This window comes from Diabrotica undecimpunctata, chromosome 4 (genome assembly GCF_040954645.1).
Source record: "Diabrotica undecimpunctata isolate CICGRU chromosome 4, icDiaUnde3, whole genome shotgun sequence".
NCBI classification, from domain to species: Eukaryota; Metazoa; Arthropoda; class Insecta; order Coleoptera; family Chrysomelidae; genus Diabrotica; species Diabrotica undecimpunctata.
In genome coordinates this window covers 92,079,142-92,327,357 of record NC_092806.1, presented here as the reverse complement: position 1 = coordinate 92,327,357, position 248,216 = coordinate 92,079,142, and the positions used below count along the sequence as shown (strand labels likewise).

Below are 248,216 nucleotides of genomic sequence, written 5' to 3'. Positions count from 1 at the left end.
GTCACGCACAGAGCGAATAGACATTTTGCAGTTCTGTATAAGATCATCCCATATTTCACGAATGGCTGCTAATAGGTCTGTTTCCTTTCTGTGTGGTCTAGATATTTTATCATCAAAACGTAAACATTCTACAAGAAATTCAAATCTTTCCCGGCCCATAGTTGCTTTATATATCGCACCAGAAATTTTGTCATCAAACATTTGTCTTGTCGCTAAATGATTGTCTTTTTGGGCAGCAGCAAAAATAAGTAGTCCTAGGAGTGCATGCAATTCGTCAATATTCACTTTCGAGTTTGTAAGTTTTTCGACTTTATATTTTTGTGCCCTAACAGAAATTTCGGCATTTGTATATTCTAGAATTTTTTCCAGTGAATTTGGACTCATAAAACAATGAAAAGCATCTAAGGGAGTTTGTGCTTGCTTGGTTTTATTAGTGGGGCCTTGAACAAAATGTACGAAATTACGTTTTGGAGTTTTAGTTGCGGCCTTTGGTTGAGAGGACCATCTGTGTCCATTTTTACCTTTTAGACTCGACGGCAACCGAATTTGCTTCTCTTTAGCTGCAATTTCTGGAGATTTTTCTTCTTTTGGTAGAGTTTGCTGAGCAGGACATTTATTTTCCTTGTCGATTTTAGAGCCATTACTTTCTTTTCTTGGAAACACTGAAGTAAACTGTTTTTCCAACTCATTACCTTTTTAGAACTTCTTTTTCTTTTCTTACTAGTGGATGGCAAGTCATGGTCGGAATCGGGAGTCGTTTTCGCTTGATGGTTCGAACTCTGATTCAGATGGACTGAATGCTTCTAAAACGACATCTTCTCTTTCAGATCCACTTTCCGATTTATCAGAATTGTTATCTGATTCATCTGGCCAAATTTCTTCCAGGCACAATTGCAACTCAGCTTCCAACTCCCGCTGCGTGAGGGGCCTGTGCATTCTGTTTCATATTCATATTTCACACTAAAAAAAAAATAAAAACTGATAATAAAAAAATAACATAATGTAACAGCCACACCGCTCCATGGCTGAATACCACCGAAGTTACCATAACAGTGTCCACCGAGAGTGAACGGTGACAAGAGACATATATATGTTTTGTTGTTGTTGTAAGATGTAGGTTAAATTGTAACACATGGTTTTCCTTTTAATAAAATCGTGTAAATCAATATTCACAGTCATTACCTAACTATTTTAACTAATACCCACATCACAACTGGCGCCCAACGTGGGGCAAAATAGTTTAAAGTGTAGTTCGTACTGTGAAAATCGTAAAGTTTCATTGTGAACAGGAAAAAGTGTTTTTGCTCCCGCCATTGTAAGGTGATTAGTGGACATTTTCACTTAGTTTAGTGCTTCACAACAATAAATCTACTGTGTATGTGACTGCTGTGGAAACTCCGCACAGACCATCCAAAAACATCCTGTGGGAATATCAATCTTCCACTACAGACCATTCAAAACATCCTGTGGGAATATCAATCTTCCACTAGGCCATTCAGAAACATCCTGTGGGAATATCAAGCTTCCATTCAAGGGTATTTACAAGAAATAAGCAACAGAAACTGTAAGCCTTTAATTTTTATTACTATTTTTGTGTTAAACTTGCAATCACGGCAACAAACGATAAACACAGTTATTCGCTTAGGTCGACGACGGTTTTTAGTTCAAGCGAATCAACATCAGCAGAAATGTCTTCGGTAAATTTAACAAGCGAACAGTTTCAAGCCTTATTAAATACAATAGCAAGGCCTATTTCGGACTCAGGTAGTTTAGCAAAATGCGCTTCTCGCTTCGATGGATCAAAGGGGGCTGATGTAAAAGCTTTTATAGATGCGGTCGAGATCTATAAAGAGTGCATCCACGTGTCTGACGCGAACGCATTAAAGGGTATACCCATGCTGCTAGACGGTTTCGCCGCCACGTGGTTTCAAGGTGTTAAAAATACGGTAAACACGTGGGCCAGCGCCATTAATTTATTACGATCGACTTTTGGACCTCAAAAACCAGCCTACAGAGTGTATCGGGAACTGTTTTCGACGGAACAAGATGCTAAAACTCCGTGTGACATTTTTGTATGCAAAGCGCGCGCGATAATAGCTCAGTTACCGGCAGATACATTAACCGAAGCCACTCAATTAGATATGGTATACGGTTTGTTGCATAGGAGAATACGTGAAAAAGTAGCACGTGATAAGATCAATACATTTAGCGAACTCTTAAAAGAATCGAGGCAAACTGAAGAATCGTATGAAAATCCGGAAATAAACATTAAAAACGAAAACGAATCAAAACGGGTACGGTGTAGCTTTTGCAAAAATCCAGGTCATGTGAAGGATGAATGTCGAAAATTGGCCGCAGTCAGAACCACGGAAGCAGATTCTCGAAAATCTTCGGTTGAGCCCAAACCTAATCCTCCTGTAGTAACTTCTCGTACTAGCCCTAAACCAACCTTTCCTACTTCGAATCAGATTTCGTGTTATGGATGTAAGACTCCTGGATTCATTAAGAGTAATTGTCCAAAATGCAAATCATCCAGTAAATCCTCAGCAGTATCTGAATTTATGCTTGCTGAAACAGTTAATGTCGACCAACATTTTGCCACAAACCTATCAACTAAACCCATTGTTCAGGTCACTATTGAAGGTCATGTAGGTCATTGTTATCTTGATTCGGGAGCACAGTGCAGTATTGCTGGCTCTCAGCTAAGAGATATCCTCTTGAAGGATGAGGTACCCTTTTCCACAAAAAGTGTAGACATGACCCTAGCGGATGGTAGGACTACTTCTACCACTGTTTTGGTCTTTGATTTAGTTGTTATATTACAAAACCGCTCTCATAGCATTTCCTTAATTTCTGTGCCCACACACACAAATAGTCGTACCTTACTGGGGGCAGACTTCTTAAGAAAAGCTAACATCATTCTAGACATTCCTAATGACTCATGGTTTTATGGTGATGTCCCTAATATCCCCTACTCATTTGCTCCAGATCCAGCTCAGGTCAGCTCTCCTTGCCAGGTCAATAGCGTTACTCTTGCTCATTTAGAACTACGAGTAGATGAAGGAATTTCTCTATCCTTAGAAGAAAGATCCAATCTTAACAACATTGTTAAGGAAAATTCTGATTTATTCGTATATAATATAGACCCTACTCCATATGCTGAACACTCCATTGTATTGGTTGATGATGTACCAATATCTGTTCCACCTTACCGTATGTCAGAGCCCAAAAGGCAATTACTGCGTCAGGAATTAGATAAACTTTTGGCTCAAGGCATAATCGAAGAGTGTGAGTCACCATATGCTTCACCCGTGGTACTTGTACCTAAGAGAGATGGAGGTATCAGATTAACAGTAGACTATCGACGCTTAAACGCAATAACACGTGCAGATAAGTATCCTCTGCCACGTATTGAAGATATTTTGCATGCAGCAAAGGAAACCCGATTTATGACTACCCTCGACTTAAAAAATGGTTATCATCAAATCTCTGTACGAACAGCTGATCGTGACAAAACAGCCTTCGTGTGTCCATTTGGCACCTTTCGTTACACACGCATGCCCTTTGGTATGTGTAACAGTCCCGCTAGTTTCCAAAGGATGATTGATAAATTTCGTGCTGGTCTTCAAAATCTGAATATCCTAGCTTATTTAGATGATCTGATAATATTATCCCCATCCTTCTCTGATCACATAGACGATTTGAAACAAGTATTCAACCGGATGCGCCTATTTAAATTATGTCTAAATAGAGCAAAATGTTCATTCGCCTGTGAGGAAGTCCTATATCTCGGACACATCCTTTCACCTTTGGGTATCCGGCCAAGTGAAAATAAAGTATCTGCCATATTAAACATGACACCACCCCTAAATGTTACTCAACTGCTAAAATTCCTGCAAACATGCTCATGGTTCCGTAGATTCATCGAAAATTTCTCCCATGTTGCTAAACCTTTGTCGAATTTAACCAAGAAAAATGTGAAATGGACCTGGGGAGCAGAACAACAAGAGGCCTTTGAATGTCTGAAACAATTATTGTGTTCCGCCCCAATCCTACGACAAGCTGACTGCAATTTACCTTATATACTTCGTACAGATGCTAGCAATTATGCTTTGGGGGCATGTCTTCTCCAGGGGGAGAAAGAGAACGAACGACCTGTAGAGTATGCTTCGAGACTTCTGACTCCTGCTGAACAAAACTATAGCACTACAGAACGAGAAGCTCTCGCTGTGGTTTGGGCAGTGAAGAAATTTCGAGGATACTTAGAAGGCGCTACTACAATAGTGCAAAGTGATCACCAGGCCTTAAAATGGCTAATGACCTTAAAGTCCCCTACTGGACGGTTAGCTCGATGGGCTTTAGAGCTCATGCCATATGACCTAAAAATAGAATATATCACAGGAAGAAAAAATGTAATCGCAGATACTCTATCAAGGCCTCCCATGGCAGAAGTTCCCATCATAGCTGAAGTTCATCTAGTAAGAGTAGATTTTCCAACTCTTAGTGTTGCTGATGTTCGAGAAGAGCAGCTTAATGATCCAGATGTTGCCAAGATTATTAGATGTTTAGAAGATCCCTCTTCTGACACAAGCGTAGATTTCAAGAGGTGGGCAGAAAGAGGATATATCATGAACAATGGGATATTATACCGTTATACTCCTGAAGTAGATGAAGAAGAGCCCCAATTGGTAGCGGCTAGTACACGTATTCCTCACATACTGCATGAGTACCATGATTCCGCTACTGCTGGTCATTATGGAGTGGAGAAGACATATCAAAGAATAATAAAACGCTACTATTGGCCTGGAATGAAGAAAATTATCTCTGACCATGTAAGTAAATGTCTTGAGTGCCAACGCTATAAAGTCTCTAACCTCAAACCCGCTGGTCTCCTACAAACCCCTGTTCAGTCCCAGAGGTTTGAAGTGCTATCTATTGATTTATTTGGGCCTTTGCCCCTCTCTCCTCAAGGTTATACATGGATTCTGGTAGTGGAAGACACTGCTAGTCGTTGGGTAGAATTATTCCCGTTAGAATCTGCTACTGCCGCTGCCTGCGCCAAGTGTTTCATAGACAACATAATCTTAAGATACGGAATCCCTCGTCGAGTCGTCAGTGACAACGGTACTCAGTTCGTGAGTGCGGTAATGCAACAAGTGGCGCATTGCTTTGGGTACCAACAGAACCTTATACCTGTATACCACCCGGAAGCTAACCCCGTCGAACGAAAAAATAGAGACATTAAAACTCAGTTAGCTATTCTAACAAATAATGACCATTCGTCTTGGTCTGAAAAGTTACCCGCTATACGGTTCGCGATGAACACTGTGAAGTGCGACTCAACCGGTTTCACTCCCGCGTACCTCACGTTCGGTCGCGAGTTACGAACTCCTGATGATGCAAATCGTGATTTTCGAAGCATCATAGCCAAGGACAACTTCGTGCCACAAATCACGCCCTATCTAATAACTTTGAGTAAAGCTCTTAGTGAAGCCCGCGAGACACATGAACAATCCCAAGATAGACGTAAGAAGTATAAAGACTGCCACCGCCGCTCGGTTTCGTTCGAAGTAGGTGATATTGTGCTAGTCGATTCGCATACACTAAGTGACGCGTCTAAGTCCATAACTTCGAAGTTCGCGCCGCGTCGTGACGGACCCTACAAGATGACCAAAATGCTGTCCCCTACAACCTATGAAGTTTCACACATCGACACTCCGGATGTTCCTGCTGGAAAATATCATGTCTCAGCCTTGACGCCTTTCCATGCCGATCCAGAAGTTCCGTGCCCTGCTCCAGTTCAACCTCTCCGTAGAAGAGGTCGTCCAGTGAAATCCTCAGAAGCCGACCCTCCTGCTCCACTGGTCTCCTGCCCAGAGTCTTTGACCCTTGGGTTAGACGATAGCGAAATGGGCCCCCCTGTTGGAGATGACCTTGCTCAAATTGAAGCTGAACCTGAACCTGACCCTATTGCCAGACGTAGACAACCCCGACCAAAACGTTGTCATTGCTGTCCTGTAGAGCTCTATTCCTGCTTAGACTCTGTTGCCCCACCCGCGAGTCGCCAGGGTGGTGCAAAGGGGGAGGATGTAACAGCCACACCGCTCCATGGCTGAATACCACCGAAGTTACCATAACAGTGTCCACCGAGAGTGAACGGTGACAAGAGACATATATATGTTTTGTTGTTGTTGTAAGATGTAGGTTAAATTGTAACACATGGTTTTCCTTTTAATAAAATCGTGTAAATCAATATTCACAGTCATTACCTAACTATTTTAACTAATACCCACATCACAATAATAAAAAAATAAAAACTGACAATAAAAAAAATAAAAACTGACAATATCGTTGATTTTGGCAATTATAACGTTACCACTTACCTTCGTAATATTTACGAAGCTGTGCTCATTTGCAGGTACTTCACTAATAGTGTAGGCGTCACTGTACTTGTAAAACGTTTCGATATACACTAATGTAAGAATAGATGAGCGGGCGAGAGATACTGGTGTACCCCTTCCACAATATCCTACAACAATGACATTGGCGTCGTAAAAATTACGATGGTTAGTATTCTAGGGTTAATTTATGTTTTGCTTTTATTCCTGAAAAATGGAAGTGAATTCTATTATTGATATAAATAATATAACACAAAAGCGATACTGAATTAATTCAATATTTACAAAATATTGAACTACTTAGAGAACAATTTAAATGTAAAGTTAGACAATGTCGACGTCTGTGTGTAGTGAGACAGAAAAATGGGTATACATTTTTTGAAGAATTGAGAATACCAGTCAGGACTCTTATTTTATGTGGTGGACGTCGGTAGGTCATCTCACACCCCAGGAAGGGAACTCGTATATTTTTATCTTAATCGTATACACCGATTAATATATTTTACCTTAATTATTTTTATTTAGCTGAGGATAGGTTGAGTTCCCTTATCTATAGATATCTATATCCCGATATATATATTATATATATATATATATATATATATATATATATATATATATATATATATATATATATATATATATATCGTATATTTTTATCTTAATAATATACAACGATTAATATATTTTACCTTAATTATTTTTGTTTAGGTTAGGATAGGTCATTTCACACCCCAGGAAGAAAACTTGTTATATTTTATCTTAATAATATACACCGATTAAATCTTAATTAGTTTCGTTTAGTTTAGGACAGATTGAGTTTCTTTCCGGGGCTATGAGATGACCTACCGACATCTGTAGATCACCATCTGTCTGCTAAACGTAACAAGACGCTCAATATATTATTTTTAACATTTCCCACGATTTTCCGTATCGACCTTGCACAGGTAAACTATTAGTCTATTGCATATAGTTGCGATTGTTGTATATTTACCACTGAAGCTAGTATAAAAACGTAAAGTGTTCCTCATTTAAAAGTGAATCGTTAATATATAATATTACTGAATTGTCAATTTTTTTATAATAACACCGCACATTTAAGTTCTTTAGTATTGAGAAGAATTACAGGAATTACGCTCGGAAATCAAAAGATAAGTGATGACATTAGAAGAAAATGTAACGTACAGTGTATAAATAAATGAACACAAAATAGAAAAAAGAATGAAATAACAACATAAGCAGAATGGAGGAGACAAGTGTCATCAAAATAGGAAGAGAGAAGTGGAATAACAGCCTTCCATAGAGGTATTAATACGCCAATGAACAAGCATAATTGCTTATAAAGAGGAATAAGAAGAATTTCAGTTCTTTAAAATTTAAGAAAACTTATTTTTTTCCTTTAAAAATTTTGTTTAATGATTTGAGTAATTTCCAAAATTTGTTAAATATAATACAGAATTTATTGATCATTTTTATATTTCATTATTATCTAGTATTTATGTTTAATTACTGCATTTAGATTATCATTATATTTTAAAATAGTATTTATATAAGTCGATGAGCAGAGTAATATCTAAGTGTTTATGCATATATATTACGTAAAAAGAAGTATTCCCTTCAAAAAATATATCATAAAATTTAAAGTATAGAGAATATTTGTGATACTATACATTTTTATAGATTTGGAAACGTCGCAGTAAACTCTCAATATGGCCGCCCAAAAAGTGTGAAATTTTCAAAGTCATTTTTGAAGTTATACTTCTATACGCACGGTCGGCGTTGGAAATTTGCATGAGAGCGAATCTGTGAAACCATTACATATGTAAGATAATGAGTAAGAGAGAGACAGAAGATATATTTTCTCTATCGAGAATAAAAATGTTCCTTTGTACGTATATTTAATATTATATAATATTGTATATATATATATATATATATATATATATATATATATATATATATATATATATATATATATATATATATAATATAATATGTATTAATATTATAATTTATGTGATATGTTTTGTATTTAAAATTAAACGTTTATAATTATTTTAGGCTTTTGTATTTCAAAATAATCACTGTTTTACCGAGTACTGTCAATTTTGAAATCCGTTAGTGTCATGTCTAATTGGCAAATCCTTTACGTGTTTGGTTCATACGCTGGTGGTTGTGAGTTCGAATCCCAATTATGAATTTCCTTTTTTATTTTTGAAATATTTAAAAACCTCACGTTAATCTTATTAAATATATGTAATATACGCAAAAAACATAAATTTTAAAATAAAATGAAAATTTACAACATAATCCGAGTTGTTGGTTTTTTATTTTTATCTTCGTAAAGTAAGTTTTATGTATATTGGCAGTTTTAAATACTTATGAATATTACATTTTAATTTATATTGTATTATTATATTAAATTATGTTGCAGTGTATTTATTGTATTGTAATTTTTATATTAATAACAAAATAAACAATGAATTTTACTGCAGAGTAGGTGTAAAATTTTTTTTTGCATTCAACTCCCTTTATACATATATAAAAATAAAAATATATATTTTCATTAAAATATTGATACAATCCTTCATTTACTATACTCCTATTACAGATCAAATGTTTATATACAGCAAACGATGCACCATATACCTACCTATATAACTAATTCTTTTTCTCTTTCTGCTCTCTCTTACCTATAGCATTACATATGTAATGATTGTGCAGATTGACTCCTACATAAATTTTTAACGGCGAACGCGTGTATAGAAGTGTAACTTCTACCGGCAGTCCCACTGGACTGCCACACCCGTTTTTTTTATTTAAACAAATGGAAATTCCGCAAATTTTTTTTTTGGAAATAGCTTAAAATAATGTATATTTTCAAGATTTACAAAAAATTTTCACGGAAGCGCGTGGCTAATAAATGCACCGGAACCCCCAAAAAGTTTAGGGCAAGTATATTACTAAGCTGCAGTAAATTTAAAAATATATTAGAATATAACCACTAAGTCAAATCTTAGTGGTTATAACTTAAGGATCTCCCACATCGCCTTTTTTCTTTTCTTGCCATCTTTTCTTTCAATTCAAAATATAATTGCGAATGTCCACTATTTATGATTTAACAACTCAAACAAGAAAAAAAAGACGTTCACGTAAACAAAACAAACATTCAACAAGCGTAGTGCAGCGTGCAGCCAATAAACAAGAGGGCCAACCCAAATTTTCAGCAGTGTCAAAATGATAAAGTAAATATCCCTCGTTTTAACTACAATCAGTAGCGCACCTAGAATTTGTCTCTGGGGGGGGGGGGGTTTGGTTGGTCACCAAAATTTTTTTTATGAGGTTACCTCCATTTTGAGTCCGCCACTGACTACAATCGAAATTAATGAGAATCGCTAGCGATTGCGACTGTCATGGCGTAGTCGCTTTTAAATTTCGACATCGAAATGAATTAGAATCAAGGCCGCTATCTTGTTAGTCATAGTATCATGACGATAAGTACAAAGACTTTGTTAAAAGTGATTCGACTGCAAAGGATATTATTATTGTTCAGTTATAAAAACAGTAGTTGGGGATAATGTTTTGGAGATAATTAAAACCCAAGATACTTCGATGGGAATGATGGAAGCTCTTAAAGCTGTTTACGAAAAGACAGGACTTCAGTCTCGAGTACAAACCCAGAAAAAGTTACGCAACGCAACTTAGTACCGTATCATCAAAGAAGACGCTTAAAGGTGGATTTTCACAGGTCCGATATCCGATGATACGATATAAATTTCAGCAAATTTCATTGGTTGAAAAATGACAGGTGGGATTTTCGTACGAAATTAAAAGTCATCGGAAGAAGTTAAAAATATTTTAACTTTTGCACGAAAATCGGATGAATTTTGACATTGTTGACATTCTAACTTGAACCTTAACCCTTAATCTTATTTTTGTGGAGTGTTTATGTTTACTATTTGAAATATATTTAAAATGGAACAATGATCTAATCATTATATAAATGCAATGAAATAAAGTGTTGCTCTTGGGTCTTCTACACTATGTGAGGCAAAAACGACGAGAACGTAGCTCAATATAATATAAATATATATTATAAACTCGGTTCGCTAATCCCAGTCCGAACTGTCTAGTGAATTTAGTAATTATTTTTTTGGGAAGTTAGTTACTTTTTGACAGACTAAAAGTGGCTGGAAATTACTATACAACCAAGCACCCGTACTCATAGCCAATATTAATAGTAAACAAACTAAATAGTAAATAAAATAGAACTTTGCGAATTACCGACAATCAATATTTATTTATCTGCACCATATAATAAATAGTTATGTTAAATTATAACAACTAAATATATATTTTTTAAATATATACTACCCAAAATTTGATGGGTTTAGTATACACTTCGACTATTTAGAATAATTCTTCTTTTTTTTAAGAAAGAAGTCTGTAATAGCAGGATACTTGAGCTATTAATACTGAGAAGTAGGAATTGTTGTGTTGTAGGTTTCCGACAATGAATCTGTCAAAATATGCCCGAGCTAAGCGAATGGAGTTTATCAATCAAAACAGCTAACATTTATTGACAGTTAATTGAAATTATATATTATTTATCTATGTATTAATCCATCCAATAATCTGACACATCATACATATATATGACATATATTATGTCAAAAAATTTCGGATACGACAATCAAATATTTTCGTACAAAAAATTTCGTATTTCGTGTCATCGGATATCGGATCTGTGAAAATCCAGCTTAAGGCTTAAGCGTCTATATTCTATGGTGGTCACCACGACTTGGAAGCTATAGAAACAAAAAAGAAGAAGAATTCCCGCGTTTTTAAGGTTTGTTTTTAACCTTACAAACACAAACAGTTGTGCAGTTACCTAAGTGTCTAAAGATGTACACAAATATGTTATAATATGATAATATATAAGATGTTATATATATATATATATATCACAAGTATATGCATTTGATACATTTACATATTACCACAGTTTAACCACAAACTAAACTGGTTTTTCCTTTTTATACTATGATATTACTCGCATTAAACGGTGGATGTAAATCTGTGGATTATAGTAACATTTTGGTAACATAGAAAACAGTGTCTAGGAATGTTTATTAACTGTTAACTTTTATAATGGAAATTAATGAACTTTTTGAAAAATTAAAAGATGTCCAAACTTCTCTTGGATGTCAAGAATGTAATGATCAAAACAAACAACTTGTCCGGCTCAAAATCTGTGGCCATTATATTTGCAAAATGTGTTTTAAAAAAAGTGAGCCAGCCTGTCCAATATGTAAAACAGTTTTTAATAATAACAATATAGAATGGGATAATATGTACAGTGCAACCAAAGATATTCTTGTAAATCTTAATGATTGTTTAATTAACCTATTAAACAAGGAGTCTCCTAATGAACAAAAGAAAACTAGTTTGATATCAAACAAACCAAATATACTTACATACAAAAATAAAACATACCACATTAATTTTATTGATAAACAAAAAATAAATAGCAAGGGAGAAAGTTCTCTTCATGTCTCTTGCAGAAGAAAAAAAATTGATGAAGTTTGTAATTTATTACAAAAAAAAGTAGATGTTAATGCTCAAGATTTTGCTGGTTGGGTTCCTCTAGTAAGTATTATAATGAAAAAATCCATGTTTCCTAAATTCTGCTGAGAGCTTTTATTTTTGGTGTGTAAATAAAATGTATTAATACATGTTAAATATATTAAAATTTAATATAAATTTAAATATAAATAAAGTGTATATCGCTGCCCCTGTGGAACAATGAAGCAACTACAAAAGTGTAACTTTTCAGGAGAGCCAAAAATATAAAAATGATTTTACTTAATACCTCATGCAATGAAGCATAATGAAGTTACTAGATTAGTAGTGCAGTTATACTTAGCCACTGTGATATACTGTAACTCTACTACACATTCGCAATGAATTCTTAATTTTTTATTCCCTAAATTTGATCCCAAATTGCAATTACCTAAAATAACTGATTCAACAATGACTTAATTGGGGATCAAATTTAGGGATGAAAAGTTAAGAATTTAGTTTTAGAAAGAAAAATTTAGAATTTAGTTTTAAAGATAAAATACTCCACATACTCATTTTGTAAGATTTTTGGTTACCTAGCTAGTTTTGAAAGGTGGCATCGAAAGAAGAACAAAAAGTCATTGAAAAAGTTTATTAAACAAATTGAAAATTGTAGTAAAAGAAACATTTTTAATAAAAAGGAACTTAAAAATAAAATTCAAATTACAAAAAAAGTATCAACGAAAATTTGAATCGAATGGATAAAGAGGCTTTACAAAATCCAGGAATATGTTTTGAAAGCAACTGGCATTTTTAAAAGATTTGCATTGGTCACAAAGATCTTTTTTCTGGATAAAAAAACCTATATTAAATTCGCTGTTGAAAATACGAGAATAACAATCATAGGTTGCTGACTCTTCTTCTTTTGCTTCTTTTCGTTCCTTTATATAGTTCCTGTGAAGTTCCGCAATAGTTAAACCACCGGCTATGTATTGCCTCGAAGAATAACTATGAATATAGTGACTTTCAATTCGTGGAATTGAATTTATATGGCTACGAACAGGATACAAAATTTTGTCACTTATTTTCTTGTGACTCTCATGCTTCCCACGTTTATCTTCTGGTATAATAGTAGTTTTTTTAATTGAAACTGCTTTAATTATAGAGCGAATAGCTCTTTCAGTTATTCCAAAAGTATTAATCAGAAACGTTTTACATACCCGCTCTTGTTTTCCCTTGCCTGTAATGAAAAATGCACAATTTGTATTTCTGGGAGTGGTTTTTGATGTAGAAATACGTCGGTAGCTCAACTCAAGTGGCTGAATTATTCTTCTTATGGTGCCTATCCGTTATAGATGTTGGACACTAACATGGCTATTCTGACTTTGTTGACTGCTGCCCTGAAAAGTCCGGTAGTAGTGGTTAAGTTAAACCATTTTCGCAGGTTATGCAGCCAGGATATTCTTCTTCGCCCTGGACCTCTTTTCTTATGCACTTTACCTTGAAGTATGGTCCGAAGCAGGTCATATCGTTGTTCATTGCGCATTATATGACCCAGGTATTCTGAATACAAGAAACCAACAAATCTCGCTGTCTTTGCAAGGACCCTAATGACCTAATGAATGATTTAAAATGTGTCTCTCTCTCTTCAGATACCCTATTTGGACATGTGAGGCAACATTACGTCAATGTTGCCTCACAATAAGGAGAAATCCAGATGAAAAATGACACAGAATACAGTTACGTCAATGTTTCCGCGTATTTGTGAAAAAACCTTAGGGCAACAATAACATAAAATACAATTGCGTCAATGTAGCACCGTGGGTACAAGCACACACTTGACCTATCGAAGCACAACTATACATTCTGTCATTGTGTCTCCGAGATCGGCTGATTTTTCAAATATGCCGCATCTGCTTCCTGGTGGCTAAAAGCTGAACAAGACGTCTGACAGTGATCTGATGAATGGGGTAACCAAGTTTGGACCCAATCACGACATAAACTCATTTTCGATAATTTTGCAGTTACGTCAATGTTCCACCAGGACAGCGATATTTAAATACGAAATAATCTGAAAGTGAATCCAAATTACAACCATAAATGTCACTGTTTAGTTCTTTATTTTGAATTATATTATATTATGAAATTTTAAATGAACTTTTATTTATAAGACATCAAATTCATTAAGTTTACATGTAAAAGTGACAAAAGCTTTGAAAGCTCAAATGATGAGAGTTCAAATTTAAAAAAATATACAGGGTTCATTGTTTCTTTTATTTCTTGCTGGGAATAAACCACAATTTTAGTTTATATATTTATTTTGACATTTAGATTTCCACTAAGGAAATTGTTCTCAAAATACACATAAACAAATTTTGTTTTTGTTACTTAAAATTCTTCTAATAATTTAATTTTATCTGATTCTGACTTTGATTTATTTTGAAAATTTCGACATAACATTTTCTGCAAGATCACTATGTTCTTAACATAGTTAATCAAACTCACCTTTTTTCATACATTTAAAATTAGGAGAATACATTGATAATAGATTGCCAGTTAAAAAGTGGTCACAAATATTTTTAATTCAATTAATAGTGTTGTAAATTTATTAAAAGGTTCAATATTTATAACACTTACGGATTTAATTTATTTCTTTATTTATATTAACTTATCTGACAATAATTTATTATATCCGTACGTACAAATTCGCGAGCGCGGGTCTTGAGTATTAACTAACTCTCCATATAAAAATGTTGTATTTATATACGAAATCCTGATATACTGGAATAGTCGAGAACATCAAGTTGGAGAATTCACCATAATTTGAATCTAGACTTCCACCGAAATTTCTACAATAAAACAGAATAATTAGTCATAAAAGTTAGGCCAGTATATTTATCGTAACATTGCCCCCCTCTTAAAAGATGGTTCCTCCTGGAACCTTGTCGGGACTGGAACCGGAACTGTATGCTGGTATCGGCAACTGGACCCTCTTTTACAACTTCCAGTTGTATAAAAATGACAAGGGACGGTTTTCTCTCCGCACCAGTAACTATGCGGATTGCAACAGACTAACACCTGGACTTCGGTGTCTTTAAAGATCTCCTCCACCATATTTCGGATAACCCTCCAATCTAATTGGCGGCACTCCAACTTTGGCATGGCTAACTTTTGCACGTCGGACTCTAGTACGTGCCCTCTCAATTGAAGTAAGGCTTCCCATACATCTCGGTAGGTAGGTTGGTCACGGGCAGTGTCTTTTGTTACCAGGTAGAAAAGGTAACGTGATGCATCTTGGAGTTTCAAGGTTTTACCGGGAGCTGGCACTTGGCATTGAAGTTCTGCAACTCGACCAAACTTCCTTCGAAAGACGGATGCCAACCCTGGTGCGTCTTTGATACTGGCCGGGATGGTAAGGGCCAGCGAGTAGTCATCGGGGAGCGCGAGTAGATCTTGCTTTTCTTCAGTGGTAACACCATGTCTCGCTTTACCGGTACCTCCATAGGCACCCATGAATTCCTCAAACGTGAGGTCAGACACATCTTGGACTTGGTTTACTTCCACTTCTTCATCTACGTCGTGGTCACCTTCGAAAGATGCCAACCGGTTATGGTGTACTATCATCGGCTTTCCCCTCGGAATCTTGCTTATTCGGTAGATGACATCGTTGATCTTCTCCATGATGAGGTATGGACCTTCCCAAAACTGCTGCAATTTGGGAGAACAACCTTTTCGCTTCTTGGGATTATACAGCCATACTTTGTCGTTCTTCTTAAAGCAACCCTTTTCGGCTTGTGTATCGTACCGTTTCTTCATTCGGTCGCTAGCGATCTGAAGGTGGGAACGGACCAACTCATGTACATCGTCCATTCTTCTTCGTAATTCGATCACATAATCTTCACCTGCTACATCTTCTCCAGGTCGACACCCAAATTCTAGATCACAAGGTAGTCGCATTTCGCGTCCGAATAGGACTCTGGCTGGTGTCTGGCCCGTTGATTCGTTAACAGCAGATCTGTAGGCCATTGTGAAGAACGGAAGGTATTGGTCCCAGTCTCGCTGATGATCGGACACCATCTTTGTCAAATACTTGCCAACTGTCCTATTCATTCGTTCTACCATACCATCCGATTGCGGATGATACGCGGTAGTTCTTGTTTTCTTCATGCCTAGTCTATCACATATTCCTTGGAATAGATCACTTTCGAAGTTCCTGCCTTGGTCACTATGGATCTCCAAAGGCACTCCAAATCGGCTGATATATTCTTGGATCAACTTATCTGCAACGGTGGCGGCCTTCTGGTCTGGAAGTGCGTAAATCTCGACCCACTTAGTGAAGTAATCCATTACTACCAACATGTACTTGCCCCCATTTTCACTTTCTGGAAATGGCCCTGCAATGTCCAAAGCTATTCTTTCAAACGGGCTTCCAACATTATATTGTCTCATAGGAGCTCTCCTTTTCCGGTGAGGCCCGTTACTCGTAGCACAAATAGTACATTTCTTACACCAGTCTTTTACGTCGTCGGAACTGTTCATCCAATAAAACCGTTCCCGAATTCGCTGAAGGGTTTTCCTTACACCAAAATGCCCTCCCGATGGACTGTCGTGTAACTGACGAAGTACTTCGGCTATTCTGCTCTTTGGAATCACCAACTGTCTTCTTTTCTCTGAACCGTCATCATTTTCCAGGACTCGTTTGAGCAAGCCATCTTCGATGATAAATGAGTCCCACTGGGCCCAATACGTCTTAACTACTGAGCATAGGTTTGATATTTCCTGCCAAGGTGGTCGACGGTTTTCCTCTTTCCATTTTCGGATTTTCTGTATAACTGGATCTCTCTCTTGTTCTTCCCTGATCTTAGTAGGCGTCCAGTCGTCGTTGACAATCGTCGTTCTTAGCACTGCTGCTTCCTTGGATTCCGTTTTGTTGCAGTGGGAACACTCTGCTGAGCATGGCCTTCTGGAAAGAGAATCAGCGTTTCTGTGGCTAACTCCGGCCCGGTGCTCAATCTTAAAATCGTATTCTTGGAGTCGTTCGATCCACCTGGCTATCTGACCCTCTGGATTCTTAAACTGCATCAACCACTTAAGGGCGGCATGGTCGGTTCGGATTAGAAACTTTCTTCCATAGAGGTATTGATAGAAGTGCTCTACTGATTTCACTACTGCCAGAAGTTCTCTTCTCGTGACGCAATAATTCCGCTCAGGTTTTGAGAGAACTTTACTAAAATATCCGAGGACTCGTTCCTGTCCTCCTTGAATCTGAGACAGCACTCCTCCAATTCCCACATTACTTGCATCTGTATCTAAGATGAACTCTCCTTCTGGCAGTGGATACCCTAAAATTGGTGCTGTTATTAAATGCTTTTTCAAGGTCTCAAAGGCATTTTGGCAGTCTATATCCCAGCGGTATTCTCTTGCTTCCTCTGTAAGTCGCGTTAATGGCTTAGCGATATCTGCAAACTTCTTAATAAACCTCCGGTAGTAAGTACATAGTCCAAGAAAACTTCTCACTTGATGTTTGTCAGTTGGTTTTGGCCATTCCTTAATGGAATCGATTTTTCCCTTATCCACGGCCACTCCTTCTTTACTGACTATATGACCCAGATAATTGACTTTACCTTGAAATAGCTGGCACTTCTTGGGGTTTAGCATCAATTGGGCAGCTTTAAGTCGATTAAAAACGTTTTCTAAATTCCTCAAATGATCTTCGAATGTCTCCCCCAAGACGATTATGTCATCTAAATAAACCAGGCATGTTTTCCAAGATAACCCTCTCAACACATTTTCCATAAGCCTCTCAAATGTCGCAGGAGCATTACAAAGTCCAAATGGCATAACGTTGAATTGCCACAATCCAGATCCTGTGGTGAAGGCTGTCTTTTCTTTATCGACTGGGTCCATTTCTACCTGCCAGTATCCAGACTTTAAATCTAAAGTAGAAAACAATTTACTTCCAGCCAATGTGTCCAATGTGTCATCGATCCGAGGCAGAGGATAACTATCTTTCTTGGTAACGTTGTTCAGCAAACGGTAATCCACACAGAACCTCGTCGTTCCGTCTTTCTTCTTAACCAGGACCACCGGAGAGACCCATGGACTCGTAGAAGGTTCTATCACCCCATCTTTCTTCATTTCCTGAACAATCGTTTCAGCTTCCGCTCTCTTCGCCTGTGGTAATCGTCGAGCTGTTTGACGAATTGGCTTAGCATTACCAGTATCAATTTTATGCTTAACAACGGTAGTTCTTCCCGTCTTTCCTCCTTTCGGTACGAAAATATCACGATACTGCCGAAGAAATTCCCTTAATTTCCTTTTCTCCATCTGATTTAGAGACTGTCCTGCAACTGCAACCATTTGGTCGAATTTGTCGTTGGAATTATCAGATGTTGTCGCCTGACGGATTATGGATGTCACAGGTACACAAGTTCCTACCTTTGTCTCTTTCTTGATGGTCACTGGGTAGTCGTTGACATTGATAAGTCTCACAGGAATTTCTTTAGCCGAAGTCACCAATTCCTTTCCAATTATGATTCCACGGCCAACCTCATCGTCGTGGTTCCAAGGCTCCATCATAACAGGTCTCCCTTCGTCCACAATTCCCTGTAGCCGCGCTACTATGATCGTTTCGCTTCTCGCAGGCACGACTGTATCTTCTTTAATGGCTGCTTGCACAGTGTTGTCATTATGTGGATGGAGAAATACCTCCTCGTTGCCAACTTTGATTACCTTATTCTTAAAATCCAATTGGAATCCATGCATATTCATTACGTCCATTCCTAATATAACATCCTCTTCGATGTCAGCAACTATAACAGTATGGACAAACTTTTCTGCTCCAATTCCCAATTGTACCTGGATTTCTCCATGAATGTTGGCATTTTCACCTGTAGCGGTCCGAAGTCGCAACCTCGTTGGTAACAGTTTCTTTCGGCTGTTTATAACTGTTGGACGTATAATGGTTCTGGTCGCTCCGGTATCCACCAACAACGTATGTCTTTTACCATTTATTTCTCCATCTACATATACACTATCTTCACGACATTTCAAAGAAGCTATTAGTATAAGAGGGTCTTTGGAAAAGTTCCGGGTCGAAGCTGCTCCCCTAAAGCCAACTCGTTCTGGTTTTCCTGATGGTGAGTTTCTTGATTTTATGGTCTTCGTTTTCTTGCATGTAATAATTTTCATCATATTAACGAGCTGGTCAAGTTTATCTTCATCTCCTTCCTCTTTTACAGTCCTAACTTTACTGTATCCTCCAGAGGCCTGCGTAGCTGACTCGTATTCGAGGGCGGCGGATAAGACATCAACCAGCGTCTTGTGACGAGCTAATCGCAGTGTTCTCTGCATTTCATGATCACGAAGACCATCAATAAACGTTTGAACGGCCAATTTTTCCATCATGTCTTCGGGAGCTGTTGGATAAGCATATCGTACTAATCTGGCAATATCTACCTCATATTCTTGAAGAGCCTCATCTTTCTTCTGTCTACGATTTTTAAGCTGTGACTGATATACATGCTCCAAATGTTCGTGGCCATATCGCATATTTAACCTCTTCTTCAGTTGTTCGAAATCATCGGTCTCCTCTACGGCTATGGTCTGAAGCACATCTAAGGCATCTCCTCGAAGAGCGATAGTCAGGTTTACAGCCTTTTCTTTTTCAGACCATCCATTTGCTCTTGCGGCTGATTCGAACTGTTTCATGTAGTTGTTCCATGATGATTTTCCGTCGAAAGTTGGGACTTTAACATGAATAGAACCTCCACTTCCTTCAAATTTCGGCCGTGTCTCTAACTTAAATTTCGTCTCGTCTTCTTTTATCTCCACTGTAATCGGATTGTTACCTCTCTCTGCTGTCCCTGTTTCTTCCATCTTCCTTTCCATCTCTTTAATCTTTTCTTCGAAGGCTAACATATCGGCAGCAACTTGGTTTTTTAACGAAGATATTCTATCGTCCAGGGCAGACATCTCAGAAGTGACTTTGCTTTCTAAAGAAGCGATGTCGCCGGAAACTTTCGAAATATCGCCAGAAACTTTGTTCTCTAATTTCGAAATCGACGAGATGACAGCATCATGTTTGTCTTCAAATATATAAGTCTCTGGATCTAGTCCTTCTTCTAGCAAAGCGTTCTTTAGTCGTTGGACTAACTCAGCCTTTTTTCCGGTAGAAGCTAATTCTCTGTCTTCTAGATGTCTTCTTAAAGTAGTCACTGTCAGCTCATAAATCGTCGTCATTTTCACAATTTATTTTATATTCACTTGTATTATTATTATAAGTCTAATTTATGTTCGATCTCACTCTGACACCATTTGTTGTAAATTTATTAAAAGGTTCAATATTTATAACACTTACGGATTTAATTTATTTCTTTATTTATATTAACTTATCTGACAATAATTTATTATATCCGTACGTACAAATTCGCGAGCGCGGGTCTTGAGTATTAACTAACTCTCCATATAAAAATGTTGTATTTATATACGAAATCCTGATATACTGGAATAGTCGAGAACATCAAGTTGGAGAATTCACCATAATTTGAATCTAGACTTCCACCGAAATTTCTACAATAAAACAGAATAATTAGTCATAAAAGTTAGGCCAGTATATTTATCGTAACAATAGTAATTATTTTTTGAACAAAAATTTTATTTTGTTCACTTATTCTTTAAACAAAATATGCTGCTCATAATGTATATGCATGTTTTAAAAAAACAATTTTCTTATATTCTCTCAAATTTTAGTTCATTCTCTCTGAAGTAATTATTTTGCGCCCCTCGTAGTAAAGAGGCGCTTCAAATGTTCGCCTTAGAATAGAATAAACGTCTATATTTCTCTGTCTTACGCTTAGGCAGGAGCAACCCGAGCAGCACGGCTAGTCAGCTCTTTCGAAAGGCAATGAAATCGCGCGCCTTTGGCTTCATTCGTGCTTCGGGTATTAAATACAATATGCAGTTTGATTGAAATGCCTTTTTCAAGTCGCCAAAATCAAGAAAGATTAAAAATTACTGTAATGTCCTTTGCCAAATTTACAAATTTTATCCACAGATAAGAAGGATAATTGACCATTTTCGAGATTGTTTAAAACAATATGGTATGAAAACTATAAATTATTATGCGGTAGATATTTTAGACATTCACTTTTTTGTTGGTTTTGTCTACTGCTTTCAAATTTTCAGCAAAATGTTTCGGTGAGTCAGAGATATTTAGATTTGAAAAATTTATCAGCTAATGTCAAAAAATATGAATCTTCGAAAGAATATTTAAACAATTGCGTTGGTGTAAAAAGGTTAGAAAAAATAAGCAAACTATTGACAGCATTACAACGATTCTTTTAGCAAAACTAGAACTTACATTTGCGGTAGGGATGAGAGCCATAATTTTTCAAATATGGCTAATTTAAAGAAATTTTTAATGTTGCAGTTACACGCGATCAGGAAATCCAGGATAAAAAGTAGTATAAATTAAAATAGAATACAATAAAATAAAATATTTATAATAAAATCTAATTTTAAATTTGATCAATATTAACATACCTGCAGTATTCTAATTCAATTGTTTGGTCTGTCTTTTATTTTATGTTTTTATTTTAGTTAATTATCAACACATAGTTTTTTATGTAGATTAATATATCTTTCAAAGAAAATTTATGACACACCATTAATATGTGACAGTAAATAAATTTTTTTTATGACTTTATGAAAGAGAACAACAGTTACAAAGAGAACAACAGTTCAACAATGAAGCATCTGTCGAAATAGTTCATACACATTTTCTACAAGTGAATCAACAACAAAAGATTGCATGTCATACTTTGCTAGAGACTGTGAACACCAGATCTGGTGTAATTTACTTCCTTGATGCTGGGGATGGACAGAAAAACATTACTAATTTTTTCGTTAGGATCAAGGATCAGATCATAGTAGCCCTAGTGTTGGCTTTATTTGGAATATCTGTAACTTTATTGGAACGCAGACGAATTGCTAATTTTGTCTTGAAATTACCATTAAACATACAAATAAATAAAACACCAGACTACAACATCGCCAAAAATAGATCAATGGCGAAGAATTTACAGGTATGCAAATTAATCGTTTGGGATGAATGAACATTGGCCCACAAGAGATTATTACAGGGACTGGACAAAACTCTGAAAGATATTCGTGACCATCAAATACATTTTTGGTGGAGCCATGATTCTATTTTCAGACTGTTCCTTAATAAATAATTATTTCCCAATTAACTGCTGCAGATGAACTAAACAAATTCAATTTGTTGCGCATCTAAAGACGTTCCAATTGACAGATGTCATGCGAGTGTTTTTGCAATAAGATGAAAGTGCAATTGTATTTTCGAAGCAGCTGTTAGATATTGGAAATGGTAAAGTCGCTATTGACACCTATCGACCAGATTTATTTCATTACCCAGAGATTTCGAAAGAGGAGCTTATTAAACTTGATACATTATTTAATTTCAAGGCGGTACGAAGTTCGGCGAATCAGCTAGTAATAGATAAATTACGAAGAATTGTAGAAGTAATTTCAAAAATCTCGAAACAACATACGGAGGATCATCTTTTTCGTAGTACATAGATATAATCAGGATCTATTAAAAAACAATTTAAGTGGGTCATAGTGAGTTGGGTAGTTTAGAACTTGAAAAAGTTAGCTCTATATGCTCCTGCTGAAAAAGTTATGCAATATTCAAGAAATATTTTAGAACTGAAAATCGAGGTTAAGAGCGTAGGCGCAAAATTTCGGGCCAATGCTTTTTAAATGCATTCAGTTTTTTCAAATCCTAAAAAAACTAATAAGTATTTTTGAAAAATTTAAACGCAGAATGAAAGAATACATTATTACTGAGAGCCGAAAGTCCCTGAAAACTTCTATAATGTTTATTTTAATAAGTTACAGGGGTGAAAAAAAAGAGAAAATTTAGTGTGATTTTTAATTTCAAATATCTCATTCAAAAAAAAAATTTTGTTTATTCTAAGGGACTTTCGGCCCTCGGTAATAATAGCAATCTTTCATTTTGCGTTTAAATTTTTCAAAAATATTTGTTAGTTTTCTCAGGATTCGAAAAAAATGATTGCATTTAAAAAGCATTGGCCCGAAATTTTGCGCCTACGCTCTTAAGGATTCATATTTTCTAACATTTATCCTGAATATCTCAGAAAGTATAATATTTACATTACAAGGGACTGGAAGTAAAAAAATAAAAAAAGCACTTGTAACTATGTAACGCGGCTAGATGCAAAAGAGCATCTAGCCGCTGCACCAGTGATCATGTTAACCTGTTTGCATACCTCTTAAGGGAGTTACCACTTTTAAGTCGGTACAAATATTTTACTGGTCATTATATTACAACTCGATGAATTTCTTTAGTGATGCATGTCTCCTTATTTGTTCCGTACAGAATTTTTTGAATTGGTATTAGGAAAATCTACTGCCAAAATGTTCGATCGATTCAAGCTGTTTTCGAAAAGAATCGATTGTCGTTGCGATAGTTACAAGCTTCTTATATTATTGAAACGAAATTGTGTGATTTCAATGTGATCGCATGGGGCAGTGATTATTAATGGTGGATACATTGATACACTTACTTCATTGGTTTTTAGGTTTCTAATATTGATGGGTCAGATTGTCTGGTGAAAATTATATAGCTGGAATAGAAACTTAATTTAAATGCGGCACAGGTAGTTGAGTATATCTTGTTGCAATGTATTTCCAAGAACCACTTTTTCTTCTATTCATACCGCAAGTATAATTTCTACACACATAACATTCACTTGGATTATATCCTCTTAGATCTATATGCATCTAGAATTCCAAATGGTATTGCCTATCAGGTATCCCTTTATCTATGCAGAATTAAAACGCATATTGTACAAGCATCAGACGCCGTAAAAGGTACACCACTAAAAACATTTGGTAAGAAATATCAGCTGTCTCAGCACTTATTTTGCGGCGACTGACCTTAACCACAAATTGTCTACACGTAAAAAAAGTATCCAATTTTAGACAGTCCATCTATCTTTTCATCCATCTCATTTGAGACAATCCTTTCCACTGTCCGTGAAAATACATTCACATCACGCTGTTTTTTAAATAGACACTTTTTTAATTAACACACTGTAGTAGATACCATTGTTTGTATTATTATATTTAAAAACAAATTACATAATAAAATATTTAGTTAAAAGTTTTTTGAAGAAAATATGTCCTAACTAAAAAATAATTCAAAACTTTAAATTCAAGCATTGGATCTAACACGTAGATTTATATAATACTCATGATGCACTGAGGGTATCCACTGTATACATGATAGCACATGTTCAAGTTTTTCAGCCTCAATGGCAAGCTGAGCTTCATATTTCCTTTCTAGTTTGTTGGGAAACTGTTCTTTAAATCGAACCGGTCTGCCTCTTTTTTTTAATTGAGTCACTAGTAAAATGGCCACTATATGAGTCCGATAATTCTATCCAGATCTGAAAATCTCATTCTAACAGCGTTTCGGATACTCGTCTGATGATTGTCGGCTGGTTTTGATTGTTGGAAATAATTCTTCATATCAGAAATTTTTAAAAAGTCTTCCTGTTTAATATGATATACTATGAATGGTGTTTATTTATGTGAAGCAAGTAAAATTGCTTCCCATTCCGTTGGAGAATAGACATATTGTCAGTGAGCTCTAATGTGTTTTTCCACTAGGGCAAAATCTCGATCTGAAGGAAGCATTGTATGCCAACTTGAAGAAACACATGAATAATTTCTTTAAAATGGCCTTCTGCTACTAGACGAATCCAAACTGAGGCAAGTCACCAATTCTTATTTTGTTCACAAGTTTGGAACCTTTTATATCATGGGATGAAAAATGTTTAATTATGCAGCTTCCAATCTAGTCAGGTTCTCTGCCAGCTGTTGCCTCATCCCACATGTAGGAATACTACTGGGAGGGATACAAACTATGGATGCTGAATTTGTAACAAAACAACTGTATAGCGTCTTTATCAGTTTTTGAAGCGGCATTTTTAAGAGCGACGTTTATGCTGTCACAAACACCGCAGGTATCTGTTTATGGGTTTTTAAACTTAATATTAAATTCTTCGGTAAATATACGTCTAAATTTGTCCGAAAATACACAGTTGCTGACTTGTCGTATGTATTCTTGCTTATAAACATCATAACACTTCTCTACAGTATATTCCAACGTCATGAAATATGTGTTAGGATCTTGACGAGAGTAGTGGCTCTTGTACTTAGGTAGTGATTCAATGAAACACCTGACAAAACCGATTTGTTGATCAGTATATGTGTATTTTTTTTTATGATTTTTGTGTGAATACCTACCATTCATCTTTGAAGTTGATAAACCAGTTTTCATACATTTTACAACATTCTCAATTCTTCCTCTATTGTTTTGTAACCCATGTATGCTTAAGAATGCCTTCTTACAAATTTGTAATCTACGTCATAGAGAAGCTTATGTAATACATCACGATTCGCCTTGAAGATGTATTTTTAGTAGTACTACGAGCTTTAAATTTTAGCTCTATGCAACCAAATATGTATGTATTTTGGATATTAAAGTTGCCCAGTTTCCAAAAGTTCTCAAAAATGTTTTTCGCCTCATCTTCGGATAAATGTGTAAAACATTTATTTTTACAACAGCAGTCTGGTTCTATTCTTTTTGCACCATTCCCTTATCTCGATAGCTGAGATATTTTTGCCACTCTTTCTTTTTATTCTTTTCCATGGTTTGTTTTTTATTTACACGTTTACGTTTTCGTCCTTTATTTTCACTGTTTGTAACTTCAGTTATTTGTCGTGTAAAATTTTCCTCATTTATATCCTGCGATTTCTGCAAGAAAAAATAAATCCATGTGTACATAGAACTACCACGCAAATAACCAAATATCTACATGCGTGTAAAAATGGTATCTGAATTCACTTACCATTGTTTACATGCAATGTAGTTTATTCGCTAATATGTCAAATTTCTTACCTTTATTGGTCCATTGTCATCGTTAGGCATATATTCCGGATCTTTATCGGAATCATAAAACTCGCTGTCACTATTTGTTAGCAAAATTTCGCTTAAAACATTTTTATTTTTGGCAGCAAAAAATTGATCCACCTGATCGTAACCATGTTTTACACATACCATTATTTACGCAAATTCGATGTTACTTAGCTGCCATTTGCAACTTATTTACAGCGCCCTATTTTAAATTATTAACGAAATATCAACAGATTTAGAACTGCAGATACCATTGTTTTCATGCAAAAAGTTAATTTCGACAATTTTTTTAGATACCAGTATTTACACCCGAGCCCGTCGTACAGTGAACGGCTAAATTATGGAATATTATGAATATTTCGAGAACCGTCGAGTTTTGAGGGAAATACCGAAACAGGTCGATTTTTGTTATAAAATACCCATATTATAACGTACATGGCATCGAGTTAGAATCTATGGAGAAGCTATGATCATATTAACGTGTGTATTAAAAACGGCGTCAGTAGGTGTGGCTAACGACCATAGACAAGAGATAATAATATAAATAATATTTTAAAGGGTAAAATGAATTATACGGTATGAAATAAAAGAAATAATTTCGTTTTACAACTTATACAGGGTGGTCCTTAAGTAATTGTACAAAAAGAAACTGTAGATTCTACACTTCAAAATATTACGATTTAAGCCAAATTGCTTTAATAAAATGTTGATATTAAGAAAGATACAGGGTGTTAAAGTGCAAATTTAGAATTTTATTTTTCGCTATAACTTTCATGTTTGTAAACATTTATGTACAAAAATTTACAACTGGGTACTTTTAAATATGAGAATTTATAATTTGATGCAGACTTTGATGTAACTGCTAGAGGGCGCCATATATGTGGTATAAATTTGCACCTAACTTTTTTGCTCTTTAAGTTATCTGTATTTGGGACAAAAAATATTAAAGATACATTATTTTAACAAAAAAATATACCAGTTAATAACTTCAAAACTAACAGTTTTCGAGATAATCGCATTTTAAAAATCGGCTGCATAATTCTGATTTAAGGCAATTACTCCAGACAACGAAGAAAAAATAGACAAAAACATTAATACTTCTGAATTTTGGTATAAAATACCTTTAACTAAAGTTAATAGTTAACGAAATATTAAATAACATAAATATATCACCAGGATAATTTAATAGGATTTGACAAAATAATAGAATAATAGGATTTTACATCAAACATTTTACGTTTTATGTTAAATTAAAGTCATAATTAAAACATTTTATTTAAAAACCAAATTAAGAAATAGCTTAACTAAATAACATAACTTTTTGTCAAAGTAAGTGTTCGATATGTCCACCATTTTCTTTAATTCATTTGTCAATATATTTCATAAAAGATCGTCCCATATTAAATAGCATCATTAGTTCTAAAGAAACTGCTGCAGTATTTATTTCTTCCCATAGTTGGTTGCGAATGTTTATGGGATTCTTATAGACACGTTGTTTTAATGCTCCTCATACACCAAAATCAAGCGGATTAAACTTTGGGCTACGCGGTGGCTATAATGTATAATGGATGAATATATTCTTTTGGATACATATCCAAATTTTATGGTATATGATGGAACTACATCTTATTTGTCGCAGAGGTTAAATAACGTATTAAACTGTGATGTATCTCGTCCATTGGTTACTTATATACACACGGAATAACCTATCGATGACATTACTTATTTATATGATTACGTTACAGCTTACGAGTAACTATAATTACATCTCGAACAAATGGACTATTGTGATTTACTAACGAACTAATATTATGCTGAACTAAATTGCTTGTGTGTTTACTATATTGTAGCAAAAGTATTATAAAACAAGAAACATATGTGTTATTCAATACTTGTGCTCTAGTTTCTATTTGTCCTAATAAAAATGGGTAAACAATTTACATAATGAATAATAAGTATTCTTTTCGAATTTTTTATGAATTAAATAATTATATCAATATCTCACCACCCTGCCAAGGAATATAACTACCACGACCAATCCAACGTTCAGAAAAGTTATATTTAAGTATGTTCTAACTGCCTTTTCTCTAGAATGTGGTGGTGTACCATCTTGCATATACCACATATTTTGGGTTTTCAGCATTTTACAGTAGAGAAAAAGTAATACAACGCCATTATAGAAACTTAAGGGAGCGATAGAAAAGGGAAATTGTAAACATGATGACGGCCATCATCTGAATACGCGGTACCTAAAGAAGAAGATGAAGAATCTTTTCACCAATAAGACATTTAGCACCCATAACAAATAATTTTGTAATGTTACATTATCATCTTTGAGTTATTTTAATAAGAATAAACTATGAATTATGTTTACCTACAGGTATTCAGTTATTTACCGCACAAATATCAAAACTAAGAATTATTATGCAGCTGACCTATAAAATGCGATTATCTCGAAAACGGTTGAATTTTCAGGTTACTAACAAGTATACCTTTTCTTTGTAAAAATAATGTATCTTTAATATTTTTTAATACAAATAGAGCTAACTTAAAGAGCAAAAAAATTAAGCGCAAATTTATGCTACACATGTTTCATATGTTGCGCTCTCTATTAGATACATTAAAGTATGTATAAAATTATAATTTATCCTACTTAAAAGCATCCAACTGTAAATTTTTGTCCAAAAATATTTACAAACGTAAAAGTTATAGTGAAAAATAAAATTTTAAATTTCCAGTTTAACACCCTGTATCTTTCTTAATATCAACATTTTATTAAAACAAGTTGGCTTGGATCGTAATATTCTAAAGTGTAGAATCTACGGTTTTTGTTTGTACAATTACATAAGGACCACCCTGTATATTTGATAACTACAAATTAACTGACACTTAAAAATTTAGTTCAATTATCAAAGTTAAAAGAAAAATTATTATTAAAAAAACAAAATTGAATATCTGCCAAATATCACAATGGAAATTCTGTGTAGAAATAAAAATTATGTTGCAGCAGTTAATAAGAAATTTTAAGATATTTAGGATGAAGATATTTGCGTTTCTCAAGAATAGCACGATCTACCTTACTTATAAGATTTTTTATGAATACTATTAATTTATTCTCTGAAGTACGGGCCATTACTTTGTTTACATATTTGTATACTAACCTGTGGAACGTTATTCCTGAAGATTTTTTATTAACATTGCTTCTGCTACTGCAACTACGTTGAGAACAAGAAACCATTATTATGCACTATCACAATATAATATTACAGTTTTTATAAAAGTATTATAAAACTAAAAATATTCGAAAAACAACAAACGTAAACAATCACACAAGATCTGTCAAAACGATCGTAACAATATGGCCGAAGTGAGGTCGTTTTTAGTCACGTGATGCCCTCTCCATAGATTCTAACTCGATGGTACATCGAGTAGGGATGATGTCACCGGTGTAGGTGTATTGACGTAATCGTTAATTTTTTTTAAATAGAAATCGGTATAATGCGACACCTCATTTAAACGAGAATTTAATTCTCTATTTAACGACATTACATTTTTAACTAAAATATTTTTGTTTAAGAGTACAAAAACAATTAGTTTTTTTAATTTAAATTCAAGTAAATTACAACTAATGATTTAATTAATAATGTACTTTAAAGTAACCAAATTATGCATAATAATAATTTTTTTAAATTAAATGTTCGAAATGCCATCCATCGGTTTCTTGACAATATGCGAATCTACGGACACATTCATCAAGTACATTGCGGATGACTTCGGGAGTAATTAGACTCATTTCATGCCTAATTCTATCTTTCATGTCCTGTAAGTTTTGGGGTCTATTGACATAAACTTTTGATTTTATGTAACCCTACAGGAAAAAGTCTATAGGTGTTAGATTTGGCGACCTTGCTGGACACTCTATTAAACCTCGTCTTCCGATCCACCTCCTGGGAAAGCAATGATTTAAAAATTTACGTACTTCACGTGCGTAATGCGAAGGGGCTCCATCTTGTTGAAACCAGATATTTTCACTAGGTAAATTTGGATTATTGGCATTTGGATACATGTTAGCAAGGACAGGTATAAGTTGATTTCCCAAAAAAGTTAAATAACGTTCTCCTGTTAGATTTTCTTCAAAGAAAAAAGGGCCAATGATTATGTCATTAATGATCCCTGCCCATACATTTACTTTCTGAGGGTATTGCGTGTGTGACTCAGTCATCCAATGTGGGTTTTCTTGACTCCAATATCTGCAATTTTGACGATTCACGGTACCATGTATAAAAAATGTGGCTTCATCGGAAAAAAAGATTTGATTGATGAAATGTGGATTGCGGATACATAAATCTTGCATAATTTCAGAAAATTGAAGCCGACGATCGGGATCGTCGTCGTTTAATTCCTGATGTAGTTGAATTTTGTAGGGATGGTATTTTTCTTTTTTTTTTTTAATACGTAATACCGATCGTTGGGAAACTCCAGCATATTCACTCATTTGTGTTGAATTACTGTGAGGATTGTCATGTACATTTAATAAAATATTAAGTTTCACATTGTCTTCAATTTTAGGATGCCCAGCGTTTGGAATATGTTTAACGTGCCCAGTTTCTCCAAATTTTCGGACTATTTTACTTACTGTTGATTGGCTGATGGGTCTGTCTGGAAATTTTGCGTTGAATAAATTGCATACCTCGTTCTGTGTTCTTTTTTTATCTCCGCATCCGTTAAGAATTAATATTTCTATGCGTTGTGTTTCATTTAGGTGAGCCATAATTTAGTATTCAAAAGTAAAAATTACAATTTACAACTGATGTCAATTCACAAAATCAAAACATTTACGTCAATAAATATTACAGTAACTATGTCACTATCACTTGCTTGAATTAACATTTGACAAAAAGTTTCAGTGTTTATGAGATAACTTTTTGTGTCCATTATTATTTTTACTTATTTTTGCTTTTTTAAGTATTTACTTCAGAAAGTCATGGCAGGTACGGATGGATGGCATTTCGAACATTTAATTTAAAATAATTGTATTGCATAATTTGGTTACTTTAAAGTACATTATGAATTAAATCATTAGTTGTAATTTAGTTGAATTTAAATAAATTGTTTTTGTACCCTTAAAAAATATTTTAGTTAAAAATATAATGTCGATATATAGAGAATTAAATTCTCCTTCAAATGCGGTGTCGCATTATATCAATTTCTATTTAAAAAAATTAACGGTTATGTCACTATACGCATACCGGTGACGTCATCCCTACTCAATGTACGTTATAAGATAAGTACAATCCGACAAGCGAGAGCTGGCGAGTCAGCTGCGCGAAAATAGAAAAGAACTTATTCTAAGAGAGATAGGAGAGGTACTTAATCGCGGGTGTCACAAATGCGTAGTTGCCGTATCAAAAATTTAGTTGGGATCTGAAAATTACGTTAGTAGATATGTTCCGTGGTTGTGTGGATGCATGTGTGATAAACTTATTAACCACGAAAACAAAATAAAAATAATAATATTGAATAAAACGTAGAAAAAACTGTTAATATTTATTTTCGTAAAACGTAATTAATTCTCAAAGGGAAGGTATTTTTGTATGTATCGCGGACAGATAAAAATTATGTCTTAATGATTACCAAACTAAACACAACACAGAACACGCGTTCTTTGTTTGTTTTTCTAAGCCAGACGATAAACTCAAGTATTATCGGCCTTTTATCTTGTGATATCATTGCTTACAATATGATATTTCGTTTCCCATTTATGAAAAATGCAATGTATCAAAATATTAAAGTGTCCAGCATATCTGTAGTACATAAACATATTGGAGAAACACATTTCAATTTTTATGTCATTTCTATTTCACATGTGTTTCACATTATTTACTGGTAATCTAATGCAATGTAATTTTTTATTTATTTATTGATTGTAACTTAACTTAAATTAAATTATTTAAAGCTGAATTTATTTTGAAAATGAGTATTATAATTACCAGTTAAATGAGCTACACGTTCTTGTATCTTTTTTAAATCAACTAAGACTTTATCTGCATTAGATTCTTCGGTTGTAAACTTAAAAACGTTGAAAATTATTTCTCGTGCTTGAGATCCATTTCATCCAAGGATTCCATTTTTTTTTGGCTGGTGATTTTAACTTAGATATGCTGCTTGAGGGTGCGAGATGGCCAGACACATTAAAATTGTTTTTGAGCTCCTTTGATATTAAACCTTCTATCAAAGACTATACACGCATACAAAGTAACAAAAAATCCTGTATAGATAATATTTTTACAAATCTTGACATATTTGATTCTCTTGTATTCAATCCTCATACATCTGATCATACTGCTCAAAAGGTAAAATTTGAATTACATTAATTTGAGTCGAATATAATAAAAAAACGAATATTTAGCAAGAAAAATAAACGTTTTTTTAAATTCATGTTAGGTAATATAGACTGGTTATCTGTTTTTGAGACATTAGATGTACATAATCAGTGGGATGCTTTTATGAGTATAGTTCAGAAAATTTTTATACTATGTTTTCCACTCTAAGAGATAAATACAGCAAATAAAAAAATCATAAAAGTACTTTAAAAATGATGATATAAAGCATTGTAAATCTAGGCTTGATGTTTTTTTTACACTGTCTACCAATAATGTTGATTACAAAGATATTTACAGGACAGAAAAACGCAAACACAATTCTTTACTCACTCAATCTCGAAAAAATTGTTATAAAGAACGAATTGAAAATAGCGAAAATAAAACTAAAATGGCTTGGTAATTGGTAAAAGAGATTAAGGGTAATTCCAAAAATCAAGGTAATTTCTGTTTGGAGGGTGACCCTCAGGTGCTTTCTAACGAAATAAATCAATTTATGGCAAATGCAGCGCCAGAAGCTGTAAAGAAAATAAAGCATGTAAAAAATTTTCAAATTAATATCGAACAAACTAATCATTACATGTTTTTAACTCCCGTTTCAGAGAAATAAATAAGTCACATAATAAATAACTTAAAAAACAAGCATAGCTCTGGTTATGATGAAATATCAACCAACTTAATTAAATATGTTTCATCAGAGATTTCTCTTCCTCTTTCTTTTATAGTTAATGCTTCTTTCAGACAAGGTAAATTTCCTCAAAGTTTAAAACTGGCAATTGTGAAGCCACTAATTAAAAATTGTGATGTTACTAAGATGGAGAACTATAGACCAATAAGCCTTCTTCCATCATTCTTAAAAATATTCGAAAAAGCAATATATTTCAGACTACAAAACTTTTTTACTACAAACAACTTATTTAGTAGTTCACAGGTTTTCTCGCAGGGAGATCTGTTGAGACAGCTACCTATATCAAAAATTTTTAAGGAGGCAAAGATGAAAACACTAGGTGCTTTTTTGGACCTATCTAAGACTTTCGATAGCCTAGATCATGTTCTTTTATTACAAAAATTACATCTTTATGGAATACAGGGATCGGCATTAAAATGGATAAAATCATTTCTCACAGATAGGTCGCAAAAGGTATGCCTGGAGAAAAGAGGATGTAAGGTTTACTCTGATCCTATCAATTTAAAATTAGGCATAAAACAGGGGAGTGACCTGGGGCCTTTTCTCTTTTTGATCTACATAAACGACCTTCCAAATGCGATGGTTAGTAGTTCCTCAAACCTTGTAAATTTCGCTGATGACTTAAATGTGCTTTTCTGGGAAAAAACTTTAGAAACACTCCTCACAGTGGCAGAGCAAATTCTAAGCAAGACTGAACAGTGGTTCAGTGGAAATCGGTTGTTGCTTAATACTGATAAGACAGTTTTTGTCCACTTTAGAACCAGCCAGTCACGAGAACAGTTTCCAGATACAATTAATTTTCTCCGAATTTAATCCAATCGATTCGATTCCAATCAATTCGATTCCAATCAATTCAATTCCAATCGATTCGATCCCAATCAATTCGATTCGATTCGTTTCCAATCGATTCAATTTGATTCGATTTTATTCGATTCTATTTCAATCGATTCGATACGACTCCATTCGATTCGATCCAATTGTTTCAATTTGACTCGATTCAATTGTTTCGATTTGACTCGATTCCATTCGATTCGATATCAATGATTCAATTCGATTCCAATCGATTCTATTTGATTTAATTCGAGTCAATCGATTTCATTCGATTCGATTCCATTTTATTAGATTCCCATCGATTTGATTGAATTCCATTCAATCAATTCGATGCGATTCCAATCGATTCCTATCGATTCGAATCCATTCGATTCAATCCAATTCCAATTGTTTCGATTCGAGTCATTAGATTTGTCCAATTCGTTTCTATTTGATTCGATTCTAATTGAATCGATTGGAATTTAATAATGGATCGATCGGGAAATTTAGTATTTGAAAATAGTTATCCCACTGCATTGTATAGATGTCAAAGATACATGTCAAAGATATTAAATTATTTAAAAAGCAAACACCACATTATAAAGATTTTGACATCATTTACCTTTTTATTACATTAAAAATCTAATTTATATCCCTTTAAATATTAGAATTTGTCTCAATGAAAGTGTAAATATTTCGAAAATTGTTAACTTTAGACCTATAAAACTGCATACAAATTCTTCATATTTTCAAAAATGCTTTAATATACAGGGTTGTACATTTAGAAGACACAATTTGGTTCATTCCGCTGTTCCGACTAACCCTGTATAATCGAAAATAATTTTAAATTATAGACGTCTTTGATATAGTTAGTTTCGTTATAAACATTTTTTATATACTCTAATAAAAGAAAACCAGAGATTTGGCGCACCCTGTATATTATGGTACTTTAAATTTTATTTTTTATCATTTATCAATGTTTTATTAAAACTTATTTAAAATATTTTTCAGCATGAAGCTATAGAAAGCGGAAGTTTAGAAATTGTAGATATGTTACTGAAACATGGTGCTTTGACTAACATACCTGGTCAAGATTATACAACACCTCTTCATAAAGCTGTTTTTTGTCGAAATAAATCAATTATACGTTTATTGCTTCAATATGGAGCTGATAAAAATGCAGTGGACTACTTTGGGAAAAAGCCTTTTGAGTGCATAAGTGATCCAAATGAATTTAAATCACTATTTCTAGAGCAGGTGAAGCTAATACATCAAAAGCCTCAACTGTTTTGTTTAAAGCAAATGGTAGCCTTCTGTTACTACACAGACACCAAATATAAAAACAAATTAAAGCAAAACAAAATAAAAATTGAAGAAAAATATGATTGCAAAAAAGTAACTCATTTTATAATAAAAAAAGGACATAAAATATCCGTTAAAATCTTAACTGCTATGTTGGATGGTTGTACAATAATTCCTCAAGAATATATAGACGATTATTTGGACAATAATTACTATATACCGATAACTGATTACACATTTGTAGATCTACCTTTACTTAACATTGGAATACAAAAGTCTATAATGAACAACATGCTAAGGCTGCCAAAACTTTTTGATGGCATAAGTTTTTACATTACTGGACATTTGGACTTAGTGAATGTGCATGGATTTAACGTTCAAAAGGATAATTTGGTAACGATAATAAAAGCAGGTAGTGGACAAATATTACAAAGAGCTCCTACGCCTTCTACTTGTGAAAAGAAAGTCAACTTTCCATTCCACGCTGCTAAAACCAACGCAAAATGTTGTAATTATATAGTGTATGAAGAATCTAATCCACCTGTGTTAATGTATCATATGCCAGAGTTAAAGCACAAATCCTCCAAATGGCTTATCAATTGTGTTGTTAATTTTGCTATTCTTGATTAGGTTATTTTATTGTAAGTTATTGTAATCTAGTAGTGTAAGTAATTTGTTGTATTGAAAATAAAGACGTATAATTTCTTTTTACTGTTTTTATTAATGTTGAAATATAAAAATATGAAAATTAGACTAAAGACTAAGAAGACTATTTTATATATACCTATTTTTCAGAATATAATATTTAAATAATAGGGTAATAGTAGAATCTGCTATTATTATCTATCTTACCTTGATTTACTTCGCCGTGTATTATAATTTCAAAATTGTAGGCACTACTTCTGATCGCTGTCAGAAACGATCCTGATGTTCTACAGTACAGTTTCGAATTTGTAAACATTAAATTCCTAAAAATGTTGAATGACCATTCTGAAGTTATTCTTGGCGTGCAAATTTTTTTTTGTACGAGTGAGATATTGAAGGATTGAAGAATTTTTACAAATTATATGTACTACTATTCTCTCTCTTTCTCGCTAAGAAATTTCTAAATAAATACGCGGGATCGGCCATAATGCAACTAAATCATTTAGGCAAAATATGCATACAGTATGCTCAAATTAAATAAAATAATTAAATTTATCAAAATCAAATTTTCGTGAAGATGTAAGAGGTAAAATTAGTGCATCAATTAAAAATTTTGTGATAAATCCTAGAATGTCGATATACCACAAGATCTGGTATTTTTCAGATTTTAGCAATTCATATAATTCGCCCTATGTAAATGGGTATAAAACCATTTTTGTTGTTGAGTTATCGTTAATAATATTATAAAGTACATGTAGGACCTTACAAAGTGAAATTTGAAAAAATATGATCGATACATGAAATTGAGGTATTTGCCACTCTAGTTGGCCAAAGGACATTATCAGTTAACTGATACAGTGCAAAAAAAGTTTATTGCAGTTAGAATTAGTTTTATAATATATATTGGCTATATATGTTAGGTTTGACAATCTTCCCCAAAACCGCCTTTAAGGAGATTCAAATAAACAATTATCAGAACGAGATCTATATCAGTTTAACAATACATAGGGTAAAGTGTGCAAATCGCGGTCACCTAAGAAGAAAATTTAATATAAAAAAAAGTAAAACTGTGAATCAAATTTAAGGCGTCAACTGGTCATTTGGGGTTTTAACTTATAGCAAGACACATTCAATTTAAAAAATCAAAAATTTTTGTCTTTGACAGAGACAAAAAATAAAAAAGTATCTTTGACCGGTATTGTCACCATATATGGACAATACCGGTCATGAGTGTGGGTAATGCCAGTCAATTTGTTTGTGTTATTAAAATAAAAATCAATATCTATTTAACAATTTTTTATTATAAAACGATTAACGAATGTGCCTTAATGGGTAATAATTCAAGTAAATCAGTAAGAAAGCTGAAAGATATATTATATTACAAAACAAAAAAAAAAATAACAAAAATATGTGTTTTAATGTAAAAATGGTTGACAGTCATCGCAGGTATAACCCTCTGCAGAATCCCATCCACTGCACTCTGAATGGACCCATCTTGAGCAAAAGATACATCTAAACCACATTTCATTGTTTTTGCCAAAAAAGTTTATTGCAGTTAGAATTAGTTTTATAATATATATTAGCTATATATGTTAGGTTTGACAATCTTCCCCAAAACCGCCTCTAAGGAGATTCAAATAAACAATTATCAGAACGAGATCTATATCAGTTTAACAATACATAGGGTAAAGTGTGCAAATCGCGGTCACCTAAGAAGAAAATTTAATATAAAAAAAAGTAAAACTGTGAATCAAATTTAAGGCGTCAACTGGTCATTTGGGGTTTTAACTTATAGCAAGACACATTCAATTTAAAAAAATCAAAAATTTTTGTCTTTGACAGAGACAAAAAATAAAAAAGTATCTTTGACCGGTATTGTCACCATATATGGACAATACCGGTCATGAGTGTGGGTAATGCCAGTCAATTTGTTTGTGTTATTATTAAAATAAAAATCAATATCTATTTAACAATTTTTTATTATAAAACGATTAACGAATGTGCCTTAATGGGTAATAATTCAAGTAAATCAGTAAGAAAGCTGAAAGATATATTATATTACAAAACAAAAAAAAATAACAAAAATATGTGTTTTAATGTAAAAATGGTTGACAGTCATCGCAGGTATAACCCTCTGCAGAATCCCATCCACTGCACTCTGAATGGACCCATCTTGAGCAAAAGATACATCTAAACCACATTTCATTGTTTTTGCCAAACTCGCTGCAAACCAGGCATCTATCTTCGTCTGCATCGTCACTGTCATCACATGGTATATCGATATCCCATTCCGAAGAACTAGAATCAGACACCTTTCTCTTGTAATGAGGTTTCTTAGTTTGTACTTGTTTTCGTCTTATTTGTATTTTGTCCTTTCTGAGATTTTTGGGTATTTAATTTAGTTTTTCCTTTTTCTTGAATTTTCTTTACCTTTTCCTGTTTTTTCTTCTAACTCTTATTTAAAAGGCGTAGATGTCAGGATTTTGGCATGCTGTTTTTTTTTCTGGTTATACTCTTTCTTACAGCGGAATTTGTAATATACGTAAGTTCTTTAAATGATGTGAAACTAGTAGAAGGTCCCGGAATAGGATCCATTGCTGTTGTTTCAACCTGATTTTTATTTATAGGTGGCAAAGTTTGAGATGGGTTTGTATTGTAAATTTCGGCTGGTATGGCTTCATTGTTATCTTGGACTTCAACAAGCGATTGGGTTTGTAATGTTGTAGCAGCTAAGAAATCTTGATCTGTAAATACTTTTGGGTTGAGTGGGAAAATGCCAGCGCATTTAAAGCCAGATTATCCTTTACTTATGGTCGCTATTGTAGAATGTGCTCTATTAAACAGACCGGCAAAATCATATGTCGTGATATTTCGCATAAAATGTGTTTTAATAAACAAATTACATTCATTTCGATATTCAGCTTTAAGAGACCCATAAAAAATAATATCCAAAGGTTGGATCTTGTGAGATGAATGAGGCGGAATTGAGGTGGAATGAAAGCAGAGAAATATTATTTGCAATATTCATAAACTTTTATTGATATGTGGCTGGAATGGTTATCTGTAATTAGAAGAACTGGTGAGGTTTCACTGGGTTTTGAGTATTTGTGGAAGTGTTGCAACCATTCTTAAAATAAACCATCAATCCAACCATTATTTAAACATTTATATAATGCCTCCGGAGGTCAATCTTTTTCTAAAGGAGGTGTCAGTCGCGTCCGCGGAAAAGGGTGGAATGTATCCCCCAGCGGCATTCATGGCACACATAACTGATGTTTCTACCCCTCCCTCCACTGGTTGCAAAGCCCACCCTTTTCTGGCCTTTGATAGCTAAAATTTTTCCAGGATCCTGAGCTGTACTAATTCCCGTCTCATCGTCATTGTATATTTGTGTTGGACCAAATTGATATTTTGTCATTAAACTTTCTAATAGCTTAAAAAACAGGTCCACTTCTTCTTTATTAAAAGCTGTTAATCTGTTTAGACTCGTGCCTTCTGCTTTGCGTATGGATACTGTTGGATTTCTGCGAAGAAAACTTCGTAACCACTCGACACCAGCTAATCCTAAGCAGACGTTAAAATTATGTTTAATACTGTTTCTTTCAGAAAACTCAAATGCTAATTTTTTCAGTTCTTTTGCTGTTACGCCATAAAAAATAGAAGCTAAATATTTTATTTGTCCGGCTATTTCAGCTTCTTGCCCGGCAGAAAATACTGATTTTCTACCTAATGACGCACCTTGAAGATTTTTATTTTTTATTCTTTCTTGCAATCTCGAAAAAGGGATAGCATATGCTTTTGCTGCTTTTCGCATAGTCATTTCACCATTTCGATAAGCTAAAATAGCTTTTTCTAAATCCTGATAAACTGCGTTAGGCTTTCACGGCCATCGTCTAACTTGTTAAACTGTTTGTTCTGGCTGTTAGGCCGTTGTCTTCTGAGATTAGTTCTCGACGTTTCGCCAACACTAGGAGTTGGCATCTTCTGGAGATGTTACTGCTTCCCTTGTAACCTGAAAATGACGCCAACTACGGAGGCAATATTTATATTTCCCACTCGCCTCCCCTCCACTGGTTTCGGCTTGAGGGGTCGTGTCGTCGTCTATTACAAACTATGTCTACTAAATAAATACTATGGCCGTGGCTCCCGCTCTCGTTTTCGATGTCAATAAAGATCTTTCCATCGTACCTGATTACGATGATAACCCTAATGAACTTCACAACTTCATTGAAGTTACTACAATGCTTCTTAATCATTTCATAGTAATCATAATAATAAGAGCTCGAGAAGTCATTTCCGTATATGGGTGTAAGGATTGGCCCACAATAAGGACCACACTAATTCAAAATTTTGCCGATCAACGTAATGAAATTTCACTTACAAGAGTACAACATACGATCAATGAGGCCTACAAAGCTTGCTTTCGCCCTTCAATTCATCCATGAAGAAAACATTATTAGATATTTGCAGAAAACAACCAATTTTTCATTGCCAAATAAGATTTCTACCCACACACAACCCCAAAGACAGCCGCAGTTCACAACACCACTACAATGGCAACAACCCATGCCCAGGCCACAGTTACATCAACCATTTTTCGGAAGTAATCCAGCACCGTCCCGACCAACATTTACCCCAAGATGGCCAATACAATCTGCTCGATTCCAACCACTAAGGCAACAATTCATAGCAAACACACAACCTCCAAGACCTAACCCATGGGCAAGCTGACCACAACAGTACAAACCAACCCCGATGTCTGTAAGTATACGCCGAACGGGACATAACAGAGGTTCAAGCTTCAGAAACTTTAGGCCACAGCCACCACACACGCCAAAGTTCACCGTAGAAGAGTTGTTTAATATTGAACAAGACGTACCGATGCCTACTATGGAGAACTACCACGTAGAAGATTATCAAAATGTCCAATACGAAGAAGAAGACGATGTAAATTTTCCAAAACTCCAGGAGGAAAACGAAGAAACGTAATTGAACTCAATTCCTATTCCGACAAAAAGAACTTCCATATATCGAAATTAAAAATCCTCCCCTTAAACTTCTTCTTGATACAGGGGCAACCAAATCATTTCTTAACCCCAAAATTGCATCCAAATTTTATAAAAATTTTATCAAACATGAACCGTTTGTAGTCAGTTCAATATTTCAAAACCATTCACAGAAATATTGTGCTGAAATTTCAATATTTCCAGAATTTAACTCTAATATTAATTTAAAATTCTACCTTTTTAAATTCCAGAAACATTTGATGGTCTAATCGGCCCGATAACTTAAAACTTCTACAAGCACATGTTAATTTCTCAGCATCTACACTAACTACAGCACACTCCGTTCTCCCTATCTTTTATTATGAAACCAATAAAACACAATTTTATACAATTCAACTGGAACCCAGAACAATCACACAAGTACGACTTCCAGTAAAACAAACAAACGGCACCATACTTATACCAAAACAAGAAGGGGCCATTCTAAGAGAAACTCTCAGTGAAGCCTGCAATCAACTAGCCTGGACCGAAATGATCAACACGAAGCTATTCAAGTAGCACTCACCGATCCTGTTAGAAGCAATCCAATAGATCTTCATGAATATCACCTGTACACTTCCAAGGCATTATCAACCCTAAAACATTGTCAGTGACCCTCGTCATCTCCAATTTGGGTCGTACCAAAAAAACTAGACGCCTCTGGAAAAATTAAATGGAGAATCGTAGTCGATTACAGAAAGATAAATGAGAAGACTATAGACGATAAGTATCCAATCCCAAATATCACGGACATCCTTGATAAACTCGGACGCTGTCAATACTTTTCCACCCTTGATCTAGCCAATGGATTTCACCAAATAGAAATGGCAGAGGGAGATATACAGAAAACAGCATTTAACATGGAAAATGGCCATTATGAATACCTTAGAATACCTTTTGGTTTACCGTCTACATTCCAGAGAATAATGGACAATGTGCTTAAAGGACTCATAGGAGAAATCTGCGTAGTATACATGGATTATATCATCGTATACTCAACCTCACTTCAGGAACACATGGTCAACCTTAAGAAAATCTTTGAAAGAATACGAGAAACTAGGTTCAAGATACAGATAGATAAATGCGAATTTTTAAAAAAAGAAGTTGAATTTTTGGGTCACGTCGTAACTCCCGAAGGAATAAAACCAAATCCAAGCAAAATTAAAGCCATCATAGACTATCCCATACCAAAGACTACCAAGGAGATTAGAGGATTTCTCGGACTACTTGGATATTAAAGAAAGATCATTAAGGATTTCGCAAAAATAACAAACCGCTCACCTCATTTTTGAAGAAAGATGCCAAGATAGAACACACTGAACAATTCCTCAACTGTATCAAAATCTGCAAGAACCTGTTAACCAACGAACCACTTCTACAATATCCGGACTTTAAGAAGCCTTTCAATCTCACCACAGATGCAAGCAACCTTGCTATAGGACACAGGGTCCTGTAGGACAAGACAAACCCATTGCATATGCATCAAGAACACTGAACGAGACCGAGCTTAAATATTCCACCATCGAAAAGGAAATGCTTGCAATCGTATGGGCTACTAAATATTTTCGACCTTATTTATTTGGAAGAAAGTTTAAAATTCTCTCAGATCACCGACCAATTCAATGGCTATTCTCTTTAAAGGATCAGAACTCGAAACTTGTTAGATGGAGACTAAAACTGGAAGAATTCGATTATGAAGTCATATACAAAAAAGGAAAATCCAATATGAACGCTGATGCATTATCCCGTGTCGAAATCCACACTAAAGAAGTAAGTATCATTGACGAACACGTAGAAGAAATAATAAGTCTATTATCCAGAAAAGAAGATGACAACATATCCATGATCAACCATCCAAACTTAGTATGCGATCCAGATGAAGATGATCCTATGGTTAACTTAGAATTAGACTTAGATTAACGAAATTATCAAAGAAAAACAAACATCCGGTCTAACTGCAGAAGAAATGAAAGTAATAGACGAACTTCTACAAGAAGAAAACAAAAAGATTGAAAGTCAGCCAACAAAATCGCTATACCAATAAGACAACAACACAGATGGTACCCAGCTTTCTACAGAGGAAAACCCAACACTCGGAATCCAATCAGCGAAAGACCACTGAACTGTTACAACAACCAAATCATATTCAAATTAGTAAATTACAATCCTGCAAAAACTATAACAGAACAGTGCTTCCTAACAAAGAAAAGAATGCACGTCCAACTAAGTAAAAACGACCTAAAAACGATATTTTTAACTTCTTCAAGAACTACGTCGACACAAAAAAGAAATATTTTATCCTATTCCAAACTGATGATCTCTATGAGTCTGTCTGCAACATACTTCGAGAAACATTCAAGAATTCTGCATTTGATCTTGTAAAATGTAACAATTTACTAGAAGATATAAGAAGTCCAGAAAGACAGAAAACCATCGTACAAGACTATCACCAAGGGAAGACAAATCATAGAGGAATTAATGAAACAGAAATTCAAATCAGAAAACACTATTACTGGCCAACGTTGAAAAAGGATATAGAAGACTATATTAATCTCTGCGATACTTGTCAAACAAACAACTACAACAGAAATCCTGAAAAACCGAAGTTTCTGTTAACTCCAACACCAACGAAACCACTGGAAATTGTTCACATAGACACATTTCAAGCAGCAGGACAAAAATTCCTTACCATGTTCGACAGTCTACAGAACTTCGACAAAACATTGCAGTATCTTCTCAAAACAGCCCAAGAGAAACTCGATTCAGTTTATCCAGCAACCAGAAATAAAAGAGGTCTTATCAACGGATTAGGAAATATTATAAATTCCATCTTAGGAAACTTAGATCAAGAAGACGCAGAAAGATACGATGCTGCATTTCAGTCACTTGAACTCAATCAACAAAATATTGTTAACAAAATAAATAACCAATCAAGCCTTAATAAGAAAATAGTGAACAACTATAACTAAAACTATAACTCTATAACTTTTAGACAGTACTAACCCACAATCAAGAGATAATAGCCGCAGAAACCAACAAAATCCGAACAGACTTAAACCAATTCGTCTTTGATTTCAACCATTACATGCAAGTTCGAAACGTTTTAGACCAGATGAATTTAGCCTTACAAACCATTATACAAATATTAAATGACCTACAGACAGCAATCACATTCGCAAAAATCAAAACTCTTCATAATGGACTTATATAATCAGACGAAATAAGATGGACTATCCAGAAAATGCTAGAACATCATCCAGCTTCTCAGCTACCATACCTCCAAGAAGACCTGATGAGATATTACAAGATTGTAGAAGTAGATGGTTACTACTCCAACCACTCTCTAGTCTTACATTTCCCCATTCTTTATTCCAAAGTATTCATATATTTTCATCTATATTTACTTCCAACCGTAAATAACACAATAATTATTCCACTTGGACCATATTTAGCGTCTAATTCAGAACTTTTCCAATACATGGACCTACCATGCAGAAAAAGTGAACAAAAGAAATTCATCTGTCCAGAGAAGTTCCCACAGGAAAATACAGAAACCGACGACTGCATCAATCAAATCCTAAAATTATTCAATGATGCCGCCAATGTCAAAACGTGCCAATCACAATTAGCACGACAATTATCCAAAAAGTATCGGAAGCTCACTATATTGCTGTTTTCCCACAAGCTACTAAAATCTCCACCAACTGTTCTAATTCCAAAATTGAAGTACTCAGAGGAACATTTCTAATAGAACTACCGCCAAGATGTGAGTTTAGAACCAACAACGAAGTTTACATCAACTCCAAAGCAACATTAAAGGAAGAACCGTTAATCCTGCCAAAAATAAAAATTAAACTTCAAGGGGAAGATCCAACAGTAAAGCCTCTAAAATTACATAGAATCCAATTAGATGAATTACATAAACTCTCAACGGAAGAAGAAAGACTCCAACCCGTGTCTTTAAAAACAATGGATCAAAACCATCTATGGACACCACCAATATATATCCTGGCAACAGCCCTTATCATTATTTTGGTTTACAAATTACGAGAGATATGGAAAAGGAAGACAACTGAACTGAAGAAAAATAAAAAAACAACTGATCCAGAATCCATACCTTCAGTTTTGTTCATCCTGCACAAAACTTCCCAAGGTGATGGAGAAATTACGGTGCAGTAACCCCGGAGGTCAGCAATTAAATGTCAGCATTTAATTTTTATATAAAAGACATACTATTGTAATTAAATTCAGTTATTTTCGATCAATAAAGCAGTGCAGTATAGTTGTAAAAGTTATTAAAGTACCTTCGTGAGTTAAAACCTAGCAGTAGGCTTGCTAGTCTTCAAATATAACTCTTGTCACGAGAAAATGGATGAAATGGGACATTGTTAATTGGTTCTTAAAGAAATATAACGTTTCATACTAATGTATTGAATATACACCGCCTCCCTCCTATTATAAGCTGAACTCTTATCACAACAAAAGTCAGAAACCATTGAAAACGAAGGAATAATTTCCCATTGCTGTCCCTTCTGGATCGTCTCAATTATATGAGACGTTCAAGAAGGTTTGCTTAAAGTCGTTCACATCTAAACATAAATTACTCAACAAAAAAAAAGCCATCTAGTGCTATCTATCAAAGTTTTTATTACTGTACAATACATTTTAGAGTCTACAAGAAATTTCAGGTATAAATATTCAGTTCAAAGTTTGGACTCTAATAAAAAAAATATTCATATCACAATAAGTAAGTGCCAAAATATCATCCGAAACACAAGTACAAACAAAAAGTTCAGTCTATTGTTTATCTTACAAAAAACTATATCGATCGCTTACTTCTTAATATTTTCATGTTATGGAAAAATTAAAATCCATTTTAACAAGTTGACCGCTCACAAAAGTACAGACTATAACACATCACAAAAGAAGAAAAACCAGTTATTTAGGGCATTTGTTGCGCAACGAGAAATACTACATCCCTCAGTTGATAATAAAAGGCAAAATAGAAGGAAAGCGAGGAATTGGAAGAAAAAAATTGTCCTGGTTACGTAATATCAGAAACTGGACAGGACTTGGATTTGAGGAACTCTTAAGAACAGCTGAAGATAGACAAACGTTTGCCACCATAACCGCTAACCTCCATTGATGGAGACGGCACTTGAAGAAGAAATAACACATCAAATATAAAAAAAGACTCCGTTTTCTAATTAATTCTCAATCAATAAAGGTCTAAAACAAGAATGCTGTACATATTTCTAAGTGAATATCAGTATTCAGGAAGAGATACAATAGATGGAGGGGAAATGGGTAAAGCAATCAAAGATGTACCACAGATAAAAAAAACAATAAGATACCTTAATAACACACTCTAAAATCGCTTATTAGCGATAAAAACCATCGAATTTTTAATATAAATTTTAAAATCAAAGAATGTGGCTTACAAAAAAAAAAACACTAACGTAACGTTGAGATGTACACCCTGTTATGGAGGTCATTTTCTTAGCTGTTAAAGATAATTGGGTGCTCTTGCACTATCTGGCTAAGTTTTATTATTGGAGTATATAATGAACCACAACTACAGAAATGCTTCCAAATTCTTTTGGATCTTTGGCCAATCTCAGACTTTCTTGTATCGTTTTAAGTTCATCTTTAAACCAATGAACACTATATATGGAAACTCCAGGAGTTTACCGCCGCATTATCTGTAGTTCTGGTTCTACGTAGATTAGAACAACAAAACGTAGTGAAAATATTGGTTTGACTGAAAACATGAGGAACTGTCGCCTTGGGCACTGTGAAATATCAATTGTTGAAGAACAAACCATCAACCAAACCAAATTGTATTTGAAGAACAGATATTTAGTATAACATTACACTATTATCCACTTATGTACTTGAAGCTAACAAAGTAAAAAAAAACCGTTCAACTTGTAATCACAAAGAAGATGGTCCACAACATTGAAACATGAGAGCACTATAAAACACGAAGTCTTACCCCAAACACACTGAAAATACCGATCATATCAACCAACATGGTGTCTCAGTTAGCTAAAGAGTTACGACCGCTAGAGCATCGAAAAAGTCTATCCTATGTGCAGATGAAACGTTAAGAACTAATTCCAGACTGGAATATAAATCATATAAACCTGGAAAACGATGTTCTTAGTAAAGGTGATATAGTCAGGTGTAAAAAATTAGATCCATTGTATTTCTCCTAATTATTGGTTCTTGGTAAAACTTTTATAACTTATAATTGACTTATATTGAATTATGACTTATAATTTGTCATTTATAATAATAAATTTAGAAAATTTAGAAAAAAAATTTAAAACATTCTTGATAAAGAATATGAATTTCTTTTTTTCTTCAGAAATTTACGACTGATAAGCAGCAAGAAATTCTCTTGTTGTCGTATTAACTTCAACAACCATATCGATATTTTATGTTACAAACAATCATACCAAAGAACCTGAAATGGGTGGCTTTAGTTGGTTATAGACAAGTCAATATTATGCTGCTGAGGTGTTGGGTGTTAGTAGTTGTAAGATGTTCAAGGAGTCTCAGCGGTTTAAAGAAACCAGTAATTGCATTAGGAGGCCAGCATTAGCCCGTAGAAGGGCATATGCACTTTATAATCGATGTTTGGTTCTTTAATGTCTGTAAAATATTCATAACCTAAGTTGCGTTGGCAAATTTCTGAATGAAGTATGAAATGCGGATATAAGCAAGTGGACAGTTGATGAATATTTAGAATAATTCGTTATTCCCGTGTGAATTGCTCAGATTTCATTACTAATCTCAATCCTTAGAAACACCTAGGACATCTATTAGCTGAGCTTAGTGCAGAATTTCAGACAATATAGGACGAAATAGACCAACTTGATCCCGAAATGTGTTCAGGCCGTTACAAGGACGCGAGGAGAAAATGCTAGACATTAATTATGCAATAAGATGAATATCATTTTCTTATATAATTGTTTTTCATTAACGATGTTCTCTAACTTTTTTATATGTTCCAAAAATATCAGATGATTGCAGATTAAACCTTTTGCATACATTATTTATTTACATTAAATGTTCCTTTCTAAATTTATACCCGATTTAAATCTGACATCACTAATTGTTTTTCCTCGCTAAAAATATGCATGGTTCGATATTTTTTTCACATGTGTGTAGGTTAACCAATAAAGAGCGATGTAAGACACTGCACAAATATCATTATGGAAGACCAGAAACAGGACCATGCTGGATAGTCAAAAGTGTTCCGTTGGAGACTACAAAAAATAATTAAAACCCTTGATTGCAATTATATTTATTAAGAACTCTTCTGTGTCCTCAAGCCTATTGATAATGAACAATTACAAAAATTTTAAAATGTTTCCTAATCTTATGGATCAAATAAAGCGGCCAACTGGTTAATATTATAAATATTTATAATACACGAAATATATCATGTCAACGGTTGTTATCAGAAAAGGCTATCTTCTGTAAATATCTTCTAAAATTCTTAGGAAACATGAAATTAATAGCAAATGGCACAGTCTTTTACAGTACATTAAATAAGAAACTACGGGACTAAATAATGTGACCATTAATATTCAGACGACAAGAGTCCATGAATGAAAAACATGATTCTATAACACTTATATATTGTCTTTTAAAGATTGCATAAATCTTTGTCCTATCGTTCATATGAAAATATAATTCTATGTACATTTTTATCTTAATGGTAAAAGTCACACATTGGTAAAAATATTCAGATTTTTAGTAAATCAATTAGATTCAAAAATAAAACCAATCTGTTTTGTTTCACAACAGTTTAAGTATTTAACAAGAACTGTTGCCACCCATCATGGAACATTAATTTGAATCACTTAGGCTAAACCATAGACATATAATGATCGCTGCAATACATTACGATTCCCCCAGTGTGATAGAGAAAACTGACGCAAAGCAGTCCCTGCATCTTTTTCTAATGGGACGGGTTTATCGACCACATGATCTTCCCATTGGTCATTTAAGTCACGTGGTCAAAAAATCCGGCCCATTAGAAAAAGATGCAGGGACTGCTTTGCATCAGTTTTCTTTGTCGCACTGGGGGAGCGACGCTGTATTGCAATGTTCAGTCTATTTGTATTATATGTCTATGTGCTAAACACTTCAAATCACATAACATCAGAGAGTATGAAATACTTGGTATCTTGCGAATTCATAAGAGTAGTTCAATTAGAAATATATACAGTGTGTCCAATTATGTTGGCATCATATGGGATACTTTTTTCATTTACGAATATATATATATATATATATATATATATATATATATATTATTTACTTTCTCAAAACAATCTAAAAATGAAAGTTTACATTTGGATAAAACCAATATAAACAAAAAAATAACATAAAAATTAAACAAATTACAATTTCAAGTCGGACAATTTTCAATTAAAGGTGGCTAATCTACAAATTGAACTAAACGGTAGCGGCAACCATGTAAAATGTCAGCAGTAAATTCTTACCGGGGTCATTTTTACTGTGTATGCTTCTCCCATGTAAATAAGTGAAAAAGTAAGATAATTTCCATAAAATTTGGCCCCGTAATAATATAAACCTATGTACCTGCAATATGCCATTTTATTGATTCTTCACAAATAATATTATCATCAATGTCTTCTACATCAGAAACTTTCTAATCTAATCTAGGGGGCAAATAAACCACATTAAGTGAGTCAGCATTTTCACAATCTGAGTCTTCTTCTAACAAAGCTATTAACTCTTTAGTAGTTAGTGCCATCTTCATTTCATATTGTCAAAGTGTGTATACAAATTTTAAAGTTTCTCCACATTTTAAAGTTTAATTCCTACAGATATTAAGGTGATTGTGCTGAGGATTACAGATATTTATTTGGAAAGTACCTATACTTTGCTATTTACTATTTTGAGATACCAATATCAGATTTCGATTGAAGCGGTCGTATTTTGCTACACTCCGACAAATTAAAATTTAATTGATTTTAAATGTATTTTTAAAAACCCAAAGAAATAATTTATTGTGATTGTGTTTGTAGAAATTCAAGTAAGTGATAACGATAAATTTGGTGTTTATTATCAATCAAATAATTACAATTCATATCTAAAACTAGCACAAAGTTAATTATGCCCAATACATAGTTTTGCGCTAATTGTTCAAAGCTAAGTTTTACCTCCGATAGAAAGCTCCAGTGTGATGGCTGTAAGAAACCAATACACATTGCTTGTACGGATCTGTCGGTCGATGATCGAGTTACGAGGCAAAAAGTACGTGGGATATGTATACTTTGCAATCCATGTACTTCAAACATTGGAAATATTACTGAAATCAAGAGTTTACTAGTCGAGTTTAAAGCACTACATTGTTTACTACATTTTATAGATCGGTAAACCAGATCAAAATAAACGTTATCCCCGCATGATAAAAGTGATAATGAGTTCTGAACACCACACTCGAAAAATTCTTCGGAACAAAAATAAACTTTTGGAAAACAAATCTACTGAAACCTATTCTGATATTGATGACAAGACACCTATGCAGCAACTTCGTTTAAAGGAACTTCGTACTGAGCTTGAAACTCGTAAAAATAATGGATAAAATGACCTTACGATTAAATATGTGAATGGCTGTCCAAAGATAATGAAATTTCGTTCATAATTCTTCTGCAACAAAATTTACGGATTGGCTTCTTATGTATACAAATCTAAACTCACTTATGTCCAAATTTAATGAATTTATAAGTACTGTCCAACTTTTAAAACCTCACATTATTCTTCTAACAGAAATGTGGCTTAATTCTTCTATTCCCGACGCTCTTGTAAACATTGATAATTTCACTATATTTCGTAGAGATAGAGGTACTCGTCGTGGGGGAGGAGTATGCATCTATTTAGCAAATGAAATTACCAATACTTTTTCCATCAGTAATAAAACAATAGACGTACCCGGTATAGAAATTATCCACTTACTTATTACTAATAACTCTTTCATATTTAATATAGTTTGCATATACCGACCTCCGGATACGGTACTTACTCAGGACAATATGCTTATTAACAAACTTGAAGAATTATCATCCCTTGAAAATCTTATTGTTGTTGGAGATTTCAATTTTCCAGACCATTATTTCCAAAACTGATACTATCAATTCCCAAAATTTGTTAAAAACTTTGTCATGAACTCAAATTTATTACAACTGATAACTGAACCTACAAGGTTTAGAGCGAACAATAATCCTTCAATTTTAGACTTATTTTTCACAAATGACGATCAACTAATTTCTACACTTGAAGTGTCCTCTCCTGTGGGTCTTTCTGACCACTCACTTATTACTGCTCACATTCAATTTAGTTTAACACCGCCTTGCAAAAATAATTTCGTAACGTATGCCACTACTGATTTCTTTAATGTAAATTCAGTTTTATCCCAGTTAAACTAGCAATCTATTTTTCTTAATCACTCTGATCCATCGTCAATGTGGTTTCTTCATACTGCTATTACAACAATTTCTGATCATACAACCGAACGGCAGCTATACGACTAAAACCTTGGATTAACCTCTCAGCTACCCATTTAATTCGACATAAGCGAAAGCTTTGGCGAAGATATAAACTTACTGGATCCCTTGATGATTTGCTCGCCCACCGTAATTTTTCTAACCGAGTCAAACAATCTTTGCTAAAGTTAAGAACAGAATTTGAAAAATCTATCATTGCTAGTGGTAATAGTAAAAAAGTTTATCGGTACATTCGTACATCTTTATCTTCTAAAGTCTCCATACCGTTACTTCAAAAAGCTGACGGGTCTTTATGTTCTTCGAATAACGTATCTTCGGAATGTTTATCGTTATGCTTTTCTCAGGTTTTTACAAATGAACCTAACGATACCATTCCTCAAATAATGTACCCACGTTTGTCTAAAACTCTTGACAATATATCTTTTACATTAAACATCATTTAAGGAAACTACGAAATAATTCATCACCTGGATTAGACGGACTCACCTCTTTTTTCCTCAAGCAATGTGCAGAATCTGTAGCCATCCGTATATCTCTTATAATGAATGCTTCTTTTAATCAAGGTTCTCTCCCCTCGTCCTGGAAATTGGCTTCGGTTACTCCTATATTCAAGAAAGGAAATTAACTTGATTGCAATAATTATCGTCCAATCAGCCTGGTTCCCATTGTCGGCAAGGTCATGGAATCGATTATTTCGGAAGCTATGTCTGAAAATGTTCTTCTTCAAGAAAATATCATCCCCCACCAACAGCATGGCTTTATCAAAGGTCGTTCAACGATCACAAACTTACTTCATTGTGTAAATGATTGGTCATTATCTTTAAACAATCGCAATCCTGTCGATGTAGTCTACTTAGACTTCTCCAAAGCTTTTGACCGTGTTCCAAAACGTCGATTACTAGCTAAATTGGATCACTATGGTATCCGCGGAAAGTTGAACATTTGAATTGAAGATTTTCTATCCAACAGATACTTCAGGGTTCGTGTTGGGGAAGACCACTCACTAGATAAGCCAGTCAAGAGTGGAGTCCCACAAGGATCAGTACTTGGACCGCTACTATTTTGTGTCTACACTAGTGATCTTCCGCTCATCGTATCCAGTAAGGTTTCCATTTACGCTGATGACACGAAATTATATGTGAATCCAACTATTAACCAACATGTTCTTCAACAAGATCTTGCCGCAATATTCAAATGGTCCTCAGAATGGTTACTTCCGCTTAACATTGAAAAATGCGTTGTTTTACATATCGGCAAAAATAACCCATCACTACAGTACTTTATTAATGGACATCCCTTAAACTCGGTAACCTCCCACAATGATCTCGGGAGTGATAATTAATAGTGACTTAAATTGGTCTGATCACATAGTGTCGGTGTGTAAACGTGCAAACTCGAAACTGTTTTTGGTCCGTATATGTTTTACACGTATATCTCTAACTTCTGTTAGTAAACTTTACTCAATATACGTTAGACCTATTCTTGAGTTTGCCGGACCAGTGTGGAATCCAGATCTCATTCGCGATAAGATCCTATTTGAAAATGTTCAGCGTAAAGCCACAATACTGTCATACGGCCGTGTAAGACCTAACTATGAAGATAGATTATCCATGGCTCATCTTACGACATTCGAGCAGCGACGTCTTCGAGGTGATCTAATGAAATACGAAAGGACGTACTTCAGTATTTTAAAACATAATTTTGGGAACCTAAGCACCATATTCACTTTGAATCAAGACGAAAGATTAAGAGGCCATCGATACAAATTAAAGAGGGAACAAACTACTGCAAGGTCCAGGGTGAACTTCTTGTCAAATAGAATCTTTAATATCTGGAACAATTTGGATCAAGACACCATATCGGCAACTAGTGTTAACATCTCTAAAAATAAACTTGATAGCGGTTTATTTTATTTATTTTTTTTTGCGCGGACAGCATTATTTATTTATTGTCTCACAATTCAACTTTTGTATGATATACTTAATTGTTTATGTTTACTTAACTTTATAATTGGTATTAGTTTTATAAGGATGTTTTTTATTTTTGATTTTTGGGCATAATAGGAGCTCGCTCCTCTGCCCTTATTTGTAATATAATAATAATAATAATGGGATCGCACTGTGCTCACAGACCAAACTGTAGCACATAATAGATCTCGTGCTCAGATCTCGTGCTAGTTAATAAACTAACAAGACAAACAACGCTAATCGATGTGGCGATACCTAACAACAATAATCTACGTATTAAGTACAACGAAAAAATCGCCAAGTACAGAGATCTGGAAATAAAAATAAGGAGACAATGGAGAATGGAAAGTACCCAGACGATACCTATTATTCTTTCTACCACTGAAGTCATTTCGAAGAACCTCCTAGAAAACATAAAAAAGCTGGGTCTAAATGAACATCTATATAAGATCATGCAAAAAGCTGTGCTACTTTCGACGTCCAGATGCGTGCGAAAATTTTTGGGAGATACACCGACGTACCAAGTCACCTAGGACTCGATAACATGGAAAGAGTCCCACCAAAGCTCAATCCTTTTGATACCGTAGGTATCTGGGATGAGTGAATTTTCCCCTTAGAGGGAGTGTGAGCCGTATGGCTAAATCTGGGATAATAATATTTCGAGAATTTACTCAAATAAACAAATGCACTACTTTACACACGCATTCACATGATACTAGTTAAGCTTACTTCATTTTAATTTATATGAACTTCATAATATATTTTTATATTTATATAAACAAATAAACACAAGGAAACTTTCAAATTAAGTTATAAAGAAAACAAATATAACGTTTACAGCACACAACAATTCTATAAATAGAGAATGATGTGTAATGACGAGATAGTACGTTCAAATTTCAGATCGTTTAGCCTAATGAAACAATAAGTATTTTCCAAAGTTTTCTGTTTTTTGAAATTCTGTATTAGGTACTCTCTAATAAGAATAAAATTTTACTTTAATTTGTTAGACAACTATAAGACACCTGTCAAAAGACACATGATAATTTAATAATTATATCGGTCTTAGATTTAATTTTTACGTAATTACTTATGTGTTTAAATAAATAATTAATTTTTTTACGCCTCTGCAAAATTGGTAAGTGGAATATGATTTCGTTGAAAAGTTATCGTTAAGAGCTTCGTTAAGTGCGATGTTGCCAAGTAATCACCTTCAATTAAAAAGTGTTTTTTTAGTATAATTATAATTTTGACGAAATAATTATTTGATGATTTGACATCACTGAAATGTCGTTTGACTGATAAAATAATTCGGTAGGTTGAGAAAGAAATTAATGAAAAGAACAATCTATAGCAAAATGATAAAAAGACAAAAATCTCTAGGTAAAATTATTAGAATATTGAATTAAGAATCAAATACGGACAGATAATAAAATAAACTATTATTTATTTTTTTTATATTTACCTTTGTTACTTTTTAAATTTTATGATTAATAAGACAAAATATTATTTTAAATAATGTTTAGATTATCAATTCTCTGCCAAGGCACAAGATTTGAAGTTTTTCTTGATATCACTTTTATGAGAAGTTAATCTAAGAGATAAGTTACGTGAGGTCTGACCGACGTAACATTTACCACACGTGCTACACGGTATGGAGTAAATAATATTAGAGCTTTCCATACTTTGCAATGGAGTCCCTTTTTGGTGTTTTAATATTTTTAGTGGATATATATATATATATATATATATATATATATATATATATATATATATATATAATATATATATATGTATATACTAGTAATGGGAAATTATTTCAGCATTAATGATTTAAAAATTATAAGTATGTTCAAACTAACAAGTGTTTACATCTATTATTGTGCCGTATCGTATGTGTCGACACAAGTTGCTAATAGTTTTGAAATATATATCACATAAATTTTATGTAATAAGTGTCACATCTAGACCTAAATATACCTTTAAATACATTCAATATCAGCAGTATGTTTTCTATAGCCAGTACTCAAAAAGCGATTGTCTGCATAGTTTTAAGTTCACCAACTTTATGTTTTCTCACAATAATTGAAATATGACATTAATGTATCGAAAAGTGAAATTTCTGTGTCAGAAAAAGTTTTCTGCACAGCTTTGTATAATATTCTAAACAATATACTGTGCAACAAAAGAAAGTTACTAATTTCTTAGGAGTTTAAAAAATTGCGACAGGAGCGCAAACGAACAGAGAACCTAAAAGTATGAGATTAAGCCGTTTATCCATATACAACAGAATACATAATATGGAGAAGGAATGTAATGGATTCACCCACTGAAGCTTTCGAGTTTTGTAAGGATCTTATTCAGAAGCGATTTTTACAAGTTTTTGCATCCATTCTCCCAATCTATTTCTTGCAAAGATGAGTTGCATTTGTTTAAGAAATAGTGCATGTTTCTGACTCATATGTCAGTACTAGTAGCATCAGTGGCTTATACATTGTTCGTTTGATTTTTTGGCTTTATTTTCTACTCTTTAAGCGTATTTCCTCCATTGTGAAAGTTATCATTAGTCTGAGGGAACATTAGTATGGGAATTTGTTTACGATCTCAAAATTGTAGTTGTAGAGTTTTGACTAGTGTTTCTATCTTTAGCTGTGTTATTCAGAATCGATTTAATTACTTTGAATTTTCCTTCGTAAAAATGTTAGGATCAGACGCGCGCGTGAGTTAATTTACTCTAAACTTAGGATGTATATTAGGGATTGAAAAAAAAAAACGAGGGAGATCCTTACCTCTTTTTAAAGCCTCTTCAAGAAATGGAATCCAGGATTGGATTGCACTGAGAAAGAGGAATTGCAAAGACTAAATGATAAGGTGGTAGGAGTTTTTCTTTTTGGGTTAACCCCGAGAGGTTATTTCGACGGCTTCTTTTTCTGGGGAGGTTAGATAACTCCGAGAGGTTATTTGGAGGGCTTTTTCTGGGGAGGTTAGGTAATTAATTCAAGGCATAAATTAAATTCAGAATATATAATAAAGTAAACGGACCTTTTTAGAATTATTGGTCTTTCTTTAGAAACACGAGGCAAATTAATCTGACGTTGAGCATAGTTGAATACTGCTGAATCTCTGCCCACGGCTAGGGGTACCGCATCTTCTCCTTTAATTGCCTTCTCCCAATCGGAGGTTCGATATAATCATCACTATCTTTACTCTATCTACCGCTGATCTGAAGAGTCCCATTGACCTGCATCTAAACCAGTCCCTTAACTTTTTCAACCATGACACTCCTTCCTTCTCTTATCTCTCCTTGTACTATCAATCTTAGCATTTTATATGGTTGTCCCCTTATTACGTGTACCGTGTTCGTTTTCTTATGTGTCCATGCTAGTCTAAGCATCTGTTACGTAAAAATATGAGTCATATTAAAAACCTGTAAACTTGTTTATTCACTAATATGTTCTAGATTCTACGACCCTTTGACCAGCTGGCAGAAACTCCAAGTAATAAAAAAACTGGTTCCATTCGAACGTTCCGGAAATAGGCCTGTGCATTCGAGGCAAAACCAGGTCAATTGAGGTCAACATCCATGGGGTTCCAGAAACAGCTGTTTTCGTATAAATATGACGGAACTTTCATTGTGAAAACAGTTAATTTTGAAGACTCGCGCCCGCGATTTAATTGTAACGTTCGTCAAATAAATTGTTGTACAGTAGTTTAATAAATTGATATAAATTATCGTGTGTTTTAATAAATTAAAATAAGAACAATAAATTAGAATTAATGAAAGACATAACAGTTAAATAAAGACATAACAGTGGTGTGCAGAAGTGAAATCGAAAATAAATTAGACATAATAATATTACAAGTGAATATTTTTAAATTGTGAAAATGACGACGATTTATGAGCACACAGTGACGAATTTAAGAAGACATCTCGAGGATAGAGAATTAGCTTCTACCGGAAAAAAGGCTGAGTTAGTCCAACGACTAAAGAACGCTTTGGAGGAAGATGGGTTTAATCCAGAAACGTATATATTTGAAGATAAACATGCTACTGTTATCTCGTCGATTTCGAAACTAGAGAACAAAGTTTCCGGCGACATCGCATCATTGGAGAACAAAGTTTCTGGCGATATTTCGAAAGTTTCTGGTGACATCGCATCGTTAGAGAACAAAGTTTCTGGCGATATTTCGAAAGTTTCCGGCGACATCGCTTCATTAGAAAACAAAGTTTCTAACGAGATTTCTTCTTTGGAAAGTAAAGTTTCTGCTAACATCTCTAAAGTCACTTCTGAGATGTCTGCTCTTGACGATAGAGTGTCTTCGTTAAAAAACCAAGTTGCTGCCGATATGTTGGCCTTCGAAGAAAAGATATGGAAAGAGATGGAAAAGAAGCTGGAGGAAACAGGGACAGCAGAGAGAGAAAACAATCCAATTACAGCAGAGACAAAAGAAGACGAGACGAAATGTAAGTTGGAGACACGGCCGAAATTTGAAGGAAGTGGAGGTTCTCTTCATGTTAAAGTCGTAACTTTCGACGGAAAATCATCATGGAACACATGAAACAGTTCGAATCAGCCGCAAGAGTGAATGGTCTGAAAAAGAAAAGGCTGTAAACCTGACTATTGCTTTTCGAGGAGATGCCTTAGATGTGCTTCAGACCATAGCCGTAGAGGAGACCGATGATTTCGAACAACCGAAGAAGAGGTTAAATATGCGATATGGCCACGAACATTTGGAGCATGTATATCAGTTGCAGCTTAAAAATCGTAGACAGAAGAAAGAGGAGGCTCTTCAAGAATATGAGGTAGATATTGCCAGATTAGTACGATATGCTTATCCAACAACTCCCGAAGACATGATGGAAAAATTGGCCGTTCAAACGTTTATTGATGGTCTTCGTGATCATGAAATGCAGAGAACAATGCGATTAGCTCGTCACAAGACGCTGGTTGATGTCTTATCCGCCGCCCTCGAATACGAGTCAGCTACGCAGGCCTCTGGTGGGTACAGTAAAGTTAGGACTGTAAAAGAGGAAGGAGATGAAGATAAATTTGACCAGCTCGTTAATATGATGAAAAGCATGACATACAAGAAGACGAAGACCATCAGATGCTGGAATTGTGGCGAAATAGAACACGTACGAAGCTCCTGTAAGCACCCTAGGTACGACGCAAATCAAGAAACTCACCATCAGGAAAACTAGAACGGGTCGGCCTTAGGGGGGCAGCTTCGACCCAGAACTTTTCCAAAGACCCTCTCATACTAATAGCTTCTTTGAAATGTCGTGAAGATAGTGTATATGTAGATGGAGAAATAAATGGTAAAAAGCATACGTTGTTGGTGGATACCGGAGCGGCCAGAACCATTATACGCCCGACAGTTATAAACAGCCGTAAGAGACTGTTACCAACGAGTGCCAGCTATTTCAAGGTAAAGTCAATTATCTGGGTCATATCGTCAGTAAAGAAGGAGTGCCCGTGGATAAGTGAAAAATCGATTCCATTAAGGAATGGCCAAAACCAACTGACAAACATCAAGTGAGAAGTTTTCTGGGACTATGTACTTACTACCGGAGGTTTATTAAGAAGTTTGCAGATATCGCTAAACCATTTACGCGACTTACAGAGGAAACAAGAGAATACCGCTGGGATACAGACTGCCAAAATGCCTTTGAGACCTTAAAAAAGCATTTAATCACAGCACCAATTTTAGGGTACCCACTGCCAGAAGGAGAGTTCATCTTAGATACAGATGCAAGTAATGTGGGAATTGGAGGAGTGCTGTCTCAGATTCAAGGAGGACAGGAAAGAGTCCTTGGATATTTTAGTAAAGTTCTCTCAAAACCTGAGCGGAATTATTGCGTCACGAGAAGAGAACTTCTGGCAGTAGTGAAATCAGTAGAGCACTTTTATCAATACCTCTATGGAAGGATGTTTTTAATCCGAACCGACCATGTCGCCCTTAAGTGGTTGATGCAGTTTAAGAATCCAGAGGGTCAGATAGCCAGGTGGATCGAACGACTCGCTCGGATCGAGCACCGGGCCGGAGTTAGCCACCGAAACGCTGATTCTCTTTCCAGAAGGCCATGCCCAGCAGAGTGTTCCCACTGCAACAAAACGGAATCCAAGGAAGCAGCAGTGCTAAGAACGACGATGGTCAACGACGACTGGACGCCTATCAAGATAAGGGAAGAACAAGAGAGAGATCCAGTTGTACAGAAAATTCTAAAATGGAAAGAGGAAAACCGTCGACCACCTTGGCAAGAAATATCAAACCTATGCTCAGTAGTTAAGACGTATTGGGCCCAGTGGGACTCATTTATCATGGAAGATGACTTGCTCAAACGAGTCCTGGAAAATGATGACGGTTCAGAGAAGAGAAGACAGTTGGTGATCCCAAAGAGCAGAATAGCCGAAGTACTATGTCAGTTACACGACAGTCCATCAGGAGGGCATTTTGGTGTAAAGAAAACCCTTCAGCGAATTCGGGAACGGTTTTATTGGATGAACAGTTCCGACGACGTAAAAGACTGGTGTAAGAAATGTACTATTTGTGCTACGAGTAACGGGCCTTACCGAAAAAGGAGAGCTCCTATGAGACAATATAATGTTGGAAGCCCGTTTGAAAGAATAGCTTTGGACATCGCTGGGCCATTTCCAGAAAGTGAAAATGGTGGCAAGTACATGTTGGTAGTAATGGATTACTGTACTAAGTGGGTCGAGATTTACGCACTTCCAGACCAGAAGGCCGCCACCGTTGCAGACAAGTTGATCCAAGAATATATCAGCCGATTTGGAGTGCCTTTGGAGATCCATAGTGACCAAGGCAGGAACTTCGAAAGCGATCTATTCCAAGGAATATGTGATAGACTAGGCATGAAGAAAACAAGAACTACAGCATATCATCCGCAATCTGATGGTATGGTAGAACGGATGAATAGGACAGTTGGCAAGTATTTGACAAAGATGGTGTCCGATCATCAGCGAGACTGGGACCAATATCTTCCGTTCTTCACAATGGCCTACAGATCTGCTGTTAACGAATCGACAGGCCAGACACCAGCCAGAGTCCTATTCGGACGCGAAATGCGACTACCTTGTGATCTAGAGTTTGGGTGTCGACCTGGAGAAGATGTAGCAGGTGAAGATTATGTGATCGAATTACGAAGAAGAATGGACGATGTACATGAGTTGGTCCGTTCCCACCTTCAGATCGCTAGCGACCGAAAGAAGAAACGGTACGATACACAAGCCGAAAAGGGTTGCTTTAAGAAGAACGAGAAAGTCTGGCTCTATAATCTCAAGAAGCGAAAAGGTTGTTCTCCCAAATTGCAGCAGTTTTGGGAAGGTCCATACCTCATTATGGAGAAGATCAACGATGTCATCTACCGAATAAGCAAGATTCCGAGGGGAAAGCCGATGATAGTACACCATAACCGGCTGGCGTCTTTCGAAGGTGACCACGACGTAGATGAAGAAGTGGAAGTAAACCAAGTCCAAGATGTGTCTGCCTCACGTTTGAGGAATTCATGGGTGCCTATGGAGGTACCGGTAAAGCAAGACATGATGTTACCACTGAAGAAAAGCAAGATCTACTCGCGCTCCCCGATGACTACTCACTGGCCCTTACCATCCCGGCCAGTATCAAAGACGCACCAGGGTTGTCATCCGTCTTTCGAAGGAAGTTTGGTCGAGTTGTAGAACTTCAATGCCAAGTGCCAGCTCCCGGTAAAACCTTGAAACTTCAAAATGCATCACGTTACCTTTTCTACCTGGTAACAAAAGACACTGCCCGTGACCAACCTACCTACCGAGATGTATGGGAAGCCTTACTTCAATTGAGAGCACGTACTAGAGTCCGACGTGCAAAAGTTAGCCATGCCGAAGTTGGAGTGCCACCAATTAGATCTAAGGGTTATCCGAAATATGGTGGAGGAGATCTTTAAAGACACCGAAGTCCAGGTGTTAGTCTGTTGCAATCCGCATAGTTACTGGTGCGGAGAGAAAACCGTCCCTTGTCATTTTTATACAACTGGAAGTTGTAAAAGAGAGTCCAGTTGCCGATACCAGCATACCGTTCCAGTTCCAGTCCCGACAAGGTTCCAGGAGGAACCATCTTTTAAGAGGGGGGCAATGTTACGTAAAAATATGAGTCATATTAAAAACCTGTAAACTTGTTTATTTACTAATATGTTCTAGATTCTACGACCCTTCGACCAGCTGGCAGAAACTCCAAGTAATAAAAAAACTGGTTCCATTCGAACGTTCCGGAAATAGGCCTGTGAGTTCGAGGCAAAACCAGGTCAATTGAGGTCAACATCCATGGGGTTCCAGAAACAGCTGTTTTCGTATAAATATGACGGAACTTTCATTGTGAAAACAGTTAATTTTGAAGACTAGCGCCCGCGATTTAATTGTAACGTTCGTCAAATAAATTGTTGTACATTAGTTTAATAAATTGATATAAATTATAGTGTGTTTTTATAAATTATAGTGTGTTTTAATAAATTAAAATAAGAACAATAAATTAGAATTAATTAAAGACATAACACATCGTTCTATAACATCGCATTTCAAATGACTGTAGCTTATTTATGTGTTCTTGCTTCAATGTCCAGCTTTCAAGTCAAGAGATGCCGTATACCTTCGGCATATTAAAGTGTTCTTAGGGCAGTGAGTGGATGACGAGTAAAGCCGATGTTGTAGAAAATTGGGGCCAGGATGAAACTCTGTGCTACGCGGGTTTCTGTATTGTTCGTATTGTTCTACTGTTAAGGTAGGAATACATTAACTTTATGCAGGGTAGCGGAAGTTCGATTTAATACAGATTTTTAATCCGGCCCGTGCAACAGACCTGATCAAATGCGATTCAAACAGCATTAGAAATATGTGTGGAATTCCGACAAGGAGCCTTCTTGTTAATATATCCAAGAAATACCAAGTTATACAATAGCGGAGCTATCTTTAATAAATTAACCGCACAAATGTTGTAAATTGTAAACAAATTCATATATCTAGGTTCCTTATTGATCAGTGACAACTACAAAACGGAGGAAATGGAAAAATCCTAATAAATTAGGATATTACTGATGAACAAATATTAAATTGGTTTAATCAACTGATACCGAGAAATAGTATTTTTTAACATCTAAATTGACAGTTTTTATTTGATATTTCTTAAATTTTAATTTCACCTATATTTGACTTATTTTTTTATTTAACTCGATTATATTTACATCTTTTCTAATCTGAAAAAATCGCTCAAAGGTACGGAAGTTCGATTTAATACAGATTTTTAATCCGGCCCGTGCAACAGACCTGATCAAATGCGATTCAAACATCATTAGAAATACGTGTGGAATTCCGACAAGGAGCCTTCTTGTTAATATATCCAAGAAATACCAAGTTATACAATAGCAAAACTTTTTTTAATAAATTGACCGCACAAATGTTGTAAATTGTAAACAAATTCATATATCTAGGTTCCTTATTGATCAGTGACAACTACAACACGGAGGAAATAAAAAAATCCTAATAAATTAGGATATTACTGATGAACAAATATTAATTTGGATTAACAAAACACTTTTAATCAACTGATACCGAGAAGTAGTATTTTTTAACATCTAAATTGACACTTTTTATTTGATATTTCTTAAATTTTAACTTCACCTATATTTGACTTAATTTTTTTTATTTAACTCGATTATATTCACATCTTTTCTAATCTGAAAAAATCGCTAAAAGGTACGAGATTTTCGTCTAATTCACCATCGTAATCGTTGCCAAAAATAGTTAGACCATCTACTTATCAATCTGCATAATAGTTAGGTCCCCAGAAATCAAAATCAACGATAAAATCAACACTAATCTTAAAATCCTTAATAGAAAAAAATCACTTTAGGCTTTGAAACATTTTAGAAACAGATGGTATATCACGAGTAGATAAATACATTTCCCTCGTTTAAATTTATTAACATCAAAAAACTTAGCAAATACAAATGTCCAGGATAATTTACGTGCATTTAAAAAAACAGAATATTTTTACCAGAACTAGCGCATTAATTGATACAATAAATAGCAAAATGATATGTTTGACATAATATATACAAAAGTGACAAACTTATATTTACATACAAAATAATTTGTTCATAACGAGATTTAAGTATTATTTTTTTATTTCATTGTATAAAATATTACAAAGGGAATTTATACAAAATATCGGTTTATCATCGTATGTACAACTACTTATTTACAACTGGTTGCTGCCGATTGCACATTTTTAATTTAACACATTTTAGGGACTATTTCAATAAAGCGATTTATTTGACTCATTGCAGTCACATCATTAAACACGTAACTTTTAAAGTTACAGTATAGGCGATAGATTCAACTGACATTCAAATATAAACATTTGTTACTTTACTGTAACGTCAGACCACCATTTTTAAGGTAGTTTACGGTAACGACTCCAAAAAACATACCTCAGGACATTTATTACTGTTAGAATAAAACACCATGTGGAGGTCCGTATGGTTTTTTTACTGGAAAATGGACTGTAATTTTTTACTGGACTCGGTGTTATTAAATTTAATGTACCATCCGGCAAATTTCACTTTGGCTCTTAAGATTGAATGAGCGTTTGTCACGCGTGCCGGCTTGCCGAGGAGCCACCATTCGTAAACGTAATGTCGCAGAGTAAAAATCATGTATTCTAATAATAGTACAATTCGTGGCAGAATTTTAATTATTGAATTCAACATGCTAGTAAAACATAGGATTTTAAGTGCCGAGAAAGTCGTGAAATCATCTGTAATGCATTCAAATTTATGATGTAAAATAGTGAATCCGCTGATAGTGATTCCTAGAAATCGATTGTAAACAAATAGTTTACCACATAAAATGAAAAATCTAATGCTTTTGTTACAAAAACAGTTATAAACTATTGTTTTATGGTTAATATTCTAATGCGAAAGCAATAATAGAAATCTCACAAAAACTTTCAAATATACCTGATATTGTTTCAGTTCTTATTGCATTTTTATTTAGTGAATAAGTATTGTTTGTTATATTATTGATATTCTACTACGAAATATTCATCAAACACTGTACTTTCTAAATATAATTAAATTTTTTTATATAAATATTTATATAAAAATTTGTTAAGTGAATTTGACTTTGTATCACAAGACTTAAATAGAAATGTATAACAGAAGTCTTCAATTAAAATCTGTAACCGAATGATTTTATATTAAATAATTAAAGCTTCTACGCAGATTGTACATGCATTTCTGACGTGAGCTGTGCTCATTCATCACACGGTCGCCGTCTATGTTTGCGACTCAGAAACAAAGTGAAATTTGCAAAGTTGTATAATTAATGTGTGCACATGAATCAGATACCGGTCCAGCGATCAATTTTCTCCCAGGTGCATAAAAAAGTAAGGTCATCCATGTGTTTTTACTTGAAATTGAGTTGAATTTATACGTTTGGTCGAAAATAGACCTGTCATCTGGGACAAAACCGAGAGAAACTCTAAGCCAAACTCTAATTTATGGACGACCCGTTGTTCGTTGAAAAGAACGGACGTCTACCAATAAGACAAAAAAGGAGAACTGGTGCATATGGCGTATTATTATATCAGTTTACACAATTTTCGTTAAATGGAGTGTTCACTTCAGGCAAGCATCAATTTGATTTTTTTCTTAAAACTATTAATAAATATTTGAGATCAATTCATGCATTATTTGTATAGCGTACTATAAAATAACTAAAAGTGACACTCCTTACAAGTCGATAAGCACAAAAAAGTAAAATACCAAAGATCTCAAAGGTTTCTATAGTTAATATTATTTTTTATAAAATATTCTTCCGGGTTTGGTCTGTGTCTTGTTTGGACGACCGAGTGTTGGTCCATCTCAATGTATCGATACAGTTATGTGTATCTCCTTCGAGAGCAAGGCAAGATGATGGTAAAGGTAACTGATTTCACCTTTGGTATCAAGTTAAGTGTGAATCCATTGACGTGGATTTCTGTTACCACGCGTCTTTTATGTTAGTGAGTTATAGTGGCAGAGACTAGAGAGTTGAGTTACAGACAGGAGATAAGAAGTAGCCTCCCTCTATATTTATATTCTCGGCATACTTTTGGATTTCTACCGTTTCTATGAATTTTTCTATCTAGAACAGAAATAAGGATATTTAGAAAGAATAAGGGGATTTTCAAACAATGTGGCATATCCGATTTCCTAAAGGTGTTGCGCCGCTACAGGATGGGAGAAAAGATCAGATCTAACGCATCTTTTATTAAAGCAGTGGTGGATCTTTGAGACCAGGCCGGTACAAATTTCGAAATTTTCCTAGATTGTCGTAACGTGGCCATGAAGCCTTCTTTTCTTCAACCCGATTCTGCTGGATCCCGAAGGACCTTGCTTTGCTTTCATTCCATATTGTTTGTAAATCCCATATTCTTTCCGAAAATTCCTACTTCTGTTCTAGAAAAAGGCGTGAAGCGGAAGAAATCTGAACGCATCCTGAGAATATAAACAGATAGAAAGGCTACTTCTTATTCCATATCTGGAACCCAACTTCCAACCCCCAATGCAAATGTCAACGACTCGACCAACGAACTATATAAGACAGCTACTACAGTACCGTGAATACCTCCCCCAGTAGTTGGTTTTCGCCTCTGTGTAACGTTTAGATTTTCAACTACCATGACTAACAGCCTACCCTGCTAATGAACAAACTACATTTGACATCGAGATGTATCCATACACGGATCGTCCAAACAAACATTAATAGTTGATAATTCTGACTCGAGCAGTGCAATACTTTTTACTATTATTATTAAAAGTGAAGTGTTTTTTCCGAATGCTCTACTGCCTTCTTACTCTTTCTTCAGTTATTTTGTTATTAAAATACATATTTTTTAAATTCATATTTTGCCACGATGTTTATTTATAATATCCTTGAAAAATATTCTTACTAATCGCTTTTATCTGATATTTTTTTCTAGATCCGGATTGAATAGCTAACTGAAGTGGTAGGTATATCTCTTCAACTGACCACCATTAAACGCTTTATCCTTAGTCTGGTCGAATATCATCGCTAAACCAAGGGAATTATTTAGTAGAGACAACGACGTACAACGGAGGTAGTCCAGTCTAAAAACTATACCAACAAAAAAAAATGTAAAAAAGTTTGCAACTCCTACCCCCGGGCTTCCCCCTAAAACTCGTAGGGAGGAAAACGGAAAACATTGATTTACCAAGAATCTGTAGGCCTTAGAAAAAAATGTTTCAAACACGATGTGTTCGACACATGTGTAACGATGTGCATCGCCACCGCCTCGCCAACGCTCCGTACAAACGCACTACCACCGCTGAGTTCCACTTCCAGCCACGCGTGCTAGAGAAGATCAAAGGTACCTGGTGGGAACTTCACTAGGCCCTTGGGTGTTGACCAAAGACCCATCAGAGTATTGATGTGGGAACAACTCCACTGGCACTAGGGTATTGACCACCGAAGGCCAACCGCTTCTGCTAGAGTGTTGATCTAGTAGCAGCTCCTTCTCCACCAGCAGCTCCACCAATCCTCCTAACGAGGAGGAGCTCCTAGGAATAATTTAAATTTTATTGGGCATATTATCTAGGATATAATTTTTATTTTATTTTTTGTTATTTATTTATTTTGAATACATTTTTATTTAAATTAAACCTGTGTTTTACTAAGTCTTCTGTCTAAAAGAGCTACTCGTCACAAATGCAGCTGAGATCATTATGAACAAAAATGTCAATTTCCATTTTTTATGTAAAATGAACCTTTCTCTCAGAAACAACACTTCAAGCGACAGTAGATTTTAAAATTCAGTTACGAGTGTCGTATCGACAAAAATTAAAATTCGTTTTAAAAGTAAAGAGTGTAGCTTCTGCATGCAATTTTTGCATTTTGCCGCATAAGAAGTCAGTTTCTAGAAAGCTGTTAAATAAATAAACGTTGTGCAATTTTTGCAATTTTTTATGATACTCATGAGATAAAAAATTTTATCACTTCCATTAATTGGTCGCTATGGAATATACATTGTTAGAGCTTAATTTCCAAAACATAACATAAAATTTTGATTTTGAGTTTTGACAACAAATATGAGGCACTTGAAATATGTGAAATATGCCTAAAAAACGATGAATTTAAACACTCGCATTACAAACTATTTACAAACGTTTATCAAAACTACATAACTTCAGCTACAAAATTCCTTCTAATGCCGTCTTCGTGAAAGCATTTACCGTGACGTGAGATCGTTTATAATGCGAGACTTTAAATTCAGCGTTTTTTAGGCATATTTCAAATGCCTCATATTTGTTGCCAAAACTTAAAATCGAAATTTCATGTTACAGGTCTTGAAGATTAGGTTCTAACAATGGAAATTCCATAGTGACCAGTTAACAATGGAAATTCCATAGTGATCAGTTAACAATGGAAATTCTATAGTAATCGGTCAGTGGAGGTGAACAATTTTATTGATCTCATGATGATCGTTAAAAATGGCAAACATCGCGCAACGTTTATTTATTTAACAGCTTTATACAAACTGACTACATTTGCGGCAAAATGCGTACTAAAAAAATTGAGTACGAAAGCTTCACTCTTCACCTTTAAAACGCATTTTGACTTTTGTCTATAGGACACTCTGATTTATCTGAAAAACATTGAAATCATGCGCGTAACTGACATTCAAAATCGCTGGTCGCTTCAAGCGTTGTTTCTGAGACAGAAAAACGGCTAATAAACATTTTTGTTCAAAATGATCTCAATTACATTTTTGAAACATTTTTTTCTACGGCTTACAGATTCTTGGTAAATCGACCCATAATTGGGGTTTTATGGGGAAGCCCGGGAGTAGAGGTCGCAAACTTTTTTGCATCTTTTTGGGATTCCAAAATTGACATTCTCGGCAAAATTCAGCTTGTTCGTATCATTTTTAGAACTATATGTGGCACTTTCGTCTCTGTCGACTCGAGTAGGTAATGAAATGTTATGTAAACGGTATGAGAGAATATTCTACTATAAGTGTTATACATAAGTCAGTATATGCTGTTTTTCTTATTTTAAGAAGAAAAGAAATTTATTTGTAAGATTAATTTTTAAAAAGATGGAAGTTATCGCTTTTAGTATAAAATAGTCCGAAAAGAATAACGTAACACGAGGGGTTATCTAGATTTTTTTTAAAAAGTTTTACAGGTAAAAGAACACAAGACATTTTTTTTCAACTTAGATATCATTATTATTATTACAATAATCGATTCAATTTTTTTAAATAAAGTTGAAATGAAATATTTCGAAGGGGATTTTAAGTGTTATTACACTTTAGAAAGATTCATAAGCATTACCCACCTCGTGTAAGGTTAAGAGTTTAGTAATACATTAATCGTACCCTAGCTTCAAAAGCTAATGTGTTTAATAATCAGCTCAAATAATTGAGTCGAGAATTCTGTATGTACATTATTTTTTCAACGCTCTACTATTTGTGCTTCATAGAGAAATTCCTGTCGTAAATTCCACTTCATTAAAAAATATATACTTTTTTATACAGTAAAATATTTCTTTCGGAAGGCACGTAGTTTTTTCTTCATCCAGAATTTTTGGAAAGGTTGAGTGGTACATCTGTAACATAAAAAAGAAATAAGTATCTAAATTTACAAAGAATATATAGACAGAGATAATTTTGCAGTTTATTCATATAGCCCTTTTTCAGTGCTCCATTTCTTTCTAGTACGTGTAGTAGATAGCGACAAAATTGTATCTTCGTGATTATTTCTCAAAGAAAATCAAAATATTGCATCATTCATTCAAATATATTCATATATTCAGAAAGCATATTTATGTACAGATATTTTATTGGTTAGCATTTAACTTTACTCAGTATATAAACCAATCGAAAAGTTCGAATTAGGAACTATCGTTCCGCGAGCGAATGACATATTAATGCTTTCTAATCACGAAATGTCAACGCGTCCCTAAAGTGATCCAAAAAATGCGTGATAAATTATAACCTGGAAAAATTTATTTGTACTTATCTGTTTTTTTAACAATTAAAATATTTCGCATTTAAAGTGTGGTAACTATATTCTGAATCAATTAATTTGTTATATCTGTATTTTTAAAATATGCCAAGATATGAAAAAGAAGCTGGACAAACTTTACAACCTGTTTCATAAAGCGAGTTTAAAACTCTTCTAGATTTAAGCACTATTTTATCTATATAATGTTTTAGCGCACTTCCGACGCTTTAAAAGATAAATATGAACACAATGAGGGTTATGATGTATCATTTATGTGAAATAATTACATGCTGTAAACTCAGATTTTAACATATTTATGCAAAAATTTTCAAATCGGTATGATGTAAGAACTACGTATAACGGGTTGCTTACCTTGATATGTAATTTATCATCGAGTTAGAATCTATGGAGAGGACATCACGTGACTAAAAACGACCTCACTTCGGCCATATTGTTAAGATTGTTTTGACACTTTTGACAGATCGTACATGTTTGTTTACGTTTGTTGTTTTTCGAATATTTTTAGTTTTATAATACTTTTATAGAAACTGTAATAATATATTGTGATAGTGCATAATAATGGATTCTTGTTCTCAACGTAGTTGCAGTAGCAGAAGCAATGTTAATAAAAAAATCTTCAGGAATAACGTTCTACAGGTTAGTATACCAATATGTAAACAAAGTAATGGCCCGTACTTCAGAGAATAAATTAATAGTATTTGGCGGTATTAATTTATCTTTATGTATAATATATCGTGTTTTTAGCGTTTACCGCGGGATAAATAAATCATAGTTTATTAAAAATGTATTGCACTTGTCATACTTTTATAGCAGTTTTAATATTATTGAGTCCGGCCATGATCACACCGCCATATTGGTATCATCGTTAGCCACGCCTACCTACGCCGTTTTTAATACACACGTTAATATGCTCATAGCTTCTCCATAGATTCTAACTCGATGTAATTTATCTTCTGTAAACGTAATTTTTAAGCCGTCTAAAATTACGTACCGTTTTCGCTCTTAGTTAGGTTATTTTATTGTATATTATTTGTGGAAACAATTTACATTTTTTTTATAATTATAATAAAATAAACTAATGGCTTCAATTAAAAAGAAAACAACCAGGAAACAATTGGAAGTGATGTTAGACTTGATAAAAATAAATAGTTCTTACTGGCAAAATAGCCAAGGAAGGCTAAGAAAGCAGCCCAATTGTGACAGGAATTTGCTATCACGGTAAATACAGTAGATGGTGGCCCTAACAAAACAGAGGAACAATGGTGACATGTAAGAAAATTGACTGAAATCTGACTGTTGCACCTACCTCTTGCCTGATGAAATGCTCTATCCATGTAAGGCATGCTACCCTAATGAATTTTATGTCAGGCTCCACAAAGGTTCTATACAACTCAAAGTTGTAATGACTGTGCTAAAAACCTTGTTCTTTGTAGTGGTATATTTCAGGTGTATTTGTAGGTTTACTTTGTAGTATATTTTAGATTTGTTTTAATTTTTGAAATTGTATTCTTTACTTGTATGTTTTAATTTTCGAAGGGTTTTGACAAATTTTGGACTACTTTATAATATATTTTAAACTTGTAAATATACTTTGTAAATATAATTATAGTTGTTACCAGTACATTTTTGATAACTTCCATTTCCTACAAAATTAAGTAGGGAGAGAACCTTTAATTCTATTGCAATTTAGTTAGCCCTTTGCCTTTCAGGAATTACAGGTCGCAAAGTATCTACAACATACCTAGCAATGTTTTGACACCCTAAAATACTTTATGAAGAGCTAGAACTGATTATATATTTTAAATGGGTTACTGGTGTTCCGTAACTGACGTCGCTCTACATTTACATAATTTATTTCTGCCACAACATTCAATTAATTGAGTAATAACAAATTTACAAATTCCATTTTTTCAAAAACAAACACGACGCCAAAAGTTCTGTTAATTTGAATTATCTGACAGATCTTCAGGATATGACAGAACCATAAATTTTTGCGTAATTTTCTGCTGTGGCTTGGTCATTTTACGCATAGCAACGCAGGGCATGATACATCATAGCGTTTTTACACATTATGTTTTGAGAATTGTAATCTGATGTACGTTTTCTGAATTTTACACTTGTATGTAATTATTTATGTAAGTGATACATCATAGACCCCAATATCAGAACTCAGGTGTATGTAAAATATTCTTTTACGTAATAACGGTATAAACCAGTTGTATTGAAGCCAATTGGCTTATTGTACATTGTATATGTTAGAGTGTTGAGTTACGTGTGTTGAGTAATTGGCTCGTTACTAAGTAAAGTTGTTATAGAGAATCGTTTATTATATCCGAACAACTGCAGTACCTCGGTAAAGTACCGATCCGACACAGACGAGATTGTTTTTAATAAAAATTCTCATCTCTGCCGGATTTGAACTCAAGACTCCTGAGTTTTTACGCTCAGTAAATTGATTTTCTTAACACCGTGCCACCAAGGCAGTTACATAAAATATTTAGAGAATAATGTTTAGATTACTAAAAACTAGTTCTTTATGTTGTTTCTATAACATGCGATACCTATTATTTCTGTATATGTAATATTATGTATATAGTCTTCTGAGGTCTCATGTCGAAAGTCGAAAGTTCGGTGTAGGAAAAATCGACGCAGTTTAACCCGGAAGTTTGATGAGTTTGATATTAATTTTATACTGTTAATCGTAGCCTTAGGTTTAATTTAGATTTATCCAAGATGCTTTGACCAAATTACAGGTCAAAAGTCAGTGTCAGCTTGAAAAGAATGTAACCGAGGGAGTAAGTCTCCAGAGGACAACAGTTAAACAGGAAGAAGATACTGATCAGACTTCCCTGGAAAACCTGAAAAAGTCAAAAGAAAGATAATGACTTAAGTCATACGAGAATGGCTCAAAAATGGAGTACGACCTACTTGTCAGGAAATAACCGAACACAGTGGAACTATCAAGGCGTACTGGGCTCAATGAAAATATCTGTATCTATTATATCGGAAGTGGGAAAGTCCCGATGTAGTACGTACAGTTCAAAAAGTGGTAATGACAATATCACACATTAAAAGTGTGCTGCAAGAACTTCATAGGAGGACATTTTGAAGTCAAAAGAACACTGGCCAGAGTTCGAGAAACATTTACTGGATCAATTGTCTTCGAGAAGTAGAAGATTGGTGTAAACCATGCGATTTTGGCAACGGTAGCAAATGTATCTTTCCGGAGAGCCTTTTGAACGACTTGTAGTAGATATTCTCGGTCCACTTTCGATGACAGAGAGAGAAAGCAAGTACTTAATAGTCGCAATGGATTATTTTTCAAAATGGCTTGAAATTTCACCCATACCTAACCAAGAAGCTACTACAGTCGCAGAAGCATTCATAACACAAGTCGTATCAAGATACGAGTCATTCTGATCAAGGACGAAATTTTGAATCAGAATTACGGCAAGAATTAATAAAAATTTTGGGTATTAAGAAAACATGCACTACGCCTATCTATCCGTAATCAGACTGAATGGTCGAAAGACATTACAGCACTGTTTGTCAATACTGTAACAAACAAGTTAATTTTGCTATCGAAACGATGATGTGTGTTCGAGAATCTTCATGATGTATCGACCGGTTGATAGATCGAGACGTTCACACAAGCGAGAATAGAGGTGGACTATTCCAGATTGTTCTAGAAAATAACAGCTTGTATATTGTTTATTAAACGTTGCAGTGGTGTACGGTGTAAGGTAATTTATTTATTTAAAAATAAATTCAACAGTGACTTTTGAACTTTTGAAAAGTATTGATCGTCTGGAATATCTGAGTAGTTCGGTAGTGATAATTGTAAGAAAGAACATTTAAAAAGCACGTGTGTGCCTGGCCAAAGATGCGGATTGCGGAACTAGAGTACATTCGTTTACCAAATTCCCATCAGTAAACATGAGCACGTGTTTATATTCGCCGTCTCATTCGTCAAGAGGCTATTAAATATAATTTATTACCTTAAGCCAGACAGATTCTCATGATACAGATCCCAACTTGCCAGCATTTTAAATTCAAATTGTATCGTGTTGATTTTTAAGTTAATATATTGTGTTATAGTTATTGTTAAGTTATTTACTGGTCGTGTTATTTTTTAGAGTTTAGTTTAATTGTGATATAATGATTAAATTTCAAGAAATTCTTACACTAACAGTTTCAAAAGTAAATATGTTTAAAAATCATATGATACAGAGGTCGTACATCAGTACGACCCTGTTTGGCTTACACGTGGTTCTATTGACGATTGGGAATTTGTAAAATGAATACGGTTTATCAGTAAAACAGTTAGGTGGACAACTTGAAGAACGCGATGAAGACTGCTGCGGGTCCAGAAGATCCTTCAAAACCGACTGAAGGATCTTCTCAACAAGAATGAAGATACATTCCATTTTCAATCAGCAGAAGAAACAGTTTAACGAAAATAAAGGAGATATTAAACTTTTTTTTTCAAATGATTGAGGAAACTTTTAGAAAGAATAATGATAAATTCGAAAATGTTTCTAGAAGATTCGACGAGAAATTTGAAAATGTTTCTCAAATGATGTAGGAAACTTCTCAAATAATTCCGAGACCATGATAACGATAACCAATACAAAAGTGCTACCACCAGTTATTGAAGTAGTTTCAGATCCTGCAGTGAAAGAAGAATCACCTAGAGACGAAACGACACATCATATGAGGTTTAAATTGCCACCATTTGATGGTAAGTCTCCTTGGTCCATATACCTTAGGCAATTTGAAGCTATTGCGACAGCCAATCATTGGACAGAACAAGAAAAGGCTGTTTTCTGACTGCTGCTTTACGAAGTGATTCTGTAGATATCCTAAAATCGATCCCTAAGGGCCAAGAAAAATGACACCTTGTTCATTCGACTAGACAACCGTTACGGAGTAACGTTCTCGAGATCGATGGTAAAAAGTTGCCGTTTCATGAAGACAAAGAAGATGTTATCAGCTTTCTAACTACTAGTGAGGTAACAATGCCCAGTCATAGTAAGAAAATTCTGATAACCAGACTTGATGGTCAGTGCCGAGAGGGAACTTTAAGGATGGTCGAAGATGTGGACAATGCCGAGTACCTAACGCCAAAAGCCTTGGTGAGAGTTTGAGATGTCGTTCCTGTAACAGTTATAAATTTAAAGGAAACTGCTTTTAAGTTGAGTAGAAGAACTTTAATCAGTGTGTTCCCGTGATTTGTTCTATGAATACTAATGAGAAATTATCGAAATCTAAGTATCCAAAAGAGCTTGTTGAGATGGTGATTAAAACCTAGGCTTATAGAGTTTCAATACTTTTGCCATTGATAAGAAGGATAAGGGCAAAACAAGCATAGTAACGCATAAAATTAATACCGGAGACGCTCAGCCAATCAGACAACCTAGACGACTTCCATTTGCGAAAAGAGATAAAGCCGAAGACATCATATGACAAATATATGAACAAACAAGGGGTAATTGAACCATCAAACAGTTTATGCATATCACCAGTAGTTCTCGTAAAGAAGATGGTTTAACGCGTTCTTGTATTGACTACCGCCAGCTCAATGCGGTAACTAAGAAAGATAGTTATCCTATCCTTTTCCTAGAATAGACGATACATTGGATACCCTTTTCGGTTCTCGTTGGTTCTACACACTGGATCTAAAAAGTGGATATTGTAACGGTATATTTTGCTTACCATAGGGTGGGTTTATAAGGGGTAGAAGATTTAGGATAGAAATTACTGGGGGCGAAGATAGGGCAAGCAAAATAAACGATACTGGGCGAGTGGCACTCAGGGTTTGTTTGGAGAGCTGGGGTCGTGGATAAGTAAATGGCAAGGGGTCGGATTGGGGCAACTACCAAAAAATAAAACAAAGGGTCATGCATCTCTTTAGACAAACAAAACAAAAAGAAACAGGAAACACCTCTAGTAATTTAAAAAGGACGCCACTTTGTAATTATCGAAATAATTATTAAAAATGAAAAACATATTTTTCAAATGGAACTCAAAAAAGGGTTAGTTAAAAAAATAAACAAAATGTTAAGAAAAAAAATATAACATTTATTGTGTCTTACCATAAACAGTTATAAAAATAAGACAATACAAAAATACTATATAAATAGTTACGAAGTACAAAAATACAAAAAGAACTTACATGTGGCCTATCTGCTTACAATGGGGAATTGCTACAAAAACTTTCAAAATTGTTACTGCATGGAGGTTAACCTTTTTTACCAACAAAACAAATGAACATCAAAAATAATAAAACGAGCTGTCATAAGTTAACATTAAATTTAAGAAAAAAACTGAACAAATAAATTGACAGCTAAAGTCAAACCCTAAAATTTTACACTTTCTTAATTGTTACAAATCCTTTTTTATAGTATGAAATTATGAAAGCAATTATTACTTTAAGAAAAAAATGTTTGTCTTTACTTTAAAAGTTGACACAAAACAAAATAAACCTGGATTTCACAAAAACACTTTGAATTTTCTGGAATTATTACGGGAACAAAAAGCTACATCTCACACTGCGATAGGACTGACTATTCGTGGTTGAAGTCGGCACTGAACACAAAACATGACTCTGCCTCTTAAAAACAGGAACAGGTAGAATTAGACTGCATACACATTAATTTGTTACTAACAACTGCTACTAAAATTATTTTGCATAACGTAAGACGAAGATTTCCATGAAAAGGGACAAAAAAAGAAAACTTTACAAATTCAACGTGAATTTGGACATAACGCTGAAGTCTATCACTCTTGACCGCAGCACCAGCGAGAGTCATGAAATTATCTTTAAAATTAATTCACATTACTTGGTATAAACAAAACGCTGGGTATAAACAAAACACAAACGGGAATTAAGACGCAAATTACTAATTGAAAAACGCAGTATCGGGCGGTTTGAACAAAGAAATATCGAGGAACATACGCAGCTGCGAAATAAATAAACAACTCTAAGATGGATTATATTAACTCGAGCCGAAACGAAAAAGATACGAACTAAGAAACATGGAAAAAATTCTTCGTTATTATAATGCATATGAGGGGATTTCAATATAATACATATATGAGGGGATTTCAAAATACAAATCAAAGTACAAATCAAAAGTACAAATCAAGATTCAATTCAAAATACAAATTTCCTTCAAGGAAAGTGCAAATGCTACAATACCCCTACGTAAGAGCGAAAACTGGACAAACAGGAAAAGTTTTCGTTTAGGGCAAACAATATTCAGGTTGGAACAACAGTAACATTTTATAACTATTGCAACAATACATCATGACTTCAGGGAATCGAACAAAACAAAAAAAAAACAAACAAACATCATAATCAAAAACTATTCATCATAACTGTTTATGGTACTAACATAACATACAAAATTAAAACTGGTGCTCGACTTGATGAATCGGCACCAGGTACAGTTGGTTGGCTCTTAAGCACAACGACACAATGGCAGATTTCTATGAAAATGGCTCTAGCCTAACCAAAAAAGTGGAACAGACCGGTGTTGAAGTTTCTGAAAGCGAAAAGAGGGGTGCTTCCAGCTGAACAGGTGGCCGACAACACGGCTTAAACAAGCTTCACTATGGTTATCACTAGGTAGATAACCAAAATAGCATTAACAATAACAAAGTTGACTATGACAGTCAACCAATGAATGAATTTCCAACCACTGATTGAAAATCAAACTGACACAAACAGAAGAAAAACAGGATGGCAGGATGAAGTCAGGAAACTCACAAAAGAACAAAAGAAGAAAATAATTTCAAAACGCTAATACACAATCTTGGACAAGAAGAAAGGGGCGCATGGCATACAAGCCATAATCGATACACAAACAGTTCAGTCTCAAACTAATATTTCCAAAAAAAAACACAAGAAAAATCGTAACAGTCTTCCAAAGAAAACAAAAAGTTACGAAAGTTGTACAAAGTAACAGAAAAATCATAACAGATCTCCAATAGGACAGAAGAATCAATATAATCTTCCAAAGGGACAAAAAAATCATTACAGTCCGTCATCAACAATAAAACTTCCAACTGGGTACACAAATCTCAAACTCAATGGCAAGAAGGGAAAAGAAGAAGAATATATATACACAAGGCAAAAACTAATGCTTATCTTCCTGAGAAGCTCAACAGGTCACCTGGCGGACGAATCCAAAACTCATCGGCCTAGCCGTTCCTCTCGTGACAACTAATAAGGTCAAAGACATAGTTTGGGAAGGGAATAAAGGGACAACATCAAGAAATAAACCTCATCATTTCACGGATAATAATTGGATACAACATTGTCATACAAATCAGAAGGAAACGTTCATCATTCTTCAACAAAACTCGAACAGGGTCACAACATAAGACTGGGAAATTCTTAGTGGGTCATTCAACGGTAGTACTAGAAGAGCTTCAGATGTTTCATGAACGTGGTCTCACAGTCGACATACACAATATTTTCACGATAAGCGGCGGCCAGGTACTTTCACCTCAGCATATCAAAGCGTCACAATGGACAATGCAAGTATTTGTACCTCCGCTTCTGCCAAATCATGAAAACTCATCACATACACTACAACAAGAAGGAATGGTATTGAGACTCAGTCAATAGTCTAACATCAAAACATAGAAAGGCCTTAACCCTTCTAAAAACTCACGGAAAGGGAATGCTGCTACGCAGTCTTACATTAGCAACAGAAATATCCAAGGATACACAAATCCAGGTCACGTGCCTGTACGTCCTACATGATATTTCAAAAACACATTTACTCAAACCACAATCTGATACATTTCACTACCATCAACATACTACTACAACATCTGACCACACAAAGACACGGAAAGACACAAAACTAACTGACAAAAGAACACAACAATAGTTCCGCTATATATTCTCAACAAATCCGCCTTAGCCAGGAATACACGAAGTCGTATCATTATTTCCTCCTACTTATTATAACGCAAAAAAGAACTAGGAAGAAACACGGGACTAACTGATAGAAGAGACATAACAATACTTCCGCTCTATGTCACTAACAAATCGGCCTTAGCCATGGACAAGCTAAGTCGTATCATTACTTCCTCCTACCTGTACACTAAAGACAACATGGAAACACACGGACTAAACATGGACTGTAAAAACAGAAAGATTTTCTTTTTCAGGGATTAAAAAAAATTTTCATCAGATTGCCTGGACTATTGAAATAGGAAAGTCTATTACAACTCTTGAAAATCTATCTGACGAATTATATCCATATATATCAGAACGAGCAACAACGACACAAAGACAAAACATATCGATTTAAAACATTCAAAAATTAAAAAGAAAGTAATCTTTATTTCTTTCACGAAAATACTTGACCTATGGTCAAGTATTTTCGTGAAAGATGGAAACATTTCCAAGAAACATGGAAAAGATTCTTCATTATTATAATGCATATGAGGGGATTTCAATATAATACATATACGAGGGGATTTCAAAATACAAATCAAAGTACAAATCAAGATTCAATTCAAAATACAAATTTCCTTCAAGGAAAGTGCAAATGCTACAATATTGGTAAGTAGACATAAAGCCAGCTAATCGGGAGAAAACCGCATTCTCGATAGGATCAGGGCTTTGGCAGTTCACGGTTATTCCCTTTGGTTTATGTAATGCCCCTGCCACATTTGAAAGATTGATGGAGGCAATTTAAAGAGGTCTAACATGGAAAACATTCCTGGTTTATTTGGATGTAGTAATTGTAGTTGGAAGATCCTTCGATGAACATGCCAACAATCTGACAGAAGTCTTTCTTCTGACAGAATTTGAAGTTAAGTCCGAAGAAATGTCAGATGTCTCGACGAGATGTAAAGTAATTGGTACATAGTGTAGCACGTAATGGTGTACCAGCTGATATAGTAACACTTACGGCAATTGCTTACAGCAAGTAAGGATTGGTTAGTAAAAAGAGATAAACACTAAATTAGAAGTTTCCTGTGTCTATGTTATTATCTGTGTTATTACCGACGTTTGGTTAAAGGATTTTGCCAACATCTCAAAGCCATTAACAAAGTTGACAGAAGAAAGCGAATAATATTGAGTGAAGAGTGTCAAAAAGCTTTTGAACAACTACAAATGGCTCTGATCAGTGCATCGATTTTAAGCTACCCGAGACAGGCAGGAAAATTTGTGTTGGTCACCCATGCTAGCAAGAGTGCAAAGAAGCTGTTCTCTCCCAAATCCAAGATAGGCATGAAAAAGTCATCGCTTACTTTAGTAAAGTCTTGTCGAAATCAGAAAAAACTATTGCGTTACCAGGAGAGAATTGCTAGGCATAGTGAAGGCGTGCGAGCATTTTCATAAATACTAATTCCTTCTTCGTACGGATTACGCCGCTCTAAATTAGCTACTACAATTCCGTAATCCAGAGGGCCAGATGGCAAGATAATTAGAACGATTACAAGAATATGATTACAAGATCGAACACAGCGCTAGAAGAGTTCGATTTTGCTGATGTTCTTTAGAGACGACCGTGCAGTGCAAATTGTAATCACTGTCTTAAATTAGAGGAGCGACTTTCCCGATCGTTAGTGCATGTAGTCCAGAAGTAAAGTTCTACTGGAGCCAATGTAATTGCCTAGTGCTAAAAGATGATCTTCTGTATAGAACCTTGATGATGGTACAGAATCTAAGCTTCTGTTGATTGTACCTAAAAATAAAGTGTCAGAAGTATTGCGTCAGTTGCATGACGGTGCATCAGGTGGACACTTTATTGTTACAAAGGTTCGAGAATGGTTCTATTGGATAAACTGTAAAGATGATGTAAGAAGATGGTGTCGGAAATGTCTGCAACCAATAACGGTTCAGTTGGTAAAAGGAGGGCACCCATAAAACAGTACAATGTTGGTAGTCCTATGGAAAGAGTAGCGCTATCGACATTGCAGGTCCATTTCCAGAAACGAATGGTGAAAATAAATATATCCTGGTAGCTATGAATTAGGTTACGAAATAAACTGAGGCCTATGCGATACCAAATCAAGAAACTGCTACCGTTGCATAGGAGATCCACTTCGACCAAGTGCAAAACTTCCAGTCAACCCTCTTAAAAAACGTTCGTAAATTGATTAGTGCCAATAAGACCAGAACGACACCCCTACATCCTCAATCAGATGGAATGCTCGAGAGGATGAATCGAACTATGGGTAAATACCTGTCCAAAGTTGTATCCGAACATCAAGGAGATTGGAACCACCACATTCATTTATTCCTAATGGTCTACCGCTCGGCTGTGAATAAAACTACAGGTCAGACTCCAACCTGCCTGATGTTGGGTCGTGAAGTTTGTTTGTCCTGCGACCTAGAGTTTGGATTTAGACCTTCCGAAGAACATGTTGCAAGCGAAGAATATGTCGACCGTTAAGAATTAGCAACATTCATGAATTTGCCCGACAACATATCCAGTTATTTAGAGACAGAATGAAAGAACAATATGATTATCGATCCAAGAATGAAAGCTTTGAAGTAGGTGATCTTGTTTGGCTTTATAATCCACAACGTCGTCGAGGCTTGTCTCCTAAACTGCAAAGATAATGGGAAGGTCTGCATGAAATTAAAAAGAGAATAAATGATGTAATATACCGAATTAATAAGTTGCCAAAAATTAACCAAAAGTTGTTGAAATAAATCGTCTGGCATCTTATGCTGGTTCAAATGAAAGAGAAGAAGCACGAACCCTTCAACATAAGATCAAAGATGACCGTCGACCAAGCTTTAAGGAAATTATGTCAAATAACGCAGAAAGAAAGAGTGCTTGATTCGGCGTCACCACAGAAGTTCAACAGGATCTTTTTAGTGTTCTGGAAAACATCTCTCTAGCTCACCGTGTTTCCTAGGACCTCGAGAAAAAGAAAGGAATCTCGTCCGTATTAAATAAGAAGTTCGGTCGCTTGGACGAGTTGAAAAATCAGCAGCCTAAAGTTGGAAAAGTACTGCGATTAGAAGATGCTCCTCGATCTTTGCTGTATGTGGTGACCAGGAAGTCTTGTACAGACAGGACAAGCTACGAGGAGATATGACGTGCTCTAACGAATTTAAAGAACATTTTGGACAATTATGACATCAAACATTTGGCTATACCAAAGATAGAGCATGCAGTAGAAAATATGTATTGGAAGATAGTGAGAAGCATGCTTGAAGTGAAGTGAGTTGAGTGAAGTGAGTTGCTGATCGGGACGCTCAGATCTAAGAGGGCAGCAATGTAACGAGAAAGTTAATTTCGACGTATCCTATATAACGGTTGCATCTCTTAGAATGATGACGCATAGACCAGATTCTTCGAGACGAGGATCTGCAGGATTTACCACGCGCCAGCGAGACCTTAATAATGTACTGTTAGACGTTAATACTGTATTTGTATATGTAAGAGCCGCGCTGATATTACTTAGTTTAGTAGATAAGATATTATCGTAGTGTAAGCTCATAAATAAATATATTGAAATAAATTAGAACCGCTCGTTTTATTGTTCAACACGTTACAGTATCATTGAAAGATAGTTATTGAGACCTACATAGTCTGCGTTTACAAAATCATGATAAAATTCAGTATATTCTAATGACTTATCTTGACGTTCACATAAACTAATATTGTAAGTGTAACTTACGTGATGATAACTATTTTTAAAAATCGATTTTGAAGGTTTTGCTACTTGTAAAACACAAACATTTGTAAATATTAAGTCTAAAAACACATTTCTGTCATTTGGAATATTAATCAAATGGAAAAAATTCCAAAAACCATAAAACTCAGCTAAGTACAATGCATGTGAATCTTGAGGACAATTCACCAGGACACCTGATTCATTGTTATCCCATGAAGTTTCAGGAAGATTGAAGTATCCGAATCTATATGTCTTATTGATGATTATACCTTTGAGATATATCTTCGACTGATAAACAGTGTTGTTCGTTTGTTATTATATTCGTTCTGCGAATTTTGGGGGAATATATACCCCTCCGATAATAAAACTTTCTTTACCTAATGAACATAAAAGAAAAAATTGTTCAATAGATTTTTACAAAGGTTTCAGCTACAGTTACCGTGTAACCAACTTTCAGCAAATATAAATACGTCGTAATCAGAACACAAAATAGAACTAATAAGATCTTGAATTTTTGTACGAAGTCCTCCGACGTTCTGACAATACACTTGTAATGGGGATGAAATTAGTTTTTTCCTTCTCTCTTGAATGATTCAATTTTTGGTACACCATTTCTGTATTTTATGGCAATGTATTTTATTTTGTCTGTCTTTCAATTATTTTCAAGCTTTACTGAACATATCCCTTTGTATATTTGTTTGATCACTATTTTTTTTTTATTGTTGAGTTCTGTAGTCTTTTTTTATTCCTTAAAATGCCCTTAACATTATTATTGGAAAAAATAACTCTAAGAGGACGAGACTTAGCACCTGTGTTCTTTTCTACACGAATAACTTTCACTAAATTATCCAATGCTTCATCTTTTTATATTCGCTTCATAATTTGCACGACTTTGGCTCTATCTTGTTTTATTCTATCTTCAATATTCAAAGAAATGAATTCTGGATCTTTGAACAGGGTTAAAATTGTTAGATTTTACAATTCTCTCATTTATTTCTATAAAAATTTCTTCAAATGGCAAACCTGATTATATTTCGTGTAAGGATTTTTCATTGGCACATATAAGATTCTCTACTTTAAATCTTCAACCACAGACTTCAAAATTGGTACTAACAGTAAACATTGCTCACAATCTCCAGAGAAATATTTTGGTTTTCTAGTATCGGCTGCCAACTGAAGACATCTTACTTCTGTAGCTGTTATACTGACACAATTAATATGTAAAGCCTTCTTACATCCATCACACTTGAAAGAAGTCTGATCTTCTGCCGCATCTTTCTTGCATATCATTTGCCCATATTTGAATATTCAACACAATGTCAACCGTTTAATAAAGATAGTAAGTCAAGTCACTAGTAGATGGTAATTACTTATCTATCACTATCACTTTGCAATTTACAAACAAACAAATTGTTTTCGTCAAAAAAGAAAGATGGTCTTCATATACCTTGTACTTGTAATTATGTATATCTTGATATAACTTGATAAATTAATTGTTGATATTTACTTGTAAAACCATGTTTTTTTTTTGGTGGTAATTGCTAATGACATCCTCCTAATCGATTGAAGCACAATATTGTAGCATTTAGTAGAGTCGAAGATATTGCGGTTTAAAAAGAGACAGATTTAGCGTTAAAAAAATTAGCATTCACGTACTTAATCAGATTAAAGTTAAAATATAAAACTACCATAACTTTTTTTTCGACCACCTAAAGGCTTCCTTAAACGCTTAAAATTTTGATTTTGTTATCTATTGTAACGTTTTTAAATAAAACAAGCGGTTCGAATTTATATAAATATATTTTTTTATAAGTTTACAGTTCGGTACTCTCTTATCAACTAAACTAACTCATAACATCGTTACATATATATACCAAAAAGTATTATTCTCGAATCTTCTGGGGTAGTCCCACCTCTAATTCGTTCCATCGCTTGTCGGGTCGAACTTTCTAGTTTCTAGCGGTCGACAGTTTCCGTCGCATCTGGAAGGACAGAGCATTCTCGTCCCTGTCTGCAACCGTTATATGGGCTACGTAGAATGCATGTTCGTAACACTGCCCCCCTCTTAGATCTGAACGTCCCGGTCAGCAACTCTATACGTAGGCCCAGGGTGGCGAAATCTACAGGACTCTCCAGCTCTGCACGAACCCCTCAGAAAGAAATAACAGTCTACTGACTTTGAAGGGCACGATCTCATCGGGTTAATGCAACATACAGTAATTCTTATGCCGGTTTCTCGGAAGATCACTTCAAGCATGCTTCTGACAATCTTCCAATCCAGATTATCTAGTGCATGGCCTATCTTGGGTAAGGCCAAATTCTTGATAATTGCAGACGAATGTCTTCAAATTAGTTAGAGCACGTCATACATCCTCGTAGCTTGCCCTGTCTGTATACGACTTCCTGATCACCATATACAGCAAAGATCGAGAACCATCTTCTAATCTCAGTATTCTTCCAACTTTGGCTGCTGGTTTTTTAACTCGTCCAAACGACCGAACTTTCTATAGAATACAGATGAGATTCCTTTAGTCATCTCAAGATCTTGGGCAACACAGTGGGCTAGAGAGACGTTATGCGGAACACTAAAAAGATCCTGCTGAACTTCTGTCGTCACGCCGAATCTAGCACTCTTTCTGTCTGCGTAATTTGACATAAATTCATTAAAGCTTGGTCGCCGGTCATCTTTGATCTCATGTTGAAGGGTTCGTGCCTCTTCTATTTCATTTGAGCCAGCATATGGTGCAAGACGATTTATGTGAACTACTTTTGGTTTACCTTTCGGTACCTTCTTAATTCGGTATATTACGTCATTTATTCTCTTTTTAATTTCATACGGACGTTCCCATTGTCTTTTCAGTTTGGGAGACAAGCCTCGACGACGTTGTGGATTATAAAGCCAAACAAGATCACCTACTTCATAGCTTTCATTCTTGCATCTAGAATCATATTGATCTTTCATTCTGTCAATGGCTAACTGGATGTGTTGTCGGGCAAGTTCATGAATGATATTCATTCTTAACTTCAGGCGGTCGTCATATTCTTCGCTTGCAACATGTTCTTCGGAAGTTCTGCAGCCAAACTCTAGGTCGCAGGGCAAACGAACTTCACGACCTAACATCAGGCAGGCTGGAGTCTGGCCTGTAGTTTCATTCACGGCCGAGCGGTAGGCCATTAGGAATAAATGAATATGCTGGTCCCAATCTCTTTGATGTTCTGATACAACTTTGGACAGGTGTTTACCCATCGTTCGGTTCATTCTCTCGACCATTCCATCTGATTGAGGATGCAGGGGTGTCGTTCTGGTCTTATTGACACCAATCAATTTACAAACGTTTTGGAAAAGGGTCGACTCGAAGTTTCGCCCTTGGTCGGAGTGGATCTCCAAGGGAACACCAAATCGGCTAAAGAATTCTTTAACAAGTACCTCTGCAACGGTAGCAGCTTCTTGATTTGGTATCGTAAAATAATCCATGGCTACCAGGACATATTTATTTCCATCATTTGTCTCTGGTTGTGAACCTGCAATGTCGATTGCTACTCTTTCCATAGGACTACCAACATTGTACCGTTTCATGGGTGCCCTCTGTTTACCAACTGGACCATTACTGGTTGCACACAGTTCACATTTCCGGTACCATCTTTTTACATCATCTTTACAGTTCACCCAATTTACAGTTCACCCAATAGCACCTGATGCACCGTCATGTAACTGACGAAATACTTCTGACATTTTACTTTTAGGTACAATCAACTGAAGCTTAGATTCTGTACCATCATCGTTCTCAAAGGTTCTATACAAAAGATTATCTTTTAGCACTAAGCAATGCCATTGACTCCAGTAACACTTGACTTCGGGACTACATGCACTAATGTCTTGCCAAGAAGGTCTTTCACTTCGACGTATCCAATCCAATACTCTTTTTATATATGGATCATCTGCTTGAGCGTCTTGTAGCTGTTGAGGTTGCCATTGATCATTAATGACAGTGGTTCGTCTCACGAGGCAAAATCGTTCTTCTAATTTAAGACAGTGACTACAATTTGCACTGCACGGCCGTCTCGAAAGGGCATCAGCATTTGAATGAATTCTGCCAGCCCTGTGTTCGATCTCGTAATCATATTCTTGTAATCGTTCTAACCATCTTGCCATCTGACCCTCTGGATTACGAAATTGTAGGAGCCATTTTAGAGCAGCGTGATCCGTGCGAAGAAGAAACTTTCTGCCATACAAGTATTTATGGAAATGCTGACAAGCCTTCACTACGCCTAGCAATTCTCTCCTGGTAACGCAATAGTTTCTTTCTGGTTTCGACAAGACTTTGCTAAAGTAAGCGATGACTTTCTCCTGTGCATCTTGAATTTGGGAGAGAACAGCTCCTATTGCACTGTTGCTTGCATCGGTATCCAACACAAATGTTTCTGCCTGTCTAGGGTAGCTTAAAATCGGTGCGCTGGTCAGAGCCATTTGTAAGTGTTCGAAAACTCTTTGACACTCTTCGCTCCATGTATATTCTTTGCCTTCTTCTGTCAACTTTGTTAATGGCATGAAGATGTTGGCAAATCCTTTGACAAAACGTCGGTAATATGTACATGGGCCAAGAAAACTTCTAATTTCGTGTTTATCTCTTGGTACTGGCCAATCCTTAATCGCTGCAAGTTTTTCAGGATCAGCTGTTACACCATTACTTGCTACAATATGTCCCAAGTACTTCATTTCTTTGGACTTAATTCGCTGCCCGCAATCGTTGAAAGACTTCTGTCAGATTATTGGCATGTTCATCGAAGGATCTTCCAACTACAATTACATCATCCAAATAAACCAGGCATGTTTTCCATGTTAGACCTCTTAAAACTGGGGCATAACTATGAACTGCCAAAGCCCTGATCCTATCCAGAATGCGGTTTTTTCACGATCGGCTGGCTTCATGTCTACTTGCCAATATCCACTTTTCAGATCGAGTGTGGAGAACCAACGAGAAGTGGAAAGAGTATCCAAAGTATCGTCTATTCTGGGCAAAGGATAACTATCTTTTTTAGTTACCGCATTGAGCTGTCGGTAGTCAATACAAAAACGCGTTGAACCATCTTTCTTCTTTACTAGCACTACTGGTGATGTCCATAAACTGTTTGATGGTTCAATTACCCCTTGTTTGTTCATATCTTTGATGATGTCTTCGGCTTCATCTCTTTTCGCAAATGGAAGTCGTCTAGATTGTTGTCTGATTGGCTGAGCGTCTCCGGTATTAATTTTATGCTTTACTATGCTTTTTTACCATTATCCTTCTTATCAATGGCAAAAACATCTTGAAATTCTATCAGCATAGACTTCACTTTTTTAGTTCGTTTATTATCACGATCTTGGCACGTTTTAATCATCGTCTTAACAAGCTCCTTTGGATACTTAGATTTTAATGATTTCTCGTTAGTATTCATAGAACAAATCAAAGCCACGGGAACAGACTGTCCGATCAAAGTTCTTCTACTTAACTTAATAGCAGTTCCCTTTAAATGCATAACTCTTACAGGACCGACATCTCGAATTCTCACCAAAGCTTTTGCCGTTAGGAACTCGGCATTATTCACATCTTCGACCATCCTTAAACTTCCCTCTCGGCAGTAACCAGCAGGTCTGGTCATCAAAAGTTTCTCACTATTACCGGGTATTGTTACGTCATAAGTAGTTATTAAGCTGATAACATCTTCTTTGTCTTCATGAAACGGCAACTCTTCACCACTGATCTCGAGAACTCCATCTTTGATATGCAATACAGCCCCAACTTTCCTTAGTAAATCCATCTCCAATATGAACTCGTCGGAGATATCTGCAATTAATACTTACTCTATGTTTCACTGTGGTCTGGCCAATGGATACTGACATATTAGCCTCGCCATATGTATTAATTATCTCACCAGTTGCTGTTCTAAGCTTTACTGTTGCAGGCGATAATTTAAGATGGCCTCGTACTACTTCTGGCCGTGCAATAGTTCTCGTTGCACCTGTATCTACCAAAAACAATCTACATTTATTATTGATACGACCCTCGATGTACAAGCTATGAATTCCACTTGAGGACGTAATGTTCACAGTTACTATGATGGCTGTGTTTCTCGAGGTCGGCAATTGCCCCTTGGTGTCGACCCGTTCTAGTTTTCCGACTGTTGTATTATTTTCTTGCAATTACGGCGAATGTGACCTACGTCACCACAATTCCAACATCTGGGCTCGCGTCTCTTTGGCATCGTGTTACGATTACGAACTACTTTTCGTACCATTTCTTCGAGACGTTCAGCGTTTGGTTCGTCGCCTTCTTCCATGGTTCTTACTCGATGGGTCCGTGAAGTTTGACTAGCTGTTTCATGTTCCAAGGCAATAGCGAGCGCTTCATCTAAAACTTTCGGTCTTGATAGTCGTAAAGCTTTCTGTAATTCATTGTCTTTTAACCCATTGACGAAGATATATACAGCAATTTCTTCCAACATGTTGTCTGGTGCCTCTGGATAAGCTAACCGCACTATACGACCAACATCTGCTTCAAACTGTTGCACATTTTCACTTGCTCGTTGAATTCTACTTCTTAGTTGCGCCTTGTAGACTTGTTGTAGATGGGCATCTCCGTAACATTTGTCTAGTCGAGTAAACAAGGTCTGGTAACATTTTTCTTGACCCTTCGGAATCGATCTTAGGATATCCGCAGCATCACCTCGTAAAGCAGCAGTTAAGGAAACAGCTTTTTCTTGTTCTGTCCAATGATTGGCTGTCGCAATAGCTTCAAATTGTCTAAGGTATATGGACCAAGAAGACTTTCCATCAAATGGTGGCACCTTGAATCGCATATGATGTGTCGTTTCGTCTCTAGGTGATTCTTCTTTCACTACCGGATCTAAGGCTACTGTATTAACTGGTGGTAGCACTTTTGTATTGGTTATCATGCTCTCTAACTGTTTGATCTTCTCTTCTACTTTATCGAATGTTTTAGAGACTTCTTCAAATTTCTCATTGTTCTGAATACAAACTTCTTTAATTATTTGAGAAGTCTCGTCGAATCGTTTAGACACATTTTCAAATTTCTCGTCATTTTGTCTAGCTATTTCTTTAATAATTTGAGACGTTACATCGAATCTTTCATCATTCTTTCGAGAAGATTCTTCAATTTTGTTAGAAGTTTTTTCAATCATTTGAGAGACGTTTTCAAATTTCTTATCATTTTTTCTGGAACTCTCTTCGATCTTCATTAAAACTGCTTCTTCTGCTGGTTGAAAATGGAATGTCTCTGGGTCATCTCTATTCTTGTTAAGAACATTCTTTAGTCGTTCTTGGAGGAGCTTCTTGGACTCGCTGCAGTCTTCATCGCGTTCTTCTAGTTGCTCACGCAACTGTTTAACTGAAAGTTGTACTAGCAGCATCTTTGGTCAGGCACACACGTACTTTTTAAATGTTCTTTCGTACAATGATCACTACCGAACTACGCGGATGTTCCCGACGAACAATACTTTTCTCAAAAGTTCAAACGTCTTTTTCAAAAGTCACTGCTGAATTTATTTTGCAATAAACTAATTAACCCCACACCTGACACCAACTGTAACGTTTTTAAATAAAACGAGCGGTTCGAATTTATATAAATATATTTATTTATAAGTTTACAGTTCGGTATTCTCTTATCAACTAAACTAACTCATAACATCGTTACATATATATACCAAAAAGTATTATTCTCGAATCTTCTGGGGTAGTACCACCTCTAATTCGTTTCATCGCTTGTCGGGTCGAACTTTCTAGTTTCTAGCGGTCGACAGTTCCCGTCGCATCTGGAAGGACAGAGCATTCTCGTCCCGGTCTGCAACCGTTATATGGGCTACGTAGAATGCATGTTCGTAACACTATTTTAGTCTTTATTAAGTCGTTGACTTTTAATATTGTAAAATAATCAAACAGATGAGAGAAATCATTAACGACCACATAAGTTGGCTTACTTATGAAGCGAAAAGCTCAATTTTTAGACGGTTAAAAAAAATAGTCAAAGGTCTGAGCCAAGAAATTCAATAAGTAGACATTGGACTATACCTAACTTTTTGTGCAATTTCAGATAATCAAGAAAAATACTATCAGTTTACAAATGATAAAAAAATGTGATTTTTAAAAAACTAGCTATTTTTAACAGCTGTATCTTCGAATCTACTACATGGATTATAATTTTCCAATGCTCGTTTGGTATTTAAAAATATTTAATTTACCTGTTTCTACAATTTTTCCCTAGTTTATATATAAATATAGGCAAACAGGGCTATTTTTAACCATTTCGAGGGGCATATTTCAGGCCCAAAGACACCTCTCTCTCTCCAATGGCGCTACAGCCCAAATCGGGCCTTGGCCTCCTCCAAACTATGACTCCAACCTTGTTGGTCCCGCGCCGATCTTCTCCCGGTTCTCACGTCTAGCAAATTTTGCGCGTCCGCTGCCACTTCATCCTCCCATCTTTTCCGGGGCCTTCCTTTTGGTCTTGCGCCCTGAATTTTACTATCTAGGGCTCTTTTCGGCAAAATTTCTGTCTCCATTCTTACTACATGACCAGCCCAGCGAAGTCTCTGAAATTTAACGAATTCTGAGATCGGTGTCTCCTTGAACAGTTGGTATGGTTAAAGCTGGATCTCCATATTCCGTTTTCGTTAATAGGTCCAAATATCTTTCTTAGGACTTTTCTTTCGAAGACTTCCAGTTTTCTTTTTGTCTCTTCTGTCATCACCCATGTCTCGCATGCATAACATACTGGCTTAAACCACTGGAGTGGTTTAAGGTTGGCAAAGGATCTTGGAGGCAGTATGGGTTGCCGATGCTCATACTGTAATAAAACTCAGAGTAATGTCCACTGTTTCCGACGAAAAAGCCGGGGGTTCTATAAATAGAACTCAGCTTCTGCCAACAAATCCTACTCTCACGTCCCCGAAGGCTTTTGCCGCGTAACCACTGGGTGCATGGCGTACAATGGTTGTACGTTATGTAGCAGACGAGAGGGGGTGAAAGGCGAGTTTCTGGCGCCTAAAAACTGGAACATATCGGCTAAGGGAATAAATCCTGACAGAAAATTCTGGTCCTCCAGGTTGGGGGTTGGGCAATGGGCCGGTATCCCGTTATCGTAAAAAGTATAACACCACGAAACCTTTAAATAAGCCTCGGATAGATCGGTCTTATCGACGACGACTTAAGCAAAGAAATATGGACTACGCACTCGGTACCTGGAATGTCCTGACATTGAATAAACCAGGAGCACAAGCATCATTACTTAACGAGCTTAGAAAATACAAAATAGAACTAGCAGCAATACAAGAAACTAAATGGCTAGGACACGGAATAAAAGACACAAAAATGCATACAATACTGTATAGCGGAAAAGAGAGCGGAAAGAAAGAGTTCGGAGTAGCTTTCATAGTTGACAATAAGATAAAACACGCCATATTAGATTTCAAAGCAGTGAATGAGAGAATATGTAAACTAAGAATAAAAACAAAATCCTTTAATCTCTCAATCATTAACATACATTGCCCAACAGAAGAACATAGCATGGAAATAAAAGAAGATTTCTACGAACTGCTAGAAGAAGTATATGACAGCTTACCAAGAAACGACATCAAGATCGTACTAGGAGATATGAATGCTCAAATAGGCAAAGAAGAACTTTTCTTAGGAACCATTGGTAAACATTCACTCCATCAAAATACCAATGAAAATGGAGAATTACTTATCAACTTTGCCAGTAGAAAAAACATGATCATAAGTTCGACTTTTTTCCCACATCCCGACATACACAAAGCGACATGGATTATGCCTAGAGGAACAACCGCTAACCAAATTGATCATGTCTTGATAGACAAACGGGCCGCAACAAGCATACAAGATGTCAAGAGCCGAAGAGGAGCATGCTGCTGATCTGACCATCTCCTAGTACAGATAAAATACAGATGCAGAATTCAGAGAATTCAGGAGGGAAAGACAGGAACAAAGAACAGAACAGCTAGATATATAACAATTAAAACAACAAGATGTCAAACAGAACTATGAAAGAGAAAAAACACAAACACTGACCGACACAGGCAGTCTAGGCACCGAAGAATATTGGGAAGAAATCAAAACAAAATTTATTGACGCAGCAAGAAAAATCATAGACAAGAAAAAGAAAAATACAAAAAGGGAATGGTTCAATGACGAGTGTAATAAGGCCATCCAGAAAAGAAATGAAGAACACAAGAAATATATGGAAAGAAGAACCAGAGAAAGAAGGGCAAGTTACCAAGATGCAAGACGGAGGGCCGATAAAATATGCCGAACAGAGAAAAGAAAATATGAAAACGGCAATATACAGAAAATGGAAGAAAATCTTCAAAGCAACAATATAAGACAGGCATACAGATATCTACGCAATTTAAGAGAAGGATACAAACCCCGAACAAATCTATGCAGATATCAAGAAGGGCAAATAACCAGTGATCCAAAAGAAATAAAATCAGTCTGGAAAACCTATTTCCAAACTCTTTTAGGGACACAAGAAAATAAAGAGCATATGGGCATGCATCAGAATGAGGGAGACAACGAAAATATAGAACCCCCAACGATGGAAGAGGTAAAACAGGCAATACGAGCACAAAAGAACAATAAGGCTTCAGTTATAGACAACATCCTCCTGAGCTGTATAAATTAGGTGGCGATCACCTAGTAGGACAAATGCATGTGCTCATGAACAAGATTTGGAAAAATGAAAAGATCCCTATTGATTGAAAAACCGGGATTACATGCCCAATCTATAAAAAAGGGGATAAACTGAAATGCGAAAATTATCGCGGCATAACCCTCTTGTGCACGGCGTACAAAATTTCTATTTACATACTAAACAAACGACTCCAACAACTAACTGAAAATATTGTCGGGGAATATCAAACCGGTTTCCGACAAGAAAGATCTACAACTGACCAACTATTCACAGTGAAACAAATTTTAAACAAATCGTGGGAATACGACATTGACGTCCACAACATATTCATAGATTTCAAACAAGCCTACAACTCAATTAATAGGAACAAGTTATATCAAATATTGCAGAGCTTTAATATCCCCCAAAAATACATCCGACTGGTAAAAATAACAATGGATTCGTCAATAGCAACTGTCAGAGTCCAAAATAAGCTCACTGAAAACTTTACGATAGCCCAAGGATTAAAGCAAGGAGACGGGCTGGCACCGACACTATTCAACCTGACCTTGGAATATGTGATAAGACAGCTGAATATCTTCTTCTTCTTTAAGTTCCATCTTCTATCGAAGCTTGGAAATCATCATGGCTATGCGGACTCTGTTGACTGCTGCTCTAAAAAGTTCTACACTACTGCATTCAAACCATTCCCTTAAGTTCTTAAGCCAGGATATTCTTCCTCTTCCCACATTTCGCTTTCCTCGGATTTTGCCCTGCATAATAAGTTGTAATAATGCGTATTTTTGCCCTCTCATCACATGTCCTAAGTACAGCTGAATACAGTACAGCTGCATATAGGAAGAGGTAATCTCCTATCAAATAAATCAATACAGATTGCCGCCTATGCCGATGATATCAGCATCATGTCTTGCAGAACAGAAGAGGCGGCAGAAATATATTCACAATTAAAATCAAAGGCAAAAGAGCGGGACTAGAAATAAATATTCAACAGACAAAAAAGTTAACACAGGCAAGAGCTAGGGGAAACAGACGCACAGTTGAATTAGAGGACTATATTGAAACGGTAGAGAGTTTGACATATTTAGGAGTTGCATTAAACACGGATGGAACAGAAGAACCAGAAATCCAAAGAAGAATAGTAAAGGGAAAGGATACCTAGAGGGCTTAAAAATCTATATAGGCTACTTTTTTAAGGTACAATGATATACAAAAATTTTGTAAAAATCCGCGAACCCCCCACTACAAAAGTGGTCTAATATATATATATATATATATATATATATATATATATATATATATATATTTATATATATATATATGTTTATATATATATATATATATATATATATATATATATATATATATATATGTTTATATATATATATATATATATATATATATATATATATATGTTTATATATATATATATATGTTTATATATATATATATGTTTATATATATATATATATATATGTTTATATATATATATATGTTATATATATATATATATATATATATATATATATATATATATATATATATATATATATATATATATATATATATCGAGAAAAGGAGTACGACCGTCAATCCAAAATAAACTAAGGTACACTGGAAGAGTGGTGGGTTTTTCGGTCAAAGTGGAGAAATAAAAGACAAAGAAGGTGGCTACTTCATCTATTTATTGAAGACGTTTCGCTTTCTGCTCAGAAAGCATCATCAGTTCATCTAAAAAGAACAATATGAAACCAAACATCCATAGAGAAGTTACAACAAAAGTGTGTTACCTTACAAAGACATGTAGCAGTCAGTGATGTTAAAAATATGAAAAAGCTTACAAAGCTGGACATTCAGAGTTAACGTTGTAAATAACAATTAATTGAAACTAGGTAAAGTTTGTAATTTGACAAAATTAGCACAGCAAAAGAACATGTGATAAAAAAAATACATGTATATAAAAAATTTTATAAAAAATTAGTAAAAAACATTAAGGTTTATTTTAAAGTGTAAAGAACTAGAAAGATCATTAGATTGCACTTCCAACGAATTTATTTAAAAAATTAGATTTTAATTTTAACTTTAGGTAACATTATAAGTTATTAAAGATTAATAGTAATAAAGATAAAATCTTTAGCTTACTGAGTCTCGTTAGTAAATGAATTTACAGATTTGACACCCACGCACAACAACGTGAATAGAAGTGGCCTTGATGTCAGAATGACATAAACAGCAAGGCAAGCTACCAACCTCTATGTATTAAGGCGGTATATTCAAAGAATGTGATAAATTTGGTTGACAACTTGTCGTTAAAAAACCAAACAATGAAAGGAAAAGGTGGTTGAGATCACCATTTACCCTACAGTGATTGATCTGTCAACAAAGAACAAAGCAAGAGAAGTCAATCCAATATATCATATATTATAATATTATGACGTCACTAGTTAGCCAGCTAACAGGTGAAGATTAATAAAAATTTCCACAGTCCAAAGGTTCAAACATTAAGGACCGTAATGAAAAGGATTCTATGAATCAGATTCAATTTAAAATTTTATCAAACAAGTTCATCAAAAAAGAACAATTACTTAATTATGTAAAAGTGATGTTGACAAATAATTCATAAAAAGTAAGTTGATAAATCTTAATTAAAGAAGGAATAATTTATTTATATTTTATTTTTATTTAATTTATTATAAGAAAATGTGATAAAGAAAACCCCAATGTGGGACAAAATTTAAGTAAACAACATATCAAGCCTAATTCTGTAAAATTAATGCATGATAAATTTGGCTCAAATTACTAATATCCGTTCTCTTATTTAGAGTATTAGGATGTTTTAATATTGCACACATTTCTAAAAACTGTCTTTTAACGAGATTGCGTTCAGTGCCAAGAATTTTAACTTCATTAAAGTTTACTTCATGCTTAGTGTTGATGGCATGTTGGGCAAGAGCACAAGTATGCTTAGATAAATTGATATCACTGCGGTGTGTCGTAAGACGCCCTCTCAGTAATCTCCCAGTCTGACCGATGTAACATGAGTCACACTCAGCACAAGGTATATGATATATTACATTCACTTGTTCCAGAAGGGACAGAGGTGTTTTAGTTTTAGAGAACAAATTCCTGACAGTCTTAGCATTCTTAATAGCAATTTTAACAGGTACGTTGTTATGTTTGTACAGTTTAACGAGTTTCTCAGTAACTTGAGGAAAATACGGTAAAGAGGAGTAATGGGTAGTTGGATTCCCAAGTACAGTATTAGGCAGAACAGTGTTATTAATTGAATTATTTGATATTATTCTAAGTTGGTCACCATTGGGTATATCATTTAAAGAAGAACCATAGCTTTGAGCGAAAAGGTATTTATTAATAAGGGAGGATGGATAGGAATTCTCAATCAGAATATTTTTAAGTAATTGCAAGGATTCCCTTCGATTAATTGGATGTATCAGTCTATTTAGCCTGCAGCTTAAAGCTTTAATAAGGTTTAATTTGTATTTAAAGGGATGACAAGAGTGGTAGTTGAGAAACCTATTAGAGGCCATTGGTTTCCTATACCAACTTGTAGTAAGGGTGTTATCTCCCATTCTAATGACACGCATGTCTAAGAAGGGAATACTATTTGTGTTAGAGTCCTCAAGTTCAACAGTGAACTGTAAATGAGGATCAAACTCATTGAATAAAGACAAGGTGGCCTGAATCTTGTCTGGAGGTAAGGCTAGTAATAAGTCATCAACATACCGTTTACTAGGATGGGAGAGATTGAGGAACCCATAGGTGTCCCAAAAATTTGAAGGTAATATTTGTCGTTGAAAACCAAAAAATTAGTGTCAAATATTAATTGTAAAAGTTCTGCAAATACATCCCAGGATACAGGACAGTTTGGTTGGATGGAGTTCCAGTGATTTCTTAAGGAGGTAATAACGCTCGAAAGAGGTAAATTAGTGAAAAGAGATACCACATCAAAACTCACTAAAATGTAGCCTTGTGGAAGTTCAAAATTATTAATAAATTCACTAAAATGAAAAGAATCAACAATATTAAAGTTGTTATTATAATTATAAGATTTAGATAAGATGTCAGTTAAAAATTTTGCAATATTAGTATTTGGTGAATTAATGGAGGAAACAATTTACCTCATGCTCAATGTGGGCTTATGTATTTTAGGTAGACAATAAAATCTGGGAGCATATCCATCATAATTATGTAAAAATTTTGCAAGTGGTTGATCTATGATCTTAATATTTTTTAAGTGTGTAATGAATTTATTTATTTTATTTGTAAATTTAGAGCAAGGGTTGGTAGAGAGAGGTTGATAGTATCTATCATCATCTAACAACGATTGACTAAGATTAAGATATTGATCTCTATCCATGAGGACAGTAGCATTCCCTTTGTCACTAGTAAGAACGAGAAGATTAGGGTGAGTTTTTAAAAACGATACCGTCTCCCTGTAAATCTTGTCTAACTCCGATATGGGTTGTCTAGGGCGATTAGAATAGTTCAACAGAATATTATTGGAAGAAGACCTAAGAGATAAAAGGTCAGAATTGTCAGCATGTGACAAAATATTTTCCACATCTGCTAAAATTCTACTAACAGAATAATCTCTGAAAGTTGGCTGTAAGCCAAATTTGGGGCCCAAGGATAACAATTTGAGAATGTCCTGAGGAACCTCAGTACTCGATAGATTTTTAATCCACTTGGGATTAAATGGAATTTTTTTAAACTGGGGAGTGTCTAAGTTATTAAGCTTCTTACGAAGGTGTGCCATGGATTTATGATATACAAAATTAAATTTCTTATGTAAAGATGACTCAAAAGTGTCCAACAAATTCTTGATAATCACCTTCCTGACAATTTAGAATAATATCAAATAATTCAATTAATAACACTGTTCTGCCTAATACTGTACTTGGGAATCCAACTACCCATTACTCCTCTTTACCGTATTTTCCTCAAGTTACTGAGAAACTCGTTAAACTGTACAAACATAACAACGTACCTGTTAAAATTGCTATTAAGAATGCTAAGACTGTCAGGAATTTGTTCTCTAAAACTAAAACACCTCTGTCCCTTCTGGAACAAGTGAATATAATATATCATATACCTTGTGCTGAGTGTGACTCATGTTACATCGGTCAGACTGGGAGATCACTGAGAGGGCGTCTTACGACACACCGCAGTGATATCAATTTATCTAAGCATACTTGTGCTCTTGCCCAACATGCCATCAACACTAAGCATGAAGTAAACTTTAATGAAGTTAAAATTCTTGGCACTGAACGCAATCTCGTTAAAAGACAGTTTTTAGAAATGTGTGCAATATTAAAACATCCTAATACTCTAAATAAGAGAACGGATATTAGTAATTTGAGCCAAATTTATCATGCATTAATTTTACAGAATTAGGCTTGATATGTTGTTTACTTAAATTTTGTCCCACATTGGGGTTTTCTTTATCACATTTTCTTATAATAAATTAAATAAAAATAAAATATAAATAAATTATTCCTTCTTTAATTAAGATTTATCAACTTACTTTTTATGAATTATTTGTCAACATCACTTTTACATAATTAAGTAATTGTTCTTTTTTGATGAACTTGTTTGATAAAATTTTAAATTGAATCTGATTCATAGAATCCTTTTCATTACGGTCCTTAATGTTTGAACCTTTGGACTGTGGAAATTTTTATTAATCTTCACCTGTTAGCTGGCTAACTAGTGACGTCATAATATTATAATATATGATATATTGGATTGACTTCTCTTGCTTTGTTCTTTGTTGACAGATCAATCACTGTAGGGTAAATGGTGATCTCAACCACCTTTTCCTTTCATTGTTTGGTTTTTTAACGACAAGTTGTCAACCAAATTTATCACATTCTTTGAATATACCGCCTTAATACATAGAGGTTGGTAGCTTGCCTTGCTGTTTATGTCATTCTGACATCAAGGCCACTTCTATTCACGTTGTTGTGCGTGGGTGTCAAATCTGTAAATTCATTTACTAACGAGACTCAGTAAGCTAAAGATTTTATCTTTATTACTATTAATCTTTAATAACTTATAATGTTACCTAAAGTTAAAATTAAAATCTAATTTTTTAAATAAATTCGTTGGAAGTGCAATCTAATGATCTTTCTAGTTCTTTACACTTTAAAATAAACCTTAATGTTTTTTACTAATTTTTTATAAAATTTTTTATATACATGTATTTTTTTTATCACATGTTCTTTTGCTGTGCTAATTTTGTCAAATTGCAAACTTTACCTAGTTTCAATTAATTGTTATTTACAACGTTAACTCTGAATGTCCAGCTTTGTAAGCTTTTTCATATTTTTAACATCACTGACTGCTACATGTCTTTGTAAGGTAACACACTTTTGTTGTAACTTCTCTATGGATGTTTGGTTTCATATTGTTCTTTTTAGATGAACTGATGATGCTTTCTGAGCAGAAAGCGAAACGTCTTCAATAAATAGATGAAGTAGCCACCTTCTTTGTCTTTTATTTCTCCACTTTGACCGAAAAACCCACCACTCGTCGAGTGTACCTTAGTTTATATATATATATATATATATATATATATATATATATATATATATATATATATATATATGTATATATGTACGACCGTCAATCCAATATAAATTAAGGATCACTCAGAAGAGTGGTGGGTTTTTTCGGTCAAAAGGTGGAGAAAAAAGACAAAGCTGATGGCTACTTCATCTATTTATTGAAGAAGTTTCGCTTTTTTAATCAGAAAGCATCATTAGTTCATCTAAAAAGAACATGTAGCAGTCAGTGATATTAAAGTTGTAAAGACGCTTAAGTAAATGGACATTATACGATTACGATGTATAAACAATAAATTGAACTAAATAAAGTTAACAATTTGTTCAAACTAAGCACAGCAAAAAGAACATGTGGTTTTTTTTATAAACATGTATAAGTAAAAAAACATTGAAAAGAGAGAATGAAGAACTAAGAAAATCATAGATGCACTTCCAACAATATAGCAATAGTTATGATTTAATTTTAACTTTGGGTAGCATTATTATAGTAATTAATATTGAAATTGAATAATTTAATGTATAATGAAATTATCACTCCTGGCTTCTTGAATGCTGCCGGTAAAATGGTGTTATATTAAAACAAACGCTCCAACAACGTAAAAAGACAGTAAACCTTGAGGTCATTAATTATGACAGAACAACAAGGTGAAATACCAACCCAAATAATAGAGCGGTTTATTTAAATGATAAGATGAGTTTGGGTGACAACCTGCTTGTAAGGAACCAATAAATGAAAAAAAAGGTGGTTAATAACACCAAATTTCCCCCAGTGATCGGTTAAGAAAAAACAAACAAACAAGTGAGGTCAAACCAAAAACTCATATATAAATCAATATATATAAACCAACAGTCCAAGGTTCATACACTTGGATTTTCTAAGACAAAAACTCCATTGGCCCCTCTAGAACAAACTAATGTCGTCTATCATGTACCCTGTGCAGAGTACAACTCCTGCTACATTGGCCAGACCAGCCGCTCTCTTCAAGGTCGACTAACTTCCCACAAAAGCGACATTAGGTTTTCTAAACCATCTTGTGTCCTTGCACAGCATGCCATTTCAACCAAACACAGTATCGACTTCACGAATACCAAAATACTGTGCAAACAAAAAAATTATCATAAGCGATCCATCCTTGAAATGTGTCAAATTCTAAAACATCCATCGTCCCTAAATAAGAGAACCGACATCGACAACTTGAGCCAGATATATCACTCTCTCATCATACAAAACAAATAAAAAAAACCCTTACAAGACAGTAACTTCATTCCCATTCTTCTTTCCATTTTTTTTGTTTGGTTTTTTTAAAGAAAAAGGAATAAATTAATCCTTTATTAAAAAAGGTCTGTCCCTGTTCCGCCCGCTAATTCCCTCAAGAATCGTGCCTGCTTGCTACATTCCAGAGAAACACATGTACGACAATAAGCCACATGTGAAAATTATGACATCCTAGAGCTGATAGAAAAAATCGAAAAGATTAGTGTGGTTTGACCCTCGAAAGAGCTTAAACCAACATGCAAATGAAGCCATCGGTTAAAATCAAATGAACTAGTGTTCTGTATAGTTTTTCTTGTATTTTTTTGTTTCGTTTCTCTCGTTTAGTTGTTAATCTTTAATGTTAAGTTATCGTAGAGTTTTTATAACATCTAAAAACCCTACAAATTGTTTTTGTAAGTATGAACCCTGTTGGTTGTTTACTTATATTCTAAAATCTTTTTTATTTGTAGTGAACTGATGATGCTTTTAAAAATAAAAGCAAAACGTATTTTGTTTATTTTTATATGCTACCAGTGCACTATCATGTTTAATTGTTTTCTATTAAAATAATAAATAACTATCGAAATGTATAATTTTTTATTTATAATTATAAAATTTGTGGAAATATTGCCAAAGTTAAAAATACGCAAAGAAAAATAAAAAAAATAATAAGAAACTTCCACTTTTTACATTAGAATGAATAACTGAAACTATTTGCAGCACCTAGTTTTTCGTAAAACAATTTTTGGAAAATTTTAAGGTAAATAGTGGACTACCGGTTTTTTAATAGGTAGACACTTGGGATTTGGTCCTTAAAGACTCTCAATGACCGAAAGTTTAAAACCGCAAAGCGAAATCTTCTATTGATATCTACTGTTATATAGGAAGTATGCATTCAGCAAGATGAGCTGAAAAATATGCACTTGTTTAACTTTTTGTACCACCTCATGTTTGCATGAATAGTAGCTCAGCATTTGTTCACTTAAGTCTATACCACATTTATATTTATTATATTGAGCAATTCACTTTCTCAGATATCTTAAATTCTGTTTGTGTTTTCTCTTTCCAAAACTCAATCCTCGATTTTTCTGAAAGACTTTGTGCATATATTTCGTCAGAATCAATCAGAGTCACTTCCACCATTTATTTAATCTACATCGTCCTCGTCAGATGCTTCTAACAATGATTATAATTCAGCAGTGATCAATCTACGTTTATGTTCTATATAGAAAAGAGGTAAACTTCTTTTACCTCTTTTTTAAAATGGACTCACACAAGCAACACATTCATGAGTTGACATATAGCTTTTTTAGATGTCTAAGACATAAATTATTTACATCCATTTTTTTACAAATCCTATAACTCACAATCACTTTTACAGTGACAGTTTTACAGTTTAACAATAAAAACGTACTACTAGAAATTATCAGCTTACGACTTCCAATACTATAAGGACACTTAAGGCATAATACGTTTTGAACTCAAAAATAGTTCCTGTATAAGTAAAATTGTTTTTTAATGTGCTTCATGTGCATGCTAGACATATTGCAGTTTTGCCATCACATTCTTCACAGTATGTTTTAATCTTGTACACTTTCTTCTTGTTTTATTATCTACATCGCTTTGCCTGAGATGGTATTTTTGGGGTGTAACTGGTCGTGAGGGTTCTTTATTTAGAAATGCCTTCGCGAACTCCAGTCTGAACTCAAGGATAGGTTGTCGCTTTTTTCGCATTTTCTATTATTTAGCAACTAAGCATTGGCTACTGCGGTATTAAATAATAATTTCACTGCCACTTTCCGATACCACTTCAGAATTTTCCGTAAGAAGCCATTTGATCATTAAGATCAACACTCCTTTTCACAAGTTATAATCGAGAATAGCTTGTTGTTTTAGCACTTGTGTATAATTTTTCTTTTCACCTGATTAAACCGAGATACAACTATTATGTTTAAATGTTGTAAGGATTAAAACTGGTCTTTTGTTGACCCATTTTATCACTTGTGAAATCAATAATGGGTGAAGTTTCATTATAAGTAACCGGTTGCCACTTTTTTAATCGAGATTTTGGTTTTACATTTTTTGTAGTAGAACATCTGCACATAAATTCGTTTCTTGAACCATGATTTCAATTCATCGACCAATATTCTAAAAAAAATTGTGTTTTTACGTCGTCCGGAATATTATAAACTGGTTCTCTTTCACAAAGCATTGAAAATATGGTTTACATTCTATATTTAAAAAAATCTTTTACTGCAACTCTTGTTGACCTAAACTAAATTAATACACAAAACAAATAATCTATTTTTTTATAGAAATGCAGATTCCTGTCGGATTTTTACCAGTGCGACATGATCTTCTTTAGACAATGTACTATGTAATGTTCAAATTTTGCATTGCGTGCATCATATAGTGCTGATCTTAATTGTCTGATTAGTCGATTATATTTGTGTTTGTCATTAAGATTTCGGCTTCTTTGCCATCTACCTCTGGCTCTTCATTTTTCGACTATTAATTGTATAATATAATTAGAAGTATTATTTCTGTTTTCTTGATTTGGAATTGTTGATCGTGTAGCTCGATATGAAATAGTAGAAGATGAAAACGGCAGCCTATTGATCCATAAAAAAGGAAACGCGATAAAGATATATGAAACAACTGTTTTATGTTATAAGAGATGAAATAGCCGGTAATTACCAAAACAGGTGAACAGGGCACCATAAAGAGGAAGTAGAATTAGCTATAAAACAGCTTGAATGGGAAAATAAGTAAGCTTAGACCAAATACCAGCAGGAATTATTCAACTAATTATTGAGGAAAAAAATTAAATGGATAACAATATTCACTCTATTTACAGAAAAGGCGGCGACCCGCAAAAATTTAAAAAAACTTCTTTAATAGCCTCCGGTCAACAGTTTCCTAATCATGTTTAAAAAACGTACCTACCTACCACACGGGAGATCGAAAATCAGGGTCTGCAAAGCTATTATCAGACCAATAGTATGGTATGGATGCGAGACATGGGTGATGACAGAAGACACAAAACGAAAGCTGAAAGTCTTTGAAAGAAAAGTCCCAAGAAAGATATTTGGACCTATTAACGAAAACGGAGTATGGAGATCCAGGTGCAACCATGAAACATTTAATGATGAACGAAATTACGAATAATCATCCAGTACAATCTCAAGTACCTTTAGTAGTCTCAAATAGCACATCATCTTCTGTATCCTGTTCACCTCTTTTTAATCCCAATCAATCAAGACAATTATACGAGCCAGTGGCAAGCTCAATTCAATATACCTTCACCCCAAACACGAACACCTACTCCACAGTTAGTTTTTAGCCCAGAAAATTAAAACTCCGACATTTATCAGTTATAATTTAATTTAAAAAATAAATTGGTATTTTATTATTTATTTTATTAAATAAATAGGTAATTATGTATTACCTATTTATTTTAGTTGAAAGTTAGGATACTTACTTTAGAGCCTTTCTTCAAAAGATATTTATTTTGGAAAGTTTGTGTCCTACTTTCTAACGGAAAATAACTCAACGAGTTCATAACATAACACGAGTTCATAACATAAATAATTGAAGAACTTTTGTCATTTTCGATTAGGCCGTGAAACAAATGATAAAACTCCCCATAAGTTTCTCATTTTAAATTAATGTTATGAATCCAATATCTTGGTTTTTGTTTTTGTATTTCATTGCACGCTAAGGCAATCATAACATCTTCAGACTCTGATGAACTAGAACTCATTTTTAAAATAATTTAAGTCTGTATCAAACGGTTGCTGACACAAAACTGCCGATGAGAGCGAGTCAGTGCACGGTAAACTTCGCCAATTTAATAGTACCGTTCCGAGCCGACCGGTTTGACCCGAACCATACCTCGTGTATTTTCTATCCTGTTATAATACGTATTTCTTATTAGTGAAAAATACTAATATAAAAAAATTACCAGTGACAGTTTCTTCTCGACGATCACCATCTCTCCTAGATTCTACACTAACCCAAGAACAAGTGGGGGTTTCATGCCTTGCGGGCACATTGACAGGAGAAGTGTGATGATACATGGAAGGCACTACATATCCTCTACCATAAACGCCTGTACCATAATAGGGTGGTACTGGAGAAAATGGATACATGTATCCGTGCAGATATGACTGAGATGAGTAAAGAGGATATCCACATTTTTCGACTTGCTGAAAATAAATAAAATATAAAAATTATTTCTATTACTCTATCTAGTGATTAATATTTGTTTGCCCACATATTCAAGTTAAAATTGGAAAATATGTACTAAAATAAATGGATAAAATAAAAAATGTGGATAATCGCATCGAAGTAAAAAGTATATAAGATATAATTTCAAATGCCGCGATTAGTCTAAAGAAAAGACTATTACTAAAATGAGATATTTTAACCAAAAAATGTTTCAAATACTTTGTGCAATATTAATTTAGAATTTCTCTCCGCCTAATAAACTTTTTATTTTCATTTTTTTATTTTTAATATTTCATTTTATATAAATAGAAATTAAATTCCATTTCCCTGCATATTTTAAACGACTTTGACAAACAAATCATAGCCAATTGGACGAACATTGCATTAATTAATTAATTAATTATTTGAGAAACCCCGGTTATTTTTACCTGAATCTTTTATCAGCTGTTCATATTCTTCCATGGTGTATATATGGTCTTCTTTTCTAATTTTTCTTTACCGCAAAATCCCTATCACAGGGTAGGAAGGAATGACCCGAGCTAAATTAAAGCGAAAAAAAGCTTAACACAGTGTGGTTTTTCAGTGTCTCTGCGCTCCACAAACGTAAGAGAAAACATGATGATATTTCACCAACATCATGTTCTCTATAAAATACTTTATGAGAAATGAGCAAACTTCATTCGGCCCTTTCGTACGGTTACCCTCATGATACAGGAAAAACGTTTCCTTGCTAGTATAGTGTTGGATACGACTTAATATTTTCACGAATAGCATGTGTAATAATACCAGAAATTACATTGCCTGGGGTACTTTTTCCAGTTTGTCGATTGGTGATTTTCCTGCACTTAAAACGAGTACATGCCACCTCAATCGGTCAATTGTTACTCCGTTAAGAAAAGAGAAGGGTAATTTACAAACGGTAATTTTTCTATTAGGGTTGATATGGAGTATGTATAGCTACTACTTGATATAACTGTACTGTTCATCAATAGGACCCTTAAGCTAGCGGGCACACCTGAGCCGAATCAAATTTAAGCTAAGTCATATTTTTTCACCCATTTTTTACCAATTTATTTCCACTCTAATAATTTTTACCCCTAAACCACCCGTAAGGGGGGCGATTCTGCTGACTTAAGTTTCAAGCTAGCAGAATTCAAAAAAATGTTACCTACGGCATATTTTTTTACCCATTTTCCCTTATGTATTACCACCCTAATAATTTTTCATCCCTAAACTAGGGGAGCGATTCCAAAAAAAAAAAAATATTTATCATATACCACAGTGTTTTGATAGGTTTTACGAATGTATTACCACCCTGGTAATTTTTCAGCCCTCAAATACCCCTTCTGAAAACAATTATAATTCTGTTAGGTTAAAATGTAAGGCAAAAAAATCTTTTTTTACAATTTCACTGTACTCTTTTTATAACTGAAATAAAAAAGTGTTATAGTAAGTTTTTACTAAACTTTGACCACCCTTATAATTTTCCACCCCTAAACCATTCTTATTTAGAAACGTTCTCGCTAGCTTAATATTCGAGCCAGAGGAATAAAAAATATTTTTTAACTACCACAGTATTCTACTAGATTGTTACGAATATATTCATTACCACCCTAGTAATTTTTCACCCCGCAACTATCCCTTGTGGAAATACATAGGCATCTTAGTTTACATATTAGACATCGTTGTGTCAATATATTATACGCAAACAATGCATCTCTTTTCTGAATTCAAATTGACTGTCTCCGATGTCTTCTTCCAGTTTGGTATATAGTAGGTATGTGATATATGATTTTCATAAAAAGTTTTTAACATATGGCTTATTAAAATTATTATGCGATATTCATTGCAGTATTTGGCTTTTGGTCTCAATCTACAACAGAATTTAAAATCAGTGACAGGGAGTCTATAGTCCAAATTAATATTTTAACTATTGGTTCAGTTCGCTTAGCATTTCTTCTTTTGTTCTTAACTCTTTAGTCGCAATAGTTAGTTTCACTTGGCAGTCTAGTGAAGACCGAGAAATTTAGCACCTAATTTAAAATCCATACTTAAGGAATATAATAACGATTTGCAATTAAAAATTAGTCAAATAGATGGAAAAGTTGCTGAAATTACAACGAAATTCAATGATCTAGAAATTAAGTCATCTACTATTAATCGTGCCAAAAAGATTTTTGTCAGAGGAGTACCAGAATCTACAGCCGATATTCAAACTAAAAGAGATCAAGACAAACAATTTTTGGAAGAAATTTTACAGACTGTAGAATATAACGCAACCCCTATTACTTTCTTAGAGTAGGCCAAGTTGGTAATAGATATCCTAGAATAATCAAAATGGTAATGAATAATGCGTATGAAGCTAAACAAATTCTACGAAATAAAAGGAAACTCTTAGAAAAACCAAAAACAAAAAATTTATCCATTGTTGATGATAAGACATCTAGGCAAGTTAGTTTTTTAAAAGAATTGCTATCTGAGTTAGAGACTAAATTCTAAATTTAATGATCTTTCCTCTCTTTACAGATTTGATCGCAGCAATCGCAGAGGGGGAGGGGTGTGCATATACCTGTCTTTAGAAATTACTGAAACTTTTTCTGTTGCTTTCTGGATGTTGTTGTCCCTAACATTGAACTTTTATATTTAAAAATGTTTCTAAATTCATTTGTAATTCACCTGGCGTGACCATATCATCCAGGTGACCGTATCATCCACTAGAAGATGACATAATCTTGATTGAAAAAATGGAACTTTTTTCAAACCTTGAAAATCTTAGGTGATCTTTGGTGACTTCAATTTTGCCGATATCTCTTGGCTTTTGCCTGTTATAAGCAACTAGTAATTTTGCCGATCGCATTAGACGGGATAATAAGCACATAATAGACCAGATCTCGTGCTAGTTAATAAACTAACAACACAAACAACGCTAATCGATGTGGCGATACCTAACAACAATAATCTACGTGTCAAGTACAACGAAAAGATCGCCAAGTACAGAGATCTGGAAATACAAATAAGGAGACAATGGAGAATGGAAAGTACCCAGACGATACCTATGATTCTTTCTACCACTGGAGTCATTCCGAAGAATCTCCTATAAAACATAAAAAAAGCTGGGTCTAAATGAACACCTATATAAGATCATACAGAAAGCTGTGCTACTTTCGACGTCCAGATGCGTGTGAAAATTTTTGAGAGATACACCGACGTACCAAGTCACCTAGGACTCGATAACATGGAAAGAGTCCCACCAGATCTCAATCCTTTTGATACCGTAGGTATCTGGGATCAGTGAATTTTCACCTTAGAGGGAGTGTGAGCCGTATGGCTAAATCTGGATTATAATAATAATAAATAATAGTAAATATTATATTTACAATAATTGACTATAAAAATTTAATTCTTACAACAGATAATAAACATTGACGGTAACACTGGAGTTAAACATGCGAAAATTTACATGTCATCATTAACAAAAATGGCTTCAGCAAAGAACAGGCTCATCTTCCTGTATGAATGCAGGAGAAACAATACAATTCCCAGATTTTTACAACAGGGTACAGAAAGGATCCTCTCAATACCTGAAAACACAGACAAAAACACAAGAAAAATATCATACCTAATAAATCTTGTAACAAAGAGGATTCTAAACATCACCATTAATGAAACCAACACAAAAATTAGAAACCTACAGAGAAGCATAGATAAATCAACAGAGTATCTTAATAGCAAACTCTCTAACAACATGATGTCTGATTTCCTGCGATTACAGGACAAAAGATATAAAAGAATCTTTAACTATATAAAAAGAAGCAACATCTCAAAACTTAACCAACTTAAAGACTCTTTGGCTTCACTCACAACTACAAATGACAATGCATGGTTGGTAAATCAATCTAATGTGTCTTTGCCTCAAGACATAAATTTTTTTCTATCACTAGGTCCAAAATGTTCACTACCAATCTCAGTGAAAGATATTGACATGTACACATACTTAGCAGACATTGAGTACTGTATTAACAATCTTCCTACAGACTCACAAAACTTACAACGTTCAAAAATCACGAACATCACGAACAACCACATCAAAACTAACCGTTATTACATCAGTCCATCCATGGCCATTGAAACAAAAACGAGAAAATTTCTGAAAGACAACCCTGATATTATAGTAACGAGAGCAGACAAGGGTAACACTACAGTCATAATGGACAGAAACAAGTACATCACCAAATCATTTGAGCTTCTCAATGACCCACATTCCTATAAGAAAATCCCTGACTCCATCAGTAGAAAGGAACACTAACTTACTAATAAAACAACGACATGACGAAGGATATATTACCACCAAAACAAAAAAGGAATTAACTAACTATACTGGTACCACCCCAACATACTATGGACTTCCACAAATTCACAAAGAAGGGTACCCACTACGTCCTATAATTATATATATATATATATATATATATATATATATATATATATATATATATATATATATATATATATATATATATACCTTGTCTTCTTTGTTTTTCTCTTCTTCTCTCATTAGCTATGTCGTGTGTTAGGATTCGAACAGTTGTTTATTTTATGCTCAGCCAGAGGCCTTCTTTAAGTCAATAAACTAAAATTTGCCTTATAGTAAATATATTTTTATCCATAATGCCCTATGATATCCCATATGTCGCTATACGTTCATTAATAATGAAGATACTGTGTAGTGCCCTTTTGGTAGTCATCTTGTTTCTTTTTTTTTTCTATCTGATATATTCGGTATATCCTCCCCTTTCATTTAACAGACACACTCCAATCGGACCAATAACAACAGAGATATGATGTTGGCAATGGTGTCATGTGTGTTTTTCTGTCTCAACATATTCGCTACCCCTCTCCTTTCAAATGATGTATCATACGTCACGATCCGACGAAGGACAAAGACACTAAAAAATATTTGAATCATCAATAGATGATTTTATCACAAAATAGTGTCAGTCGTTTTTTCCATACAGTTTTTTGTAAACAAACAGGTTTGGTTAGGTTAGTAATATAAATAACAAACTGCATGCGAAGACATAATTAGGATAAAAAATAAAAAAGAAAGTCTAGTTATTCTAGATCTTCTCCATTCTGCTTTCTGTACTTTCTTCTTCCTTCCAGAACCCATGCTAACCTCACTTAAGAAGGATTTATTCATCTCTAAAATATTCTAACAAAGCACTGTAACGTATTATGATTAGAAACTAGTAATGATCACGCTGCCGGGAATAACAAAACAGACATGTGCTGCGCTACATCATGTGATTGCATATATATATATATATATATATATATATATATATATATATATATATATATATATATATATACATATATATTGGGCGAATTTGGCGCCGTTTCTCTCATCCTAATTTCCAGCGTTTTGTCGCGAAGCAATCTTCAGTTTTTATTTAAATCTCTAGCAGTTGCATTGCATCTTCGACATCTTCTCTCCAGGATCGTCTAAGTCTATCTCGTCATCTTCTAGTGGGTGGTGTCGATTTTTTGTTCATATATTTTCAGGCATTCTTTGCATGTGTCCTTACTAGTTTAGTTTTTGGGCTTCAATTGCGTCTATTATGTCTAGAACAATTTCGATTTCTCTCACCTCTTTCCATTCCTCGCCCTATTATTAAGTCTAGTAAGCCGGAAACATCATGTCCAATAGTTCATTTCCATGACCTTAATTTTTGATTTGTTTCTTTGATTTATTTTCTAGAATTCGACGCCGTTCAACCCAAAACTTTCTATTATTGTTTAAAAAATTATTTTATTTTCTTTTGTTATTTTATTAATACACAATAGTCCATGTAGCTGTCTAATGGCTGATATTGCTTGGTCAATCCTGGAATGTATTTCTTCGTTACTCCCTGATTTTGATATTATTTGGACTCCCAAATACTTGAAGATATGAGTTGATTTTATAGTTCCCATTTCAATTTGTAGGCTTTCTGGTTTTTCTACTGCAACTGAACTCTGTTTTTTTTGTATATTAATTGTGACACCCTGCTTGGTGTACTCCTCTTCCAGTTTTCTCAGGATATAGTCTATGTTACTCTGGTCTTCGGCTAGAATGGCTTGGTCGTCAGTGAAGTGTATCGTGTACAACCTCTCGTTTTCGGTGGGGGTGCCATATTGCAGCACTTTATTCTCCACATTGAGAGCGCCTCATTCAGATATATTTTTAAAAGTGTAGGTGCTATGCAGCAGCCTTGCTTTATACCCTTACTAATAGAAATTTCTCTAGTTAATTTGTTATCAGTTTTAATGTTTACCGTCATATTTTTGTAAAGCTGTTGAACTGCTTTTATATTTTTTTTGTTTATTACTTATTTTCTATTACTATCCAGAGCATTAAAAGTGATACACCATCTTATGCCTTTGTCAAATCTATAGAGACTATATGGGTTGAAAGGTTGTGGGCTAATCATGGGCTGTTATCTCTTTCAATTTAATTTTTTATTATTTTTCCATAGTCTTTAAGACACTTCGCCCTCTGTAGTTTGAACAATTTTTTCCTCCATTCTCCATTTTCGTAGATGTTGTTAATATGTGACTTCGAAGGTAGTCATGTCCTTTACAGAATAATGTGAAAATATAAGCTATTAATTCTCATAATACTTGTGGGCTGTTTTAGTAATTCGTTCGATATACCTTGTGGTCAGCTTTTCCACTTTTTTTCGTATTGCATCTTCGACTTCCTGTACTCTTATTTTTCTTCAACTTATTTTACTTCATACGTTGTAATGGTGTTCGTGAATTGAGGTCTTGTTTCAGTCAGAAGTTGTGAGTATTATTCGATCCAAGATCTTTAATCTATGAAATCTATTCTACTCGCTTCTTTTCTGTTTGTACTCAGGTTTTTTACCGTTTTGCAGGCTTTTCTTGATCTTGCTGCTGACCTATTGCGCTATTCGCATTTACTTTCCCATGGGGTATTTTTTGCTTTAGTTACTATATTTTTACTTCTGTTACATTCATAAGAATGTATAGTCACAAAGACTAAACTGGCTTGGTCACCTAGAAAGAATGCCAGATAATCGAGCTGTAAAAGTAGTCCAGAGATGGAAGCCCCAAGGAAACAGAACAAGAGGAAGGCCCCGTAAAAGATGGATAGACGACGTATAGAGGGATCTTAAAACCATGAACATCAGGCAGTGGCGAAGGAAAGTATCCGACAGGGCCGAATGGAAGAACATTGTTAAGCAGGCCAAGACTCACAAAGGATTGTAGCGCCATTAGAAGAAGAAGATATTCATAAGAAAAATATTTAAAATGTAAAAAATATGTACAGAAAAAAGCTCCAGGAAGGAATTGGGAGAGTTCTTTTTTGAGCAATGGGACAGTATAGGCTAAATAAAAAATAAAGTTTTGTTATATATTCCTCAGCGGTCCACGCGTACACATATGTGTACAAATTTATCAAAATTCATATTTTCATTGCACGTTTCTTAATTTGAATTTGGCGCCACATATCGTTCCTTGAAGCACATGTCTATTTTTCTATGTAAGCAATACTTTAAATTGATACCAGTACCTGGAAATTAGTTGAACTGGAAAGTTTGTGTTTTGAGGACGTTTAGAAAATGGATACGAGGTAAATCTTATTAAATTTCTTGTAAAGTTAGTCATCGAAAAAAATAAATCTGGTAATATCGTTTTCTAAGAATTAATTTATAATCTTTAATAGGAATTAAGATATATTGTATAGTTTTATTTAAATTTTACTTTCTGCAAAATTATCAGTCATCAAAAAAATTTGTTCACAGAAGTGTACATTAGGTTTTAATGCCATCTTTACACTTTTACACATTTGTGACCGTTAGGTCTTTAAAAATAATTTTTATTTCTTTTCAGGTAGAAAATCCTTTTTAACCTATGCAGAATTAGAAGAAATTTAAAAAAACAGTGATACTAATTTAACTGACAGTGATAACGATTATGTTGCAAGCTCCAGTCGGGATTCTGGACACTTAACTCTTTAGTTATAAAAAATACACCTAATCAAAGAGGTCGAGGTTCTGGCACAAGAGGCATTCGTAGGTCGTCTAATAGAGGAAACTTACAACAACGATGTGTCAATAACAACTGGAACAAAGATAATGAGTTTATTATAAACTTTCCCTTTTTACACCAAACGAGAACGAATCATTTGATGAAAAAATTTGGACACCGATAAAATATTTTACTCTGTATCTTGATGACAACTTTTTTAAATTAATGGCTGAAATGACAAACATTTATTACTTACAAGAACGTGAGCGAGAACTTCATACTAATGTTGCCGAAATAAAATCTTTTGTTGGGTCATCCTCATTCTGGCTTTACAACCCTGTGTGGGCCCTAGCCTTCTCAATAATTTCTCTCCACTCATCCCTATCCATCGTCTTTCTCCGCCAAGCACGTATTCCCATATTACTCATGTCTTCATCGATGTTATCAAGGAACCTTGTCCTGGGTTTTTCTCTTCTTCTCTGACCAATGGGTCTATCAAGGAGCGTTTTTCTAGCTGGGTCATTTTGTTCCATCCACATTACATGTCCTATCCACCTCAGACGTCCTATCTTAATATGTTTTACGATATTAGGTTCCTGGTATATCTATAAAGTTCAAAGTTGTATCGTCTTCTACACAATCCATTGTCATTCACTGCTCCATAGATTCGCCTTAGTACTTTTCTTTCGAAACATCCTAACATGTTATTATTATTTGTTAGAGTCCAGGTCTCTGAACCATATGTTAGGACTAGGCGTATTATTGTTTTGTAGAGTTTTATTTTTGTATTTCTCGATATAATTGTGGATTTAAGGAGATTGAGCCCAAAATAGCATCTGTTGGCCGTGCAAATTCTGCGGTTTATCTCTGCGGTAGTATTATTGTCAGTGTTAAGAAGCGCTCCCAGGTATACAAATTAAATAATTTCGTCATTTTTAACGTCATTGCTTCGATGACGTCGTTTTCTTTAATGAGTGGTAGAAAGATTTGTGGTTGTGTGCTTATTTTCATATAATTCGTTTTGTTGGTGTTTATTATTAAACCCGTTTTTGTAGCTAATTCTTTTAATACTACATACGCCTCTCGTACAGCGTTTTCCGTTCTCCCAACAATATTGATATCATCAGCATAGGGCAGAATTTGCACTGATTTATTATATAGCGAACCAGTGGTTGTGATTTGTGACATACGTATTACTTTTTCCAGAGCCAGATTGAACAGTATACAGGAAAGAGGGTCTCCTGGCACAGCCCATTATTTGTTTTAAAAGGTTCAGACAGTTTCCCCTGAATTCGTACTCTACATTCAACTTTTTCAAGAGTTAGTTTTGTTAAATTTACCAATTGATTTGGTATTCCTAGCTCTTTCATTGCTTTGAACATTTCTCTCATATTCACAGTCGCAGGCTGCTTTGTAGTCTACAAATATGTGATGAGTATCAATACCATATTCCAGTGTTTTTTCCAAAACTTATTTCAGGGTTGCAATCTGATGAATTGTAGATTTACCACCACTGAAACCAGCCTGGTATTTTCCTACTATCCTCTCTGCATTTGGTGCCATACGATGCCATAGTACTGTGGAAAATAATATTTTATACGCTGCATTTAGAAGCATAATTCCTCTGTGGTTAGAGCATTCAGAGATATCTCCTTTTTTGTGTATGGTGCAAAGTATTCCAATATTCTAATCATTGAGGAGTGTTTCTCAATGATTAGAATATTGGAATACTGAAATAAATATGGACACACATTTCTTTGTCCATATTTCTTTTATAAACTGCTGTAATGCCATAATGGTATCATGGCCACCTTCTTTATACAGTTCAGCTGGGAGATTATCTATTCCGGGTGATTTGTTTCTGGCTAGTTTTTTACTGCATCTTTAACTTCAAGAATCGTTGGTGGTCTCTCTCTTAGGAATAGGTCGCCATTCTGACTTCTGCATTGTCTTGTGGTTGCCTTGAATTCTTTTCTCTTGATGTTAACTTTCTTATAGAATGCTCTGAATTCTTTCTCTCTGTTAAGGTTTTCTATATATTTAAGTATCGTACTTAGGTGGTCTCGTTTTTTTCTTTTGTGTATCCTCTTTTCTTCTCTTCTCTTTATCTGGTAATTCTCTAAAGTTGTTCTAGTTCGTCGAGTAAGCATCTTTCTGTAGGCTTCATTTTTTCTTTTGTTATCATTTGTTACATTGTGAAACCAATGATTTCTACGGACACAAATTTCTATTCCTATTTCCTCTTTCGCTGCTACTTCAATGTTTTCCTTTATTCGGTCCAGTAGGAGTCTATATCTGTCTGGCCTTCTTCATTTACATTTTGATTCCTTAGCCTGTTGATGATGTTTTCCGAGTACCGTTCTGCAATTGTCGCATCTCTAAGCTTTTGCACATTCTATTTTTTGTATCCATTTTATTTTCTTCATTGGTGTTTGAAATTCTAGCCCTCAATGTTGAGATCACTAGGCAATGATCTGAGTCTATGTTTGCGCCTCTATAACTTCGGCAGTTTATTATGTCTGTTCCATGCCTTGAATCTATTAAGATGTGATCAATCTTTTGTTGGGTACACTTTAATTATGAGTGCCCTTGGTTATCCAAGAATTAAACTTTATTGGTCAAGACATTTTAGAGTTGCCATAATTGCAGATAACATACCCCGAGACAGATATTTTCTTCTTAGAATCAATATTCATATTATTAAAAATCATGAAATAACAAATGAAATGAAAACAAGCGATAAATTATGGAAAGTTCGACCACTTCCTCGCGGAAGTGATGTTTGCGTTGACGAGCAGATGATACCCTTTACTGGTCACGCATCCTTTGACAATATGTTCCACGAAAACCAAATCCAATGGGACTAAGAAACTACGTTTTAGCTGGAAAATCAGGAATCACATTAGATTTGGAAAATTTATCAGAGAATGACTACAATTCTCCTCCTGTTGATAAAAAATTTGGCGCTGGTGGTAGAGCTGTTCTGAGACTTTGTCAGACATGTTTACCTGGGACAAATTTATTTTGATTGATATTTAAATTGAATATTTACTTATCAATATTGATAAGTATTGCTCTTATAGATTAATTAAAAGAAAAATGGATATCAGCAACAGGAACTGTGATAATTACTATTTAAATGGGAATAAGCCACAATTAAAGGTTAAATTACGTTTATTGACGTTTCAATTTCCACTTCGGATTTTTTTTTTGTATTTTGAGAACGATTTCCGAAGTGGAAATTGAAACGTCAATAAACGTAATTTAACCTTTAATTGTGGCTTATTTCCATTTAAATAGTAATTACTTTAAAATGCCACAAGAAAATAGCTTCAGAACAATATTAGGAACTGTGATAAAAAGCCGTTATCCAAATGAAGCAGATGGTGATCTAAAGCGAGATGGAAGAGGATCTCTTGATTATGCTGTCCGAAATGATGGCAAGATGGCTATTAATAAGTGGATGGATAATCGACCATTATTAACGGCATCTTCAGTACACAGTGTCAATCCAACTAGGTTAGTGAGACGTTATTCAAAGGTCAGTCAAAGTTACGTTGAAGTTACAAAACCTAATATTATTAAAGAGTACAACGACAACATGGGAGGGGTTGATTTAAACAATAGATTAATATCCAGGCATCGGAGTTACCAGAAAACAAGAAAGTGGCCAGTAAGAGTCATTGAACATGTTTTGGACTTGAGCTTCAGTGAATGCTTGGCTTCAATACAAAATGGACTTGCCTACACAGAACATGTTAGATTTACATGCGTTCAAACTGGCAATAGGTGAGTTTTTGATTTTAGACAACACATCTGTTGCAGAAGACGATTCTTCATTTGAAGAACCATCACCAAAGAAAAGGTGTCTAGGTAGACCTGGAGATGTACCATTGCCAAATAAAGAATCAAAGCTGATTAGCTCTGAACACTTGCCCGTTGCGGAGGACCTCAAAAACGGCGTGAGATGTAGAAATGAAAAACGCACAGGTAGAACTAGGGTTAGATGTTGCAAATGCAATTTTTCAATGCAAAATTTCATTAAAAAAAACCTTTTTTTAAATTTAGACGTTGTAGAATCTTTTTTGCATTACTTTTTCTAGAATAAACACTATTTAGCAAAAAATATTTCTTTTTTACTACCTCTGATACAACGACCAGTAAAATGTACACATGTTAATATAGTGTTGTATGAGCCCAACGGTCACATATGTTTACATATTTTTGAAGTTATACTTCTATACGCGCGCTCCACATTGGAAATTTGTATGGGAGTGAATCTGTGAAACCATTACATATGTAAGATAATGAGTAAGAGAGAGACAGAAGATATATTTTCTCTCTCTTCCTCTCTCGAATATAAAAATGTTCCTTTTGTATATATAATTTAATATTATACATATTATATAAAGATATATATACATATAATATTATACGTACAATAAAATATTTATTAATATTATTATTTATGTGATATGTTTTGTATTATTTATTAAATGTTCATAATTATATTATTCTTTTGTATTTCAAAATAATAATCTCAATAAATCACTGTATGATCCAGAACTGTCAATTTTGAAATACATTTGCGTTATGTCATCGGTAGTGTAGTAGTCAGTATCCCCGCCCGTCACGCGGGAGACCGGGATTCGATTCCCAGTCGGGGAGGACTTTTTTATTAATGTTATTACATTATTGTCATTTTTAAATACTTATGGATATTGCATTTTAATTTGTATTGTATTATTATATATGGAATTATGTTGCACTGTATTGTAGTGTATTTTTTATGTATATTATTGTCATTTTTAAATACTTATGAATATTGCAGTTTAATTTGTATTGTATTATTATATTAATAACAAAATAAACAATGAATTTTACTGCACAGTATGTGTAAAAAAAATTTGCATTCAACTCCTTTCATACATATATGAAAATAAAAATATACATTTTCATCAAAATATTGATTCAATCCTTCATTGTTAGTAAGTTGTTATTAATTCTGTTTCTGTTTCTGCTATGTCTTACCTATAAAATTACATATGTAATGATTGTGCAGATTGACTCCCAAATAAATTTGTAACGGCGAATGCGTGTATAGAAGTGTAACTTCCACCGGCAGTCCCACTGGACTGCCACACCCGTTTTTTTTTATATTTAAGAAAAAAAACATGGTAAAAATTGTTTCGATAACATATTTAGAAGTCATTCAGATCAGAAATTAATAAAAATTATGCGTTTAAATAAAAAGACAAAAAAGTTATGCCTTAAGAGCAAAGGCGCAAAATTTCGGGTCAATCCTTTTTAAATGCATTCATTTTTTTCGAATCCTGAGAAAACTAGTAAGCATTTTTGAAAAATTGAAACGCAGAATGAAAGATTACATTATTGCCGAGGGCCGAAAGTTCCTGAAAACTTCTATAATGTTTATTTTAATAAGTTACAGGGGTGAAAAAGAAGGGAAAATTTAGTTTGATTTTTAATCTCAAATATCTCACTCAAACAAACTTTTTGTTTATTCTAAGGGACTTTCGGCCCCCGGTAATAATGTAATCTTTCATTCTGCGTTTAACTTTTTCAAAGATATTTATTACTATTTTCAGGATTCGAAAAAAATGAACACTATGTCCGTGGTGATATTTTCCAAATCGAATATTCGCTATTTTTGTCATACAACGCACTAAATCGAACTGAATGTGGTGATAAGGCTACTAAATATTTGACGCGGCTTCCGGAATATTTTGAGTTGTTTATTAAATAATATTGATAGTGTATTTGATAAATAATTGATTTAAGGCGTGAAATTAATAAAAAGTTATTTATTGTTTATTATTTATGGAAGATCCAAGTATTTCAAGTCATTAAAGTTAAAAAAGTAGTATTTTATAAGAGTTTGTTTTCATAATCGTAAATGCGAGTTTAACAATAAACTAAAGTACCCATGGTGTAGATATGACAAAATATGAAGGTGGCGCATGACAATATTTTGAGTGAATTATTCAATTTTGACTTCATATTATAATAAACATGATTATAAGAGTTTGTAATTAAAGGTTTTGCTTTTCATGGAGGGGTTTAACGCTTTTTTTCGGCTACACATCTACACATTTTTTGTTTATTTTTTTAGGTTGTAAAGATTAAAACACTGGTTTTAATGTATATTCATTGTTTATTTACAATATTTATCTTGGACTAGATCAATGGTACATTTAAGACTTAAAACTAAACTAAAAAACTAAAAACTAAATTTTATATAGATATTTATGTTAATTGTAATAAATATTCTCTGCAATAAAATCCTATTAATCATAATTAATCATTATTGGATTATTTCAAAAGTCTGTTTCCTGGATTGTTTTATTTATAAAGGTTTTTTATTACTCTAATAAATTACATATAAATGAGTGTTTAGAGGTAAACAGATAAAGAAAAACATCTGTACTTGAATTGTTTGGGTGTCGATGACGTTCACGGAAAACGTGTCAACTTTTCTCATCAACGTTCGATCAAAAGATGATCGAAATTCTGAGAACAACTGGAGTTGACGAACAAGACTTGCGAATTATCTCAGAACTATACTGGCACCAAACGGCAACAATTGAAATAGAGCACACAACATCCGAAGACATACAAATCCGTCGAGGAGTGAGACAGGGTTGCGTCTTATCACCGCTACTCTTTAATTTGTATTCGGAGTCTATATTCACAGAAGCATTAGACGAGGTCCAAGGCGGAATTAAGATTAACGGAATCAGCATAGACAACATCAGATATGCTGATGATACCGTCTTAATAGCAAGCAACGCACAAAAACTACAAAATATATCAAATGCGGTAGTTCACCACAGCGAAATGTTCGGTTTACATCTAAACGTTTCTAAAACTAAAACTTTAGTATTTTCAAAGACACCAATAAACGTACAGGCGTATGCCAAGGGTCAAATAATAGAACAGGTAAATTCCATAAAATATTTGGGAACAAATATCAATAGTCAGTGTAATCCAAAAAAAGAAATCCTATCAAGAATCGAACAGGCAAGGAAAACATTCATGAGCATGAAAACATTTTTTACAAGATCAGACCTTAGTCTACAGCTTAGAATCCGAATGATCAGATGTTACGTTTTTTCTGTCTTACTGTATGGCTGTGAAAGTTGGACAATGGACTCTGAAATAGAAAAAAGAATAGATGCCTTTATGTATATATACAGACGAATGTTGAGGATTCCATGGGTACAAAGAGTTACTAATGTTGAGGTATTTCGTCGCATGTGTAAACAAAAAGAATTACTAAAAATAATCAAAGAGAGGAAAATGCAATACTTGGGTCATGTGTTGAGAGGCGAAAGATATGAATTACTTCAAGTTATACTGGAAGGAAAAGTACAGGGCAAAAGATCAGTAGGAAGACGCCAGAACTCGTGGCTGAAAGACCTGAGGAGATGGTTCGACCGCTCATCCGCAGAGATCTTTCGCGCAGCAGTTTCCAAAACTACAATTGCCATTTGGATCGCCAACCTTCGAAAGGAGACGGCGCAATGAGAAGAAGAATTGTAATTCCGGAGATATTTTCGATTTCCTTAAATTGTAGGGCATTAAGAAAATTAATAACTCCGAAACCAATGAATTTAGCCGAACAATATTTTAATTGTGGGTACAAGCTTAATCATATAAAATACCGACGTATTTAATGAAAATACACAGGGTGTAAATTACTTACATTTATTATTTTATTATTTTCTTTTTTTTGGTTATATTAAATTTTTTAATATGTTTTCCTTAATTAGAACACTTTGTATATTAACGTATGACTATAGTTCTAAACAATGTTCTAAAAATTGTTTACTTTCTGGAGAAATATACGCACAAAAACCCCGATCCCTATTATACAGTAATAATGTAATTTAAAATAAATAAAAAAAGATTTTATACAATGCGCCGGCATTATAAAACTATGTAATCACATAGAAAATAAAATATTATAAGTATTGTAATAGATGCAAAATGTAAAAATAGAAAACAAAATATATAAGCACTAAACCTTACTTTTCGTCAAGTATTTCTTGTATTAATAAAGGAAGATAATTGTTAAAATAAAATTCTCTTAATTTTTTGACCATTTGCTCCCATAATTGTTCATATTTCTAAATAAGCTGGAATATTAATCCTTTCGGGGTCCACACGCAAAAGTAACAAAGTTTTTACTTGCTACAAATAACTGCCCTTGAATTTGATAGTAATATGCATGATTCCTCTTTAAAATATATCTATCATCTTTTACTCCCTATAGTTTAGTATCTTCCTATCTATTGCATAAATCTTTTGCTGAAATTGGACATTTAATTTCGACAATCATATTATTACCCATGAGTCCATCAGGTGTTGGAGCTAAAAAAGGATATTCCTGATGATCATACATTCCTGATGGACAAATATCTAACGCAAGCATTTCACTTAATTCTTGTACTGCAATGGATTCTTTTTCTATTCCATAGGCTGTGAATTTATTTCCTTTAAAAGCATTTAAAATAATGTTTTTGGCAACCTTTCTTTTGTCGGTTGTTACCTTTAATTTACCAATTCGACCAAAATTCGAGGCTGTCAGACGTTTCCTTCTTTCTGAATACCATTCACTTGAATTCCGTTGAGTTATTGTGTTATTAAATAATTTAATACATTAATCATTATTCTTACGAAGTTCCGATAGAAATTTTTCTTTAATTTTCTCTTGTGGCTCATAATCTCCACCTGGAGCATGGTTTTTTGTTATACAAATAGAAATGCAAAAAAAAATAGTCGGTATATTCCGTTTCTAAGTGTCTTTTTAGGGGTAAAGCGCTCACCTATTAGTAATAGGCACAAAATACTAAATAGTGTATTAACATGTAGACTTTCTACTACAATGCTAGCTAGCAGTGATAACCACATACAATCCACGAAAACCAAAAAATAGTTTACTCCTTGAAACGATAATAAAATTTAATGCCAAAATTCTTGGTTTACTGATCGATTTTATAGATGATATTTTCACTATACATTTACAAATTAATTAGAAAAATATAAAAGTAATTTGATCTATGTAAAAAGTACTTACTTCAATTGAACTAACCGTCTATTTCTCCGTTTTACACTAACACATTTCTTATAACAACGTCCCATATTTTAATTTATACAAATAAAGAAGTAAATAGTCTTTATAAATTAATTGAGCAGTAACTATACAGCGCAGCTCTTCACAGATATGCACGTGCTAAGCCGATTCTGGACCGACAGTTTTAAAGCTTTCATACCAGTGAGAATTTTACTACACGTAATTTGCTATGTAAAGAAAGAAAAACTAGGGACAGGAGAGTCAGTGTCGATTCGCTCCACTTAAAATCTGCGCCCACGCTCTTAATATAACCGCTGACCTACCCACGGACGCCTATGATCGGTACTAAAAATTTATAAATAATAAAATGGATTCAACTCTGGAAGATAAATAATCGCACCAGTTTTCGTTTTTCTAAATAGAAGCGTTCTGGGGTATTTAAAATAAACTGATTACAAGGCGCCGTCTTCAAAGAGCTATTAGGAAGCATTTTGGACTAGGTGAATTAGGTTGAATTGTCTTAAAATTATTTGAGGAATCTCCGGTCTTCTTTTGTCAGGAGAATTTCTAGACACCCTGTATATACTTAAAACGCTAGGCACTTAACAGGAGTTTCACATTATTACACAATAATGCCTACTATGCACAGTCGATCGAAGCAAGGAATAGCTGAATTTTCAATACTTTTTTGAAAATTCATTGCTATACCAAAACTGTAAATGTAACAATGCCAAACACTAATGTATTTATGAAGTCAATATGGCGTTATTCGAGAATATGAAGGAAATGATGTTTGTCTTATTTGTCTATCTACTATTTTTTCCTCGGCCCTTATGGGTTAGACATCTCTCAGAATTGAGCTAATTAAATGCCTTCTGTGTGTACTATAGGTTCGATTCGATTGAAGTTTAGACTGATAGTTTGCCAATTCATAGGGACAATGTCGATATTAGTGAATATGCATTAACGTTCCTAGGATGGTGTGGATGCTCATACATAGAACCTCCATCCACAAGAACATAAGTTAGTACAAACGTTGGAACTTAGAAGCTAACACTATAACTGAATCTCCTCCATACTTTATTCTCTTCGCAATATTACAATGGATAAACGGGTTCTTCTCCAGACTCTTTCGCGACTGTCTTACTGCCTTAAACAAAACTTGGACTCATCCCAAAACAAAACGTTACTCCAATCTGTGTTAGTACAGTAAAGTTTTAGTATTCTTTTGTAAAAGCAAGTCGAGCTCTGAATGTTCTACGGATAGCAGTGGACAAAGAGCTGGTCTTCTGAATGATAAATTATCTTCATCAAGTCATCGACGAACTGTACACCTTATTTTTCAACGTTAGTCGGTGTTAATGCATATTACAATTAAATTAAAAATACAATACGTTTTAACAATAATTTTAAAATTAAATCGGTATAGTTATTAAAATCAACACAGTTTGAACAGTTTTAATCAGCTTTAATAGTTGCAATAAATTTTAAAAATATAATGGATCAAATTTGTTATATCTGAGTCTATTTTACTTTTCAATTTTCTAGTTAGATAACTCACTAAAAATACTAACCATGTAAATAAATTGAAACTAAATCCAGCAATTATATCAGATTTATTAGAAAAAAAAAACGAGCAAAGCTAATGAATATTTATTAATACAAGTAATGGTATAATTATAATTATAGTGATGCGAAATCACTTAGAGACAACGGAGAAGACGTTATTATAAGAAACCAAATAGACTACATACTTGTTAACAAAGATGTAGAAATAGTTTTAACAGTGTTAAAACTTACTCAGGCGCTGATATTAAATCTGACCAAAATCCTTTAGTGGGCGTGTATAGAACCAAGTTAAAGAAAACACGCGGATAAAATGTAAAAAAACATGACATAACAAAACTGAAATGTAGTGAATTAAAAGAAATCGCCAGCAAAACAATAAATAGAAAATCGAAAGAAATCGATAATACAACGGAAAGTACAGAAAAGAAGATAGAATCCCTTAATAAAACGATAAACGACGTTAAAGACAATTGTATGAAGAACGAAGAAGGTAAGAATAAGAGATGGATGACGACAGAGATTCTGCAGCTGATGGAAGAAAGAAGGAAATAGAAAGAAATCGAAATTCTATAAAGTAAATACGACTTCAAAGTGCCTAAAAAAGTAAGAGAAATTACAGGCAAATGTAAAAACAGAAGAGTAAGTAAACTTGTTAATGACAACGAAGAGGTAATCGTAAACAAAGAGAGTATTGATAATACCTGAAAAAATTATATACGAAATTTATTTTTTGATGAGAGGGAGAACCAGTCCCCAATACCTACGTAAACAGGACCACCTATACTAGTGGTAGAAGTAAGAGCAGCCATAATATCACTAAACGAACGAGGAGCTCCAGGACCAGAGGGATTACAGTCTGAATTTCTTAAACTTCTTGATGATAAATGTTTTTTTATAAAACTTAAGAGGTCGCTGGCTAAATGATATTAGATAAATAATAATGAAGAAAAAATGCAATATTTTGTTTGTAAATAAATTAGCGGAAAATAGCAAATACAACTGTGAATAAATTACGAAATTAACTGGTCTTATTCATTATTGTTGTCTGTACAAAGAATATAGACTTACCCTTTGAAATATTGATGTCGTATTCTTAGCCAGTGGAATCTCGTTGATACCGCGTCGGGACGCCGAGGCTCGATAGCACTAGAACCGATCAAATCTAGGTCCGTTTCGTTAGCTGCCTTGAAGTGTCTGTGTCTTGAGATCGTCAGGTCAGAAACCACCCTCTGTCCACGCTTCGAGGTTATCGGTAGCAAGAGGGTATACCCATAAATCACTTTATTGTATTGCGATTTTGAGTGGCGACAATTTAAGTTAATTGTCACGGTAATACGAAACTTTACACTTCTGTGTATTGGCGACACAAAATAACAAAAGAAGTCAAATTCTCCGTACTTAAAACATAATAAATGAGATAGCCAGTTTAACAATTCGATTTTATGAAATAACAGGAAGCAATATATTTTAACAAAGTCGTTAAAATACAGCATTGAATTAGATTACATTATAGTACACTAAAAGAAAAATATTAAATGTAAAAATATGAAAAGAAATAGTACATACTTTCCCAAGCAATAAATCTTTAAGAATACTATGTAAAATCTTCAATAATATCTATGACACAGGTAATATTCCAAAAGATTGGCTAGTTTCAGAATTTATTACGTTACCAAAGAAACAGGGAGCGAAAAGTGCGGAGAATATAGGCTAACAAGTCTAATGAGCCATATACTAAAACTTTTTCTTAAAATTATTTATCGCAGAATATACAAGCTATGCGAAGAGAGAATACAAGACAAACAGTTTGGATTCAAGAAAGGCCTAGGAACGAGAGATGCACTGTTTAGTCTACAGGTATTATTCCAAAGATGCAGAGATATGATTTGCGATATCTACACCTGCTTTGTGGACCACCAAAAAGCATTTGACACAGTTCAATACCGAAAAATGATGGATGTTATAACAAAAGCCCAACTAGATGATAAAGACCGGCGCGGCGTATAATACAAAATTTATACTGGAACCAATCAGCCACAATAAGAACAAATCTTATGAATAAATGATGAACCGACGGAAGCGATCCAGATTCTGCGAGGCGTTAGACAAGGATGTATACTTTCACCTATATTGTTCAACCTATATTCAGAGGAAATATTTAGTGAAGCCTTGGAAAATTGCGAACATGGAATCCTTTTAAATGGAGAACGCCTAAACAACATCCGCTATGCAGATGACACCGTTATTTTTGCAGACAATTTAAACAGTTTACAGCAACTAATAAACAAAGCAAATGAAGCAAGTGAAAGATTTGGACTACAAGTAAACATATCAAAACTAAATTTATGGTCAATAAAATTAGAGACGTCCAACTGCTTATCAGAAATACACTCACAAGAAGTAAAATGTAGAATAGAGAAGGCTAGGAGTACACAACCTTAATCTGGAGATAAAAGTAAAGCTCCTACGATGTTATATCTTCTCGATATTATACTACGGAATTGAATCCTGGACACTTACTGAAGCGATGGAGAAAAAACTTGAAGCCTTCGAGATGTGGTTATACAGGAGAATCCTAAGGATATCATGGACGGACAAGATAACCAACGGGATTGTACTACGAAGAATGGGGAAAGAAAGAGAAGTGATGTATACCATTAAAAGGAGAAAGTTAGAACATCTCGGACACATAATGAGAAACGGCACTAAATACAGATTACTGAAAATAATCCTTCAAGGCAAAGTATTCGGAAAGCGAGGAATTGGGAAAAGAAGAATATCATGGTTAAAAAACCTGAGGAAATAGTTCTCCACAACAACTAATCTATTCAAAATCATCAAAAGAAGAAGTGATGCGAAACTTAATTAAACATAGTGTGTTTAAGTGCTAAAGCCTTAACTTTCAATCGAAATAAGCAATCATAATTTAAATATCTTACCGATAATTCCATCGATCGCAATCTATCAACGCTTTCTGAATACCATCGTTCTTCAGTAGAAGGCGGCGGTGAACAATATTGTGGATGGGCTAGTGGATAGTGACTAGGAGATGACGTAGGTGATCTCTTTACGTTTCGATCTTCTGCCAGTAATGACGTAATACTGTAATTTGAATTTCTGAGAGGTTTGGTTTCCTCCACGCCATTTGAAACCACTGGACTACTAATTACTGGAGCAGAAAGCGATGTATGTGCAACACTGGAAATCGATTGATTCGCTTGCGATTTACTGCGACTTCTCTTTTGAGAATTGTCATCGCCGGGAACTTTATCTTTTTCCATCTCACGAAGAAAACGTTTTCTCGGCGAAACAACGGTTTCAGTCCTGGGAGGAGTACTATAAAAAAAGAACTCATTATTTTACCAGTAGGAAAAAATTAGAAACTATATTAAAATTATGATAAAAAAATATATAATAATAATAATCACAATAATTAGTTTTAGGTTAAAATATTTGTTAAATCTGTAATAGTAACGACCTTTTTTTTTGTTTTTTGGCATTCGTTTGAACCCTTTAGCCAAGTAACGAACTTGGTTAAAGGTTCCAAACCAAGATATTAATAACATTAGTAAATTTCTTGTTTGTTTTGTCCTTGTGCCTAGTTCAAACGATACTACTTCTACTATCTTCATACATTCATTTCAAAAATGTTTATTATGTATGTACATCAAATGATATAGTCCAATGCATTAAATAATATATGTTATCAAAATGAATTCCTAGTGTATTCAATGCTATTATGTGTATAAGTAATTATATATCATTCGAGGTCTATTTCTTCTTTAATAATGTAATGTTATTATTAGACTGTCAGTTGTTCTCGTTGATTTTCTAAACCATGCTATATATAAAAACTCTGATATCTGAGATTAAAGCGACGGGTAAAACTTCAATAAATGAAGGATAAATTAGGCACAATGGAATGAAATAACAGAATCGATCAAAAATTAAATATTAATAATACATAATAATAAACCTCCCGACACAGAAAAACATCCAAAATACATAAAACAGCTGAGTCTGAGTGAACATCTTTATAAGACTTTGCAAAAAGCTATACTACTCCCGACGACCAGATGCGTACAAAAATTTTTGGGAGATACTTCAGTATAACGTATGTCACTAAAAGTTTTGGCACAAAATAATTCCATATTAATGTGGAATGGCCCATTCTGCTCTACTACCAGACGCAAATTTCTCGAATGTCTTTCATGAGATCCTGGAGAGAATTCAGATCAATTTCTCTCAGTTTTTCGTAAATTCGCCGTTTTAACTGTTCCGCATCTTGGGGTTTCCAGCCTCCACGATAAAATTTCCTCGACAGTAAAGCCAAAAATTCTCTATCGGAGCAGCCTGCGGCAAGTTTGGAGGATTATCGTTTTTGGGAAGAGAGGTATGTGGTATGTCGAAGTAAGTTTTGGATATTTCTTGAGTAATGGCATGATGCTGGTTATGGCCAAAACATGATATCGTCATTAGCATGATGTTCGTGGACAAACTGAAGCAATTTGGAAAAACAGTTATCAATATAATTCCCACTATTCAAAGCTTCATCCTTCACTCTTCCCACAAAAGGTCGGGATACACCTCTGTTAAAAATCGCGTACCAGATAAGGCTTTTATCTGCAAATTTCGCTTTTTGTTTGTATCAGGTCATTCTACGTTATCCGTATAAAATTCTTCGTTTCCCTTCATTTCAGAATTACTCAAAGTGAAATATTTTTCGTCATTTAAAATAATAATTTTTCATTGGTACCCGCCTCAGTTGACGACAGCATCTTGATATACGAAGGAGTTGCGCTTGAGAGTATTTGGGACACTTACATCCTTTCGATATTTAAGACCATTCTTCCTCACTACCGACGATATCTTACTCTTTTATACGATCTGGACTGAAAAACTTGTAGATAGTTTTTCTTATCCCGGTATCTGGTTTTGTTGCTCCCAGGCAACATCATTTTTATAAGCACCTAAGTCAATTTCTACTATATATAGCTGTTATATGACAATGATAATAGTACGCAAAAAGTCTTGTTAGTTATATAAAACTGGTGGCGACATCTAACAGGCAACAGAGATGTTTGAAAAAAATTATTTGAGTACATAGGATACCAGTAGAGGTCTATGTATAAGTGGGTGTATCATAATTTTTATTGTCAAACGTTTGTTAGAGGTATTCTGAGGTTAGCTTTTTACTTCGTATATAAACAAAGGTTGTTTTAGTGTAATTCTGTGCTATTTTTTGCTGTTTATGGTAAGAATCAAATCATTTTGTTGAATAAAAATCATGAAGCTCCCAGTCAACATTGTCAGTTGAGTAATTGAGTTTTTTTTTTCAGTATAAGATTTCACTATGGAAAATTTAAATAAAATATCAACTACCTCCATTTATGGAAGAAAAATAAAAATGTCGTGTATTATTCCTGTCGACCCTAATCTCTCCGATTTGTCTAACATAAAGAAAAGCAAATATGTCAAGCCTAAATTTAATCATTCAATACAATAAACACATGGGTGGAGTAGATAAAGCAAACTCTTTATTGCTTCTTTACAGAAGTCCAAATCGTAGTAAAAGATAGTATTTTCCAATAGTTAGAATGTTTTCCATGGACATTTTCCAAGAAGTTTTGAATGGAACTAGCTAGGTCAAACACTGGAAAGATTAAAGTAAAGCGAAGCCGTCCATTAAGTACGGAATATACAGATAACCAAATTCGCCATCCTCTTGCTGTAAGACCTAATGATGCTACCAGAACAGATGCGTTACCACCACCCATAATAATTTACAAACAGTAAATAAGTTTATATCTCACGAACAAAAGCTGATATCGAAACCGTTTCTAGGATAGTAAGATGGAACTAAAATTACATGAAAGATAATTCACTCCCATCAACCCCCTAGGCCCCAGCTATCACAACCAAAATGACTAATGGAATACATAATAATTATACAGGGTGAAGCAATAATTGTGAAACTTTGGCTTAAATGGAAAATTTAATGAGGTTTTTGTTGAACTACAAATTTGTTAAAAATGTCAATTAAGTAAATGTTCAAAGTGAGTTCTGTTGTTTTGTAAACAATAATACAGCCTATTTTCAAATTCTGCACGAACTTTGGCAAATGTTGTTCTAGTAATAGGGTAATTCATGCTTGCGTAATTCTTTCTCGCAATTCCCCAAGTGACGCAGGTTGAGTTTTATAAACTGACTTTAGGTAACCCCATAGAAAAAAGTCAGGTGGCGGTAGCCACGAAGTGCAGCAAATCTTCGTCTAGAGCTAGGTTGTCTTGATCGTCCTTTTGGTACTCTAATTCATGCACAATTAAAGGTTCGATGGTGTTTTCCAGCATATCCATATAAATGTTGCCCCTTAAATTGCCTGGTATGAACAAGGGGTAAATTATAGCATCGCATAATATTCCTGCCCAAACATTCAGTTTTTCAGGATATTGAGAGTGACCTTCTCTTCAGGATATTGACAGCTTTGTTTATTTACATTACCAGTCAGCATAAAAGTACATTCATCAGCTAAACAAATATTTTTTAACATTCTCGGTTCAACGCGAATTCTTTCAGTCATGAGTTCACAAAACTCAATTCGTCGGTCTGGATCATCGTGGCTTAGTTCTTGAAGAATTTGTGTTTTATACAAGTGAAACTTATGTAATTTCAACACCTTTCTAAACGACTCATGTGAAAGTCCTGTCATTGAAGATACTTGACGTGTTGATGCAGTAGATTTTATTGCAAAATTTCCAAGGACCTTAATTAGGGATGTTTCATTCAGTAATCTTTTGGCATCCCTTTTTTTATTTTGCACTGATCCCGTTTCTCTAAACTTTTCAACTAAATCGCGGACGTACACGTGAATTAAATTTTTGTCCAGATGACATTCGTAAATAACCCGTAAGAATTTATAAACTTTGTTTTATAATATTTGTTTTTTGCTTGTCATTTATATTTAATAAAATTTTCAATTGGATTGTCAGTCAAAAAGAATATTATATTATGTTTATATTTCTATTGTTTACGTCACAGTTTTCCGCAGCTGCAGCCTTTATCACTCCAACACCCTTCTACATCAAAAATTGTCATTAAAGATATTATTGTAAGACAAGGTAATGTATTTTTATCTACATATATGTATTAGGAATTTATGAACAATATTTGTTTTTTGGTCGTTATTTATATTTAATATTATTTGCAATTGCATTGTCAGTTCAAAAGAATATAATATTTATATTTCTATTGTTGAGGTCACAGTTTTCTGCAGCCTTCACCACACCAACATATTTCAATTTCTGATATGGTATCACCAACACAGATTACGCAAACTTTACCAAAACTGTGTCATCGTTCTCCAAGAAAAGAGAGTCTTCGAAATAGTAACAAACATCTGAGAAATGAGAACTACCGTTTAATGCTTTAAAATTGTATAAATAAAAGATCAACTAGTAACAATGAAGAAAAAAATTTGTTCAAATATTTCACTTAAAGAATATAAGAAAGCTACTTTCAGATTTTGGTCAAATGATATAATGCAACAAAAATATAATGAAAAATATATTTGCGGCTGTTTAATTAATAAAACTCTTAATGTTTAATTAATAAAACAATAAATGTTTAATACTGTTAATTTGTATTACTTCTTGCATGTTCTATTACAGTTTAGATGGTTTCAAAATAACATCTAATTAAAATATTCGAACGATGAAGTAAAACACTTCTCTTGTAAGTGGTATATTTAATTAAATTTAAAAATCCAAATGAATTAAAAGTTCAGAACGTTTTCGGACTAATGTGTCCATTTTCAGTGAACTTTTGTAGTACTTGCGAAAATAACCTTAAAACCAAACATTGTTTGGCTTTACATAGATGAAACCAACTTGAAAATATTAATTTATAGGGCAGTATGCTGATGAACGAAAATCAAATGAATCACAATGTAACACTCTGGATAGCTTATGAGAAGGCATTTGACAGTCCTGGAAATTTGGGCCATCCTTAACGCCGTGAGCAATAATAGAGTTGACCGACATACAAAATTCATTAAGTATATATATGACAAGGAGATTAGACAAGGAGATTATATCCCACCAAGCTATTTATTTTAACTCTAGAAGATATGTTCTCAGTTTTAGAATGGGCAAATAAAGGAGTGATGATAGACAGCGGACATAGACGAAAACCTAAATTCGCTGAGATGATGTTATCTCTATGCTGAGATTATCGTAATCGAGGACGTCCTCCAACAAGGTGGTCTGATGACATCAAGCGCATTTTTCGATCAGTATGTGTTGTCGATATTGACATATGGAACTGAAACATGGGCTTTTAGCAACAATATGGCCTTAAACTGCAAATGACTCACAGAGCTATGGAACAGAGAATGCTCAACATTAAACTCAGCGATCGCAAGCCCAGTGAAGAAATAAGAAGACAAACAAAAGTTACAGATGTAATCCAAAATATTGCCATGTTAAAATGTAACTGGACGGGACACATAGAAAGAATGGAAGACAACCGTTAGACGAAGCGAATTATTGAATAAAAACCAAGAGAAGTAGAGGTAGACCTCAAACCAGATGGACTGATGACATCAAGCGAATGGATGCAAAAAACAACAGAAATGAATGGACACACCTAAGGGAGCCTTACATCCGACGAAGGATGGAATAACTGTTGATGATGATGATGAAATTGGATTGTCAACCGGGAACACAACTTTTTTAACTGTATGGTATACAGCTAACTTCCGGGAATTATCCCTTTTAAGTTTGTAATTAAAATATTAAAAAATTTAGTTTGGCGCGAAATCAAATAAACTTTTCAAAGTACTTTCAGTCAAGTTCTACTAATTAAGGTTGTTCGGTTGTAATAAGTACACGGTATATTAATTCTAACAACTTTAATGATCGATTGTAACCTGATTCAAATGCACCATTATAAAAAGTTTGGTTTTTGCATAGCATCGTTATCGTTTTATATCTTTTTGGAAAATATATATTTTATTTATTTTAACAGAACTGTGTTATTCTTATTTTTCCTTAGAAGATTATTCACTAAACGAAATGTTCATTACAACATTATTATTTTCTTAACATAAAGATTTCTTGTTTCTGTCGATTATATTGACCAAATATAATTTTATTTATATTGTAACATAATATAAATTCTGGAAATTAATAAAGCCGTTCCTGTCTTTTGCGCTGAAGCCAACACGGTTCTGAGTTCTTTTCTAGCGAAATAGCGGCTCTGTACTTTTATACTCCAAACAGCATCGGAGAGTGTCCCTGCTGATTTGTGTCTATACTGTGCCAAGTGCAACTTAATATTATTTTGTGTTTTTTTTAATATTAAAGCCATTCAATTTTGTGCCAAAACTTTTAGGACATACGTTACAATGTCACTTAGGTCTTGATAACACAAAAAGAGTTTCAATCCACCAGACCTCAATCCTTTTGATACCGTAGGTATCTGGGATGAGTAAATTACCCCCATAGAATGTGAGGCGTATTGGTTAAATCTGGATAATAAAAATAACCTGTGTGAGTTTTTGTGAGAAAACCAAGTAGGTATAAAATGCACTGCCATGAAACTGATGATTAATCATTCCTGTGTAGGGTCACTACCTGGGGATTGCCAGGACACATATGAAGCCGGCACTCCACCTAGTTCTATCTTGTGCTTCTTGCATCCAGTTTGTGGTGATGCGCTTGATATCATCCGTCCATCTAGTGGTCGTCCTCTGCTTCGATATGCCTCTTGCCTTGGTCGCCATTCCAGAATCTTTCTGGTCCATCTATCATCCGTTAATCTGGCAACATGTCCGGTCCAAGCTTATTTAGCCATGGCTATTTTTTCAACTGAATCTGTGACTCCTGTTCTTCTTCTTACTTCTAGGTTTGGTACTTTATCTCTGATGGTAATACCTAATATTGATCTTTCCATAGCGCGTTGTGTAACTCTTATTTTATCTATTGTTCTTTTTGTCAGAGTCAGTGTTTCTGCACCACATGTAAGAACCGGTAAAACGCACTGGTTAAAAACCTTTCTTTTTAAACAAACTGGGATAACAGACTTGAAAATGTTATTCAATCTACCAAAGGCAGCCCATGTGAGACCTATTCTTCTTTGTATTTCAGTTGTCTGATTATCTCGGCCTAAGCGAATCTCATGCCCTAGATATTTGTAAGCTATTACTTGATCGATGCTATGGCTCTCAATCAGAATTTTACCGCTGACTACAAGGTTGGTCACAAATTTTGTCTTTGGGGTGTTAATTTTAAGACCAATTGTTTTTGACACTATAGAGCGTGTGCAGCATTTTTGTAGCTTTATCAACTCTATCAGATATTAAAACGATGTCATCGGCAAATCTTAGGTGGTTCAGATCTTCCCCATTTATAATAATTCCCATGTTATCCTCTCGTTTCATTTGCTTGAACATATTTATATTCAAGAACAGCTGTAAACAATTTAGGGGAGATAGTATCACTCTGTCTAATTCCACGTTCTATTCGAAACTTCTTGGTATCTTCATGAAGGCGGACACAAGCTGTTCCAGTTTCGTAAATACTTTTAATCAATGCGATATATCGGTAGTCAATGCGGCAGTCAGCCAATGCTCGAAGCATATTATGATGATCTATAGTATCCAACGCCTTTTCATAATCTACGAATATAAGAAAGATAGGCTTGTTATACTCTGTACACTTTTCTATTATCGTTTTTATAACTTGTAGATGATCATTTGTTCCGTATCTGGAGCGGAACCCAACCTGTTCACAAGGTTGGTAGCTATCCAGTTTGTTCACAAGCCGTTTTGTTATTATCTTCATAAATGATGGGAGAGCAAACTAATAGGTCTGTAGTTCTTTAGGTATGAAATGTCACCTTTTTTGTGCATTATGGTTATTATTGCATTATGCCACTGGGAGGGGGTTACGCCTCTTGTCAAACAAGTATTGAACATCTTTTTCAACACATTTACTAACGTTCCTCCTCCTTTGATTTGTTCAATGACTATCCCATCTTCTCCAGGTGATTTATTGTTTTTCATCTCCGAGAGAGCTGATTTTAATTCCTCTGTTGTGATATCTGGGATGTCTTCTGAGCCTACATTTTGAACTTTTGGTATTTGATTTTGATCAGGATCTGGAAGTTCTTCTCGCTTATACAATTCTGAGTAAAAATCTTGAGCAATTTTTAAAATATCTTCTTTATTTGTTGTAGTTTCTCCTTTTTTATTTACAAGTTTACAAACATTTTTCGATCCTTCAGTCATTTGTCGGCGCAGAACTTTTAAAATTTTTATTTTTATCAATGGCTTGAGTTATGTTGTAATTTCTGACATCTTTTCGAATGGATTTTGTGATATCTTTGTTTAACTGTCTAAGTGTTGATGAAGCCGGCACTGGACTTGACAAAATGCGGCGAGTCGTCGAGTCGATGACAGAGCGCTGGGAGGCGGATCCCAGTCGTGCTACAGCGCAGTCCAATAACAACCACAAGCGAGCCAAACAACAAGAGCTCCCCTCCCTAAAGGTGCTGCGCTGGAACATCAGCCGGCACCATGATACTATAACAAACAAGATATGCTCACTTGCCGTTCTAATTTTAATCGACTTTGCGCATGACGTCATAGCGAGACAAAGCCAGGGGACTTGTGTGTATCTTATTTTAACGTATTTCTTTTTTTTTTTTTTGTAACTTAAATGCGATGAAACCCGCTAAATTTTCCAATCCATCCCATTACAGGTTTTTTATATTCGAATTAATAAATTCTTGTTGACTGTCAATTAAATCTTCAGGGTTAATTTCTGTATCACCACTAGGAAGGTTTAGCGAGGAAAAGATCTCTTCAGTGACCCATACTTTACGCATTTGTTTGTCTCTAGGAAACACAAAAAACGACACTTCGAAAAAGTTTTACTTTTTTATTATAATTGTTTAAACAACCCACCACTGCACATTATGGCAACCAAATAATTAGTCTTCTTTATAAAGTAGCTACAGATAGTCGAGAGGAAGTTGCGTACGATAAATAAATTAGGTGATATTAACACGGTAAACTGAATGTTTTCACCACAAAATTTATATAACAATATAATATACAAAGTCTTTACTACATCAATGAATAAATAAAAATATCATTCACTACGTTTTGAACCACACAGGATACAAACAGATAGAGCATTTATCTTGATTAAAGTTGTCTCGGGCTTACGTCACAGGTGTGCGAGAGAGATGTAAGAGCATGCGCGTTGATTTATCTTGTTAGTTATAGTATCATGAGCCGGCACTACATATATTATTAAAAAATTAAATTACTGCGTAGGAATATTAGACAAATGACAGAAGATATTTGAGGAGAGAAAACTAGAAATGTAACAATACACTTTTTCATCATTCAAAAAAGGTATTCTACACGAAACTCAATTCTACTGTCCAAAATGTCAATAAATGCTGGATGGATCAAAGAAACAAGGCACACCTGCCAAGGCTAAAGTTCTACTATAAAACCTTCATAACTGGAAATATCTAGAACTATGAGTTCAAACAACTATATATTGGAATAACTTAAAATATATAACAAATTCAGGTGTTTGACTGTTAACTTATTATTTTTTAATAAATATGATAATGATATATAAACAATATTTTAAATAATAAATAATCACAAAACGTAATTAATAGGTTTTATACAGTCCATATAACCTATTAATGTATTAATAATCATCAAAGTATGTAAAAATCAGTGACAACTAAATAATGTGACAGTATAAATTAACTGCGTAAGTAACAATAAGGCTGCGAAAACAATGCAACCAGACACTTCAACAAACATCACTATATTCTACAGTTAATTTGTTGCCAAAATGAGTGAATAGCTGTTTTATTTCAATAAATCAGGTATTTCTGCAAATATTTCTACAAATTCAAAAATTCGTGAGTTGATGATTAAAAATTATTTTTTAATAAAATTTTTCTCAATTGGCAATAAAACAATCCGTGAAGTGTCGGATGAACTTAATATTTCGAAAACTACAGTGAGGAATATCATGAAGCATTATGAGGAAACGGGAAATATCTTAAATTAAAAAAAGTTAAAAGCCCGGGTCATCGAAAACTAGTTTCTGGTAGGAATAGCAGAATATTAGTAAAAGTTTGCAAGAAACGTCGAAGAAATACTCTAAAGACAACTTACAGTTGAATGGAATCACAAAACTGTTGACAGCCGAACAAAGCAAGCAAGGCTCGCTGTGGGCACAAGGCTCGCTGTGGGCAAAAACTAAAAGTTCTTGGTCGGCAGAAGATTAGTCTCGAGTAATTTTTAATGACTAATCAAAATTCAAAAAATGTGTTGGTGATTACCGCAAACGAGTTATTCGCATTAAACATGAGGCTTTTGACAAGGATTCTTTGAAACGGACAGTAAAATCTCCAAAAGGAGTAATGCTTTGGGGTTATATGTCAGTTTCAGGGTTAGGATATCTTGAACTTAGTGAGGGTACTGTATATCTTGCGAAATATAAACAAATACTTCAAGCAGCCTACTATCAAGCATTGTGAAATTAAATGTTGATGAGAATTATATTTTTCAGCAGGACGGAGCAGTCTAGCCTGTCATACGACCAGAACCACAAAAAACTGGTTTGGAAACCACAATATAAACGTCCGTTCTTGGTCTTCTAACAGCCCTGAATTAAACGTAATTGAAACAGAATGTAGAAAAATGAAATAGAAATTAGGGAATACTCCAAAGCGGGAAATTTAAAGTCAAAATAGAGCACATATGGAATAAATTTACCCCTGAAGAGTGCACATTCTTAGTCTAGTCAATGGCAACCGTATTCGACCGGCCATAAAGTCTAAAGGTGATGCGACTCCGTTTTAAAAATTAATATTCTTTCTGTCCGAATATTTAGTTGCCAACAAAATAAACAGTTTTTATTATTAATTAGTTCTGTTAGAGTAAGTATATTTTATTTTGTATTGCTGATTGAACCTATAGTATGAGTAGTTAACTAATTATATAGTATTATATTAAAAAAACATTATCACAAAAAATAAAGTGTCAACTATTTGAATTATGCATGTATTTTAGTTTCTCCCAATATAATATAGTGCTCGTAGACGGAGTACACAACTTCTGGATTGAGAAGTTGGGAGTAGTCATGAATGCTTAGCAAATTTTAAGAAAATTTTAATTCTGCATATCAGGTCACCTAGGTCTCGATAACATGGTAAGAGTTCCCAGAGCTCAATCCTTTTAATACAGTAGGTATCTGGGATGAGTGAATTTTTCCTTTAGAGTGAGTGAGAGCCGTATAGCTTAAATTTGAAAGAGTATGATTAAAGAATAATAAATAAATAGTACGTTTAGAGTAGTTTAGATTGCACTGATTATAAAATAAATAATTTTTGCGCATATTAAACAATAATGTATAGGATGACTTCGCACGTTGCTTATTCAGAATAAGACTACTTTCAAAACTTACCTTGTTCTAAAACACTTGTCCGTGAGATATTGTATGATAGAAAGAAGTGAACGCATATTAGTTTCTTTTTTAACTTTCACATAAGTTTTTTCACTTTTATTCTTATTAGTATCATCCAACTGTGTTTCTGCTGTTAATAATAAGGGCTGCCTTCTCTTGTTACTGCGTCTCATTGATCTCTGGTGCTTCGGTCTCCAGAAATAAAATTTAAGCTCCTTTGATATGTTTTTACTGGGACTGGTTTGTTTCCAGGAATGATCCCTTTGCCATGGTGACGATTGAATAGAACTGTTGTCATCTGAAACTTTTAATATTTTCTTGATTATTTATTTATGTAAGCATTATTCTGAATATTATATAATATTCTGTCTTGAATAAACAATGGCGGAAAATTAGGAGTAATCAATATATTTTAAAAAATATTTATATTTTTATAAATACTAGTTACTTTGACATATATGACACAGATAAATTATACAAGTTTTGACGTTATATTGTTGTACAATATTGGAATATCGATTTTGGAAAAGAAGTTTACTTCTATCTCCTATAGTTATTTATTTCAGAAAGGCAGTGAACGTCAATTTTTTACTTTTAATTACTGTTTTAATGGGAATATTAATTTTATACGTATGTTAATTAAAAAACATAAATGATGTATTTTCGATATGTTAATGACTTACTAACAGTGGTATTTTCCTTTTATTAAATATGGGTAACCAGATCCTACTTAATTCTACCAAGGAATTTGCGACAAAATTGGTCTCATTTAGCATAATTAGAACCACTTCTTTGATTTTCTTTTTGCTCTTTTGAAATGTTGAATTTATTTCCTATCTTTTTTAAGTTTTTCTGATAATCATTTTATGTATGGTATTCTATTTTTCTCGTATTATTCCTTGTGTTTGCTGTAAGATCTCGTTCTATGTAGTTCTATTTTATTCGGTCGATTGTTAAAAATTCCTTATTTATAAACAATAAAGCATACTCATTTTTTCTAACAGATGTTAACAAATGTTTTTCCTCTAAGAACGAATTTTTTTTAGAACAAGTAATTTTGACTCTCTCATATAAGGATTTAATGATTCCTTTTTTGATATTGATATTGTGATTTGATTTGTAATTTAGATATCTATTGGTGTGTGTTGGTTTTCTATATACCTGACTCTCATATCCAGTATCGTTTTTAGAGATTAAAACATCTAGGAAAGGTAGTGTATTATTATATTACGTTTCCATGGTAAATGTTATTGTTTCTTATTTGCCGTTTATATCATTCAGGAATGTGTCCAACAACTCTGATCCATGAGGCCATATTAAAAAGACATCATCTACATATATTATCTCCATCATACTGTGGGTTTTTCAATTTTGTTCAGAAATAATATTTGTTTCAAAATCTTCCATAAATATATCGGCTAATAATGGATATAAACTAGAGCCCATTGCTAGTCCAAAATTTTGTTTATAGAATTCATTATTTAGTTGAAAATAGGTATATTAGTACATAATGTCAAAAACTCCATTATAGATGATATATTTAGTCTTGTTCTAGTTTCCAATTTATTCATCTAGTATCTCTCATTCTAGTATCATCATGAACAAGACTCCAAGTTATAATGGAGTTATTAACAATATGTACTAATAATACCTATTTTCAACTAAATAATGAATTCTATAAACAAAATTTGGTCTAGCAATGGGCTCTAGTCTATCTCCATTATTAGCCGGTATATTTATGGAAGATTTTAAAGCAATTATTATTTCTAAATAAAATTTAAAACCCACAGTATGGTGGAGATATGTAAATGATGTATTCTCAATACGGCCTCATGGATCAGAGTTGTTGGACACATTCCTGAATGATATAAACGATAAAGAAGAAACAATAACATTTACCATGGAAAAGGAATATAATAATACACTACCTTTCCTGGATGTTTTAATCTCTAAAAACGATACTGGATATGAGAGTCAGGTGTATAAATAACCAACACACACCAACAGATATCTAAATTACAAATCGAATCACAATATCCCAATCACAATCGCTCAAAAAGGGAATCATTAAATTCTTATACGAGAGAGCCAAAATTACTTGTTCAAAACAAAATTCGTTCTTAGAAGAAAAACATTTGTTAACATCTATTATAAAAAATTATTATCATTTATTGTTTATAAATAAGGAATTTTTAACAATCGACCGAATAGAACAGAACAACTTAGAAGGAGATCCTACGGCAAACACAAGAAATAATACGAGGAAAATAACAATACCATTGTTACGATAACTATCCTGGCCTAAAAATAACTGTAAAATATATGATGACTAACGCTAATATGTTTTAGATTATACGAGACCTTTCGACCATAAACCCCAAGTAATAAAAAACTGGTTCCATTCGAATCTTCCGGAATTAGGCCTGTCCATTCGAGGCGAAACCAGGTCAATTGAGGTCAACATCCATGCAGTTCTAGAGCAGCTGTTTTCGTATAAACCATCATATAATTTTACGCTAATATTTCACGTTCTGCGACGCATTCCACGTTTGACACACTGTCTTGTTTAGTTTTCTGTCATTCTATTTGTTAAATCCTATCTCATTCTTGTCACAGCGTCAAGGAGCAGTAAATGTGTGCACTGAACGGGAGGCATATGTCTAACAGTGAACGTTGGAGATTTTTCGAGTTTATCATATCTTCTTCTTTGAGTGCCTCTCCTATCGGAGATTGGACATCATTAGGGCGATTCTAATTTTATTTACTGCTTTTTGAATAATTCGTTAGTGGTACAGCCAAACCACTCTCTTAAATTTCTCATCCAGGACATTCCTATACGGCCTGGATTTCTGCGTCCTTGGATTTTTCCTTGCATTATATTTTGTAGGAATGTGTACTTTTGTCCTCTCATCAGGTGGCCAAACTATTTAAGTTTTCTCTTTTTTATATTCAGTATAACTTCTGGATCGTTATTTATTCTGCTTATTAGTAGCACCACATCTCAAAGCTTTCAAGATTTTTAACATTCTTCTGTTTAAGAGTCCATGCCTCAACAACCGTAAAGCAAAGTACTGAATACATACTAAGTAGTTAACTAAAAGTGGACGTATGCAAGAGATGTATGACGTAATCGTATGGTATTCGCTAATAATCCTGTCACGTAATATGCCACACACTTCTGTGTGTTAATTCGTTTTATTGCTGCCATTAGATGCCTGTTATTAGATGCAGCCATGTTTAATTTCTCTCCACCATAGTATTATCTCCGTTAAATCCTATCATTTTAGGCTCCATATGTCATGATTAGACCTATAGGACCGGAGATACGCAACTAAGGCTCTTTTGACATAACATATATAGGAGCAAAGATATATACCTAAGGTTAGATTATTAAGATACATAACTAAGGCCCTTTTGCCAGGCTACTATATTTAATTTTTATATTTCATTGTATTCTATTAGTTAAATTCTATCATTTGAGGTACGGAACGTCACGATTGGACTAATAGGACCGCAGATACATAACTGAGGCCCTTTTGACAAGCTGATGTATTTGATTTTTCTATCTTATTGTATTCGATTGGTTAAATCCTATCATTTGACGTACTGTACGTCACGATTGGGCCACTAAAAACGAAGATACGTAACTAAGGCCCTTTTGACGTAATGCTGTATTTGATTTCTATGTCATTGTATTCTATTGGTTAAGTGCTATCATTTGAGGTATCGTACGTCACGATTGGACTAATAGGACCGAAGATACAAAACTAAGGCCATTTTGACATGCTACTCCATTTAATTTTTATACCTCATTGTATTTTATTTGTCAAATCCTTTCATTTGAGGTACTGCACGTCATGATTGGACTAACAGAACTAAAGATACACAACTAAGGCCCTTTTGACATTGTTCTGCATTTGATTTTTCTATCCCATTGTATTATTTATGTTAAATCCTATCATTAGAGGTACTATACGTCACGATTGGACTAATAGGACCGAAGATACGTGACTACGGCCCTTTGGACATGTTGCTGTATTTAATTTTTTTATTTCATTGTTTTCAATTGGTTAAATCCTGTCATTTGAGATACTGTACGTCACGATTGGACTTATAGAAATGAAGATATATAATTAAGGCCTTTTTGACATGCTGCTATATTTGATTTTTCTGTCTTATTGTATTTTATTGGTTAAATCCTGTCATTTGAGGGGCTGTACGTCGCGACTGGACGAATTGGAGCGAACATACAATAGGTAGTTGCAATATATAATAACCCGTTACTTTTAACCAAACATGATGCCAAAATGATTTGTGGCTGAAAAAATATATATATATATATTCTTAAATTTACTATTTCGTTGTGGGTAATATAATATTCAACAGCGATGCCAAATTTCTGATGCTAAAATGATTGATAATGAAAGTGGGATATACATTTTCATGTATATAATGGCAGCGAGTAAACGGTAAAACCCTGAACTAAATATATATAATATTTTCACTGTACCATCATTTTAGACTCAAACATTTTCTGGAATAAACTTATATAACTCAGTAAGGGATAAAAAGAGAAAGCGGATATTTTAAAATACCAACACGGTATCAAAACTCTAATCAATGAGATGGTTAAAATTCTTGTAACAAGTACGGGAAAACAGTTATTAAGGTCTTGTAAAGTAGCGTCGATATACAGATGCTACTTTGCAAGACGATGCTAAATTGATGGTAAAAGCATAATGTATCGATGTGAAAATGATAGTAGGATGTATATATATGTATATATATATATATATATATATATATATATATATATATATATATATATATATATATATATATATATATATATATATATACATTATTGTAGCGAGATTAAATAAAACGAGCGGTTCGAATTTATATAAATATATTTATTTATAAGTTTACAGTTCTACAGTTCGGTACTCTCTTATCAACTAACTCTACTCCTAAAATCGTTACATATATATACCAAAAGTATTATGTTCGAGAATATTCTGGGGTTGTCTCACCTCTAATTCGTCTCATCGAAACCGCATTGAAAGATGGGCGCTATTGAAATGTCAATTCTTACGTTTTCTAGATTCCTTCTAAGAATTATGACGTATCGGAGATGAGCTATTTGGTTACACTGCTCCCCTCTTAGATCTGAGCGTCCCGATCAGCAACTCCAGATGTAGGCTCAGGATGGCGGAATCTACAGAACTCTTCAGCTCTGCATGAACCCCTCAAGAAGAAATAACAGTCTACAGACTTTGAAGGACACGATCTCTTCGGGTTAATACAACAGTAATTTGTACGCCGGTTTCTCGGAAGATCACTTAATCTCAATACCCCTCCAACTTTGGGCTGGTGGTTTTTTAATTCTTCCAAACGACCGAACTTCCTATAGAATACAGATGAGATTACTTTAGTCATCTCAAGATCTTGGGCAACACAGTGGGCTAGAGAGACGTTATGCGGAACACTAAAAAGATCCTGCTGAACTTCTGTCGTCACGCCGAATCTAGCACTATTTCTGTCTGCGTAATTCGACATAAATTCATTAAAGCTTGGTCGCCGGTCATCTTTGATCTCATGTTGAAGGGTTCGTGCTTCTTCTGTTTCAGTTGAGCCAGTATATGGTGCAAGACGATTTATGTGAACTACTTTTGGTTTACCTTTCATCAACTTCTTAATTCGGTATATTACCTCAATTATTCTCTTTTTAATTTCATACGGACCTTTCCATTGTCTTTGCAGTTTGGGAGACAAGCCTCGACGACGTTGTGGATTATAAAGCCAAACAAGATCACCTACTTCATAGCTTTCACTCTTGCATCGAGAATCATATTGATCTTTCATTCTGTCACTGGCTAACTGGATGTGTTGTCGGACAAGTTCATGAATGTTATTCATTCCTAACTTCAGGCGGTCGACATAATCTTCGCTTGCAACATGTTCTTCAGAAGGTCTGCAGCCAAAATCTAGGTCGCAGGGCAAACGAACTTCACGACCTAACATCAGGCAGGTTTTAGTCTGGCCTGTAGTTTCATTCACGGCCGAGCGGTAGGCCATTAGGAATAAATGAATGTGCTGGTCCCAATCTCTTTGATGTTCTGATACTACTTTGGATAGGTGTTTACCCATCGTTCGGTTCATCCTCTCGACCATTCCATCTGATTGAGGATGCAGGGGTGTCGTTCTGGTCTTATTGACACCAATCAATTTACAAACGTTTTGGAAAAGGGTTGACTCGAAGTTTCGCCCTTGGTCGGAGTGGATCTCCAAAGGAACACCAAATCGGCTGAAGAATTCTTTAACAAGTACCTTTGCAACGGTAGCAGCTTCTTGATTTGGTATCGTGTACGCCTCAGTCCATTTCGTAAAATAATCCATAGCTACCAGGATATATTTATTTCCATCATTCGTTCATTTCCGACACCATCTTCTTACATCATCTTTACAGTTCACCCAATTTACAGTTCACCCAATAGCACCTGATGCACCGTCATGTAACTGACGAAATACTTCTGACATTTTACTTTTAGGTACAATCAACTGAAGCTTAGATTCTGTACCATCATCGTTCTCAAAGGTTCTATACAAAAGATTATCTTTTAGCACTAGGCAATGCCATTGACTCCAGTAACACTTGACTTCGGGACTACATGCACTAATGTCTTGCCAAGAAGGTCTTTCACTTCGACGTATCCAATCCAATACTCTTTTTATACATGGATCATCTGCTTGAGCGTCTTGTAGCTGTTGTGGCCGCCATTGATCATTAATGATGGTGGTTTTTCTCACGGGGCAAAGTCTTTCTTCTAATTTAAGACAGTGATTACAATTTTCACTGCACGGCCGTCTCGAAAGCGCATCAGCATTTAAATGAACTCTTCCAGCCCTGTGTTCGATCTAGTAATCATATTCTTGTAATCGTTCTAACCATCTTGCCATCTGGCCCTCTGGATTACGAAATTGTAGGAGCCATTTTAGAGCAGCGTGATCCGTGCGAAGAAGAAACTTTCTGCCATACAAGTATTTATGGAAATGCTCACAAGCCTTCACTACGCCTAGCAATTCTCTCCTGGTAACGCAATAGTTTCTTTCTGGTTTCGACAAGACTTTGCTAAAGTAAGCGATGACTTTCTCCTGTCCATCTTGGATTTGGAAAAGAACAGCTCCTATTGCACTGTTGCTTGCATCGGTGTCCAACACAAATTTTCCTGCCTGTCTAGGGTAGCTTAAAATCGGTGAGCTGATCAGAGCCATTTGTAAGTGTTCGAAAGCTCTTTGACACTCTTCGCTCCTTGTATATTCTTTGCTTTCTTCTGTCAACTTTGTTAATGGCTTAGAGATGTTGGCTTTGACAAAACGTCGGTAATATGTACATAGGCCAAGAAAACTTCTAATTTCGTGTTTATCTCTTGGTACTGGCCAATCCTTAATTGCTGCAAGTTTTTCAGGATCAGCTGTTACACCATTACTTGCTACAATATGTCCCAAGTACTTCACTTCTCGTCGAAACAAGTAAAATTTCTTCGGACTCAACTTCAAATTCGCTTCCTGCAATCGTTGAAAGACTTCTGTCAGATTATTGGCATGTTCATCGAAGGATCTTCCAACTACAATTACATCATCCAAATAAACCAGGCATGTTTTCCATGTTAGACCTCTTAAAACTGCCTCCATTAATCTTTCAAATGTGGCCGGGGCATTACATAAACCAAAGGGCATAACTGTGAACTGCCAAAGCCCTGATCCTATCGAGAATGCGGTTTTTTCACGATCGGCTGGCTCCATGTCTACTTGCCAATATCCAATTTTCAGATCGAGTGTGGAGAACTAACGAGAACCAGAAAGTGTATCCAAAGTATCGTCTATTCTGGGCAAAGGATAACTATCTTTTTTAGTAACCGCATTGAGCTGTCGGTAGTCAATACAAAAACGTGTTGAACCATCTTTCTTCTTTACTAGCACTACTGGTGATGTCTATGGACTGCTTGATGGTTCAATTACCCCTTGTTTGTTCATATTTTTGATGATGTCTTCGGCTTCATCTCTTTTTGTAAATGGAAGTCGTCTAGGTTGTTATCTGATTGGCTGAGCGTCTCCGATATTAATTTTATGCTTTACTATGCTTGTTTTACCATTATCCTTCTTATCAATGGCAAAAACATCTTGAAATTCTATCAGCATAGACTTCACTTTTTTAGTTCGTTCATCATCAAGATCTTGGCACGTTTTAATCATCGTCTCAACAAGCTCCTTTGGATACTTAAATTTCGACGGTTTCTCATTAGTATTCATGGAACAAATCGAAGCCACGGGAACACACTGTCCGATCAAAGTTCTTTTACTTAACTTAATAGCAGTTCCCTTTAAATTCATAACTCTTACAGGAACGTCATCTCGAATTCTCACCAAAGCTTTTGCCGTTAGGAACTCGGCATTATTCACATCTTCGACCATCCTTAAACTTCTCTCTCGGCAGTAACCATCAGGCCTGGTCATCAAAATTTTCTCACTATTACGGGGTATTATTACGTCACAAGTAGTTATTAAGCTGATAACATCTTCTTTGTCTTCATGAAATGGCAACTCTTCACCACTGATCTCGAGAACTCCATCTTTGACATTCAATACAGCCCCAACTTTCCTTAGTAAATCCATCCCCAATATGAACTCGTCGGAGATATCTACAATTAATACTCTATGTTTCACTGTAGTCTGGCCAATGGATATTTACATATTAGCCTCGCCATACGTATTAATTATCTCACCAGTTGCTGTTCTAAGCTTTACTGTTGTAGGCGATAATTTAAGATGGCCTCGTACTACTTCTGGCCGTGCAATAGTTCTCGTTGCACCTATATCTATCAAAAACGATCTACATTTACTATTGATACGACTCTCGATGTACAAGCTATGAATTCCACCTGAGGACGTAATGTTCACAGTTACTATGGGGGCTGTGTTTCTCGAGTTCGGCAGTTGCCCCTTGGTGTCGACCCGTTCTAGTTTTCCGACTGTTGTATCATTTTCTTGCAATTACGGCGAATGTGACCTAAGTCACCACAATTCCAACATCTTTGCTCGCGTCTCTTCGGCATCGTGTTACGAACTACTTTTCGTACCATTTCTTCCAGACGTTCATCGTTTGGTTCGTCGCCTTCTTCGATGGTTCTTACTCGATGGCTCCGTGTGAAGTTTGACTAGCTGTTTCATGTTCCAAGGCAATAGCGAGCGCTTCATCTAGAACTTTCGGTCTTGCTAGTCGTAAAGCTTTCTGTAATTCACTTTCCTTTAACCCATTGACGAAGGTATCTACAGCAATTTCTTCAAAAATGTTGTCTGGTACCTCCGGATAAGCCAACCGCACTATACGAGCAACATCTGCTTCAAACTCTTGCAAATTTTCACTTGCTCTACTTCTTACTTGCGCCTTGTAGACTTGTTGTAGATGGGCATCTCCGTAACGTTTGTCTAGTCGAGTGAACAAGGTCTGGTAACATTTTTCTTGACCCTTAGGAATCGATCTTAGGATATCCGCAGCATCACCTCGTAAAACAGCAGTTAAGGAAACAGCTTTTTCTTGTTCTGTCCAATGATTGGCTGTCGCAATAGCTTCAAATTGTGTAAGATATGGACCAAGAAGACTTTCCATCAAATGGTGGCAATTGCATCGCATATGATGTGTCGTTTCGTCTCTAGGGGGTTCTTCTTTCACTACCGGATCTAAGGCTACTGTATTAACTGGTGGTAGCACTTTTGTATTGGTTATCATGCTCTCTAGCTGTTTGATCTTCTCTTCTACTTTATTATGTTTTAGTTTTTGTCTAGCTATTTCTTTAATAATTTGAGATGTTTCATTGAATCTTTCATCATTCTTTCCAGAAGATTCTTCAATTTAGTTAGAAGTTTCTTCAATCATTTGAGACGTTTCATCGAATCTTTTGGAAACAGTCTCGAATTTATCATCATTTTTTTTAGAAGATTCTTCAATCATTTGCTATGTTTCATCGAATCTTTTAGAAACATTCTCGAATTTTCCATCAATTATTTTAGTTAAAACGGCTTCTTCTGCTTATTGAAACTAGAATGTCTCTGAGTCGTCTCCATTCTTGCTAAGCACAGTCTTCAGTCGTTCTTGGAGTATCTTCTTGGACCCACTGCAGTCTTCATCGCGTTCTTCTAGTTGCTCACGCAACTGTTTCACTGAAAGTTCTACTAGCAGCATCTGTGGTCAGGCACACAAGTACTTTTTAAATGTTCTTTTGTAGAAAGATCACTACCGAACTACGCGGATGTTCCCGACGAATAATACTTTTTTTAAAAGTTCAAAAGTCTTTTTCAAAAGTCACTGATGAATTAATTGTTTTTACTCAATTATCCTCACACCAACTATAGCGAGATTAAATAAAACGAGCGGTTCGAATTTATATAAATATCAAGGAAAAGACAGTTAAGATTTTATTTCACGTATAGGGAGCTTGCGCATCCGTTTATACGTATTTCAGCCCAATAGGCATCATCAGAACGGCTTTCGTAAACGCTCTGAACGTGAAATAAATCTTTTCTGTCTTAGGAAGCAACTCTAACATGGGTTCGTATAGACGCAATGTAGCGACATATAATAATAAAATTAGTCTACGATTTTATATAAATATATTTATTTATAAGTTTACAGTTCGGTACTCTCTTTTCAACTAACTCTACTCCTAACATCGTTACATATATATACCAAAAGTATTATGTTCGAGAATATTCTGGGGTAGTCCCACCTCTAATTCGTCGAGAACGGGAAGTTTAACGAATTTGTCCTCCTAGGCCATATATTTGACTATTTAAATCAACAAAGCGATAGCAGCTTTTGCTAGAAGATTTATTCTTTTACACACACACACATATATATATATATATATATATATATATATATATATATATATATATATATATATATATATATATATATATATATATATATATATATATATATATTATAAAATTAGTTTTTCTTAGGTAAAATTAGGTTCAATAAATTATATTACATGTGGAACTAGATTGTATTTTCCATAGAAAGCAACGTTTCGGCAAGAAACCCTTGCCTTTGTCAAGATTCTAAAATGTACAAGATTAAGAACAAACAGTTATTGTAAAATATGTATATATATATACATATATATATATATATATATATATATATATATATATATATATATATATATATATATATTGTTATGATGTATTGTTTGTGAATGATGAGCAATGAGTGTTTTTTAATAATATAGGGTTTTTATCGCGGTTCTCAAAGAATTAGTTTGTAAGTACTTTTTGAATTATATTTATTATATCTATTATGAAACACACATATATCTAACCTAGCCAATGTAAATTTAAAATAAACTATCTTTAAATTGAAATTCTTATGAAACTAATTAAATTCTATAGACAATGTAAAATTTAAACAAACTATCTTCAAAATTGAAATTGTTATGACACTAACTAAATTATATTAACAAAATTTTGTACCTTTCTGTCACTGAATGCCTAAATGAACTGTTTTCCACTATATAGATTATAATCACCACTCAAATGTCTTCTTCTCAGCTTCGGTTATCCTTGTTTTTGTGAAATTACTTTTTCCAATTATCAACTTCCACCAATTTAAGATATTTTTCTTCACAGCATTTATAAACTACCAAGCAAACCAGCAAACAGCATTTATATTTATTCTTCTTTTCTATATACCAATATCCAATCACCAAAAATATTATTTAATTTTAATATTCAATTAATACTTCTTCTATTATCATCATTTATACATAACATAATTTTTAATCTTCAATAATATTTTCTTTATACTGTTTCTTAATCTTGATTTAACTCACTATATTGAACAATTGTAACTGATTGACTGCCTCTAACTAATTTTCATACTAAAACTGGCCATCATAGTAACTGTAACTCATAACTGATTGACTAACTGAATGGACTAACTGAATGGACTGCACCCCTTGAATCCAAATCACCGGGTATTTATATCTTTTTTCATGTTCCAGAACTATCTGGTAAGAAATCATGTTCGATTTGTTCCATTAAACACATGTCTGAATTTTCTGGAAACAGTATATGTTCGATCCACAGACATAACATTATTCCAGAATGTTCCACCATAAACAAAGGTCAAATTCTGCATTCTGGAGAATTCATTAATTTTCTATTGATAATTTTGTTGACATTTAGGCTTTTCAGATCAGAATATACAATTAAATCAGTAACTATATATAAATTAAACATTTTAAACTAACATTTTATTATAACCCCACTTTATATTCCTAATTATGAATTTCTATCTGTCACTTTAAAGAGTATTTTTGGTTGCCTAGTCACATGGCTCACTTAAATATATCTACAATATTATAATTATTAAAATACAACTTTTTACAATTATTATATGCTAATTTCTTAAAAATGCCCTCACATAAATATATTTTTATAAAATTCTCTAGTATATAACTTATTAAAATAACCAAATACTTTTAATATCTAATATTATCTAGTAGTGTAACTTATAAATTATTTTCCATAAACACCAATCATATCAATATATATATATATATATATATATATATATATATATATATATATATATATATATATATATATATATATATATATATATATATATATATATATATATGAGTACCTCGGAGGTAAAGGACACTATGTCCATTTTTCTCGAAATTTAGATTATTGCACTTTTGAATATAACTTTTCTGGCTCTACACATAGGTAAACCATACTATGTCCAGAGACAATTCTACGGCAAGTTACCGACTTTTTAATAAACACCAAGTCCACTTCCAGTCAGAGGTAAACAACACCATGTGGACTTGGTGTTGTTTACCTCTACTATATGTGTGCACCGTCATTTACCATCCGGACATAGTGTTATGTACCCTTCTACACTTCCCGTCATATAGAAATGGTACACTTTTTTTTCCCAATGTAAACCAGTGTTCAGACCAGAGATATATAAGAGAGCCTCTCTTACATATCTCTGGTTCAGACTGGAGACAATGGTTCGTGAAACAATTCATTGTTGCCGTCACAGATAACGGAATTGCACTAAATCTAAATAAAAAAAATAACGTTCAAAAATGTGTTTAGATAAATATTATTTTTATTATGAACAACAAAAAACGGTATCTAATAAATTTAATAACCAGAGAGAAGGTTGAATTAATGTCCAAAATGTTTCGAATTATAAAACATATATTTAAATTCCAGACTTGTTCACTGTAAAAGTTATTCATTTTATATTAATTTCAAATTAAATTTTTAATTTTTCCAGTGTGTTTTATTTATTCTAGTACGCCACAACTCAATACAGTTTTGTGCTACACTTTACGAGAAACGAATGACAGCTCTCGATTTGAAATTAAACATAATAATTTAAAGTCATGTCTAAATTTTTTATTTTTTAACATTATTTTTGAAATCAAATATTTTCATAAATTATAATAAAACACGATTCAAGTCCTTCTTTTAGCTGGTTTGTTAGCTGGATATTGGTAAAATCTATGAGTCTCTAAGTAATGAAAGCTCAGAATCGGACGACAATGATATGAGACGTATAAGTAAACCAGCGAAAACAAAGGTAAAAGAGAAAGCTTACTCCTACGAATAGCGATTAGTGGGGCAATAAAAAAAATCTTTAGGACGATTTATCCCTAAGCACCGATGCAGGCAATTTCAATAAACATAATGAAGTTATTTTAGAAGAAGAGAAAAGTGTTAAAAGAAATGTACAAAATATAACTAAGTGCAAACAAAAAGGTAAAAAACGTGTAGTAAATGAACAAAATTGGGCCTGTAATGTTCTCAAATGAAAAATAGCTGGTGGGAAAGAGTATCTCAGTAAAAGAGGCAAAGACATGCCTGCAAAAATGTTAAAGCCTTCTTGCATGTGTCTCATGAAATGCTCTGAAAGATGGCCAGAATACGAAAGACAAAAAAATTTCAACTCATACTGGACTGAGACAACGTTTCAGATCTTAAAAGGCAATTTATCTTCTCATGTATCGACATCCAACCTACTCTTCGATCAAGAAAAAAAGATCTAAATTCTACCAAATCTAAAAATAATACACTACACTACCATTTTACAGTGAACAATCAGCTATTGAAGATGTGCAAGGTTATGTTTGTAAACACACTTTGTATATCTAATTTAGTAGTAGTAAATATGTTGAAAAAAATTGAGCCAGGAGGTTTAATAAAAGCTGATCAAAGAGGTAGACACACGCCAACCAATAAAACTCCTACCGAAACCATAAATAGTATACATCAACATATTAAATCATTCGCAAAATACGAGTCATTATTCCAGAGAAAGGAGTAAGAGATTATCTGGGCACAGAACTTACAATAGAAAAGATGTATCAACTGTACATTGATGAATGCAATGAAAGACATGTAGATCCAAAGCTCAGAGCAAAAAAATGGTTGTACGCAGATATTTTTAATAAAGACTTCAAGTTGTCGTTTAAACCGCCCGAAAGAGACATTTGCGATACATGCAATACATTCACTGCTCCATTAAAAAATAATCTTACTGCAGATCAGTGTACAGGTTGATCATGATGCTCACCTAATTGAATCTGAAACTCGGTATAACTTAAAACAATTGGACTTTATAATAGCTAAAGAGTCACCAAAATACAAAGTACTATCTGGTGATTTGCAAAAATGTTTGCCTTCACCACTAAAAACAATTGTATTAGTTTCTACAAAAGGAAGCTTTGGATATTAAATTTTACATTACATGATGCCAGTGATTCTTCTGTACAATGTATAATGTGGAACGAATCGAAAGGGGCCCGAGGTGCAAATGAAATTGCCTCGTCAATTTTGAAATGGGCTGACAATACAATTCAAGTCAAGTAGAGGACATCACTCTTTGGACCAATAACTGCTATGGACAAAATAAAATTATAAGTATTATAATGTGCTATTTTTGGATACTGCAAATAAAGACGATCACTTAAAAGTTTTTACTGAAAGGGCACACACATATGGAAGCAGACACTGTTCATGCTTTAATCGAAAGAAAAAGAAAGAAACTCTCCAATTTGGCCATTTTAACACCATGGGACTGGCAACAACTAGTTAGGCAAACATCAGGTAAATACACAGTGCACAAAATGGAACTTGCAGATTTCAAAAACTTCAAAACGCTATTCGATAAGAAATTGTCATCTAATCCTCCTTTAGTAAGTAGAAAAAAAATGTTAATAAAGACCTTGTTCTACTGTCAACATGTATTTTCCTACAAGTCCAACAAGAACAGATTGGAAAGTTCTTTTATAAGACCGATTTCAATAATCAAAATATGTATGAAGTGGACTTCATGAGGTATCGAAGACAGCAAGTAACGTTTCCAGCCCAATTAAATCAAATCTCAGTAATCCCATTACCAATTACAAAACAAAAGTACAATGACTTAATTGCATTACTGCCTTTTGTTCCGTCAGTTTGTCATGCGTTTTATCAAAATTTAACACATAGCGATGTAGTCACAAACGATTACCCACAAGAAGATGAAGATGATATGGAGCATCTTTAACACTTTTGAAACTTGTCGTCTATAATTTTACTTAATTATTATAACATTATAATATTTACCTCTAATAAAATAATAGTATAGGCTGTTTAATGTGTTTGTATTGTTAATTTTAAAAAATTTTAAAACTGCTCTCCTGAAAAAGTAAGAAAATGGACATAGTGTCCTTTACCTCCGAGGTACGGATATATATATATATTTAAACTTTAGCTATAAGCGATAGCGGATTTCGCTAAAAGATTTTATCTTTTACACATTTCGCATAGAGCAGAGGATACAGAAAACGATATTATCATATCGTTTTCGTTCACGGCCGCCAAAGCAGGTGGCGCCTTTGTAAGCTAACTACTGTTGTAGTGAAGTTTTGGGAGACATTCGTTGGACTTTCCAAGTTTGAATTTGTATCAGCCCAAGTGTCTGATGAGGCTGGGATAGGCCGAAATGATCATAACACTTTATTGATAAAGATTCGAGCACGGGAAGTTTAACGAAATTGTCCTCCTAGGCCATATATTTGGCCATTTAATTTAATAAAGCGAAAGCGGCTTTCGCTAAAAGATTTTATCTTTTACATATATATATATATATATATATATATATATATATATATATATATATATATATATATAACTTATAATATATATATATATATATATATATATATATATATATATATAACTTACCAAAACGTAAAACGGGACACTTACATTAATGAAGTGACAAATAAAAGTTGATATCTGATATATTATTATCATGGTTTACTGTCAAAGGTAAAGTGGAGATATGTTATGACTTTAAGAGCTTTTTATGGTGTTGTGTATATTTATTATTATTTAAATCAGATTGAAATATATTTTATTTAGGTTTTGTGTATCTTTTTGTCATTTATTGCGTTGATATTTCTTTTTATTTCTATTGATTTTATTTCTATGAAAAAATAAAATCTAGTTCCACATGTAATATAATGTATTGAATCTAAACCCAAAAAAAAACTAATTTTATATTAAATATAGTACGGTTCCAGAAACTCAAAACTATACTACATATATATATATATATATATATATACATATATATATATATATATAACTATACTACATATATATATATATATATATATATATATATATATATATATATATATATATATATATATAGCTAGAAGATTTAAACTTTTACACATTTCGCATAGCCCAATCCACACAATCGTCCTTTTTATAAATCGGTACTGTGTGAGCCTTCTGCCAGTAAATTCGTATATCTTTCCATATGGCATTAAATATCCTTAGTAATAACTCTTGTATCTTGTCCCATTTTTTTTTCATCATTTCCATTGTTATTCTTGGACCTTGAATGCGACATCAATGAAAAAACTGGAATCATTCGAGCTGTGGGTGTACAGAAGAATTCTGAAAATATCATGGACAGAACACGTCACAAAGAGGTTCTGGGAAGGATGAACAAAGAAATGGAAATTTTAAATACAATAAAAACAAGAAAATTAGAATATCTCGGACATATTACACGTGGAGAGAAATACACCTTGCTCCAACTTATTATGCAGGGAAAAATCCAAAGAAAGAGAAGCATAGGGAGGCGTAGAATGTCATTTCTGCGCAACCCGAGAGAGTGGTACGGATGTACATCAAATGAACTTTTCAGAGCAGCCGTCTCAAAAGTCCGAATAGCTATGATGATTGCCGACCTCCGCCGCGGAGATGGCACTTGAAGAAGAAGATTGTTATTCTGTCATACCCCGGTGGCTTCCCATTTTTCATTTTTGCTATAGCTTCTTGCAGCTCATTTATGATTATAGGATCTACATTATCATCTTCTATTCTTTGATTGAACAGGTTGTTTTCTTCTTGATATCAGTGAGTTTGTAGCATCTCTTGAAAATAGTTCATTATTTCATTTTCTTCTGTGAAAATTTCGCCAGTTTCATTCTTTGTTTTTTATGTCTTGAATTTTTTCTTTTCTCGTTGATTTCAAAACTCCATAGAACAGTTTCTGATGCTCTTTACTGTCTGTTTCCATCTTTTCTCCAAATTCTGTCCATTTGTCCTTTTTTGCTTTTGTAACAAATTCTTTTACTAATCTTTGATATCTTTTTCAATTTCAATTTTTTTTTCAATTTCAATTTACAAATTGAAATTTTAACACTAAAAAATAATTATGAAGACAAAAATAGGCTCCTAAACTTACTATATATTACTATATATATTTGACTTATATTTTTTTAATTATTGCAAAATTGTTATATTATATGAATGTGACATTAACTTATGGTTATCAGTGATTGATTTGTAAAATATTTGTTACACCTTGCCTGTTTATAATCTGATCATTTTTATAGTTTTATTTCCTTTGTGTTGTTTGTAATACGATTGGAAACTCGCATTCTTTTCATAGGAAGTTAAATAAAGTTTGTTTCATGATTAGGTTCACGAGATTTATAAAGTCTCTATAAAGACTTGACTTTCAATTCTTCACTGCAGTTAATATGTAAATGAGTGCAAACTTAACTTAAAACTTACCACTAAGAGATGTACTGTTATCCTGTCGATAAGCAGGGATTGTGGCGGCAGTACCTTGAGGTGGCCAAAAGGTTTTCCTGGGAACAGATACCCAGGAGACCCTTTCACCTTCCCTTGCTCTTTCCAATTCAAGAATAAATTTTCCATCTAAAAAAAATATTAATTTTTTAATTAATATACTACCACTAAAATAGGGAACAAATCGCAGAAGAGTGATATTGTATGTCAGCTGCACAAAAATGGTGACCATTTAAAATGCAGAAATTATAAAAGAATAACCTTTCTCAATTCAGTATACAAAATATTTGATAATGTACTATAATAGTTATTTAATTGCATGTTTGCAATACTCATAGAGGCGACGCCCTGCTACAAGCACTGCATAAACTTTTACTTCTTGTCTGGCAAAATGAGACCATGTCCTATGAATGGTCTCAAGGCGTGATATGCCCGTATAAAAAAGACGATCAGCTCCAGTGTGACCAGTACAGAGGTATAACCCTGTTAACAACTGCTTACAAAATACTAGCAAATATTCTCTACGAAAGGTTACAAGTTTACACAGTTGGCATGGTTGGAAAATACCAGGCCAGATTTACTCCAGAAAAATCAACAATTGACTAGATTCGTTTAATAAGACCGATCCACGAGAAAACATTAAAATTTAACATTGAAACCCATCACCTATTCGTCGACTTTAAGACCACATACGATAGTGTCAAGAGAACAGTGAGTTTGGTATACCAGAAAAGCTTTAACGAGAATGACAATGTCTAACTTAAAAGCCAGTGTTATAATACTTAAAAGCCAGTGTTATAATTCACAAAGGACTACCAAAGCTCAGACGTCACAATGGGCGGGGATTTTAAAAACTTTTATAAACATTTCTAATTTGTGTGTATTTGTCTAATAAGATTTTGGAAATATTGGTTTTTTAATTGTTTGGAGAATAATTAAGGACTTTTGGTTATGAACATTCATTCTGTGCGATTGGTATTATTTGTTGTTCGTGAACTTGTGAGGTAAGAATATCAAAGTATTAAGATATTTACTACGAATGTTCATATTTTAAGGATATTTTATGGTTTGATTAAAACTTTAATTATTTTTTACTGAATTTCAAAGTATTTTGTTGTTTTTATCGGGGTTGTTTCAAAATTAATCAATAAATCATTGAATTTATTTACGAAGTTAAAAAATATTTTAAAATGTTTTATCTTAATGTTTTATGCTTTCTCAAGTGCTAGTGATTTTATCCCCTAAAAGACTAAATTTCCTCGTTTTCTCGTAGTTTGATTGTCAGTATTGAAAAATTCAGCAATACTGGATAGCTTCAACACATGTTTATTAGCCATTATATGCCCAGATTTAAAAAATAAACTCAAAAACTATTAAAACAGTCAAAAAACATTATTTTTAAACACTCATTATGGCTATTTCATATAAAGGTTTCTACAGAATGCTATATTACAACTTAAACTACGAGAAAACGGATATCTTAATTATTTAAAAGGATAAAATCACTGGCAACGAAAAAAGAATAAAACATTAATTTAAATATTTTTCAACTTCGTACATAAATTCAATGATTTATTGATTTACTTTAAAATAACTCTGATAAAAACCACAAAAAAATACCTTGAAATGCAATAAAAAATAATTAAAGGTTTATCATACAATAACATAACCTTAAAATATGAACATTCATAGTAAATGTCTTAATACTTTAATATTCTTACCTCACAAATTCACGAACCACAAATAATACCAATCGCACAGAATGAATGTTCATAACCAAAAGTTCTTATTTATTCTTCAAACAATTAAACAACCAATATTTCCAACTTCTTATGGGACAAATACACACAATCCACAAAGAAACCTGTAGCTGGCTGTATACCATGTATACACATTCCATGTGGAGTCGTACGTTGCCATGTTATCTATTTCTGTTGTAAGTTAAACATCGTAGTATTTAAAATCACATAATGTAACTCAAATTTAATTTAACAAAATTTAAAGGGTTTTTCCCATGTATTTAGTGGCTCAAAATATGTACATTCAGATAGCATTGATGATGGAATATTAATTCCGAAAAAGTTCTGTGAGGTAGTCCATAGCTTTACGAGGTAGGTTTTTTAGTACCTCATCAGTGATTAAATCATAGCCTGGAGCTTTTTTTGGGTTGGTTGATATTTTCTTTTATTTCAGTTATTACCTCTTTAGGAGATGTTGGTCTTACTACTTCCTCTACTTAAACTGGTTCTTCCCAACTTTGCTGATCTTCTTGGCTTTTATTGGGTTTGAACGTGTTTTGAAGATGTTTAGCAAATTTGTGTGCTTTTTCTTCATTGCTCCTGGCCCAATGGGTGGGGAGTGGATAATTGGTTTTTTAGTTTTTTTTGTAGCTTTCCATAAAGAATCATCAGTTATATTATCACCCGTTAAATTTTGTAAGTATGTATTAATTGTTTCATTCTTTAGTTGTTGGATTTCTCTTTTGAGTTCTTGACTCGTATTGTTTAATCTGGTTTTATCTTGAGGAAACCTAGTAGGTTGCCATATTTTTCTTAGTTTTCTTTTATCGCTTATTAATTTTCTTATTTCCTTTTACCCTAGGTTTCAGCACAGAAGTGTTTTCCCATGCTGCTTGCTGGATAATGTGCACAAACAGTTCAACTTCCTCATCTGGCTGCTTTGGTTTTTGTAGGGGTGCAGCCAGGTTGATTTTCTCTTCAAGAAATAATTTGAAACTTTCCCAATCCGTTAGTTTATTAGTTAATATTGGAATATTATCTTCTTTAATGATCGTATTGTTTAGAGTTAATACTATGGATGAATAATCCGAGTTCATATCCCAACCATCATCAATGTCTGGGTAATTGACAAATATTTTTAATTAGGAAGAAATCTATTAGGTCATCAGGAATTTTATTTCTATCTGTACGCACATATTTTGGTCTGTCAGTTTTGGTACGCAGTATTATGGTCGAATCATATTGATCCGCACCTATGTTTGTTGATAGCCAATAGAAGTTCCTTGTTTTTAGTGGTAGTTAGTCTAGAGCCCAAATGAGTATTCTTTGCATTAACGTCTCCTACTATATATTTCTCTCCTAAGGTATTCAAGAACTCGTTATATTATTCTTTTTTGATGGAATACCTAGGCGGACAATATATTGAACTAACATTGATATCACAGTTTTTAGTTCTTACACCTACCGTAGTCGCTTATGTGCAGTCTAACTCTTCGTGATGAAGTATATTAATTTTAATCACGATTGCACTACCTCCTTTGGCTGCATAATCAGGGTGTATTGTGTGATACACTTTATATCCTTTGAATTGTATGTATGATTGATTTGTAAAATGTGTCTCAGATATGATTCAGATGTCAATTTTCTAGATGTCAAGGATCGCCCGTAACTGTTAGTGATGTAGCAACCCATACAAAAAGGCAAAAATGGATTGAATACTGTGAAAGTTTAAATCGCCATACACCAATTTCACAAATTTGGAAACGGGTAATCTCATATAAAAATTGAAAAGTCCAAAATAGATTACCAATAGACCCAAATTCGGACTGGATAGAAGAGTTTCACATCAAAATTTCGCCGCCATGACTACCAACAAACAGGGATGAATATGATCTCCAAATTTCGTCAATACCAAGGAATACGACCTATCTAAGCGATGGATTTCTGATCTGGGAACTGGAACGATCTATCAAACATACCAACAATAGCTCTCCTGATATAGATAGTATTTCATATTCCATGCTTTATAATTTGCCAACTAATCAGAAAAGATCTCTCTTAAGAATATATAATGCAATATGGACAGGACAAACAACAATCCCTGAAAGTTGGAAGAAGTATATTAACTTCACAATAAAAAAACACGACAAACCGGATTCCGTTCCAACGTCTTATTACAGGCCCATACCATTAGCTTCATGTGTTTTGAAAACCTTCGAGAGGCTTATCAAAAATCGTCTTTAGCAATGGTTAGAGAAAGAACATGGAAATGTTAAAATACACTCGCGATCATAAAATCCGGGTCACCTTGAAAATTTCAAGTTTCTGGAAGATTTTTGCCTCTGGTGCAGTAATAACATTTTTTTAGGCTAACATATTTTTTTATTTGTCATCAATGTTTGTTTTGAAAGAAAAAAAAACGGTTTTTTATTGTTTTTATTGAAAAAGCAGAAAACAAACCAAATTGTTGATAAAACAGGCATACGAAAAAAATGGAAAATACAGAACGTGGTAAAATGTCAGTGAAATTTCAATGACTAATATCGTGTATTGTCTCCACTTGCTCTAATGACCTCTTGCAGACGACGGGACATACTCTCAATTTTTCTCAGGATTACATGTTGTGGTATGTTATTCCACTCTCTCACTAACAGATCCTTAAGCTCCTGTGCGTTGTTAGGAGGACATGTTAGGGGTTGAATACGTTTTTTCAAATCGTCCCAGATATGTTCGATGGGATTCAGGTCAAAACGACGTTTTCTCCAAGCCTTGCCTTGGTATGCATAACATGTTCTTCCAGAATCTCCGTAATGTCCCTTCGTGCAGTTAAGGACCCATTTTTGATGAAGGGTAATCCTGTGCGGAAGTCGGAAGATACACCTCCCCAAGCCATGACCGAGCCTCCACCAAATGGCATTCTTGGAGCAATGCGAGCTTGTGAAAATCATTCACCGGTTCTCCTCCAAACTCTTACACGTCCATCGGATCTAGTTAGGCAGAAACGGGATTCATCTGGGAATAACTCTTTGCTCCAATCATTAATTCCCCAATGCGCGTATTATCGAGCAAAAGCTAGTCATGCAACTCGATGCGCCAGACGAAGTGGCGGTCCTGTAACCATTACCCGAGAAGATAGTCCAAAAGAACGAAATCTTCTCCTGACTGTTGCAACGCTAACATTACGATTTCGTACTTCTTGTAGACGATTTCGATGCATAATCGCAGTTGAGGTCCGGTTTCGTAAAGCCTGAAACACAAGAAAACGGTCATCTCGTACCGTGGTTATTCTTCTTTGTCCAGAGCCAGGTCGTCTGGATAGCAAACCCTTCTCCTGAAAGCGTTGAAGCACTCGTTCAACCGTAGAAAGGCTTACGCCAACAGTTCTTACGACTTGCCGTTGAGTGTGATCGTCTTTCACAATCACAACAATTTGTGCCGTTTCAACAACAGTCAAGGGTATTTTTGGCAAAAAATAAACAATATTAAACACTAATAATGGCACTAATGGTGGCAATAATAAACGTTTGTTCGTTGCGTTTGAACAGAAAGTCGAAGCACAAATGAGACATTTAAAACAAGCGGCAGTTACAGGAACCGTTCATTTTGGGAAGTGTGCACTTTTCCGCGAAATCGTCACTATTGAAATTCTTTGTTGCAAAGGAAACCGCTAAGCCGACAACAGTTCTTAGAAACTTTCAAGGTGACCCGGATTTTATGATCGCGAGTGTACTATTAATTGGAAAAAAATATTCTTATCACAAATTGAGCTTATACAAAAAACAAAAAAAAAATTGTGTACTTATAAAGTCTGTAGACCCAGTAGAAGAATAGTTGTAGTTCATGATAAGTAGATTCTTATTTGACAAATCGAATATTTCAACGTGAAATAACCAAAAAATGAGGCACTTTTCGAAAAAAACTCTTTAAAACTTTTTTAAAGTATTTAATTACAATTTACTTTATTTATGTATTGTTTATACGATCTGTAAGCTTGATAGGTTCAAAGAGCTTATTTTTGAAAAAAAAAGGTTTTAAAGTAAAAAAAAATTTTTAATTTTGAAAAATATGCCTTTTATTCAAAAAAAAAACTTAAAAAATATTAGTGATCTAGAGGAGTAAAAAATATAGGTTTTGCTTTTCTGAACTATTTTGGATTTTTTTTTGTTTTTCTGTAAGACAAAAATTGGTTAAGATATTGCTGTTCAATGTTTGCATACACTCGTGATTAGTGACTCATTCTAGCCCTTTTAAAAATAAGGGTTTAAAAAAACATTAATTTAAATGATCTTATTACCCTTAAAAAAATTACAAAATGGCTTTTTTTAAGTACTTCATAGCTCAAAAGTTAAGCGAGTTATGAGTAAAAAACCAATCACATACTTTAGGAGATATCAGAATGCGTATTGTAAGATACACAACACATTTTGGTTTTAATGCACAGACACATTTTCACTTATTCTTAAAAACTAACAAGGGATGTAAGTTAAAATAAAATAAATTCATATTTTGATTACAAAAATTATTTTATTTATAGTTTCAATTAGTTTCCATAGTATCTATAACTATTCGAATTTCTTCGCAATGAGTGGTTTTTACAAGGGCAGAAATTATGTGGTAAAAATTAAAACAGTAAAGAAATCGAAATTTAATGTCACAATAATTTACAATTATGATTTGTCCATGCAAATTAGTTGAGACAAGATATTCAATCAATTTTTTTTAATTAACTAATCTAGGGAGTAGGATTTATGGATTTGAATCAATTACCTGCTTTAATTTACAATTATACGATTTTTGTCTAATAGGGGTAATTTTCACCCCTAAAAAATAAAAAGCAGCCAACGGCACAAGCCCAAAAGTGAAGTGGAGGGTAAGTAGCGCCTAAATCCAAATTTTCATGCAATTCGGTGGTGACACAGCTTGGTTGTTCATTAAATAGTGAAAGCACAGATAACTTTTATAATGAAGTACCTACTTAATAACAAAATTTGCTTACCCATCAATTTTAACTGTATACTTTTCAATAAGAATATTTATATACAGTACCGCTTTTATATAATCACAAAATGTGCAGGTGCAAAATGAAATTATAAATTACTAACCATATCTTTAATAGTAATTTTGAAACTAGTTCCATTTTGTAAGTGGGCGCCGAAAAAAAGAAACAATAAAATAAAAAACAATAAAAGAAAGAATAAAAATAATAAAAAGAAAAAATAGACATTAACACACATTTTTTTACTCAGACTCAGACATCAACTTTTACCCTACTACGTGAAGAAGGATGAGTTTTCAATTAAAGTTAAATTAAATTATTATATTTACATAAAAAATATATTCTGGCTAATTGGTCTTTACCAAAGCCATTTAATTAAGTAAACAAAAATTTCTTTAAGTGTCTTTCGTATCATGGCTGTAACAGTCTTGACAATATTGTAATTACCACTATTTTTCTTAATTCGTGTATTATATTTATTCTTTCAAAAATAAGTTGAGCTTACCGAAAGTACAAGCTGAATATAGCCGCAAATGTCAAAAATATTTCGGTTTGGCAGTGTTGGCATGTTTTTATAATGCATATGTTGTATGCTTCAAATATAAAGAGATAAAGCTTTTAAAAAGTACATTTTGATTATACTATTTTAGGAATTCTGCAATTTTTAATTTATATGAAGCTATACCGAGTATATATTTGTCTCTTTCGAGATTAATTGCAAACATCTGTTGTTATCTGGCAACTGCTGATTTGACGATTGCCAAATCTATCCCCTAATCTTTCAAAGGGTAATTGCTAAAAAAAATTCTAATAATTAATTGCAATTAATCTCCAAAGAAACAAATATTTACTCATTGTTGTTTTATATAAATCAAAAATTGTAGAATTCATAACATAATATAAACAAAATGTACTTTTCTAAAGCTTTATCTTTTTATATTTGAAGCATACAGCATCTACATTATAAAAACATGCCAACACTGCTATACCGAAATTTTTTGTTCCATGTTTGACATTTGCGGCTATAATCAGCTTGTACTTTCGGTAAACTCAACCAAAAATAATTTAATGTATTTATACTAATTCTGTAAATTGACTGAAGGACTTTGGTCGATGGCCTTTTGGTACTTGGAGTTACGTAAGGGCAATACAGGAAAAGAAAAAATAAAAGAAATGCAATGTATAGTATGGATAGAGTGTTACCGTTTTTTTTATATTGAGCTCTTATTGAGCAAATTGAATGTACTGACAATACAGCAACAGAAACAATAAAAGAAATGCAATCTGTAGTATGAGTAGGCGAATGGTTTTTTTACAGTGAAGCTGTGGCACACCCGGGGGGTGGGGGTTTGGGGGTTAAACTCCACAAGGGATGTAAAGTTAAAAAATATATAAAGAATAATAGGAAAATGTAAATTGTCTTTCACACACAATACAAAAAAATCAAAAACGCTAATTTAATAATTAAATTGCAACTTTAAATATGCAGAATACAATAAGTATTGTATAAATATACAATATTTAATAATATTTTTCATTATATTTAGATATAGATACCTAATATTAGTCTCATGATAAAAGTAGACAGAACGAGTCTGTTGCGAGAAGCATGTACCTACAGGACTGTATCTGCGGCGGCCTTGTGGACTATCACGGGTTGTGTTCCTCTGCATGTGTTAGCACTAGAAAGGAGACATCTTTGAGAGAGGAGAGCATTTGACAACAGCTATAAAGAAAACGGAAAGATCAATGGAAAGATGGCAAGAAGAGTAGAACAACACGGAAGATGTTGCCAATGGACCAAGATGCTGATCCAGAGCCTAATGAACTGGGTAGATTGTCCTTTTTAGGACGTATTTTCATAGGTTCAGAAAGACAGATATAGGTAAATGCCTATACTGCGAATATTCCGTTACTCACACAATGCTGGAGTGTAATAATGTACAGTGGAGAGAAACAGAATGTACAGAGAAATAGGTATGAACTCTGTGACTGTGAGAGAGATGATCGTAAAGATGACGGGAAATAAGGAGGGATGGAATAGTGTTCATAATTACATCCGAACAGTAATACGAAAGAAGAAGAGAAAGACCAACCGGACCAATTACAAAGATAAGATCTAGATAAGAGAAGGGAGTATTCCAAAAATGTCGTCAGCCTTACAGCGGCCATCCCACTTTCGGAGTACGGTACGTGCGACAGTCAACTGCGCACAAGTAGGAGAGGGTGGTTTTAGTTGGTAGGCAGGATAACAGATACCTGTGGAGTAGCATAAAATGGAGGTAGCATAAAAAATTGTGGTGCACCACTGTAGTGAAGAGACAGATTAATAGATTGCAGGCAACAATAATACATTTAGAAGCCATATCTTACATACGAGTCTATATTAAGCGCTTCCTATCTTTAAATAAAAAAAAGTGTGTGCGAGATACCAAAACTTTTTATTCATTTGAAAGGCCTCTTGATGCCATTATGTATGGAATATAACACCGCGGTTTAGTGGCTGGGTGATGCGCATCTTAAATACATATAAATAAAATAAATACCAGATGTATAATACGCTAATTGGTTTTAGTATGACCGGTACAGAACAGATAGATTCCAAGATTCCAGACAAATAAATTTTTATAATTTTAGTGAAAAGAGAAATCAGTTGTCTTTCAAATAGTATTAGAGTTTCCTATACCTAAATTTGATACTTTTGGAGATAACAGTGAGGTCGATTTAAATCCGCTCCGTAATAAACTCCGAAATACTGGAGAATTACGAGTAGATAAATCGCCAAATTAGTACAGCGTGTTAATAAAGTTAAAGTGAAATTATCTAAACGAACAACCTGAAAAGTAAGATTGTTGCATTATTATTTTAACAGAGTTATTCAAAGTATTTTTAAAATTACTATCAATGGGCATTTTAAATAAAAGCAATCAAGTTTTTATCACTGATGAGAAGTCAAGGTCCAATGGGTCGACTAGCCTTTTAGACAAGGTGAAAAGAGCGGGTTCGTTCGGAAAAATATTCCCATGAAACTTTTTCGCATAATCATTTTCATGAAATACTCAAGAATAATTCAAAAATAATGTTTTTTACTTGTGTTTTTGAGCCTTGAAAATCGTATTTTTACGTTTTTCTCAGTTTTAAATTATTTATAACTCGAAAACGGTCAAGTTTACAGAAAAACTACAATAGACTTATTTTGTTCAGAATGATCCAAAAAGTTAAAAAAAAAAAATGTCAGAGTCCAAAAAAATTTATTGTTATAATTTAATTAGAAAAATTTGAACAACTTTTCGCCTGAACGACCTCTTGAACCTTATTTTAGTGTATTTATCTCATGAAAGTGCTTATGTAAAAAAATCTAATGGAAATATTTTTCGGGACAAACCCGAGCTTTTCGCCTTGTCTATTTTCCTTCTTTCCGCAGTGCTAATTACAAAGTGATTAAGGTGACGAATAAAAGACAGTCGGTTTTAGACTGAAATAAAAATAACACATTATTAGTTGTTAATATATTCACTGTATCATTATTATATTATCGTAAGAATTAACCTTGGATTCAAATTCAATGGACGATAGAAACACAAGAGAAGGAATGGAAAATTTTATAACCAGACAATTGCCAATAAAAGTGAAATTAGGGAATGCCGCAAAGATTGGATGAATCTCTGCATTATAGAAACAAAAACAATAATAGAAAAAACAGAGATATTCACAAACAAGAACAAGTTAAAAACCACAAGACCGAATTTACATAAACAATGGCCTAACAGGGAAAGAAAAAGAAATAAAGAAACAAATAAGCAAAGTGACGAAAGAGAAAGGAAAAATTGCAAGAATATGATATAAAAAGTTAACAGTAGATGGTAGGAAATGGATATGGGATGAAGTGAAGGAACAGCTATCCGAAATAAAAAAGGGGAAACTGAACAATTGTCAAAAAACTAATAAATAGTAAGGAACAAAGGAAAAATTGTAACTATATGACTACGATAACGACGATGGTTTTGAAGGCAGAATAAAAAGATAGCAAGAAAGAAAACAAGCAAATGGAAATAGATCGAAAGTGGGAACATGGAACGTAAAAGGGACTTACGAGAAAGGAGCATTAAAAATTTTAGATGAAATACGTGAGAAATATAGAATCGAAATAATGGCCTTACAAGAAACCAAGCAGCTGGAAAGTGAGAGTGAAAGTGAAAGTTGGAAAAGGTAGTCTTTTTAATACCGGCGGGACAAAATAGATACCTACAGATGAGTTTTATGGTATCAGAGAGAATAAGAATAGTAGTAAATGATTTTCAAGCAATATCAGACCGACTGTGCTATTTAAAATTAAGTGGGAAATATAGAAAAATCGTCATAATTAACGATCATCCTCCTACAGAAGAGAAAGACATGGAAATAAAAAATGAGTTCAATGAGCAATTTGGTGAGATCATTGGAAAAGTACCAAAATATGACATAAAAATAATCGTGGGAAATATGAATGCGAAAGTCGGAAGAGAAGACATTTATATGAATATAACAGGTGGTAAAAGTCTGCATAAAGACAGTGATGACAATGGAAAAAAACTAATAGAATTTTCAATGGAACACAACCTTAAATAGCAAATAGACAATTTGATCATAAAGATTAAAAATCATACATAAAATAACCTGGATATCTCCTGATATGAAAACGAGAAACCAAATAGACCATGTTCTTATTGAAAGAAAACACAATAGATCAGTGACGGATTGTAGAAGCTACAGAGGAGCAGATGCCGATAGTGACCATATATTGACAATAGCCACACTTAAGCAAGAAATTCCTAATCTAGAAAAGCAAAACAACAGAAAAAATACCAGGTAAAGCAGCTCCAAAATAAAGAGGTAGTAAAAAGAATAGAGGAAGAAATAAACAAGGGATTGGGAAAAATCACGACTGGGAACCTAGAGGAGGAATGAGAACAAATACAAACAGCCACGATACAAGCCGTAGATCTTAGCATTGGAAAAGCAAAAAAAGAAAAGGGAGAACACTGGTTTTATGAGGACTGCAAACGAATTCTAGCACAAAGGAATAACGCAAAAGTGGATAATATAAGCAGTAATACAGAAAAAAAGTAAAGAGCATTATAAAACCAATAGGAGATAACCAAAACGATTATGCAGACAAAAGAAGAGAAAATTACTGGAAAAACAACTAAAAATAATAGAAGACAACTATGTTCAAAAAGAATTCAGAAATTTTAATCAAAGAGTAAAAAAGTCACGGGCAACACAAAATAAACGTACAATGTTTTGCAGAAATAAAGATGGTATGTTACTAGGAGACCATACAGAAAAATTAAACAGATGGGCAGAGTATTTTGATAAATTATTAAACGATAAAGACCAACAGAAATACAACAGCGAACACAACAAGAAACAGAGCAACAAACACAAGAACCGACAGAGCAAGAGGTAACAAGTAAAGAAATTTAAAAAATAATAAAAGTGTAACAGAAAGCGGAGTGCCAGCAGAAATATTAAAAGTAGAGGATATACTGCAGCAAAAAATAACGACTTGCCAGAGCAATGTAACACAGAACTGTCTGTGTGAACTGAAAACTACAGAGGAATCGCACTATTAGAAGTAGTATATAAAGTATTAGCAAAAATTATATAAAGTAGGTTAAAAACCTACGAAACAGAGCTAATAGGAGAATACCAGGCTGGTTTCAGACAGGGAAGAACAACAACTGATCAAAATTTTTATGAATAAATTATTACAAAACAACAGTTATGAATAAAATCTAGATTTGCATATGTTCTTTATTGATTTTAAACAGGACTCCGACTTCATCTTGTAGCAAAGAATAATCTTAGTGTATTTCTGTTTCCCAATCGTACGTATTAAAACACCGAATTCTTCCAATTTATCTTAACATCACCGAAGTTAATGTAAACCATTTTACAGTTTGTTTATATTTCACAAGAAGCGTATTTTGTCGGTATTCTTTGATCGAAGCCTCTTTTAGAATATTCTGCGTTTCAAATAAATATTCCAGTTTATATGTTTTGTTTATACCAAGATTATGCGAATGAATTTTAAAAGTAAGTGTTCACTCTCGGTAAAGCCGGCCGCTGATTAAGGCGTGTTTAGTTTTATTGGAGTCCGAATTTAGCATCAAATTCGTAATGTTTTGTGTTTTTCGCCTTTTCTCATGGGAAATTGTGTAGTATAGTAGCAGTTTTACTACAGTTAATGAAGATGACCTCATGTTGCCGTTGTGCTGTGCCTGTTTCAGTCTTTAAAGGGGACCAGTTTTCGAGGTTTGTAAACCGGTGCTGGCTTCGGTTTAACCAGATAATATCCCAGTTTAACCGTCAGAAACTTTAGTGCTGTTTTTCGGGGAAATCAGGTAACTTTTTGTGCTTTCATTAAGTACCACATTTTTTTTAAACAAGACATTTTTTTTTAAATAATAATTCCTTTCATTATTTAAAAATATAATTTTTTATTTGCAATAATTTTGTTATTTGCCACAGTTTATAGTACAGTAACATTTGTAAGTTTTTTAGCAATAGAGTTTGTAAATGAATAAGACATAATTATGTAAGTTTTTTCTTGTTTATTTATTTTGGTATGAATCTTGGTAACTAATAATGTGATTTTTTGTGCCATCTGTATTCTTGTAACTATTTGTGGTGAGACACAATAAATGTTTAATTTTTTGTGAACCATTTTGTTTGTTTATCTTGACTAACTCTCTAACCCCTTTTTTAGTTTCATTTGAAAAGATATATTTTTTATGTTTAATAATTATTTCAATAGTTACAACTAGCTGTTGCAATGTTTATAATTTGGCACCTCGAAGCGGCGTCCTTTTTAAATTGCTAGAGTTATTTCCTGTTTCCTTTTGTTTTGTTTGTCTCAAGAGATTCACGTTAGTACCCCTTTGTTTAATTTTTTTAGTTCCCCAATCCAACCCCTTTGCCATTCAACTTATCCACGACCCAGCTCTTCAAACAAAACCTGAGTGCCGTTCGCACAGTTTCGTTTATTTTGCTTGCCCACCCCCAGTAGTTTCTGTCCCCAACTTTCAAACCCCATAATAATCTATGTGGTAGGCAAAATTATACGTTACAAAATGGCGCCCCACGTTGCAGAAGATATAAGCAAAAAACTGAAGGAATACTGTAAACATACAGAGGATGTTGAAACAGAATGAAGAAATATAAAAAAATGTATAAATGAAACAGCTTCTGAACATGTAGGGATAGAGAAAAGAAAAAAAAAGAAGAATGGTATAATCAAGACTGTCATAACATGTTAAAAAAGAAGACAGAAATAAGACAAAAGTGGATCAGAACAAATAGACAAGAATATAAAGTAGAATACAACAAATTAAGGACATAATGTAAGAAACAGATAAGGAAAATTAAACGAACGTGGTTAAAAGATAAGATAAATGAAATAGAAAAAGAAAACACAAACAGAAACACAAAAGCATTTTATAAGAAAATTAGCGAGCAGAACAAAACCTTTAAAGGAAAGATAAAAGGCATGAAGGATAGAAATGGAAAAGTATCAGAAAATGACAATAAGTTTAAAGAAATCTGGACTGATTATTTTAAAGAATTATTAACAGTACAAGAGGACCAAGACTTAAATGAAAACGTGGAAGAAGAGACCACGATGATAGAAACCGAGCTAGAAAAACCAACGAAAGATAAAGTTGAGGACATTATAAACAGTAGTCGCAACGGTAAAGCACCAGGTATAGACGGTATAAACATGGAACTTATAAAATATGGTGGACATGAACTCAGAGAAAAAATATACCAATTAATAAAAGTCATATGGGATGAAGAAAAGATGACAGAAGAATGGTACGCAGGACAAATTATCACAGTCCATAAAAAAGGAGACCAACAAATGTGTAATAATTATAAAGAACTGATATTATTAAACACAGCGTATAAAATCATGTCAACCTTAATACAAAGAAGACTGGCCGAAGCGACTACAAATATCAAGCAAATTATGGAGAAAGCGTATGGATATAAAATAGAAATTGAATTGCTTTTTATAGACTTCCAACAAGCATTTGATTCAATAAACAGAGCGAAATTACAACTATGAGAGAAATGAGAATACACAACAAATTAAGACGATTAATAAAAATGACAATGAGCAAAACTGTAGTAACTGTTCACAAGAAGGAGACACAGAAGAATTTGTTATAAATAAAGGTGTACGTCAAGGGGATTCATTATCTGCAACTCTGTTTAATCTTGCCCTGGAATATATAGTCAGAAAAATCAACAAAGGTACACTTAGAACGAGAGAGGGACAAATAATAGCATAATATGCCGACGATATTGTGTTAATAACAAAGAACAGAAAAACAATGGAAAGTATGTTAAAAGAATTGGTAGCAGAAGTGAAAGTAATGGGCTTAGTAATAAATCAAGAAAAAACAAAAATAATGAGATTTGAAAAAAAATATGAAAACAAAAAGACTAGACTGGGAGAATATATATTTGAAGAAGTAGAAAAGTTTAAGTATTTGGGAATATTATTAACAAACAATGGAGAAAGGGAAACAGAAATTAAAGAAAGGATAATTACAGCAAATAAGACATACCATGCAAATAAAAAACTTCTAAAAAATAAATTACTGAGCAAGAAATCGAAAATGAAGATATATAAAACAATAATTCGACCGACTATGATGTATGCTGCCGAAACCCTTAGTATGACAAAAAAAAACAAGAGAAAGACCTTAGAATACTAGAAAGAAAAATACTAAGAGCAATATTAGGACCAATAAAAATTAATGAAAACTAATATAGACAAAGAACGAATCATGAACTACTAAACGAAATTAAAGAGGATATAGTTTGTAAAATAAAACAGCAAAGGGCAAAATGGCTAGGACATATGGAGATCGGAACCATCTACGACAATATTTTCAATATTGGAATGGACACCAGCTGGTAAAAGAAGACGTGAAAGACCAAGATCTACATGGCTACAAGAAGTAACAAATGATCTCAACAGGGCGGGCGTACGGCAATGGAGAGAAAAAACCAGAGATAGGAAACAGTGGAGAAAAATAACAGGAAAAATTAAATAAAGAAAATGAGGACTGATCTACCTCGTAACATAGATTTAGAGAGCTTAAGCGGCGTAACCTCGTGTGGGGTGTTAGCCACGATATATATAATTTCCGTACAAAAATAAAGGTCAAATATTTTCGTGTTTTGTTATGAAGATTTCATAGCCCAGGTAATGTGATGAAAATTTTTTAATTCTCGAAAATGTTTTCTGATTTTACAGTTCATGTTTTGTCCGTGTTTCCGTGTTGTCTTTTGTTTTATAAGTAGGAGTAAATAATGATGCGACTTCGCTTGTCCATGGCTAAGGCCGATTTGTTAATGGCATAGAGCGGGAGTATTGTTATGTTCTTCTGTCTGTTAGTCCCGTGTATCCCCGTGTTTCTCCCTGGTTCTTTTTTGTTTACAAATAGGAGGAAATAATGATGCGAATTCGCTTGTCCATGGTTAAGGCCGATTTGTTAGTGACAAAGCGAAAGTATTGATATGTTTTTTTCTGTCAGTTAGTTTTGTGTCTTTCTGTGTCTTTGTGTGGTCAGATGTTGTAGTGGAGGTGTGATAATGGTATTGGAACATATTATTTTGTGGTTTGAGTATTCTGTTTTTGAAATATTATGTAGGACATACAGGCACGTACCTGGATTTGTGTATCATTGAACATTTCTGTTGTTAATGTAAAACTGCGTAGCAGCATTCCGTTTCCGTGAGTTTTCCTTGTTGTGGTCTTCTAATAAAGTTTATTAGACCAAATAGGAGGGATAAGCCTTTCTATGTGTTGATGTAAGGCTATTGGCTGAGTCTCAATAGCATTCCTTTGTGTTGTGGTGTTTGTGATGTAGTGTTCATGATTTGGCAGAAGCGGAGGTACAAATACTTGCACTGTCCATTGTGACGCTTTGATATGCTGAGGTGAAAGTACCTGGCCGCCGATTATCGTGAAAATATTTTGTATGTCAACTATGAGACCACGTTCGTGAAACATCTGAAATAGTTCTAGTAGTGTTGTTAAATGATCCACTAAAAATTCCCTAGTCTTATGTTGTGACCATGTTCGAATTTTGTTGAAGAATGGTAAATATTTCTTTGTGATTTTTATGACGATGTTGTATCCAATTATTATCCGTGAAATGATAAGGTTTATTTCTTGATAGTGCCCTTTTATTCCTTTCCCAAATTATGTCTTTGACCTTATTAGTTGTCACGAGAGGAACGGCTAGGGCGATGAGTTTTGGATTCGTCCGACAGGTGACCTGTTGAGCTTCTAAGGAAGATAAGATTTAGTTTTCCCTTCTTGCAATGAAGTTTGAAATTTGTGTACCCCGTTAAAAGTTTGATTAGTGATGACGGACTGTAATATTATCTTGTTCCCTTTATAAGATTGTAGTGATGTTTTTGTTCCTTTGGAAAACTGTCGTTACTTTTTTATTTTCTTTGCAAGATTGTTACTATTTTTGTGTTCTTTTGTAAATATTAGTTTGAGACTGACTTATTTGTGTATCTGATATGCCTTGTCTGCCATGTGCCCATTTTCTTCTTCTTTTCCAAGATTGTGTACTAGCATTTTGTATTTATTTTCTTCTTTTGTCCTTTTGGGAGTTTCCTGACTTGGAAATTTTTCGATTTAATCGATCCCAGAGGATATTTCTATGGAACTATTGGCCATTCTGTTTTTCTTCTGTTTGTGTTAATTTGATTTTCAACCAGTAGTTGGAAATCCAGTGGTTGACTATCGTAGTCACCTTTATTATTGTTTGATGCTATTTTGGTTATCTACCTAGTGGATAACAATAGCGAAGCTTGTTTAAGCTATGCTGTTGGCCATCCGCCTTTGTTGAGCTGGAAGCACCCCTCTTTTCGCTTCCAGAAACTTCAACACTAGTCTGTTTCACATTTTTGGTTAGGCTAGAGCCATGTTAATAGAAATCTGCCATTGGTCGTTGTGCTTAAGAGCCAACGAACTGTACCTGGTGCCGATTGATCAAGTCGAGCATCCAGTTTTATTTTGTATGTTATTATGTTAGTATCATAGACAATTATGACAAGTAGTTTTTTGGTTATGATTTTTGTATGTCCTTTTTTTTGTTTGTTTGATTCCCTGAAGTCATGATGCACTGTGGCAATAGTTAGAAAATGCTACTGTTGTTCCAACCTGAATGTTGTTTGCCCTAAACGAAAACTTTTCCTGTTTCCAGTTTCCAGTCCAGTTTCCGCTCTTACGTGGGGGTATTGTAGCATTTGAAAATTCTTTGGATATGTCTTGAAATCCCCTCGTATTTGTTAAAATATCAAAGAATAATCTTAGTGTATTTCCGTTTCACATTCGCACGTATTAAAACACCGAATTCTTCCAATTCATCTTAACGTAGCCGAAGTTAATGTAAACCATTTTATAGTTTGTTTATATTTCACAAGATGCGTATTTTGTCGGTATTCTTTGATCGAAGCCTCTTTTAGGATATTCTGCGTTTTAAATAAATATTCCATTTTATATGTTTTGTGTATACCAAGATTGTGCGAATGAATTTTAAAAGTAAGTGTTCACTCTCGGTAAAGCCGGCCGCTGATTAAAGTGTGTTTAGTTTTATTAGAGTCCGAATTTAGCAAATTCGTAATGTTTTGTATTTTTCGCCTTTTCTCATGGGAAATTGTGTAGTATAGTAGCAGTTTTACAAGACTTGTGTTCCAGCCGGTGCTGACTTCCACTCTCATCTTTTTGTCTCTGGTCGTCTTTCTAGACCAGTTTAACCCTCAGAAACTTTAGTGCTGTTTTTTGGGGAACTCAGGTAACTTTTTGTGTTTTCATTTTGAAGTAACGACAGACATTTTTTTTAATAATAATTGCTTTCATTATTTAAAAAGATAATTTTTTATTTGCAATAATTTTTTTATTTGCCACAGTTTATAGCACAGTAACATTTGTAAGTTTTTTAGCAATAGAGTTTGTAAATGAATCAGACGTAAGTATGTAAGTTTTTTCTTGTTTATTTATTTTGGTATGAATCTCTATAACTAATAATGTAATTTTTTGTGCCATCTGTATTCTTGTAACTGTTTGTGGTGAGACACAATAAATGTTTAATTTTTTGTAAACCATTTTGTTTGTTTATCTTGACTAACTCTCTAACCTTTTTTTTTTAGTTTCATTTGCAAAGATATATTTTTATGTTTAATAATTATTTCAATAGTTACAACTAGCTGTTGTAATGGTTGGTTATAATTTGACACCTCGAAGCGGCGTCCTTTTTAAATTGCTAGAGGTATTTCCTGTTTCCTTTTGTTTTGTTTGTCCCAATAGATTCACGTTAGTACCCCTTTGTTTTATTTTTTGTAGTTGCCACAATCCAACCCCTTTGCCATTCAACTTATCCACGACCCAGCTCTCCAAACAAACCCTGAGTGCCGTTCGCACAGTTTCGTTTATTTTGCTTGCCCTATCTCCACCCACAGTAGTTTCTGTCCCCAACTTTTAACCCCCATGATAATACCCTATGTGGTAGGCAAAATATTACGTTACAATCTCACAAAACGGACTATCCTATCAGAGAAACTGATAGGATTAGTTAAAATGACACTAACTAATACAGTCAATAAAGTCATGATACAAGGAAGTCTTGCAAATCCGTTTAACATCAACAATGGATTAAAATAGGAAGACCCCTACAATAAATAAGTCAAGAGACTTATTCAACCTAATACCAGAAAAAATAATTAGAGGAGCCAAGCGGCACGATTCGACAAAAGACCACAATATATAGGTTTCGCAGATGACTTTTTTGACATGTCCAAGAATAGAATTTCGTATAATATTTGCCAAATTTGAAGAAGCTAGAAAATATGGCCTGACTATAAATCAAGAAAAAACCCAGTTTATGGAAATAAGAGGGGAAAATGCAGAAGAAAATAAATGGATCACACTAAGAACGAATGAGGCAAAGTATAAATTAGAGAAGTTAATAGAATTTGAGTACCTTGGAGTAACAGTTACAAATAGAGGATGTTACGAATATTTATTATTTGTATACAATGTATTTTGGTTAATTTTTTTAGTTTTATCATGTTATCCAAAATTTCCCGTTGCTACTGTTCTATAGACTATATCAGATATAATATTAAAACCACAGAATACGCCAACCCAACAAGAAGCGAAACGAAGGGCTTTTTCGCAATCCAAATTTCTTTGCGCATGTGTGAATCCGCCATGTTCTAATTAGTTTAGTTGTCAACCTGAAAATCAAAACTGAAAACTGAAGTTTGTTTACGTATTGAGAAGTGTTCGTTGGTGTTTGTTTTGTAATAGTTAAATGTTTTTTGTATTTTTGTATATTTTTGTAATAAACTTATTGTGATGACTGCACGAAAGGGAGGATTTTATTGTGTTGTTCGTGGGTGCCCATCTAAATTTAGTGAGGACATTAGTCTCTTTTCAATACCGAGTGATCGTAGCAGGTAAACAAATTAAATTTGAAATTCAAACGCGTTACAAATGTTATCTGAACGTTTATATTTTAGTTAAATACACTTTTTTAGAGATGAATTATGGCTGAAAGCAGCAAGCAGTGAAGATCTGCTTTTCAAGCATGCTGAATTACATAATAATTATAAAATGTGCGAGAAACATTTTGAACCGGTATACATGTCAAAAGGAAAACCTTATTTGGACAAGCATATCCTACGATCATAAGGCTGAAAGGTAGATACTTTTTATTTATTCACAATTCTAGTACCTCATTTTAAAAGTCATATAAAAAGCAGTATCTACTTATATAAGTTGTTTGTTGTTTTTCATAATATAAACAGGATCTGGAATTGTGAAATTTAATGATCTTATATCAGCCTTATTAAGAACATATATATCTTATGGGTACATACTGAGTAATATTTATGTTGTGGTTTTAGATATAACAGAAATAGATAATGTGCAGCCAGTTGCCATTAAAAATCCAACTGATGATAAACATAGTATACCTGATACTTTGATGGAAGAGTTTCTAGCAACAGGTAATTTTATTTATTGCTTCTACAACTGTATTATGCATTCAAGTAGTCACTAATAAGCATTAATATATCTACTTTGAATGTTTATATGTTATTTGGTCATTAAATATATTTTTATATTTCAGATGTAGGCAGGAAGTGTCTACCAGGCCCCATACTCCACAATGCTTCACCCCATATGCACAATCAGCTGCAACGCAAACTTCCGCAAAGTTATCTGGTGGTACACCACGAAAATGCAAAATGAGGTTAAAAATAAAAAATTTTTGTGCGAATGTAAAAAAAGCAGGTACCTCCTCCAAAAAGAAGGAAGATGATAAAATCTATTTAAATAAATTTTATCAAATGTGTGACAAGTTATTAAACAAGCCCCTAGCACAAATAAGGAAAGCTCAAGAAATTTTATAATTTAAACTTCCAAAAAGTAGAAGGTATTCTGATGAATATAAACAATTTACATTAACACTATATTTTTTGGGCCCAAGAGCCTATGCTTTTATGGAAAGAATATTATATTTGCCCTCAAAACGAAGTCTTCAAAACATTACTGAAAATTTGGTCTGTAAACCTGGTTTGAATAATGACCAAATATTTGATGCCCTAAAGTTAAAAGTGAACACAATGTTAGATCAGAACAAGCACTGTAGTATTTGTATTGTTGAAATGTCCATTAAAAGTAATTTATTTTTTGATACAGGTCGTGATGAGATTGTTGGTCTATATGATATAGGAAATGGGAAAAAGGAATCAATAGTTGCACAAAATGTACTTGTGATAATGGTTCGAGGCTTATATTCAAATTGGAAACAACAAATAGCATATTCCTTTATGAACACTACCTTTCCATTCTCCACTGGTTCTTCATTCTACTTTTCCGAAGCGGTATTTTACGAATACCATCATTTTAACGGGTTATAAATTTTTACTTCTTTACCGCATATGCCATCTGTAAGTTGGATCGCACAAATTAGATCTTCATTTAGAGCTTCAATTTTCAGCTCTTACTGTTAATAGACAATGGAAGTATGATTTTAAGAATAAACTGCTTTGGTTTTAAATATAATTTTTTTTTAGAAAGTGTGTTTTTCATTAAGCCTCTATATAAGTTTGTGGCATAAACGATATCAAAGTTATTATAAACAGGGTAAATACCCTATAAACTATTTGCTCTGATTGATATTTAGCGCACTTTAATAAATTATTAATTTCCATAATTTCATTTTAAAAATTTAAAAGAGTTATTTTAATTTATAAATAACTGCAAAAATGAGGTTTTTTTGCAAATATTTCGATTAATAGTTTCATGTATTTTAATTTGGATACTCTCAAAAATTACATAACTTTTTATGATCTACAACTCTAAAAAAGCTGAAAAAATTTTAAACAGATATTTAAAGTCTCTAAAAGGTACAGCTTGTCAAATTTAAGGTGATACTTGACAAATTTGTCCACTTGCGTAGAAAATTAAGTGAGAACGCATTCGGAGGAAAAGAGATACATAATGCGCTCGGTCTCTTCGCCTCGTTGGTACACTCCATACTACAAGTTTACAGAGAGTGACCTTATTTATTAATGGAACTTCTATGATATCTCTATATTGTATGTTATTTTGACGTTTCAATTTTTCCTTCGGAAATTTTTCTCAAAATACAAAATATTTTGTTTTTGTTACTTGGTAAAAAATTCTTCTAATAATTATATTTTATTTGACTCATTAATATTGACCATTCAGTCATGTGGAAGCGGCAGGTTTTTCGAATACTTCTATAAATGTCTTGTTCTGTAATTTTATAAGAGGAATATTGGCAGAGATGAAAGCTTTACATTTGCGTTACAGTAAACTGTATGCGAATAAAAGAACAGTAGTTAATCTTATACCTGGAACATACCGACGAAACATTTATTACTTAATTTTTATACTAGAGTTGTCGTAATATTTTATATTATAGTCGTATACTTTTATTCTTCGGATCTTCGGCATTTTAGCATTTGAGTAAGTCATAAATATTTTAATATGTTGTTTATTTCTTTACAATAGAATAATACCAGCCCCGTTGGGCTGGTATAATAATACCCAATACACTACGGGCTGGTATATTAGGAATAAGTTTTTCATGAATCCATTTTTATAATTAAGGCTGTTTTATCGGTGCATCAAAACCTAGAGACAGTGTTTTCTCTGTTATTTACTGACAAAATGTCTCGAAATTTGGACACGTTATTCGAAATTATGTTGCCTTTAAACTGATGGTTTTACTTTTTTTATTTTTTTGAAACTTCTGTTGAAAAATTGGAATATACTGTTTAACGTTCTATTATAACCAAACTTTTTACGCCCATCACTCGAAAGAGTTTTTTTTTCTGTAATCGTTGATTTTTGTTTCACCTTTCTGTGTCCAGTAATAATCGAGAAAAGCGTGTTCCAACTTTAAAGAAAATTGCCTAAAAATACTGAAATCTAATAGTGAAACGTGTTACTCATCATTGGGCTTAGTTTCATCGTTATCGCCTTCGTGACGTCAAATCTCATGAACGTACGGTCAGTTAGTTCGTGTTAAAACTAATTTGAATGGAGAATAATGTATTTGTTGTCATTAAACTACACGTCGGCCGGCGGCACTGAGTAAAGATGGTCGCGCGTAAGCAGTGTAGAAAAGTAAGTGATACGCCCATTTCAAATCGCAGTTGGCTTGAACTGCTAAAACAGCCTTAATATAGTTCATTTCGCTATGATAATCTCCAGACTTCGTACCAGATTTAAATGTCAAACATGCGTTTTTTATGAACCCCATTCGGCCGCCGGCGTGAACAATAATCAGCCTTTGCCCTTTGGATGCTGGCTTGTGCAAACCTTCGGTGGTGTTGTCTCCGCAGTATCTGTCATGGGTATGAGAGGAATGAATATAAGTTTCATCCATGTAACATATGGGCCGATTTTCTTCCCTAGTGTTTAATATTTCTGAGAAACTTCCTCCGGAGCACTTGTATATCGGGTTTTTCCATTAGGATTTTCCTGTTATGCTTCGCTTTCTTCCATCGAAATCCCATATCTCTCATCACTTTTCTCAAAGTTTCATGCGACCCTGTATAAATATTGTCTTCATTAATTTTTTTTGTTATATGTCGCAATGTAGGGACTCGTTTTTCCGTGACATAATAATTTATTATTATACGTCGACGTCGAAGTAAACCTTTGTCAAAATCGCCCAAGTTGGATTTTGGGGCAGATCTCATTCTTTTGTTAGGCGTCGAAAATGATGTAGAAGCACCTTCTTCTATATTTTTCATTTCACGAGAGATCCGTTTTATAGTGGCTATACGTACTCCCGTTGCTAAGGAAGCACGCTCTTGAACTTTTTTAAAATCTTTAACATGCGGATTTTGCATCGCTTCTCTCTGCATAAAACTAATTACGTTTGCTATTACCTCCCTCGTTTGTCCAGACAAGACTTCGCCTTCTAATTTTGAATGAAAATCCATGTTTATAATTTAAAATACTTAACAATAATTATTTAAAAAGTCAAATCTATTGTAATACGATATTTCTTCAACACACAGTAACTTTAAACATAAGTAAAATAAAAAAAACTTTGTCGCAGACTATACAAGTACCTTGCACTTCGAAGGGCCAAGAAATAATAAGGACGAATTGTGTTGTGGTCGAATGCGCATCGTGGGTGGAGCCTAATTTCAAATCGGCCAAGTATGACGTTAAATTTGACAAGCAATATATGAGGGGTAGCTGATGACAATTATGTGAATACTTCAGCTAATTTTGCTTTGCTTTTTTATTAAACAATCGTAAAAAGTGAAAAAAGTTTATGCGCATAAAACGTTTCTTATACATGTTAGAGATATATGGTTAAAATAAAAGTTATAGATCATAAAATGTTCTCTAATATTGAGATTTTTGTAAATAAAATACATAAATAATTGACCGAGATAATTTAAAAACCTTTTTTTTAAGTATAATTTATAAATGTTAATAACTTTCTTTTTGCATAACGAAATGTAATACAACTATTTAAAATTATGGCTGTTAATGAGTTTTTAAAGTGTGCTAAATGTCATACAGAACGACCATACAGTTTATGAGTTATTCAATTTGTTTATCCAGGAGACCGATTATTTAAACAACTGTACTTGTCCAAACAGTCACTCTAGGGATATTTTGTAAATAGCAATCGATTTTTTATGGCTTCGTTTTAAACTATTAAAAAAAAAACATCAAGATTATATTAAATTTGTTTTTAAAATCAGTTTAAAGAATAACAAATTTTTAGCATATAAAAATTTCTAATAACTTTGACTTTTTTATGTCATACACTTGTATGTAGGCTCAATATAAAAAACATTTAAAAGAAACCAAAACCTTCCATGGCCCAGAGGAAATCAAATAGCATTTTTTTTCTTGTTTAAGAAATTGAAAACATTTTCATTGTTTATTAACATTAAGAGCTGAAAATTAAACACATTGTAAAAGAATATCTAATTTTATAATTCGATTTATAAATGGCACACACAGTGAAGAAGTAAATTAGTAAATTAGTTTTGAAACATTAAAATAATGGTACTCGTAAAATATCGCAACAGAAAAATGCAAGGGAGATCTGTCCATTGCAATATCTCAGCTTGTTTCTTGTTATTGGTTATAGAAAGTTCTGTTTTTTTTAATTGTGCTTTTACACCAGCTTTTCATTGAGCCTACGTACAGTCCTATGACATGAAAAATATCAAAAGTAGAGTAGTATAAATGTTTAGAAGCTAAAAACCACTTTTGCAAACTTTTTTTTTAATAATAAGTTTAATAAAATGTTGAAGTTTATAAATAAAGCTTTAAATAATCGATTCAAATAACTGTCAAAGGTTAAACACCCTTTTTAAAGTCCCTCACGGATTTTAAAGATTTAAACAGTGTTAAACAGCTAAATTAATTCATCGACGAGTTAACAACACGAAGCGAAGTTCTTTAATCACAATGTGATAAGAAAACGAGTATCAAATTTGGTTTTATATTTCAATAGTCGAATTTAATTTTGGCTATATTTGTGTAATTAAAGAAAACCAGTAAAAATCCCAAGAAATAGGTGAGATCCTTTTTTTCTTTCTTTCCAGGTTGGGAGAGGGTCCATTAGGTACCCACTTTTATATATTGTGTTACGGTCATCATGAACAGTAATTAAATATTTACATTTACACAAAACAACTCAAATTCCAAAAACATATGTCGTTGCCGCAGTCTCTAGACCTCCTTCCCGTTCGTTTTCTAGAAGGGAACAAGTTATTGTCATGCACTCCATTTTGAATACTGTTTTATTTAAATATATTAAAGAAATTGGTGAAACAGTTCATCCAAAAAATATTACTTTTACATCTCGCATTTCGAATAATCGAATCTGCATTTTCCTCACTTCTATCGACATCGTTGATCAATTAATACACCGAACGTCATAATTAATTCCACCGTCAACTTTATCCACAGGCTTCTTTCTGCGACTAAAAGAATCCTTATTATAAATGTATCTCCTTCCATCCCGCATTCACTAATCGAACAGTCCCTAAAAAATACGGAACATCAGATGATCAATAGGCATATATCATGAATTTTCCTAGGGTAACATTTGTAATCCCTGACAAGGAGGACTTCGAAGTGCAATCTTCTCTGTTAATTAACCATGAAAATACATCCTTTAAAATATTTTTATTCTCTGACAGACGATAGTGTTTTCTTTGTAAGCTTATGGGTCGTACCGTGGAGTCTGATCGCAAAGTCTCCAGTTGACCAGATCACACACTTATTGCAGCTAATGCTCCTCCCTCTTCTTCATTTTCAGCTGACTCTAAGGAGTCCTTAATCCTGAATCCTTAACTTCATCAAAAGAACTTCTATCTTCGGAAATTGAGTCCATCTCCGTTAACTACACACCCATCCTGGCTGCCATTATGGATTTATCCATCCCTCGTCGTACTAATTCAAAGCCCATGTTGGCAGTAGGACAAAAAAGAGGACACTTCAATGACAGTCCTCCTGATACTTCTACCATTCTATCTTCATCCGGTATTCTTGCTCTATTAAGTTCTTTTCCTCCTTCGACATTCTCAATGCCACCCAAACCAGCCAAAAAATGTCCAAATCTAATCTTTGATTGGATTACACGATAAAACCTAATTATATTATTATATTTCCGCTATAGAAACGATTTACAAAGATAATCCGACTAATTTTACACTCAATTCCACGCAACTTATTGCCTTTCTTGAGAACTCTTTTGTATGTATCACCCCACTACAAGAAGCTTAAAAATCCTCCAACATAGATGGTATTCAAAAGAACTTATTGCAGCTCTAGATAGGTACAAGGAAAAAATCACTAAAAAACCGTATCACTAGAATCTTAAAAAAGTTAAAAGAACAGCCTACCTCCGATTTACAAGAGTATATATAAGTGCATCCTCTGATAAATCTTCTGATGTCAAATCTAATCACAGCATACCTGATGAATAGAATTTCTCTCTTTCTCTCGCATTTATTCATTTTTTCTGCTCTCTGTATATTTTTACTTCATCTTTTGCCAAATTTAGACACGATATTTAATTAAGTAAAAAAACTTTACGTAGTTCAAATACTAGCCCAAGTCTAGTTTGAAAAAAAATTGTTAACAAAAAATAACCTTAAAATATCCAATCCCTTTTTTAATCAAAAGGTTATACTTGACAATTAAGAGACAACCAAGATTCTGGCAGAAAATTTAAAATAAAAGTTTTGCAACAAATCTGGACCTAACCATGTATATTCTTTTCTTCCTTCACCCTTTCCTTATTCATACTCAGTTTCACAAGATACCAATTATCCGAACTCTCCTATAAACTATTTCGAACTAAAAGCTGCACTCAAATCCTATAAAAACACAAAAGTTAAGGTTTTCTAGAATTATCTTGAAAAATTTCTCGAAAATTCTTTAGGCACCAACGACCCTCTAAATGAAGCCAGTAAATTTACCACCGACATACCGCTGACAATCTTTAATGAAAGATCTTGCCCTAATCTATACTAAGATAAAAGAAAGATCATTACAAAAAAAAATTTGTTAAAATCCTTTATAAAAGGTATATAAATTAAAAACCCAAACGGGCTATGTGATGAAGACAAAAGGTTTTCGGAATCCATATTCCATCATCAGTGTCTAGGTGAACATGTTTTGAGCCTCTAAATATCTGGGTAAAAACCCGTTAAAAGTTATATATTACAATTTAGTTTACATTATTTAGTGTTATAATAATATATTAAGATGTTAAAGTTACCAGTGGATATGACAACATGACAAATGTTAATATATCAAATGTGTTCATTAATGTTAATGAAAAAATTTCAATTGTTGGTACAATCACTGATAACATCATCCATGACATAGCTACTTAGAATGGGTGAAAGACTAGATCCCATAGGACTACCAAAAATTTGTTTTTGGTAGTCCTATGGGATCTTTTTTTTCCTATCTAAAAAATTTCTTTTTTCTTACTCTTATATATAATATATATATATATATATATATATATATATATATATATATATATATATATATATATATATATATATATATATATATATTGGCATAACTGCCAAGTTATTTATATTTTGAATACAGAACTTAAATTGTTTTTTTACTTTATTGTGCAGAAAGTTGCTTTTTTTCCGTTGTGTTAATAATAATATTGTTGTAGGTAATGCTGCATTGGAAAATCTGGAGGTACACGATTTAAAAAAAAATGTCTATGCAGTAAGCATTTTGACCAAAAATATCTAAATGCAAAATATTTACCAAGTACTGCTATACCAAAAAAATATAGTGAGGTAGGAGAGGAAGGCTCGTTAACGACACCACGCGTTTTTCCTACGTATTCTATAGCAAAACAACCATCAACCAGTGCCAATACTGTTTCGCACAGTAATAATTCTGAACTTGACGATTTTGTTGATGAGCTTATAGATATGCCGTTATCACCATTGGTCAAGAAAAAAGATTTTATCTCGAATACGGATTAATCTTCTAAAAACTCGCATAACAGCACTAAAAAAGAGACTGGTTAAGATTAGGACAAAATCTGTACAAACTGCACCAAAGCCACAAACTCAGTTTTCTGCTGCAGTTTTCTTGAAAACTTTGCTAGCATAACGTTTGTTGGACTTGATACCATTGTAGTTAAACATCGATCTAATATTTTTAAACTAGTATTGCTGGTTCATACATATATCCAACTCATACATTGCTTATTTTAGTTCATGAAAACAATGTTACAATCAATTTCTATAACTACTAATGTAAACAATTTTGTTTTGTTTTTTTACCTTGAATTATTATTTTGTTAATATTGTCTATGCGTAGATATTAGAATTTTGATAAGTGTTATATAACTATTAAAATAATGCGAATTTAATTTTTGCAATATATATCACTTTGTAATTTCAAATTATTTCATTAATAAACAGTTCAGATCGGGCGAGTTGATTGAAAAAAACATTCTCATTTATGTAAACAGAAATACAAAAATGGTCTTTATATTATAAAATACATAAATAAATAAAATAAAGGGTACTATTTGTTAAAGTTTTGTTAATTATTATTCATTTTATCCCAACACATAGATTAATTTGTTCCTAAATATGTGTCGCCTCTTGTTGTGGCATATCGATCTGTTTATTTGTTTCAAAACCATTATCAAAAAACCATATCCATAAATTTACTATATTTTCAAACGTCATTTTAAAGATTAAAAGATTGAAAATTTAATTTTCTCAAAACATACGTAAAACCATTGTTTAAAAAGATTTTCTTTTTTAAACAATGATAAAACTTAAGTCTTGACAATCGAGTCTATTTCAATTAAATCTTTAATCCTTTTCTAGCAAATCATATAACCAAATTAAGTATCTGGTAAACTAATAAAAATTAAAAAAAGGCAGCATTTACCTACTTCATTTAAATAGATTACTAACCGATTTAGATTTAGCAAGTCTCAAAGTATAAAAACAATTTGAAATATTCGCTCGAAATAGTCAAGTTATCTTTCACAAGACGCATACAACGATAATAACAATAAGCATTTTATTAAAGTCTTAATATTCTCTTCACAATCTGGCATCCATGTACAGGTTTGCATTAGTTATCAGACAGCTAAAAATATACTCGAGTAGAATCCTGCAGAGAATTAAGTTTCTGTTAATAGTTTTTTAAATTTATGACTAGAGGACGCCACATGACGGCAGATTAAAAGTCAAATATTTGTTCCATAAGGATTGTCTAACTAGTCCTATTTAAACAATGGTTACAGCTCTACGAGTGTCACAATCATTTCCAGTTTTATAAATATTGCATGCCTTAAAATATTGAACAAGGCGCATTTCACACTTTGCGGTAACCAACCAAATATGTTTCATGAATTTATGCACTTGGGTAGATACCAAGTCGATATTCCGTCTTTTAACAATTTTAACACTGTTTACTAATTTTAACTTTATCACAATTTCTTTGTTTTTATAGATGTATTTTTCTAACCTTTGGTTTATAACCTGAACAATTAATGTCTTAATTATGACTATTTTTATTTGAATTAATGGCTTAGTGATAAGAATTCTTCTTTGCCACATTTATGACAATGTATTATAATATATATCATATAATTGTATGGTATCAATGTTTTACCTATGTATACTAATTACCAATTTATATGTTTATTGACAAAAAAATTGTAAATTTTCTTGTTTTTTTCAATAAAAAATACCCAAATACCCTGCCAACAGGTGTTCGGAGGGGAGGAAGTGTCGCCAAGGTAACCAATCACGACAAAGATTGTTACTTTGGCCGGCCAACCACAGCGCATGTTATTAACTGCATCGTCATTGGCCTCTCGGCGGAAGTGTGCTGCAAATGCTCAAACACGATGTGTATAAAAGAGCAGCACATCTTTCGATCGGGATCCAGTCGTCTTACACTACTAGCCCCGTTAGACCTTGTTGGCTCGGTGTGCTACCACGCTACTTTGAGTTTTATTATTTAACCAATATCCTGCTATCGTCGAAGACGTCGAATCCAAGAATAATTATTATCCAATTTAGAAGTTAAATTATCAAGAGTACAAGAACCGGCCTGAGATAGAAAAGACATTGGTCTTAGAACTATTTCAAATTGTGTCGAGCTGACCACAGCGTTATTTGGGCCTGTCACGCTAAAGAGCGTGAAAGTCCCGACGGGGACTTGTAATTGCTTTTCCGATCAGGTCGAGCTGCAATAACACTTCGTCTCCAGAAACCTTATGCAAATAGTAACTATAGGAATTACTGTTAGCGAAAGGTAGCAACACGAAGCGACTGGTAGCAGGAAGAGTCGACATTGCCGGCATTGTTGTGCCTCTCTTGAGGAGAGGGAACGCGGCTACACGAAGTGAGAAGGCCGACATCTCTGTGGAATTTGAGGTATACACTACGCATCAGAATTCTAACACAAATTAAGTCATTGTAAGAAATATTGTCTGTAAGAAAGCTCGAACTGTTAGAGAATTCTGATTGCCGGTGGCCCCTCACCTACCACAAAGGCTCGGCGGAACTTCTCGCCCGTAGAGGCCGGTATCCAAATTTAACTCCTTGAAACGAAGATGGACTCTCGAAACTTCAGATCCTCTTCGAGAGCGGCGGTCGTAGATCGTCCAGAAACCCCTGAAAACCAGGACACTACGGCCGTACGACAACTGCTGTTTTACGAGGTGATGCTGCAGATATCCTAACATCGATTCCTAAGGGTCAAGAAAAATGTTATCAGACCTTGTTCACTCGACTAGACAAACGTTACGGAGATGCCCATCTACAACAAGTCTACAAGGCGCAACTAAGAAGTAGAATTCAACGAGCAAGTGAAAATTTGCAAGAGTTTGAAGCAGATGTTGGTCGTATAGTGCGGTTAGCTTATCCAGAGGCACCACACAACATGTTGGAAGAAATTGCTGTAGATATCTTCGTCAATGGGTTAAAAGACAATGAATTACAGAAAGCTTTACGACTATCAAGACCGAAAGTTCTAGATGAAGCGCTCGCTATTGCCTTGTAACATGAAACAGCTAGTCAAACTTCACGGACCCATCGAGTCAGAACCATTGAAGAAGGCGACGAACCAAGAAGAGACGCGAGCCCAGATGTTGGAATTGTGGTGACGTACGTCACATTCGCCGTAATTGCAAGAAGATGATACAGCAGTCGGAAAACTAGAACGGGTCGACACCAAGAGGCAACTGCCGACCTCGAGAAACATAGCCCCCATAGTAACTGTGAACATTACGTCCTCCGGTGGAATTCATAGCTTGTACATCGAGGGTCGTATCAATAATAAATGTAGATCGTTTTTGGTAGATACAGATGCAACAAGAACTATTGCACGGTCAGAAGTAGTACGAGGCCATCTTAAATTAATCGATCGTTCGGAAGAAAAGGGTTACATCTCAAAAATGTTCATTTCTCAATTTATTTCATTAAACTAACTAAAAAGGTGCCTACTACACTCCGCGTCATAGAAAACGGGCCACCCCAAGTATTTAAAATATTTTCGAAATTATTATTTATTGTTACAAAATTAAGCATTTATTTTTTTGTATATTGAATTAATATTATTTTATTTTTAATGTGTCTTGGGTTATTTAAGTTAAATGGGTTGTTGCGAAAGCAAACCGACCATGTAACTGGATTAAGGATATTCATAGAACCTATAAAACAAAACAATTTTGAAAAAAAGTTGTTTACACTTGATCAATTTTCGAGGAAGCGATTGTTTTGAGAAATGTATGATATTGTAAAGAGTTCTAATGAGTTTTAAACTCATCTCAGTATTACAGTAGCCGACTTAGTGTGAAGTAGTCTTGAATTAATAACGATGGAGAATTTTCAAAAATCGGTTGAAATTGTTACGTTACTGGGAAGTGGATTAAGTCAAAGACAAGTTGCAAGACAATTGAATGTTAGTCGTTCGACTGCACAAAGGACCCAGCAACGATTTATTGTGACAGGATCTCACCAACGACGACCTGGTACAAGTCCAAAAAGGAAAACAACCGCTAGGGAAGATCGCGTCGTCATTCTTGCTGCATTACGGAATCAGACCCAAACCGCTAGAATACTTCAAGGCCATTTACAGCAAGCTCAAGGACCAGCAATCAGCCTTTCTACTATTCGGCGAAGATAAGGGAACAAGGTTTGACAGCTTGCAGTCCAGCAACAGTGCCCTTACTTTCCCCAGCTCACAAACGACGAAGACTCGATTTTGCCTGTGAGCACATCAATTGGACAGCAGACGATTGGAGAAAAGTATTGTTTACGGATGAGTGTAGAATGTCTATTTATGGTAAAGATGGACGCAGTAAGGTGTACAGACGGGATGGAGAACGTTTCGCTGGTTGCACTTGGCACCACGGGTTGCTTTTGGTGGTAGTTCAGTAATGTTTTGGGCAGGGATTTCTTTTGATGTGCATACAGATCTCGTCGTGATCGAGAGAGGTACGTTAACAGCAGTAATGTACATAACGGAAATCTTACAACATCAGGTGATGCCCTATGCTGGATTTATTGGCAACGAATTCCTGCTAATGCAAGATAATGCGAGACCACACACGGCAAGGATAGTAACGGAGTACCTTGACGAGGTTGGTATTCCAAAAATAGACTGGCCTGCTCAAAGCCCCGATTTCAATCCTATTGAGCATATATGGAGCCTGCTAAAAAGTCGCGTTAGGCGTCGCATACCTGCTCCAACAACACCTGTAGAGCTTCAGATGGCACTCATTGATGAATGGGCCACTTTTCCCCAAAGAGATATCCAAAACGTTATAAATTCCATGCCAAATCGAATGAGGAGTGTCATCCAGAATCGAGATGACAATACCCATTATTGAAAATGGATACCAGCTTTTTTTTTAAATAAACAGTTCATTGTTGTTTTAAAAACTGTAAGTTGATTTTTTCAATAAATTTCCTATTTTTCTTAAATTTTTTATTTTCGATTGATGTTTTACGATAATGATGAAATTTTATATTAAACGAGTTATCGATTCAATATACAAAAAAATAAATGCTTAATTTTGTAGCAATAACTAATAATTTCGAAAATATTTTAAATATTTGGGGTGGCCCGTTTTCTATGACGCGGAGTGTATTAGGAACGCATGAAGTTTAGAGAGAATCTTCACTACCAGCCAAAAGATGTCCGCATGTAACACGGGGATTTTTGCATTTTTCGCAGAATATTTTGTACAACATCGTTGTATCACATTTTGTCACCGTTAGTGTTGTGTAGTGTTTCAAATATTTAGGAGAAAGAAGATACATTCGATATTGTTGCAAAAAGTAAGTAGTAAATGCATGTAAATTTTACAACGAAACAGATACATCTCAGAATGTTACAATCTTGGATTAAATTAACTATTTCGCGTTTGTAACAAAGCCGCAACATTTTGTTTTGTAACTGTTTTGAACCAATTTTTTGAGTTAATTTGTTCACATACTATGTTTTATGTCAAAATGTAGCGCTTTTCTTGATTGATTTTTAAATAGTTACTGTAAAATTAGAACATGTTACACTTTTGACTCAACTTTTGTGGTAAGTTTATTCACAGTCTTTGGGTTATGTCAAAATATATCACTTTTCTTAATACTTTTTGTAATTTTTTACGATAATATTTTAGACCTGCAAGTATTTTCGTGCATGAAAAAAATATCAAATATCTAAATTATTAAATAAAGTATTCTTATTAAAACTTTGTTTAATTATAAAAAAATCTTTTGATAGTTTTTTCAACAAAAATAACCAGTTTAGTTAACAAAGGTGTTTTGTATACAGGGTGTTACATTTTTGACCTAATGGTTTTTCATTTTTTGTCTGACAAACTACAATGTGTGTTGCCAAATTAAGGAATTTTAGAGAACTTATTTTATTTTTAGCATCATGTAGTCTTAAATATGGCATTTACAAACCGAACCCAAAGGATACTTGCCGGGTGTCATCCTAATTTACTATTAGATTTCAAAGCGAATATGCCCAATTTGTTAGGTGGTACCGTCGAACAATCTAAAATTGAAAATGTATTGGTTGAAGACGTTCCAGAAATAATGCAATATGGGAACGAAGAAATGGATCTATTAAAGTGCAGTAAAAATTGCTCGGTCAATACTGATGCTAGCAGTCAAATATTATTAGGTAAATTTACATTATTACAGTAGACTCCCTCTATAACGAGAACTGAAATGACAGACTAATTACCTCGTAATAAGCTGATCTCGTTATATCAGACAATCATAATACTGTGCATACATATGAATCTGTAGTTTTCTAAACCATTAACTTCCTATAGTGAAGCCATTCGGAGCAATATAAGATGCTAATAAATATTGTTTGAATGGCGTTTTTGAAAAAAAGTTATTTACTTTTATTGTCAATGAAATATATTAAAACATAAAAGAGTTGTTTACTTTTATTATCAATGATATACGTTAAAACAAAAAAGCTGTACTTTTACTATTTTTTCCAACTACATAATGTATAAATCGTATTTTCAAGGATAACATAAACTATTGCTTCTGCAATTTTAAGAACTCTGTTATTTTTAACTGCTTTAAATGGTCCAGTATCATTCTATCATATATTTTCTAAAGATGTGAAACAGTTGTATTTATTCATTGTAAAGAAGTTCATTGAGGGCTGCAGTTAAGTTTATTGAGGGGCTGTTTGAAAAGGTATTTATTTATAGCCACGACCGGACTAAAAACGTAAAAAACACATTTTTGGATCTTATTTTCTCTCGTTATAACCAAATTTGCCTCGCTATAGACGGTTATAGTTCAATAGAAATTTCACGGGACATCTAATGTATCTCGTTATAAGCGAAATCTCGTAATAACCGTGTTCGTTATAGAGGAAGTATACTGTATATTATATTTCCTTATTGGCTTATTTTACTTTAAAGACATACCAGAAATAATGCACTATGAGATCGAAGGAATTGATACATTGAAAAGCAGTGAAAATTGCATAGTCAATAAAGATGCTATTCTTTCAAAGGAAAAAGAGCAAGAAACTTTACACATTCCAAGGGTGTCTAATTCAAACAAGAACGTTAAAGGTAAATTGAAGTTTTGAGGCGATATTTTGTTTATTAACTTAATTTTCATTTTAGATGTCCAGAATTTGGTTATAGAAAAAACACAAAACTGTTCATTTGCTTCATCTACCAGAAGTTCATCTTCGTCATCGAACTCTTCGTCAAGTTCATCAACAAGTAGTAGTGACTCAGATTCTGAAAATGAACCATTTGGATCTGATGACAGTGTTAAGGATCCACCCTATATTAAATCGTCATCAGATTCTAATGATATTGATTCAAGTAGAGAAGCAGAAAATATTAATCTGTCAAAAAATAGAAAATTACTTGATCCGTCCAAAACAGAAAAAAAAAGGAAAAAAACGATTGAGAAATCCAGGCTTATGGCAAAAAAATATAGCAAAACAGTTGAGAAATAGCGGCCAAAGTTATGTTGGCTTAATTAGTGTAAAAACTGAAAATGGTAATCAGAAAAAAATTAAAGAAAAACGCCCAAAAAGAATGCTTAAACCACCATGTGGTGAAAAGTGTAAACTACAATGTTCACAAAAAATAGATGAACAGCAGCGATTAAATATTTTCAATGACTACTGGGGATTACAAGATTTAGAGAAACAAAGGCATTATATTTCATCAAATATGCAAAGTATAAACCCGAGGTACAAATACAGTAATGCAGCTAATCCAAGAAATCCTAATAATGCATACTCTTTTATCATCGATAATAAAACTGTATGTGTTTGCAAGTATTGTTTTTTAGCTACACTGTCAATCAACAATAGAGTCATTCAAACCGTTTTGAAGAAGCAAAAAGTTTGCGAAAGTGGAAAAATTGTTGAAACTGATAAGCGCGGTACACATAACAACCACTATAAAGTAGACGAAGAAATAAAAAGTGAAATAAGAAGTCACATAAATTCGATACCTCGAATAGATAGTCATTACTGTAGATCGCATACTTCCAAACAATATATTTAGTCCAGTTACTGTGGCATTTTCCCTTTAAATTTTTTATAACTGCACCGATTATTATGAAATTTTTACAGTGGGTAGTAAATTACTCAAAAAACATAAGTTATATGGTGCCGATGTGTGCTTCTACCCCTGGGGTGGTTGGCACCCCATCTAGGGGGTTGAACTTTTTACACTCAAAATAACCCCGGGAATTTATATAGAATAAAATTTTAAACAAAAAATGTCATATAAATTTTTTTCGCTAAATTAATACTTTTTGAGTAATACGCACTTGAAAAAGTAAACTTTTCGCAAAAAAGAACATGTTTTAGAATGATTTTGTACGAATAACTCAAAAACAAAGCGTTTTATTGAAAAATCTATAATGAGCAAAAAAAAAGCTTATAAAAAAACAAAGAGAATGTTTTTTTATTAAGTTTTATAAGTACAATACTAAGCGATTTATAATTGTTTGAAGATGACTTTTTGTTTTTAGGATACTATACTCGATGCATTTAACATCAAATATCGGAAAATGGACATCTTTTTTGATAAAAACTCATACAACACTTTTTAAAGAGCTAGAAAAAAACCTTTAAAATGAGCTATGTTAAAAGCCATTTCGATTAAAACAAAGCGAAATACGAAGGAAAGAATTTGAATTACTCTAGCGTTTAAAAAAAAAAAACGAGCAGTATAAGTAACACTATTTCGATCAGAATTGAAATTAAACGTATATCTTCTACAATTCATTTTATTTTAGTATTATTTATAAGTTTTAAAAGTTTAGCCTGTTTAAAATGCGTATTTTTTGAAAAAAATCATGTTTAAATTAAAAAATCTTTTTTTTAATTATCTAAAAATTTATATTTTTTTAAAATAAATCTAAAACTATAAGAGATACGTGAAAAATGGTTCTATACCAAAATGTAGTTTTTTTGTTAACAAAAATTTTGATTTTTTTATTTTTGTTGTAACTCGAAAAATAATAGAGATATAGCCAATTGAAGTTTGAGATACAGCGGCTGACACACCTGTAATCAGCACTTTGGCCCTTTAATATTTAAAAAGAAAGAATTTTAACATATTTTAATCTACTTAGTCTTGTAGCTTTTGAAATTACCTTCAAAATATTTTTTTAATGGACACTGTAGCTTAAAAATTAACAGAGTTATTCTAAAAAAATTTTGGAGCATGTTATTTATATTTTGGAGCATCAACTTATTTTCTGTATATATAAATGCTTTATTCAAGTATATTCGAAAAACTGGTAACAGACACACTAACACTCACACAAATATGTATATAATACATACATACATACATATATATGTTATGTATATAATATAGGCACCTCTAAACTGAACATTTGTATCAGAGAACTAACGAACACAGAGAACCGACACTCCTTTTAAGTTGCGTGGGCAAACCGCCAATGAGTGCCAATGACAGGAGTACTTCAGATCTCGAAGACATTTTAGAAGCTGGGAGATACTGTACAATTTTGCTGTATGGCCTTGCCAAAGACACCCACATGAACAAAATGAATAAGCTCGAAGATTATTCATCATTACTTGAACAAATGCCATACGAATCCTTTATTAAAGCCACAACTAAAAATAGTGCAGTTAAATTATCATCTCTTGTACCAACTGTAAGTGCCCTGGATGAGCATATCAAAAGAGTTTATCTACAAACTCAGATATGGCTTGGAAACAAAGAGATTGATATAACGGATTGGGGATGGTTCAAGAGTGATGATATTTTACAACCAATAAAAATGACAAGTTCACCTGCACCAGAAGAACTATTGAAACTGATTTTTTGCAATTGCAAAAAGGGTTGCGGCTCAGCGCTACCGCTAACACTAGGTCTATTTTGCAATGCTACGTATGGAACATGCTCTGGCGACAATTGTCAAAACTGTCCTGCAATCGACGAAGAGGTGGAGTTAGAACACGACGAGAATGACGCTTCAGACAATGAATAATTTGATATATTGTAAATAATTTTTATTTTTGTAAATATATTTTGTATACTTTCTAGTGTAAAATATTTTCATGCATAATTTTTTACAATAAAAACAGCATGAGTATACTTAATTTTTTTATTTAGATATTTACCAAAGGGGAATTTGTTTCGTGAGCATAGAGGTGGTTTTTAAGGGTTGAAAATAAGCAACCAATCAAAAAATATTTTATTGATAAGAAAGGAATTTTTGAATATAAATGTACATTAAAAACTTTTGAAGTTGTTTAAAAAGATTTTTTTATATATTTTGACATAGGGGGTAGTTTTTAAGGGTTGAAGTGTTGCAATCAACCAAAATTATTTTATATAAGCAGAGAATTACATTGTAGATGATATAAATGCACTACAAAAGCGTTTGAACCTGTTAAAAACGATTTTTTACAATTATTTTTATTAAAAGGGGTGGTTTTTAAGATTATTTAAGGGTTGAGAATGTACACAATATCCATTAATATATAATTGACAATATTTCAATTACCTAATTTAACACGATTTAAATCCATAAAATGCTTTATTATAAATTTTTTTCATTATTTTCAATAAGGGGTGAGTTCACCCCTTAAAAATGAAAAGCTTACCTATCGCATATATAACTTTTGAAGAGGGAGGTAAGATAAGCCTAATTCCAAATTATTAGCAAAATCGATTCAGTTATAAAAAATTTAGAGGTATTGACCTCTTTTCCTCCACAGTGACTGGAGTAATTGAAGCAAACAAAACTCTTGCAGATCTACATCGTGACTATCTTAAAAGTTGCGAAGAAAAACAACGACCAGCGGCAAACTATCACATGTACAGAAAAATTTTTGAGGAAGAATTTAACATTACCTTTTATATACCCAAAAAAGATCAATGTGACCTTTGTTTGCAATTTAAAAATTCCTCTATTATTGAACAGCTAAATATTTTAGAAAAATATTAGAAACATTTGAAAGAAAAAGATTTAAGTCGCAAAGAAAAAGATAATGACAGAAATACTACAGAAAATACTAAAGTAATTGTTTTTGATCTGCAGGCAGTTTTGCCTTGTCCTGTAGGAGATACTGCAGCTTTCTATTATGTTTCAAAGCTTAATGTACTAAATTTTACTTTGTATGATATTAAAAACCACCAAGGTACTTGCTTTATGTGGCATGAGGGCGAGGCACAAAGGGGAGCGAATGAAATAGGTTCCTGTCTTTTTAAATTTTTAGAAAATATGAGCAATCAAAATGAAGAAGATTTAAATGTAATACTTTATTCCGACAACTGTACAGGCCAAAACAAAAACAAATTCATAATAGCTCTTTATATTTATGCAATATTAAAATTAAATATAAGTTCAATCACCCATAAATTTCTTGTTTCCGGCCATAGCCAAAATGAAGGTGATAGTGTACACGCGACAATAGAAAAGGTAATAAAACTATACAGAAAATCAAGCCCTATTTACGTTCCTGATCAGTATGCTTGCATTATGAGATCAGCAAAAAAAACCGGAAAAACATATAAAGTAAACGAACTTTGTTTTAAGGATTTTATGGATTTAAAAAAAATAACTTCTGACTTGTTTGTGAATATCCCTAAAAATGTAAAAACTTCGTCATTTATGGTAATCAAATTAGAAAAAAACAATCCAAATACATTATTTTATAAAAATTCTTTTGAAGATACAGATTTCTGCCAAGCGGAAATTATTAGTTCGAGAAAAACTGTTAGTATAGAACAAATCAAAATAAAAAATGCATATTCCACGAAACCTGGTATATCAGAGGCAAAAAAAAACAGGTTTGATACCATTAGTCGAAAAGAAAAAATGCGTACCGCCATATTATTTTGATTTTTACAATAATTTGTAATGCTTTAATCTAATTCTTTTAACGATTTTAGGTATGTATTAAATAATTATAAATTAAGTTAACATTGTTACAACTATTGACTAACAATAGTTGTTACAACTAACATTGACTACCGACAGCTCAATGCGGTTACTAAAAAAGATAGTTATCCTTTGCCCAGAATAGAAGATACTTTGGATACACTTTCTGGTTCTCGTTGGTTCTCCACACTCGATCTGAAAAGTGGATATTGGCAAGTAGACATGGAGCCAGCCGATCGTGAAAAAACCGCATTCTGGATAGGATCAAGGCTTTGGCAGTTCACAGTTATGCCCTTTGGTTTATGTAATGCCCCGGCCACATTTGAAAGATTAATGGAGGCAGATTTCTGACTAACATGAAAAGCATGCCTGGTTTATTTGGATGATGTAATTGTAGTTGGAAGATCCTTCGATGAACATGCCAATAATCTGACAGAAGTCTTTCAACGATTGCGGGCAGCGAATTTTAAGTTAAGTCCAAAAAAATGCCACTTGTTTCGACGAGAAGTGAAGTATTTGGGACATATTGTAGCAAGTAATGGTGTAACAGCTGATCCTGAAAAACTTGCAGCAATTAAGGATTGGCCAGTACCAAGAGATAAACATGAAATTAGAAGTTTTCTTGGCCTATGAACATATTACCGACGTTTTGTCAAATGATTTGCCAACATCTCCAAGCCATTAACAATGTTGACAGAAGAAGGCAAAGAATATACATAGCGAAGAGTGTCAAAGAGCTTTCGAACACTTACAAATGGCTCTGATCAGCGCACCGATTTTAAGCTACCCTAGACAGGCAGGAAAATTTGTGTTGGACACCGATGCAAGCAACAGTGCAATAGGAACTGTTCTCTCCCAAATCCAAGATGGGCAGGAGAAAGTCATCGCTTACTTTAGCAAAGTCTTGTCGAAACCAGAAAGAAACTATTGCGTTACCAAGAGAGAACTGCTAGGCGTAGTAAAGGCTTGCGAGCATTTCCATAAATATTTGTATGGCAGAAAGTTTCTTCTTCGCACGGATCACGCTGCTCTAAAATGGCTTCTACAATTCCGTAATCTAGAGGGCCAGATGGCAAGATGATTATAACGATTACAAGAATATGATTACGAGATCGAACACAGGGCTGGCAGAGTTCATTCAAATGCTGATGCCCTTTCGAGACGGCCATGCAGTGCAAAGTGTAATCACTGTCTTAAATTAGAAGAACGACTTTGCCCCGTGAGACGAGCCACCGTTAATGATCAATGGCAACCTCAACAGCTACAAGACGCTCAAGCAGATGATCCATGTATAAAAAGAGTATTGGATTGGATGCGTCGAAGTGAAAGACCTTCTTGGCAAGACATTAGTGCATGTAGTCCCGAAGTCCAGTGTTACTGGAGCCAATGGAATTGCCTAGTGCTAAAGGATGATCTTCTGTATAGAACCTTTGAGAACGATGATGGTACAGAATCTAAGCTTCAGTTGATTGTACCTAAAAGTAAAGTGTCAGAAGTACTGCGTCAATGCAGTATGTAAGACGGTGCATCAGGTGGACACTTTGGTATCACGTAGACTCTGCAAAAGGTTCGAGAACGGTTCTATTGAGTGAACTCTAAAGATGATGTAAGAAGATGGTGCCGGAAATGTGAACTGTGTGCAACCAGTAATGGTCCAGTTGGTAAAAAGAAGGCACCCATGAGACAGTACAATGTTGGTAGTCCTATGGAAAGAGTAGCAATCGACATTGCAGGTCCACTTCCAGAGACAAATGATGGAAATAAATATATCCTGGTAGCCATGGATTATTTTACGAAATGGACTGAGGCCTATGCGATACCAAATCAAAAAGCTGCTACCGTTGCAGAGGTACTTGTTAAAGAATTCTTTAGCCGATTTGGTGTTCCCTTTGAGATCCACTCCGAACAAGGGCGAAACTTCGAGTCAACCCTTTTCCAAAACGTTTGTAAATTGATTGGTGTCAATAAGACCAGAACGACACCCCTGCATCCTCAATCAGATGGAATTGTCGAGATAATGAACCGAACGATGGGTAAACACCTGTCCAAAGTTGTATCAGAACATCAAAGAGATTGGGACCAGCACATTCATTTATTCCTAATGGCCTACCGCTCGGCCGTAAATGAAACTACAGGCCAGACTCCAGCCTGCCTGATGTTAGGTCGTGAAGTTCGTTTGCCCTGCAACCTAGAGTTTGGCTGCAGACCTTCCGAAGAACATGTTGCAAGCGAAGATTATGTCGACCGCCTGAAGTTAAGAATAAATAACATTCATGAGCTTGCCCGACAACGCATCCAGTTAGCCAGTAACAGAATAAAAGATCAATATGATTCTCGATGCAAGAATGAAAGCTATGAAGTAGGTGATCTTGTTTGGCTTTATAATCCACAACGTCGTCGAGGCTTGTCTCCCAAACTGCAAAGACAATGGCAAGATCCGAATGAAATTAAAAAGAGAATAAATGACGTAATATACCGAATTAAAAAGTTGCCAAAAGGTAAACCAAAAGTAGTTCACATAAATCGTCTTGCACCATATACTGGCTCAAATGATACAGAAGAAGCACGAACCCTTCAACATGAGATCAAAGATGACCGGCGACCAAGCTTTAATGAATTTATGTCAAATTACGCAGACAGAAAGAGTGCTAGATTCGGCGTGACGACAGAAGTTCAGCAGGATCTTTTTATTGTTCCGCATAACGTCTCTCTAGCCCACTGTGTTGCCCAAGATCTTGAGATGACTAAAGGAATCTCATCTGTATTCTATAGGAAGTTCGGTCGTTTGGACGAGTTAAAAAACCACCAGCCCAAAGTTGGAAGGGTACTGAGATTAGAAGATGGTCCTCGATCTTTGCTGTATATGGTGACCAGGAAGTCGTATACAGACAGGGCAAGCTACGAGGATATATGGCGTGCTCTAACTAATTTGAAGAAAATCGTGTGCAATTATGACATCAAGAATTTGGCCTTACCCAAGATAGGCCATGCACTAGAAAATCTGGATTGGAAGATTGTCAGAAGCATGCTTGAAGTGATTTTCCGAGAAACCGGCGTACAAATTACTGTGTGTTGTATTAACCCGAAGAGATCTTGTCCTTCAAAGTCTGTAGACTGTTATTTCTTCTTGAGGGGTTCATGCAGAGCTGGAGAGCTCTGTAGATTCCGCCATCCTGGGCCTACATCTGGAGTTGCTGATCGGGACGCTCAGATCTAAGAGGGGAGCAGTGTAACGAAATTAGAGATTCACGACTTGACTTGATTTTCAAACTACTTGACTTGACTTGAAATCAAGACAAGCTCAAGTTAAGTATTATTTTTTGAAATTCAAGTCAAGTCAAGTAGTTACACATCAATTACTTGACAAACTCAAGACGTCCATCAAGACTACTTGATTTTTCATGAAAAAAACTGCCAAAACGCAATAACAATAAAAATATACGGATGTAACCTTTTATTTAAAAAACATCTATAAAAATTAAAAACTTAAAAAATGTAAGTTGCATAATTAAAATGATAAATAAAATAACAAAACGAAATATTCTGAATTCTGGTAATAAAACAACAAAAAATAAAATAAACAATAAAAAAATCACCAAAAATGGAGTGTAACTATCTAAAATAAATCTTTAATGGCTTCATTTGCCATCCACGATTTCAGACACATAAGGCTTCTCACGGAGTTATCGCCTAATCGGTTTCTTTGTTTGGTAAGGGTTAGGGCAGCTCTAGAAAACTGCCTTTCGACTGGAGCTGAAGACGCTTGCGTTGATAAAAAATCTTTGGCCATTGTGGCGAGGTTTGGAAAAATGGATTCATGCCTCTTCCAACATTCTAAAATATTTTTAGTACTGTCAGCTCGTGGGTCAGAAATATATTTGTCGATTTCGTAACGCCAGGCCATATCGTCGTCTGCATTATGGAGAGATTTTCTACTAAACAAACTTAGTAGATCGATTTCAAACTTTTCGACTAAACTAGGGTTTGAAGATGAAGATGGTGCTACTGGAACAGATGGTTCAGCAGAGTGTTCAGACATTGGCAGAGAATCGGCCTTAAAATACTGTGCTCTAAAAATATCTTCAAAATATTTAACTGCTTCTAGCTGCAACTCTTTTCCCCAATTTGTTTTGGAGAATGTTTCCACTTTATGTCGGGGGTCTAAAATTAAGACAACACAGTACATCCAGTTGGTTCTCTTATAATGTTTAATGATTTTGTCCCTTGCCGCTTGATTGCTATTTATGATCTTTTCATCGGTTTTGTCTCGATCAGGTTTATTGTCAAGTTCCATAGCCCACGATTCTAGTCTATCCAACATCATATTGATGCCAATTATTACCATAGGCAGAGTAACATATGATTCACCTTCTAAAATTAAGGAAATGCTTTTAAAAACAGTAAGATACTGGCAAATTCGATCAATTAACGACCATTCTGTGTCGGTTGGCTTCAAAGTTTTTAGATTTTCTACATTATCACAAAGGATATTAAGTGCTTTTCGCATATTTAGACTCCATCTCAACATGTCGAACGTGGAATTCCACCTTGTTATGACATCAAGTTTTGGCATAGTAAATTTTACGTTTAAGGTGGTGCAAAATTTTTCAAAATCCTTACGTAAGTGTTCAGAGTTTTTTAATTTTTTAGCAAGGGAATGGATTTTTCTTACAGAGGAGGGCGAAACTTGGCTGTCAATTCTGTCATCGTCATCATCCTCTGATATATCTGTCAAAGTGTTAGCAGCCTCTTCAAGCTCAGAATCAAGGATTTTCATAAAATCTCTGGCTCCCAAGTTTAAGATGTGTGCAAAACATACAAAGTGGATATTTTTTATATCGATGTCATAAATAAATGTTTTTAGTTCGCTGATGAACGTGAAATTACTATTTGTATTGTCGGTAGTAATACCTTGTATGCATTTTGTAACATCGTAAAATTGTAATACTTCAAAAATAGTTTTGCTATAGCGTTACCAGTATGTTGCCCATATGCTGGCACAAAATCTAACAGGATACAATGAAGTTTCCAATTTTTATCGATAATGTGGGCGGTAATACCACAGTATCCTTTCATATTAAATGAAGACCATCCATCGATTGTAAACGAGATTTTTGAATTGCATGTCCTCAAAAATGTCTTAATTGTTTGCTGCGCTGATTCAAATGTTTTTAATGTCAAAGATTTCATTTGATTACGACCAGGTAGAGTTGCCTTTGGATTTAAGCATTTGTACATTTTTTCACTTATAGCATCTTCAAAAAAGTTGAAAGGTAGATACTTCTGTGCTATATACTCCACTAGTAGTTTTTGAAATTTATCTTGTTGGAAATTTTCTGATCTCCTAATGGTCTGCTAAATAAACAAAACTGGAGTTAGTAAAATCCTGTAATAGTAGTAAATGTAGTAAAGTTACAATAAAGCTCACGTATAATTTGTATAATGTCTCACTTATGGAGGGTAGAGGTAAAGAGAACCATCTCTTATGGATGGGAGAAAAACTGAAAAAAATGTCCGTCAAAAAGTGTCAAATAACAGTTCAAAATGTGACCACAGTGGCGCTAGCTTAGCAATAGTTTAATGTGAACTATGAAGATGTGAACTTAGCAGTTGTAGACGTAGTGAAGTATGCAGAATGAAAATATAACCTACAGAATCATCAGAATGTCAGAGTGACAAATTGAGTTATTTTATAAAATTTAATTGTATTGGCCTTTGCAAAAGTCAAAACGCTCTCTGGTGTCTGAATTCTGAACCTACTTAATAAGTAATCTCTTAAGTAATAAACTGATCGTACTAGTTCAAAACACTATAAATAAGGCAAAACACTTTTAAGATAACACCCAACCAACAGTGCTTGTCGAAGCTCGCCAACAAAACAAAAAGGTACACACACTAAATGACAGAAGTAAGCATTACTCACAATTCTCTATCTTTGTACGTTTCGCAGCGCCCTCAACGGTCGTTGAAATCGCGAATAAAGTTTTGCAACAATTTTTGTGATGAGAAAATATAATTACACGGTCCACGTTTAACAGAATTAGAACCCAACACGGCAGATTCTCACACTCCTTACACAAATGGGGGTAGCAACCATATCCTTTGTGATTGTGGAGAAATTCAACCAAAGTATTTTTGTTTCCCTGTTACCTACTTGAATAAAAACTGATACCATTCCTACAATGGCGCCATCTTAATTTGCCTCTATTCCACTAACACTTTTTAATACAGAGATGGTTCTCCTTACCTCAGCCCTCCATAGTGCCGCTCTTAAATGGCAAGGTAAGTTATATTTTTGAAATGCCCTGTAAAAAAGTACATGGCATATGGCACATGCTACACCACAATTTTTACTAGATTGCTTAAAGCCTATAGACTTTTGATAAAAAAAGTTTCAAATAAAAAAAAAACATTAAAGAAAAAGAAGATGTGGACATATTTTTGGCAAACCGTGTAGATTATTTAATTGTGACACAAACGACTACATAATTATAGTTAAAATCTAATTAATGTTTTACTTTACCTTCTCAAGCCAATCCGAAACTGAACGTGTGCTAGTACTGCTAGTCGAACCTGTAGAGGTATTGGCCTCGAGATTAGTTGAGCTAGATCTACCAAAATGTTCTTTGTAGACTCTAGGGTGTCTAGTTTGCAAATGCCGCCGTAGTGAAGATGTTCCGCAGTTTTTCATTTGCAAAACTGTGTTTTTTGCCGTACATAGGGTACATTTGCCTAGTTTGTCAGTATTTTTATTACTCTTAGGATTTTGCTCGACTATGAAATAGTCCGTAATTTTTTTTGTTTTATTACATATAGATAGACTTTTATTAACTTTAACTCGTTTCACCTTTGATGGCGCCGACCCTGCACTTTCTACTTCTGTTTCGGTGTTATCACTGTCATCAAATTCTAACACTTTTTCATCTACGATATATTCTGAGCCGCTGCTTTGAAAGGGTTCCGATTCCATAACGGACACATTACTTAAATCAGACATAACAATTATTTAACGGCCACTGTTTGTCCTTGATCACTTCTACTGTACTAACAGCACGTTGTCGTCGTCATCGGGGTGCCTGCTTACTAGAACCTCGATAAATCCGAATCTCCTATTTTAACGTTTCGGTCTCCTTCGGTGTGCATTTCACGGATCGCTATCAAGTAATATCAAGTAGTTTGATTTTTACTTGATATCAAGTCAAGTAATTCAGTCCGTAAATCAAGTCAAGTCAAATATCAAATTATCAAAAGCTTGAATTTTCAAGTCAAGTCAAGTATTTAAGAAAAATTCAAGCTACTTGGCTTGATGAATCCCTAAACGAAATAGCCCATTTCAATAGCGCCCGTCTTCGATACGCTTTCGATGAGACGAATTAGAGGTGGGCTATTCCAGAATATTCTCGAACATAATACTTTTGGTATATATATGTAACGATGTTAGGAGTAGAGTTTAGTTGATAAGAGAGTACCGAACTGTAAACTTATAAATAAATATACTTATATAAATTCGAACCGCTCGTTTTATTTAATCACGCTACAATATTTTAAGTCTCACGCACAAAGGGCGCTACTTTTATGGTAGCTCTACTTCAGTGTTTTGTTATGTTTCTTTAGTATTCAGTATGCTTATTTCTTGTAAATCTATATTATAATGTAAGCTTCCTAAATAAACGTTATTATTAGTATTAATTACAATAAATTTCTATTATTATTGTGTTTTCTTACCCTTCCCTCCACAAATGTGATATATCCAGGCGAATTGAATGTAGTACTGTACAACCAGAAGTTTCAGAGACACTAGATGTACAGAAAGAGAAACCGAAGGGGTATACATGTATATTAATTACAATAAATTTCTATTACATATTATTCTGTTTTATTACTACTTTTTACCCTTTCCTACCATAAATTTGATATGTCCTGGCGAATTGAATTTAGTACAGTACAACCAGAAGTTTTAGAGACCCCAGATGCACAGAAAGAAATTGAAGGGGTATACAGTCATTCTAGCCGCAGCTACAGAGTTTCTACGTGCATCGAAAATATCGTGGTGTTGGAGGTAAATAAATATTCACATTCAAAGTAATTCTTCAAAAGGAAACAAAAAAAATTTAGCAACTTAAGACATAACTAATAGAAATTTCAAAAGTATAATTCTGTATTGATAAGTAAAAAATTCTTGAGTCAAAAATATAGATTTTGAGTGATGAAGTTTTTTATTAACCTTAAAAAAAAGATAAAAAGTAATAGAAATCGACTGCTTTTCATCTCTATTTTGAAATTAACTCTCAAATTCAAGCGCTTTTTATCCGTTTTTTAACGTACTAAAATACTTTTAGTGGGTACGTTAATTTGTTTGTTAAAAAGAAACCAATCGATACTTTTTACTTAGGACCTTTTTAATTATCAGTACAGAATTTATATATAAGTTATATTAAATTTTACAGAAAAAATAATAACAAAACGAATATGCCACAGCCACTTTGAAGATAAGTTTGCTTGTACATGGAGTCATAGCTTGTACCAAAATGCAATTCCCGAGAACAAAATGCAATTCCCGAGAAGCAAATGTAACAGAAAGTAAGTAACCCTGATATGTAATTATTAAAAATTATTTTATTTGAAGTGAATCATGCTATAAATTATTATATTAACTTTTTGTTTTAGTTAAAAGTTCTTCAACAAGTAGAGATGTACAATCTACACACATGTTTCAATCATTTGAGATACCAAATTGTAGTAACTATTGGGAAGATAACAAATTAATAATTTTCCAATTGGTTACTATTTCATGAAACTTTTTAGTTGCAGAACACAATTATGCACAGTTACCAAACGAAGAGATTTTAATTGTAAAAACTGGTGAGAGTGCGGATTTAAAAGGTAATCGTAGTTAAACAGTACATTTTAAATTGTTGTTATTTTTCTGACTTTTTGTAAGCTTTGTCCATAAAATTGTACAATTCTCAGTAGTAATAAAGCATATTTCTATTGTATTCTAAATTTATGTATGTACAAAGTTGTTTTATATGTATTAAATAAATAAATAAATTATATTTTGCCTTATTTTTTCGTAAATGGTATCGTGTATATTTTAATTTAAAAATAATTTGCACATTTTAAAATTTTAAATGCATTTTTTTTAAATACCAAATTATATTTAAATATTTTAAGCTTTATATAAATTTTCCCACCAAAATTAAATTTTGAAATTCCCGCGTAATTTCCCGCTTGAATTAGTTCCGATACAAATCTCTTGGAGCGCTAGATTTCATATCTAACTAAAGTATTGTCGTGAAGCATCTAGAGATAGGTGATCTGTGGTACTGACAAAGCTTTCACTTCTTGTTGGGTTGGTGTGTTCTGTGTTAAAACGTCAGAAAGCAAACTGTCACCGATTAGGGAAACATTTAAATAATTTAGCAGATAGTAGAGAAAAGTAACTAACGGGAATTAATTAGTTTTTTTTATATTGTTAATTTTATATATTGTAGGAATTTGAGTTGTTTTTTCGTAAATAAAAACAGTTTACTACAAATCCGTCAATTGCTGGCTATACAATAAAGACAAATTCCCAACAAGCTCAAATTCTATTCGTCACACGCGATTGCTGAATCACACAATCTTACAGGGTCTACAAATATGGGTCCATCAGTTGCTGGACGAACCAAAATTGATCTATGTCCTGTGTGCGGCAAACCATATCGTGAAGAACTGATGGTAGAATGTACATAATGTAAAAAATGGTGCTGTGTTGAATGCGTAAATGTACAGGATGATTCCGAAATAATTGGTGATGACAGCTGGAAGTGCCATCTTTGTGTAGACGCAGCCACTAAGAAGTCTCACCCAAAAGGTTCCAAAACTAAGAAATCTTGTTCAGGAACCTCCTCAAAAAGTTCCTCATCAACAAGCAGCAAAAAAAAAGAACGAGATCTATTACGTCAAGAAAGAGAGTTAAACAAGGAGTCTAGGAGAATTATAGAAGAAGATGAGTGCTCGAATGATAGTCAGGACATCGATGAAGAGGAAATAATTGAAACTAACCCTTTGGTCAGTAAATTCCTTTCTTTAAATATAGATAAGCCCCTTATCGACAATGTTGCCCCTTTAACTCCAACACTTAATAAGCCTCTGGCAACTTATAGCGATAAAAGTTCAGGTATATTATATAAAACAAGAGATCCTGGAGACCTCCCTATTTTTAATGTCAATCCACATGACTGGCCTGTTTTTATTAGTAGTTATGAATGATCGACTGAGCTATGTCAAGTAGATAATCATGAGAATTTATTAAGATTGCAAAAATGTTTAAAGGTTCATCAAGAGTCAGTGTTTCAAGTTTTTTAATTTTACCTCAATGTGTGCCCCAAATTATAGCTACATTAATAAATCTTTTTGGAAGTTTGGAAGACCTGAGCAAATTATTTAAGCTCATATAAATTCTATTCGTAGATTCTTCTTCTTCTTCAAGTGCCCTGTCCGTTGCGAACGTTGCCTATCAACATGGCAATTCTGATCTTGTTTGCGGCACTTCTAATAGATCAACCGATGTGAGCCCGAACCACTTCCGCAGATTTTGGAGCCACGAGTATCTTCTCCTGCCTGGCCCTCGCTTACTGTCTATTTTCCCCTGGACAATCAATTGCAGTAGACGGTACTTATCGTGTCTCAATATGTGGCCTAGATATTCAAGCTTTCTTTGTTTGTGTTCACGATTTCTTTCTCCTTTCCGATTTTTTGGAGTACCTCTATGTTGGTGACATGTTCGGTCCAGGATATACGAAGAATGCGTCGGTACACCCACATTTCGAATGCTTCTAGTTTTCTCGTGAGCGTCTCTGTCAGCGTCCAGGCCTCTATACCATATAGTAAGATCATTCGTAAATTACCACCTCCTAAACCGGAAAAACTTAAAACTCTGGTATAATTTGCTTTAGCAGTTAAAAATTTATGTGTGTTATTGGAAGCATCTAATTTAAAAGACTACCTTAATAACCCTACCCTTATGCATGAACTATTAGAGAAACTACCTTCACAAATTAAAGTTAATTGGGCGATATATCGCAGTGCTTTTCAAAAATTTCAGGGATTAAGTGAACTTGCTGATTGGTTATATAATCTAGCAACAAATGTTTGTGCTACTCTTCCTACATTAGCCCTTAATGACCAAAGTAATAAAAGAACGCAATTTAATAATAATGCGCATGCTAATATACATGAACCAAATACCTCAAGTGAAACACATAATTGTAAACTGTGTAATCAGAGAGATTGTAAAAAGATTTAAGGTTGTCCAGAATTTTAAAGGTATTCATATCTCAAAGATGGGAGGCCGTTAAAGCCTTAAATTTATGTAGGTTTTGCTTAAAGAAACACTATTTCCCTGTAAGTATCCTGTAAAATGCAACAAAGAAGAATCCCAAAGGAAGCATCATCCTCTTCGTCATGAATTTTCAGAATAAGTACCTAATAAAAGTACAAAGCTTAACAAAAAGTAAAGCGGTAAGCAAACAGTAGAATCACACCTCTTATCTGCAGATGAAGAAAGTAATGCACATCAAGGAACACGCTTTCGAATACTTCCCGTTGTTTTAGGAAATGGACGTAGGGAGGTCACTACATTTGCCTTTCTAGATGAAGGGTCTTCCGTTACTTTGTTAGAAGAAAGTATTGCTAAAAAGCTAAATATAATGGGAAACCCAGAACAACTTTGCTTAAAATGGACTGGAAACCAACAAAGCTTGGAAGATGCGTCAGAAAAAGTATTCTTTTCTATTTCTGGTATTATAATGGGGCCAAAGAATTTGACCACCGACCAGCCAGAACGGTAAGAAAATTAGGCCTTCCAAAACAAACTCTCGGTGCAAAGGCAATTAAGGAAAGCTTTCCCTATCTAAAAAACTTAATAACGCTGGTCCTCAGCTCTTGATAGGCTTAGATAACTAGGACTTGGCGTTACCACTTCGAGTGAAGTTAGGTCTAGAACTTCAACCGATAGCTGCAAAGTCCAGGCTAGGTTGGACTGTTTTTACAATGTTTTCAAATAACTATGTGGAATTAAACTACACTTACCACATTTGCGAATGTAGTTCTGAAAGCATTACTAACCAAGAACTCTTCAATATTGTAATGGATTTCTTTTCAGTTGAAAGCCTCGAAGTTCAAAATACTAAACCGTCTGTTTCCAAAGAATTAGAGATAGGGCTATTTGTATACAAGAAAGTACCCTAGTTCAAATTGGTAACCAATATAAAATTGGATTACTCTGGAAATACGACAACTTGAAACTCCCTAATAGTAAACCCATGGCTATTCAAAATTTTCAAAGGCTTGAGTGTATAGAAAGGAAAATTAAGAAAAATCCAGAACTAGGTACCAAAATTAATCAACAAATTCAAGATTTTCTAGAAAAGCAATATATTAGAAAACTGTCAGAACAAGAACTCTTAGAGCATCAAGCAAAAACATGGTATCTTCCCATATTTCCGGCCTTTAATCCTAACAAACCTGACAAATTCAGATTAGTTTGGGATGCAGCAGCAACCGTACAGGGAATATCCTTAAATACTGAAGGAGATGACCAACTTGCTTCTCTATTAGGCGTCCTCCTACTATTTCGTGAAAGAAAGATTGGCTTTTCTGGAGACATCATGGAAATATTTCTTCGTGTAGGTATAATAGAAGAAGATCAACATGCACAACGATTTTTGTGGCGCAATGATAGCTCTGATAATCCTTTGGAAATTTATGTCACGACTGTGATGACCTTCGGGCTACCTGCTTGTTAAAATACTACTGCGAAAAAATTTAGCGTAGAATATTGTTCTGAAGCTATTTTCTTGTGGCATTTTAAAGTAATTACTATTTAAATGGGAATAAGCCACAATTAAATGTTAAATTACGTTTATTGACGTTTCAATTTCCACTTCGGAAATCGTTCTCAAAATACAAACATTAGTAAATTAAACACATTTAAAAAATTGGATATTGAAACGTCAATAAACGTAATTTAACCTTTAATTGTGGCTTATTCCCATTTAAATAGTAATTAGCGTAGAATATCCTAGCGCTGTTGATTCTATAGTAAAGAATCATTACATCGATGATCTCTTAGAATCAACAGACACAGGATGGAGCCATCCAATTAGCAAAAGAAATTGGCTTAATTCACGCCAGCGGAAATTTTTAAATAAGAAACTGGAGACCAAACTCTAAAAAATTAATGAAAATCATGAACACCACCCACAGAAATAACGAGGAAGTCAACCTAGACCTAGGAAACAATAATAGCATGGAGGAGGTTCTAGGAATGTGGTGGGGTTTAAAGGGAGATAATTTTATTTTCAATTTGAAATGTAATAAAGGAAACAAAGATGTTTTAAGTGGATTAAGAAAGCCAACAAAGCGAGAAATTTTACAAACCTTCATGTCTGTATATGTCTTTTTGTTTGTTAGATTTTTGATTTATGTGAAGATTATTTTACAGGAAATATGCAGGAGTAATATTTCTTGGGATCACCCAATAGCCAATGAACAGTTTCAAAAATGGCTTGTTTGGTTAGAAAAGCGTCCAGAAATATAGAGTAACTTAATAAACTTGAAAACTGGAAGGATACCAATACACAAATGCACATATTTGTAGATGCCAGCGAACACGCAAGTGCTTGTATGGCATATCTAAGAATAATGAAAAAATATGTCACAGAGTGTGCTTTGATTGGGCACACATGTTACACCATTAAAATCACAAACTATTCCTCGATTGAAACTTAATGGTGCGGTAATTGATTCAAGGTTTGCTAAAAACCTTTGTCAACATCTTTCCATAACTGTGCACAACGTTGTTTATTGGGCAGATTCTTTAACAGTTTTAAGCTGGTTAAGAAATGAAGACCCAAGAAAATTACCAAAATATGTAGCTTACAGGGTGGCCAAAATTCAACAAAATTCAATGGTTTCACATTGGAGATATGTACCTACTAAAAATAACATAGCCGACGAAGCTACTAAATGGACAAAACGTCCCAATTTTAAAGACACGAGGTGTTGGTTTAAAGGTCCTGATTTTCTGTATCAATAAGAAAACAGTTGGCCTCCAGATACCACCCTTAAAAAGGAAAAAGCTTCTGAAATCTTAACCACTCATAAAGTAAAATTTAATAGTCCACTTTTAATAGATTTTGAAAGATTCAGTCAATTTAATAGAATTTTAAGAACAACTGCATATATATTTCGACTTTTAAGAATTGTTTATGCAAAATTGATGAAATCTGAAGAGCCTAAAGGAATATTCGGAAGAACTTTTAAATATTAGGAATATTTTAATAAAGCAAACTCAATGAGCTCTGTGTTCAAGAGCCATGACCTCACCCTAGAAACCAAAATAAGGCTCCTTAAATGTTACGTGTACTCAGTGCTTCTGTATGGAGTAGAAACGTGGACATTGAAGGGGGAAACTCTATCAAAACTTCAGGCTTTTGAGCTATGGTTACACAGAACGATCCTGAAGATACCATGGACAGACAAAGTCACCAATGAAGAAGTACTGCGGAGGATGAACACAACCGTGGATTTGGTCAACATCGTGAAGGGCCGTAAGCTGCAGTACTTGGGACATATAATGAGAAATCAAGGCAGATACGAGCTACTTCAATGCATTTTGCAAGGTAAAATTGAAAGAAATAGGGCCCCAGGACGAAGAAAAATATCCTGGCTTGCTAATCTGAGAGCATGGTATAGAAAGACCTCAACACAGCTATTTCATATAGCAACCAACAAAGTCATCATAGCCAGAATGATCGCCAACGTTCGGAACGGACAGGCACCCTAAGAAGAAACTCAATATGAATATTTCAAAAATGAAATAAAACGATTAAAAACTGATCATTCTGATAGTTTACAGAAAACAGTTAATAAATCAAGTAGTTTATTTAAATTATCGCCATATCTGGATGAAGATGGTTTACTCCGTATAAGACGAAGATTAGATGAAGCTACAGATGTTATTTCAGAAACAAAAAGGAAAATAATTCTACCGAGAGAAAGTCGTTTAACTCTAGTTGTTGAAGACTATCACAAAAGATATCACCATAGAAATCATGAAATTGTAGTAAATGAGATAAGACAAAAATTTTATATACCAAAACTTAGACAACTAGTTAATAAGATTAGGACCAATTGTCAAAATTGTAAGGTCAAATTTGCTAAGCCAAAACCACCAGAAATGTCACCTCTACCGCCATATAGACTTAATATTTACTGCTCCGTTTACACACATTGGTATGGATTATTTTGGTCCAATAAATATAATTGATGGAAGAGGAACAGAAAAAAGATGGGGAGCTTTATTTACGTGTCTCACGACTAGAGCAGTCCATCTGGAAGTAGCTTACAAACCAGATGTGAACAGTTTTATACTATGCTTGACAAATTTTATTGACAGAAGAGGACGACCAAGGCATATTTATTGTGATCGAGGTACGAATTTCATTGCAGCAGAACGAGTATTGAGAGAAGAGCTGCAAAATGTTGACAGTAAATTAATAGCCAATTCACTGATTAGCCCAGAGCTAAAATTTCACTTTAACGCCCCCTTTCCCCACATATAGGGGGGCCTATATAATTTCGTTATATGATTCATTACCAACCAGGAAATCTACTGACCAATTACTTTATAGTTGTCTCATAGCTGCAGAAAACATAGTAAACTCAAGACCACTTACTTATATTCCAGTAGAATCTGAAAAATCTGAATCTCTAACTCCAAATCGTTTTTTAACTGAATTTTCAAACTGAGATAAACCAATTGGATTGTTAAACGAAGATGTTAAAGTATTTAAATTTAATTATTTATACAGAGAGCAATTTGCAAATAAATGTTGGCGACTGACGAATACATATCTGAACTACTACTTAGGGCAAAATGGCATAAGCAAGTTGTACCAATTAAACAGGGCGATACTGTAATTATATGTGATAAATATTTACCAAGATGCAATTGGCCAAAGGGTAAGGTAATTGAAGTTAAAAAATCACCTGATAAGCAATTGCGACGAGCAATAGTTCAAACAAAAAAAAAATGGAATATATGAACGTCCTGTTATAAAATTAGCAGTAATACCAATAAATGGAGACCAAAAAGTTGATGAAAAATAAGTGGTACAGTCTCTCTTTCGCATAGAGCTGTACCGGGTGGGAGTGTTACGAATATTATTATTTGTATACAATGTATTTTAGTTAATTTTTTTAGTTTTATGTTACCCAAAATTTCCCGTTGCTACTATTCTATAGACCTATGTCAGATATAATATTAGAACGTCAGAAAACAAACTGTTACCAATTAGTAAAAAATTTAAATAATTTAGCAGATAGCAATAGAACAGTAAGTAATGGGAATTGATTAGTTTTTTTTATATTGTTAATTTTATATATTGTAGGAATTTGAATCGGTCAACGGTCTCGAGAGCAGAGGATGACTGGAAAAGTCACAATGGTCTAGAGAGCGGGAGAACCAAGAGCGTCTGATCCAGAATCGGCGGCTAAAGAATAGGTCCTTCAAACGGGGGTTGTGGGGTTAGGAATTAGCAAACTAACACACAGAAAAACATAAGGGTAAGAAAAACGAAAATCGCAAGATGAAAAAGCCAAATACGGAAACGCATACCCGGGTGGAAATCCACACCTCTGATAATCGGATACGGGGGGGGGGGGCAATGTTGCGAAGAGTTCGGAAGACCCAATCTCTTATCAAAGCTCAACCAAAAATCAAAACGAAGAAAAGATAGAACATTCATATGTGCAACATGGAACAAAAAGGCGACGGAAGTGATAAAGGAGTTTAAAGAAAGCAATATCGACATACTAGTAACAACAGAAACCAAAAAGAAAGGAAATGGAACGGAAACAATAGAAGACCATATCCACTGCTGGAGCGGAGTTGTAACATTTTTTTTATAATTAATATATTAAATTATTTCTAATCCCTTTACCCCTGTGGATGATACGCCGATGGTCGTATTCACAAATGGGTTGTTAAATGTTATTGGGAAACTACCGAAATATTATGGAAGAACCGACTTATTATTCTAATATTTCTTTGGTAGTTTGGTAAATTTTTGCAGAAGAGAGACCACTTCTGAGTGGCCACTCGTTGAGAAAAGATTTACTTCTCGTGGGGCGCTTCGCTCATATTATCGTCTGTGTGTTACCTTCTCTGTGGATTTTCTTTCTAAGTGTGTATACACTTGTATATTTGAGTTTTTTGATCTAATATCATATTAGATTAAATATTGGTATAGAGTACCTTTAATTTTAATTAACTTCAGTGCTTGATACAAGTAAAGTATTATAGTAAAGTAAATTAACTTCAGTGAATTAGTGCAGCAGTCATCAGGAATTACTGTAAGTTACCATAATTTTAGTATCTCCACTTATCTGGGCGAATAATATGGTATGGTATCATATTTTTTTCAATCATCTGGGCGAATCTAACTTCATCCATGTCTTCACCTGTAGTTGAGAGTAACTACTAATTTACATCATCATCACACATACATCAGCTACTAAGAAATTTCAATAAATAATAATTACGAACATTTAGTTCTCAATCCTTAAATAACAGTGCGAGATAGATAATCAACTTAACCAAGTGCGGTTTGGTTAAATTTTTATTTCGGTAACCTTTTTGTATTCTTGTAAATTTAGATTTGATTAATTTTTGTTATTTGCTATAATTGTTATACATTTTTAACCCAGTGTCTCGAGATATGTCCATTAAACAGCAAAGAGAGACCTTCTTTAATCAACTTTGGTTGAATTTTTTTCTTACTCACTATCAGGCTCTCTTCGCTGATAATTGAACCTGTGCATTATTATATTGTTGTATTTGTAAAGGTACTTATTATTAGTAGAAGTTCATAAATAAATTAGCTATGTCTTGACCATTTGTTGCAGATTGGACTTGATAAAATAAGGAATTAGGTAGGCTATGACTAGATCACTAGTCATCCCTAGTACATCATTGATGTACTTCCAAAATGATTTTGGATCATTTTTTAGACCGGTATCTATACCTTTAATATAGTTGCTGAAGCAAATTTCAGACAGTTGTTTACACTCAGCTCTTAGGTGGGAGAACAACTTGGGAAAAGTTCAAATTCTATATTTCTTCAATGGCACAAAGTAAGCAATTCCTATAGAAAGAACTTCCTAGAATAATTTTGTAGCAACATCAATATCATTAATCATACATACCTGCCAGTCTATGGAAGCAAGAAAGTTGTTAAAGTGCTATGTAATCACCATTCTGAAAACCATAAAACAACTCATCATAAACCAACTTATCTCTATTTGTTTCTTTCATTTCGAGGTTTAAGCAACATTCATAACCAACATGATGAATGCTAGGATCTATAAGGGGTTGCTTGCTTTTACAATTCACCAAAAACATAGATATCCTATGCTGAGTATTTCAGAACAATATTTTCCACAGCTTGACAGTGTCAGTTGTATACCTTGCGAGGTGATTGTATAGGTATGTAGACACCACTGACCACAAACTTGACTTGCATATTTGTTCAACCCGATCATCATGAATACTAATGGTTTGTGATTTTAGTTTGTTGTTAATAAACACTAGTAAACCACAACCACTCAACTTTGCACTGGTTCTCTGAGATCTATCACATTTATAGATACTAAAATAATCACATTTAATTTCAGAATCAGTTATGTTATCTCTTCAGTTACTCTCCACTAAAATAATTATATTGTATAGTACATCCACTAATAATTTTCCAACATAAACATGCCTCATTCTGGTATTAAAGAGACCGCCTTTCAAATCAAGGTTGTCAGACATATTTCCTAAAATTCCTAAGGTTATATTTAAAAAATATTCTCTATTCTCTATTCGTTACTATTCAATTGCTAGTCAACGAACGACACTCTAAAAAAATGATATGAACATATTCTCAAAAAATATATCTATAAATTAATTAACTAGGTACTAATATTTCCATGGACTCTTCACTAATGAATTAAAGCAACCGTGAACGTTGTATATATTACTTATGCTCTAAGTAATTTTCGAATATCGGCAACATTGTAGTCTGGAGAGAATTTGGACCTTCGATCTATCTTGACGTTGCCATGTTGGTGAATTTAGCGGTAATACTCTTATAGATATAATGATCGACTTTTAAGAAATCAGACAACTTTTAAGAATCCAAGTTCTCAAAAACGGTTACAAGAATTGTATTATTTTTTTCCAAATTTCATTGATTTTATACCTTACCTGGAAACATGAAAAATTGCAGATATATTAATATGTTATATTAAAGTTACATTCAGTAATTTTAAACTCATGCATTATGGCAACAGCGAAGCGCAAAGCGATAAATCGTAATGAACACCTGTTTGTCTGGCTATGTGACACCCTAAAATATTCCTTTTTGCAACCAGATATCACATGCGGAGGCATTATATTTTTCTAGAATGGCATTTTGGAGACCATTTGAAACGAATGATCAAGATGCATCAACTTCTGTGTTATCAATAAATAATGACAATTATTTTAATGACAGCCCGGAACTAAAAAATAAAGATTTGCACGTACAATCCCAAAGAATAGTTTTAAATATGTATGAGTGTTTGAAAAAAGAAAATATTGGGATGGCTGATAATGCAATTGTTTCGAGAATTCATATATTAACAAAAATCGGGTATAAGACGATATATACAATTATTAAATTAGGCACTGTTACAGATCATTCCTTAAAACGAAAGCGACCAAATAAAAAATTGGGTAGGATTGACACTGCTGCAAAAGACGTTATTCAGCGAACAGTTTACAATTTTTACAAAGAAAATAGAGTGCCTACTTTAGAACTGATTCGTGAAAAATTGAGAGATTTCCCTGAATATAATTATACATCTTTGGAAACACTGCGCGAGATTTTGATAAGTTGTGGATTTAAATATAAGAAATTAGATAATCGAATGGTAATAATGGAATCTCGGCGTATTGTTGAACTTCGACGAGAATATTTGAGTAAAATAAAACAGTATCGTAATTCAAACAGAAACAATCTATTCAGACGAAACCTGGTTCGATACGCATGATGTTGTCAAGTACGGCTGGGTTGACAACACAAACAAGTGTGCGTTAAATACACCGTGTTCACGAGGAAAACGTGTTATTATTCTTCATGCCGGAAGCAAAGATGGTTTTGTATCTAATGCATTGCTATTGTCGGCCAAAAATATAACAAAGTCTTCTGCCGATTATCACGAAGATATGACAGCCGATTTATTTGAAAAGTGGTTTGTTGAACAACTCTTGCCCAATATTCCGCCGAATTCAGTGATTGTTATGGATAATGCGTCGTATCATTCCCGCATATTAAATAAAATACCTAATAATAACACGAAAAAGGACGAAATTTTAAAATTTATGCAACTTAAAAACATCACTGTTCCTAAAAAGATTCCAGTAAAGAAAGAATTAATTAGAATGATCAAAAGTCGGAATTTTAAAAACGAATACGTTATTGACACCATTTGCAGCAGGCACGGCCATACTCTTTTGCGATTAGTCCCATACTATTGCATTTTTAATTCAATTGAAATGGTTTGGGGTACCGTAAAAAAACGATTGCGAACATATAATCAGTCACCAACATTAAGCGCAGTGGCCATTGAGAATATTCGAGAAGTAATTAGTGGCATTAATAGCGATGTGTGGAAAAATTGCGAAGCTCATGTTTTAAAAATATCACCTTTTTCTGCTACGGAAAATATTGCCCCGATTTCTCACCAAAATCAATGTTGAGACTTTAGTTTAGATACTCTTGAATCTCAAAAATACTCATTTACATATTTTTCAAGCCTCGAAAATGCATATTAGGTATCGCATTTTTCGGATTTTAAATCGCCTATATCTCCAAAACTATTAACTTTTGAGAAAAATGACATAGATCTTATTTAGAGTCACCCAAAAACCTAAAAAATATTTCTTGGAGCACAAAAGGTGATATTTTGAATTTGTTTAAAAATTGTTTAAACAATTTCTGCCCAAAAATTGAGAAATTTTCCTGAATATAATTATGTAAAAATTAATAAAAATTATATAATTTTTCTTAAAATATGCGTTTGATGAACTGATCCCTTTTCTTAATTTCCACGCCAATGGTCGGCATTGGCATCAAAGAATCTCAATAGCCGACGCTTGGCAAATTGACATTGGAAAAAGTATACTAGTAGCAGTTTGCAAGGACAAAATGGGGCAATTATCAGCGAGAAAGAGGAAATAATGAAAAGGTGGAAGGAGCATTTTCAAGAGCTGTTAAACCCAGAAAAAGAACAAAACAAAGATGAAGAGATAATTCACCACACAGCAGAACAACTAGTTGAGCAACCAACATTGGAAGAAACGATAAACGTTATAAAACATCTAAAAAATAACAAAGCACCTGGCTGGCACAGATGGAATAACTGCAGAACTGATAAAGATTGGTGGACATGCGCTATGGAGGCGTATCCATAAACTAATCGACCGCATATGGACACTAGAAGTCATCCCAGAAGATTGGAAAGTAGGAATCATACTTCCTATGTACAAAGGGGGAGACAAACGACTCTGCAAAAATTATAGGGGCATAACAGTTTTAAATGTCATCTACAAGATATTATCAGGAATTATATACAGCCGCCTGGAATCGTTTTCGGAGGAGATTATTGGTGAATACCAATGTGACTTCAGACCAAAGAGGTCAACTATAGACCAAATACATATGTTAAGAGGTATACATGAAAAATGTGTTGAATATAACATACCTATTTACTACTTGTATATCGATTTCAAACAGGCGTTTGATGGAGTGGATCGACAAAAGATGTTAAAGCAACTATCTATGTTAGGGATACCCAATAAGTTGGTTAAACTTATACGAATGACTCTGGAGGGTTCCAAAGCTATGGTGAGAATAGATGGAGATATGACACAGGCCTTTGATATTGAAAATGGAGTTAGACAAGAGGATGCCTTATCAACAACACTTTTTAATCTAACTTTAGAAGCTGTTGTTAGAAAACTGGATATAAAAGGCTGTATTAATACCAGATATATGTAAATATGCGCATATGCAGATGATGTTGCCATAATAAGCCACAACAAAAGGGTATTAAGCGAAAAAGTTATAGAACTGAAACGAGAAGCTGCTACATTTGGTCTATATATAAATGAAAGCAAAACAAAATATATGGAGTGCACAAAATCGAATCAACATGAGAATCTGAAGGTAGACAACCATACCTACAAATATGCCTCCACTTTTCCCTACCTAGGCTCAATAATAAATGACAACAACATCAATCAAGAAATACAAACACGGATTCTTAGCGGTAATAAGTGCTTTTATGCATACAAAGCCAATGAAAAGTAAGTTACTGAATCGTGAGTCTAAGCTGAGAATCTACAAAACAGTAATTAGACCAGTGGTCACATATGGATGTGAAACGTGGACCCTCTCAACCACTGATGAAAATCAACTGAGAATATTTGAGCGCAAAATACTAAGGAAGATATTTGGACCAACCCAATGCAGCGATGGTTCGTGGAGAATTAAAATGAACCACAAGCTGGATGAACTAATGCAGAGCGTAGATATTGTCAGATTTGTAAAGTCACAAAGACTAAACTGGCTTGGTCACCTAGAAAGAATGCCAGATAATCGAGCTGTCAAAGTAGTCCAGAGATGGAAGCCCCAAGGAAACAGAACAAGAGGAAGGCCCCGTAAAAGATGGATAGACGACGTAGAGAGGGATCTTAAAACCATGAACATCAGGCAGTGGAGAAGGAAAGTATCTGACAGGGCAGAATGAAAGAACATTGTTAAGCAGGCCAAGACACACAAAGGGTTGTAGCGCCATTAGAAGAAGAAGAAGAAGAAGACTAGTAGCAGGAAATACTTTTCAGGATCTTGGAAATCTTTGTACAAATGCCTCAAACATTTTGATAAAAAAAGGTTAATGGGTAAGATACTAGATTTTGTTGTTGTTTAAATTCACAAACTGTAGGAACACCACTGCAGTATCTAATGCATAGATTTTCACTGCCAACAGATTTTCTTTCATTTAATTCCTTTTTTGCTTCCTTGTAAGTGACTTGCTCCATCTTAGTTTGATTCTTAGTGATTCTATAAACAGTATTTCGAAGTTTATTACTATAATTAAGAGCCAATTTCACTGTGCTAGCATTACATATAACTTTGACTGGTCTAGCTTGAATGTAACTGGACACTTTACCAACATCAACATACATGATGTACCAGTGAAAGGTGAAAAGATTCTTATCCAGTACATCCTAATCTTTAATCTTCTTAAGCTTCTTTAATCTTCTAAACACTGTCGCTTGCTAGGGCCATATCTATATGACTTTCCAATGTACCTCTGACAAATATTGGTTAACCTTTGTTCAACACTACAATGTCAGCTGCAGAGATCCATTTGTTCCAAAGTTAGCCTCTCTTGTCATTTCATGGGGATCATCATAAAATAGACTTGGTATTTATGTCTTCAGTTGTTTTTGTTTCAAACAACTTTCAGTTAAAAAACACATCTTACTATTTTTTAAAATAATCTTTTTTGAAAATGATTTCCTAAGTGGAAGTTGAAGGTCAAACAGCAGTAAAAAATGTAATTTTCATTACAATCAATTGTGCCTTAATCCCCTACAAACATGATATTTTTAACTTAGGCATGCCACAAGAAAACAGATTTAGAACCGTTGATCCTAATGTTGACAAGACTTTATCATTTTATGACATAAACCTATATTTTTTTATTTTATTTTATTTATTTATTTCAGCAGCATTCATAATGCAGTCTTTAATGTATTCATTATCACAAAATGGTTTATTTTATTATTCAACAGTAGTAGCAATTGCATGACTTTGTTTTTAAAGACATTTAAGTAAGTACCCAAAAGAAAATATCAAATATTCAGACATTCAAAAACACATGATTTACATCTCCATGTATTATTGCATGAACACAAGGGAGTCTCCTAAGAGAGATTCCTATCTTATGAAGATGCTCTTCATGGAAGAGACCATGGTTGAATGTTAATTGACTTATGAAAGAAATGCATATTTTTAAGTAAATTTGGGAGCTATAGAAAATGTCACACCGAGAGTGCAGTACGGCTAATATAGGAATGCACAATTGCCAGATTTCACGCCTTGTGCTTGGCGATACAAACAGGTCCAAGTGGTAGTCACAGAACCGTACCCAGATCTCTACGCCGGGCTCTGTTATTTATTATAAAATAATATATTGATAAAATAATTGCCTTCAAGTAGCCAAATAAGAGGCATGCATTTGAATAAAAAGACCTTAAGTTTTTAGCGAGAATTTTATTATAAAACTGTATACTTTATTAAACTAACAAATGTATTTTAAATTACATTTCTTGATAGCTATAAATATACCGGGTGGAACCTCCGATAACTCGATTTCCGTGCACCCAGCCCAATATCCAAGAAAAACTTTTTCTTTTGTAAATATGTGAAAAATTATCAGGAACGGGAATATTGAAAAAGCTTTGCACATTTTTTAATCCCGGCGATATTATTAAAAAAACAAGTTGCGCACTTGAATCACTGCGAAATTTTAACACCTACTATGAAATTTTTTTTTGTGGAAATCTGAAGTGCAGTTTTTGTCCTTGTTAAAACATAATGCAGTCTCGCATTTTTTACACACAACATAAGTTTACCTAGTTCCTTGGCATAGCAACCTGGTAGTTTTCAGCGAAACCTTGTGTTATTCCATATGGGATAATGGTTTTCCTTGCCCACACTTGACCAGGTGAGCAGGTATAAGGTTTATAGTGTAAGTTATTTAACATTATATTATATTTATACTTTATTAAACTAACAAATATATTTTAAATTACATTTCTTGATAACTATAAATATACAGGGTGGAACCTCCGGGAACTCGATTTCCGTGCACCCAGCCCAATATCCGAAAAGCCCATACTCTGATTGGACTGGTAATCTGATTGGGCTGGTAAATGCATTTTATTGGTTATACGTGTATAAGTGTAAAATAATCGAGGTTACTCACAGATATTCAATTAATTATACTAAAGTCGTCCTCTACATCCGAGATGTTGGATTCGCTTTCGCTACTCTCCCCTGTGTTCGCGTGTATTATCAATTGGTCTATGTCATCTTGCAGGTTGTCCGCAGTCCACATCTCAGTTTCCGTTTTCTCAACAACATGAGTGACATAATTGCGCCAATTTTGCTCTGTGACGCGTGCGAAACCGTCGTCGATCAACTGGCGTACCTCGTCGTTTTTAAAAGTGGTATTATGGGTACCTACATATCGCTTAACTTAGTTCCACACCATTTCTATAGGATTCAATTCGCAGTGATATGGAGGAAGCCTTAAAATATAAACATTATGTTGTGAAGCATACTCATCAAGATGATACTTATCGTATTGATCTTTAAAAGCACGCGCTGCTTCTAATAGCTCGGATTTTAAATAACACTCCTCGAAAAATAGTCTTTTTCCACTAGCCATTCCTTGATTGCAGCGTTATTCCAGGAATTGTTAGGGAATCTCTCTTTACGGGAGTGGTACGATGCATTGTCCATTACAATGACATTCCTGCGACCATTATTTGGTAAATTTGATATTAATGTCTCCTTAAACCACGACTCAAAATATGCGGCATCCATTTCATCGTGATAGTCCCAATCATTTTTCTTTGCCAGAAAAACACGCTGTGTGCCAGGAAGGAAACCTCCTGAAAAACCTGCATGCAATAAAACATATCGTGGACCTCGTTTAGTAGGTGCTTTTAAGCCAGTACTTAAACCTTTGAGAAAAGCATCACGACTGTTTTGTATCGTAGTATCGCACCATTCGTAATTTATAGATTGGCCAACATTAACCCAAGATTCGTCCAAATATATGATATTGCAATGGTCTTTTCGCAAACGTCGTATAGTTCTCAAATAATTATGGCGCCAATGAATAATATCCTCTCGCTCCACCATGATGCTTCTTCGGCCACATTTCTTATAAACAAATCCAATATCTTTCAGAAGTCTGTATAAAGTAGAAAGAGACAACGGCTGTATATTCTCATTACCTTGTATGAAGTTATGTATATGCTTTAAGAATGGCGGCAAATTTTTCATGAAAAATTCACAATGAACAATTCTCCGTAGAATACTTCTTACACCCTCGTCATATGTGAATATTCTAGAATTTGATTGACACACTCGTTTTTTACGTTTTTTTGGCGATTTCAACGTTCCACTCTGTTCTTTTTCTTTTTTGAAATTGTAAATGCTTCTTTCGCTAACACCAGTCATCAACGAAGTACATCTTACAGCAGCACTTACATTAAGTTGTTCCGTATTTTGTAAAAAACACAACACATTTAACACTACGAGTTTAGCGCAACCGTTAAATAATTCACCAGATTTAAACTTATGGGACTCCATGCTCTCTGTTGAAACTCGGACTAAATTTTGAAGTGTAGTTGCGTTTTCCAAAAGCACTTTCGCCCTAAGGATGGGTAGGGGGTGAAATAGGGAAAGCTTGGAGTTTATCAAATACTAATTATGACAAACAAGTTTGTGGCCATATTTAGGTGATTATGTTAATGATGGTAATTTGTAGCAGAAGTTACAAAAGAAATGAAGACCTATTTATAGAAACAACATAACTGTATTTTTAATATTTTACATACAATAGAAAAAATCTAATTTCTATGAAAGAATTGGAAATTTGAATATTATATATAATATCTATAAATGATATCATTTCCAAGTTTCCAAATTCTGTCCTAGAAATTATGTAGCTTTTTTCTATTTTATGTAAAACATTAAAACTACAGTTATTGTATGTTGTTCTTGTAAAGAGGTGTTCAAATGTTACTCTTATGAATATGATTCAATTGTACATTCTCATGTTGACGTTTTATATGCAAAATTCATAGTTTTCGTTGTCAATAACTCATCAATGCCTTTTTATTCTACTGTATACGTATACATGATATAAAATATTTTCGTACTGCCAGCAGATGCATTTTATCCAAGCCGGTCCTGTGAGACAATGAGCAATCAACAGCTGGAGAAAACTGACAACCCTGCGCGTTTATTCTCCATAAGAAAAGCATTGCCGTATCTTACCCGTACTGCACTCTCAGTGTGACATTTTCTATAGCCCAATTGCCATATTTCCTAAACGAATGCCAAAATTTTACAATTTATGTATTCTGTTTACCACATATCTGTATAAATTATGTTTTGTTTACTACATCTGTACATATTATTGATTTTTTTTAATTATGTTTTTTATATAATCTTTTTATACACAGGAACACTTAATATACTCAGGGATCATTCAGACAGCACAGATCTGACCACAGGTAAGACACAAAAGAATAATAATTAAAGTTAAAATAAGATATGGCTTTCAGTAAACATGGATGAACAGAAAAGTAAAGATTTTTTGATATCTTCTGGATATCTTAATATTTTGACCTACATCTTTCCCCGCTATTCCTAAGAATAGAAAATAAATTAGGTAAAAAGATTTTGTGAAGGTTTTAGTAGTACATTGATTGTTTCTAAGTAAAATTGACTTTATTCTATATCTAAACTACTACAGCCCCTGTGGCTACCATTGATCCAATATACAAGAGAATTTTTTGAAAATTAAAATAACCATACCATCCAGATTCACCTAGTAATTTGCATATTCTACAGCAGAGAATAAAAGTTAAACCAATCATATTAGCAAATACTAATATAAAGTGCATGTTTAGAAGGTGCTCCCAAATGTCATATTTTCATCATAACAAATGCTCATTGTCTGTGTAATCACATTAAAAAAATAATAGTAGGTAGTAGTAAACAGATAATAGTAAAAACGGTGTCCAGTGAATATTTAAATGCAATAATAAAAGTGTCATTTTGATTAGTATTTGGTGTAACCCTTTGGAGAAAACATCTGAGAAAAGTTAATATCTGAGAAAAAATAAATTACTTTTAAAGATCCATTAGGCGTTACTGACCTTTAAAGAATTTAAGACGTCCTCCTTGTCCATAATTAGTTTTGTGGCACTCCTCTTTAATATTTCTGTCAGCATTCCCATTCATTCCAAATTTGTGACCCTCTTCTGACATTTTGGTACATTTTGTCAAGATGGTTGTTGAGGGATGCTGTATTTCCGATATGTGCATTTCATAACGTTTTACAACAAACTAGTAAAAGCCATTTCTGAAAACCTCATTCTCAAAATCCCTTAAAATCACTTTTGGATCCACATTCCACCTGCTGACATTCTTTAATCCGTCGCCGTATTTCACTATCCACTTCACTCCATAATAAATATTTTTCATCACAATATCTCAAACGCAAGGACCACATGTTTTATTCATTATCAAAGTACTCATCAAATAATTTTCAAATAAATAATAAATTTAAAACACTCAATGTAACCCACCCTACACAATTCGTCCTGTGGTCAAAATTTGATGATGTTGACGGTCGCTCTGTCGGACAGTTGGTTTCATAAAAAGTTCATTCACATTTCCAATGAATGATTTTAAAGAAAATTTGCGTTTTTACTGACGATAATTTTTAAATATTGGATTCATAATATATAATTATATCTGCGTCTTAATCATTACTAGTTACCAAATATTATAAATATATATTGTTATAAATTAACTAGAAACTAATAATTTATACAACCCGCCCAATCATAGTGGCTTTCATTATTAATTTTTGGGTTGTTTCTAAGTTCTAGCTAACCATCATTGTACTATCCAGACCGAATGACGTCACTTATTTACGAGTTGAGACATCAAGTAATTTTTATTATTTCTTACTTGATGGATATGGCCATAAAGACGACCATGGTTATATAACATATAGGTTGCTTTGGTTAAGGTTCTCAAAAAGAAGTATATTCTTTAGAAGTTAAAATAAGGATATGAAAAAGTAGTATAATTGTTATATTTGCATCCGAAGTAAATATATAAATAGATTTAGTTTTAATTTGGTCATTTTTGAAAGAAAAAGAAAAAAAATTGATTGTCATAAAAAGAAAGAAATTTTCATGGCCGCGTAATATTAGACAATGGTGTAGTACCACAGTAGAATAATTATTTCGCGCAGCAGCCGATAGAGAACGATTGCAGGAAAATATAAACAAGACAAGTCACACTGTTTGTCCAGTAAAGTAACGACGCCATCTAGGAAAGAAATCTGAACTACCAACATTTGATATTTCAATCATATTTTCTTCTTGAAGCGATACGGTTAATTTATTGCTAATTAGAGAGTTATTAAGTAAAATTTTATCCTTTCGTTATTTTGACACGTAAACGGTATTTTTTGCGGTATAATTTTTAACGGATATGTAATTTTAGAGTTATCAAATGGTCGAATTGGTGCTTCACGTTAATAGTTGGCAGCAGCTGTCAGTCAAATGTCGTATGTGACAGCAAAATAATTAAAGTTTTTTTTGTTTTATATTTTCTTTCACCCAAGAAATATATTTTGTCTGGTTCTGTACATTTTGGGTTTCAAATTTTTTCTACAAAATACGGAAGACATCTTAGAACAAGTAATATTAGTTGAAGTAAATGACGAAGTTATATAGAGCGTTTCACGTTAAGAAAATAACATTAGGCTTATGGAGATCAGTGTTGCCAAAACTCTCAGAAATGCGGTTTACTAGATTGTCGATATATTTTTCGAATTTCCATTTTCAATTAACATTTAACTGTAAACTCAGAATAACAACTGAAGAACCACAAAGCCTTATTATCATTATGTAGTCTCAGAGAACGACATAAAATCGCTGACATACGCACACCGTATTATTTTAAGTTGCAATTAGTAATTAGATATATGCATTCCAAGCGGTCCGTTTATTTGCTTTTAAATATTTAATAGCCGGCAAAGTGCATGATTTAACTAAGCGATAATTTCTACTGATTTCTATGATTCATGGTATATGATATTCTTACCGAAAAACAAATAAACTGTCGTTACTATAATTAAAATAAGATAAAATAAAATGATCTTTTGTAAATACTATTTATTTAATTAAAATCATTTTCCCTACTTTTCATCTCTTGTTTCAAATGGGCACTTTTGGTCAATTACGATAAAAAACGTTAATTTAATTCATGTCTGTGAAAACGAAAATACAAATTATACAACCCTAAATCGTGCTTGCGTTCATCGTGGCATCGCTGCGCTTCTATCGTCCATAAGAAATACATGGCCCTATCTCCGCAATGTTATTTTCTTAACGTGGAACGCTGTAAGAAGATTTAATACTATAGCATTTTCCATATAATACTGCTTGCACGTCATTCGAGATTTACGACGTCAGAACCCCACAGCGTTGCCAAAACATCAGAATAGTTAGTAAGTGAAGAATTTTTAAAATGTCAACTATTTGTCAAACTATTATATTAACAGTAAATACACTCAGTTTTAAGACTACTGCAACACACTAAAGTACATAAGAAAACATTTGAATATAGAATTATATATTCTAAATTTTAAACCTAACTCTTTTAGGGCTGTAATAGTAAAGACGTCCCGCCATTATTTCTTGTTCAAAATTATCTATCTTATAATGAAAGCTTATCAGCTTTCTACAGACTATTTATTTGTTTTGACATAGCACAATCACAATACACAACAATAATTAGCTTTTAAAGCTATTAGTCTAAATTTAATATGTATGTATAAATATAATTTATTAATATATATTATATTATGACCAAATTGTGTAAGAAATTAAAACATAAACAAAATTCTTACTCTAAACAAGCGGCAACACTTTATACACTTTTGCCACACGCTGAACTGTCAATAAAATTTGAAGTATTCCGGTATCAGTTGCGTACAATTATCTAATCTATTTAATTAAAATTATTATTTTGTGCAATATTAGACTTGAAGAGTTATTTCATAAAATTTATAAATGTTTTTGGTTATTTAATCAATATAATTCTAAAATTTTCAATATAATGATTACATTTTTCTGATTATTACACCATGTTGACGCCTGTGAAAGTTAGAGCAGTTCCGTATGGGTTTCGTATTATTAGCTGTATTAGAAACATTTGAACTCTAAGGTTGACTTTCTGGAAATTTTAAATACAAGTGACGTCACTTTGTATAAATCGTGACGTGCAAGTGTTTTACTTTGAAAAATGGAATACAAAATTTACATTCTGTGTTCAATTTTGATAGCTTAGAGCCTGAGCAAGCCAAACAGTATTTTCGATTTGAAAAACAGGACATTTCAAGGCCCGCACAATTAGGGATATAAGATACAATAGAAAGGAACAACTTTAAATAACTAACATAATGCATAATGTAGGACTCGACGAACTGTACATTTTATTGCGTTGTCTAGCACACCCTAATAGACTTAATGATTTAAAAACCATACTTGCCATTTTATCTTTTTTACTATTTTCGTGTTCATAATTGATAAATATAATGAAATATAATAAAATGTTTTATTTGTCCCGCACATGCTTAACCACAGTATATTAAGCAATATAATGTAGCTTAACCAAGAAAACACAAAAGGCTTGTTAACTAATGCACAGAAATAAAATTACAGAACAGGAACTTCAATGTCCCAGTACCAAGTCTTGACGAATTGGTGCGATTCGCTGCTAACGTTATACCTCATTTATACTCAGTCCAGTTGGACAGGGAATTGAGCACGGAAGTGGGCAGCATGAGTGTGTAAATAGGCCACTCGGGTCCGGAAGTCAAAGGACAAGCAGCGCGAGCTCGAGTGTGTGTTCACATTCAGCCACTCTCACTCACTTGCTGCCGCCGGTGTTTCAGTATAAAAGAACGTGTTGTGTTTCGTCGTTTCTAAGGTAACTACTTACTAAGGTTACTACTCCCTTATTACTTAGTGAGTAATATGGGATCCATGTAATACCAATCATAAATTAAAACACAATGCGTGGAATCGCTTCAGTAACAATTTGGATAATACTCCGATAGAAGAATTAAAATTAAAAAAGAAATCCCTTATGGCCACATTTCGACCGCTTAAAAAAAAAGCATCCATTAGGTCCGGAGCAGATGCTGACGATATGTTCCAGCCAATATGGTTTGCATTTGAAATGATGGAAAGATTTTTGGGCACGGCGTATGACGTTCAGGAGACGATAAACACAGAAAAGAGGGTAAGTTCATTCAAATACTAAAACACTTCTTTTTTCTCAATAATCATTTTTATTACATGATTAATTACATAATATTATTATTTAATTATTTCCTGTATTTAAATTATGAAAACCACTGTGTGCTGGGCAATTAATTACAATATGCTTCCCATCTATAGCTCCGACACACCGTGGAAACTTATTTCTAAATTGCTTTTCTATAGTTAACCATTCTGCTGGTGTTTATGGTACCTGAAATAAAAAAAAAGTAATTTATTTTTTCTGAAAGTACACAGTGAAAATGCACCAATACAATCTCAACTAGATGACGAAATGCCTACTGCATCAGAGGCAGTCGCTTTCTCATCACAACAGTCACTTTGCCATCACAGCCAGTGACTTTGCAACCACAGCCAGTCCCACTTTGAACCAAGTGTTAAAAGATAAAAGAAATAAAGAACAAAATGAAGACGAATGATATCTATGCAAAACTAAAAGAATACGAAAATATCCCGAGTCAATGCGAGCAACAATTATGTACCAAATAGATGGTTTACTTTTGCAAAATCCGGTTGATCTACCATCAAATGCCTGTTCACGTGATTCATCGTCATCAGTTTCACCATATTCAGATTACCAATACCAAACTTCAACACCCTCTTCAGTGCATATCTTTCCACAGACTCAACAATCTCAACAACATGATTATGGCATGCAACCATTAATCAGAATCATCACAACAGTCTAGTACCCAGGAAATAAATAGTGAACCTCAAAACCAAATGACTCTAATTGAAACAGCATATTTCAACGCTACCCAAATGTAAATATCATTTAATTATTTACGTTTAGTTTCTTTTTAAGTTTAATTTGTTATTGTATTATTTGACCAATTTGATTAAACATAATTTGAAACTACTTGTGTTACTTTACCTTTATTTGGTTCTTTAGTACAGAGTTGATAGCTTTGCATACTTCAGGAATAATTAACGAAATGGCTGGTGTAGACACCTTGAATAAGTAGTGGAGACTTCGATAACTATCCCCCGTTGCTAAATAGCGTAAGGTAAACGTATTTTTGGTGGTATGGGCATTCTCAGTCTAGTTTGGTTTTTCTGTATCATGGATTCTATTTTATTTAACAAAACTTCAAAATCTGTAGGTGACATTCTGCAAAAGTTAGAAAACTCGCCATCATCTTCAGCCAGGAACTCCTTAAAAAAAATTTCCATACTGATTCTGTAACACAAAAATTATTTCACTCTTCACACTTCTGTAACACAAAAACAGATGTTATCTTTTACATTGTGCATTACAACGCTGTGAGTTTGAAACTACAAGCGCGTAATGTCTTATTCATTGTAGGCAACACTGGAATCACAGCATATTGTCACCGCCCTTGATTAACGTCCATTGACCATTCACGTCATCAGTTTCCTCGTGGCCGTCAGTCGTGGTTGGTTTTGTCGAAACGAGTAATTTGTGACTTAAAAAAAGACAACAGAACATCTGAAAATCCCGGTCCATCGAGCTCCACTTCAGAGTCGGAGCCTATACAGCCTTAGATCCGGACTAAACGGTGGCCAATCCAATCTTCGAATTTGGACCTCATCAAGATAATTACTCACTATGGCAGCGGCATATGATCAAGCATTATCGTGCATTAACGTGAATCTTTCATATCCAAACTAACCAACATATGACAAAACATGATCTTGCAGAATCTAAAACGTAAGAATCACCAGTCATCCGTCCAATCACTTCCACAAATGCGGTACGTACCTCCCAACTAATACCTTCTTAAAAAATTATGCCATCAACTCCAAAACTAATGGTCTGGGCGAGACTCCAGCTGGCGAATCGTTCTCCAACTCTTCTGAAGACGTAGTTTTGATCCTCTGGCTTCCATAATAGATTTCTGGTCTCATCAGTGAAAAGAACGCTTTTCCAGTTGTCAATATTCCACTAAATATGTTTTCTTGCAAATTTCAAACGACGAGCTTTATGATTTTGGAAAAGACGTGGAACTTTGGCGGGGCGTCTGGGCTTTAAGTTTGCTTCTTTTGATCTTCGTCTAATTGTTTGTTAACTCACATTAACTTGTCTAATATTTAATAGCTCATTTCTGAGGTGCATCGATGTCTATGAACGATTTTGTGTAGAATTAAGAACCAAAAAAAAAACGGGTGTGGCAGTCCAGTTATTACATACACTGTGTGTCAGCCAAATGGAATAAATTAGCTAATAAATAAATGACGGACTATTTGAAAAAACGGTCGAACACGTTGATTAGTATTTATAGTTGCGCATTTTTTCCATAGAAACTTTTTATATGGGGTGTATCAGATAACGGTGGCCAATACTAACTTGCTTATTTTAAATAGAACACCCTGTATATTAATTAATTTTTAGATTCCTCAGGTCATTTTAGACGTTTTTTTAATACAATGTCGTATACCTATTTTGACTGTTTCGGAAATATTAAGTAAAATGCAAAAATTCACATTTAGAAAAGAAAATTATCTATTTGACGAAAGTCGCTACAACATATTCAAAAACTTCTAAATAATACAAATCTAAACAATAATGTCAATGTAGGAGATGTTCAAAATGCTCCCCACGAACGTCTTGGCAACACCCTAACCGTGAATAGAAATTTCTTCTAACGTTACTCAACATCTCAGATGTGATCGATCACAGCTAAGTCAGTGGGTTTAGCTTTGTATACAATACTTTTCGCATATCTCCATAAGAAAAAGTCTAATGGCGTCAAATCGAGGGATCGTGGTGGCCATTCCATCGATCCTCGCCTCCCTATCCACCGATTTGGAAATATTTGGTTGAGGTACTGCCGGACATGGATTTGGTAGTGGAGTGGTGCTCCATCTTGTTGAAACCATATCATATTCGCTAGAACTTGTGGGTTTCCTGGATCAGGATACAAGTTGGCCAATTTTGGCACTACATTATTTTGGAGCAATGCTAAATAATTGTGGCCATTCAAATTGCCATCTTTGAAAAAAGGACCTACGATCTGATCTTCAATAATTTCTGCCCACACATTAACCTTCTCAGGGTTTTGAGTATTGCCTTCTCTCATTCAGTGAGGATTTTCCCTGGACCAATAGCGGCAATTTTGCCGATTAGCATGACCGTGAAGAGTAAAGGTGCACTCATCACAAAACAAAACATGTTCTAATTGGATCACATTGCTGTCTAACATTGCCATAATTTGTTTACAAAAATACGTCCTCCTGTCAAAATCATCTTGCATGAGATCCGGAGTGTGTATAATTTTATAGGGATGCATTTTGTTTTCTTGTAATATTCGAATAACCGATGAATAGCTAATATCGAGTACTGGGGCTGCTTTTCGAACATATGTATGTAGGTGTTCCTCAAACTGAACATCTAGATCCATACATAGAGATACGTAGCAGGATTGAGCAAGCCAGAACAGCATTTACTAATATGAGAACCTTGCTGAGCAACAGCAGCCTTAACTTAACGCTTCGACATCGCCATACTGCTATATGGTGTAGAAACCTGGACCATAAAGGCCAATGTGATGAACCGATTGGAGGCCTTTGAAATATGGGTATTTAGAAGACTACTTAAAATTTCGAAGTATTAAATCGAATGGGTAGAGAACGAGAATTGCTGCCAATAATAAAAAGAAGAAAAACTGCTTAGCTGAAGATAGAATAAAAACGGGGCATCGAAAGAAAGAAATACTTATGTTTTAAAAACATAAGGGATTGGACAAACCTAGATGTCCATGCACTCTTTAGAGCACTCAAGACCGAGAGGAGTATGCCAGAATTGTCGCCAACATTAACTAATTGGATAGGGCACCATAAGAAGAAGTTCCTCAAACTCAAGCATAACAGGCAATTTGGTATCCTTACTTATTACATTGGCAGTTTTTTTACCTTCCTAACATGGCCCAGCTCGTGGAATTGCTTCTCTATTTTAATAATTGTCCCTCGAGATATGTGCGGCATATCAGGAAATACTTCGTGAAATAAATAAGCTACTTCCATTTGCGTCCGTGTCTTATCTCCATAGCCAATCATCTGTATAATTGTAATTTTATGCATTTCTTTTAAATGAACCATTTTTCTGGCTTGCGGTTAATGAAATTCACTTCTTTGTGAACTTGTGACTTTCTTAATATTGTTCTGAAGCTATTTTCTTGTGGCATTTTAAATTAATTACTATTTAAATGGGAATAAGCCACAATTAAAGGTTAAAATACGTTTATTGACGTTTCAATTTCCACTTCGGAAATCTTTTAAAGATTGCAGCCCTAAATAAATAAAAAATGTTGACGCCTATGAAAGATCGAGCAGTTCCGTATGGGTTTCGTATTATTAGCTGTGTTAGGAAAATTTGAACTCGTTGACGTTCTGGAAATTTTAAATATAAGTGACGTCACTTTATATACATTGTGACGTGCACGCATTTTTATATGAAAAATACTATACTACGTTAAACGATAAATGTTAAATGATAATTTGACATTGGGGATGAAACATAAAAATAATTCATAGAATACAAATTTTAGAAACTAAAAACTGTGTCTGAATTTCGGTGCTGTGAATCATCTTTATTGTTAAGAACCATATTAGAATATAATATATTATTCGTGATTCGGAACCGTGAACGCTTATGCAGATGGATTTCGCATTTCAAAAATGATATTCACCTATTCACCTGACACAGGCCAGGACTTGACCGTCAAGTACTTACCGCCCATAAAGCTTGCTTTTTTTAATTCTTAGATTAATTAAAAGAGAATAAATAATTGATTTCAGAATTTAGATATAATAATGTTGCATTTATTTTTTATTTATTTGTCTTAATTTAATTATATTTCTTTGGTGAACCTCACCTTCACCTACTTCACTTGGGGGGTCGCCGCTGCTATTTTCTTCTAATTTTGGGATGAAATGGTACCTGAATAAAAAATTAAAGTTAATTTAAATTATAATAAATTAAATTTAAATTTATTAAACTTCTTTTAAAAACTTAAAAAGAATGTTTAGTAACATTAATTAATATTATATCGCATGCTCTTTCGTGAATTATTTGTGATATGGCAACTCTGCCAAATACAAATCTGCCCCTCATTTCTCATTTGTAGCTAACTTCATCAGCACTTTCTCTATACTTTTGCAGACTTTTTGTGCTTAAAATATTAGTTATTCAGATATTTTATATTATTATCTAACGTGTTTCTTTTTTAAATATCTGTTACTTTATTCCTATTGGCAGTTCGTATTTTATTTGGAATTCTTAACAAATTGACTAATAACCTAATGATAATCTAAATAGGTTTGTTCCAATCGTCTAATGACGGTAATTTGGAAACTGATTGTGAGCCATAGACAACTGTTGTGAGCTAAACCTAAAGAAATCTTTGCATTGATTGTTGGTTAAATCGTTAAAATTAAAATGCACGTTAACCTGCTCAATACATTTTCCTTCTAGCAAATTAACAAAAATTACATCTTCAATTTCATTGTCATCGGCACCGACTATTATTGCTGCATCAATTTCCAGATCTATTTTTCAAACAATATAAAAAAACAGTTGTAGTATTCCTATTCCTCAACATTAAAATTAAAGTTACATTTAATGCCAAACGTCGGTTGTCATAATAACGTTAAGTCGTTAAATGTCAAACATGGAACAAAAAATTTCGTTTTAGCAGTGTTGGCATGTTTTTATAATGTAGATGCTGTATGCTTCAAATATAAAAAGATAAAGAAAGTACATTTTGTTTATATTATGTTATGAGTTCTGCAATTTTTGATTTATATAAAACAGGAATGAGTAAATAATAGTAAATATTTGTTTCTTTGGAGATTAATTGCAGTTAATTATTAAAAATTTTTTTGGCAATTGCCCTTTGATAGATTAAATATTTACTCGTTATTGTTTCATATAAATTAAACATCGCAGAATTCATAAAATAGTATAATTAAAATGTACTTTTTAAAGCTTTCTTTAAACTCGTTTTATTTGAAGCATACAACATGCATTATAAAAACATTCCAACACTGCCAAACCGAAATATTTTATTTTATGGTTGACATTTGCGATTATATTCAGCTTGTACTTTCGGTAAATTCAACCAAAATAATTACTAAATTCACTAGACAGTTAGGACTGGGAATAGCCAGAGTATATACCCCCTTAGTAAGGTAAGTCCCATCGAAAGTTTTGGGAGAGAGTGTCTAACGCCAAATGCGGACGGGCATTTGGCAGAAAATGAATCTTCTGAAATATAGGCATCAAATTAAAAAAATATGATCTCAATTTTAGACACCAAAATTCAAAAAGCATGCTTTTCATGGAAAATAAATATAGTCATAAAATAAGAAATAAAAGCTTATTCTATGCCAAAAAATATATTCTCTCTGTCCAAAAATATAATATACACATGCGTTTTTATATATAAATGTATAACATATCAGATAGAGACAGTATATATTATGGCACAGAAAAGTTTTTGTTTAATATTTTATGACTATATCTGTTTTCCATCATATTAACAAACCAAAGTCAACAACAAAATAAAACGGAGATATCCTGACACTTGTTTATTTGTATAATCTTCTTTGGTAAAGTATTGGCAACAAATATCCTCATTCTTCTCATTCCTTAAGCCTTTGTCAAGGTGTGGGCGGGGACACTCTAAATATTATTAGCTTCCTGGCTCCTTTGGCTGCAATCTTGTACCAGATGGACGACTTCATGTAGGGATTTTTCCACCAATCTTCATTTAATCTTCCCATCGTGTTGAAGATCTTCCTTTTGATAAACAAATATAGATGCCTCTATATTCATTAGTACTGGTTTGTTATAAGTTCCATACCTTCTAAAATATTCTTCCTTAAAGAACCGTCTGTAGATAATAAAGTGTAAACTGTAGCATTTCTGTGATCTTGCTCTTCAGGATCATCACAAATTAGCATGTAACTATTGATCAGAAGTAAAAGGTCCATAAAAATTTATATATAATAATGAAATATTATTAAAATTAAGAATTTGTGACTTTTTTTATAAAGTAAGGCAAATTTCAGGAATGCAATTGTAAAGATTTAAGAGTTTTTTTTATAAAATAAGGCAACTTTTAGGAATGCAATTATAAGAGTTAAGAATTTTAATGATTTTAAAATATATATAGTATATACATGAAAGATTCAGTTGGTAAAGATTTAAAGGTATTTTAACCACAGAAGCAAAATGTACAAAATAGTATCGAGTTCGTATTTACTAACAAAAGTTTGGTACAATTGGATGCTGTTCTTACCTGGTGCTTATAAAAATAAACTCCTTATCCTCAGAATGTTTAATAGCCTTTGTCCAACTTTAACTTTCACCCATCACCAAAAAATATTCTTTTGATTTTTCGATTTGGAATACTATATATACCATTTTGGTATTGTACTTTCTTCTCTTTTATGATACAATGTTTTTATAACGCATTTGCAACTTGCAAAGGCGTGTATTACAATGTTGCCACTTTTTTTTCGGTGGATACTAAAAATTCTTTAGAAATAAGTTATTGTAAATTTAAGTGTTGATTTTAGTAAAATTTTCTACAATCTTTGTTTTTTTGGAAAAGATTCTATATTATAATCATTATTTGGGTAAATATGCAAAATTAGTGAAACCATGGCAACAGCACTTACATCAACGTCATACGCCTTTTGCTGTCATACCCCCACCTAACGTGACCAGTAGCGCCATCGCCATTACGAACGGCTGGGCCCATGCAAATCACTCTCCCCACCTGTCCTATTCCACTTACACTACTATTTGTGGTATATACTCTGAGGATAGCGAACCAACTTTACATATCTCTGGTATATAGTGATGATCAGCATGAAATATGCGCAGGATTGCCAACTTAGTATATTTTCTACTATACATCAATATAATATACTAAGGATGGATATTGATATTTTTACATGTAAAGTCGACTTTACACTGCATGATTTGTCATATCATTTGGTCATGAAGTGAAATTTACATGTTTACACTGTGTGATTACTGATTTGTCATATGATTTTGTCATAAGCATTGTCATGCTGCTCGTCATAGCTCGTCACAGGAGAATAGTACGGTACCTATTCCGTATGATAAAACCATGAGTTTAGGTAATAATACTCCAACATATTTAGATATCGCGCCTTATTCTTATGTCAATTAAGTGAAATTCCTTTCCCCAAAGACAACATCCTTTATTTATTTATTTATTTTTTGTTTGTTGATTTGATATTGAGCCTATTGTCCTATCTGCGCTATTGTGTCGTATTTTTCATTTATTATTATTTATTTAGTGTATTTTAAGTTTAGTGTTCTTAGTCATTGTTGTAGTTTAGTTTTTTTATTAAGTATTTTTAATTTAGTATAATCACCGAACAAAGTATAATATAATATAAACACTAAATTTGATATACCCCTTCCACTATCTCGTAAGAGCCACCTGCGAGCCCAATGGCGTCTGCTCTTTTTCTTCTCACCATTAGCTGTACGCAGTTATTGCCGGTGTATTATTATTAAAAGTAGGAAGCCAATGCAAGCAAATATTCATTTTCCATAAACAAGATGTAAACATTAGCACGTGTAGGCCTGCAACAGGGCCGCATTTGGGATTATCTTTTTGTTTAGTCAGAATATATATTATCTTATAAAATATGAAATTTATATTTTAATTTTGCAAAAGTGCTCGACAAAGTACCTGATTGTTTTAGTTGATATCCGATAATAGGAACCATTTATACAGGGGAAAAACCCAAGAATTTTTTTTTTTTTGCCAACAATTTTAAGTACCGAGTGCCTGCAAAAATATGTTTTATTTTTAATTTTTGCTATACTTAGTTGTTTGTACAATTCTAAAAAGTTTCATAATAATAATAAAAGAAAAATACTCATTACTCAATTATGTTGAAATGGAGCTCACTTGAACCTGAATTTTAACATGGGCGGAGTCCACATAATTATTACGGCATAAAGTGGACTCCGCCCATGTTAAAATTCAGGTTCAAGTGAGCTCCGTGGTCAAGTGGCCACCGATATACGGAGCTCACTTGACCATTCCATAATATTGGCTCTGTCGATTCGTCAACATGTATAGTTTGACAATTTTTAAAAATTTTGTGGAGCCCCTAAGTACCCCTGTATCATGAATGTATATCGCTTAGTTCACGTGTATATATTATAGGGGTCGTTCAGATCTTGTTCCGTGTATATTGGAACCATACGTATATCGGTTTAAGTAATCTCTGATAGTTTGGCAACTATGGGATTAAGCCGTTTATTTCCAGCGTATATTCTAAACGGTTCATATAGACTCCTTACTTTTGTTATCATTCATACGCATTACAGTATGTAACAGATATGTGTACTACCAAATACCTGTTTTTGGTAGGTACGTGCTTTTCTAAAAATAGATTTATAGATACAAAAGGATTTCATTACCAAGTTGGATGTGTTTTTTCATATGCGAAAATTTCCTAATGTATTTTGTTAACGTGAGTATGTCTTTATACGTTTTATTTAAGAATCCGGTTAATAAGAACTTCTTTTATTTCATCCATTGTTTCATGATATATACAGCTTTTTTATTATTTTATTTCTTCTATTTTATTATTTTATTTTTTTCTGGATTCTATTTCTTATTATTCTATTTTTTAATTCTGGATAGAAGGTTATCTCAAAATAAATATTTAAGTGCTAAAATAGATATTTTTTTGTTAAAATGGGTAGTAGTGCACAAAAAAGGGAAGAATGATTAATTTTTCTAACATGAATTATACCACTTCACCAATATTACATATTTCTGAATGTTTTATCTCGTATTTAGGAGTAATATGTAATCAATATAAGTGGAGTTAGTGTCAAATTTGCAATAATCTTTATAAGTAATAGCTTACTGACTCCTGACTGTACTTTACATGTTCAGTTCACATAAATAAACCTTGTCCCTTCAAAAAGAGCGATTTGAACGGTAAAGTTAACTAAGAAAGTGTGATAAGTCTTGTACCACCTCACATGCACACAAGTTAACCGGTGTTTGCAGGCAAGAGTCCTCCTGGCAGATTTAAGGAAGATAACTACCATAAGGAAGTTCCGTTCGAGGGATCAGATGGAGAGGAGCAGCTTATTTTTGTTTGTATATCTTGCAGATGTGTTGATATAGCCAGTTTTTCCTTGATTCTAGTCATAAAATGGGCTGGTATTCGTGGAGTAGATGTCACGAATCTGGACTTTGTTTTTTTTGCTCTCTAGCTACTTATCTTCGGATATTAGGTGGATTGATAGCTACGATATTGTAGAGCTTATGTATGGATGTAAGTCTTAATATTCCCTGAATTTGGCTGACTAATTTATAACTAAATATTTTATGTTATTTAAATAACTATTTATAAGCGGCATTTAGATTAACAAATACCACTCCTCATACCTGATATTTTTCGTACTTCTCTTCGCTGTGTTGGGCAAGATTTAGTATTTGTGACATATATGATCTAACCTGTCATATATAGCCACTTTTGTCTTTTAATTTGAGTTTTTCTTCTATTATCGGTTTAAATTAAGGATCATGTACAGAAGTATTCTGTATAGCTGACAAAATAAATAGATATATTGGCCGATAGCTTTTGTGGTCGTTGGAGTTTTTGCCAGGTTTAAGCAAGGCAACAACTTTGTCTTTGCTTTGCTTGTCTAAAGACTTTGGATATTAGCCATTGTTGTATTTTTAGTTCAAATTTTATAGTTTTGTGCTCAGTCAACATCGTTGAAAGGTTCTCTCAGCTGACTGGTTTTGTTTTCTCTCATTATAAGTTTTTATGTAAAGTGGAGTGTCTTTATCTCTAGATATACTCTTAATATTTATACACATAATTAGAATAGTTGGTCCTAAAAAGGACCGATTTGACAAAAAACATATTGAACGGGTGATTTAAGAATTAACGATTACTTAATTATTCATTACCCAGGGTACGCCCGATTGCGGTGGTCTTATTAGTACTTCAATTTTCGTGAACGCTTCTACTTTAAACTTCATAAAAAATGACTAATCTTTCACTTTGCTGTTACTGTTATTTTAAGACGATATTTAAGAGTCAGATTTGTATAGTAATAACTATGGTCAATATATAGTCTCTAAAAGTAAATGAGTTTGTGGTATCGGTTACAACTCATATATATTGATAATGAGGAAATAAACAGGTTAAAATAGGTGTAGAAAATTTTACCTACATATATCGGCACCATTGTTCAGGAGATGGGTTTATCCCAGAGATCAAAGGTTACATACTTTTACAGGCGTATTCTAGGTTCTATTTATATATTTTTTTACTAAAAAAGCGTATTTATAATAAAGGCCTTAAGATATCTGTAGATTCCATGAATATTAGAATCTATGGAAATTAGCAACTTAAAAAATACAGACATAATTCTGAATGACCAACTTGAGATAAACAGTTATCCCCTCCTCAACTTATTCAGTTACAAAATATGACGTGTAAACGCATACCTGTTTAATTGTTAGATAAAATGAATTTCCATCAAGTAACGCTCGAATCTATCACTTACTAAAAGAGTACGAAAAGACCTGCTTATGCTTTAGAGTATGGGTACTTTAGTACAAAGTACCCTTTGCTTTTGCCAATTGCTTTGTCACTTTCTCAGCGATGGGTCTCCCTTTTGCTCATCAATAATGTTCCCGCTCTATATAGTTATTCTAAGATATTCAGATTTCACCATATGCTCCTCATTTGGCTTTATCTCCTATTAATTTACAACTACGACGAAATCTTTATAATATATCTGATGCATTGATATTAAAGTGGAGTAGAATACTTGGTAGATAATATTTATTTGTTTTGAGTATACTTATTTTACGACCTAGTACATAAAAAAATAAATAATTGTGTGCTCAGTGCTTTCTAAGTCTGTAAAACATAAACATGCTTCCATATTAGATTATACATTTATTAAGAATGTCCACTCTCTAAATTGAAGTTTTTATCTTAAAATATGACTGTGTCCCACAATCTTTCACAAAAGTTATTCTTTTCTGAAATTTTCTGAATAAGGTTCAATAGGTTTTTATATTTTGTTTTACGTTTTAATCTTTAAATCGGAGTTCATTTTTTGAAAACTATAAACATGTGACAACAAATTGCTATATGAACGGCGTTATGCATCACTAGACCTAGCCCCAATTTCTTAAATTGTGGATTATGGCGCTTTCTGGTGGAAAAGAGGAACAACACGATAACATCAGATGTAGACCAAACAAAAGAAATTAGGACACGCATTGAAATAGCACGTGCATTATTTTTTAAACTTTAAAAGTTTCTTTGTTTTCGGGATATAAAGTTAGAGCCTAAGAATGCTTCGATATTACGTGTTCCCTACTTTTCTTTATGGCTTGGAAGCGTGAACACTAAAACAAGTCCATCTGAATAAGTTGGCCGCCTTTGAATTTTGGTGTTACAGAAGAATCCTACGAATATCATGGAGTCAAAGAATGTCAAACGTGGAAGTAACTAGAATGATAGGAAATGGGGCGGAAATATTATTAACTATCAAAAGACGAAAATTTGAGTACTTAGGACATGTGATGAGAGGGCAAATATACGCATTATTACAACTTATTATGCAAGGCAAAATCCGAGGAAAGCGAAATGTGGGAAGACGAAGAATATTCTGGCTTAAAAACTTAAGGGAATGGTTTGAATGCAGTAGTGCAGAACTTTATAGAGCGGCAGTCAACAGAGTCCGTATAGCCATGATGATTTCCAACCTTCGATTGAAGATGGAACTTAAAGAAGAAGATAGAAAAAGGCATAAACTATCTACGTAATAAATCCCATTAACCTGTTAGTAACGGATAACCAGATATATTTAAAAAGATTAAGTACCTTTCTTTTTATTTTGGATTTTGAATTTTGCATAACTAGAGCAAGCGACTAATTTTTGTGTATTAGTTTTGGACCAAGCGCCTCTTGCGAGCGTTTTAATGATTGTAAATCGAATATTTGGTATATGTACATAAACGTGGTTAACAATGGTGACGTTGGCAACTTGTTGAGGCGTTTAGGTTAAGAAGTAGTGGCAGTTATTGCTTAAATTTTTCTATAATAGTCACATTACAGAAGAGCTAACACAGAAAGAGAATACTTAACAAAAGACATAGCATTAAGTAAAATGTATGAATTGTATATTGAAGAAGCAGACAATGACCTTGTTAAATTTTCGTTTTACAAAAAAATGTTTTTAACACGATTTAATCTTCAAAGAAAAAAGTTGAAAAAAGATACTTGTAGTAGATGTGATTGTTTCGAATTAGAAATTAAAAATTGCGCAGATAACGAACAATTAAGCGTTAAAAAAAGAAAAAATGTGCACTTAGAAGAAAGAAAGCTAGACATGAAGATAAGCAACGATCAACCAGAAGTGGAAACCTTTTGTTTTGATTTAAAGAAAAACTCTTCCCCTTTTGAGAATTCTAATAAATATTGTATATTATAAGCGTCAATTATGTATTTAAAACCTTGGTATCCATAGCGCCAAGGATAAAAAAGGTCATTGTTATATTTGGATAGAAGGTGAAGCTGGTCGGGGAGCCCAGGACGTAGGCATTTGTCTTAAGAAACACATTGAAGAAAATGTTACTTCTGCAAAACATGTAATTTTGTGGTCAGACTCTTGTGGCAGCCAAAACCGCAGCATTAAAATAGTTTTGATTCTGAAAATGATTTTGGAAACTCATCCTACCACTGAAAAAATTACATTACGCTATTTCTTTCCTAGTCATAGCTTTTACCCAATGGTAGTGATTTTGGAGATTTTGAAAATGTCCTAAAATTTCAACAACGTTTATATACCGTTGATGATTACCTAAACGTGATGAAAAAATTCCGTAAAAAGAACCCACTAGTAGTTCACAGAATGAAAAAGAAAGAATTCGTCAAGCTAAGAAGAAATACAAGCGAATCAACAGAAGAGACCAATTTAATAGATCTTGATAAAATATTAAAGTTAACAACTACAATTTCGTAAATATGGAACACTTTAAATATCTTAGATAAATAATCACTGTTAATAATAATGCCACTAAAGAAATACAGATCATAATTTAAACTTTTTACCTATTTTAATACATAGATGCTAATCATGGACAATGACTAAAACGGATAAGGAAGAACTACGAATATTTGAAAGGAAAATAATAGGAAAATTGTTTTAACCTCATTATCATATCGCTACAAATCCGTATAGAAGAAGAACACATACTTAATAAAGCTCTTATAACAATATTGTTTAGGCAAATGAATTGCTTAAGGTAGATCGTACACATGCATAGACGCCAAGATGTCAAACTTGTAAAACTGTTATGGAAGGAAGTTAGCACAGAAGAATACCACTTGGGCGTCTCAGTATGCAATGAAGAGAAAACATCCAATCATATCTCAAAAAATTAACATCGTGAAGGTTCTTCTCTGAACCCCATAACAAATGGCTAATCTTTTACTTTTCATTGAAAATTTAAATTTTAATAAGTCACGTAAATAACGTTTTAAAAGTGCCTTTCCTGAGATAACTTTTTTTAAGCCTGGTTTGTTTGATTACATGTAATTGATTTGATAGTCCCCAACAGATGAGTATTGACTATAGGTAGGATAGCAGGTAGTTGAACAGGCATGTGTTGATAAATATGATGGGTCGGTAGATAGTCTCATTATTCCTAAATCTGACCTCATGTTACCTTCCCCCTTCATTTGTGGAAGTCCTAAAGGCATTTTTTCTCTTGAGGCATCCTCCCAATTTAACTTGGCAATGTAGTTATTATAGAGCCTTTGGATATAGCCAGCGCAACTTTAGCATTGAGATTTAGCTTCTTACACGACGTTGTTGTCTTTATATATGTGTTTGGCCTTGGCATTAGTTCCGTTCGGTATTGGTTAGTACGCGGACCTTTGTAAGTCGGAAAATACTTCTGATGGCTTTTCTAGCAATCCTGATCTAATTAATACCTGAGTTTTACGTACATTGTTTTGTTAGCGTTCTGGCCACATATCCACACATTAGCACTGGTTTAATCACTGTTTTATATATCCTGATTTAAGAAAGTCGTATTAGACCTCTGAATTTAAAAGTATTATAAGAGTTATATATACATCAGTTAGCTACCTGAATATTCCCTTTTATTTCTTATGTTACAACGTTATCTACGATATCTAAAATGTTGCAATCCTTTAAAATTATATGGGTCTATTGTTACGTTATGCCCTACTCTACGTCACCTCTTTTGTATGTTAAAGAACATTTATATGCTTTATTACTGACTATTAGACCGTTTTTTTATGCTAATATCATTATTTTATAGTATTCTAATAATTTATGGATTAAATCCGGATAGCAAATTGATATTCTTCACTTTCTCGGAAAAATAATATTCTAACACACAAAATCATATTAAATTGCCAAAACCTTCCTTGCATATTCTATTCACTCATGAGGGGCAGCAGCAATATCAGTACCATAATAAGGCGTATAGTACTGGACTGGCTAATCGTTGGAAAATGGGAAGCATGAGTTTTAATGTTTTTGGGACTGCCATCTGTTAGCGGAGAGCAGAGATATTAGTACCAAGTTAATGCATATAGTAATTGTTGCTTGAACTTTATTATTATTAAACAACACTATATTTTCTAGTAAAATCATCATGACTTTACAGTAAGACACATTTTCGAACGTTGGTTATGGAAACATCATGTACATACCACCAGGTTCCCTATGTCGATATCCAGCAAAATCGTTGTAATAAGGAGACGGCAAACAAAAATCCAGAGATAAAAATATGCACCAAGAAAGTCTGTTTTATTCAACAGTCGAATAAACTACAGATTCTTGATTCAAATAGTCAAAAAATCAAAAAACAGCTTAGTAAAATAGAACTAACGCATATTTAAGATGTAATCCATTAAGGGGCCAAGGTACAAAGCACTCCTGGCATATGCTAATGATATGGATCTCATAAGAAACTCTCTCCGGTCCGCAAACATCTTTAACAAAGTGCACGAAAAATGTTTCACTTAAAATCAACGAAATGAAAACCGAATACAAGCGAATCAACAGAAGAGACCAATTTAATAAATTTAGAACAAACATTAAAGTCAACAACTACAATTTCGAAAGTATGGAACACTTTTAATTTGCTGTGGCAAAAATTGATCCTAAATGCGTCTAATAATATTAAGTTTGTAAAGCAGCTGTCCGTTTATGCTCATTCGTTCACCTTTTGTAAAACAGTCTGTGTAAATATAAGGGATTTATATAATCTTTTCATTTCGTAATCTTTTCGTTTTATAATTATAGTTCTCTTGCTTTTATTTTCTATGGTAATATATATACATACCCAATTCAAAAGGGAGAAAACCAGAGAGTTCTAAATTAAACATAAACATTATTCTCTCTTTCTCCTTATATGTTATATAAAGATCATCGTGATCGTATAGTCAGAACGGAACAAGATTCTATTGCCTTTTCTTCTTTTTGTCTTCCCTTTCCTATTGAAAATACAGCCAGGTAAATGACGTTTTTAAAATTTATGTCAATATTTCTGAAGTGCCTTTCCTTGGATAATTTTTTTTAAGCCGAGTTCGTTTGATTACATGTAATTGATTTGATATTCCACAACAGATAAGTATTGATTGTAGGTAGGATAGCAGGTGTTGATAAATATAATGGGTCGGTAGATAGTCTCATTATTCCTAAATCTGACCATATGTTACCTCCTCCTTCATTTGTGGGAGTCTTAAAGGCATTTTTTCTCTTGGGGCATCCTCCCAATTTAACTTGGCAATGCAGTTATTATAGAGTCTTTGGATAAAGCCAGCGCAACTTTAGCACTGAGATTTAGTTTCTTGTACGACGTTGCTATCTTTATATATGTGTTTGATCTTGGAATTAGCTCTGTTCGGTATTGGTTAGTACTCGGACCTCTGTAAGTCAGAAAATACCTCTGATGGCTTTTCTAGCAATCCTGGTCTAATAAAGAGGGTTATATATACATAAACATCAGTTAGCTACCTAAATATTCCCTTTTATTTTTTATGTAACAACATTACCTACGGCATCTAAGACGCTGCAATCTTTCAAAATTATATGGCTTTATTGTTCCGTTATGCCCTACTCTCGATCCTCTCTTTTGTATGTTAAAGAACATTTATTTGCTTTTCTCATTAGTGACTATTAGACCATCAGTCAGACTATCAGTCAGACTATCAGTCAGTCCCACGGATTCTGGGGGGGCAAAATTCTGACATATTTTAGAAAACCATCTAACAGATATATATCTCCAAAAATTGCAACTTTCAATGCAAGAACCCTGCTATCAGAAGAAAAATTCATAGAAATGGAATCTGAACTTGATAAAATCAATTGGGACATTGTTGGAGTCGCTGAGGTCAGAAGGAAAGAAGAAAGCCTAACCACTTTAAAATCCGGTCACATTTTCTATCATGTCGGAGAAAACTATGGGAATGGAGGCATTGGGCTCTATATTAATAAAAAACTAACTGAGAATATCATATCAGTAAAAGCAGTTTCCACAAGAGTTATACTTGCAAAATTACAACTAAACCATAAAGATCATTCAAGATCATCATATCATAAACCCGTTACTCCATAAAGATCATTCAAGTCTATGCACCAACATCGAGTCACGCTGACGAAGAAATAGAACAGTTCTATGATGACTTGTACACAGCTGTTTCAGAAGACCAAGAACATTTTACGGTAATATGTGGCGACTTTAATGACAAAATAGGAATAAGCACTGACCCAGCTGAAAATGCCCTCGGAAATTTTGGCACACCAGGTAGAAACGAAAGGGGCGAAATACTCTTAAATTTCCTATAAGAAAACAATCTATATTTAATGAATAGCTTCTTCTATAAGAAGATCCATAGAAGATGGACTTGGAAGAGCCCCTATGGTAAGACAAAAAATGAGATCGACTTCATCATCACTGACAAAAAACATATAGTCAAAGATGTTACAGTCTTAAATCAATTTTCGGTTGCAAGTGATCATAGAATGGTCCGAGCAACTGTAGAAGTCAATATTAAGCAAGAAAGACTGAAGATGATAAAAAGTAAAAAATTCAAACCTTGGATGCGCCCAACGAATGAACTTGAGTTTGAAAAATATATCACCAGTAACTTACTCAGAAATACAACAAGAGAAGACATAAATAACCTAAACGAAGAAATAGTAGATACATTAACACAAGCTCAGGAAAAATTTGGCCCTAAACATGGAAAAGAACAAAAAAATAGTAATGAAACGAAACAAAAAATGGAAGATCGTAGAATACTGAGAAGTGAAGGAAATGTTGACTCACAAGATATAAACAACATAAATAAAGAAATCTCTAAAGCCATCAGACGGGATATTAGACAATACAACAACGAGAAAATTATAAAAACTATAGAAGACAACAAAAGCATGAAAGCATTGAGGAGAAAAATAGAAAATGACAAAAAAGAAATCTTCCAACTTAAAGACAAAAATGGAAATATTATCGCAGATAGACCAAGCATATTACATATAGTGGAAAGTTTCTATAAAACATTATATAAAAGTCAACTTATTCCAGAGCTCATCGAACAACCAATACAAAAGGTAAATAATGTAGGATCGGAGGATATACCAGATATATCACGAGAGGAAATTCAACATGCCCTCAAAAATATGAAAAATAATAGAGGTCCGGGGGAAGATGGTGTAGTCATTGAAACAATTAAACTAGGAGGTCCACTTTTGATGTCCCGAATCCAAACACTTTTTAATCTATGTCTG

The 248,216-nt window shown here is 33.8% G+C and overlaps 3 protein-coding genes and 1 long non-coding RNA gene across 5 annotated transcripts; 2 read left to right on the top strand and 2 right to left on the bottom strand.

Annotated features, from left to right (window-relative positions):
* The first annotated feature begins 11,251 nt into the window (after positions 1–11,251).
* LOC140439770 (uncharacterized) lies at positions 11,252–35,873 on the top strand. Its single transcript, XM_072529910.1, has 2 exons — positions 11,252–12,047; positions 34,876–35,873. The coding sequence occupies exons 1-2, from the start codon at positions 11,550–11,552 to the stop codon at positions 35,794–35,796; spliced, it is 1,419 nt and encodes a 472-aa protein (XP_072386011.1). The 5' UTR covers positions 11,252–11,549; the 3' UTR covers positions 35,797–35,873.
* Positions 35,874–63,529: 27,656 nt separating this feature from the next.
* Positions 63,530–225,894, bottom strand: H (transcriptional corepressor hairless). 2 transcript variants are annotated; one of them, XM_072529907.1, is made up of 6 exons: positions 225,173–225,894; positions 156,259–156,405; positions 138,091–138,388; positions 126,526–126,922; positions 104,621–104,864; positions 63,530–69,035 (listed from the first exon to the last, which is right to left on the bottom strand). In XM_072529907.1, the coding sequence occupies exons 1-6, from the start codon at positions 225,339–225,341 to the stop codon at positions 69,001–69,003; spliced, it is 1,290 nt and encodes a 429-aa protein (XP_072386008.1). In that variant the 5' UTR covers positions 225,342–225,894; the 3' UTR covers positions 63,530–69,000. The 2 variants fall into 2 exon arrangements, with proteins under 2 accessions (XP_072386008.1, XP_072386007.1); XM_072529906.1 differs by having other exon boundaries at positions 138,091–138,394; positions 225,173–225,889.
* On the top strand, positions 191,094–192,866 carry LOC140438309 (uncharacterized). Its single transcript, XM_072527991.1, has 3 exons — positions 191,094–191,323; positions 192,090–192,245; positions 192,300–192,866. The coding sequence occupies exons 1-3, from the start codon at positions 191,161–191,163 to the stop codon at positions 192,641–192,643; spliced, it is 663 nt and encodes a 220-aa protein (XP_072384092.1). The 5' UTR covers positions 191,094–191,160; the 3' UTR covers positions 192,644–192,866.
* Positions 225,895–229,384: 3,490 nt separating the features above from the next.
* Positions 229,385–236,930, bottom strand: LOC140439766 (uncharacterized). The gene is made up of 3 exons (XR_011950725.1): positions 236,644–236,930; positions 234,217–234,281; positions 229,385–229,574 (listed from the first exon to the last, which is right to left on the bottom strand). It is a non-coding gene; the product is annotated as an uncharacterized lncRNA (long non-coding RNA).
* Between the last annotated feature and the right edge of the window lie 11,286 nt (positions 236,931–248,216).

What these genes read in the sequence shown, in the direction of transcription:
- LOC140439770 (XM_072529910.1), top strand. Translation starts at nt 11,550, where the DNA reads ATGGAAATTAATGAACTTTTTGAAAAATTAAAAGATGTCCAAACTTCT. An exon ending in TTGCTGGTTGGGTTCCTCTA is followed by an intron (nt 12,048 to 34,875) that starts GTAAGTATTATA and finishes AATATTTTTCAG; the next exon opens with CATGAAGCTATAGAAAGCGG.
- LOC140438309 (XM_072527991.1), top strand. Translation starts at nt 191,161, where the DNA reads ATGCCCAATTTGTTAGGTGGTACCGTCGAACAATCTAAAATTGAAAAT. An exon ending in TAGCAGTCAAATATTATTAG is followed by an intron (nt 191,324 to 192,089) that starts GTAAATTTACAT and finishes TTTACTTTAAAG; the next exon opens with ACATACCAGAAATAATGCAC. An exon ending in TTCAAACAAGAACGTTAAAG is followed by an intron (nt 192,246 to 192,299) that starts GTAAATTGAAGT and finishes TTTTCATTTTAG; the next exon opens with ATGTCCAGAATTTGGTTATA.
- H (XM_072529906.1), bottom strand. Translation starts at nt 225,341, where the DNA reads ATGCACATATCGGAAATACAGCATCCCTCAACAACCATCTTGACAAAA. An exon ending in ACGTCTTAAATTCTTTAAAG is followed by an intron (nt 156,406 to 225,172) that starts GTCAGTAACGCC and finishes TATTTTTTTTAG; the next exon opens with ATGGAAAATTTATTCTTGAA. An exon ending in TCGAGAAGAAACTGTCACTG is followed by an intron (nt 69,036 to 104,620) that starts GTAATTTTTTTA and finishes TTTATGTTACAG; the next exon opens with ATGTACCACTCAACCTTTCC.